Genomic DNA, 214515 nt, shown 5'->3' with positions numbered 1-214515 from the left:
GCTTCAATAGGATCAATGCCACCTCCTCCCCAAACAGAACATGACATGAATACTCTCTCACTGCTGCTGTGCTGCTGTGTACATCACTTGCCTGTTAATTCAGTGCCTGAACTTGAAGTAGTGCATTAAGAAGTAGATTCATTAATGATTTTGTGGTCACCCACCCCTGTTCCATATATTCAAGTTTGACTGTATGAACACAGCTTTCCATATGTGCCGTCTGTGTGTAATACAGATCCATGATGTAATTGATTCGGAGGCTCTGTGTTCTGGATATACTGCCAGGGTGCTCTAAGAGTTCTACATGTTTCTGAAAAAACTCCAAGTGAAGCAGATGGCTGGAAATAAGATTGAGTCCTAGTGTGTCAAAGTACATTGTCAACATGGGAAAAACTCCATGAACAATTAACGGCTGTCCCATCCTCTGAAACTGCTGTTCTGCCGAGAACAACTCAGCAATTTATGGTATTTGGCTTCCCCCTATATGTCCCAAATCCCCTCAGCACAGAGTTGATTCTGCCAAAGCCTCAGACATTAATGCCTACATCTCAAGCAGTTTCTCGCTGTTCCTCTCACTCTGCGTATTCTTCACTCCTTCCTGAACCGGGAATGCACCCTGTCTTCCTGAGCGAGCATCAAAATAAAATGTGAAGTCTTTATGTCGTAGAGATGGCAGTGTGAGCTGCAGGCCTAGGGCATGTTCTGCATGCCAGTGATAAAAAATCCAGACACAATGCAAAAGTAGAGCTCACCATGTAGTGAAGGTGGTGGGGAAACGGGGGGGAATCAAGCTGTTTCCCACACATACAGATTGGTGCTGATTTACACTAAATAACAGAACTCGCCTTCCCCCCTTTGCCACCATTACGTCTCCATCACGGTGAAGGACACACAGGTGAAGATTACCTTCAGCTGAATGGACATTATTTCTCAACACAATCCGATTTCAATTTTCTTTTCTGCTCAGCTTGTGAAAACATGCTCTTTCCTAATCTTCTTTTATGCACCTTCCTGTAACAACACCGGGGTAAGCTGAGGACCGAGGGTTTGCCTCTTCCCCTCGTCACGCGCTCGCATCTAACATCCCGACTTCCTCGTCAAGTTTCCCGGAACAACTTTTAATCACTTAAAAAGATTAAGCGTGTTCTCGGTTCTTTTTATGCAGGGCAGAGCAGAAACTGTCAACCGAAAGAGGAAGGGAATAAAAGGAAATGTTGCCTGAGGAGAAAAAGGAATCCATTCTAAATGTAAATAATTATTAATCATGTGGTCACAGCGACGTGAGCGGTGCCAGCTTCCCTGATTTGCATTTGTCAGAAGCATATGATCAGGTGGAGTTCCACCATGCCATCTAATCCAGAGGCGGTCTGGCTTTAAGACATGTGATACAGTCTTTACACTCAGCCAGGCTGCACGGGAACATTTGTTTCTTAGTGCTCGCTGAGGGGGGACTCAGCGAGAGCTGCTGTTCAGAGGCTGCCTCTCACTGGAAGGATGCAGACGGTGAAAGAAGAGATTCCACTACAGTTAATTAAGGAGCACTCCGCACGTGCCTATAAATGCGAAGGGGCAAATGAATTCAGTGTCAGTGGGAGCAGCTCCTCAAGGGGAAGCAGTGATATTTCAAAGGTGGAATTGAAAGAGCTCTAAATCTATTTCCTGACTCGGGCTTGACGTTCATTTCTGTATCACTGGACTGTTGCTATCAAAGTGTGGAGCAGGGAGGCAGAGTCAGTGGAGTTCCCTCCTCGAGCTAAATTCAGAGTTATTGGATGGGATCAACATGAGCAGCATTATGGATGGATTTATGTGATTCTGCTGAGATATTTACACACTCTTTGTTGGGTTGCTCAGGTAAGATTTTCCTCTTTCTGCTGTGGCCAAAGAAAATGAAGCATGTCATGTCGGGAGATTTAGCTTGTTTGCATAAAATTAGCAAATCATGCATTTACCATAGAAATCAGTTTGGATTTAAATGTGAATCGTGAAATCTGCACACATACTTGATCTCTGAATCATGAGGCAAATAAAATGCATTCTTCTTTTATTGCATGACATGCTTTCTTATTGATTATTGCAATTAAATTGAAGATGTTTATTCAGCCATTTAGCCATTTATTTCATCCTGAACTATTTTATCGCTACTTTAGATGGACAGTGAAGATGAGAAAGGACTAAAAACTATTCTGCGCCCAAAATATCATGAGTAGAACCTGGGGAATGCATTTCATTTATAATCCTTAACAGTGCTAATTGGTGCAAAACACATTTTTCCTTCCTGAGGTTCGATAAAAGTTTTTGTGCACTTGTCATGTCGAAATCACACCATAAAGAAATGATGTGCAAATATATCTCATGCACGTTATTCATAGGCTGTGATGTGAATGAATGCATTTAAAAGGCTGATTAATAATCCAATGCTTGTTGGCTGTTCGCGGCTGTGAATGAAAACCATCTCAGGGCTGAAACATTTTGTATTTTCTCCTTCATAGATTTCCTTCACAGCCACCCTTCTCCAATGACCAGGAGCATTCCTCGCTGTTGTTCTGTTTCTTTCTCTCTCTCTCTCTCTCTTTTTCCTTATCTAAACAGCATGGTGAAACATTACAAGGCTTTTGATTCCTATTACTGCTGTGTCACTGTCACATTATTCTGACAGATACAGAAAAGCCTCGGCAGCCAGCTGCTTGCAAAATCTTATCTTTCTTCAAGTTTGATTTTGGTTTTGAGGCAGGAGCACAGCTCAGGAGTTGAAGGGAGTCAGCCTGTCAGGGGAAATCTCTGCTGCATGGGAAAAACTCCCCAGGGATCACTCCACATTTGCAGCGTTGTGGCTCAGGGACAAGACAGGGCAAACTAGGAAGACGAAACAGTGAAGAACTCATACTTATATAATCATGCTAATGATAAATTCTGATGACTAAAAGACTTCACGGAGGAGGCCAAATACACTTTGCACAAAATCCCGAAATGTATTTGTGCTTATGAATTTATTTTGCTCGTGAGTCCAGAGGTGCACGTGTGCTGGGGGAGTTGTTGAGGTCATAGGTTGGAGTACATGATGTATTTTTTTTGACTCCACCTCTGCCGGTCCACAGCAGATGTGTCCTGTCATGTCCTGGCTGCTCTGCCTGTGCCTCTGGGTCAGCGTCACTGCCATTCAGCTGTGTCAGGCCACTTTCTACGACACCATCCAGCAGCACCATGGGACGAGGCCTGGACGAACCACCATCCACATGATCGGTGAGTCCGTGGGAGCTTTCTCTGCTGCTCCTGGTCCCGCAGATTTCTTTAAAAAAAAAAACGAAAATGAGAAGTGTTTCCTTTAAGTGTCAACTTTTCAGTTGCTGCCATCGCCCCTTGAGTACTGTTGCTGCAGCACGCTGGGTTTGGCTGCTCATGTGTTTAATTAGATTGTCACAAGCTTGGAGAAAACAACACTTTATTTTGCTCTGGGTTTAAATTTCCATCTTGGTTTTATTGCAGCAAGTCATTACATTCATTGATGTACTAGCTTGGGCTAACAAGCAATTATTTAGCGAGCGCATTGTACGGAGGTTGTTTTTCATCAAGATGTAGCCTTGATAGCATGAGAAGTTCTATACCGAAGATGACAAAGATATACGATGAATGCCTCTGCACTTTTCTTCTTGAGCTATTGCAGATGATATTCATGCTACACTGCTCCTTCTCAATTAGACCTACGCTATTGTGATCCCTGCAAAACTGCACTGAATAGAATACGGCCGTGACGTTGCGGTCGAACTTTTGTTTTCGTCAGCCGGATGTAAGCCGTGGTTGTGGTAAATAATTATGATGTCAGGATTGAGCGGAGGAGAGGAAGTCGAACGCTGTCAGAACTTCAAAGGGAGAAGTAGCTGCATGAGCGTGCAGGTCCTCGGTGTCTGTTATTTCCTCTATGCGCCGGTGCACCTCAAGCATATCAGCAAGGGGTCTTTTCAATACTCTCAATATTGTGAGTCAGAAGACTTCCTGTTCCAACACCTTCATTTCATTACTCACGTCCGCACATGTGAATCGGAGGAATGTTGAAAGGAAGGAAAAAAAAGACACTCACAAATAGGATATCTTCTGGAAAGCGGTCTCATGTCAACAAAAGGGAAATGGAATTAATATTTCAAATGTGCATTCAGGTGCCTTTTTTGGAGAAAACGAGTTCAAAGCGAACAATCCGAGTCCTCCAGGACCCTCTGCCACTAAAAGTGTAAATGTCCTGTCATTCCATTTAGCATAGTATGGCTAGTCCTCACTCCTGGATAAATGAGATGCCAGTTTTATGAGAGGAGGATGGGATGCCTGTCTGGATTGATTCTGACACTGGGACATTTGTTCTGTGCTGGGTGTTGTGCGCCTGTTGGATTGGTGGGAGGATTGGGGTTGACGGGTCATGAATTGGTGGCAAGAAGGCCATTGGTTGCAGACCACTGGGCCAATCATTAAAGGCAGCCAAATGCCACGAGTTCACGGTGACTGGCATTACCAGAGGAAATCGAGATTACAGAGGGCGGGAGATCGGTTGTGTCCTTGCCAATAGAAATTTAGATCTACGGGAGGATGTTGCTTAGCAAACCAAGCCAGTCACGTGTGATGACTTTGGGAACGGCTAAATTGCGGCCTGATCTTCGTACCCTTTGGACACACACATGCAAAATCATAGGTTGGAAATAGAAACACCTGTAGCGTGAAAAGGCACACGAGACAGGAAGATTGCAGATTTATCAGCACCATTGTGTTGCTTTCTCCAAAATGTGTTCTCAGTAATAATTCGTTTGACAGGGTATAAACCACTGTTAAAATCTGTGCGCCGAGATATTGGCAGCCTTACTGCAAAGACTGTGTGTGCAGAAGTCCATTAGCTGGATGACCCTTGAGTAGGTGCTTGTGTGCGCTCAGTGATTCGGACAAGGCGGCCCGCTTTCCAGCCTACAGCTCTACTTACAGATTGCTGCCTGCCACTCTCTCAGACACGCTCGGGGCTGTTCTCTGCCCCCCCCCGGTACAGGCAGTGTTACTCTCTGCCATATGATTCATAAGGTGCTGTATTTATTTGGTGCAAAGAGCATGAACTGTGCACAAAACAGAACAGATTGTGTTTGTCGTGCATCCGTAATGTGCCGGGGAGAGATGTTTCTTTTGGGGTCATGCGTTTCTCGACCCCTGAACATGTCCAGAGGAAGTCGCAGAAGAATTTTTCTTGTCTAAAACACTGACTTGTTAAACCGACTTGCATCAATTTTAAAAATTAATCCAACTATGAAAATATGCTTCTGCAGGTGTGAAAAATTACACATTTTCAGGACTAACACCTCAGCTTGCATGGTGTTTGTCGACGTTTCATATGTATCATATCAACGTTTCTACAATGGAGTTCAAAGGGATGCGGCGCAGACTACTGATACATGTACATGAGCTGAATTTCTCATCAGGGGGTGGAGGGGATGGTGGTGGCGTGACAGCTAGACGAGGCGAAGCAGCAGCGTGCTCCGCTGCTCAAGCCATGTTTGTGGCAGCAAAACTGGGTATTTCAAGCCAAAACATGATCTTTTCCGATCCCCTAACCAAGTGGTTAGTGGTTAGCGGTTGTAAAATAAAAAATTTAAAACTAAAGAAGGGTAAAGTTTCAACATATCCGTGGTTTGCAGCAGCATTCGTTTTAGCGATTGGGTGAAATATATGCTCACTGCAGAAGGAACAAAGGTTTATTGAATGTTTTGAGCAGCAGTCTGTTTCCAGTTGAAGAAATAGTGCCACTGGTGATGCAGTGCATCATGTGGAGGTGTTAGCAGAGAGTACGACAAAGAGTAGATAGTGGCTGCCTGAGGTGGCCTTGCTCCCTTGTGAACTCACTCCCACCAACAGTCGGCTTTGCAGGGTCAAACTGTTCATAACGGAGAGGTCATCGCTTCTCAGCACTGTGCAGATAATTTTCTTACCTTGCGGTTGCTGTAAAATGTAAAGCTGCGAGTGAACGTGCATAAAGAGATATGTTCTATATATATAAAGAAATGCACGGCAGCAGAACTGAGGATACAAGCACAAGTAACTCACTTGTAAGTATCCACTGTATATTATAATTTATTCAGACTTAAGTCATAAATACTTTACTCGGTGTGATATCCATTCCACTGTCTTCCCTCCCCTCACCCTGTTACCTACTAAGTTATAACAGCTATAGCAGCTACAGTCGACCCCCCCGCCCCCCAGCCCCCATCTAAAATGTACCTTTTCAATGTATTTTCATCGTTAAACAACTTTAGTATCAGTTTTCCTCTAATATGTGGAGTACATCTGTAGCTTCATTTCCTTCCAGAGTGAAAATACCCTTAAAATCCCTCTTGTCTCCCTTTCGGTAGCTTTAGTGAGGAGTAGAGGATCAGGGCTTTTTTTTTTTTTTTTTTCAATGCACTCCAACAAAAGAAACCACTCGCTGGTAAAGCTCACAATGAAACAAACATGAAAAATGGATTTTCGTCTGTCACAAACAAAGGTTGCATCCTCTATGCACTGTTTTAGACACTGACAATTTAATAGCCTTATATAATGCATCCTGGAGGCACATTATTTTGACATGCATCTTCCTCCTCCCCTCCCCTAGACCTCCTCTCAACCATGCTCTCGCTAGTGTCATCGCTGCTCGGCTGCAGTGCCAATGGGAAGTGGCGTGCAGCCTCAGCCCCAGGCGTCTCCACATCTGGAGCTCGGCAAAGCCACTTTGTCCTGATGTTGTTATACATGCCACTGTGACGCAGAAGCACCTCTGACCACTCTGTAAAACACCAGAAACTTCCCCTATAGCCTTCAGAGTGGATTTGCTTTGCTTTATTGGCTCTTGTAGCTCTGAGAGGATAAGCTTGTTCAGCCGGTGTCGTATCAAATATTTTACCAGAAATAAACTATTTATGTCATTGCCTTGGTTAGCCCTGAAAGAAAAATATATTCTTAAGTAAATGAATCTATAGACAATCACTGCCCTCATTATTACTGTATGCTCACAGCTACAAATAGGTTTTACATATTCCAGTATTTCCCATTTATTTCCTCTTTTTGGCTATGAATTATTCATAAGAGAGGGCTCCTCTAAGCTTGTGGATATTTGTTTAAACAGCATGTTTAATTGAAGTCTTTCAGCCAATTCTGTGCAGGGGCTATGGTTTGTGGTCACAACGCTTATATGCAAAATGAATTTCTGTGGCCCAAAGCTTAATTAATTAGCCAGCTTCCTCTCTCAAGACTACACCAGCTGTTTCCTGTCTTAGCCAGAATCCCCACGCATTAATAAAAAGGGTGTTAACGGCAAACAAAGTTCACAGCTCAATACGTATCGCAGTGCTGAGGAAACGGTTTTTACTGGGACAGTCGGGAAAACGAAAAACTACATTTCTTTCTACTTATTTTACCCTTTTGTCATGAGTTTTTACAAAGATTCCTACATCAGTACAATTAACACAAATTAGCTGCAATGCTTGTGCATTAGCTACCTTTTCAGACAGTACGGATCTCTTTGTTTTATAGTCTATGTCCATATGTACAGTATACTAAACTGTGTTACACACAGGCTATGACTGGCTGCAACCACTCACTGACTGGCACGGGCTAAACACAAATCACGGTCTCGTGGTCAGTGCAACATGGCCGTGCGCACGGCATGCAGCGGTATTTTGCTGTCAAACCAGAAGTGACCTCTGAGCTCGCACAAACATAATCCTCATCATCAGGCACGTCTCCATTTTCAGATTCACTGTCATCAAACCCAACAATATTTTAGTCCTGACAGTGTCCTGCTGCGAGTGACAAGTAACATAAACGTCCTCGTTCTTGTGTCTGTGTTAACTCACAGTGCCATGACTATACCCTCCATTACCTGTGGGCTGCATACCTGAAAAACCCACAACCACCATTGGGCAACGAGCTGATCGCAGCCACTCCAGATGATGTTTGCTATCGGACAAGTTTCAGAAGCATCCCAGAAGCAGCTTTCCGCTCTGCTGAGACTAGTCTGAGGCTAGTTTATTTTGACGTAATGCACAGAGCCGCTCGGGCCAAACATGAAGTCACACACAGGACCGACATCGAGAATGCAGAGAAGTTTCAAAATTAAACACCCCATGCAGAGTTCAATTAAATGTCATCGATAAATGCAATTAAAAAAGACAATAAAAAAAACATGCAGTTTCCATACATAAGTGCATAAAGAAAAAATGCTCAGGCAGGTGGAGGATGGAGCAAAATGTTGCAAGCAGGATGCAGCCATGCCCGTTCGAATCTCCAGCTTATGCTATGTTAAACAAAACGTCAGAACAAAACAGAGTCTCCAGCGGTGCTATTGCCTCTCTGACGCTGTACACATGCACAGCTCACAATGATAATGCTAGCAAGCTGATCTTTAGCAGTTGTAATGTTTACCATGTTCACCATCTTAACCCTAAATTCCACTGGGGAGCGTAACGACGCATCAATCTGCAAATTGCAGAGACATAATTGAGTGAAATCAATCAAACAGACAGGGTGTAATCTTGACCCCGCTGAGCTGAGTTATGCACGTAAAGGTTAAAAAATGTCAACATCAAACAGCTGTTCATGAGCCGGGTTAGCCAGGCGGACAAGTTTCGCCAACAGCTGACTCGCTGCCAAACTTTCACGGGCGGCTCTCAGACTTTTGAAGAAACGTTCAGTAATTTATGAGACGTAAACTGTAACTAGGGTGTGTTATACTAATAAGTCTTTAATTATTTGGATCATAGGATGAAGTGAACTGGAACAATTAGTGCACTAAACCAAACGCTCTGAACCAGGCGGCTCATGAGGGATACACGCAACCCAAATTAATAATATTTACGTTAGAGAACTGGCACTATGAATTGCAGCCCCTGGCCAATTGTTTCCCCCCTACCCAAAAAAACACATCATCACTGCACATAAAGGAGGCTCGCAGTTAAGAGAAAATTGCTGTTTAATAACCACTGAGAATAGTGGAACACATTTTGCCTCAGAATGGCATTATTAGTTGATGGTTTTAAACCACTTTGCCTCTGTTGTGTATGTGAAGCAGAGCATCCTCTTGGGGTCATTAGCAAGATTTTAAGCTTGTTTTGTTTTGCAGTTAGCAGCAATTTTCTAAATATGTTGTTGTGACAGCTGACATAGCTGAAGGATCGTTGCCTCCGAAACCCTGAGTCCTGATAAAAACCTTCAGTTTGCTTTAATCCAGAAATAGTCCAACACAAAGCTCAGCTATTACAGATACTGTTCTTTTTGTTGTCGTGTGCAAGCAGCAAACCAAATAAGTGCTTTTGGTAATATTAAACACTGCTGTGCAAAGTTCCTGAGCCTGCTGAACATTTAAAACTGTCTGCGGCTTCTTAAAAGAGTTTATGGATTACATTAATGTTTCATATGAATTAATGTGCGACGGCGATGTTAGGTGTAATCAGTGTTAAACTTTCATTACTGTGAATTATGCATCTGCATTAGCAGGTTGGAAACTGGGGGCGCAGTTTTAAAGAATGGGGCCACATTTGGAGAAATGAGTGAAAATGTGTTCACATTTGAATAAGCTCTACATTATTAATAGCTACATTGTTTATTCATTGTAATAAATGAACTTTCTATATTCTAAGGTCAAATAACATGATTTTTAAAAATCCCAAACAGCCCACAGCCATATACAGATTATTAAACAAGGGCCCCCCTTCCCCTCCTGCAAGACACCCACACTTTCCTTAATTATTTCATTTTGTGTCTCTTTGTGGATGTTTTGTGTCCCTTTATGGTTCTTTTTACTTGTTTTGTTCTTTTGTGTTTCTTTGTTTTCATTTCACAGCTCTATTTGAGTCCTTTTGGGTTTCTTTGTGGTTGTTTTGTGTCCATTTTTTGTTATTTTGAGTCTCTCTTTCAGCATTTTGGGTCTCTGTGGTCATTTTGCCTCTCAGTTTTGTGCTTCTTTGTGGTCGATTTGTGTCTTTGTGGTTGTTTTGTGTCTCTTTGTGGTCATTTTGCACTACTTTTTAGGTCATTCCATCCCTTTGTGATGATTTTGTGTCTCTTTTTGATGTTCTTGTGTCTCTTTTTTAGTCATTTTAAGACTCATTTTGCATTTCATTTTTCACATCTTTGTAGCTGATGTTGCTTTGTGATCATTTCACATCTCTCACCAAATTTTACCAACTGTCACTTCATGCAGAAGTTCTGGTCCAGTGGCCCTCGGCCTGTGCCCGGGAGGCCTGTCCAGGAGTACAGCCATGCTGCGGACAAGTCTGCTACCTATCACCGTCTGACTCTGGCCTGGGGGTCAACAGGGGAGCCACCCCTGGCCACCCTTCTGGCCCTGCCCCTGAATTGGACACCACTAATCTTTAGCACTATGCAGCACCATAACTGTCTGGACCTTCGACTCTTAAACTCATGACAGGATAACAGACTGCAGTAAACGTGTCCCCGACACAGTGACAGCACTTCAAAATTTCTCTTGCTTAATAACATGTAAAAAAAAAAAAAATCAATCCAAGCTTTTATCTTTTGTTCTCATTCCAGAGAATCAAAACAAGCCCTCACAATGGAAAGGAACCCACCGTCACCACACTTCACAGTAATTGCTGATGCCAGTGGTCACACGAGCCTTTGTGGGTTCATGTGTGAGCACTGTGCCTCTTTCATGCAACATAGTCTCCATAAAACAAAATCTGCTGCTAAATTAATGACGGCGTTGTGTCCCCACTTTCTGCAAATGTTATTTCCGAGAGTACAGACCTCCTTGTGTTGTGTATACTGAGGACTGATGTGCTCCCTGCCATGGTAAAAGGCTACCCCGCTGCTTTGTTATCCTGTTAACCGACATTACATGCAAGTGTTGAGACGTAAGTTCGTCACGCGGTGCTTTTGTCCCTCTCTGGCTTTTCTTCTTTGTGGAGAGTTTTCAAGGTGTGGCAGCCCTCAGGCTCTCCCTGCTCTTTAGACGACGAACAGGGTTTTTGTCACTCCGCTGTTGCCCGTTCGTGGTGGAATTTAGATGTGATTTTGAAGATTTGGTGACCCAGTTGTGAGACACGTCGTTTATTTAAATCTAGTTAAAACTGGTTCTCTGGTGACTTCGTGTGACGAACGCCCCGCCATGCCTGAATGGTGCCAGCGTGAAGAAAAACTACTTCTATTAATTCACCCTCTGTATTTGTAGTGGTGAAAACAGAAACCTCATTTCTTCATTTATGATTTTCTCAATGAAAGAAATGGGAATTATGCTTGAGAGATCATTTTATATGGCGTTGCCTTTGTGGTTCCACTAGCCTATTTTAAATGCTTGGCAGGAATATGAAATTCATTATCATTACTTAGACCTCATTAAACTGAAAAGAAGCATCTCAACTTACTAATTGGTTCCAAGGGGGAGGGTAGTATGAGAAATAAGCAAAGTAATTAATATTGGGTTTATCAGGCTCTAGTGCGGATTTCAGTTTTTCTTTCCTGCTCTAATATCTCCTTGGTGTGCCATAAGTCTTCTGGCATATTTACACTACAGATCCAATTACCTCTGCTGGAGAGAATGGTGTATGCATGTGTGAAAATATGAGCGGCATGATGGAAGGATTGACTGAAACATTTCATGTGCTTCCTCACTGGATGAAGTTAAATGTTACAATACAAAGCAGCAAGTTTTTTAATAGGTTCCTATTATGATCTGCTAATTTAACGAGGCTGTCAGTCAACTAAACACTACACTATAATGTGCAATTGAATACAGGGTGTATAGATGCTGGGAATACAGCGAATCGTGTTCTAAACCCTCCTTAAATGCAGTGAGACGTGATCAAAATGTCGATCACGTGGACGATCGCCTCTGCTGTATCATATTGAATAACTAAATAACCATCTCAGCCAATTTCAGCTTGCAGGTGTTGCATAATCATCACCAACTCCCCTCCTGAATACATGTCATACAGCCTGAGAGGTCATTTAGCCTTTGTATTATGCATTATTACACAGTTTACATGTCGCAGGCTCACTGATCAGGCCAGCAGTCGCATCAGAGGCGAGCAGCTGTTATCTAAAGGCTGCGACTCTGACTCTACTCTATCTCTGTCCCCCTTTCTTCTCCCTGAGTGTGACTCTTTCATCAGAGCAGACGATCTGAAATTATGAAATACCATTTCTGGACATTTGCCAGTTGGGAAAAAGAGGCTAGAACGAAGGACAGGAACAGCTTGACATTTAAAAATGAATGACATCTCGCTGACAGAAGACATATTTTTACCTTGTAATTTTTCTGCTCGCACATTTTCAAAGAACCCAGGCGTCGAGGTAGAACAGGATAAAGCAGATAGAGTGCTTTTGTTTATGTGTGTTTAATGGACATGAAAGCTGCTGCTGTACAGTGCGTCGCTGTCATGCTCAACAAGCCACACATCTCCACCGTAAAAACCAAATAACCACGGGTGTTTTTCTTGTGCACGTCTTCCTCGCTGAGAATCAGAATAGCATTTAATGCCCTTGATCAGGACCAGTCTTACAGCGTCCTGGGCCTGTGCTGCGTGTGACAACAGAGACGACAGGCTTTGTGGCTCACATGCAAATGCGAAACCCATTCCCTGCTACTCGCCGCTTCCTCCGGTCCATGCACTTTTCATGCATCTTAAAACAACAGCAGCTCTGCTCTGCGAGTAGTCTTTTTGCATTTCAATAAAGTATCACCCATCTTTGGCCCACTGCACAGGACCAATCTTTCGGCCTCCTTGTGTGACGCCCTGTCAGAACTGCCAGCCATATTTCATGAATTTCGATGCTTTTGTTTGTCATGGACGGTGCTTTTTCTGAGTAGCAATTGGTAGGTTTCTTGGCTTGCAAATTGTTTTGATTCCTCGCTCCCCACCAGGCACATGCACCCACCAATGTAAACTCGGAACACACGCACGTGCATTAAAATTTGGTTTGTTAAGAAAACAGCATCCGAGGCGCTTCCCGAACACTGTTAATACTCAAAGTTCACTCCGGGGTTTTTTAATTGTTCACACCAACATGCAAATCCTCTGCATTTCCTTCAGCCTACAAAACAAATTTGTCTTTTATCGAGCAGTACGCCACTCACTTTCACCCCAGCATTTATGTTGAGAATAACAACAGTACTACAGGGACTTCAGATGTTTTCACAGAAGGCAGGGAAAACAAAATAGTCACTCAATTTGACACCATGCCGTCACATATTTTGTGCCTCTCACTGTCTTCCATCTGCATTAATTTGACATTCTCTAATCTGCCGCTCCCATTTCCTGTCAGCGACAGAACTGCTGTAGCCCGCTGGCTTGGATGTCTGCAGAGAGCACGCAGAGAAAGTGGAGCCTATTATGGGTCACCTTGGATGCATTTCCCATTAAAAGGTGACAGGCATGCTGCTCGTGCACACGGACTGCTGTGGTTTGGAGATCGGGGCCTGCAGTCTCTTATAAATGACTTTTAAGCTACAAAATAATTAACCACAGGTAATACAGGATCTGGATTTGCAGGTACATGGACTCTGAGCTTGTGGGGGGTTATTTAGTTGTCACACGGTCATCAAGATATATCGTCACACGGCACTTAAATGTGTGTGTGAGTGTGCACACTCGGCACACACAGTGCCACTGGCTGCCAATCACTCGAATCCAGAGTCCCAGGAGAGAGACAGGTTACCTGCTAAATTGAGTCCCTTAGGCTTTTGAGTCGGTTTGTATATGGAGTGTAACAGTGAGTACTCCCGTTGCTATGCTGTATCTGTTAAACTCACATATTTCACTTGGAATCGGTTTTACCCAAATGATAGACCGTGTTCAGAATCCCTCTATAAATTGCACATATAGCATTTTTTCATGTACGCACTGTGTCGAACGCCTGGAACAGACGGCAGAGGAGCGTTGCCATTCACACAGTATACTTGGTATCAGCGTCTCCAGAGACAAGCACACAGTCTGGGCTCATTATAGCAGACAGCGAGTCATTGCATACTTATTGCGTAGTGACATTTCTATTGAGACAGACTGACCATTTTCTTCTGCGCAATGGCTGTTTCATCACGTCTGAAGAACCATTTACTGGTCCCACATGAACCCTGCACACATTCATTAGACAAGCAGAACCGCAGATCCACAGAAATTCAGAATCAGCACTGCACGTTCATGTCACGCACGATTTGACAGCGTTCGCCTTCACCCAGGCTTGCTGTCCATAACTCATCGGATTTTGATGCAGCGTTGTTGGCTTCCAGCATGACTCATTGTGCTGTGGACTCAACGGCACTCTCTCCATCCAGCAGCTGAGACACCGCTCATGGCAGGTGTTGTCATTTTGTGTAGATAATAGCATTAGAGTTAAGTGCTCTGACAAATTTCCATGTGATAAACTTGAACAAAGCAGATCCCTCTGTGAGAAGTTGGGTAGAGTGCCAGAGGGTTTGCTGGGTTTCAAAAAAGCCATTTTACTCTCACTGTTAAATACATTTTACAGCGACTGTCAATACAGTGCTACATCTTAATTTTCAGACATAAAAGAAGAATAGACAAAGAAGAGAGTAGAACAGAAAACAGAAGACCCAGACAGACAAATGAGGTCAAGATGAGTCCAGACTTCATCTTAAATGAGCGTTTTTTCCCATATTTCTTTTGCTCTCATATCAAATAGTATACTTCCTGTTATTATATAAGAGACAAAATCACTATTTGGAAAACAAGTGCACATATAGCCCATGTTCCTATACAACAGATGTCATTAGTCCTTTAATGTAAAACCTATGCTCATGTTTTTCTCACTTTGGAAGAATTGGTACAGTAGACAAAAGAGACTGAGAGCTTGCCATAGCTTCAGATGACGAGAAAGTCACAAGATGGGCCTATTATACAGTATATAATGACTTAAGTGAATGCTAATAAACCCTTTGAAACATCAAAATCACACAATAACACAGACAAACTAACCAATCCAGGCAGCGGAAGACAAGAACCTCCTGTTCTATAAGGTAAAATTATTCTTTTTGTCAAAGGGGTTTTGTTGGGCCGCATCTTTGGAGAGAACGATATTAGCTGCATCACTTCCCGTGGGAAACGGCTGTCTGACGGGAAGGTAAAGCGGTGAACATAATGTACACTTAAACCAATACTGATTTTTTTTAGGTGGCTAAAATATGTGTTGCTGTTGCCTCCAGTCTACAGCAGTACTTTGTTTAGTGTCGGTACTCCTGCTGCCTCTCCAAACTGGACCTCATACAACCCCACTTAAATTAATCCGAACTATCCCTTTGACATTTTTAAGATAAAGCCTGCAACTGGAAATGTGCAGTTTGTAAGAAGTGGACATTTAGAAGATGGTGAGGGAAGATGATGTCGGATTGCATTATGGGGAATGTAGGATCCAGTGTTTGGGGAGTTTGAGGAACTCAATATCTCAGCCTCTGCTGCACATATTTTAACATTCTTTTAAAAATCTATACATATTTTAATTATATATGTGTGTGTGTGTGTGTACGTGTGTGCGTGTGTGTGTGTGTGTGTATATACATACACATATATTTATATATATATATATATGACACAAAGGCTAAATTTATGTTTATACTCATATCATACACCGCTAAAAAGCTGAGTCTCATGAATCGGCTGACGCAAACAACTTCAAGAAGCAAACACAACAGGATGCACAATAAACAGCAACAGCAGAGAAACAACCATCTAAAATTCAGGCAACATTGAGGCAACTCGTCTCTCTGGTGATCCACAGATCAACAACACTCCCACAAAAACTGTCTGGTAACATCAACAAAGACCCACACGATCCACTGCAGCAAAAATATTTAGTCCAAAACATGATGATAATCCACTGAAAGGTGTTTTCTCCTTTCAAATTAGCAGATGATGCACTCCTCTTCCCCGTTTTCCAGTTACAACTTCCGGAAAAGTAAGGAGAAGGGCACCTTGTCTCCAGTTACTCGTTTGACCAATCACAACCAGGTTTGCAGATGAATGGTGCTTCGATCAGCCAATGAAATTCTGAACATGCCGATATGCCACTTCATTGAGTTATTCACAATTTTGATCACCTCAAATAAACATTTTCAGTGATAATAGCGATATTACACACAATTTGAACCGGTTAGTATAGTAAATGGTATCAATATAAAGATATATAGCCAAAATATAGGTATGGATACCTTAATTATGAATATAGATGGCCATAGATTTCATGAATATAAATATGGATATTTATTCAGATAAATACATATGAAGCTAATTTTTTAGAGAGTGCCTAAATATACCGTGAGAGAAAACATGAAAATATTCAGTCTCTGTGGTATTGTCAGCAGTTATTGAACTTGGATTAGACAAAGGCCTCATGCTGTGGTCAATAGAGTCATCTGCAAGCGCCTATTTGCAAAACTCTTCCACTTCAGTGTGTTCAAACTTCTATTATTCACTGCCAGTAGCACTTACAGTGATTCGGTTGTGGATTAAAGTGAAGAGTGTTACCTTTCAAATGAGAGCAGAACCATGCATGTACTCCTCATGGTTCAAGAACAGCTATCAATTTACTTTGGTTACGCCTTTGAGAGGCCATCTAGGCTAATTTTCACTGGACTGGTACTGAGTACAGTAACTGAATGTAAATGATACATAAAACAAATCAACAAAGCAGTTATGTAATTTTGCATGTACTTCAGTAACTATTTCTTGAATGAACACGCAATCGTGGCAAAGCGCCTTTCCAATTAAAATGCCTGAATTTGGTGATCATTATTAAGATGGCGCTCATGTTGAATTCACAATAGTTCATAAAAGTGGGACGTGACATCTGTAACCATCAAATTCATGATGAGTCCAATCCAAGACCAAGTCAAGGCGCAGAACGAGTGCAGACGAGAGCGAGAACAGAAAATTTGGACTGTGGACCGCAACATGAACACATCAAACACTCATTGTTCTCAGGGAGGACTTTTTTTTTCTTCTGCAGGCGGAACAGACCAACAACAGAGATCTTAACACAGAAAATAAATCAACATAAGAAACTCAAACATCACCAGGAACAAATCACCCTCGACAACATGTCAGAACCCCCACCTCACATTTTTTTTAGCTCTTTCAGAGGTGAGAAGGAGCTCGGCCCTGTCGGGTGCAGGTTGGAGGCGGTCGCCTCGTTTCCTGACAGCCGCTGTTTCCTGGCTCAGAGTAATGAAGAGGCAGGAGCACAGAGCATGGCAGCAAAAAACAGGGCAGTTCTGACTGAGACCCCCTGCTTTCTGTGTGACCTCTGCCCCGACGAATGGCAGATTCAGCGTGACCCTTGTTCCGCATCAATCAGCCTGTTGCTGGAGAGGCAACACAAACACACACACACACACACACACACACACGCATGCACATATTTGTACTTCTGTACTGGACCCTGACTGTCATTCAACACTCCCCAGGCTCTGACCCTAACCTTAACCATCACAACTAAATGTCTAACCCTAGATCCTACCTGAATCCTGACCTAAACCTAAACCTAAACCCAACCTAACCATTAAGACCAAGTCTGAACCCTCAAACAACCCTTTGAAGGTCTGTCCTCACTTTCCAAAAACGTCTAGAGTTTAAACTGGTTCTCACAAACATAGAAGTACAAGTGAACATGTACATACACACACAAAGCTGGGTTTCCATTGCTTTTGGGGACGTTGCATAGTCAGTACACAGTACATTCATTTCCTTACCTTAACCTTGACCTTGACCTTAACCTTAACCTTAACCTTAACTTAAACCTAACTTTACACGAGCCTTAACCCAAATCTTCACCCTAAAATTTAACCATTCACATTATGGGGACTTGAATTTGTCCCCATAAGGACAGTGAGTCCCTGCAATGTCACTGTGTAGACAGATTTATGTCCCCACTACATGAGTAACACACACACACACACACACACGCACGCACAATGAAGCCGTTTTGGAGACTGACTTTGTTCATAGTCACTGATAATAGGGGGAAATGGAAATACAGAAAACAATTATACCCTTGCATGGCTCCAGCCTTCACCTGATGAGAGCGTTCATCTCCAGCCATGTTTTCCTCCCTCTCCCACTGAAATATTTATAATGCAAAGACGGGGTTTCGGAGCATGCAGCGTGTTGTACTCACAGGCTGAAACCATGGGTGAACTTGAAGAGCGCTCATCAGCGTTGCAAAGCTTTTGTTTAAAGGTACCCGGTACACCTGCCAGCTGGAAGTACCACGCTGATTTGCATTTTTATTTGATTTTAATGTATTCTTCTGAGGTGATGATTTCCAAATATAGAGTATCCCGATTCTTTGCTCTGTTTGCTAGCAACAAGCACTGCAAGTTAATTCTGTTGAGTAGTGTGTTTTTAATAGATCAAAGAGGAAATCTGGGGCTGTCTTATGCAATTAAGGAGATGCATTAAGAAGAACAAACCCCTGTGGGCTGTTGTTTTCAAATGATGCCCCACTGCTTCCACTGGTACATCACGATTAACGTTGTGCAGACATGCCCTTTTGTTGAGTGCATCAGACAGCAGGCAACATTCTCCCAGACCCACTACAAGATCTGGATATTTTTCAGTTAAAAACCAAAGGCTGTTGATGTTTTCTGAGACACAGGAATCGAGATAACCCCCAGAAACCCAACGCACTTGGCAAGACGCAGTAAAAAGACAAGCTCTCTCAATTATATCCTCCCTCTGCATTGAAATTTGGCTATTAATTTTAGTTTCTTAAAACTCACTTATCCAATCAACAGCTTGACATTCGATCTGTTTAATTAATGCCTGTCATTTACCTCAGCACGAGCAGATTTACAAGTAGGCCCTGCACACATACTTTATATCCACTCTGGAGAAACACTGAGTCGCGAATGAAGTGCAATCAACTTCATCACAATCTAATTCTGACTTCTCTTGAGGTTTGATACGCATAAGAGAAGATGATGATCTTTTTTTCCTCGAAAGCAATGTGGTAGAAATTGAGAGAATCAAGCGTGAGACGAGACCACTGATCTGCTTCCATCCACCGGGTCAAGTGTTGGTTAATCCCCTCAGGTGCTCACATGATGGCTCAATTATATCCAGAAATTGACACACAACTCTCTCTGTGTCCTTTTTGAAGTTAAGCTACCTCGTGGCTTCGTATGGCTCATTTAAAATTGTGGACTGCACAAATATTCTACGCAACGCAACGATATCCACAGTGACGATTGGCTGAAAACTGCTGCTTGTGATCCCAAACGACCTGTTTGAGACGTGTGATTTAAAGCCAAACAATAACACTTATACACATTTTAGAAGTGATTAAAGTATTTGCGATAAACAGAAAAATATTTGGAATAATTTTTGCATATTTACCATTTTAGCCATTGCTTTCCTTTGATTTACATAGTTAGTGAACTGAACATCCTTGAGTTTTGGACTACTGGATGAATAAACAAGCAATCTTCATACTGGATTAATTAAGAAAATAATCTGCAAATTAATCTATAATGAAAATAACTGTTAACAATCTTAACCCCTCCTGTGAAGCTTCCATAACTAGTGTTTAAGCAGCTAATAAATGCTTGATAACACTGTTTCATGCAGCTGCGGACCAAATCTTTTACTGTGTTATAAAATCTCCAATATTCACATGTCTGGTTTTGTCCGACCAACAGTCACACTTTCATTTAACCCCCATTACTCTGCATTTCTAACCTCTTCCATTAACACATATTTTACATTATTACAAGTGTGTTTTCCTGTATAATCACTGTACACCAGCTTCCACTAGTGCGCACAGAGGGCATTTAAGTAGGGGACAACGCGGGTAAAGTGTGTTATAAACCACTTATTAACATACTGCTGAGAAACACTAAATAGGGGGAGGGGGTAAGAAGATAAAGTGTTAATCAAATGCCAGACGTTTAATTATGAGTGATATAAAAACACAGATGAGCCACAACATGGAACATGGAACAAGCTGGAATTATTTTTTCTTGATTAAAGAACTAAAATGATGAACTGATGCAAAAACTGATGCAAATGATCAATTTATCAATTAGTCGACCTCTTGCTTCAGTTTACATATCATTATATATGCTTACGTCTATATCATATGTTTCCAATCATTACAAATCTGCTTATATACCAGCTATGGATGCATCATAGAATGAGTTATAAAGGCGGAATAATATCTGCTGTTATTGTGTATTATTAGTCGTTTATGTGCTGCTAATAAAAGCTAATTAGGGTACACTGACTTAAGAACGACTTAATTTCCACAACTTGGCTTTCATATTGATTGAATTATGCAGTGATTCAATGTCTGTAAGGAACTGCTCTGCATGTGGGGGGGCCTCCCAAACTAAGACATTCAAATGTGGTAAAGGGATGTATGCAAATGTAGCCACGACACATTCCACAAACCCTCACTTCATTGTCAAACATTACTTCAAATCACTTTGCTGGCAAAATACCGGCTACTTTCCCCCCTCTCTCAGCTCTTTCTCTCTGCAACCTCCTTGATCTTGTGTCACGCTGACGGGTGTAATTGTCAGACGGTCCTTTGCTGCACAACTCTCATATGTGGAGAGTCTGAGCGCAGTGGGAGGGAGAGGCCAGCGGTTGAGGTGGGTCGAGTCCGCTCGGTCCGGTCCTCTCATCCTTCAGGCCACCGTCAGTAGTTTGGTGATAATTGCATGGTGTTCATATTCATGATAACCCTGAAGCCGGCCTCTCCTCCTGCGAATACTCTTTTTTTTCTTTCTGCCCGCTCTCACACATCTCTTCATCATCATCATTTTGCATTCAACAAGCTTCAGGGGCCTTTGCTCGCTCAAAGCGTGTAAAACGCAATTATTCTTGTTTACAGCAAACTTGTGTGATGTTTTACAGTTATTTGACTCTGTGAAATAAACCTGTGAATAGAAAGAGTTTATAAATTTGGACTATGTAGATTAAGCATGACGTTCATGCCATTAAGGTAACTTTGAGGTACATTTCAGGTATTCAAAATTCTAACCCTGAGTCCAAAGAAGTTAAAAAAATATGTAAACAAACTGTGTTTACTGACAACAGTTTTATAAAGTGTTTCTGAGCCCATGTATTAATCTCCTTTATCCAATCATGTCTTCACAAAGTGGTGCACCTCGCGCCATCCTCGCTTGTGAACGACCGAGCCTTTCCAGGATGCTCCTTTCATACCCAATCATGATACTATCACCTGTTACCAATCAACCTGTTTACCTGTGGAACGATCCAAACAGGTGTTTTTGGATCATTCCACAACTTTCTCAGTCTTTCGTTGCTCCTGTCCCAACTTGTTTGAAACATGTTGCTGCATCAAATTCAGAATAAGCAGATATTTCCAAAAATCAATGAAGCTGATGAGGTGATGAAGTCTTTGTACTGTTTTCAATTGAGTATCTGTCAAAAAGGATCAGCAAATGATCACATTCTGTTTTATTTGTGTTTATGTCCGACCTTTTCTGGAGTCGGGTTGTATGATCAGAATTATTGATGTGGACAAAGTATTCAGATCATTTACTTAAGTAAAAGTACCAGTAATCCAATGTAAAAATACTCTGCTCACAAGATAAATCTCTGAGGTGGTGAGATGATCAACGGGAGAGGAAACAAAGGTCTGCTACAGACATTTGACTTTATTTTTGGGACATGCTGGATAATATGTACAGGTATTTAAATAAATTGGATAAGTTGAGGGGGGAAATGTGCTTTTTAATGAGGGTTCTAAACCAAAAAGGCTGAGAAGCACTCTTTTAATCTTTAACAATCATATATTAAATCTTAAACAGCAAAGTAACTCATAACTACAGCTGCTGGATTAATTTAGGTTAGATCAGAAAACTGTGAGAAAGGTCTATTGAGTTTCTCAGAAACCAAGATGACATCCTCAAACGTCTTTTTTCATCTGACCAACAGTCCAAAACTCAAAGATAGTCAGTCTACAATGATACAGAAACTGAGGAGAAACCAGAATACTTGAACAAAGAGAATGACTCAAACAATAAATCAATAATAATAATAGTTTTTGATCAATTTTCAGTGAATCGGCTGATTGTTACAGCTCCTGCTTTCTTTTTGAAATGCAGTGAAGAAAAAGTATAAAGTAGCATAAAATAGGAAAGTACAAGTACCTCAAAATGGTACTTAGTTACTTCTCACCTCTGATCACAGTCTATGTTTAGCCACAAACGTCCACACAGTGACATGTTCAGATGTTCTCAGGAGGCAAAATGTGTGTGTTTGATCACCGCTGAGATGCTGACTTAATGTAGTTTGTCTGGTTTTTTTTCTTCTTCCTTATCAGAGGGGGGCACATGTGAAGTAATTGCCGCTCACAGATGCTGTAATAAGAATCGCATTGAGGAGCGGTCACAGACAGTCAAGTGCTCCTGTCTGCCAGGGAAGGTGGCTGGAACCACTAGAAACAGACCTTCATGTGTCGACGGTGAGTATTTCTGCAGATAAAACATCAGGTTTTACTACAAAGCTGTCTTGAGGTTGCACGAAGAAAAATTCTGAATGTGCTTGCAGCGCAGGAAAAGGATGATTTCCATTTTTACATTTAATTCAGCCAAACATGATGCCTGATTATTCAGGAAGAGAAACCCTGCCAGACATACCTGCTATGTTTTGTGCAGAGATTTGTTCAAATAAAAGCCTAAGTCACCCATGCAATGCCTTGTCCCAGATAAGATTAACATTACCTGGGATAATGTCACATCCAAATTCGGTTGCTGACAGACAGCGGAAGGCATCTGCAGGGGTGAGCTTTACTCCAGCAGCAGACAGTCAAATGTAGCACACCTCAGGGAAGAGTAAAGAAATAAAGGCTAGCATAAAGCTGCAGAGGAAAATGGCTGTTGATTACATATGTACCTAGTAGATGTTTCATAATGGTTTTATATATGCTTTGACAAATGTCTGCTACAAGGGCTCGGTCCCTTACAAAAAAAAAAGGATTTGGTGCTCAGGTCTGACACAACTAAAACACATATTGGCTTGAGGAAAACCTCTCACCTGCAGCTTTTCTCTTAAATCCTTTTGCAAATATTCCTGCAGTCTGTGCGCGGACTGGGGGAATTAGAGGTCCCTCGATGTCAGCTCTGACAGATTCTTTTCCTCTGTCACACATTACAAACCATTTACTGTCTACTTACCCTGTATTTAAGGCAATTTTCTCTGCTGACGGCAGAAATGTGGCGTGCATTAAAGTCAAGCCGCAGTCACACCTACCGATCCACTCACTCATTGAAAAGCCTCAGTTCCACCCTCTGCATAACTGCGTTTAATAAAGAAACCACATTGTAATAAGCCATAGTTTTATCTGACGCACACACACACGTGACGCACACAGCCCGGTTACTTACTGCCACCTTTGACACGTCCGATAATTAGCCCGCCTAATGGCCATATATCTGGACACTGTGAGCTGTGCTATCTGGCTTTGCAGTCTGTTAGCAAGCTACCTGTCTCACCAGTTCTCTTGTCTTTGTTGCCTGTAGCCTCCATAGTAATTGGGAAGTGGTGGTGTGAGATGGAGCCTTGCCTGGAGGGGGAGGAATGCAAGACGCTCCCTGACAACTCGGGCTGGATGTGCTACGCCGGCAACAAGATCAAAACCACAAGGGTAAGATAACCTCTCTTGACCGCGGGAAACAAGGCGTTATAGCAGAACAGTGGGAGAGAAATTCACAGCGCTGCCACGCTCGCTGTGGCATCAGCCAAACAGCATAGCTATCGGAACTGAATTTCGCTGCAAATTGACTTGTTAACAACACAGACTAACCTCTCAATTTCCCCCCTTTTTTTCTTGTCAGAACACTCAGCCATACACAACATCAACGTATTAACACTTTGCGGAAAGGATGCGAGGGAACGCCTCTGGTGCAAAGGTTAATCTGCAGGTCAGCCTCTTCATTTACACTGACACGGCGATATGCTAATTAATTTCCCTCAACTGATCCAGCTGCTAAGCTTTGTGAAGGGCAAAACATGCAATTTAAATGAATGCCTGTGACATTTACGTCATCCTAAATACTTCTTTCCTTCTCGTTTCAGCACTGTCACAGGACCAATTATCACAAAGACAATGAACCTATTGTTGCTTTAAGAAATGTGAACACTTCTCACATTAAAGTGTAAAAAGATGTAGAGTACATAAAGCACATCCTGCTCAAGGCTACTGAAAATATTGACGTTCAAAGCTGCCTGCGGGGAACTTCATCATAACCTTGTAATGAATATATTTTCATCATTTCTTTCCAACTTTGAGATGGATCGTGAATGTCTGCGTTTGGATTAATATCTGGAGACCATCTGACGTCCCTCCTCAGACATCAGTGGGACAGATGTTCACTATGAAGCACGAAACAGGAGAGGAATACATCAAAGCACGCGGGATAAGCCAGTACAGTAGTTGACAGCCCTCAGGTTTTTCTTTTTTTTTTTTTTTAATATTGTGTGGAAAAATACTGTACATAAATCGTTTGTCCTTTCTTGTGCACATGAACTTTATTTATGGTGGTTGTGAAAAACGATCATTGGAGTCCCTGAATGCAGTCTTGATTTTCCCTCTTGTTTCCCACAAAGCCCGACGCAGCCAAAGTTCAAGGATGTGACGTGAAGATAAAACAGATGCATTGCGAGGATGATGTTTTACAAATGCGGCTTGTGTGCGTTGATACTGTACATTTTACCATTTGTTTGTATGGTACTTGTATGCCTTTGATCACCTCTTAAATGGCTTTACCAGTGGAACTTGGTAACGTGTCAGCTACCCTGAAACTGATCGATCCACCAAAAATGTGATACCAGTGGGTTGTTTTCGATACTTGAAATGCCTTATTTGTGTCAAATCATTCAAATGATGATATTGTACATATGAAGCCATCTATTGATATGTGCTGAAGTTTCATTAAAGTCATTGTTCCTGTAACTAATGGGAGCGTGTACTTGGCCCCGCCCTCACAGGAGTCAGTCAGCAGCGCACTCAAAGGCATCACAAATCTGAATTCAACTGAAGCTAAAGAAGAGTCCAGCATTCTGGGAAATACACTTGTTCACTTTCTTGTAAAGTGAAATGAAATGAGTCTCATGTCTGTACAGTAAATATTAACTTGGAGCCGCTGGGCAACAGTTAGCTTAGCTTAGCATAAAGACTGGAAACAGGGGGAAACTCCTAGCCTGGCTCTTTCTACAGGTAGTGAAATCTGCCAACCAGCATCTGCAAATCTCGCTAATTATTAACATGTTAAATGTTATAAGTTGTGGTTTTACAGGGGGGTAATAGACCAGATTATAGAGAGCAAAGTGAAGTCAGAATTTTCCAGAAGTAAGAAAACCTTATTGAAAATCATACTGACACGCAAACAACTATAAATTCTGCCTTGGAACAGAGCTTTACTCAACTCCATATGTTTCTATGAGGATGATAATAAATAAAATAAAAAGAAATAATAATCTGTTATTGTTGATAATTCCATATTTCTGCTCTCAGAGGCACTGAACAAACTTGTTTTTCAAGAGTTGAGGTTTTTGTTTGCTCACAAAATAACTATAAGTTTATTAAAATCATGAAAGTTTCTGTAACTGGTTTTTGCACAGAATGAACAAGCAAGATATGACACGTTAATTAATAAGTTAGGAGGTGTCGGTGAGTGAATTGTCTTATCCAGAGCCAGGCTACCTTCCCCATTTTTCCAGTCTTGATGCTAAGCTAAGCTAACAGTCTATAGCTTCATATTTAATAGGAAGATGTGAGCCTATCTCATCTAACTCTGGGCAAGAAAGCAATTAAGCGTATTTCCCACAATTCCCCAAAAGCTCTTCCTTTAAACATAATTATCTCAACCTAAAAACGTCTCAGTCACCCTCCTCAGATTGGTATCCTGAAATCCAGGTTATCAGTTGGAGTTACACCCAGGTTTATGCCACAAAGCTGAGAAGGATTTCACACACAGATGAATGGGTAACAGGACTCGCTGCTGTATTTACACCACTTTGATGCAGTATCACAGTGGGATGCTGGCCACCGCTTCCACAGCCTCTGCCCCTGCGGGTGACTGCCGGCGCTGTGCGGGGTGTCATCCATCTTCTGGAAAAATGAAGGTTTTTCCTGGACCTTACGCTTGTTTCATTATTTTCCACTGCTTCCACTCCCGCTAGCTTTGTTTAAAAGCACTGCTTGTCTGTTCATTCAAAAGCACCAGTTCTCTCATTCATGAGATAATCATTTAAAAGCTTGATACATGATTTTTTTATTTTCCTCTAATGTCGTCTGCTTTGAAACTTAAAAAGAATTTTTGTCTCAGCATCTGAACAATTTACACCATAATCTCCCAAACTCAATAACACCTGGGGCAGGAACAGAGAGCTCCTGTCTCAACAGCCTCTTAGACAGATTATTATTGCATTGAAAAGGTTTCTTTTATTGGTCTCTCTGATGTGATGTGATGCTGGATCTGCCGTTGTACCTGGTGAAATTTGAGCACCTTGTCACTTTAACTACAATAAAACAATGGTTATTTTTAGCAGCATTCCACAATGACAGCTCCCATGAGTCTCTTAAAACTCTCGTCCCACTTTTTACCTCAACGCTCCATACGTTACTCTGTGATTCTGTCACGTAGCCTTCCTTATGCAAACCATAGGGGGAACGTCAAAACGTTATTTTTTTACCTGTTATCCAGCAGCGGCCTGCGTCTTCAGATGTATTTTGGCGATCTCACAGATGTCTGCTTTCTGCCCGGAGAGATAAAATGGTCGCCTGTGGTGAAACCAATGTTTAAATCCAGTATTTTCACACAGCGTGTCGCTCCGTTCTACTCTTCTTCTTCGCCACAACATGCGTTAAGTCCACTGCACAGGCCGTGGCAGTGACCGAGCATTTTATCTTTCTGGGATGGCAGCATCGGTGGAGTCGGGAAAATACTTCTGCAGATGCAACTTGCTGCTGTATAACCATAAAACAATGATTTGACTTTTCCCAGAAGTTTGCATAGGAAGCTGCAGTCGAATCACAGAGTGACAATGGAGTGCTGAGACCACAAATTGGGCTATTAAAACCAGCCAAAAGCCTGTATGAATTTTAGCTTTTTAGAAAGACTTGTGAAAGAAACCAACTGAGCAAAAATACTGTGCAAGAGCAAATGGACCAGAAGCCAACCTGGAAGTGGGCTGTGGCTTTGGCTCGCTATGAAATACATGCTAAGCCTATTTGCATGGCAACAACAGTCAATTTGCATAGTTGCTACCTGTTGTGACGTGTCATACGAGTAGCCGTCACCCCCGTTCATTAACATGCAGAGTGTGAATTAGACTCAATTAACTATAATGTGGAGAGACGAGCATATTTAGTGGTAATGAGAAGGACATTGTCCTGTAAATCCTGGTGTGGTTGCATTAGTGATCAATAGTGGATTAAAGGGCATCTGTATGGCATGTATTCAGTGCTTCCCTGCTGTGTGTCTGCCCTTGCACATGCTGTCTGTTAGCTCCGTCTGCGCTGTGAATCGTGCTGCATAAACACAGATGCTGAATTACAGCACGCCGTACGTCATCCATTGTGCTGGGCCATTAGTGGAAGCAGCAGCGACTGCCACACACATATGTGCGACTGCTAGGAAATTCTGTTTGGGTTTATTTGCTTCGGGGTGTCGCAATTTGAACTAGCATTTGTAACAGTGTTTCCTGTCCGACGTGGGATTGCTAAATGGGCATGATGTGTGCGAGACGGCAGCAAGCAGCAACCCATTTTCTGCCAGTCTTCGGAGTGGCTCTCTGGGCTGCTGCTGTAGGCTCTGATGTCTCACATCAAGCTGCAGAACAGTGAGAAATAAGACACGAGTGATGATGATGTGCCCTGACTTCTTTTTATGATGCACCGGGGACGTCCTGGGAATTGAGGCTCCCATGGGTTTGTTCTTTAAGACACATTTCATTCAAAACACTCAGACAGTCTAGTCATGCTCCATTCTCTGCACTTGGATGTCGCTGCTCTGTTTCCATGAATATCAAGGTGCAACTTAAAGCAACAGGATATGATAATATGGTGTCAAGTGTGAAATGACACCTATCAAGCCAAAATCCCCACACACCGATAATTATCTGCTCGAGAGAAGATCAATACTGAAGATGTCTTTTTATTCGCAGTGTATAAAATTAACTCCATGGCTGTTGTGAACGTTAGATCCGCACTGTGATACACATACAAGAAACTGCTGGATGTGCACGCAAACAGTGCGCACGCAGCAATTAATAAGGTAAAAGTTATTAACTCCTCTTGCAGCTGCTTTCTGTGGCATCGAGCAGTCGTCAAGATTATCCAGTCTCATCACATCCTGTAACCGAGAACTGTCTCCACTGCCCCTGCAGGATTCTGGGATTTCAAAGTCAAGGTAACGTGGACTAAACTGGATTCTAATTAAAGTTGACATCAGGTGCCTCTTGCTCCTTTCCGCCTCCTCCTCAGGCTTTCATCTAAATGATTCATGCAGAGAACACCAGGCCTTTCATGCCGTTAGGTCCTCACAAAGGAATAACAACTTGATCACACAAAGCAAACATAGACAGATTTACAATGACACTGGCGCAGTGTCTGTTGCACCGGCTTATATCAAGTTATGTCAGACCGATGCTGAGGCACTCGGCTGACATTTTTCGTTTTTCGCACGGACGTTTTTACAGATATTCGAGCTGACAAATGTGAGAGAGCAAATTAAATCAGAGGTCTAAAAATGGTTTTCTAATAGAATCACGCTGCATCTTGGAGACATAATACAACGAAATGTTAAGCTTCCAGGTGCGGTAATTTCAAAGGGTGTGACCTGCTGTGAACGAGACCTGATTGTTTGGAAATGAATGTGACGAGTCCGCAGCGGCAGTCGATTGTGGACTGGAACGCCGGCGTGGTGGAAGAGGATCTGTTTAAGCAACTCGGTTTCGCTAAATGCCTAAAAACGGAAACAAAAAACTGAAACCCTCTCTGAATTTGGAGAAGATGCAGGCAGGCTAAATAATTCCTGAATTGAAAGATGAATACTTGGAGGCTTTTTTCTCCTTATAAGTGGGGAGAGGATTTATCTCTGTGTGAGAAAGCCATCCTTGAATTAAAGATGAGCTCCCTTTGCCTTTTGTCAAGCTATTGTGAACAACACAGCATATAGTACACAATAACTACAGGTGTGTATAAATAGGTTTGGTATAATAAATCAGCTTTATGGAGAGGCTGAACAGACTTAGCATGGCTTGGAAGTGCCTCAAGGCTGAGTTAGAGGGCCGTGTTGTTGGTGTCTTGTCTCTGAAAAAGCTGAAAACAAGCTGAAGCTGCACTGCTAATAAACACTAACAACTTTAACCAGAGTGCTAGTTTGTTTTCTGATGCCTCAGCCTCGAAAATAAAAAGGTTTGTGCCTTCAGAAGGGACTGAAAGGACCTCGGATGTTAGCGCCTAGGTGTTAACAAGTGTTTACATTTTTAGATAAGGACACTGTTGTGTTCATCACCAAGAAACTGCCTGTCAGAGATGTTTATTTGTTTGTTTCCCGGCAGACAATGACATAATGTGAGCGTCATCTGTTCAGGCGAAGGACGTGAAATGAGCAGCGGACGACTCGTGACCAATCCCTCTCCCTCACGGTGGTGCCTTGCTGTAGGTTATTTTCTTCCTCAGCGCTGTGGCCTCACCCCTCACGCTTGACTTTAATGGAGACTGACAGTAAATCACAATTACCCATACAAGACACTTTAAAAATAGTGAGGAAATTAGGCTGCCCTAATCCGAAGGTTGACCACATGGCCCGTTCAGAGGATTGGGTTCCAGTCATGCATCTGCACCTTTGTCCCTAAAATATAAGAGATGATCTGCAAAGGGAAGGATGAACTTTCAAAGCATGTAAGGGCTGAAAAACATGTTGCTCAGTTAATCCTCAGTGGTTTAAAGGCACCCAGAACGATAAATAATAATTCTATTGATGTGTCTTTCTTATAAGTTAGTCCTAATCGCTAAAGAAAAACGTTTCAACACAAATTCACTCATTGTCTTTTTTTTTGCTGAGTGTTACATGGGAAGATTTTTACCACTTTGATGACCGTGTGTTTGCTATGAAAGGTCGAGTCAGCAGATCTTAGTTTAGTATAAAGACTGGAAAGAAGGAAACCGCCAGGATGGCTCTGTCTGAACATAACAAAACTTTAAAGCTCACTTGTTAATATATTTTGTTTGTTTAAAGGTCCACTGTTCAGGTTTTAATGACATCTACTAGTGAGGCTGCAGATTGCAACCAACTGAACCACCCTTGTTTCAGCCTCCCCGACGGTAGCCATGAACAACGCTCTCTCGAGACTACTGAGGCTGAAACATGGCAGTGCAACATGGGAACCTAAACCCTGATTATACACTAATGAAAACAGAACCGTGAATATTCTAATAAATTTCCGCCAAAGGTCCGCTAAAATCCTACACGCTTGACCTTTAATCACAGCAAAAATGTGGATTTAAAAACAAGAATTTGTAGTTTTACAGAGGGATGCAGTGTCTTTCCAGGAGGAAACATAAATAGTTAAATCCCTGTTAAACCACAAATTGCGGTGGAATTGCTGTAGGAGCCAGTGAAATGAAGCCTGATTATCACTCGGGTGAGGAAGGTAATGGAAACGTGAGATCCATTAGACTTTCTTTGCCTTGTTTTAGAAATTAAAAAATAAAACTTAAAAAAGGATATATATATAACATTAACATATTCTGCAAGATATGGAATGTCTGTCTCCTACCCGTACGGGTGAATAACTGTGATTCATTAATGCAAAATACAGCATATATGAGGCATGCATGCATATGAATGCATCACACAGCTGCTGATAACATCAATATTATGCAATTAATGTTTGTTCATTAAAGTGTAAGTGTTTAGCTCTGTGTTTTAATTAAGCAAAAGAGAAGTCATCTCTATTCAAGATAGTATGTATGCATAATGACAAAGCAAATAGATGAAACCTCTCAGCCATAACAAAACTACTTTCAGTCTATTGCTCTGAGTCGCCTATATAGTTGCCTGCAGTAAAAGAAGGCTAATTTACTTCAGACACACACACACATGCACACATACACAGCATATACACAAAGAGCGAGAGACAAGGGGAATTGTGTTTACATTTTTTATTACGAGTGTCAACCCCAGATGAGGAAAAAGTTGTTAAAGGGGAGCAGAACAGTGTTTCCATTATGTTTTTCATGTGCCCCAGGACAGTTTATTTTCTATTAGTGAACATGAACTACTGCCCCCACTAGACAGTCACAATAGTGGGAAGGTTCCCTGCCACCGATCACCTGCAAACTGATATCAAATAAGCTGCCAGAAATGTGTTATTTGTGACTCTGGGCTGAATTATGAGACTCAAGTATAAAGAATTGTTCAGAACCTTTTCAATAACACCTCTAAGCTTAGGTTATTTGCTTCATCTATAAAGCATTTTTCTTGTGTACATGTTCCAGAGAAGAGTGAGGCTCCAAAAACTCCAACCTTCATTAGCTTATTTTCACTGCTTTCATTTGGAATTTAGGGTATGACTTTTATTTTTAAAGCCACGTATTATGACAAGTGCTCAGAGGGTTTCTACTCAATTCGCACTGAAGAACAAAAATAAAGCTCTTTTGACTGGCTTTAAGGTTATTCTACAGATAAGGGTTGCATTGCACAGATTTCTTCAACTTTTGCAAGAAGTGAGTGCGTATGAATCTCAAACATCTGAGAGTCACCTAATGAATGTCACACCAGCTCCTTTGAAAATGAATCAGAAAAATGAAGTTGTGAGTGCTGGCGGTATTTTAAGAAACAGAGGCACAAATTTGACGATGCGTGTTGTCAGCGTTGCCATAAACCCCACTGGGGTGTAAAATAATTTACTTCACACTTTTATTCCAAACAGTTAGATCTAGTTGAGAATTTTAAAAACAAAATCTCTTATGTGACAAAATATGGCCACAAAGGCGCAACCCGGCATCCAAAAAGCTGTGTAAAACAACAGGACAAAGACAGTTTATTTAATGTTTGACCTCACCACCTTCGTTGATCTTTGTTCGTTGATATCTGCTTATTCTGAATCTGATGCAGCAACACTTTCCAAACAAGTTGGGACAGGGGCAACTAAAGACTGGGAAAGTTGTGGAACGCTTCAAAACACCTGTTTGGATCATTCCACAGGTAAACAGGTTGACTGGTAACAGGTGATAGTATCATGATTTGGGTATTAAAGGAGAATTCTGAAAAGGCTCAGTCGTTCACAAGCGAGGATGGAGCGAGGTTCATCACTTTGTGAACACATGATTGTATGAAGGATGTTACTACGTGGACTCAGGAACACTTCATAAAACCATTTTCTGTAAACACACTTCAATTGCAAATTATTTAATTCTGTTTTTATATATGTTTTATACAGAGTCCAAACTTTTTTGGAATCAGGAGACAATAAACAACCATAGTAGAATAAAAAAACAAAAAAATCTCAATATGTTTATAAAAAAAGAGTGTAAGGATGGTAATAATATGGAAGTCACACACCAACGTATTCACTTCAATTCCCAGTGGGCTTATCTTCTGTAGAGGCGGTGAGAAAATGCAGCTCCATGAGTTCCTGATCTTTCCAAAGCTTTCTTGTCCAGGTCTACTCAGATTCTAAGAACCGTCAGGGAATCTTGGGACCTTTAGCTTCAATGAGCTTTGCATTTCTGTATAACATGAATACATAAATACAAGATGGGGGGATGGTTCAATGAGCAAGACTAGAGGAAGACTATTGTTGGACTTCCTGAGTTTAACTTGCAATAAAATGTTAAGTCAGTCCAAGCCTGAGAAGTTAAATCAGTCACCGAGCAAATTCTTTATCCTTTTGCATAAATAGGTAACAAAATACTCAGATATTTGATGGTTTATTCACAGAGTTGATATACGTCATTAACAAGAGCTTGTCTACAAATTCAAGAGAAGCTTCAGTGGCCAAAACTCAGCAAAACTATTAAAAACCTGCAACGTAACGATTATTCTCATTATTAATTAGCTAAAAAATGGCCATCACAATTTCATAAAGCCAAAGCTGATGTCTTCAGATAGACTGACACAAAACCAGAAGATACTTAGTTCACATAAGACGAAGAAAAGCTGCAAAATCACAACTGAGATGCTGGAACTAGAGAATGTTTTGTGGCATTTTTGCCTGAAAAATGGTTTTAACAGTCAAAAGGTGGAGTTACATGTCGAGTAATTCATCCGGTCCAGATGTCCTGAAATAATACTGGATAACTGTGGTTGAAGCGCAGGTCATTGCAGGCCTACGCGCCTGAGGTCTTTCACCAACAGTATGCTGAACCACCACCTTCCTGCTTTATTTGGCTGCTCTGTCAGATCATGGTAATAATACTGTTTTCAGCTGCATCACAGGCTCCTGGTGGGTTAATAAAAGCAGCTGCAACGTGACACATAATTAAGACGCTTTCAGTGAATCAACAAAAGCAGTTTCATTCATCACTAAAGGCATATTTATCTCCGTGTGCATGACATCACTGATTCAGAGGAGGCGCTTTTGAAAATGTCTGACACATATATCATTATATGAATCTTTACAGAAATTTACAGTCTTTACTATTCACAGCGCTGCTAAAATTAAATCATAATTTGAACTTGAACGTTTGCAAAGCCATACATAAACTCCTTTGGACCACATGACAGCTCAGTGTAGAACCTTGTCACTACCCCAAACAATCACAATGCATAATTGCGTTACGTAAATGTTGAGCGAACTGCTTAGAATTCAGCTGCTTTCAACCGGCACAGCGTGTGGCATTCGCACAGGCCCGCTGCCTCCGAAGAGATGATTTGCAGCCGCTGTATTCGTGTTATTGTAAAATGTCTCGTCATTGCAAAGGTAGAATGCAAAGTGTCTGACTGAACTCGAGAGATAAAAGAGAAGCAATCAGGGCTGGTCCAGAAGGAATATTATTCATATAAAGGGGACAACTGATGAAGTGGCAATGGCGGTAAACATTCTGTTCTGTTAGTGGCTACCGTTTGCTTCAAGGCAGAGAGTCTCCAATGTTTCCCATCATTACTATAAGCAGAGTTCCCTCCACAGGAGCACTCAGTTTAGAGAGACAAACAAAAGCATGATGTAAATACTCTCCACAGTGAAGAAGCTCCTCTTCGCTCCTCTCTCCCCTTTCTCCCCATGATTAGCATTTCAAACAGTCCTTGTTTTGCATCAGAGCTCCATGCTTGTGTGCATGCCATCACGGCCTTGCAGGTGGTGGCCTGTCCAACCAGTCGAAAATCAGGCTCTGTGTGTGTGTGTGTGTGTGTGTGCAGGCGTGTTTGTGAGAGTGCCTCTTTGTGGTAAGGAGTAGTCCAAAGGGATCTGACCTCTTTACAAAGCTCAGAGTGAGTCTGCGGGACAGCACTGTCTACAAGTGCTACATAATCATAAATTTCTCAGTATTTGCGGTTTTCGGCTTTGATCGGCAGAGACAGAGTCACAAGCCAATGACTGGATTCACACACTGCCTCCTGAAAATCCACAAAATCTCTTTTTAAGTGTCTGCCAGCAGGCCCATCCAAACTTTGATTGAGTGCATCACAGTGTGCTCAGCATATCAAGCGCTGAAACAATGATACAGACCTTTGCAGCAGCTGTCTGTTTGGACTGGGAAAAAAGGTGCTGCGTCATTTTATCTTAAGTCAGTTGCTAATAGATTGTCCACTCCACGGGATTAACCCCAGCCAAAATTGTGTTCAAGCCAACAGAAACTGAAATAATGAGTTCCTGCAGTTTAAAGCTCAGCCAGGAGATATCTAATTAAATCTACATTGTTCTTTGCTCTATCTGACGGGGCGTTCACTGTCCTCAGAGTGCAGTGTTAGTTCAGGTGACTGCTGCAGGCTGGGATGGGTTTGTGCTGATTAGATGCTACCGCGCCACCTGAAAACAAGAACATGTGAAGTTACAAACTCTGATTTTGTTCATTTGCATCACAATTATCTCAATATATTCCACACAAGATAAAGCTGAGGGACATGATGAAATGTTATCAAATTCTGTTCTACTTTCTGCAATAGTCTAATCATAGTTTAGAGATAGAGCTACTTCATATCTCAAGAGTTTTGAGGGTGGTGTCCTATTTAAGCTTTTGCTGAACTGAAAGCATAACAGCAAAAGTATATGAAGTTTGTGTTTATCTGCTTTAGCCTAAGATGTGATCGTTAGCATTCCCAGCTAACTAGCTTGCCTACAGTCGCGACCAAGCAATATTTCAAAAAGCAAAAGGCACTTTGGGTTCGAAGTTAGATTAGAAAAATATCTGATCATGCCTGCAACGTGTAGTGTGTATGCTAGGATGCTATTAATCAGACTTTAGAGTAACGATAGCGGCTCTGCCCTGTTCTCTGTTTGGTTTGGGAAAGTTTGCACTTCATCAATTCCTGCCGCATTTGCGTCGGGTAGCATCGTGTTCATCAAACTCTCTGGATATTCCTCAAATCCTTTTCTCTTTAAACGTGAAGAATACAGTTTGAAAATCTGGACATTAAAGCTAAAATCTAACCACTGTGTTGCTTGTCCAAGTTCTGTTTTTCAAATGCGAGCATCCACACCATCGATGGGTTATGTTACAACAAATGACATTTTAGCATTTTTATATACAATAAAAAAGATTTTAAAAACGCTAGCTTTTCCCTCCAGTGAACAAATACATATTTAAGAGCCCCTTTATAGAGTTCCCTTCAAACAAATCAGCTAGCAGACAGTAGACAGGACACAACATTTTCAACCAACTTATGGAGTTTTAGAGTTATTGTTAGCGCTAGCTTGAGCTAGCTAGCTACAGCTAGTAAAATCTGCTAGGATTAGTCTGCGTTTTAGCCGACAACTTCCTGCTTTTGTTTACTTTTGTTATCATTGTAAACTGTATATATACTATGTGAGAGCAGATAGCCAAAAGAAAAGGTCAACCTTCCCTTCCAGTGCTGGAAAGTACATTTACTCAAGTACTGCACTTAAGCACAACTTTGAGGTACTTGAACTTCACTTGCATATTTCCATGTTCTGCTACAGAGGCAAAAATAGCCTATTGTAGTTTTTACTCCACTGCATTTCTATGATTACTTTAGTCACCAGTTACTTTGCAGATTCATATTGACAATGCAAAATAAAATGGACAGCATTTAGGTGGCGCGTTGCTAGTCTTACCAACAACACAAGCATTATTCACCCATTCACACGCACACTTATACACTGGCGGCAGAGGCTAGATGCAAGGTGCCACCTGCTCATCAGGAGCACCCAAGGACACTTCAACACAAAGTGTCCTTGACCAAAGCACTATCATAGGATAAGATTGGACTATTGATGCATGGGGGTAAATTCATAAGTTAACCAGCAGTATAAGTAAAGGTGTGGTAAGGTATAAGGTACAATTAGCCCCACCTTTAACAGCTGCAATATTTAAGTGATGTACATATTTATGCATTGATACTTATATTCCAATAATATAACGTTATTCTGAAATAGGCCATTCTGCATGATGAGTACTTTTATTCTTATGGTGCTATAACATTTTGAATGCAGGACTTTCACATGAAACACGTTTTTCTACACTGTGGTGTTGCCATTTTTACTTCCAGTCAGTAAAAGATCTGAGTATTTCTTCTGCCACTGTTCTCTTCTGTTTTATTCTGTTGTTCAGTAGTATAATCTGATGGACCACATGACTGCTGGGTATCTTTTGATCACTGGCTACATGCTGCCAGCACTAACTTGCCCCTGCTTCACTGTAGTATTTTTCCCCCAGGAATCATCCATAAAACAGCCCAACATGTGAGAAAGTGCATTTCTAAATGTGCTGGGGTTTCCTTTGGCCGTCAGATTTAATTACATGGGTTTTAGTGTTCAGTATTAGTTTACAGCTTATTTCATGTTTGTCCTCTTGGCCCCATCATTCACCAGATTATAGAATTAGGTTTTCTGAGCCCACTGTGCCTGCTGAAGAGCAAGAGGGTTGATATGGCCAATGGGAGCAGCGATTATGCTTGATTGTGGAATCCTTCAGCATCAAAGAAGAGCTTACTAAAATAAGGCTTTGTGACGAGTATTCACAAGTCTGTCAGCCCCTGTTTTGCATGAGAGTAATGCAATAAAAAGAGAGCAGATTTACTGAGCGGCTGCATTTAAGCGTCTATAAATACCATGTCTTTAACTAAAGCCATTTTGTGTTATGTCTTTAGTCCAGCGAAGGTGCCGTTGTGACTCTAATGCAGGCCCTCTCCTCACCTTTGTGGTCTTAACTTTGTTTCCAGAGATGCATGACCAGCCAGTGAGGTCAGGGAGAACTCGGCACTCCTCCCCCTCAAGACACGGCTCCATTTTACACCACCACTTCTGACGCACAATAGAGGCTGGAGAAAAACACGCCACAGCAGAAGGTCACTTTTTAGACAGAAGGACTTAAAAAAAAACACTTGTTTGGAAAAAAAATGCCTGAATCAGATGTCACACTCTCTGGTCCTTGAAAGCCTCAGTAGCAGTGGACACCGGTAAAACGGACTAACCTGGCTCTACTTTGGCAAATAATTTATTCATGTCATGTCAGAAATTTGTGGTGAAGAGAGGCAGAAGAGGGTCTCAGTACCTTCAACACAAGAGGGCCGAGCCCTTGTTGTCCCCGCCACCTGTCCTGGGAAGCAGGAGCACTTTACTGTTTGAGAGCGTTCTTCAATCTTGTTCTTATTGCAGCAACGATGAGCAGCAACCACTTCACAAGTCCCTGTCCTCTCCTGCTTTGACCCTGAGGAGGAGAATTTAGAGAAAAAAGGAGAGTTTTTTTTATACTATACTTTGCATACAAGTCAAAGCAGTGACTTGAGTGAGTTCAGCCTCTCCAAATGGTAGCACTACAGTAAAACTGCTATGGTTTCTTGGCTTTATTAGATGTCAAATTTAGCTAAATAGTCTTTTTGTTTTACACTCATGCAGATGACCAAGTAAGCAACGCAATTACTTCAGCCCTAATTTTGATGTTTCTGAAGCTACAGCACCACCAAGTGGATAAAAACCATCATTAGCAGAATAAACAGCATGAACAGAAATATCTGCCCCACATTTGCCTGCCTCTGCATCATTTCACAGAAAAAAACAAATAAAAGGAGCTGAATGTGTTTTTATTTTTTGTAATTATCACACCACTGATGCTCAAACTGAGCTTTCAACTGAATGGGTGCAACTACACTGAAGTAAAAACATAAAGAGGAAAACCCATTCATGCATATTGCTAATTTAGAACGGAGGTGTCTTTCTGGCTGCCTGACAAGCAACACCTGCGGGACTGAACAAAAACACACACACACAAAAAAAAAAACAACAACAACTGAACAACAAAAGATAAAACTGAGTAGCAGAATTCAGTTTTTTCTTCCTTCCTGCCCTTTTCAACACATTATCCCTCCTTGGAGGGGGCATGGCCACTAGGTTGAGAGCCAGTGGATTAAACCATCTAAAGGTGTATAAAGTAGTTAAAATGCTGCTTATGCATTAATCCATCTGTATCTAATGTAATGTATAATAATATATCAGTCACAGGGGACGTTTTTCTGCAGAACCGATATTTTAAAGGTGCAATATGTTCTATATATATATATTCTTTTGTTAAAATGACTAGACCTATGTTATATGTTTTGTTGAGTTGTGTGCTTATATTATCCCAAATGTTTCCAACAATGTTCAAATCCGGAGAAATCTTTAATTTATTCAAGGTAACGGTGTCTTTCATTGTTGATGCCAACACAGAAAACACCAGATGATGCGTCAAAGAGCGAGGAAGAGAGCTGGCTAACTTAACGAAAACACAAAAAAAACTTTAATACATGACCTTGCCTGTGAATATTTCTCCCATGATCCCACGTTACTTCATGATGTCAACAAACTACGTGTTTTATTATCATTGTTTTTATTGAGTGACCCCTAGTGGCAGAAATTCCATGCTGTGTGTTTAAGTCTTTTTGCCGGTGATACTTCTGTACTTTAACTGAGGGAGGATTTTAAATTAGTGACTTTAACTTGGAGTACTTTTACATGGTTTGATTGGTTCTTTTATTGAGGTAAAGGTTTTTAATATTTCTTCCACCACTGCAACATGCAACACTATGCTGGATGTAATTGCATTCAGCTGACTGAGCAGCAACAGTCCTTTTTACAGCATCTTAACATAAATGCTCTCATCTGTGGATTATCTGTCTTACTACCAGGTTTGGAGTAAACATGAAAAGCTACATGTACAGCTACGTCTCTGTGTCTAATGAGAAGCGCAGCGAGTTTCAGGTTCTTGTTGCTTAAACTGAACCCCACCAGGCTGATGACCAGGAGCCATAATGAGCCCCTCAGGGGGTGTGGCTGGTCTGGTTGGGTCTGATACCTACCTGTCTGTCCTCGGGAGCTTTGGTTGCCAGTGGACACTGGCTGGCTGCAGAAGGCTACTATACAAAGAAGCAGGAGGCTCCAGTGTAATATGTTCAGCTTCATCCTGCCTGCACAGAGAAAGAGGTTCATGCACACTTAGAATTGGGTCAACAGTTTTCTCTAAAGTGCGTGACCATGAAGTCAAGTAATATGGCTTTTTTAAATGCTTCAAATGTCTCCTGACTCTTGATATGTGGAGCATAAGGTAATTGCGTCTATTTGCTCAATTATGACTCTCACATCACTAAGCTAAGCCAAGGCAAATCAAAGAAATGCCAATAAAAGCCCAATCAGAGGCAACTTTGGAGGCAGATGAGAGTGTCCTTACACTCATTCCTGACTCATATTATCCCCTCAGCTGTAAACAGCTCCGCATTCAAAGCTAAACTCTCCCCCCAAAACAAGTTGCAGGCCTGTTCCACGTGAGTCACGCAAAAACTGGGACGTGGACTTGTCAGACTACAGCAGCAACTAATGCAGGAGAAAGAAGACAAGAAGTAGCCTTAAACATCACTACTGAATTCATTCTTTTTCTTAAGGCATTTCCATTAATCTCTCAACCCCTTATCTATATCAAATGTAGGCCTGCAGCGACTGTTTTCATTAGTGATGAAACTGCATATTAGTTTGTCAATTAATAGTTCAGCCAATAAAATAAATGGCCTTCACAATTTCCCAGAGCCAAAGCTTCGAAGTGCCAAAACTTAAAGATATTCAACTTACAATCATGCAAAGCAGAGAAAAAGCAGCAATTCCTGACATTTTAAAGGCTGGAATCAGCAAATGTTTGGCATTTTTATTTGAAAAATGCTGATTAATCGATTGTCAAAATAGTGTGCAATTAATTTTCTGTTGCTTGATGAATTAATTAATTGAATTTTAGCGCTCTACATTTGTATTCTGCATCGTTCCTCATTAATCAGTGCTTAATTACTCTTTTTGGTCATATTTGTGTCAAAGCATCAAGCCAGTCCAACCTATTACTGTTATATACAGACATGTACATATATTCTATATTACACAATGTCATCAATAAGTCTGCCTGGCCTATAGGCAATGTGTATACACATTTTAACATTTAATTACAGAATAAGCAATATAATGTATTAAAATAAAAGACATGGCCTATTGAGGTTTGCCCAATAAGCTACTGCTGAAAACATACTTTTGTGAGTGAATAAATTTAATATTTTAATTATTCAACCACTTACCTGCGCTCAGGTTATTGATGTAAATGACAAGCCGCTGCTGAAGCCTCCATCACTGTTCGGCTCAGCATCATGCAAAACACATACTCGTTTCAGCCAGGATGCAAAAGTTTACAGCAGATGTCATCCTCCACTTTTTCAAGTCTTTTCTGCCTCAATTCAAAGAAAGAAGGGGGGGGGGGGAAATCGCGAGACCACCTGTTCAGCTGCTAAACGAGATAAGAGCCGCGAGCTGAAAGGAAACCTGCGGGTTTCACACCTCAGCTCCTCTTCCTGGAGTCGCTGCACCTCTCAGGCGCGATGCGATGCGAGAGATGCGCCGGTCTGTGAACACAGTGGGATCACTGCGACGAGCAAAGCCCGTCAGCTTTTCCCGTCGGGAAAATTAAAACTTAATCAAGACAGAAACCATCTGTCTGGAGGACAATGCGCGGTCACTTTCATTAGCGCGCTAAGAAGCTTTAAGGAAGTATTGACATCCTGTCGCTCAGTGACAGAGGATATAAACTGCATCTGAAGGCCAAGTCCTGCGGTTTGCTCTCTGCTCACCACATATTTTGCTTACTTTAAGCCCACAAATAAAAAACAGCTTCTTTTTCTTAAGCTGTCACTTTGCCAAGCAGCAAAGGTGAGACTTCACACCTGTGGACTGCCTCACAAGATTCAGATTTACAGCTCACTCATTTATCAAATCGCACAACACTGAGAAATAATTATTAAATTAGGCCTCACCAGAAAAGTCCCCAAACACATGAGGCTAAAAGAGGCTTCGTCTACAACCATGATAATAAAACTTTATTGGAGCACAGTGCACGTCATTATTCTCTTTTCATTAACAGGGAAATAGCTACAATATAAGTCAACACATGACAAATACACCAAGAAGTAAACCATGTTACTAATAGAAAAAATGTTAAATGACTTCATATTCATATGACAACCGATCCTGTCCCACGTGTGGAAGCGTCTTATTTACATCATCTCAAATGTGCTACTGCGACATCACAGTCAGCCTGCGATGCGTGAGCCGCTTTGCATTGAGCTGCAGTCGTTCTGACATCAGTGCCGCGCGTTGTGATGGATGCTCAGGTGGTGAAATTGAGCTTGAAGAGAACCGTCTGGGGCGTGGTGACGTCAGCCACGGCGAGCTCCTGCCCGTCCGACAAGCCCAGCTCTGCATCAGAGGAAAAAACGGATTACACGTACGATAGCGTGAATGTCAGCAGCTGCAGGTCACTGACAGGGAATGATCAATACGGCTTCTTATTACCTTTCAGAGTCTTGCAGAGGTTTGGCCTGGTCCGTTCCTCGATGGATTTAACAGACTGGAATAAAAATCACAGTTTAATGGTGGTTTATAATAAAATGCAGGTACTCAAACACAATGCAGCATTCTCAGAGACTGTATGTTACCTGCAAATACAGCGTTTTATTCTTCCCTTCCAGAGTTGTGGTGATAGCTGGGGATTTCATCTGTCTGGAAAACATTCATGCACAATTGTAACCTGGCTGTTGTTATTCTTCCCAAAGAAGCATCACAAAATGTTTTGAGAATACTCACAGAGAGGCGTTCTCTGTTAGGTACTCTAACACCTCCTGTAATTTGGCAGAGGGAGGGAATTGGAGATCCTGAGGCACCTGGCTGCAGGCTGAACAATTTTCCTGCCAATCACAGATGATAAAGCATAAACTAGTTATTCTGGGTCTATCAAAATGTGCACGGTGGTTACGGTTATTGACATTTAGGGCTCAACAAACCTTTCGCTCAGCTTCAAAAGTGTAGGTGTACAGTCCATCCACGTCATTGAAGACCAGGTAATTATTTAAGGGAATATACGCGCTGCAAAATAAAATCTAAAGTTTAATAATGTTCGTTTGACAGATCAGCAGATAATTGGGATTAGAGAGTTTTTTTTCTGCTCCGAACCTTGTAGCAATTTTAAAAACTTCCGTGGCACAGGCAGCTATGGAGAACAAAGACAAAATGTAGTCTAGTTATGTGGATTGTACAGTTGTTTAAGTACAATAAATCATAATTGACTGTCCGCTAAATCCCTCCTCCATACAGTATCTGTCCAATCACAGCTTAGCAACTAGTAATGAGCCGGTGTGTATTGTGCAATTAAGTATAAATCCAACTACACTCAGGACATCCAAACGAGGTCATGATGGAACAAATTTAATTCAATTCTTCTTTGAAATACTGCACTACACACAGTGAACAGGTGGTTTTTGAGCACTCAGCAACTTTCCCAGTCTTTTGTTGCCCCTGTCCCAACTAAATATATTGTCTTTGTACTGTTTTCCATTGAGTATATGTCAAAAAGGATTAGCAAATCATCACATTCTGCTTTATTTATGAAATTTATTTAAATAAGAACAATGCTGTTTCTTTATTTCAGTGTCTTCTACATGGATCACCACCTAGTGAGGATGTAAACTGGGACGTCTAACAGTTTTCAGCGAAATCACAGAATTAGTAGTAACTAGCAGTAACGGCATTAACAGTCATTTTAGCCGACAAAATGAACAGTCATTGGTTAGAAATAAGAAGCCTGGTTTATTTACTTCGGCACAAAATTGAAAACTCCTAGTTTAAAAAAAAATGAGAAAACAAATTCGAGTGCTAAATCTGCCGCCGTCGTCATTGTAAACTGCATGTGAACAACGAGTTTGGCAGGCGTAGCAACAGTAACCACAGGCGGCTTAGCCAAGGGTCCATTTTTTTAATTTAAGATATTCCAGAAAATTTCACACCTTTTGTTCTCAAGTGTTTTCTGTGACCATCTCTGAACAGAAAAAGCCTCTGCATTAAAATAATATTTGAGTTTCCTACCAGCAATAACAGCATTAGTTGACGCCACAGCAGGGATGATCCTCTTCACGACACCTGCGGCACAAAAACAGCGTGGAGTTAAATTACAGCACACGATTACACATATGTGTTGAACAAATGATGAATTCACATGTTCACCTTGAGTGAGTCTGTATGTCACTCCTGTAATGTTAAACTCTGCAGCTCTTTCCTGAGCTCTGTCAAACACCCACTGGATGTGCTCTGGACTGTCTCCGTCTAAGCTGGTCTCTAGTGGAGAGGAAGACCCTGGTTGTCAGCTTTTATTGTAATAATGGACACAGGTAGAAGGTCAAATAATGTGATTAGATGTGTTAAAAGAAAGAAAAAAAGAGATACAAGTGTTTCAGGTTACCTCCAAACGGCTTTTCTTTGGGCCACTGTAAGATTCTTGCATATTCGATGCAATGTTCTGGTAGTCGAGGCATTGATGCAATGGTGCACATGGGGAAGTTAATCTGTGGACAGCAGAATTTAAGTAAAGCATAAATAAGTGTATTTAAAGGAGCACTAGAAGCTCTTTTCCCCATTCTGCACAGAGAAATCAAAGAATACAACAGCTACAATGCCAAAATGATAACATAACTGCTTGATGGAAACATTGAACATCAAATCCTTACTTGATTTTTGTACTTTATTTCCTGTGTGTTTTAGCATTTTGGGAGAAAATAACCACTGCTGTGCTGTGCATATGTGTTTCTCCACTTTTCCTGCGCTACGTCTTCTCAGTCTGGTAGTTCTCACTGCTTATGTTTATGACCCAAGTCTTTTCCTTCTCCAAACAAACAGCTGCTGCTGCAGATGGAAAAGTGCACCACAGATGCTTTCACCCACCCAAAAGGCAAGCTGAACAGCAGATGTGAAAGCTTTTGTAACAAGTTAATAGGATGATTAACTATTCTGTCACATCATGCATCCACTAATAACAGAGAAAACGGTATTTAGCATATGTATGTGAATCTTTAAAGTGAAACTAGAGGATAAATTGTTGGTGAAAGTGACCTGTGGCGGGTACAACTCCAACGTGCAGTCGATGCATGCAGTCATGCCGGGCAGAATGACGCGAGCGTTTCCTTTGAAGCCCTCTGTGCCTCCATCGATGAGGGGGATGATGGAGCTGGGATCCAGGGCCCCATCTTCATAGCTCAGGAGGGATATCTAGAGAAGACAATGCGAGTCACGACGCCCCATAGATTACACGTATATGCTCCTGATACATAAAGACAACACTGACACACAAGATGTAAATCAAATGCATCTTTGCCTACCAGCATCCCATTCATCCAGCGTCTGGCAATGATGGAGTCCAGCCCGCAGACGATGATGTGGAACTCTGTAAAGAGATTAAACCTCTGAGATGCTTCCTCTGTCAGCTCTGCTAATGCACAGATCAAGTAACAAAAACACTTACGCCTGTAGAAAGACTCATCAAAGTCCTGGATCTTTTTAAAGTGACTGCATGTTATTAATAAGGAATAAAAATCAGGGTCAAGATATTTTATACAGTGTGAACTAAATCTGAGTTGTTTTTCCAGCTGTACAAACTGTTGCTGCAAAGGATACGGGACAACTTTACATCCCGGGATGCGACTGTTGATGAAGTCGGCAGCCACTTCTGCCTTCGGTCGTCCAACATCTTTGGGTCTAAATAGATGCATATAACAGATAATTATAGGACATGTGAGATGCTGAATATAATCTTATTTAATCAAACTGGAACTGTACTACAGTCACCTAGAGGAAAATTCATGTCATTCAGCCCCAGATACTGTGACATGGTGTTGATATTCACCTGAGGGCTGTCAGACCATTACATCATGTTATGTTCTTTGATAAGCATTATGTTAATAATTCAATAAAATATTATATAAATGTAGACGAGAACCTCACACATTTGTGGCAAATTTGCAAACCGTAAAAAAACATTTTAAATAATCATTTTTCACCACATTCTGTATTTGTCAAATATTAAACTACCAGTAATACTATCAGGAAGGGTGAGAATAGAGGCGAACCCTACCTGAAAAGGAACTGCCTGTTGAGGTTGGACACGTCAATTGTGTCCATGTCAACCACATGAATGAGACGAAACCCAGACAGGGCCTAAGTAAGAATTTATGTAAAGATGCAACCAGTGAGGACAGTTTGCGTTGGCTCATTTTACATATGAATAAGTACACCAATTTAATCTAGACTAAAGATATTTCCTACCAGATCTTTGAGGAGTTCACATCCCAGTCCTCCTGCGCCAATGACCAGAATTTTACATGTTTCCAACAAGAACTGCAAAGACTGAGATGGAAGAAACACAATATTTAAAAAATAAAACATGTGCTTTGACCTGAAATACTACCACTATCACACCTGACAGTTTCAGTTTAACACGAGAATAAAACGATATCCGTTTCCATGGACGTGTGTTTCTACGTCACCTCAGTGCTCGGCTCAAAGTCTGGATGGGTGAACGGGCCGGGCCTCTCCAAAAACTTCCTCACGTGATTCCACCGGCCGTCCCAGTTGCAACCACCGTCCCTGTGACCACCATCTACTGCCATTCTGGACACACAACACACAAAGATACACTGAACCTATACTAGAGCTTAAATTAGAGCACTCCTCCCTACAAATCTTCCTCATAACGGCATTTGTCCCCTGTTTTTACTTGAAAGTTTTGTAAAGATGGTGGAGAAAGAAAGCAGTTGACCCTATTAAAACATGGGGATTAATACATAAAATCAAATAGATATAAGGAGGAAAAACAAGCTGCCATTCTATAATTCACCCACTGTGCAAAGATGAAGACACTAGCCAAAAAAACTAGCCATGTCCTACATTTGAAAATGGTGCATTTCATTCCTCTCGATTGCACGGCCAAAGTGACTGTCTGCTAGGACAGTGGTTCCCAACCTGGGAGTCAGGATTGAAATAGTGACCTAAGGGTCCCTCTACTGATGGCTACAAAAGCTGGGAACCACTGTAGTATGAGATGTTAGTCACTGATCGCAGTGCAGCAAGTTTATCAGGAAGGCAGACTAACAACAAAGATGGCTGAGACTCTTCATAAATACAATTGCATTTATATAGACTTATCTTTATAGTATACTGGTATGCATTTAGAATAAAATAAATCAGTATACCTTACTGTTTTATACTAACAGGAACTACATGCAGAGGAGCTGTTTCACCAATATTTTAACACCAAGCTGTTCTGTATGTACTTCCTCCATATCTACTTTGTGCAATGCATTGTGGGTCATTAGTATAACATGTTTACTGGAATGCATCACTGACTTGTTCCCAGTTTGAACAAACTACATTGAGAAAGCCTGATCAGGATTAACATGCAGTATCTAACTGGTGCAGCTATTATGCGCTGGTCATTCCGGATTTGCCTTGCACGGAGGGTACAGGGCCGGTGCAGTACAGGGTCTCTGCGCTATGTTTGACACTGCGGATGGACACATTGTGTAAACTGTACAAACAGCTAATGCTAAAGTGTTATTTCCATGTCTCCTGGCCCAGCAGTCGCTGCTCACAGCGCAACGCAGACCTGCTGCCAGTCAGAGACCTTTATTTAGCATTCGTCACTAACTTCTCAGTCAGGTCCTCTATTCGCCTTCTTTTCTTCTCCCTGGAAGAAGAGAGGAAAACGGGGTTCAAGCATGCCGGGTTCACGACAAAAGGCGATGGTGTAGCTGTTGTAAAATGATAGATTTTGTCCATTGAGACTTACGGCTCCTCGGCATGCGCCATACTTTCACGGTCCCATGTCCTCGATTGTGGCTGCAGTGTTCCCGAGTGTCAAAGCTGCACCCAGCAATGCCAAGTACTCGTAGAGGGGAGATGTGTTTTCTCCTGCTTTAACAATAATTACAGAGCCTTTAGAGATTTTGCTCACACACCAAACTGAGCTGTATTTTGATGTGGCTTTATAGAAAATTTATTCTGTGGAGTCTCCCCGCAAAGATCTGACCATAAACAAGGTAAAAGTGTCATGTTGCTAACCCGGTGAAGCATTATATGACAGCAAGTGTACAAGACAAGACTATTTGGGCACCATTTTGCTCTGTTAATTAAGTTATAGTGATTTTAATTATATAACAGCCTGTTAACCTCTCCTCCCTGTCTTCTGACAAGAAACTCTTAAATCTTCTTTCACTAAAAAAAACTTTTAAAATGTATCTGTATGTAACATAAATAGTTTGTTTATTTGATAGCGTTTTTTTTTTTTACTTTTTTATCCACTGAAACCTTCAAATAAGGCGGTGCTGCGCATTCAACCACGCAAGTCTAAAACTCCAAACACCTCCCCGAGAATGTGACTCTCGCGAGATGCTGGGATTACGCGGGATTACGGCCTCTCGTCTGACACCCCTCCTGTAAACGCAGACGGTGATCAGCTGACCTGTCAAAATATTACGCAGCGCGTGTGCGGGTATGTTTGTGTTCCTGTGACTACACGTTGAAGACATGGCAGCCAAGATGGAGCTTGCACCCCTCAGACCGTGGGATGACTTCTTTCCCGGAGCGGACCGGTTTGCCAAACCCGAGTTCGGGGATTTAACAAAGTGGAACAACAGAGTGATCAGTAATTTGCTGTACTACCAGACGAATTATTTCGTCGTGACTCTGGTGGTTTTCCTCATTGTGGGGTAAGTTCTGGCTAATGCGGGCGGGCTAGCATCCCTGGCTCTGTGTTTAATTAGCCTGCATACCTTCTACCCACACCCATTATGACCATGCAGGCTATTTCTGTGACATTTAGCATTGTTGTGCCAAGCTTTGAGGCGCTGTAACTTTTCTGCGGACTCCGCTTTTATGGTTCGCATGGCCTGACGTGCAGCAGTTCCGCATTTTCTTACTCGTTATGATAAATATCGTAGTGGTCATTTACAGCAACTTTCACCAAGAATAACGCTGTTGCTAGCTTAAAATGCGTGCAGGTGCTTCATGTTGTCACCGGAAACGGTCAAGCACAGATCCTCTTTATATTAAAATGAACGTTACTTAGCGGGATGTAATCTTTTTGAGAACCGTAGATGCTAATTTAGATCAGAAGCTCCAACTTTTTTGCTGCTTGCTTTACATATATCAAGCTAGTTTTCTTTGAATAGAGGATGATGTAGTGGAAATCATGAGTATAGGCCTTAGTGCTGCCATCTGCCCTCTAATGGTTTACACCAGCTGGCCAGGATGTTAGTTATTGTTGTTGCCACCAGCAGGTTGTGCTGTTTGAAACAAAAAAAAAAAACAAAAAAAACAAACCCATGTACAGTGTGTCATTTTCCCTCATTCAGGTTCCTGAACCCGTTTGGCATGTTCCTGGGAGGAGCTGTGGTGGCGCTGGTCTTCATGGGTTCAGTGTGGGCCGGAGAAAACAAGGCCACAGTCAAGAACTTCAAAAGGAAGAACCCCACTCTGTTTGTCATCGGGGTGATGGTCACCAGTTACTTTCTGCTGTCTCTGTGTGGTGGTGTCATGGTCTTCATCTTTGGGATCACCTTCCCTTTGCTGTGTAAGTCTCAGCGTATGCCAGAGACCACTCCCTGTGCGACATATAATTAACAACAGTTACTGTGCCCCGTGTAATTTTAGTATCACAATCTTAAGTGTGAAATTTTTTGCACTATACTGTCTCCTAGAGAATTCCCACAATGCAATGGGAGAAGTACTGTCTATAATTAATAATCTCACAATGCTGTGTGTTAAATTGCGAAATCATCGTAAGACTATACATCTGTCAGTGCTGCAGAATGATGATGAGTCATACAAGGGAAAATCTCAATTTACTGCTCATTATAGAATGAATTATTGCGTGTCTTATTATATAGGGAGTAATGAATGAGTGTACAAGAAAGTGTTTTTGTCTTTTACTGCTAAGGATAAGAGCTTCCTTCCAGAGCTTTCAGCCACATCATGTAGCCCCTACTAAAGGGCAGAGTTTGCTAAGTTGTCATGGAGATGGCAACAATAACGACTGTTGGTGCTTCACCTGGTAAATGAAAAACATGTACATCACATAATAGATAATGGGGAAAAAATACTTTTTTTTTTTTGGTCATATCCTTTTGGTTCCCAATAGTCATACTCCCACTTGTAATTAAGGACTTGGCCCATGTAAAGTTACATTTAGTTTTGAGGAATCACACAAATTGCTTTCTATATCTGAGATTTTGGTACAGAAATACAACAAATCTGCTGACTTTGAGGCATCAGAGGAGTTCCCTCATTAACACTGTTTATCTTAATTGGATTTTCGCTTGACAAGACTTACATTTAACAAATCTGACAAATAAATGTCTTCTCACTAGGAACTAATTAAACTTTAAAGGTCCAGTGTGTAGAATTTAGTGACAGTGAGGTTGCAGTTTGCAAACAACTGAATACCCCTTACCTCACCTCTTCCCGTCCAAGTGTGTAGGAAAACCTGCAGTGGCTATGAAACTCACAAGAAACACAGTGTTTGTTTGTCCGTTCTGGGCTACTGTAGAAACATGGTGGTGTGACTCCAGCTACCTCCATAGATACAAAGGGCTCATTCTAAGGTAACAAAAATGCAATCATTCTTATTTTAAGGTGATTATACACTAATGAAAACATACTTTTGAATATTGTGTTCCATTTCTGCCTGTAGACCCTCCTAAATCCTACACAGTGGACCTTGTCTTCTTGATTTAGTGCTTGCTCTACTCTATTTCGACATTAACTTGTGTTCCCTACAGTATATTGCAAACACATGTTGGCTAATGCTCGAAAATGAAAACTGTTCAGGGGGATGGTGAGTCATACAGATGCATAGCTGAGGTTTTTCTATGGGTGAACATTTTTTTCCAAAGACTCGCTCATTCTGACTCACTGTGGGGATTGAACAGCGTGTACAGTATGACTGACGTGGATTTACTCATGACACAGAAGGTAAAATAAAGTCAGCATTGCTGGGCGGGCCGTGCTGTAGGGTAGAGGTATAGTTTTGGATTTGCTACAGCTCTCTAAATACATTTAGAGCCAGACCGTCAGCAGAGTGGTTTAGATAATTGATGGGTTGGATCGTTAGAGCAAATGTAGCAGCATCACGGCTGATAGACGAGACAGTTTGATCGCTTCCCAGGAGACCTGCCCGCTGTTGCCTGTGTTGACGGGTTGCTATGGGTTGTTGATTTGGACAGAACTACATTTACTGGCTGATGTCATGCGTTCAGTATCTGCCTGACATGGGAATAAAAGACAAGCCGATCCTTACACCTGCTTTAAAGTTCCACCAGTATCACATTTTGTTTTATTTTCCGAGATGTATTCCAGAGAAGTTTGAGTCGCTAAAATTTGTGTTTCTCTTTTCATATTAAATGAAAAAAAAAAAGAATAAACTTGCTGTTGTTTTTCCTGTAGTAATTCTGATCCATGCCTCTCTGAGACTGCGCAACATGAAGAACAGACTGGAGAACAAGATTGAGGGTGTTGGGCTGAAGAAGACCCCCATGGGCATCATCATGGACCTCCTGGATCAGCAGGAGGAGAAAATGAACAAGATTCAGGATTTTATTGAAAGCAAACTGAAGGAATAAGGCTCTAGCCAAAAGTGTGCCAAGGAAGGTCAGTGTCATACAGTATGGATTAGAATTTCCATAGAATTGTCCCATGTGTCAAGTTTGTATCCCCTCTATATGTAAAGTTACTGATGTTTGCATTCCCATACTTTTTATCCATTTTGGTTTACTTTAATCTCTTATACTTTTGTGTTAGTTGACACTATCTAAGTGTCAGATGGATAATAACATTCTAGATTTTGTGCACAGCATGGATTGGATGTTGAAAGGCAATCGCCACTAAAGGCTACCAAAGGTTTTGAGCTTTCCTGCGTCAAAAAATATTCCAAAAACAAATCATTTCCCTTGTCGATAACGTATTTTGTACCACATGACGACTGAATTATTTCAGCAAAGTGAAGCAGAAAGTCTGAACACAATATTTAATGCAGTTATTAGATTCCAGTTGTATTTGTTCAGTTTGCTACCTCAAAACAAGCATATTTAATTCTCTTCTCACTGAGTAGACCCACATGACCTAGAAACAGCCACCAACTCCCGCTGAACTGTTACCTGCTTATTACACAGCAATAACTCCCATCTTGTCACTTCAGAAGCTGTATGAATACTGATCTGAGACCAGTTTGCTTCTCGTGGAGACGTAGTTACATGGCCTGGCTAATGATACTTGAGTTTATCTATTCTTGTTCACAAAAGATTTGTGCATACAGTTTCTGGCCATACAGGCTGGCCTGAGTGTATCCCTTCTGATCACAGCTATGCAACACTGAAAAATGAATGGCAAGTGCAGCTTTATTGTTCGAATATAATGTCATGTTGTTATTTCTTATGTGTCTTTATTTTCATAATATAGCATGCAGAAATGTATATGCTGCAGGATACAAAGTACATTTTGGCAATGAGATAAAATGATTGATTAGATTTCTTAACTTTGATTTATTCCCTCTTCATTAGTAAGTACTGGACTAGAGACTTAGAGAGATCCCATGCTGTTTTTCCATCCTCTGTTGGGATCAAATCCCTTTTCCTCGTTAAACAAAAAATAAATAAATAAAATCTGTCATCTGTAATGTTAGGTGTTCGTTTTATACTGCTTATAGTAAGAGCAGCTGTTTCCTGTTGTGTTTCACACGTGCACAGTGGCAGTTTGTGCATGCTTCACAATTGGCAGTTCAGAGAGATTATGTTATATGGATGCTATATTATATATTATTTATGTTTTAAGTGACTTTTTCTTGAAAAGCGATGATTAAACCACAGAACTTGAAGTAAAACGTGGCTGTCCTCCATAAAAATAAAGATAACCTGATTTATGTTGAAGTCTTTTTTTCCAATTGAGTCACGGCGTGAATATATAGATGTATTTATTTATCACAAAATTAAGTTGTTCTTGTGCTCGTTTGGGTTAAATCTGCAGGGCGTGAATTGTAGGCGCTTGCTGAAATAGACGAAAAGCTTATTTAAAACGCTACTGAATAGTGAAGTAATGAGTATCCCCTCCAGGATTATACACGCTGTCATTCGAGTCAGTTTGGCTAATTATCAGCACGGCAGTTTTGCTACAATGATTCACTGAGAATTCATTTAGTTTGACACTGATAGCACAGTGACACAGTGCCATTTCATTTTAATAAAAAAAGAAGCAGGGAAAGAATCCCCGGGCAGAGAGCAAATGCAAATATATGGAACAGATTTTCTCCAAAATGAATCATCACACATTCAATCAAACAAACCTATTTTAAAAGTGGTTTGTTTTTTTTTTTGCACAAAATCTGAAGAATTCGTCATGTGTTTGGACAATATCCAAAAGTCCTCTGAACAAACAATACTTCCACTATGCTCTGTGCTTTGGAGATGACAAATGATGAAAGAGGTAATACGTTTTCATGTAAATTGAATGTAGGGCGTTTTGGTGACAAACTCCTTACATTTTTATGCCTTTTATTGTTACGCCAACAGCAGCAATTTAGTGAGAACACGAGTGGAAAAACAATCAGCCAATGTGTATTTAAAGTTCAGTTATCTTTCATTTTGCACAGTTCATTTGAGTAGTTTTAGAGTGACTAATACCAAATTTGTGTTAAACAAACTTTTAGTACGGTGAAGAAGAAAAAAACAGCTGAAGTTGCAGCCTTAGAGGAGTTGCGTTTCACTTGATTCCAGGACTTTCGGTAGCGGCACCTGCAAGCAGCGACAATGGAAAGCGTGAAAAGGTGACTTTGATTTCTATGACAGTATTGCTAGGACAGATTTAGTTTTAAGAGTACTCCTGAACACAGGGTCCCGACACTGTATCATGCATACTCACAGATTTGAGATAGGCCACGTTGCTCTGTTTGATCTCAGTGAGGAGCTTATCACGAGGTGTGAGCTCAACCTTTGGCGGCACTCGTCTGCGAGGGACGGGCTTCAAAGTCTTAATCACGTCCGTCAGGTTTGTTTTTTCGTCCGTCACCTCTCCGCTGCCTAGGTCCTTCGCTTTGGGAGTCTTCCTCAGTTGAAAGCTTGCCCTATCTGGTCTGCTGCTATCCCTCGGGTCCAGGTCCAGAAAAGGGTCACGCTTCTTGGGAGTGCGCTTCAGCTGGACGTCCCTTAGCGGGCTTGCTGGTTCGGCACTGGGTTGTTTGGGAGTGCTGTTGTGCTTGAGCTGCTTCTTGGGCTGCTCCGCCTGGTGTTGTGTTTGAGGTACGGAGCTCGGCGTTGTCGAGGGCGGGACGAGCCCGTGCTCCTGCAGGAGCTCTAGAGGCGGTATGTACCCGAGCATCTCAAGTAAGCCAGGAGGCAGGTTTAGACTGTTCTCATACATCTGCATCATCTCCTTCTGCTCCTTCAGCTGCTGCTGCTTCTGCTCCTCCTTCCTCAGCTGCCTCTGACGGTCGAGGTTCCTGGTTAAGATGTTGGTCACCACCATCCTGGGCCCGGGCAGCTCGAAGTGGTAGCCCATCTTCAGGAGGGTGTTGTTGGCCTTGAGCAGGCGTGAGATCTCCATCTCCGCGTGGTGACCCAGCATGTGCCTCTGGTTGTGAAAGCGCAGCTCCGTGAGAGTCTCATTGAACTGCAGGCAGCGGATGATGGCGACGATGCCCTTTCCGGTTATGAAGTTGGACTCGATATTCAGCGTCGTGATGCTGCGGTTCTCTCGCAGCATGTTGGCCAGGTTGAAGGCGATGTTTTCATCGACGCCGGTGTTGGCGATGCTGAAGGTCTTCACGTGCTTGTTCTTCTTCAGGGCGCTGACGTAGTCTAACAGCATCTCTTTGGGAATGTTTTCTATGTTGTTGAGGTTTACCTCGGTGACAGACGGGCTGTTTTTACGGATTTTGTCAAGCGTTGAATCCAAGTTTGTCTCATTTCCTGAGGGTCTTGATGTCATTTTTATATTGTTGAGTGCCAGTTTTGGAATTTTTAATTTGTTAATTTTTTTCTCTTCTTTCTGTGGGAGCTTATCGTTGGTTTCATTCATCTCGGCCTCCTCTGGAGCCTCTTTAGAAAGCGAAGAGTCTGTAGTTTTAATTTCCTCTTCGTCTTCAGCTTGAGATGTGCTGTGTTCTGGGGCTAAGCTCTCACTCTTCTCCTTTGTATCTGAAAGAGGCTGATGGTCATCTGTATTGTGTTCTGGTGTTTTTTCTGCGTTGTTGTCTGGACACACTACATGTTTGTCTGTGTTTTCATGTTCGACCGTGTCCACAGGTGACTTCACCGCTTTCTCCTCTCTCACCTCCACGTCTTTCTCTGTTTCATCCCTCTCATCAGCCTCTTCAATGATTTCCTCAATGATTTCCTCTATAATTTCCGCTCCATCTGCTCCATCTACAGCTTCTTCCTCAATAATTTCCTCTATCACTTCATACACTTCATATGCTCCGTCCTTTGTGCTTTCTTCACTTTCCTTCTTTTCAGCTTCCTCCCTCAAAGATTTCTGACGAAAACAGCAAATCAGACTAAGATTATTCCACTGTCTACTCCAAACATTATTTTCTTTTTTATCCTGGCTGTAACACAGTTGCAGGGTTAATGGCTTCTAGTGAAATGTTGATATTCTAAATTGATTCGTGCATGAACATTCGAGAGTTTGACTTCTTACCTCACTGGGGAGCAGAGTGGCAGGCACTCTTTCTTCCTCAAGCATACGTTTGGACTCTTTCTCCCAGTAGAGGTAATCAACCAGGGATCTGTGGTCGAACGTCCCCGTCGGAGGCTTCTCCGTCTGGTCCTTCTGTCGCTGTCCAACCGGTACACTCTCATCTGGGGCAATAATAACGTCCATCTCACTCTGGAGCTCCTTCAGCTCCTCAGGTGAAAGCATAGCAAGGATTTCATCCTCATCGATGTCCTCTTCATTAAGATCCTCAAGGTCTCTACTGTTGGACATGCTTGCGCTGCGTAACTTCTTTCTTCCGCTGATATCAAAAGGATAAATAACGTCTAGCTATGACTCCGGGCAGAGCAAACTGCCTCTGACTTTGACTTCAGCTACAAACCGTTTGTTCCTGCCTCATGTGGAGTCTAAAATTAAACCCTGCGAACTACATGGAAGATATTTAAGGTACAAGCGGGGGAAAGACATGCTAACATTCTTCTTTCAGCGCCTGCTCCCAGCTGGCCCGCCCATCAGGATCTTTTGGGATGACAGTTGCTTCAGGCAAAGGAAAGTGCAGGACTGACAGCAGCAGGTGGAGCATTTTCACAAGGCTGGTCGGGGGTGGAGGGAGGGGGTACAGTCTCTACTGCACAGAAAGTGCTGCACAATAAAAACATGAGATCGACCCAGAAGAGGTAATTTGCCTTTAGGGAAATGGATACTAACAGTTGAAGAGAAGACATTTGTGCTGTCTGACTTTTTTTTAGCTCGTTACTCAGCACAGTTTGATACCGGACCCTGGAAGTTCACATTTATTTTAGATAGATTAGCTAGATGCTCCCCCATTTTCCAGTCTTTAGGCTAGGCTAAGCTAAAACGGCTGCAGTGGCTTCATACTTATAGACAGATTTGAGAGTGGTGTCGCTCATCTAATCTAACTCTCAGCAAGAAAACCAGTACCTTTATGCACCCATTACCCAAAATGTCAAACTATTCCTGAAAGACTTGCTCATTTACTCAATAACGAACCGAGTGATTGCTCAGCCACACACGCCTCTCAGACAAAGTGACCACAGCCATTTATGTGTCACACATGTTTTTATTCACATCCTTGTTCCCGGTGGAAAATATTTTATGACAACATCTAACATATACAGTAACTACACACTGACTGTACAAATGGGTGAGAAAACAAAGGACGAGATATGAATATGTTGGGTTTTTTTTACGGCAGTGGTCTTCTGTTAATATAAAAAGAAGTTCTTATCAAAAAAATCGATATTCTTACCATGCATTTTAAAACACATTACAGCACCAACAAAGACAAATGGCTCTATAAACAATATTGACATAATACATTCTGATTCAACGCTTAAAGAAAGGAAGGAATGGAAATTCATCGAAGACACACTCTGCTCTAATGAATGATCAGTTCAGTTCTTGTCATGTCGCATTGTGAACATGTTAAACTGGTTTCACCTCGGATGTTATAATTAAGACTTTTTTTTATCATAATTACTGAGATGAACACGGTGAAAGTCATTTTTATTCTATAACCTACTGTTTTGTATAAGGCAGTAGCTAGTTCCTGTTAAAATACATGAAGTTCAGTAAAAACACATGTTGCCTCTTTTTTCCTCTTTAAAACACAATAGGTTTTGAATCCAGTGTGGCTGTGCAACGTCTTAAAGTTTCTTGACACATTCTCATCTGCCTGTACAATTCATCCAATCCAAGGCACATGGGAAAGTCATTCAAGAGTGTCATCACTGTGTTCAGAGGTTGCTTTAACAAGAGGACAGCGTACACATTGATCTGCCAAAAACCTAACAGACGAACATCTTCCAAGACACAGGTATGGCAGCCAGAAAAAGTTTGTGTACAGCCTGTATTTCAACTTCATCGCCTTCGTGTGCTGCTGGCCATGGCTTCATTTGTGCCCAAGTCTGGTTTGGTCCTCTTCAGTGAATGCTCATGTAGCTCCCGTCCAGGTGAAATCTGTACAGGCAGCGACACAAGAATATGTCAGGTCTACTGTCGTTCAGCTGTTTGAGAACAAACAACACATGACTGAACCTTGTGGAAAAAAAACTGAGGTATGGAAATGGAAATGCAAAAACTCCAAATTACTTTGTGAAGGCATTCAACATGATTTTGGCTCCATGGAGTAAATGGAAACTGCCTGCTTTTTAGCCACGCTAGCAGAAAGATATTAAAATCAGTCAGCCCATCGCTTTGGTCCAGACTTAAATTTTTCAATTATCGAATGGATTCCCATGAAATATGATCATTTGATTCCTCCAGCACCATAATGAGGTTGAAATCGTCTCTTTTTGGTGAAATATCCTGATAACTATTGGATAGATTGCCGTAACATTTGCACATTGACATTCTCCTCAAGATGAACTCTTGTAACTTCAGGTTTATTTGTCCAATACTTTAGTTTACCTGCAAAACTAATGACATTCCCAGCAGTCTCAGCTGTCGTTTGTGTTTAGTGCTAATTAGCAAATATTAGCATGCTATCATGCAAGCTACGATAGGAACCATGGTAAGCGGTACACTATCTAAATATCAGCACGTTAGCGATTGTCACTGTGAGCATGTCAGCATGCTGTTGTTAGCATTAGCATTTAGCTCAAAGCACTGCCCTGCCTAAATACTGTACATTCTCACAGAGGTGCAAGCCTGGCTGCAGGATTTTAGTCTTGTTACTTTCTAATCTTTGACACCTCTCAGGTACGGCCTTGTCTTGATGATGCATGATCGTCAAGATAATGAGTGAAACATTTCTGAAGAAACACAAAAGTAACGTTGTGCCTGATGAAAAATCAGGTGGATGATTTGGTTAAACAAGCAATAGAGGACTAACACACGAATGAAGATGGGATGATTGGCAACACGACACGAAGAAGCCCACTGTGGCTGGTCTCACCCTTAAGTGCTAGACTGGTTGTCTGATGGTTCGTCTGTACTAGTGGCCTCAGAGCCAACCACCTCAACTGACTCAGATTTTTTAGGCATTGTGTCAGACACTTTGTTTTCTGGAGAAGATCTGCACACATGAGCATGAATCATAAGTCAAGACAGAAAGGAGGAGAGGCAGGAAGGAAGAGAGACGGTATACGTGGTTACATTATTTTTTTTTATGAGCTAAATAGTTGCAGGTCACGCCAGCAGAATACAAGATAAAACATTACAAATGCATAGAAATACAAGGTGATGTTATATCCAGAGGCTGAGCAGCATACAAAACGAAGGCTTTTAACTGACATTTATTAACAGTAGCAGGAGAGGCACTGACACCTGTACCTGCCACTAAGCATCAGCAGGGGCGGAACATTAAAAGGCCTAATTATTGTATCCTTAAGCTAGCAGCCAGAATTTGATCTAAAACTCCACTAACAATAAACTGAAACAGCAACCTCCAATTTTCTGTGATTGACTCTCCTCTTCCTCACAGCTCAGCGTGGACATGTGGTAATGCAGATTAGTAAGCTGCATCGCTCACCTGTTGTGTGTGGGGCTGCGGTTGTATGGAGAAACTGGAGCTCCAGGGTGTGGGTACTGAGGTGTGTCGAGTGAATCGTACTCCGTCAGGCCGACTGCCAGCTGGTTGCGCCAGTTTCCTGTGCTTTCCACTGAGGACACTGCAAATAAGGCAAAGGCAAAGACGCTCAGCTAATGGTGGAGTATAACTCAGTGGTAATTGTTGTTATTAGAAACAGTCTTAAGTCCACCTGAACATTATTATGGCAAAACAAACACCCTTTACATGACATGGTTTTACAGTACTGTTACTGCCACTTCACATGGACACTTCACAAGTTTATGATGAAGACTTACAGACCTGCCCGGCTTTGTTTCTGAGACCAATATGTTAAAATTGAGTTAGACTTTATAATACTATTTTAGAAAATGATCAATACCAGATTGTGCATCTCATGCATGACAGTTACAAACAATAAAAAAAGACTTTCAACCCATTTTCTATGCTGCAATTCCAAACAATAATGACGACTTGAGTCTTTGCTGAGTTTCTAAAAAGAGAACCAAAATTTTCTATTATCAGCTACATTTATTTATATTGATTGATTTTTCATACAAAAAATGTATTTCATATAATATTTTCTTGTGCTGTACAAAATGAAGAAGGGGATATGTAACTTCCAGCTACCTGGTTTAAGAAATAGTATCATAACTTTGGAAACAGGTTAAAAATCGTTTTTAATGTGCAGAGGAGACAGTATTTCTTAAATTACATGCTAAACCTGTGCTTGTTGCACAATAGATTCAAGATTCAAGATTCAAGAGATTCAAGAGTCTGTATTGTCATTGAGCATGTCAATGAAATTTTCATTTTGAAAATGAAAATTTCATTGACATGCTCAATGACAATAAAGACTCTTGAATCTTGAATCAATACAAATGATCCAGACAATTACAAGTTAAAACAATGCCTACTTCTAATGTGTTTCAATAAATAACTGTTCTGAAACTCAGATCAGAGTTTCTTTGGTTTTCCTACATTTATAGCACAACATTGCCCTGAGGCAACACAAGCATTCCATGGTGGGGGGGGGGATTTTCATCGCTGAGACATTTTCAGAGAGCCCCGAACTTCTAAAAAATAGGATTAAATATTTTATTCATGACACAATTTTGTGTGCAGTAGAAGTTTAAAGTTTGGGGGGGTGTTAAACACGGCCTAGTATGTAGCTTTCAGGAAACAACCATTCTTTGCTCTGTGACTGTAGTGACAGACTCAGTGACTGTGTGAATGTAATAGTGAGACATTAGAGGCACAGACTGGGGCTAATTTTCTCCCCGACTTCTACTCTTGGCAGCCTGGAAAAGCTTTGAACACAGCAAAGTCACAAACAAGTCAAACTGTCCACTGAAACCCACATAAATACAACAGTCTTTGGTGGGTTAGCAGGACTTTTAGGCATGATGGAGGAATTCAGTGAAAGAGCATCAGATATGGGAGTAAGTATCTCAACAGCTGATACCTAACCGCCTACAGCAGATATACTGTGTATTATGTAAGCATATCTATCTATAATTTAAAGGGGAACAGAAACAGGTTTTATTAAATTGTATTTTCTTGTGAGATTTTCCTTCCAACAGCAATAAATGTCAAGCACACTATCTCACCTGATGAAAAGGAGGTGGTTCTGCTGGAGTGGCTGAAGGCCGCTGGCATGGTCTGATAGCCCAGGCTGAGTTGAGAGCCGCTGTCAAAGTCATATCCAGTCAGCATCCCCCTCCCTCCCTCCCTGTGGCCCCTGCTTCGGTGGTACCAGCCTTTCAGGTGCTCCGCCACCAGGGCCTTCTGCATGTTCTTGGCCAGCAGCTCGTTTCTGGGTCCCTCTCGGCTCCGCGGCGGCCTCACTGTTGCGTAGGGATTCTGGGAAATAGCGTCTGCCCGGTCGCTGCTGTAGTGCCTGAATCTGTCGTGTCCATGGTACCCGTTTATTTGGTAGGACGGGTTGACGTTGTAGTGGCCTTCTACCTCATTCTCATACACGTAGGCACCGTTAGCGTAAGGCTCCATGTCCGGGCAGGGGTAGCCGGAGACGTAGTAGGCACTGGGCGCATAGTGTGCTGAGGTCTCGCATGAATAACTACAACCAGAATGGTGCTGCACCAAGTTGGGCATGCTCCCGGTATTTCCATACACTTCCACCTTCCTGTGGAGACGATGCATGGTTGAGGTGCGGGAGTCCAGAGTACTGTAGTGGGAGTTGGCCGCCCCGCAGTAGTCCAGGCTGGACTGGCTGGTGTAGGACGAGCAATCCTCTAACACCTCTGTGCTGTTGCTGCGGTGGGCTGGTGACAAGATAAAGACGGGCTTCTCTGAGTCTGTGTCTTTTCTTAGCCGGGGCTGTGACTCCAGACTTCCGCTGCGATGCCTAAAGCAATGAGGAGACCCCTCAGACCTGGAGAATGGACACAACTTTTAAACTCGTGGAAAAAAAATCAGTAACAGGATAATATTTCTGGATTTATCAGTTAAAATAAAAGTTAGGGATCTGTGTGAGAGGTTCGGTTAAAGGTTAGGGGGTGGGAGAGAAGCAGGGATTTGGTTGAAGTCATTGTCGAGGAGAAGGAAACATATTGGGTTGACAGTGCAGGGGAGCAGAGATCACACCTGAGCTGGCTGCTGCTGTAGGCATTGCGGGTCATAACCGGGGTGGGAGGCATGCTGCGTGGATCTCTAGGAGGTCTGGGAAGGGTTTTATAGGGACTACTGTGGGTGGAGGAGACCTCTCTTGGATTCTGGTAGTAGTGGGAAGCCTCCTGACCTTCGAAAGCTAATCTAAAAGGGTGTGGTGATAGGAGAGGATCAAATAAAAAGGAAAAACAGGGGTGAGATGCGAGGAAAGGAATGAGGCTGCAAACATGACGCAGCAGATATTACGGACTCTGCCAAAACATGATCTCATTGCGTCATTCCAAGAACAGTTGAGCTTTTCAATAAAATCAAAAGTTGTGAAACAAGTTACACATTGCAGGAGACGTTATGGTACAACAAGTGTTGGGGCAGGATATCTGTTTCCCCACCTGCTGTGGTTCTTGTTATGGTGATTTTCCCTCGGAGATCCCTGTCTTTCCACATCGTATTCTGCCCCCAGCGAGCGCATCGGGCTGAGCTGAGGGGAACCCTGTACCGAACGTGACCGCGGCCTCTGACTGACGCCGTCTGAATCGTCTGAATATAACAGCAACCCACAGTAACAATACTGACACCTGTTCTTCTAGAAAGACTCATAATAATGACTATAATGGCAGGTCAATTGATTTTAAAGCACCCAAATGTGTGTCGTCTAACTCACCATCGTCCAGTGGGAGACTGGACAGAGAGCTGCAGTCTGACCGGACGAGTTCATCTGGAGAAAGAGAAAACAAGTCTGTGTTTACTGTGACTGCAGCTGAACGACCACATAGGAACACAGGTCAACCTGCGTCATACCTGCAATGATCACTGAGGCCCGCTGTGTGGGCTTCTTTCCCTTCTTGATTCGGTACTGGTTCATCTCATCCTCTATCTGCTGGAGTTTGTGCATGGCATCCAGACAGTTTCTCCTCCTCTTCTTCTTGACCGTCTTGCACAGTTCTGGCTCATTTGCAAGCTTCTTCGCCGCCTCCACAATCTTTTGCTGCAGGGCAAATCTGCTCTCCAGGTTTCTCAGAAAGGGATCCTGCACAAAAACGCAAGCAGCACGTCCAGTGCAGAGATGACAATGAGTCACAAGACTTCTGCGTCACATGGTTGAATCAGATAACAACTGTTATTGTCACCTGTTTCCCCTTATTCATCTTAAATTTGTAAATCTAATTATGTCTTTATGTCAACTTGACGTTACTGATGGCATTTTTTAATAAGCTGCAGATGCAATACTGTCACGTCCTGCAAATTAGTGGCTGAGAGCACATCCTGTAAACAACAAGGAGTCAGCTAGCAAGTATTTGTGGCGCCATAGCAATGTATGTGGGATCAACTCAAAATAAACTACAGAGCCCATGTTCATTGTCATAAAAGAACATGTCAGCCAGTGCAACAGTGTGGCTCATTGACAGAGGAATAAGCTACATCAGGCTTTGGCAACACACACTATACGTGTTAGATTTATCGGCCGTGTGCAAATAGAATGAATCCAAAACGTATCCTCTAAACTTCAGCGTACACGATACAGTAAAAGTGTAAAAAGATAAGGCGTGAATTGTTGCTGTATTTGATTAAAGTGTACCAGCTGAATACAGACCTCATTGTAAGGGAAAAGGTCATCTAGCTTGAAAGCGGTGCCAACACGCCGCCTGACGTGTGGCGGTCTTTCACCTGAAGAGAGGGGATACTCCTTTGGCAGCTTGCCAGTAAGCTCCTGAAAGCACAAAACAGCGAGGCCCCTGAACACTTAGATGAACTCAAAGCAACAGCAGAAACCATCAATCTAACCGCTGCATGGGAACACAGTGCAACAACGCAGACTCATAACGCTACATGTGTCTTGCACAACATAGTGCCAGTGTAGACGAAGTGGAATACAAAATGATTTCTCACCGCCTCTCTCAGGCAAATCTTCTTCAGTTCCTTTGTTTTCTTGGCCAAAATATCTTGGATCTCCTGCTCTTTTTTTCTCAGCTCGGAAAGCTTCTCCTTCTTCTGTTCTTCACTCATTTCAGAGTCTGCAGAACCTGTGAAAACGATGTTCTGACTGTTTTTGCCAACATAGCGTACAGTATCCTTGCATCTAACAACTACATCCATGTCATGGTACTGCCTCCATGCTTCAATATATTACACTTACTTGTAAAGTCACAAACAGCTCAGTGTTTATCCTTCAGAGCACTAACAGGATCTGAAATGATGATTTTTGTTCTAAAAACTTATTCAGAACCAACCTGTGGACACCAGGCTCCCATTGCTGGCTGTTATTAAGTTATTCTTCAGGCCAGCATCTCCCAGTCTGTTTATTTTCGCTCCTCCGTGCTCAGTGAGATCCATGGCAATTTCCTCCAAACTTCTTGCTGTTCCTAATTTAGCCTAAAACAGTTAAGACGAAAGCGTGCAACGGAGATTAGCGGACGGATTACTCAGTATTAAAAGCAATGTCGCGACCGGGAGCTCACACTTACTTTGCTTTGCTTTCTGTCCAAGTAGAACTGGTGCTGGCTGATCGCCATGACCCAAATGGTTTTGATCAAAGAATGGCTGGCATACCACGTGTGGATGAGTAGGCCCGTCTGCCCAAAAGTGCGCTTGGTTACTGCTCTCCTGTTGGAAGAAACACAGCGGAGGTTTAATCCCAATTCAAATAAAAGGTGCGGTGATATGAATGATCATGCTGAAGAGAGAGACAACTGCTAGCACAACAAAAATGGGGAAAAACAACAAATAAATTAACCTTTACCAACAGCTGGTTTAAGAATCACAAAGAAAAATCTCTTCTTCTGCTCACCTGTGTGGATCATTAACTTCTACTGCAAATTTCTTCTCCCGAAAGTACAAGTTTTCCAGCTGTTTCCACTGGTAAAGCTGGTGGTAAAATAACAATTAGACAGACAGATGTTATGCTCTGTGACTCACAATCTGAAATGCACATTTGTGCCTTCAGTCCTGATGAAGATTCATGAATCCGTGGAACAGTAACCATGACCGCCATCACATAAACTACGCAGGTGTTTAGCGAAGCCTGTTTCAACCACAGTCATTTAAAAAAGCCAGACTGTAACACGAACTGTCATTACAGTCTGGGCTGCCTGGCATGCCAAGTCTGCAATAATGCAGGTGTTAGACAGCAAAGTACGCCACAAAAGGACATTACACAAAGACTCATCTCTGCATACAAGGCTTTCCATGGCTCATCACGTCTATCCCCGTATCGCCCAGGTGCTCACTGACAACAGCCAGATATGAACAATCTATTTGGGTCAGTGACTCACTGTGTGTCTGGACACGAGCTGAATGAGAAATAGTCTCACACAGATATTACTGGATCCTTTGGGTAGTATTTTGTACCACAATGCTGCAACATGGTTAACATCAGTTACAAGTACAAAGAGGCAAACATCAGTTTTAGAATTAAAAAAACATCAATTTAAAGGTTGACTGCAGAGTTTAAATCAGTACACAAATCAGTAAAAGTTATTAAAAGAATAAAAGCTGTCTACTTGCGGTCTTACTTCCAAAGGCGACCACACAAAGAAGTGTAGTATGAAGTCTTTCCAGTGTGATAGATGTTCATAAGTCCCGTTTCTTAGTTATTAAATCCTCCCTGGCTTTGCTGTCAATACAAACACATACTTTGTTCCTTCTCCTGTCAGCTCCTGACTTGTCTCCTCAGGTATTCTCAGAACATGAATGATAACGCCCAAATCCGGCCCCTTTCCCTTTGACATCACAAGCTCACTCCCTCTTCTCCTCTCTGAAACACACCGTCGCCTGCACACAGCCGGCCGCTTGCACAATTCTGGAAACGTAGAAGGCAAATGACCAGCCTCGGACAGCTGCACAGTGCGAGTAAAGGAATATGAACTGTTTTGAACTTTCTACCTGTCCTGTGGCAGCACTGCACTGCACCCACCTGGGCATACTGGAGTCACAGTCTGCACAACATAGCTGGCAGATCACTCACATGGGTGTTTCTCCTATCAACTTATAAGCTAAAACAACAGCACCGGAACAAGAAAAGCAGGTTCAGACTGTGCAGCATGTGTTCTCAAGGACTTCTCTATCAACTCACGAGCCTTATTAAGGCAAACTGCCAGAGCTCTCTAGACTGAGATGCGGCCCCCTTTTTCTTTTTTTCTTTTTTTCAAGTCTGGCCTCGTCTGCTGCAGCTGAGGCCCAGCCTTTGTTGGAGTGAAATAGATGATGCATGAATTAGAGCTGGTGAATCACCGTGCTATGTGCAGCAGCAGCAGTGCCCTGTGCTATCATGTCCACAGTCAGATTAGTGAAGCAGCGAAACAGCAGGAGACATTTTAGACACAGATCAGCAGGAAATATTTACCTTTCGAGGTTTCAATTTATCCTGCAGGTCGTACTGGCCAATCCCCTTATAGCTGATCCCAAGCCACCACGGGATCCCTTGTTTATCCTGTGAGGCAAGAACACAGCTGATGGTTGATGGTTGACTCAATCTCAGATTCAATTTCGGACTTCCCATTAATCACAGCAGAACACCCACCTTAACTTCATAATAATGCACGCCATACGTGGGCAACGATTCCACCAACGTCAAATACCTAGAACAAAAACAACCTTTATGAAAACCACCCGCTGCCCTTTTTTTAACATGTGCATGTGGTTTACTTTGGGAACGTGAAACGAAAGAAGTGGGAATGTGATTTCTGTCCAGTGAATCAGGGTGATTCACTGGACTGCGAGAGGAGCTATTGATTTCTATCTGGTGATGAGAAAAGGAGTGCCAGAGAGAGAGGAGGGCTAATAGAGGTGAGAGGATGATTAATGAACTTTAAGCTTTATAACATTCATTGTCTAATTACTAAGAACCAGCTGCTGCAAATACACATTTTTTTCTATACTTACTGCACAATGGCCTGTCCTCGGGAGACTCCTTTCAGCTGTTTATAATATTCAATTACTCGATCCTCACTGCAATGTCACATTAAGAAGATATGTTTTTACTTTTTAAACACAGGCTATTTACATTATGAAGATGTACATTATCAATGGTATGTTATACAGTAGGTGTATGTACATCCATAAATGACACAAGGTAGTGAAAGGTAGCAGAAATGTAACTGAATACACAATAAAAAATATTCTTGCTTCTCTTTTAACCTCTAATCAGTTTGTTATAAAGCTTTTTATGTTAATTTCTTCCTTCAGTGCCAATCAATGATAAAATAAATTAGTCTTAATCTAATTTATCTGCTCATTTAATTTTTTAACTCCTTCATTTTCTTATTTTTTTGCTCTTGGCTCGGTGTGTAACATCAGCATGCTTGGCTAGTTAGCTTAACTGAAAACACTGGTAGCTAAACATACTGAGCACCAGCCTTTTCAGCTAGCTACGTAGGCTAGTCGAAGCTAACTTTCTGCATAAAACTACAGCAGTCACTGCATGTACCATTAACCATACATATATTGAACTGCATCTTGCTTTAGCACCACTGTACACACTCTTGGCATAGAAGCTCAAGCATTGTTAGCCACTAAGCTAGCACTAACAAGTTTAGCTAACACTAACATTATCTTCTTATTCAAGGAAAACAGCGGAAGTCCTTTCCACCTTTTGATACTTCATGAGTCATCCTTGACATTTGGTATACCTGTGTGATTTACTTTAGCTTCTGTCATGTTAAACAATGAAAAACTTTTAAGTAGCATTAGCTGGCTAACACACACCCTGGCCCTAGGCTACATGATACACGGACACACCTTTTAACACGTAAGCATGACGAAAATGGGAAATATTGCTCGTAAAAAAAGGGAAAAGATAAACAACTAAATGTGTGCCGAGATCCAAAAAAAGAAATTGAAGGAGTTGGAAAAATAAAATTAGCTAAGTAAGACAGTAAAGTTAAGTTTTAATTTTATCAACTGGTAATAGTTTAACCCTTCACAGGCTGTTTCTTTTTACACATTTTAACTACATTCAGTCATATTTTTTACTAGTCTGATCACATTTTCCTACATTTTGTCTCTAGTATTGCTGCATAACAAAACTTCCTAAAAACAGTGAATGTTCAGATCATGTATACCAGCACTATTTAGAGGACATTAGTATAGATTTCAAATAAGCTTTTCCCTGAAGCATACCAGTATGCAAGTGACGGGTGTTCCTTGAGTACTTTGGTGGGAAGAGTTGGTAGTTTCTTCAAGTCAGCTCTAGTGTTTTCATCACTGAAACAGAAATGGAAAATAGTTGTGATAACATAATATGCATTTATTTATTACTTAGCTCATGTCTTCAAGACTCTAAGACTCCCAAAAGTATAACAAAATCAAGATCAATCAAGTTTTACCAATAGTGAAATGTAACCTAGTGCATTTACTCAAGTACTGTCTTGTATGATTATGATATACTTGTACTTCAGTTGAGTATTTAAACATTCTGCAACTTTATACTTGTGCTGCATTACATTTGAGAAGCAGATTTGTTGACTTCAGTGTATTTAGCTAACAGCTGGGGTTACTTCAAAGATAAAAAAATTAAATAAAAAACATGCAAATGCAAAAAAACATTTTGCATTGGGAGTACTTTTACCTTGTGCCTTACATACTTTTATTTGTAACAATGTATTTTTACACTGTCATGTTACTACTTAAGGATCTGGATACTTTTCCCACCACTGTCCATGACGTTTTGTGTAAATTTTATTTTCCAAATCTAGATGCTGTTTCAAAGCCTTCTCCAGTTGTAAAGTGTTAATATACCAAGTCTAAAAAATGTGGAATAATTATATAAAAATATATTTACCGGTAGGTTTTCAGCTACCATAATAAAGAATTTACTCAAGTGAAAAGGTATTAAGTATTCTTAAACCATCTTCTTCAGCTGGCCAAGACCTGCAGTATCCCCACTGAACACTACATATCAAAGGGCAGTTCTGCTAAACATAGATAATAGATGCGCTCTGCAATGCAAAGGTGTCTCTGCTCTGCTCTCTCAGCACTATGAGATTCATTAGTTGCCTGGTGCAAGCTTCTCAGCAGTCTGTGGTAAGCCTCACATAACACTGCTATTGATTTTTGTTGTCTGCACTCTGGAGAAACAAGCGACCTATTGAATGTCTTCGCTAAAAGCTCACTATTAACTTGTCCTGCTGTTAAACACTTCTTACGCAGCTGATAATATGCACTTACCTTGTGTAGTCTCCCTTCGCTTCCTAGTCATAGAGAACACATCTTATCAGATTACATGCTTTAAAAGATTTTTAGATGCAGCAATTAATGTATGTATATGAGACTATTAAAACCACTAACCTGCAAAGCATTTGCAGCTAATTTGAAGACATTCTCACTTTCCACTTCTATAATCTCCTAGGAGACATAACAGAACAACAGGGGGAAAAAATAAATGGGATGCAGAAAATGTGGCCCATATGGAGAAAGATCTCTAGATCCAAACATAGAATCTGCCCTGCAATAACCTCTACTTATTCTCAAAATGAACCGTTGTGTGTTTGTCTATTTTCTGAGACTGTCTACTTTACATTCCAGCCAGCAGAGTGAGAAAACTGTGCCCTGCAGCCGCTGTCTGCTGAGCTGAGGTGCTACAAGGGTCCAGAGACAGTGAATCATCAGGGAGCTGCGGGGAAAAAAAGACAACTAACAGAATCATTTTTCATTGCTCCAAACCTTCAGGAGAACACTCACGTTGTAGACGGCAGATTTGGCATTCAGGAAGAATAGCTCCACCGTTATGATGTCCTTAAGCTGTGTTATGTTTTCTACATAAAACCTATGGAAGATAAAAGCAGATGCTTACACAACAATATAAGGGTTAAACTGAGATTACTTGTCATTGTGTTATTCATGCTAATTGAAAATCCTCCACTTTTCTCTGCCTTGTGTATGCTTACGATGATGAGTAAAGCCTGAACGCTACTGAAAGGCCACCAGCTGGAGACACTGACATACATCCAAGACAATCAGGATGAGTTTTATCACAGAGCTACTGACATTTTGTTGACAGCTAATAGCTGTACTCCACAAACTAGTGCTCCCTGCTGGAGGACTTGTGAGCTGCACGAGAAAATGAATTATTACCTGACCAGGAAGCTTAGGGCAATGGGCCCAGACTTCTTCGAAAAGTCATGTTCAAGAACTCTGCGATCCATCTGCAACCACTTACGTTGGCCACTGCAAAACAGACTTAAGCATCAGAAAGCTGTTCTGTACACACACGCACAAACACATCACTTTTGGGGACATTACATAGACATTCATTTTCTGGAGACTAAACTTAACCCAAACCTAAACCTTACCTTAACCTTAACCCAGATATTCACCCTTGACTTCCCATAAGGAAGGCAAGTCCCCACAATGTGAGTAATACACATCCACACACACGCACGCATGCATATGTACATGCATGGACATCTGTAAATATTCAGACCACAGAAGAAAAGTAAACTTGACAATTTACATACTTGTCATCAAAAAATGCGAGTCCAAAGAATTCCTTCTCTTTGAGGTTGAAGTGGGAGGAAACCAAGTCGAGGAGTTCGTACGACAGCAGCTTTGGCTGTGGAAGAACATTTAAATTTAGATGGAAACCAACTGTAAATCCAAATATGAGGGAGACATCCCTGGTAGAATAATTCAAACAACTGCCTCGATAAATGCGTCATGGGTACTTGAGGAAATTATTTATTCTGTTGCTTCCTTCCCTCCCTAAAAGAAGCAGACTGTAGTATTGGAGGATTTATTGTTGTGTTCAAGGACGCCTCAAAAGCGTGGATACTCAGAGACTTAGCCCAGGTCATGCTGCTGAAGGGTGGTCTTCCTACTCACTAAGTTAACCTGCTGCCCAGTCATATATCTTGGGAGATTGTGATAGAGAAGACATACCTCCCCTCCAATGCTTTTGTAATACATTCCCACTGAAAACATGCCACATTATATTACAGACATTATAGCAGATTTATTTTGGGAACTTGCAGCAAAATGAAACAAGAGTGGCACAATCTGATATAATCTTTTAAACTGACAAATTTCTTAGCAAAATAGTTGCTTCTTTAAATGTCCAGCAGACACAGATGCATGTAAGCACTTATTTGGAGTTATTTACTCTCCTTTTAGCTCTGGTTGGTCACCGAAACAGTAAAGTTGCAGCCAAAAAAAACGAAACAAGGAGCTGAAAGACACCTTAGCTGAGAGGTAATGCATAGTCCGGTGATAATCTTTGTGGGTTAATCATCACCAGCAACCCCTTTCACATCACACATAGTCATTTGATCCCTTGTTATTCTAAACATGTTGATTATAGCTGCTTTAAGCCAGGAGCATTCATACCTGAACCAGCAGCTCTAGCTTCCTGTCGTCCAGCAGCTGCACTTGGCACAGTCTGCCCTCGGTCATCTGCAAGGAAAAGAAAAGAGGAAGTTCAAGGCTCGTGACACAGATTGCACGCTGTTCATCATCACAAGGCACAATGACCTCAATGCGTGTTGTGTATTGGTAATGCTTTTACAACTGCGGCAGCACAGTGCACATGAGGCCTGAAAGGTCTTGTGACACAAATATCTAGAAGTTGCAAAATAAAGAGAGTTGAGACAAGCCTGCTTTTGAACCGTTACCATATCGACTATAAGTAGCCAAACTGAGCAAAGGCCTTGGTGGTAAATACAGGAAAGAAAAAAAAAACACTGACGTTGTTAATGACAATCAAGCCATTGTCTCAAGGATTTGTTGCCATAGCAACCACCGGAGGGATTTGAAGCTCATTTTAAACCTTTCACATTTAACTTTTATTCCAGTCTCTCGGCCGTTCAAGCATTTGTGTAAAGAAGCATCCAGTGGTGAAATGTAACTAAGTACATTTACTCAAGGACTGTACTTCAGTACAATTTTTAAGTACTTGTACTTTACCTGAGTATTTCCATTTTATACTTCTTTACTTGTACTCCACTACATTTCAGTGGAAAATATTGTACTTTTTGTTTCACTACATTTATTTGACTGCTCTAGTTAGTAAATTTGCACATTAAAGATTTTACACACAAAATACAGTAAATGATTAGTATCTAAAATATGAGTGACAGATTGAACACTATAAATATATAAAGTGGTTTAAATTACAGTCACCTTCACCAGCTACAATGTTCAAATGCTGTTCATATATGAATGGAACTGTAATAGTAATTAAACAATATATCACAAGGGGCAAATTTCTGCCTTACGAGTACATTTATTTTTGACACTTTAAGTACAAAATCCAAAAATATTTCAATAAAATATATGAAAACTGGACTTTAGTTTTTGCTTAAGTAAAAGATCTTAATACTTCTTCCAACATGGCTAATATCTTCATGATTTCAAACTTTTCGCCTTTTTCAATAAAACATTTATGCATTGAGTTCCAACCAGCAGGCAGCGAGCAGTAAACCACAACCTCATATCAGATTTTGACTAAACACAGCATCCATTAAATCAAGCTCTCTGCTTCTCGTAACCGCATGATAAGAAGGGAATCATGTTTGCGTGTGCAAAATCGCTTCGACCACAATGCCCTTCGAACGTCGCTGCTCATCACAGAATCAGGTTGACCCACTAAGAGACGCCAAAAGCACCGTAAGCTCAATAAATCAAATAGCCAGTAAAAATGACAGATTGAGGTTGACCAGTTTCACAACAAAACCTGCTCACAAACTAAAAAAAACACACACAGAGACACATCAGATTCAACTGCCTCCTCATCTGACAGAATGAGGCTGATCGCAACTTCTAACACTTGGAGTGAACGGAGCCGCTGCTGTACCTGGTAAACCTCTCCGGGGAGAGTGCAGGTGTGGATGCATCCCTGACCAGAGCTCATCCTTTAATACGAGTCTCCTCTTGGATCCAGACCATGAAACTGTTAGCTCTGACCGAACAGACGGTCAGGATTAACCAGCAGCTTGTTCCATACAGGTTGTCGGCTGAGCAGCCGGGCCTTAGCGCTGTGCGGTGACGGCTTATACGGTGCAGCCCGTTTATGAGACATCAACAGCTGACTGAATGAGGGCAGGCTGGGTCAGACTCCTGGCCACACTTTAGGGTTTACAGCCTCTTAATATGAACAATTGGGGTCAGACAACAAACACAAGTGGTTCAATAAAAGTTGGTTAAGCATGTCTGTATTGTCTGCTAATACATTTGAATTTACTGAGGCATTTTAGCTGCTCAGTGTGCTGATCTGTGGCCGAATGGGTTTGAATCTGGATATCAGGTTTCTCTTACTTCCTTTTCCTGCACTTTTTAACTGAGTGCTGTTATTTGATCATCGAGGCAGGAGAGATTCCCACTAAGGTGATTGAAACAGCTCAAACAGGTTTTACTTTGCACACTACTTCTCATCTATATGTTCTCGCATTGCACTGATAAATGATTGAAGAAATTGCCCAGCTTCCTGAATGGGCGGGGGACACCCAGACACTCCCTTAAATTACACCATCTGTATTATTTTAACGAGCACTTTGCCAATTACAACCTCTGAATAATGTGTCTTTTCTATCACCACAGCCATAAATTTTCTTTCATAATCTAAATTAAAAGTGCAAATTCAATAAATCCAATTAATTTGGAGATTGGCTGCATGTGACAATCAGCAGGAGTATTATTACATTGATTTGAGCTTGATTTAGTTATGACTGCATCATGGTGGGGGTCACTCAATTTGTCTCTGTAATAAGCATGACTCCAGGCTGGCATGTACAGTAAAGAAACCGGCCACTAGATGGCGCAGCGACTGTAAGTTTTCGAAGTTCATTTTTAAACAAGCATCCTCCACTGAGGAATTTTCATAAGCAGTTATTAGCTCAGCAGATGAGAGTCAAATGCAGCTGGGATGACTTGTACTTATGCAATATAAATGAAGTGAGTGGGAAGAGGAGCCATGATTTTTAGGAATCTACTGTGTGCCATTAATCATCTGAGAGCTATAATCACCACAAGAAGTGCTATTTATATCTGAAAGAGGAACCCACATCCCTGATTAACCCTGCAGCGTCTCTGTTTCTACATCTTCATTTTACATTTAACAAGTGGGCACAGACTTGTGTCTGGGTCCAGACCTCTGAATCTGCAGACTATCCAATGAGTGCTGCAAAGGACTAATGATTAGCCAATCAGAACCGTGGGCGGGACTAACGCCATCATCCTAAGTGTCATTCCATTTGTCTGACAAACTCAAGTGAACTTGTTGAGATCGACCCTTGGAGGGCTGAGGGAGCGAGTCAACACTAATGGTCACTCCAGAGGTATATCACCCACAATGGTAAAGTTGCAGTAATGTACGTAAAACTGCTTACCGCCATAGACGGATATAACTGATTTCTGCTATTATTTACTTAGACACACTGTGTCTAAGCACTGCACTGTTCAGCTTGTGTGATTTCTTTTCTAACCTGGCGGCTAGCTGGCACTCAAACCCTGCCATTATTTTGCATAACTTTAAGACTTAATACAATTGTACAAAAATACAAAAATACTTAATACAAAAGTGAGTGATATAAAAATTCATCTCCGTACAGCCGAATGAATGGGGAAATTAGCTATATACAGCAAAGCCGCTCGTTGTATCTGGCTGCAAACGTTTTTTTCTGCTGATAAAGTTGGCTATTTCAATATGGGGGTCTATGGAAATTGGAGCCAGCCTCAAGTGGCCATTTGAGGAACTGCAATTTTTCGCACTTCAGCTTCGGGTCCTTTTTTTCAGACCTGGAGGTTGCTGCTTGTTTTGCATTCACATAAGACCAAAAAAATATATATATGATATAAAATAATTAAAAATTTCACTTGTCATTTCTAGAGGTAGTCTTATTCATCACAGCGCACAGACGGCGCTGCTTAGTCAACCAAACACAATCTATTCAACCTCAATAAAAAGCCGGCCTTGGACCCTGTGGGGTTAAGACAAGCATTGAACCTTCATGTAAAAAAGACACGGAGGGAAGAGATGAAAGAACTGTCTGTCTTTGTGTTTGTCTCTCCGGAGACTGGACAGGCTGGTTGAGTACCGCGCCGCAGGGTGCGGGTTTGGTCTCGAGCCTGAGGTTGGCATATAGACAGCTTGTTATCGCGTGCTACAGTGAAATATCCCAGTGGAGACTTGGAGGTGGTGCAGATGTGGCCTCCTTCACAAAGAAACAAAGAATAACCATGCTGATTGCACTAAGACCGGGAGCTGTAGAGATACTGTAAACCACAAAGCATGAAAAATTAACACTGTTAATTTTCATTTTCTAATCTTAACTGTAAAAAATATCACACTAAGCTTCTAAGCTGTACAATATGATACTGTGACAGAAGTATTTCTCTGCCTCCTGGGTAAACTAGCTGTCAGTGTTTAATACGTCACACTGGTTAAATGTCATGTCCAGACTGCAGCCCGTCTTATCTCAGTTTCCCGTTTTCATGCATTATTGATGAAGGCTGGTATCGCATGCAAGTCAGTGTCTTCTCTCTGTGCTTACATGTTCTTTTGAAGACTGCAATTAGACAAAGCTGGAAATTGTAGCGTGCACATTCCCATTATTCCCACATTATTTTAGTTCACATGTGTGAGAAAAAACCTGTGCAAATGAATCAAACAAAATAATAAACTTAACAATAATTATCTAGCGGCTGGATTCGCACCATAAAGACAGGAGGTAAAATCTTCAAGTGGCTGCAAACAGACTCCTTAACAAGATGTAACATCCAGTGCGCTGGTGGTTAAGGGAAACACGCTAAGTTCTGTGTTTTCAGTACGTGAGATTCTACAGTTCCTCTGTTGTGTTTTAACAATGTTGATTGAGCAAATGTTTTTTAGCTGAAGCTGAAGTAACTGACCCCACCTGAACCCGGCTAACGACACAGAGACCTGCACGATTAATGCTGACTTCACTCCACAGATTCAAATATGGTATTTTTTTTATTGCGAAATAAGTGATATTATAATTTGTTTTTGGTCTCATACGGCAAGACAGTCTTAGCTCTCCTAAATGAATTAGTAATTAGTCGCCTATCTGTGTTGGCGGTGTAAAAATAATAAATTAAACACCAAAGGCAAAACCAGTCTGAGTCCACAGCAAGAAGCCGTGGTCACAGAGGCTGTGGGCTGCGGGATACAGTGCAGGATTATCTCAAACCTTATCTGATATCTCATCATGACTCATGCTGTCAGCGGTCAAAAGCTATCTGTCTAGCATCATTTCCCAAACAGAACCAGTCTGGCTGCTTGTGATATCCGGGAAAATGCATGAACACAATGAGGCTCAGGATATTAAGGAAAAATTAGGACCTGGGAGAAATATTAATTTTGTTTTTGTAACACAGGACCTCTGTGATACAACAAGGGCAGGCTGCATCACAGAGGAGTGATTCATGTGAATGATGTCATCATGCAGTACAAGTTCCCACTTCCACCCTGAAAAGGACGCGAACAGAGGCAGGACACTGTGATGTATGTCCTCATGGCTTGCAAGTGCAAGTAGCTCCATGGACCACAGTGTTTTATTAGCGGCCATAGTGACAGTAGTGGTCAAATTTGTTTCTGTTAGTCTTTGTAGGGTTGTAATGCTAGCCGTTAGCAGTGCAAAAGCAAAATAAGTATGCAAATGAGCCTTAGTGATATCTTCATATTAGTTGAAATGAAAGTTTCCAGGTGTTTTCTCCAGTGATTTCCATTTTCATGTATGCTGTAAGGCTAAAATATGACTCACAACACTGCTCAGTAGTTGTGAAATGCAAACCTGTAATAGGAACTGCGGAGAAATTCCGTTTTGATTAATTTAACTTCTAATTAAATTCATAATTTGACCCAGATCAAGCATATTTTTTTAATAAACAAGAAAAAGACGCTTTAGCCATGCTAGTGGGTCTGTGAGGCTTTATTTAGACACAGCAGTACTTCGAGCTAAATGCTAACATCAGAATGCTAACATGCTCACTGTGAAAATGCTAACACACTCGTTTAGCAGGTATAATGTTTGCCATGTTCACCGCCTTAATTTAGCTTGTTAGCTAGTTAGCTGTAAATACAAATTGCAGGTGAGGCTGATGAGAAAGTCACATGTGTTTGGTCGCACATTTTGATTGGAGGATGGTGTGACGATGGATTGGCCCTGGAGGGGAGGGTTTGTCCAAAGCAACTGACATTGAGTGCATTCTAGATGAATGCAGCTAGATATCCTCAAAGGAGGCCGTGGAAGTTATTACAAGCAAAGATGTTTTGTGCATGTATTATTCTGTGTGCAAAGCTGCCACTTTGGTGTAAGGCTGCTGCTGAAAAGCTCATTAAGTTGCTAGTGAAATGGTACAGGTCAGAGAGTCAGTGACATGATTGTGAATCATGACTGAATATTTCTACTCTATTTAATGGCAGTCTGGACAGTATTTGTCCATTCCTGGATCCAAGATACAGAACAGTTCAGTCCATAACGACAGATTGATCCTGAGGTAAATTTGAAAAACTCTCCACCTTTATTGATCAGGCTTCCTACAGATGAAGCTACTCAGGTTACAGATATTTTAAAAGCCTCAACCTCTAAATGCAGCATCTCTGTGCTGAATTGAAATACCTTAAAAGCACACACACACACTTAGGACTTGGTTCCAAACACACAGACTAGTCTGCCAGCACTGAGCGCTTACAATTATTGAGAGCTTTGCCACCAGTTGCCCTCATTCGCCGGGTTTCACAGCTGTCCCCACTGGCATCCCTGATAACAAAAACTGCAGAGTTTCATTACAGAAAACTGCAGTGACTTTCTGCAGAGCTCAGGGACGAGGCACTGAGGCACGAACGTGAATGGGTGGAGAAAATGGAACATGACCAAATTACACGATCTGGATCAAGAGCCAGAGTGCCTGCAGCCCAGTGAAAATCATCATAACGGAGCAAAATTGACAGATATGTAATTAAGTTCTATGGATTGATTTTACCTGAAGTGAAAGCATGTGTCAAGGATCAGCTGAAACTGGGTTCATTAGTCTATAAGACTCGATTTTTTAGGACAGCAGCATGTGAGAAAGACGAAGTTCTAACCCCAAGTTACCTGCAAACCTGTTTCGCTTCAGTGATGCTGCTCAGCTCTCACCTTATTATATACATCAGATTTATTCCCCCTGTGGTAAGTGTATGAATACAAGATTACTTGGCTGTCCAAAAATAAATCCCTCTCCCTCTCTGTCTTTAACACATTTCTCAGCAAGTCTCTGGAGGCTTTGATTCCTAAATGGAAGGCTGCCAACAGAGTGCTGATACATTTCTCAGCAGCATCAAACAGAGAGGTGAGCATCTCGAACTGACAAGGGAGGATGCTCGTGAAAACACATATTCAGATGTGTGCGCTGAGTTTTGACTGAGCCTGCTTTGAAGGAGTTAACCGCCTTTCGGGACCCCTCTGCCCTTTAAAGGAGTCAGAGAAGCCCCAACAAAGTCGACCGGTGTGATAAATGACACAGGACATCCTCTCCAACAAAGAGCGGCAAAGTTTCACGCTGGACACGTGTGTCACACGGACGCAACCGTCACAACAGCAATTCCTGTTTACACGCTTTAAATACACTCGGACATTCAACTGGAAGATAACATCAGCAGGTCACTGTCAACCATTGCAGGGCTCATCCTTGTTTTTAACAGTGGAGGACAAATAGAGACCAGAACCTGACAGAAGAAGAAAAAAAGGAGGATACCTCGGCCTACCTGCACCACATGAAAAACTAAATGCACGAACGCCTTTATAAAACTAAAAATGCTTAGCCTGGGTTAACATTTGTCACCATAATCACAAATCACATACACTTCTAACAAGAAAATGCTAATTATGCACAAAAAAACACAAGAATATCCCATAATAAAGTAATGGACAGGCATGATTCACAGTGCTGCAAAAGGGTAAAATGATGATTCATCCAGCATTCTTATATTCACCAAGTCACACTACCTAAATCAGTGTATTATACAGCCTGCATCTTCATACCAGGTTCAATCAGTCCAGTCATATGGCTCACAAACTACTTTTCCAACTTAAACACACACCTAATACCACCACCTCACATCCTCTAATCAGCTGTATTGTCCACACTCTGCTGTAATGAGACGAGCCCATCTCAGGGCCGGTTTCCACTGTGCAGGGAGAACAATGAATGTGCTACATGCGGGGCTGATGTACTGTACATGGGTGGGTTCCACCTCAGACCCCCATGGCTGCACAGATGTGTCAAATAAAACCACACCGCTCCTTGTTTTACTGGAGAGACGGGCCAGCCGCTGCGGTGAGCCAAACCCATGCTGTTGTAATTTCCATTGATGCTCTCTCTCTCTCTCTCTCTCCCCGGATCACATGCGCCCATGACTCGGTCTACTTTTGTCTCCTCACGGGTCTCTGAGGCGGCTTGGATCCGCTCCATCGCGACGTACATCGCCCTACCTTTGCGCTCCTTGTATCCCGCTCAGCCGCTGATGAGGTGAAGCCGCTCCCGCATGTCGATCGGCCCCGTTCAGCTTTCTCTCCGGCCGGTTTTGCCGGGGAGAGGAGCCGCCGTGCAGCCGCTGTCCATGTTCATCCTCCGGTACTACAGTAGCGCACACACTCGCCTCGTATTGAGCCACACTCACCACGCCTTCACCCGCCGGCTATTATGTGAGCATCCCCTCCCTTCCTCCCCCCCTCCCTCCCTCCCTGCCTCTCATCCAGCAGCTGCCGGCCGGCCTGGTTCACACTGAATCCCCATAATAATGAAGCGCGATAGCCTGAAGCCTGTGTGTGCTGCATCCCCTTAAACTGCTTTGGAGATTATGCTGAATTTTACATAATAGAATGTATGCACATTATTTTACATGACCATTTCCATTTGTCTCATGAGTGAAGTGTTTGTTCCAGTGAGCTCATCACACTAAGTGGATTTCTTTCTTGTTCTCTCCAAAATTCCTTCCAGGAGTCATTTAAGGCCACATTATGTTTATTGTCCTCCATATTTAATTGTATCATGCAGCACAAGTTAATTGCTTATTTGGATGTCAATTAGTTGCTACCATGACGACGACTACTCTCCCTGGGGTTCATATTAAAAAATACACTGTAAAATGAGCAAATGTTTGCAGCTGTACTAGAAAATAATGCATTTACAATGTCCCCATTACGCCCAACACAATAAAAAGAAACATAGATATGATAACAAATATATATACAGAAGAAAATGTGATGGCAAGAAAATAACAGTAGCTCAGGTAACGCTCTAGATGACAGCCTGTTAGTAAGTTAGTGTATCAATAAAAGACCTAATTAAGATGGGAGTAGAAATAGATCATATAATATACATATTAATTCCTGTGTTTCCTCACTTGCACCAATCGGTATGCTGTAAGTGCTTCCTTGGTACCTTGTATGGACAAAACACTTATCTTGTAAGTCGAGGAAGTTCAACGTTCTTTTTTTTACTTGTTTATGTTGTAAATCTGCTTTTAAAAATCCCCCATTTTATTTTTATTTTTTAAATATAAAGTACTACAGACCATATGACTGTTTGCGCAACTGTGTTTTTCACTGCCTCTTGTTTAGGTAGCCTAATCTGACCTCTCCTCACCTGCTTTGTTTAAAAACTTGATACTTCCAGAAAAGTACTTCCTTAGTGTGTGTATCTTCACTATTTTGACACAGTTCTTTGATATATCTGTAATGGCATTGCTGTCAGTTAGTCAATATAACGAAAGTGGATTCCCAGCAATCCAGTCGACAGGTTTTTCTGTATGTTTTAGGACGCTTGGATGCACTGCATGTGCACAAAGGTTTTCTTTTTCTTCTCAAGTTCATTGACCTACAGCAGTAAACAGGATCCAAGTGATGAACAACGTGAGCGGCCGAGGAGGCAACTATGAGACAACTGATGAATCACAGGAAATGGTCACCATCAACAGTTCAGACATCTTTGGTTTTATATGACCATCAACACCAGCTGCAAGAAATGACTGTTCACTGACGAATGAAATCATTTTATGTTTGCTCTAGACTTTGGGGGTTCGCTTTCAGCATATTTAATGACCAACGCCACATTTAAAGGGCTTTACAGCTTAACCTGCAGCTGACCTACATTGAAATATGGGTCAAAGTCAACATCGAAAAGAGAGATTAAACAGAAGAACCACAGAAGAAAGTTTACATGTTGTTCAATAGCAAAAGCAGATTTTTAAATGTCCCTGTTGGCTTCATGTCATGCAGAAGATATACTCAGATACCAGTTTGGTGGCTGTTATCATGCTGCTGAGCCAACCATTACGTTTATGTCACTTTACACATCAGTTAACATCTTTGACATGCGCAAGTCAAAGGACACAATACTGCTGAACCAGATTATTGGTGTGTGTTTCACATGTGATATTCATGCAGGAGTGACGTTGTCTCTAAAATATTCATTACTGTCTTCACTCAGCTAGTGGTTTTCCAAATAAACAGCCACAACATTTAGTTCTGCCACAGAGACAAATATTGAGATATCACGGAAACACTGACAATCTGCAATTAGGACAACTGATAAATGAAGGAAGTGCATTACTCCTGCTGTACATCCTCACAGCCTACAGTAAATCCCGTCGCCTGTCAGCAGAGCCAGGCTCCCCACCCCCTTGCTCTTGGATTTCTGACATCAGACGTGAATAAGTATCTCATTAAGATCCCCCAAAACCATCTGTCCAGTGAGTCTCCTCCTTACAGGAAGATGCTCTCATAAACAAAAGAGTAGGATTCCCTCATTAGCCTCGTTACCCTCATACGAATTTAATTCCATCATCAAGGGCAAGCATTCAGTGCTTTTTTTTTTTTTTAAATAACTGGCCTGTAAAAGCATCACCAGATCCAGTAATGTAAACATTTATTGTTCATTTTACAATAAAGGTTTTAAGTCAGCAAGACTGCATGTAAATTTAACACTGTAGGTTGCAAGCTTGTGTGCAACTAAGAGATCCACAGTTGTTATGGATGAAAATGTACACACACACAGAATGTGCGTCTCCAAGTCATCGTCAGCCTTCATCATTTTGCACAATATTTACTTCATAACTACTGCATGCAAGATGTGCACATGTTTTCTTTGTGCATAATTGGCTGTGCGTGCAATTACCTTTCAGTTTTCATTTAAGCACGGTCAGACATTGCTTGGCAGATGCTTTATGCTAATGCACACTCAAACAACTAATTACTTTAAAAACACAAACAGGAAATAACTTTATCTGTGATGCCAAACAGAAGTGCTTTGAATGTGACTGATGCAAATGTGTGTGCACACATCCTAATAAAAGTTTTGAGCAACAAATGGAGAAATACATTAATGTGCATGTATGTTATCAGAAAGTTGTGGAAACTTGGGTAAGTTTTTGTAAGCAAACACAGTGTGACACATGGAATGAAAAATGTTTAAAGATAGGACCTGAAACTGCAATGATACCCACCAGAATTGCTTAAATTTGGAGATGTTTCATATGAGATTTGTAAGAAGCATAGAGGAATTTCTGGTTTAATGTTCCCTTAACAATACACAAAAGCCTCATTGTTTTAGCTCACTCAGATTCATTTAAATGTGCATTATAAATCAAGGGACACTGAACTCACAGGCCACATGGTATCTCTCTATCCCCAAGAAAACCACATTTAAGACGCGAGTGAAACACCACAGCATTCCCTTCAAGGCCAGTTTGTTTTCTCTTACGACAATGAGTTTATTTATCTGCTTCTCGACCGTTTTCCAGTTTACTTTGCAGGACAAAGTGATCAGTGGATGAAAGCCACGTGAAACTTCACTAACGTAATGGAAGACCCGGACACCTCTGGCTCATATTTCAGGATCTTGTTTTGACTCACTGATGATTGGCTGACGGCCCAGTGGAAGAGCTGTGTGGACGGTAAAGAGGACTGTCTGTTCACACCCGGAGCAGAAACACGTTTCTACCGTTGCTGGCCCACATTTCAGCTCATTTCATGCTCTGTGTTTTTAGACTGCAGCCTTCGCACTGGCTGTAACTGCTCATTAAATGTGCATGACACTGTGTAAACAATGATGTATTTGCCTTTGTAATGTGTTATCTCATGGCCCGTGGCCAGTGTGTCGCTGGATGTTTGCTGTCAGTTTCCACCGCTGCATTTGTGTGCTACAGTCTTCGTGTTGTAATGGCTCCTGAAAGTTGACGGGTCTATGCACACGAGGGGCTTGATCAGTTATCAGATTTATAACCTGTTGAATTTTTGGGGTCAGGGGGTCCCCTGCTCAGAAATATGTCTATCGGGCAGGTTTTTTGGCTCAGACAGGGTGATCGTACGTCAGTCCAGCACTAACACTGGGTTAAAATTAATAAATGTTTTGCGTTAACTTAACCACATGGGTAGAAAACCAATGGGCCACTAATCAAACCCAAGACAGTGGGTTGTTTATGGGTTGACTACAGTCCACAATATGAGTATATTTCACCCAGTATTAAATACAACAAGCAAGTTTTACCTTGATGACATTCAAAATTGTAACAGGACCCAACATTAGACCAATAGCCTAAAATAGAAAATGACACAAGACAAAAACAAAGCATTGTTGGGTCTGAGAGGTGACCTGATGATTTTCTGTGTGCATCCAACTCTGTGTCTCCTGGTTTTATTTGGTTTCACAAAACAAGGTGTTGAAATCAGGATGATTTTCTTGTAGGTTTCAAGCAAATCGTGCTTCAAAGACAGAACAAATTTGGACTCATGTATCAAATATTTCTATACTACACCCACTGGAGGAATTACAAAGGGCATTGTTGTCGACAAACTCTGGGGGCCTCACTCAGCGGGAGGTCCTGAGTAATCAGTGCCACTATTCACCCGACAACAACGCCCAGAATAACATGTGTTGTCTGGTCCATTGTGCGTCCGGCTCTGTCCCCTTTGACTGGACGTGAGACCCTGCAGGTCCTGCATCACGTCTCCTTTTCTGACTGTAACTGAGTTTTCTTTCCACGTGTCTCTGAGCTCTTGCCACAAAGAAAAGCTTCTTCTGCAAAGCCTAAAGAAAAATTCTGTTTCTGTTTCCCGTTCTACTTATGTCTGTCTGCAATTATCATCCTGTCATTTCAAGCTTTATTCTTAGCTTTTAAGTCAGTGCTTTCCAGCAGAAGCACATTTGCATGATGTTTGCATTGGTTAAATGCAGACTTAAACCAGTTCAGCAGGATGAGGCGAATGCAAATATTGAACTTGAATTTCCATTCTGTAATAGAAAGTGCCTCCCGTGGGGCCCTCAGCGCCTGCTTTCCTGGCTTCATACTGCCCCCAAGTGGTGCACGGGAGCACACCGAGGAGACCAAACTCGGTGAACAGGGAGCAGAACGTGGGGCTGAGTAGGAGACGAGCAGCAACGTCAACTGTCTGCACGGGGAACGAAGGGAAACAGAAGCATGAGGGCCGACAGAGTCTCCAGGTTTGTTATAATTTGGATGCATGACTTCACAATTTTGCAGATTTAACTGCTAAGACCATACAGTGCAATTAAGGCTCTGATGAGGGTTGCTCAGGTGTGATTTTGTGATTGCTTCACTCATTGCTTGTGAGTGGACATTTGCGTAAGATGCAGTGGTGAGGCAACCTGCCAGATGATTGAGGAAGGATGCAACATATCCCAGTGAAAACCTGATTTATGACTGAACATCAGGAGTGGCTGATTAATCGTTCAGCATGCTACGTTTTTTAAGGTCACTACAGTTTGATCCTATGAGTATTATTGAACTCTTGATTTTGTCATCTCATGCGACAATAACTGTTCTTTCCCAAACTGAAGCAGCTTTTATCAGAGCCGTGTACTGTTTAAACCTGCGGTTTTGTTCAATTGCACAGGAGTGCTAATAAATTAGTAATGTTTTCAACCTGACATTGATATTTTAAAGATATCTACCTGTAATGTGGTACAGACACATGCAATGTGAGGTTATTGCTTCTAGAGCTAATAAAGCATTATCAGCCTCTTTTTAATTTGATCAGTAAAATCAATTTAAACGATAAACAGCTGCTCGCATTGCATCATAATTATTACTGTGGGAAATGAAACTTTATGACTCCTGAGTTCTCACTGTGCGTGCAAACAAGGTTGTGTAAAAATCCCCTCGGATGCTGCAGCCAATGAAAAGCATGCTGACATTGACAGCCGAGGTGCACCCTGGGAGCTGTGGTCCGCTCGCCGCCTGCAGCCCGTCGGCGGCGCTGTGCTCGCTGCTGTGGCGGACTACAGAGCTCTGGTCCTGGGCAGAGGCGGCTTGCGTTGACAGCGGTTGGTACTGAGCGAAGTACGGCGGCACAAATATCGTCCGTTTGGCTTTTTTTTTTTTTTTTTTTTAAAGGCGTTTAACGCTTCTAAAAGTTGGCATCTGCAAGTATGCAGTCCGAATCGGGAATAGTTCCCGACTTCGAGGTTGGAGAGGAGTTTCAAGAGGAGCCGAAAACGTATTACGAACTGAAGAGTCAACCCTTGAAAAACAGGTCAGTTGTGGAGCTGGGGACAGTTATTTCCCACGCTGCAGCGGTTTTGGTGTTCAGGTGATAATTAGGCTGCAGGCTTTGCGAGTGTTGTCCGGAGTCCCTACGTGTGTGTGCGGCTTCTGCACGGATGGTGCTGGCGCTCCGGACTGGGATCCAACTTGCCTCCCGTTCCTTACGTTTATCCTGCTGGCATGAAGTTATGCAACACTTGGGTGTTGTCTTGTCAACATCAACTTCAAATATTAGCTCGCAGGGGAGCAGACGGGTCAGTTCGATGGGATGCTGCTCACTGGTGTCGATGTGCTGCTAAAGCTGGAGGGTGGGTCTGTTTTTCCAAGGATTCTCCACCTGAGATGTGTTTTAGAAATGTCTCTGCATGGGAAGGCATGCAGTCTATAGAATAACACTGGTGTCACTTGTCAAATAATACTGTCTTATTGTGTTAGTGTGGTCAAATATGTAAAAATGGACATGACAGAGGTCAGAATGAGGCTTTATTGGACAAATATGTGCACACATGCAAGGAATTTGAGTCTGGTTTCATTGCTCTGGATGAGGAAGAGGCATACAGCAAATAACAAGGACAAAAAGAGGTAAAGAGTGGTAGAAAACGAAGAATGGTCAGGAGTGTAATGTGCACAAGTATATAAATCACCGCTGGCCAACAACATGAATACAAATCCATATGAAAGTGAAGGGTACTAAGTTGTAAACAAGATGCTTCCTGCAGTGAAGGGGTTTTGAGACACACTGCAAAAAGTTTACAGTCAACATTAACGAGCTGGAAGCTGTTTCTCGAGCTCTGCGAGTGTAAAATCTGTATTGGCCTTTCCGTCTGTTACATGAAGAGCTGCTGCGCCTAATCGTCGGAGAAAGTGCAGCAAATCCTGACAAAGCAAACCTTTTTCAGAGAATAAACGCAGCACAAATTAATAGTTCCTATGGCGTCCCAGGACGTAAACACAAACACTGTGACTTACCAGAAAGCTATTTTCAGCCTTGCCAGGTTGAGGCCTCTCCAGACAATCAACACTGAGTCGACTCGGGTGTGTGTGGTCTCATTTGACATCTCACCATTTTTGTGGAAATGCTGCGCAGTGTCTGACATGTCTGTTTGTGTGCGATCAGATGATATTAGTGGAGTCAAAGTAATCATTTTTTCTCCAGGGCGATCAGGGAGCCATTGCAGGAGCAGTTTAATCTTTGGGGAAATGCTCTTCATTGCCTTGTTGCTGGGAGTTAGATCGATAGCAGTGACGCATCTGTCTGTTTCATATGATGGAGGAGCCAGCACACAATAAGCTTAACTTAGCATAAAAACTGGAAATGGGGAAACAGCTGACTTGGCTCTGTCCGACGGTAATAAAATCTGCCTTCCAGCTGCTCACAGCGATGACAAGACTCCCATACAAACCAGGAGTTGTCATTCGTACACTTCACTCTACAAATTACACAAACAGGACAAAACTGGCTAAGTGGCGAGCTTTAGTGGTGCCAGGAGGAAGAGTTTTTTCACAGCTGGACAGAGCCACGCTAGCAGTTTCCCCCTGGTTCCAGTCTTTATGCTAAGCTAAGCTAACCAGCAGACAGGCATGTGGGCGGTTTGGGTCTTCTCAGCTAACTCTCGGCAGGAGAGCGAATACTCCTTTTAAGGGAAGGAGAGCGTGAACTCGCACACAGTGAGCTGCAATAACGGATGACTTCAGTTCCGAATCATGCAATGAATAACGATGAGAGAATGTTTTGTTCTCCAAAGACTAATTGGCACGCAAAATATAGCCTGTTTCATTTTTAGTTGCGATGAAGCAACACGGCTCCCGCTTTTGGTTGATTTTAATGCGTTAAGAAACACTTCTCGGCTGCGGGACATCTGGGAAGTTGTGAAACTCACCACTTTGCCTCCCTGAGGCCGACGGTGACGGCGGTGATGACGATACACCTACGAACAGAATGCTGTCTTATCATCTGTATTTTGAGTCCACGTGTCTCTGTTACGTTGCTTAGCGGTAGTGATACATGGCTTCATTGTGAGGGCGAGACTTGCAGAGGACAGTACGGCACTGTGTTCACACAGAGCTCTTATTGCAGACGTTTGCGAGACTCCTCTTATTTTGTGTTTGCCCCTCTGGCTCTTGACATTTGGTTTCACATTTGTCGTTTATCTCCTTTTCTTAGGAGTCAAGCAGAACGCCGTCCAGGGAGAAAAGCTGTCATCTTGTACAGTCCCAACCTTTAACCCAGTTCCTCGTGTTTTAAACTAATTTCTTCATTAGGCGAAATGTCATTAGACTGTTGCACATTGTGAATCTGAGCTGCGCTGTGCGGCTGCTGGCAGAGCAGCAGAGGCAGCCGGCCTCGGCCGAAGCGATCACAGATGATTTCATTTCATGCCGCCTCTTCCTTTGGAATATGTGAAGTTGTCTGAACAGTTGTTTCGATTGAAGGTATCTCACTTCCTCTTCCATCACATGAGGATGACCCAGCATAATAATAGTCACGCTGACTGTGCTGTGAGACGCTGTTGCGCAAAAGAGATCATATTAGTTTGATTGATTAGCGGCTGGTGTGATGCCTCGTCAAGGCTCATCCCTGTGTGACAACATGTCATTTCAGCTTTCGCAGATATATTTGGGTTTTTTTTTTTTTTTTGCTGCCTGAGCGCTCTGACGGCTGCAGACGACGTGCCAGACTTTTTGTGCCTAATATAGATGTGAGACAGGCGGCGGAGCGAGTCTTCTATGCAGTGTAAATAAGCTGTATAAATTTAGCAGTGGATGTGTTATATCTGAAACCGAGAGTTGGGGGATCTTTTTATTTTTTTCACTTGGCAGAACACCGACAAACATTTATGCAACAGTCAAATGGAGACTGGAAGTTATCTATCACAACTTTTTCCCATTTAAGCCAAACTTTTTAAGTGTAATAATGTTTAAAGCCGTATCAACACAAAGGCCGATGTAAGAGCTTCGCCCACAAATATTCAGATTGATATTAACACAAGTCTGATTTAAGTCAGGAAATATTTGATCAACAAATAGACAAAACAAGAGCACAGAAAGCTGAGTCAGAGGTAGACGGTTATGGAAGTTGGGGCTGGGAACAGCTTGTTCCCATGGGGAGTCCCAGGCAGAGATGCCAGAGAGGCCGAAGAGTTTCGTCCACGATCTGAGGCGGGACCGAAGAGCTAAATGACACGGACAGGTGCCGCGGCTGGAGGAAGAGACGCTCAGAACGACCTGTTCTGCCGCCACGATCGCTCTGCTGCATCTTGTCCTCTGTGGCCTTTTGAAGCACTTTACATTTCTGCACTGGCAAATCCTCACAAACTTCTCTGTTTTGCTCCACGAGCGTCAATAACAGGAATATGTGATCTTTGTCGGCCTCTGTTGGCGACCAGCAGGGACTGCAACAACACTAAAAACAGCACTTCATACAGTGTGGCCTGTTATTGACACAGGTCTTGTAGGGCTGTAACTAACATTATGAATTAGTTTGCAGAGTATTTCTCCATTCATCTATGAATTATTCAGTCCATGAAAACAGCAAGCAGTGTGACCAGACACTCAATTTGTTTTCATGTAATACAAAGAAAAGAAAATCCCCACATCTGAGAAGGCGAGACCAGTTAGTTTTTTTGTTTTGGACTTATTGTTTCAGCTCTAAAATGTTGTGACTCTGTTATAATAAGGCACTGACCGTTGTTTTACGTGTGAAAAGGCTGCTTACACTTCCCCCAGTGTTTTGAAGAATCAAGATATTACTCAACGCCTGTAAAATCCTTTCAGATGCACATTCAGTCACGCCCGTTTGTTTTTTTTCATGGTCGTTGTGTGTAAAAACGAGGACTGAGTCGTGTTTTCCACCCGTGAATCATTACTATAGTTTCCTGTGATATGTGAGAATGCGTTGGTTGTCTGTTATTGTCACCTTCGGGCAAAATGGAGAACAAATGCGCCTTAAGAGTGTTTGTTGTGCTTATTTGTTATCTTCATTTACACGAACTTGGAAACCTTATTGACTCACTCAGCCTGCTGTTGGAAAACGTATGAAATGGCGCCTCTGGCTGTCCTCAGACGGTCTGGTTTTCTCCTCGTTTAAGCACAGAGAGCTGCAGCAGGCCGTCATGCTGAAAACAAGGGAAGGGAATTACGAAGGGCACAGAAACTAATTACAGAAATAAGACCCGGCGAGTTCGAGTTATCCCAACCGGTCCTGGTTTCCTGGAAATGCCTTGCAAAGAGCCTGATTATCTCTTTGGATGCTTTAACAGCTTACCCTGTTTTGCTTTGTTTTGCTCTCCCTTTGCAGGGAAATGCATTTAGAATTTGCACCAATTCTGTTATTTTTGACATTTAGTTGGCTGTCTTTCATGAGAAGGTGATTGTTTTGGAGGTTCCCGTTGGAGAACAAAGTGAATGTGGTTAGGCATCATTGTTAGGTGCTGTAGCTTAGCTGGCAATGCCTCGTTCAGCAGAATTAAGTAATAGTAAGTCACCTTTGGTTTTAGGAAGTTGTAACAAACAGTTTTCACTATTTTCCAACAATATTAATGGAGAAAAAACTCTGCAGATTAATGGGGAATGAAAATGGTCGTAATTTGCTGCCATGCTTGCATCACTCGCTCTAGTGTGATGTACAGTGCAGTATATGTGATATCAGATATTGAGATACATTGTGAATTTTTTGACTTATATATCTGTCTATCTGTATATGTTACACTTCATACAGACATATTGCTGAGAAATTCACAATAAAGCCTAGTGGTTAACACATCTAAGTATATATCTAGTATATATCTAAAGCCGACATATTAAAATGCCTTCTTTTATCCTACAAAGGCTCAAAAACCCAAATATACTCAACATATTGTCACTTCAGATGAAAACAATAATAATCTAACCGAGTAATCCATCAATTGTCTCGGCTCTGCAGTGTTTAATATTGGTCTGACCTGTCAGCCCAGAGGAGTTTGATCTATTTACTCAGTGGTTGTTTGTACATTTGTTTTCTTCTCTAAAAAAAAATCTTCAAACAGTGTTAAACTGCATCCCGTGCGTGCAAAGCCTGCATGGCTGACGGTCTAGACTGAACACTTGCATACAGACGCTTCCCATTATCACTGACTTGCTTGCGAGTGACTGTCTCCTGGGGACGATGCCAGCTGCAGCACACTGGGGCGTTGTGGTCGGCGTGCGGGGGATCCGAGCAGATCAATGTACTGTCATGTAGGGTCATAATGACTGAGCTGTGTTCCAGCAGAGGGGTCGTGCGGCCTACCAGGAGGTCCTGATCTGCTGTGTCAATGAGGCACCTGCAGCCAGACAAACAAAACGAGGCGAGCAGCCAGTTGCAGGACGTGTTTTTGTGGCGCAGTTTCTCGGCAGCCATCTAAGCGATCTCACCGTTCTTGCACTGCGCTTGCCATAACAAGTGCTGTGGTAGTCATAAGTAATTGTGTATTCCCATTTTTTTTTTCCCCAATAAGCAATTACAGAACTATAATTAGAGCGTGCACTGAGAGATGAAGCAGCGCCCCCTGATGGGAGAATGATGGAGCACTTAAACAGCGTTTTTTGTGTGGATTTCAGCGATTGTTTCTATGGTTGGGATTTTCTGAGCTCTATAAAGTTAATGTGGAATTTATTTTTATTCCAGTATATGTATACTAACATCACTGTGTATTAAGCTAAAAGTGAAATTGTGTACAGTCAGTGTGCTTCGTGTGCTGCTGCCAGCTTTGAGTTTATTCAGTCTGATCTGAAGATTTATCTACCTGCAGGGGAACATCTCATCCTTATAAACCACATTACCATGAGTTAAACATCACTGTCCAGTTAAAATCAGGACTGATTTTGAATTTTTCACATAAACCGAGAAAACGCCCTTATTTCTTTAAGATCACGTCGAAACCTGATTTAAGACATATAAAAATACTCTGCTTTGAATAATAATTTGTGTCTGATATGTTTTTTCCATAAAAACTTCCCAATTCCAGAATATATAAATATGCAAATGTTCTTAATTTTCATGGAGTTTAAGTATTAAACACTAGCCCAACAACTAATGATTATTTTTATTATCCTATTAATCGATTCGTCTGTGTGAAAAATGTCCCTAAATCCAAGCTCACGTCTTCAAATGTGCTGTTTTGTCCAACCATCACCCCAAAACCCAAAGATACTCAGTTGACAATGATACAAAGCAGAGAAAAGTTAGATTAATAAATCATCAAAATAGTCAAGTAATTTCCTCTTGATCATCTAAGCGATTAATCGATTAATAGCTGCAGCTTTGCACAATATGTCTTCTCTCTATTCTCTGTATATCGAAGGCTTCCGAGTTTCCACATCACACTTGTGTAATTTGTATACTGAACCATGATTGGCTTCAGAACTAGCTGTGATGTCATAAATCGTGCTCGTACATACGCATTTAAGGTGTGCACAGAGAAATTTTCCACTTCAGCAGACGTGTAACAGAGGTGTAAAAACAGCCTTCTAGTGTCAAACTCTGCACACATGCATCATTCTGCACAGTGAAGCTCAAACATCCAACTGGAGGGACAAACACATGTTTGAGCAGAGCTGGACCATTTAAAAATGGGATTACGTCAAAAATACATTGTCACTCCGATGAAGACAGGGCTGTTTCTGGAGTTTTCTGAAGTGAAAGTTGGTTGCGGGCCGTCCACTGAACAGTGGCGACACATGTCTCGAAGTGAAACAGTATCTGCGCGGTTTTAAAGCAGTGTTTTGATGGACAGTGTGTTTCCAGTGGGCACTTGCCCTCTCTGCTCTGCTCTCGCGCTGGATGGGGCTGGTCTCTGCCTGGGACTCTGAGTGGCGATTGGAGATTCCAGGCCGGGCCCCGGAGCCTCCCCCCTCTGACACACTTTCAGCGCTGCACCACCAGCATGACTTTCATTGCTCTCCAAGGGCGGGTGGTGCACCTTCAGGAAAAAACAAACAAATATGGAGGCCGTAGGAGTGCAAGTGTACAGACCCTGCTCATTTGACTGTCTGTGAGTATGGCGCCTCAGCATCGGGGATATTGTTGGCATGCGTTAAGGCGTGATTTTGGAAGGTATTAGTGTGTGTATAACACTGTGTGCACACATGCAGGACAGCATGCACAGAACTATGTGTGGGAAGTATGTACAATCATAGCTTTAGCAGATTTCTCCTTGTGCAGTGTGTTTCATGTTAAATACTTTTTCTGGTTAATAATCAAAATCAGAATGAGTTGTTTGACAAACGGGCACTGTTGCAGTTGGTTATTGATTTATAACTAAGAGCTGATTTTGTGTCACTTTGACAAATAACACTCACCTTTTTAAAAAGATATAATAAGAGTTTGAGATGCTTGTTTGTAACAGTAACATAAATTCTTAATGTAATGCCATTAGTTTTTAGATGAGGTTCTTGTTGTACTATTATTGTCCATTAGGCAGAGCTATTAGCTCCAGTCAATTACCAGCAGCAGTGTTAGTGGTGCAGTGTTTCTGCAGCTCAGTGTTCGAGGCTGATCACAGCTCTGTTGCTGCACTGCACAGACACGTCTGTCTGGGTACAAAGCTGCTTCACTTCCCTGTTTGATTGCTGCCTGTCAGTCATGTAAACCTGCATCAAAGACTCAGCTCTGACTGTTGGACTGATGATGATGGAGCAGCGTAGTGAGCAGAATCAGAGGAATCATGAGTTGGGTAGGTGGGGCTCTTCAACACTGTGCAGCCATTGTTTTTTTTTTTTTCCTTTGCAGTACACACAAACATTAGAGGAGGTGTGCGCACACACACACACACACACGCACACACACACGAGTGAAAAAGTTAAAAAGGACAAAAGAGCTTTTTATGTGTTTCAGTGGTCTGTTTGGCAAAGAGCCAGCGAACAGCCGAAAGGAAGAAACAGAGAGAGAGAAGTGGAGCTTTGCTTTGCAGAGACGCTTCTGGTCATTCATGCACACACACACACACACAGACACACACACACAGACACACACACACACACACACACACACACAAACACAAGTCAGTGTGATGCTCAGGAATGTATTGAAGAAAATCATGAGGAGCTACAACTCTCAATTCATCTCTACTGTCACCTGTTCGCCTCTATGTGGAAACATGCTGGTATTCATCTTCTGTAATTATTATTAATTATTAAGCAAAGGTAAACTTCAGCTACAGACCTGTGACGGACTTGATGTTGAAAACTTTGAGACATTTAGAGTAAAATCAAGCCAGTCTGACCCACATGGACATGGCTGATTTTATTGGTGTTAGCTGATCACAGATATCTTGACATCAGTGTATATGTTGGTTGATTAGAAACGAGAAATTTCCAAACCAAAGACGTTTCTGAGGTGACAGTGTCGCTGTTACACATGTTGTCCAGCAGAGAGCGCTAATAAGTTTATATGATAACTGTAAAATGTCCCACTCAGTTCTTGGTCACAGTTCTTTAAAAAAAAAAATTTAGGGACTCTTGTTAAAAAACTTTGTTTAGGTGTAGTGTTTGTTATAAACTCAAATAAATGTTATATATCCAATCACAGTTTGAACATAGTTTCCCTGGCTTTTTTGATTTTTTTAGAGAAATCTCTTGAGAACTATGAGGAATCCTACTAACTTTGATGATCCCCTGACTTTTCCTGTAGCACCACGAGCAGGTCAGAAGTTTTATTTGCTTGTTTTGGTTTCTGACCAGTCGCCTCCACAGCTGATGTAATTTAGTGCTAATTAGCTGGCCAGCATTTAGCTCAAAACGCAGCTGCGTGTATGCAGTCTCACAGAGCCGCCAGCATGGCTGTAGACCAGTGATCGTCAACTGGCAGCCCACATGCCACATCTGGCTCACCAAAGCTTCCTATCCGGCCTGCATAGTATGAATTCAATGGAAAGATTTGTGCAACGTTGTGAGAGTGATTGTCGATTAGTTTGCCAACCTCTGGCAAAGAGCCAAAAACTCTGTAATTCATCATTGACCTGTTCTACAGAATTGGATTATTCTGCAGATCCACCCTCTCTACTCTGTGGACCCTCCACCAAGCTGGACATTCCCTGGAGCCGGCTGCACGGCAGTGGCCAGACTACGGGCGGTAACTCCGGAGTTCTCTGAGAATCACTGAGCTTGTCTATTAGACGCAAGAAGCGTCACTGTGGTTCATTTTTGTTGGCCAGCTGTTGTATTGAGTCTCAAACGGAGTGGTTTTGTTTGCTTCTTGGGATCCTGAAGAGGGGTTTTTAGTTGCAATACAGACTCATTCATTGGTCGTTGAACTGTGTGGTTTGTACTGAGCTCTGATTCTCTCTGGCCTCATATGAGGCCGTTGTCTAGTTAAGTTAGGGTCTGGTCACGATGATATATCAGTTAATAAAAGTAACATGAATTTCATAAGAAAGTGGAAATACTAAACAATAATAGGCTAATTAGGCCTAAAAACCCTTTTTTATTTGAAACTGCAGCCCCCACAGTGTCTACTTTCTGGCTCTGGGTCAAATCTATCTGATGATCCCTGATGTAGGCCAATTTTCAGTGTTGCCATGGCTTCACAAAACATTTGTTCAAATTGTGCTTTTCTCATCATTCACATTTCTACGTTACTATTTCATTTTATTGTATTATTCTAAAGTCAAGGTAAAATGTGGCTAAAATTATGGGACAAGAGCAGCTACAAAAAAATGCTGGCTTGAATTTATATAACTCAGTTTAAATACAACGTAATACAACCTTAATGAGGCGTTAAAAACAGAGAGTTTCTGTAGTTTTGCAGAGCAGCGTGGATCATACAGCTTGTGGTTAAAGACTACGTTGTGTGTCTGTGTTTTCTCTCTCAGTGGAGACAGACACAACACGTATCCTCTTGTCTGGAAGCGCTTCTACACCTTCAGGTTGTTGTTGTGTGCGAGGTTATGACGAATGTGTTTTCGCTCATGTTGCCTGTAAAGGCGTGAAAAGAGTCAGCGCCACGACTATGGTGTGTTTTGTCATTTAAAGTTTCGGGGCAGCAGATGTAAAACATATTTACATATTTATAAAGTTGAATGATATTTTTAGCTTTTACTTTTCAGAGTCCAAGTAAATAAAATGTGAATCCAGAGGGTGAAGGAAGAAGCAGCTGACACATCCAGAGGAAAGAAAGAAGTGAAATGTGCTTTTTAAAAAGCATGGTTTGCATAAAATAACAACTTGCACAACACAGTGTGAAAGAGTGGGGAAGGAGCAGGAACACTGGGACATTAGTGTGTGTGTGTGTGTGTGTGCGCGCGCACGGGCGCGTGTGTGTGTGTGTGTGTGTGCATGGAAGAGGGAAGCATCGCATTTGTATACTTTTGCTCCACTTTTATCCACCAGGATAAAAAGTACACGTCCTGAAGTCCAAACTGAGGACAGGGTGTTCAGATGCAGGTTGTGGAGGCTAGAGTTGGGGGGTCAGGGAGGGGCTTAGGGGTGTGGAGTTTTTTTGTGAACACACAAAAGTTATGTTTACATTGTGAGCCCTCATAAAACATCTGCAATGCTGATATTTTGAATATTTTAAACTGCAGTCTTTATCAAACCAAGGACAGATGCTGATAATGGCAACTGTGTGCAGGCTACCTTTAAGATAAAGTATTATTTCATTATTCATACAAATGTATTATCATTAAAATATAAAATATAAGTACCATAAGTAAGAGTATTCATTATTTCAGAATAATATATGTAACATTATTTGATTAGAATTATTGATGCATTAATGTGTGAGCACTTTAATGTTACAGCTGCTGGGAAGCTTAATTTATGATTTTCCTATAATAATACATCATAACTTATTTGTTAGTTGTATTTTGTATAAATAATCTGAATGTGTGATGTAACTACAGCTGTCAGATAAATGTAATGGAGTAAAAACTACATTACATTTATCTGACCTTTAGTATAAAGTAGCGTGAAATGGAAATACTCAACTCAAACAGTACAGTTACCTCAAAATCGTACTTAAGTACAGTACTGTGATTTAGTAAATGTACTTAGTTTCACTCCAGCACCGCTACTACTTAATGTGTAGTAATCTCTATGTGAGCATGTGTGGTGTGTGTGTGTGTTCCCAGTATATTTCTCCAGCATATTACATTTGAAAAACATGTATACACATTGTTACACTTGAAATTAAAATGCACTATTTGAGAAGGAATACGGTAAATATAATAAAGCTGAAGAGCATCTGGTCATATATTTTTATGGCAATGTCATCTGTATTTCATTTTAAGTTTTATATTTTTAAAGAAATTCAGCTCTTTGGGTAATACTAACTGGAGACAAGAAGGAAAGGGAAATGAAACTGCTGTTGTCTTGAAATTCAAAAACTCAAAGAGTGGAGCAGATTAAAGACAGAAAAAAAGAATCAAAGGATTCAGCTCTGGCGGTGGAAATGAACCAAAAGCTGTTAAAACATTAGATCCAGTGACTTTTGTTTGAAACTTACGGGATGAAAGGAAACACAATCGCCCAAAGTCATACAGACAAAGGAATTATGCATATGAACGCTAAACCTGATTCTGCGTATTGGGTGAAGTACAAAGAAAGTAGCTGTCGGATTGAGATACCCAAAGTGCTGCAGCGCTCTCAGAGAACAAGCTGCAGCCTTTGTTCTGCTGCAGTTTAGTCTTAAAATCCACTTGTAAATTGATTTATCCAGGATCAATAATCAGTTTATCTGCATCCGCATTTGTCTTCAGAATGAATGAGATCGTTTATGTTAATCTTAAACAGTAAAAGCGGCGGCTGTTTTATTATTTGACTGCAGGTAACGCTCAGAAAAGACTGTTTTTATCTCGTATCACAGCATAGTTTTGCTCTTGAGTCGGGTTCAGTGGGTGTGGTACCAGACAATGAGATTATATGCAGTGCTGGGGAGGGGGGAGAATTATGGTATGTTGAATACGCTGCAGACCGAGGCTGTGTTTGACTCCGCTGGCTAATTAGTGCGATTACTGCACAGCTGGATTGGCCAGACGTTTCAGTTTTGTCAGAAGGATCGCTCACTCGATGAAGGCTTCATGCCGACAACTTCTGCTTCAGCAGAGTCCGTCTATTTTGGGACTGCAGGGCTCTGTCTGCCGTCTAAATTTAAGAGAGTGGGAAAACTGAAGCAACCTTTCAAGAAAACCGTTCCTCTTTCTCTTTGATTCTCTCTAACGTCAGAAGCTCTGCGAGTGCAGCTGCAGAATCACTTCGGCTCCAGAGTGAAGCGGTTCAACTTGTCTGTCTTTTAAAGGAATTAGAAATTATTGCAGAAAAGTTGGGCTGCGTGTAACAATCAATCTTTCCTCAATGAATCTTTTATTTCAGGCAAACTGACGTCTTCAGATTACTAGTTTTGTCCAACCAACAGTCCAAAACCAAAAGACGCTTCGTGTGCATCGGAAACGACAAAGAAAAGCAACAAATCTCACATTTTGAAAGCTGCAAATGTTTGACGTCCTTAGAAGAAATTAAAAGATTTACAGATTACCTAAATAGTTTATTTTATTTGTAATACAGTTCAGGTTTTCCTTTTGATCGCAGCCCCTTTAGTTATCCTCATATTAACCTTTTCCTCCATCTGCCTTCCCTTCATCTTCTTCTACCTTTCCCGCTCCTGCTAATCTTTCTCCTCTTGTCTCTTTTGCTTGACCCCTCTCTACCCTCTCTCTGCCATCGCTCTGTCTTGTCTTTCCCCCTCACCTTTCCCAATCCTCTGCTTTCCCTCACTATCTCTGCTCACTCATCTGGCATCAACCTCCCCACCCCACCCCAGCAGCCCGTCGGACCAGCACGGCTCCTCCAAGCCCCCGCTGAGCTCCTCGGCCATGACATCACGCATCCTGCTGCGGCAACAGCTGATGCGTGAGCAGCTTCAGGAGCAGGAGCGGCGGGAGCAGCAGAGACAACAGGCCTCGCAGTACCCACAAACCACCGCGGCCCAGACCCCTGCCATCAATGTCAGCGTCCCGGCCGGCTTACCGCCAGCTGCACAGGTGCCAATGGAGGTGCTCAAGGTAAGCAGCCCTGGTTGCAGCTTGTGGTGACGTGGGAGAAGAGGGAGTGTGGCAGCGCGAATGGTTAGTCAAAGGTGTAACAGTGCACGTATAAAGTTTCCACGTCTGGAATTAGAAGTTGCATGTGTCATTGTTGCAGTCTGAACGGTCCAGGCACCTCTGTATTTATAGAGTTTATTGACTCGTGTGTGTGTGTGCGCATGTGTGTGTGTGTGTGTGGACGGTGAGGCACATCGTGGTTTTACTATGACTGTGTGTGAAAAAACACAGGAGTGAGTGAAGTGTGTTAAAATGCGTATATGGGGATTATCTTTCCTGAGAGAATTCCTCTTTAATGCATGCTGTGCTTCCAGCCATTTGGATTTAGCCATCTTTAATCCTATTTGCTCAGCTAGATTCACATCTTTTCATAGCTTTGATTCCCTGGCAGTCCGAGGGACAGGACACCGTTAAGATTTTCTGTACGAGTAGAGAGCGCTGTGCTCGATGGTGCATTTTAACGAGGCAGTTCGGTAAGTTTTCCCGTTTGTCTCCTGCATGTTTTCGTACGCGAGCTGATAATCTTTGTGAAATATCGCCAGAAATGAGTCGGGCTGTGCTGCGTGGCGGCGAACATATGCGTCCGGTGTTCAGAATTTGTGTTGTTGTTGCTGTTTTGTGGTCACATTTTTAGCTTTTTTGCAGTAGCAGTAGTTTTGTGTGATTTTGATTTTGAAGGATGTGTTGCTGAGAAAACACTTCAGTGAGTCGCCTCAGTCTAAGTCTTGTGTTTGTACTTTTTTTGGAAAATATGGTTTTCGAAGATGGTGGAAATGTTTGTGGAGTCTGTCTTGAGGACACATGCACACCAGTGTGTGCGAATGTGTTTTTTTATTGGTTTTGCTATTGATTTATGAAAGAATATGTGACACTTTAGGAAAACTTTGTACAAATATATAATCGTGTTTGACTTTCCAAGACGATAACATCTTGAAATTTAAAATGCTTTCATGCCTAAAAATCTGACTTTCATACAGCATCAAATCGGCTCTAGTTACTGAATAATGGCTTCCATGAGGAGTAATGAAAAATCTATGTTTTCTCAGACATTGTTGTCACAAAATATCGCATTCAGAAAGATAATATAGCTGTTATCCATAGAAAGGAGGTGCGTTAATTGAGGGATACATCAAAGCTTTCATTGTATAACCTCACATTAGGTATACTGCGGAGCACTAATAGACTGTGAGCTATTGAGTAATCTTTGTTTAACTAAATCCATCCACAGCACATTCAGAGATTTCATGGTTACTTGCTCAGCCACGTTTTCATCACCCTGGATGTGTGTGGCATGGGCCAGCAGTGAAAGACAACTACAGTATATCCATTGAAAACATCGCCCTCCTCATGCACCATAAACATTACTTACTCTCCATAATCTGCAGCTCTTTGAGAGGTTTAGGACGCCCCCACCCCGAACCCTCACCCTGTGTACAATACACCAAGTTAGAGTAATTTCTCTGCTTTGGCGAGAGCTTACAGACATTCTTCATTGACTGAAGTCCTCAAATGAAAAGGCCGTTCCAGCTTGGCGCTGTTGAGCTGGGTTAACCTGCTCCCCTGTCTGTGGGTAGATTAGCAGAGTCCACACAAAGCTCAGGGGTACCAGGCAGAGCTGCTGGACCTCAAAAAGTGCAAACATTAAGCTCAGATGAGTTTATCTAAAGACTGATTGGACCCTTAATTAACCAAGTGACCTCTGACCTTCTGGGGAATAAGTAAGGGATCAGTTTAGGGATCAAGACAAAGGCGAGCACAGCCTTACCACACACCGAACGCTAATTCAGTGAAGAATGCTCGTAATTAGCTCCCAGCGCTTTCATTCCATGGCGTGTTTAAGAGGAAAAAAAACACTGCTTTGAAATGTATGTAGGATAACATCCTAAAAGGGTTAAAAAATGATTTCCAGAAAAAAAGAAAATTCTAAGGATTTATGGTGCCATGAAAAGAACAAAGTGCTCCTCAACCGTGTACAAAATGTACGTTTTTCTTTTTTTTTTTTTTTTGGATTATACAGTCCATGTAGCTCGTGACCAGTACGCATCAGAAGCTTTACAAAAGATGCCACACAGATGTCTCATTCTGATTGATTTTTGAATTAATGCGACCAGACGTTTGATAGATATGCACATCTTCATCTAAAAAATGACAGTGTACTTTCATATTTGATAAAAGTAAAACATATTAGTTTATGCAGTGTAATCATCTCATGAACATAAATATACAGCAGAACCTTAAGTGCATTGCTGTCGACTTAAATGGCTTAATACTCATTTATTTTTACCCTTTCTGTTATGACAGCAGCACATTAAGTACTGTACAAAGCAGCAAATCACACGTTATGCTAATTTTAACACAACATTATTGTTAAAGGACACATGGTTTGTGTTATGTCAGTAATTTGCCAAGCTTTGGCGTAACGGCATGGCAATACGTCAGAGGTGGAGAAGACCACAGGTTGCTCTTGATGTAGCTGCTCACATTAGCATCACAGTTGTCGTCTGCGACTTCCACAGAGCACGTTAGCAGCTTAACAGCGGCACAAAGTGGCCCATTCTTCTAGCCTGCGTAGCAAATGGGGGCATTCTTGTTAATGTATCCTGGTAGGACCATCATGGAATGCCCAAAGCATGCAAGTCAAAAAAAAAAAAAACACAAATCAGTGTCCTCTGTCAGTACAGCGGGATGCTTTGTGCTTGTTTCTGCAGGGAGGGTCTGACTCTTTGGGGGTTATGTTGCCGATGCCCTCTGGGCCGGTGGTGGCTAAAAACGAGCTGATAAACAACAAGGCGTCTTGTTTGCTGTGGTTGCAGATGCTGTGAGTTTATGTCACATTTCCAAACAGTGGATTTTCTGAAGAGTACGTAAAATGAAGATGGGTAAAGCAAAGTTCAAGTCCTTCTGACGCTCAGATCTCTGTAAAATTAACAGCTCTGCAGGTTGGTTTTTACACAAGCTGAAGATGCATCAGTTTATGTAGGACTCATAGATCCAAGACCAGTGCCCATGTGTGAACACCCCCATGTTTAGACTCCTTATTCATAGTTTAGAGGCAGAAACAAAGACGCTATGGAAGTCCAGTCTGTGTATACATGTCATGACAAGGATCGTCCCAGGTCTTTAAAAACACGTTTCACCCTCACACCAGTTCATCATAACAAAAGCTACAGTATGTATTGACGAGGCCAGGATGTTCCACCCTGAGGTCTGTGACCCCCCAGGGGGCTCCAGTGAACTCAGAACAGTGAGATCATCTAATTATGTGTGATAATTTAGGAAGTCCCTCAAGACATAAACAAGCTGAAAAAACACTGATGATCATTTTAATTTCTTTAAGACCAAACTAACTCATTTCAGCTGGTTGAGACACTGTAAGATCTCAACTAATATGTGTATCAGTGAGGCTGATTTTCAGGCAGTGATTAATGATAATCTAAATTTTCGTAACTGAATAATCGACTTGTTTTAATAACAGCAAATTTATTAATCACTCTGTCTATTAAATGTTAGAAAACAGTGAAGAACGCAATACACAAGAACACAAGGTGACGTAGTGAGACAGTCCAAAACCCAAAGATATTCAGTTAACTATGAAACAAAGTAAAGCAGCAAATCCTCACAAACTGAAACCAGCAAAGAAAAATACTGAAACAATTAATTCATCTAGGGCTTTAAGCAACAGCTCATTATTGCCGGATGAATCGATCAATCGTTCCGTCTTCAAATTGCTTGTTTTATCTGACCAGAACCCAAAGATACTCAGTCATATAAGACAAAAAAAAGCAGAAAATCTTGACAATTTATGAGGTGAAACCATGAGATGATCGGCATGTTGGCCGGAAAATTCACATACAATTTACAATTTGATCGACTAATGATCGAAACATCGTTTCTTTTCCAGACTGACACCCAACTGTTGCATCTACTGTACCAGCAGGTTTATTTAGTCCTACTTGGATGTTTTATTGGGGCACCTTTTACTCTATGTTGTGCGCATAATGCTGTTAATAACCTCTTTGTTTCTATTCTTAGTGCATGAAAAGGGAGACAGTTGTATGGGGCTCCTACAGTAATCCTTTGTACGGTGTCTTTGTTTCTATTTTTAGACAGTGACAACTGTCAGTTCTGTGGATGTGTGAATTTACAAGCGATGGCCCAGAGAGACAGATTGAATCAGTGGGTCTTTGTGACTGCATATAACAAAAATAATGCTACACATGTATGCATACAGCAGTGGTCTGGAACCCCCAAGAGGTCACAAGTTAAATCTGAGGGGTGGTGAGATGAATAACAGGATAGAAAAGGTAGGAAAAACATATTTCTTGCACATGAATGTATTAATCTTATCAGTTTTTTTTTGAATAAAATAAGATATATTTGAACAATGCTGTGGTTGCACTGGACACAACCTGTGATGAATAGACAAACTGTAGGGAACCACTGGCATACAGTGTGTTCGGGCCGGGCCACAGTAACATACAAATGAATGAAATTAACATTTAATAATAATAATATTATTGCCAACCAGGTCTTCATCCTGTACCTGAAGTTATATCTGCAGCTCATATTTTAAGAGACACTGGCATCCAGCAGAAAACTACAAACAAAACAAAAAAAAAAAAAATCAATTCATCAATTAACTTCTGACAGGAGGCAGAACAGGAGACGTCGAGCGAACCAACAAGACAAAAGAAGTTGGTGCAATGTTGAATGAAAAAGCCTCCATGGAGCGAGGAAACGAGACGGAAAAGCGGAAACCAAAGCAAAGTTTTGTTCTAGATGATTTAGTGAATTTTACCTCTCTGCATGTTTTGTGGGTCAGATAAAACAATCTGAATATGGCACCTTGAGCTGTGGGAACTTCTGATGGCCATTTTTTATGACTATTTAAGCACCAAACTATTAATCAAGAATTAATTGAAAAGATAATCTCCAGATTAATCAAAAAACATAAAACACAGACACAATACGAGGAAGCAATTTAGATAAAAAATAGTATTAAAAAAAGAGATAATAAAGATATGTGAAGTGATCTATTAGAACATGAATGAACCCAACCTGAATTCATTCAGTTTAGTTGATAAATAGCATATGAAACTAGTATTCACGTTTTTTTTTTACCTGTCGTTTACACGTGTGAGTGCAAATAATTGGAATGCTCATTTATGGCTCAAGTGTATCCATCTGGATTAGGTTTCTAAATAAACAACTCAGATCCAAAAAAGTTGGAACGCTGTGTGAAAACAGTACAAAGACAATATATTTAATGCTTTCCTCATTAGCTTCATTGATTTTTGTGAATATCTGCTTATTCTGAATTTGATGCAGCAACATGTTTCAAACTAGTGGGGACAGGAGCAACAAAAGACTGAGAAAGTAGTGGAACGCTCCAAAAACACCTGTTTGGAACATTCCACAGGTAAACAGGTTGATTGGTAACAGGTGATAGCATTTGGGGTATGAAAGGAGCATCCTGGAAAGGCTCAGTCGTTCACTAGCGAGGATGGAGCGAGGTTCACCACTTTGTGAACACATGACTGTATAATTATTATTTTATTATTACTGCTGATCTGGTAACAGTGGAAACGTTATCAGTTAAAATCAGTAACAGTTTCACACCAGAGTTTAACACCATAATGAGAGCAAAGCAAAAACTAAAGGATTCAATTAGTGACCAACACTAATGGATCTCAATCTTTTGCACTTTAGCCCAAAGCATGATTTGGTTCTTCTTAATGAGCCATTCATGTGCTGTAAATACACATCCCTCAGTGATGTCAGATTTATGACCCACCCCGTCGCGACAATTTATAACCTAAGGTGGTCTGAGTCATACCTGCAGGATATAATGTAAATGTCCCTCTCACATGAGTGTCCCCATCAGAACAATGATGCTGTATCCGAGCCTGCAGAAGAGACTTCTAAAGAGTTTCTGTTCTTGGTGAGGAGCAGAGAAATCTGACAGTGGCAGACATACAGTCTGACGTGACTTGGCTGGTTTTAATATTTAAAACAACAGAAGTGTGACAGGTGATAGTATCATGATTTGGTATGAAAGGGGCATCCTGGAAAGGCTCAGTCACTCACAAGCGAGGATGGAGCGAGGTTCACCACTTTGTGAACACGTGATTGTACAAAGGATGTTACTACTTGGGCTCAGGAACACTTTGTAAAGCTGTTGTCGGTAAACACACTTGCATTTTGGTTTTATTTGCGTTTTACAAAAAGTCACAACTTTTTTGGAATCAGATTGTATGAAACAAACATTTTTTGGAGTTGTTAAAAAAGTTATGCTCGCGTGCTGGTGATGACTGGATTTGCTGCCAATTTATTACCGCTGATCTGGAAACAGTGGAAACGTTATCAGTTAAAATCAGGTTTTACACTAGAGTTTTACACCATAATGAGAGCAAAGTCAAGACTAAAGGATTCAATTAGTGACCAACGCTAATGGATCTCAATCTTTTGCACTTTAGCCCAAAGCATGATTTGGTTCTTCTTAATGAGCCATTCATGTGCTGTAAATACGCATCCCTCAGTGATGTCAGATTTATGACCCACCCCGTCGCGACAATTTACAGCCAAAGGTGGTCTCAGTCATACCTGCGGGATATATGTTAATGCCCCTCTCACATGAGTGTCCCCATCAGAACAATGATGCTGTATCAGAGCCTGCAGAAGAGACTTCTAAAGAGTTTCTGTTCTTGGTGAGGAGCAGAGAAATCTGACAGTGGCAGACAGACAGAAGAGTGCAAGCATAGAGAGGAAGCAGGTGTGACAAATGATAAACAAGCAAACAGTTCTCTTGCCAAATGCATGGATAATGTTAAATCATGATTCAAGTCTCAATCTCTGTCAAAAAAAATCACAATATGATTGTTTTTGCATATCGTTCAGCCCTAGTTTGAATGTACAAACATGCACATGTGGACTGTCCATGCTTGGTCAGATTATGTTGATATTTCCACAGATATTGAGCATGTTTTTTTTTTTTTGCTTTAACTTTTTTGCTTAACTTTTTAACTTAGTAGCACTTTGATTTGATTGATTTTTCACTGTCGATGAAAAGTGCACTAGAAATTAAATTTATTATTATTATTATTGTGAATGAAGTTGCTGGGTTGTTGGGTGTCAGTTATTTTTTAATGAATTCCTTCAATAACAATATAATTTCAACTGTGGACTGCAGACTAGTGGAGTTTCCACAGAAATGTCAGAGGTAGCTTAGGGTTCGTCTAGATCCTCTGACCTCCTCAGCTCTGTTAATGAACCCAAATCCTCTGAGCTTAAGCAGAACAAATACATCAGTTTAAAAAAAATGAGGTAGCCGAGACTGTAATTCAGCGATTTTGAGACGTGGTATGCCGGTTGCTGCCAATTAAAAAAATGCAATTTAGAGACGTGAGGAGACCTGAGCTGCAGATAAACTAGGACGTAAGGATGTGCTTTGTGCTGTGTTGGGACGCAGGACAAGCATCCACAGGGTTAAAAAAGTGGATGCGGCAAAGTGATCGCCCCGAGGCAAGTTTCAGTAATAGGGGTGGCTTTGCAAAACAAAGGCACTAACTGTTAGCAGCACATCCTGACATCAAGTGATCCACCATAAAGGAATAAATTCTGATTTTACATAAAACAGCACAAATTTGAAAAAGCTCATTGTACCTCACTGAGATTCCCTAACATGCATAACTAATTACTTTTCTTGCCTTTAAAAGATGAGCTGGATGCATCCGTCCTCATACTCACTGGCTTAGTCTCCCGGTGCAACCAAGAGGGAAGCAGCTACAGCACTTGTTAGTTCAGATAGAAGAAGTTTTTCATTTTGGATTAATCACTTAACTGTAAATGATGCTTGAGATGCTTGGATACCAACCTTATGAGGTATGTTTAAAATTAAAGTTGTCTTTTATTTGGAGGTATTTTTTTGACGGTATGAGACAAAAGTTTTACCTAATTTACTGCCTTAAAGCCAACACAGTTGCTCCATTAACCACAACTGTGCCGATTATGCATCTACATTTAGCGATGAACTGGTATGTGTTGTTGTTTAACAAACTACAGAATCTATTGCATCAAAAAACTTCAGGCAATAGACAGGAGTGTTTAAATATAGACTCCAAATGTGCGCTTGAATGCAGCAGCTCTGCTCCATTTAAAATGTGTTACAGCCAGAAAACGACTGTCTCTGAAGTTTGTTTATTTGCCTGCAGTAGCTTTTCTGGATCATTAGTGCTGTGTGGGGATTAATGATCCTCAGCAATCAAACTTATCCATAACCAGGCAGCGCGGAGATATGTGTGCGTGCGTGTGTGTGTGTGTGTGTGTTACTTAAAATATGTGCACTATAAATGAAGAGAAGCAGAAAGTAGCAGTTAATGAAAAAATATGTAGAAAATGTTTTTTTCTGCCAAGACTTTTTGAGATAACAACACTTGACAGCGTCTCAAAAGAAAAGTGCTCAATGCATCGAGGGCTTTGAAGTCTGTGCCAAGTTTATTTTAATTTTATAGTCAGAACTGTGCAATACTAGAGACAGGCGAGACTTTGAGGTATATTTAGAGTCTGTTTAATCTAATAAAAGACTGCATGGCCAAAAAACATGAAATGTGAAGACAACAATAACATAGTTGCAGTCTAAAGTGGGATTATCTGAAATTTCCCCCTCTCAGCAACCAAGGTGCATATTTAGATGATTTATTTTTGCTCTCTGCCTTCTTTTTCCACCAACAGGTCCAGACTCACCTGGAGAACCCAACCAAATACCACATCCAGCGCTCCCAGCAGCAGCAGGTGAAGAGGTACCTGGGGAAGCTTGGCTCTCAGGTGTTGAGCTTGCCCTGCCCCAACCAGTCCTCTGACCACGGGGGCATGCCGCCAGGGCCAGGCAACAGCGCCCCCAATAGCCCTATGGCCTTACTGACCTTGAATGCTAACTGCGAGAAAGAGGTGAGGTCTTATTCTTACTGATAGTGGCGTCTCATAGTGACAGATTTTCCCTATTTGTGATCTTTAATCAGGCGCCCTTTGCCCTTTATGTTGTCTTGTTTTAGATGGATGATGTCATTGATGACATTATTAGTCTGGAGTCCAGTTACAGTGACGATATCCTCGGCCTCATGGATCCAGGACTTCAGATGGCTAACACGGTATGTGTGTGTTTTTGTCAGTTCATTCTCACCACTGAGCCTCTGTAAAGACCAGCACTTTGTGTTTCAGAATAAAAGCATCTAAATTTCTTCCATAATATTTCAAGCTGCTGACTTTAGCCTTACATGAAAGTGGTATCTAATTCCCCAAAAAGTTCAACTCGTCCTTAAACAGTGTCATCATACTTATTTGCTGTATCTGATAAACATTTCTCGCTGTGTCTTCAGATCCCCGTGCCTGCTAATCTCATGGACATGTATGGTAATCAGGGTATGTCTCAGCAAGGTCTCCCCATCAGCAACTCCTGCCCAGCCAACCTGCCCAACATCAAAAGGGAATACTCTGGTGAGCAGCACAGTCAGTGACATGCAAACCTTTAAATGCCTCATTTCTGTCATTACAATTCATCAATGAATTTTTTTTACAGATTCAGCTTCTCATAAAGGCTCTAACAATACATATGAAGCTCTACTCTTCGGGCCTTTGTACAGCCCATAATGAAGCATTTTATTAAAAGATCCTGTAACCTTTACCTCTGTGTGGGGTTGTTGACTGTACATGACTGACATGCTTTATTTTGTCTCAGTGTCCCATTTTGATAACTAAACAAAAAAAATCTTTTATCACACAGTTTCACAATCCCCAGCCATCATGCATATGCTGGATAAGTCTGGATCCTGTGGCAAATTTGACAACTATCAAAGGCCTGAAGGATTCCCTGTGGGTACGTGTGGTTAACTAGCCTCAAAATGTAGACGGTGGTGGTTGCACATTTTTAGTTTTATTTTATTTTATTTTATTGAGCAATCAAAACTCCATTATTTTTTTCAGAAGCTGAGGTAAGAGCTATGGCAAAGGAAAGGCAGAAGAAGGACAACCACAATTTGAGTGAGTTTCAATTATACTTTAATTGCTCTTAATTATACGCACAACTCTGTGAATGTTAAACACTTAGTGGCATATTCTTTGTTGCACTATATAAAGAAAATCATGAAAACAAATTTTCAGATGTGTTTGGTCGGCTAATCGTGGATTTTGTTTGTTGTGCAGTTGAGAGAAGACGGCGGTTTAACATCAATGATCGAATCAAGGAATTGGGGACTTTAATTCCAAAATCCAATGACCCGTAAGTTACTCTTTTTATTCACTTTTGCCTTATTTCTTATTCGATACAGATTTCCTTTGACAATAAGACTCACCATTTGACATTTAAAATGCAACAAATAAAGGAAAAAGCACTTAAATATACGGAGAAATTCAACCCCATGAACTCCCGGTTCAGCCATCAATCTCACATAGGATGAGTAGACTGTCTGCAAGAAATAGTTCAAGAGTATAAAGGAAGAAGAAGCTGGGCTGGAAGAGATTAACAACAAAAGCAACAACTGTGGGAAAGTTTATTTTTTTTAATTCAGAGACAACCAGCGTGCCAAAGAAGTGTTCACAGGAGGGATTCACATTTTTTTCAAGCCATTCTTAAAACAATGCACACATGCCCACGCTGTATGTATGTGCATTGACAGAGCTAAAGGGATCCTCTCTGGATGTGATGTTAATGTCATCTGCTGTCCCAGTTATGTACAAAAACGCATTCTAAAGTTCAGCTGAAGCTAAAATGAGGCTTCAGCAGGCTGAGTTTCACAAATCAAGTCTTCCTAAGTTGTATCCGTTATCCTGCAGAGTCTTCTCTTTGTGTTGCTATCTGTCTTCTGCATCTAATCACGTAGACACAGTCTGAGGGACAACACAGAGGGGCTTATTTTTATTTTTATTTTTTTACCAAAAAGACCATAACATCTGAAGTTACCAAGTTAATTTGAGTAACTGGCAGCTGAATCCTCATATTAGCTTCAGCTGAACTTTAGAATGCATTTTTGTGGATTTCTTCCCTGATGTCTTACATTGAGAGGGCATGTGAGTCGTGTCTATGACGGACCTGAAAAAATGTGAACCTATCCTTTAATCGGTGGACCTGTTCAGTGACACAGATCTGTTGGATCAATAACAAGGTGGTTAAAGGAATAAACTGCGATGCACACATACAAATGTAAATTACACAAAATGATCGTCATGTGATGGTCAGATATATTTTTTTGCATGTACCGACACTTATGTTAAAAGCATCCCTTTAAGCTCATTTCTCTTTCTCTGCCCGTCGACCCCCCCGGTGCTTCTGGGAAGATCCCAGCAGCCCCTTTTGTTATGTCAGTCCACCCATGGTTGTTTTGCTAAACCCCAGCTGAGCGCTCCACCCACACATACGCCTCCATACATGCAGACTCAGAGACTGACCTGGCTTAACATTGTTCTTATCATAGTTAACACATAATGAATGTGAAACATACACATGTTTGTTTGCATTGCAAATTTTAATGCTAGCATTATCGCTTTACTTAAAACGCCTTCCCTGAAGGCTTCTGACCCCTTCAAACCTTGTGCAGAGGTCTATAACACAAGATTTAATCTTGTAAAGATCGACTGTTCCCACTGCAACCTTCGATTCTTCAGGGAGCTCAGGGTCATCCTTGTGATGCTAGAGGTCACCTCTGTGACCTCCGGAGCAGCTCTGCTCCTTGTTCCTCATTATTCTCAACCGTGTTTTGTTTTTCAAACCAAACAGAGCGAAACAGCAGCGAGTGGTCTGTTATATAGAAGTTGGAGTCGAGTAGAGATCGCTAATCCAAGAGGACTATAGGATGTAAAAGTAATGGCTCCTCTGTGATTTTCAGGGACATGCGCTGGAACAAAGGCACCATCCTGAAGGCATCAGTGGACTACATCAGGAAGCTACAGCGGGAGCAGCAGAGGGCCAAGGAGCTGGAGAATCGCCAGAAGAAGCTCGAGCATGCCAATCGACATCTGATGTTGAGGATACAGGTACACAAACTTTCATGATGTTAGAAGTAGACCCCACCTCACCAGAAATAAAGAGGCCTCCACTGATGTCAGAAGAACTCCCTGAAAAATGCTTTAATTTCAACATAATCTGGTGCTTCATCCACACAATGACTCGTGTAAACCAAACATCTTTTAGTTTTTAAAAGGTTTCCATATTTGTTTGTCGTCTCCTGGCATTTAAATTTGCAAGCATTAAATAATCAAAACATACAATCAAAATGACAATATACGTACATTGATTGATGTGGGTATAAAGGAATTTGTTAAACTTTATTTTTCGCAGTTGCATTTCTAGTAAGAATTTAGATGAAGATAAATATGATTATGAGTTTTGGTTTTTAAGTGCCTTGAAAGTGCTTGAAAAGTGCTTGAATGTTACTCTTAAAAACCTGAACATACGAACACTGTTTTCTAAAATATATCAAGGTTCAGGGAAAATGAACCAAGCCACTAATCCACACAGCGAAGGCCACATACGTAAGGAGGGAGGTGGCTGTTGAGACCATCATCTCGTAACTAACTGATCACAAGACAAGAGCCGTCAGGATCCGTGTGAATCAGCTCAACTGACAGTGATTGATTGATCACATGCGTTTGCTTTACAGTTGTTATTCACAGCAGCAATCCTCTGAGTTTTTCCAAATGGGAAAAGTCAAGGCAGACACCTCAGTTAGTCACAGTCAGGTGAGGATTTAAAACAAAAAAGTCACCTGAACTAAACACCTCCGCTAACCGGTTTCCGGGGGGGAAACTCTGGATTACTCTGCCTTTATTCTTGACCACCCATGGAGCAAGTGAAACAGTACACTGATCTGAGACTCCTGTCATCCTGACAGAACAATGCAAGGTTGTGATTGAGTCTTTTAAGGGCCAGATGACTTCCGCAATGCAGAAAACATGGACACAATCGTGAAATTTGACAATAAAAACTGAATCAACTGTAGAACTAAAAAAGAAATCATGCTATTTATAAACATGAGCATTTTCTCTACTACAGCGCCTACGCCTCACTCACACACACACACACACACACACACACTGGACCATGCAATATGTGCAGTATTTGCCAGGACTGTGCATTATGTGCAAATATAGCATAATCCATCATATTAACTGTATTCTCCCTAACTGACAAACAGTATACTTAGCATAACGTAGCATATTTGATCATTCTCAGCTGTATATAATTCTTGAATTTCACTTTCTTAAGCTTAACTTTTTGATTTTGAACGTTCTTGTTTCACTGCACTGTATCACCACGTCTATCTCTCTGCTTTATAGGAGTTAGAGATGCAGGCACGGGCTCACGGTCTGGCCATCGCATCCTCAGCACTCTGCTCTGCTGAACTCGGGGCCCGGACCATCAAGCAGGAGACCGCTCTGGAGGACTGTCACCAGGACCTGTACACGCTCCACCCCCATCACCAACACCACCCCGCCTGCACTCCAGAACCACCCGGCACCCTGGAGCTAAACGAAGGCCACTCTAACTTCCCCGAGGGCCACTACAGCGTTCACAGCAAGCCGGGCTCCAAACTCAACGACATCCTCATGGAAGACACCTTATCACCGGTGAGAGGGGGGGACCCTTTGCTCTCGTCCGTCTCCCCGGACGCCTCGAAGGACAGCAGTCGCAAGAGCAGTGTAAGCATGGATGAGAATGAGCAGGGCTGTTAGCACCCCCTACTGGAAGACATCTCGTCTGCATCTCCAACCCCTCCACCCTGCTGTCAGTAGCTAACACACTCCAAGCTGCTGGAGAGGCTTTATCCTGTTTGTGTCATTTGTTTTTGTTGTGTTTTTTTTTTTTTTCTCCCCCCACCCGTGTTTACATGTGTCTTTTCCATTCATGTTTTTTTTGTTAGTTTTCTTCTGTGATGTCTTTGTCTTTTCAAGCCCTCGACCTTGATTTCAAGGACTGATTATTAAGTATGTTTGCTTTAATCAACACTTTGATGACAATGAGCTACAAAAATAGAAGTTTTTATATTTAAAAAAAAAATGCATTTATCTTTGGATAGAGGCTAGATTATGTTTATTTCTATTGATTCCAAAGAATCTAGGGAAGTTATAAATCATGGTCAGAAATGTAGATATTTTGTGGTGAGATGAACACTGCTTTTTAAATCACTAGCAATAATAGAAGAAAAAAATCTATTTATTACTATAGTGCTTTACACTCCTCGTGTCTTAGATTGAACTTGAATGTGTCGATGCCTTATTAAGATGTCTATACATCAATGTTGTATTGCTATGCACATGTTTTGGCTGTTAGCTGAGTCTTTGTCAGTCTTCCAGTTGAAATTTCTCGCTTGACAAATATTAATCATTTGTAGATTTGATCTTATTTATGTATCCATGTAAACAAGACTTTGTGTACACATTCCCCTCAAAAAATTAATTTATAACAAGGTATTTAAAAGAGCCTTTTTTGAAATAATAAATGAAAGCACATTAAAAAAAACAGGAAGCTAAAATGTCTCCTTCAAGATAATTGAAATTAAACAAAATCAACATTGATAACGGCTATTTTTAGTCTTTTATTCAGTATCATGATGAGCAAGGAGCAGTAACAAGAGAGAAAAGTCACCACACGCATGCATCCTTTCAACATCCAGTGCTGACTACTCAGCAGGGTGTTTCAGATATATTACCAATATACATTCCTCTCCGCCAAAACCACTGAAATACTCTAACTCTAAAGAGTTACTCAGCAAAGAAGAATGAATGATTTTTTTATAATGCAGTTTCAAAAGAAGTAGAATCTTAGATCAAATCAAAAATAATAAGCCCATTTAGCCTTGACACACGCACAAGAAGCTGATTTCACTTCATAGATCTGATTGTTACATAACTATAAATCCTTAATAGGTGATTAATGCAAGGAAGTTGAATCAGTTCATTTTTTGTTGTATTCTTGGCGTAGTGATCGGACTAACACAACTGCTACTATTTCAGCACACACAGTGTAACACTTCCGACATGTGTTGATGCAAGTGCTCAGTTTTTGTACTTCTCCATCCATTTCCTAAATTATTGTTTTTTTTTTAACACCACTGTGGTGATATTTCACATTCAGTGTGTTTTTTTGTTTCCATTATGTGAACATTTATATTGCCAAGGAGTATAAGGAGACTGCTTTGGGATTTTGTATGAAATGCATGACATTGTCAAAACACTGGAATGACCTCTGTAAATTGAACCGTGGTTTGTTCGCCTTTTTTATCTAAGCATAAACTAACTATTGTATTTGGCTTTTCAAATGCACACAGAATGTTGTATGAGATTGTAGATTCTTTATGGTGTACGGTTGTTGTATAGTTCAGCAGATTGTTTTCAACAGTTGTAGCACATTGCATCAGAATGTCTTTGTTATTAACTACCTGCCATACATTGAGAGCCCTGTTACAGCACAGCCTCCATTTTGTTTGACTATGCAATGGTTGAATTTGTGCCTGCAGAGCAGCATCATGTCTTGATAATGTGATCTCTATATGAAATAGTCTAAAACAGTATCAAAGTAATTATCTTTTTAATTGATTTAAGTGCCTTACAGTTGTTTCTGTTTTTCTGGTGATGTGAGAGGAGTTGTAGACAGTGATGCAACATTTTGTTGATGTTTATGCTGGTGTTTGGTGCTTCATGGATTAACTGAAGAGTGCCAGAGTACATTAGAAAGCAGAAGGAAAGGGCCTTTTGTCAGTGCAAGATAACACTTCAAGCCTCTCAGGCTCAAGAACCACAAGAAAGGGTTTGTTATTATGAAACCCCAAAGTGTTCAGTACTAAATAAACTAATAAGGCATTTTAAAACAAATAATCATGAAAATAAATAGAGTAAAAATAGAAATAAACTAATGAAAGCTTAAACATTTAATAAATTATTATTAAAATCCATGATTATTATTAAATGTTCATTATTGGTATATTTCACACTCACAAAATTTGGCCTGCTAGCTTGTTAGCTTCCGTTAGCTGGAGCAACTAACACTAATACTGACTAGCTGCTGGAGCAACCAAACAGACAAAGTAACTGACCTGTACATTTACAATCAGCTACAAATGCTACGTAGCTACCCAGCTAACTAGCTACGTTGGCTTGTAAGCTTGAATTACTACTCAGCACCTGAAGAGCTAGTGTTAGCAGTAGCAGCTAACTCATTAATGCAGAGTTATCTTCTCAAAGCTCAAACCTACTTAAAGAAAGATACTGAACTGTGAGGAGCAAGAGCATAAATCTGTCCGGTTGTTGTGGCCAGCAGGAGCTAGCTAGCTGTTGGGCCCGCTCACAGGTGGAGGCATGTGATTGTCTGAAACTCCACTGTCATGAAAAGTAGCATGAAAATGAAAACCATGTCAGTGGGGAAAATGCAATGCAATGAATTGTATTGACTTTGGTGATATAAATGTGGCTATCATCAGGTCATAATTTAAATTTGTCGGATAGTAAATCTAATGACACTCCTATCTGCTTCAACTGTACTTATTAGCTGTGTTTAGTGCTAATCAGCAAATGTTAGCATGCTAACACGCTGAACTAAGACGATAAATATGCAAAACACCTTCTTATCATCAGCTTGTTAATATTGTCACTTTAAGCATATTAGCATGCTGATGATAGCATTTAGGTCAAAGCACTGCTGTGCCTAAGTGTAGCCTTACAGAACCGGTACAAGGCTGCAGACTTTAAGTCTTGTCATATTTTATTTGTTTATTAATATAATTGTATATTTAATAATGTCTTATTTATGTATTTCGCTAATACTGAACACTTTGGAGGGTGTGCATTTTGCTTTTTCTTTATTGAGCTCAAATTCCACACTGAAGGCAGTGTTTTGAAAGTTGTACTGAATATTCAGCATTCTTTAGAGACTAGTGTGAATGTAGTTCAAAGTGATGACTGCCAAAATGTGTTGCCAAAATTAAATATACAGTCATTTTATATAACATATATTTACATAGCAATTTTTAACAGCTTGGCAAATGCACCAATGTTAGTGGTGTTTCTCCTCATGATGGCAGTCAGGCCATTAAGTAAACTACAAACAGGTGAAGGATATTGTGACAGTTCATTCCTGTCCTTGGAAACAGTAGTTTGACAGATTAAAAGAACTCAAGAGCTACTTAATAATAGCTTTTCTGTAGCTTTCAGGTGCATCTCACAGTCTTCATCAGCAGATGGCAATAGCCTAGCTGTCATCACATGACAGTGAAGTATCCTATCATGGAACTTCTGGTGTTAAGACTATGAGATGTGGTTGAAAGCCCAGAACAAGCCAGTAAGTGGACCTTAACTTCAGAAACTCATGTGCTGAGCCTTAACAGTGCAATACACTCAAGCCTGTAACATCAACCCTTTGACAGAACCCAGATCAGCTTCTTTATTTTTTAATGGATGAGAAAACTCATCTAAACCCTGAAATGTGACTGGTTAGAATGAACATCAGTTTCACACACATGATGGTGGTGGCACTTAATTTAAAGCCATCACTGTGACTGATTTCTCATAATGACTCTTCCAGCTGTTAATTGTTATGGCACATTATGGGTAAACCACTAATGAAGAGCCATCTCTTCTGCTCATTATCATTCCTGTGGTTCATACAGACAACGTTCTCTGCTGATGTTGCTACTGTTCTTACAGTTTATATGAGATGAATGTAGCAGTAGTTACTGTACGCACTGGATTCAGATTAGTGAGCTCAAACTTCATTGGTACTCAATGTGGAAACTATCTTGTGAGAAATATTAAAAGTTTTATTTGAATGCTTGAAGAGCTTGTGTTTTTCTTCTTGAAAATCAAAATTTTTTAAGTTGTTAATTAATTCTTATAAATGCTAAGTAGGGGGATTTAAAGGTAAATGTTAAAATATTTCAAGTTATAGTTGTACATACATACTGTACCTTAGTTGATTTTTTTTTCATTTGTTCCCAGAAGAAGCAAACGCATCAGTTCATTTTTGGCAAGCTTCAAAAAAATCCCAAAAATGTCCATCAACATATGTCATTCAACAGAGAATTAGGTTTTGCCTGTACTTACTAAGCTCAAAATGTTGTTTTGACTGACAGGTTTTATTGTCTATTATTACACCGGCACAGGGATGTATCCTCAGAGCAGTGCTTCAGAGGCTCCTGGGTGCTGTCTGCTGTCACCAGCTCCCTCTTGAGGGCAACATACACCATGTGGGACATGTCAGTGTTGACTGCCTCTCCATGAAGCAGTGCTGGAAAAGCTCTCTGTGCAATCAGAAAAGATGGTTGCACAGTTCTGTGAGGACAAAAATCATCAACAAATTGTAGCTGTTAATATCAGTACACATAATCATAAATCTATCTGGGGGATATTGCAGGTTGTAAACATTATAGGAAAGTTTGGGGCCTCTCCACACTAAATACTTTTCAGCTACTTCAACTTCAAAACCTACATTCTGATGCTGCTTTAAAAATGTGATTTAAGTGAACTTCAGTCAGTTGTCCTACATGTCTTGAAACTGTACAAGTAACTGAGTTAACTTGAGAGAGCAATTTCAATAATAATAATAATTCCAAATTTTATTCACGTAGCACTTTTAACTTAACGTTACAGAGTGCTTTGCAAAATAAATGAAAATAAAACCAGGTAAAGTGATAAAAAAGTTCAAGTACATGAACACAGGGAAATAAAGACAATAATATGACTTAAACTTAAAGCACTAAGAGTTGTAATTTCATTTGACATGAAGAACTCGCAGCTGCTCCTGTTAATGCTGGTATAGTGGCGTGTCAATAAGTCAAGCTGTTGGTGTAAGAAGGTCAAGACTGAATTCAATGCTAACCTTCCCAGTGGTTAGCCTTGTTTACATTATCATAAAAAGAAATCACCGTTGTCTCATTTTGACATGCATTAAAGACAAACAGGAAGTTTCCATCATGTATGTTTTTCTTGTCCTCATGTTTTCTTGTCAGAAGAATATTTTGCAGGAAGAGACTGTTATTGTGTATATGTGTTCGGGTGCTTGTGGGAAACTCCAGGAGCCTCTGAAGTCCCGACAGATATTTTTTAAACTTGAACCAACAAGATAAAAGCTTGTTCACACAAATTAACGAACTATAGTCATTGTTATAGCCGTAGTTATAAATTCAATAAATAAAGACTCAAATTCATGTTACTTTTCTTATCTTTTTTGTTTGTTTGTCTTTTGTGCTTTTGTTTATTAAAAACTTGACAATCAAATATCTATATACCAGAATTAACAAATATTATTATTTCCACCGGTTCTAGTATTATGGTATACAGCAGTTCTGCCTGTGGTTTGTCCACATGGTGTTGCCGTACCCCAGCAGACGCTGCTGCTCGACTGCTGTGGGCAGGTACAATCAATGTCAAACTGTTCACTGCCTCACTTTTCTTTACTTTCAAATGTATTAAAATGTGGGAAAACATAATGTAGTACGAGTGATTCACTGACTATATCACTGCTGATTTTGATGGTTTTGTAACGTGTTGTGAAAATGCTAATTTTATGAATGGTTATCATCTCGCAATGTTGAATAATGAATTGCTGTCGGAGCATTAGCTAGCTGGCAGACATTCAGTACATTTGCCAGCAAACAGCCCACTCGCTAGCTTTGGCGTAAAGTTAGGATCAGTTAATGTTCCCACCAGTTGTTGATGGGTCACTTATTGTAACACCATGCCAACATTAACATTTGACTTCAGCAAGGACATGCATGAAAAGGTAACATTAATAAATATTTTGCTATTAAGTGGAAACAAGTTAGTTTAAAGATACATTAGCCGCTATTAGCATAACGCACCTGAATCACCAACGGAAAGATCGGCGGTCGAGTTGCATTGTGGGTAATGTAGGTCCCAGGTTTTGACAGAAGAACGGGTGGAATAAAGGTACTGATTATCTCTGATTCTGCTGCATTAGTGTTGATGCTGTCTTAAAAAACTGTCCAGTCTGACAATGTTGCAGAAGTACAATGCTAAATCAGTAGTGCACTCTTTTAAATAAAATTTAAATGCACAAGTTTTACTAGTAATAGAGTACTTTTATGGTATTTTTAATTAACAATAGGATCTGAATACATTACAGTCCATGTTTCACACATGACCCGAGAGGTATAACATTATGCTGCTGTATATATATTTAATATGTGTGCCTAATTAAAATCATTTACAGTGGCATTGAACATGCAAACCCATTCATATTCATATTCATATGTTTGTCTTTTTTGTTTTTGTTTTTACAATAAATGACAAAAAGACTAGTTTTAACAGTTGAATATTTGCTTTTTGGCTAACAGAGTAATGTTGATTATTATGCAGTGTCCCTGAAAAAAAACCTTAAATTAAAAATGAATGACATAAATCTATGTCCATTCTATACTGATATTTTAGCATCCAGTCCTTCTGTCAGCTAGCACTGCCCAGATTAAACTATTCCTCAGTCTCTTAAATGTCTTCAGCCGAAACTGTCATGCTTTATGAAGTGAAACAGTAACATAGAGTGGCAAGCATGCAGTCACACATACTGTAACTGTCCTTGCTCTGCACTCCTGTCCCCTTCTCCACCCTGACAGGACAGAATGTTGGTACCTGATTACTTTGCTCAGTGGGGCGATTGTGGCTGTAACAACAACTGAGGAGGCCGACACATTATAACAATCAACTCTACACTGTTTCAAAGGGTGGCAGTAGTTGCCTGCTTGAATAATATTGAGGCACGCAAGCTAAAAGTCATGTGAATTTCCACCTGAGCCTGATATAAAAACCCTTAGTAATGCAGCCAATTTATTACATAAATGTGAACAAGATGAGAGAGTCATGCTGTTTGCTGAGCATTCAAGATGCTAATGTTTGTGATTTTGTTTGAAGTCAACTTATTGTGTCTGCAGCTCAGAGGTGACTGGGAGGGTGTTTCTCAGCGATAGCACACCTCTGATATCTCCATGGCCAGTTCTAAAAGTTCTCCTGCGTCCTTGCAGGAACCACAGCAGTTACACTCAAGTTCCAGCTTGTAATTGCAGCAATCCTTTCCCTGCGCGTCTCTCTCACTGGACGCCTTGATGTAGTTGTATGAGGGAAAACAGCGGCTCACAGCCCTCTCACACGTGTCTGGTAGCAGGACCATTAACTCGTGGAAACGGCAATGCAGACAAGCGAGAAGAAGTGCTGCACAGTCATCTTGCGGCAGTGACAAGGTAGAATAGAAGAGAAGATTAGTGGTTTAAAAAAGTTTCAGGGTTTCTCAGTTTAATTACATCAACTATTGTGGAGCTAAACAATACCTCCAGTGTCAGGCTGGTATGAATCATCAGAGGAAAAATGACTGCTGCTGTTTTTAAACTTGTCAGAACACATAGAGAAGCTTGATCCACCCCATTCGCTGCCTCCCCTGGGATCATGGGAACTACAATCGGTGTCCAGCTTGTCTGGTTCTTGCTCAGAGATGGTGCTCAGCCTGCGTACCCCACTGACCGACTTGCTGCCCATCGTCCTTCTTGATGGGCTGCCCATAACTGGCTTGGGGACGCTTCCTTTAAGAGGATGATACAAGCAATACACAGATGATTTTTGGATGCATAAACATAACTGGTGTTATAAAAATTCTGTGGCGGTTCAGCACCCAGTCCAGTCTGTCAGACGTTACTTAGATGTTCTGTGAGGCAGTTTTAATTATTCAGAACACCATTAACATGCAGTATGTCAGGGAGGTGAGACTCGGAGCTTATAATGGAGGAGGCTTGCTCAATAAAACTTGAGCAGGGAGAGATTTATTGATTTGCAAGCTTTTATTTGGATCTAGTTTCCTGGATTGAACTGGGCCAGAGGAAAATATATACTGTGTGTGAAAATAGAGCATTTGGCATGCACCACTACTATCAATCACTCTACTATTTTAACTTCCTCACTTTTATTCTAGTTGTAACTAACAATCACTCCATTCAAGCAGCAGTCAGTGATGTGTTTGATTTTAAAAGGGGGGGGGGGCAGTGGGAGAGTTAGTGTTAGGTTTAGCTAATCCAAACCCTCATGGGTCTGGGGGTGTATTTTCAGCAGGACAGGTGCTCATGAATGATCATAGAAATATTATAGGAATACTACAGGCAGCAGTGTGTCTCTATGATCCTCTCACTCTTCCGAGACTACATATTACTACTTGACTTTGATCATGAAGGTGACACTACTCAATAGATTATAAAGGTTGCTCTGTAGTACAGAATTGAGTATTAACATTATATAGTTGAGAGAATATTATAGATCCTAGTTGAAACTGACAGAAGGGCGGGACTGAGAGAAAAAGGCACAATTACCAATCTGTCTACTACTTCAGCACCACGGACAGTGCCATGGATTAATCGATACACAGCACAGTTAGGCTACTGATATTTCAGAGCGGTAGCCGGGGACGTGGATTGTAACTTGCACAAACATTAGCCAGATAAAGCATCAAAGATTCAGGCAGACTAGAGTAACATGCCCCTGCACTCACTGCTACTAGGGGATGGAGGAGGGGGATGACAGGTTAGCAAGGAGGATGCATAATGACTAACAAGCTGGGTGGCATTTCCTTTCATATCACTTTGCAGCGTCTAGCCAGATCAGCCATGGAGAAAACAACTGCGACCTACCATCAGACACATGGTCCCCTACTTTCTCAAGCTCGACACAATCCTCATCATTCACAGGAAGCTTTAAGGAAGTTGTCATCTTGGGCAGAGCAAAGTGGAGAGATTACACATGGAATGAGACACACATCACTGCTTGAATTTAGGTATTAGAATAACCTTAATAACTTGACTCAAGGCTAAAGCAGTAAATCGTTATTGCAACATCCTGTTTTCATGTTAAGTTAATGAATCGTGCAGGGGATGTTTCCCAAAGTGCCAGTTTACTGAGGTTGAAAAACACAACACATCTTCCTCTATGAATTCTGCCAAATAAATTACGTATACGATTACCTGTCTGCACTGGTTAAATATCCAACAGTGTTATCCGTGGCATCTGCAACTGTGAACCCCTCTGAGCTTCAGCACCTCCCATCATCATGCACACACCCACCTCTTGAGCACACTCCACATCGATCAATACTCGCCACTCAGGAAGCAAAGCTACAAATCCGTGATGGCATAATGCATGGAGGATCCATTCAATTATGGCATTACGTCAATAGAAAGCCAAGCCAGGCCACTTATCAAACACCTCGATATAGCAAGTAATGACAGACAAGACTTGCACAGAATTATCTTATGGCAATTTATTACCTTGGCTCAAGCAGTGCGTCCAGCAACAACAATGTAAATGACTTGTTATACCACATTTGCTGACAGCGCACAGGCCGATTTATAGGATTTATAAAGCAGACATACCACAGTACCACAGTGGAAGGTTTGCCACCCAGAGCATTTGCTTTCCTGCTTTCCCTCCATTAAGAAGTCATTACTGAGTCGCAGGGCTGTTATTCAGTCAAAAACTGCACCCCGCCATAATTTCATCATGTGAAACAATGATGACGGTTTACCACCAAACACACAAACAGCAAATACATTTATCAGGAGGAATTTATTATTCATAGAGATGCATTGGTTTACAGTAATGGTAAATCTATTATATCTACTTTTACAAGCTCAGTTAGAGCGAATTCAACAATGCTCGTGGAAGGGGTGAAAAAGACCAACAAGTATAAAGAAGCTACTTATTTTTTGATCAATTGATTATACCATAAATACAAATATATCAGATCATGTTGGCAGTGAACATTTTCATCTTTAAAGCAACATGTTTTTTTGTACTTTGTCTACAAATTTTTATACATCAGGACTACTAAAATAAAATCAGGTAGTGTGACCCCAATATAGCATAAAGTAGCTATACGGGGGGGGGGCTTTTCATTCTCAAGTGCTAACTATCAATGTTCCCTTTCCTTTGGCTTCTCTGCTCATCATGGTCCTTTTGTGCACAGCTAATAAAATAAGAAAAATCATGAACAGACAGTTTCACAAATTTTGTGATCTCACTCTACTGTACAGAAAGAATCAAGAGCTAGATTAACAACAAAAAAAAATAATAAATGCAGATAAATACAAAAAAAATCTCCAAGAAGAGAGTGTTTGGCTATGTGGATGAAGCAGTTGTTTGTGGAAACTTTTGGAACACAAAGTCACACAGGCTGTGAGTGAGGCGGCCTTGCAGCGGAGAACTTGGACCTCATAGTCAGAGAGAAGGCACGCGGTCGAAATGAAGGCTGGGCCTCTCCGGGCTGCCGTTGTCTTCATCTTGGTTCATCTCTGGGCTGTGGCCATGCTCGTCTGTGCTCTCCGGAGATTCGTAGGGATAATTTTCACATATCTCCTCATCCTCCTGCTCCTCTTTAATGCTGGTTTAATGATCACGCAGAAACAAATTGTAATCAGGACTTGAGATCACATAATTAACGTTAAACCACAGCTGAGTCAAACACAATAAAGAGATCAGGGAGCTGACACTTACAAAGCTTGTGGAGGGGACTGTGTTGCACTGCTGTCACTTTGGTATCCAGATCCATTAGCAAGGGCTCCATTCATCTGCTCCTGGAGAATGTGGGGCAGGGAGTGCAACGGGATGCTCCCCATAGAGGCTGGGTTGCAGAGAGAGTTGCTGCCGTCTGGTCCACCACTCTGCAAAATGTAAGATTCTCAGGTTTTAAACTGATGCAGCTGGGACAACTTTCAGACAAACGCAATTTCTCGTATAGGGGCTCTGCACTGCACTGCAGCTTTGTATGTACACTGCAACAGGCTCATTTTGAATACATCATCTTCATCTACAATACACTATTCCAAAATAAAGCTTGACATATCAGATGTCTCTTACCTGAGGAGCAGACCCAGCTAAACTCTGACGGTTCTGTGAGTTCTTCAGCAGAGATCTGTTAGAACAGAGATGCAACAAAAAGTTATCTTTAATTTAGCATCAACGCCTAAAGGGGCTGAGATAAGCATTTTACTTGAGGGCGGCAATATTTGGTGCACTTCACTAACTGGTGGATCATTAAACTCCTCCCCGATCAGTGATTGTCCAATCACAGTTTAGCAACCGAAACAGGGTGGGCCTGTCAAGCCTTGGATTTCTTCACACGTTACTATAGTTACTACTCAGTATAGTGTCTCTTAAAAGTTTAGAGGGTGGTGTCTTTTTGTAAACCCCTCTAAAAACAAAAGAGCAGACGCATGTGTTCATCTGCTCTAACGTAAGCTGTGAACATCACCATGCCCGGCTAACTCTGGAGCAACCAAACTTGGCACCTGACACTGCGTTACATTTGCCAAACAAGCGGTTAGTCCAGATCCTGTTGTAACATACTGAAAATACAAACAAACAATAAAGTACAAATCTAACCTCAGTGTTGTTTGCCCAAGCACGTAAGGTGAGCTGGTAAACAGGGTAATGTCGGAATGAAATACCAGCCTGATCTCACATTTTCCTCATCATACTTCTAACACTGGTACTACAAATCTCTGCACTGTGCAAGGATTCTGATTCTTTACTTCCATATATTTAACTCGATTATCAACTGGTGAAGATGCTGACTTACAGTCTTGTAATACAGTACTATGCATGTAGACAATAAGTGAATATTTAAAAGCGCTTTCTCATGGTTCTTATTTTACAACAGGTCAGCTGGAAACATTAAAAAGTCTGTAGGAGAATGTGTTTGAACCAACTCCTGTTGCTAACATTAGCTTAATTAGTTTGCTCACTACAAGTGGAAAAAAATCTGCCAGTTAATCTGTCATTCCAACCAAAGCAATCATCAGTCTGCGGCAGAAATAACATGCCTCCTTTGTCCTCCTCTGTCTGAAATCAGGGATCTATTGTTTCAAAAATCCTGAAGAATTTCAAGAGCAAAACTGCTACCTTTATCACACAACCCATTCTGTGCTGTGTTCAAATGGGAAACTTGACTGACATAGCAACGGTAACTACAAGGGGCGTGGCTAATGCCCTCAAACACTCTGAGCAACTGCCAACATACACACTGTGCTTCCAGGCCTGCTTGTTTAATTAAATACACACAAGTGAAGAGTTTGAGTCATTGTGGCAAGACATGACAAACCAGATGGCATTTTTGACCGCCTGCTGACAGTGCAACCTGCAACGGATGTGGTGCCTCACTTTGTTCGCAAAGGCATCCATTTGCTTGTGTGAACCTGTCAAATTTGATTTTGTCTATAGCACGCTTGCTTATAGTAAACACTGTGCGCACTGATGAGGTGGAGCTAGAAGGCCAAAAATGTCAGGATTCTGATGACTCCTAGCTATATCTGAGAACACACAGGGTTCTGGCTGCCTTTCCATGTGCACCTACCCATTACCAGCAGTCTTCTGTGGCCTTCTTCTGTGGAACTCAATCTCATCTACGGTCCACACAGCTCCCTTTACGTTTTCCAAACGTACAAAGCACTTATGGAGGCTGAGATTATGTCTGACGGCATTCTGGAAGATTGCAGAAAAGAATGCAGGGAAATTTAACGTAAATGCGACCAAACGTTTCCACACACTTTTTCTGTTTTATATATTATTATCCAAAGACGCAGAATATACAAAAGAGTTCATACCTTCCAAGTGGCTGCATTGCGCCTGAAATATGCAAAGTTTCTTGTGAACCAGTTGTAGATTTCATTTAATGTCAGCTGATTGCGAGGTGATTCAAATATAGCCTGAAAGAGACGAAGGGCATGTAAGAGATACTAGAAATAAATCAATAAAAATATGCATCTGCTTCATTACAGTTTGGAAGGCCACTACTCTCATGCAAATGTGTGAATTCTTCTTTTCAACAGTATTTGAACATTTCTGTGGCCATGTTAAAGGGGTGAAGCACACGTTACCTGTCTTATGAGAGAAGCATATGTAAATGGGGGTCTAACTTCTGTGCTCAAGTAGAACTCCTTATTATCAACTATATCTGTGGAAAGACATAAACATGCAATATTTATACATAAACATATACAAAAAGAACAAGAAACAAAGAAGAAAAAAAATCACAATCGACATAGAATAAATAATAAAACTGAAATAAAAGTAATTACAAAGAAGAAGAAAATGAACCCTTTGTCTGTACCCTACGAAACTACATTTACGTGCATCTTAACAGAAGCATGTTTCAGCTCGAAACCAGCAATAAAACGCTTCCTAATAATTAAGTTCTAATTGTTCTGACTGTTACCTTGGCTCACTGAGCGGCTATATCGCCTCCGTACAGGGGTTCCAGTGAACATGCTATTGGGAGTGAGGACTGAAGGGGATTCAGAGAGCGGCGTCAGGGGTGTGGATGGTGCCGTGGCACTCTGAGACACGCTCATAGGAGGAGGGCCTTTGGGCAATGTTGCCTGGGAGAAGGATACATTAGACACCAGATTGACCTGAAAAAACAAAGCAGCCAAGTCAGGAAAACGTCAGTGTAGTTACAAGCAAAACAATATTTATTTTAATTGGGGGAAAGAGTCACAGCAGGTACTTACAGGCTGTGCTGCGGGTTTGGGTTCAGAGGACTTGAGATGAGCCATCATAGCCTGCAGTCGTTCTTTGTCCTTCTTCAACTGTGTTAGATGAGGAGACCGAAATAGAAGTTCAGAGTTTGTGAATTCACGGCTTGTGCTACATGAGGAAATTACATTTGGAGTGGGAATTACTTCTTTTTTGGCATCCTGGAAGGTGTAATTATCTAAAGGCATCACTTCTGTTTCCAGGCCTGGTGTGAAAACACCACCACTGCTGACATTTAACCAGCATTCACTGTCAGAGTTTTTAGAAAGCTCTTCCTTTTCTTTTTCAATCATTTAAAAAAGGACTGGGTACACAACTCTACCAATCAATGGTTATATTTGTAAAAGTAAACCACTATTAATAAATCAAACATGCAATGTCCAATTTTGTTGTTTGGTCTGAAAAAAGAAATGAAAGGCTTGGTTAAATGACAATCAATCATATGCGTACCTGCAGTTCCAACTGCTGAACCACTTGCATCTGAACTCGACACTGCGCTGTGCTCTTGTCATCCAGTGTATGTTCACTGTTCAAATGTCTGCAGACAAACAAACTCAATATCACAGCATGCTTCAGGGACACTTTGTTTCATGTTGAGCGTTGTGGTACTGATCTAAAAGTGCTAAATCATTGGGACTTCAATCATAAATTCATATCAACATGAAAAACATTTTTACACCACAAAAATATTAAATTAATAGTAAAATAAGAGGAAATAATGTTTTAGACGAATGCTGACTGTCACATGTGCAGCTCCTGTATATAAAATGCAGAACATACATTGTTTCCTGTATATAATCACTATGTCTGTGCCACAGCACATCATGACAGGTGCGATCGAACATCATGTCAGTTAAGAGATATACAAAGTTTCACCACTCACTTGAGAAACGCCTGAAAGTCTCCAAAGACGGTCTCACAGCCGGGCCACTTACACATGCCATTTCCATACAGAGGATGGCTATTCTGTGAGCTTTCATCCAGTGACACACTGCAACAAAAAGTCAACCATTAATGATACATGCCACAGTCAACGTGAATGTTGATGCTCAATCACAACAAATAGAGGATATATAGAAACAGTAGAAATGACTAAAGCACCTTTCTTTCCTCTTCAGAAGAGTGTGATGACCGTTGGTGGCAGACTGTTGAATGGAAGACTCTCTGGTGTCTCCACCAGCGGACAGGATGCTACCATTCTCACAGCCTGAAAACGCATATATAGTACACCTGTTTATGGTGTTTTGTACTAATTACATTTGCAGGACTCGCTTGGCTAAAGATAGAGGCTAAAATCAAAATCTAGTATACCCTCAGTTTCTAGTTTGTTAGATGCACCTTGCTTAAAATAACACACGTGAACACCAACTACTGTACTTGAGAGTATTTTATTTCATTTAACAGCAATGCAGTAACACAGCATACCTGGGGCTGTAATGGGGCTGGTGGGAAGGACAGACAGCAGCCCTTGTCTCTGCAGGGTGAGGAGATGTTGCTGCTGCACCTGGAGGAGCTGCTGCTGAATGGCAATCTGCTGGGCTGTCAGCTGATGACGGAGAGATAACACATCATCCATGAGGAAATGCCCTCCTCATTCTGCATACCAAAATATGGTCTGACATCTACAGCTTGTTTCAAGAAAGAAATCTTTATCTAATATAAATTCATTCAATGATTGAGAATGCGTATGATCACACAGGACATATTTTGTAGGGTTGAAAATGTGACACACACAAAGCTCTACATGACTAGGCAACCATAACTTCAGGCGCTTTCAATCATTTAACTTACAAGGTAATGAAATCATCTTAATGTCATTAGCTCCTTAAAGAAGGAAAAAATGTCCATCCGAGCAGTGATCGAGTCTTGTGCTGCTTATTTATTTTCAATAATTTAAATATTCTCTGTTGGCCAAACACTGTGAGCAGAAACAAACACTGGCAATTTTCCTCCATTTTAGTTTTTAGAGCACATCAAATTACCAAACCGTCTGCCTTGTTCACTCAGTCAAGTGCCAACTTGTGTTGTGAATCTACGTCAACAGACCACAACTGAATGGAGGATTTCAGAACATGCTGGGATAGCTAAGATTGATGATATCATACCGTCATGCAAATACATGCAAACAACTGATGTGTGAGTTAACTGTGCTGTGGCTTTGGCTTTCTTGAACATGACACGCACACTTTGCTGACACTCAGATAGGCACATTAGTCCACAAGACCACAAATGTGGGTACGGGGACAGAGCAACATGTAGTTTCTGAACATGTGATCCCTTAAATGATCCCAATGACCCTGACATGAATAATGGCAAGCAACAACCTTTAAACTAATTGGAAATCATGACAATTTAGCGAAAAACACAGATGTAATCCAGATCTGTTATTGTTACAGCTTCACCCTCAAAAGTTACTCCTTGTCATCACAGACACTGAACATTTTCAAAGAGATTTTCCAGGCTGTGTGGTATGAGTAACTGTTTCTAACAATTACTCCAAGCTTCGTGTTAAGTACTTCAGAACTGAATCAAACTTGTCCCCGATTCAGAAATGGATTATCCTTGTGGCTATGTAATCATGAACTGAAAAAAAAATAATGCTATAATGAATAACTGTTACCTCTTGACTAACAATCCCAGCATTCTTCTGTTGCAGCAGCTGCATATTTAGCTGCTCTTGCTGATTCTTGAAGACCTCTTGAATTTGTTGCTGCAGAAATGCAGATGAAATTTGAGTTAAGACAAATAACAGCCCTGCGCTGCGTGTGGACTGTGACAAACACATACCGGTTCTAAAGATACATTACCTGGTGTAACATGAGTGCTTTCTGCTGCTGGAGGAGGGCTTGGAGCTGCTGGGGACTGAGGATCTGCTGTTGTGATGTCTGCTGCAGCTGCTGTGGGGCCTCTGCTGGTGGGGTCATCATCGACAACGACACTGGAACCTGCGTCATTGGGGGGGGGGGCGAAACAAAACAGAACGGCAAGTTAAAATCCACAAAAATAGGAAGATAAAGGCTGTTCTGGGTGTGTGTGTGCAAGCTGCTTTCATTCAACCTATTAGGACTGCATTCTAGTGCAGACGATCAGTGTGTTTACATGTAAACAAGAAACTGTATCTCTTTAATCAGGATAAAGGATCAGGAGACCGCTACAGTTCTGCTGGAGTAACCCGATTTTTTGGTCCATCGTTTAACAAAGTTCCTGACGGGGCTGTTAACAAGAGCACATGTCCGTGACAAAGACTTCAGAGCAGAAAGGTTTCACTGTGACAGCAGTGTGGCAGGATAAAAACGACCAACATCCCTTGTAGTGGTCCATCCTTGTATCCTAAATAACAAAATCCCAAGTACAGCGTCAACGGAAACTGAAATAAACAGGTCTAAGTAAGTTTCCACAGCTGAACGGTGTTATTTGTGAAATTTATGCACACACACAAGGAATCATGTGCTCTCTCGCAAGAGTCTCTGTTCTCTCAGCCAACTGCAGTTGTGCGCCCTCATGTTAAAGGAAAAAAAAGCTCTTCTGTACGCAGCATCAAATATTTTACACTTTAGTGCTTTGTTTAATATGGTACTAGGTAAAGTAAAAGGACAGTTACTTACACTGCATAGCCTCAACACACTTTATAAATATAAAAAAGAATAAAAATAACAACTGAAAGATATAATAAAAACAGTAAACGAACTGCAGAATGGGATTATATCAGTGTCAACATGTCCGTATCTCCTATTTCCCTGTAACTGCATAATGTAAATATAGTGTGTGTACTGTAGACACCAGATTATGGACAATGACTTGTTATGGACCCCAATGTACATACACGAAACATCAAACTATCTAATCTATTTCTATGTAGGGCTGTAACTAATGATTAGTTTCATTATTGATTAATCTGACAATTATTTTCTTGCTCAATCGACTGTTCGCATTGTCTATAAAATGTCAGAAAATAGTAAAAAATGCTTCTTATAATTTCCCACTGCCCATGGTGTCGTCTTCAGATGTCTTGCTTTGTCTGAGCAACAGTTCAAAAACCAAATATAATACGTTTACAATCATATATGACAAAGAAAAGAATCAAAACTCACATTTGACAGGCTGGAACCAGCTGACATAGTAGCTTAAAAATTACTAAAACAAAAATTCAACTGTCAAAATGGTTGCAGTTAAATTTTCTGCCAGTCAATGAATCGATTTATGATTGCAGTTCGACTCCTATGCCTCTTACTCAAATTCAAAAAGAGATTTATAGCTACTCACAGTGCTGCCTATTTAGTATTCTCAGTTCACTGGTCAATCTAGCGAGTTGAACTTCACCCAACTGCCATTACAGCTAAAAATGAACCAAACAACAACAACAACAACAACACTGGATGGCTTAAGGGAATTAGAGCTCCATCAAAACAACAACAACCAGGACCACAAAAACAACAACAACATCCTCTGCTAGGCATGCAGCAATTACCACACCACCCCCCTCACTGTCAAGCCTCACAGCTCAAGGGATGTTTACAGTAAACATAAACAGAGTAATCAAAATTGCACAGAGATATAAATAATGAATAAAAAAGCACACAGAGCATGTTTATGAAAACAGAACTTGAGATTCGTATTTTAATTAAGGTCTGAACCACAAACAAACATTTCTCTCCAAGGCAGAGTCTGTTTTGAATCGGGTAAACAAACTGACAGTGAATTTCACACAGGCTTTGGGCTAACAATAACAGATGACTGCCTCCTAGTTTGTCCTTTCTTATGAAATTCAATGCTGCAGAGGTGGCCACCAAAGCAATGAAAACAGGTCTATCCCACAAACACAGCCAGTTGGCCCCTCTATTTTTCTGTGGACACCATCAACACAACAACAGCCTTTGCCTAATCCCTGTTGCCATGGTAGCCAGCAAGTCCAAACATCTTCTGTTGTTGTTATTGTTGAAAGTCATACCAGTGAGCAACTGAGTGTAAACACAGATCTGTTCCCGCAAGACTGGTCTTGTGAACTCTGAGATGACTGACAGCAAATAGGAACAATGAAAACTTGCAGAAAAACAAACACAAATGCCTTCCCTTATGAGATTTAATACTAACTAAAATGCCGTCATGGGTGTGGCCCAAGAGGGGGTGGCATCTGTAAAAACACACATACTTTGTAATAAACTCAACTTAAGACTTAATAAAATGAGATCTAAAAATGTTTAATTATGCAACCATGGAAATACATGGACCAACCATGGATACACATTCGAACAATTAAAACCTGATCAAAAATCTAACCTCTTATTATAATCTCACAAACCAAATATGGAAAGAGTTTGACAAACCTGATGGTCTCCATTGAAAAGTCTGTCTTGGCACTGGAAAAAAAAATGCTGCTCAGCAACAATGTTCTGCCTGACAATCCTCACTTGCCTAAATGATGTGAGCATAAACAAAACTAACAATACAACACTGATCCCTCCGCCCACCAGGAGTTGTGCTCTCCCTCCCTTTCTAAGCCTCAGTGCAACCTCCCCCCATCCCTGTACTCCCCCTCAGCAGAAATAAAAAACACTGCAGTTTAGAGAGACACAGTCAAAATGAAAGGTTCAGAGGTACATGTTAATGTTAACAAAACAAAGTACCCATCACTCTCATACAGCAGTATGCTGTCTGCCCTGTGTCCACTATCATCATCTACCTGGTGTGTGTATGAATACTGACAAGAAAAGATGGTGACGTTTGGATTCCAGACCAGCTGTACATCAATTCAAATGCAGTCTAAGTAACTGTAATGAACAGGTTAGCGAAGTAAAAGCAGCTGCAACACATATTTGTAGCATTGAGAACAAACAGCTACGTGTCCCAGACTTGCTGTTCGGTGTTGTAACATAGTAGCAAAACTGCACACAACATGGAAAACAAAACTTTTCTGAGAACACTATTTGTCATCAGAGCTGCAACTAATGATTCATTATCTAAGAATCAGCCAATCATCTTTTTGCTTAATCGTTGGGTCTACAAAAAGTCCAAGTGAAGTTTTAGAATTGCTTGTTTTGTGCAAAGGACAGTCCAAAATCAAAAGATGTTCAGTTTATCATCATAAGAAGCAAAGAAAAGCAGCAAGTCCTGTTGAAGATCCTGTCGAAGATACTTGTTTTCAATTTCACCATATGTTTGTTAGAATTTTGACTGTTTTGTACAAATCTTTTAATGATAATCTCGGTAATATAATATAACAATTGCACTACATTGACTCCCAAAAACAAATGTATTTGAATAAGGATGCAACTTCAAATAATTTCAATTATTTTCTTAATTAATTCATCTTGTCAAAATACAAAAATGTCCATCACAATTTCCCAGAGTACAAGGAGACATCTTTAATTATGGTATTTGTTTTGTCCCAACAATGGCCCAAAGTGCAAAGATATCCGGTTGACAAATCTTCACAGCTGGTAAGCTGGAATCTAGAAATGTCAAGCATTTTTGCTTGAAAGAGGACTGAAACAAATTATCAACTATCAAAATAGCTGTAGCCTAATTTTCTTTGGAACTACTAATCAATTAATCAGCAAACCATCTCAGTTCTACATATGTACATATCTTTGTGTCACATTTATGTGGAACGTGCAAAGTCTCAACACTACATATATGACAACATTTGTAAAAAATTAACGGATGCAGCTGGGGATGACTGACCCTGGGAGCCTCTGGAGGAGGAGTCTGGCTGCTCCTCAGTCGACTCTCATTCTCAGTATTATTCCCGTTCTCTGTCTGACTTGCTGGAATGGTGTGGCTTGTTGGTTCTGACCCAGACTCATGCATCTGGACTTCACTGACCTGAGAAAGGAAATAAGGATAAATGAAAGCAACTGGATAAAGCAGAACAATATAATGAAATACAGAGAGCAAACAGGATACCGCTTTCTGGATGTGTTTGACAAGGCTTTTACTTCACAAGGTGACAAGAGTGCCATTCTCACAGAAAAATTTAATAATATAGATTCTGAAATGGCCCAATAATGTAGTATTTCACCGTGTCAAAGAAACTTAACTTGTGTTAAGCAACAGCACTAAAAGTAAAGCTCTGCCCACCAAGACAAACATTCTCTTCTACAAGTGAGAGAGGATCATGCTAGGTCTATTTGTTGAATAACCAAGTGCTGCCATGACTACTGTAAACACAGGGGCCCTGGGTCCGTGTTTATGTGCAAACATATCTTCCTTCTGGAACAATTTACCATTAACCAGGTGGTGCGATAAACGGCTGTGGCAGGTAGTACAATGCACAAGTAGGCTTTTATGTATACAGCTTGGGAGTGTTTGAGTCAAACCCTAAGCAGCATAAACAAAGGTAAATAAAGTGGGCAAACAAATAATGTGAGCAGATGGAAACCTACACAGAAAGCCTCAAATGGAACAGACCACATAGCCCCAAGCATAATGTCATTATTTTCAGGGTTACCCAACTATCTAAGTTACATACTGAAATCCATTTCTCAATCAATCAATCAGTTAGGCACCACTGATGGCCGACATCAACATTTAGGCATCATCTGACAGGTGATCTGATTAGACTATATACACTCAGATAAACTCATGACCAAAACTGTACCAGTTAGCTACAAACACATTAAAGAAGGGGGGGCACACAGTGTTTCCTGTATTTGAAAATGACTTACTGATGACTACTGAAAAGAAAGTTATGTCTAGCTGCAGCAATGTGTCATTCATAGACAAGTCATAACTTAAACGGGATGGCTGCAGCTCAGTCTGTACAGACTTGGCCTAGGAACCAGAGTGTGGACTTGGAGTCACTCTGACATCTCACCATAACAGGGCTTTGTCCGGAATTAAAAAATATAAAAAGAGTGGAAAAACTGAATTTCCCAAACATGGATTAACAAAGTGCTAAATTTAATTTAGATGGCTAAAGCTGGTGTAATTCTTGTAATTCCAAATCAAATTAAAACAGGCAGTTGTTGGTGTTGGTTTTGCACTCTGTTTACTTTTGCTTTCAGGATCAGGATTAATTCTGAAGACAAAGGGCAGTGTTTCCTGTAGACATTTTTGAAGATGTCAGGGGTGATTTTAGTTGTAAAAACCAGGCCGACTATTGGGTCCATTCCACATCAGTTCCATTATGCAACATTTTAAAACACAAATATTGTCTGGAAACTGCTGTTTTATGATAATTGAAAAGCTGTGCTACGATGCAGCTGTTTTTTTTTTTTTTTTTGGATGGACTCTGTAATAAGCCCACGATTATTTTTTACTGCATTTAAAGTGCTCTCACCACAGGGGCAACTCTCCAGCTGTGGGGCCACCATTCTTCAAAAGATGCAAAGGAAATACTGCAAAGAGGCCTTTCCTTAAGAAAGAGTAAACAATATACACCCTCTCCCTGAAGAATATATTTTTTGACAACCGGTTTCACATATGAGCTTTAAAACCACTGTGGTAAACATAGAGAAGATTAAACCATAAAATCCCCTTAAACTAATGCACATTTAGATCAGTGATGCTTAAACAACAACTGGATAGGAATGATACAGAAAAATATCCAAAAGATCCTCCAAAATTCATAAGAATTTAGTGTAATTGAGTGTAATTAACAACAAATCTTATCTATGATATTTAGCTACATATAGCTTTATGCTGGAGTGCTTTCTAACATCAGTATTTTATCACGGTAAAAACGTTTCACAACCACATAAATGTCACCGCTGTATCCAAGTTTCCCATTTTCCAGCCAAGGTTAGACAAGAATATTACCTCCAACTACAACGTGTTCGGATCAAAGACATTTTAGTGTCAAGTCTTTACATTGCTATCGTCTTCGATGTGCGATTGATCATCAGTGAGTACATTTTAAAAATGGATTGACTCGGCCGTGTAAGTAAGAGTTAACACTGTAGAAAGTCGGAGCACATTTAGGAAGCTCATATTGTCTGGAGTTCACTTAGCTACACCTTCCTCCACAACACAGTGCACAGCCGACCATTTCACAATCAACGTCTAAAATGTTATACTTCTGAATGAACGTTATCTGATGTAACGTCAATCTGATTAGTTATGATACGATTTAATATTCAGTTAGCTTAACGCAATGTGAACGGAATCGACATCCGTTGACCCCAACCACTGCGGTCTGAGGTTTGCGTTGAGCCTGTAACGAGGCATTTATAGAGACAAAACAGGAGGTTAAAAAGTGTGTTAACAATGCAGAGAACCTAGTGTTATATACCCGCTGTCTTTAATAACCTATGTTAGCTAGACTAGCGAACAGTTTTCAAGCAAGCTTGCGGATGGCGTTTATGATAACAGTAACAAAAGCTAGCAGCCTGTCCTCCTGACGCTAGCTTAAGAAACGTTTCTCTCTTCTCTTCGTTTTGCCACCCGCCAATATCGCAGTGAATCTAACGTTACATTCAATATTCACTCAGTGAGTGTCGGTGCGCTGCTGAAGTGACGTTTACTCACCGAATTATGTGCGGGCGGACAGTCTTTTGACTCGGGGTGGTGTCTGAAGAATGAATCTCGGAGCAGTGCCTTCCTTGGTAGCGAGCTAGCCACAAGTTGCTAACAGAGGGCGTGGCTTATGGAAAAGTAAACAATGGTGACGTCACGTTCACACGCGAGACCGTTTTCTGATCATCCTGAATTATGATTCACACCCACAGAAACAGTTCTAAAACAAGTAATATCAGCCTCTTTGTAGAAAAGGACAATTAAAACCTAGTATGCTGGATGACTCCTCCATGATTTATGTGTAAAAAAAATTATTTCCATTTTAGAATAAGGAAAAAAAATTAAGAAGCAAATAAATTCTCCAAAACTACCATTATTCCAAAAAAGAGCAGATAAAAGTGAGTGACCTCCTAAATGAAACTATCGATTTCTTCGTGGATCTTGCAAGAGCCATTTATTAGATCAACTGGGCAATTGACTAAAACAGAGAGAGAAAAATCCAAATTATTTCTTTGTTCTCGAAAAAATAACCAGTAAAAGGAGAAATATCAGAGCCTTAAAAATTGACGATATTTACTAAATGATGTGCTCATCACTGCTGTTCTAATAAAATGGAAATTAATAGTTAAATGGTTTAGAATTTGGAGAAGAGTCATCGTCCTAGAAGATGTGATATTATACGTCAGTTGATTGTTTTAAAATATCCTAACACTCACCCTCAAACTAAAGCTTGCAGTAACCGGATGAACGCAGGGAGGCGTCTCAGTGCAAAGGCAGATGTTCAACAGCAATGTCTCCCCGCATCAGAGTATCGGTCATAAAAAGACATTTCGTCCTAGTTTGTACAATCCAAATGTAGATCAGTACAAGCCCCCTGCTCATTCCTGTGAACAAGTTTAGTATATAGAGGCAGGCTGATACCCATGGTGATGCACTTAATGATCACTGCAATAACAACGTATCTTTATCGGATTATATATCTACATGCAATTACAGTCACGTGTCGTTCCAAAGGTAGTCTACATGTAATCTATTTTTTATGTCCATGCTTTGATGCAACCACAAGAGGGACACATTTTCCCTCTGGCTGCCATCAAATGGCTTCCTACTCCTGAAGTGAGCTATGAGCATGAGCCCATGTAAAAAAAAAAAAAAAAAAAGCATTTCAGTGCCTCAGTTTAAAATCCACAGTGTCTGTTTTACCCATGGCTATGAAATGCCTTGCAGTTATTAAAATACTGCAAGATAAAATTTGTTGTTATAAAAAAAATGTACACCTTCGAATTCCCATATTCATTGAGATAATTTGCATAATTGAGTTAATGTAACTACATTAATGGATAGTATTCTGTTCCTTAATAGGGACCTGTATAAGATCATGTACCTTGCCTGTAATGTTAGTATTGGTTAAGATTGGTGGAATGATGTGATGTGCAGTGAGGTGATGTATCACTTTGGTGTTCAGTTGTCCTATTTTCAAGGCAGACATTAAAGTAGACCAAGTCATGTGAAAGCTGTCACCCTGCTCTTACTCAGAAAGTAGACTACAGTACAGTAAGTTTATAATTAATGCTAAGAGTAACCATCACTACAACATTAAATTCTATATTAATTATGATTTACTGCAAATATCTACCTTGTGGAAATTACCAATGATCAAATTCATGCAAACATCTTTGAATCTGACAGCAGACCTTGGTGGGATTTTCTGCCAATGCCTGACAATTCTTTTCTATTGAAAAACAAAAAGCTGGTCTAAAAGCTGTAATAGGCTTTTTTTTTTAAACTCAATGCAATATTGAAATTCTCATGACACAAACAGTGGGTTTTCCAAGCAGCAAAAAGTGAAAGTTTAGGCATCTTTATTTCTCAAACATGTGTAAAACTAACACACAAACATGAGTATGTACAAGTTCAACATGCTGAACACAGATGACATTCTAAACTGCTGGTAAACACAAGGCACCATCCAAGATCAACAATCAGTTACAAGGTCTGAGATCTGAAGAGAGCGGTCAGCTGTGTATGTGCAATTGTACAGTATTGTAATTCTCTTATCCTACAGTATGTGCTTTTAACATTATTACACGAACAACGGAAGAATAAAGGGACATTAAAGCAAGTTTGGCAAAGTCGGTATTCTGAAAACTACCTCCTCCTCCTCTCCTTAGCAGAAACAGTTAACTTGATCATAGCAGCAGTCTTTCAATGCATGCTCCATAGCTACATAGAAATATCCTCAATTGTCTAAGTATTATGGTAGTACTCAGTCAATCTCACTTCCTCGCTCATGCACTCCGTCACACACAAACACACAGGAAAAGGTGCATTAATGGTTCAACTTCCTACATTTCAACATTTTCCTAATATGATTATGATTTTCAGCTATACAAATAGAGATAATAAATCATGAGACCACAGAAAAAAAAAAAACGCTATGGATTTTGAGAGATGCTGACACTGGTGCAGCAGTAGTAAACCACCTCTGATTACCTTGTTTCATACAGATTTGATCCTGCTGCAGTGGTTGCAGCACATCAACAAAAACCCAAGATTTGTACAAATGCACTAAAACAGGCCCAAATGTAGCCCCTCAAGGAAAAGCCAGTTTTAGAGCAGCATCGTTTTTTGGGGTCCCTTCTGGTCTTACATTTCAACATCAACATGTGTTGTGCATTTATTGTTCATCATTTTTTTCTGGGGCCACATCATTTCAACACAGGTCATATGACTACATTAAAAAAACATACAATTTCAACACATCTACACTCCTAAGTTACCATTACAAGCAGAAAAAAAACAAACCCAAAACAGAATCATTGAGAACAGCTTTAGACTTCATCAGAAAAGGTGACACAAAACCAAAGTGGATTTGGTCTCAGTTATCACAACTCCATATAATCCTGGAGGGACAGTCTGGTGTCTTCCACACACAGTAAGAAACAAAGTGCTTGATTTCGGACAGATGCTTAAACAAAATGACAACCACAATGCTGCAGATTCTACAGACTAGAAATGATTGCATATATTTCTCAGCACCTACTCATCATGTTTTGTGTACTGAGGTCATGTTATCGTAACAAGAACATATTCCTTTCACAATGCGCTCATATCTCAAAGGAGAAAGTAAAAACAAGAATGTGCAATTTTCTGCTCTTATTAGCATTACAGCATACTACACTTTTATATCCTGCAGTATAGGCAACAGTATTTTGGCTGGAACATACAAAACTCAGAGAAGAGCTGACTAGAAAAGCCTTGTAATGTATGGTTATGATAAAGGTTTGTGGAACTAGGCCTCCTCTTAGATCCAAAAATGAGATTTAGACCAAGCTTTGTGCTCAGGAAACTGCACAAAATATGCTATAATACATCTAAAAAAATCTGACTACATCATCTCCAATTTTTGGTTATGCAAAATTTTGCAGTATAAAAACATACAAACACTGCCATAGATAAAGTAAAGCAAAATGTTTTTTTTCCTTTCAACTGAAATAAAAGTGTTTTGTATGCTGTTGTGAATGAAAGTAGTGCTCAGAAGATGGGAAATTCCATCTATGAGAGTCATAATACACGGGCTACATTTTGAGGTAATTAAGATGACACATTAAGCAAAATGCTCCAAAATGTGCCCAAAATGTGATTCGAAACACGCTCATAAGCCAAAAAACATGTATATCTGAGGGGTTCTAATGTCTAGATCGACCTCCTTCAAAAGCATGGTGCTCCTCGTGTGCTGAAAAATAAGCGAAAAGAACAGTTACTCACATTTTCATGGTGTTACTGTCAATGCATTTCTAAAACCATGACATATCATTGTTTGACTTCCCAGAAAATACTTACGTTTGTAAAACACCGCTTTGAAAGGTATTTGTGGAAGGAGCTCATGGATCCTTCCGAGGATGTTTGACTCGTTAGCACACGAAGCATTTCCATTCCAGACCTGAAAGACGTCTTCTCTGTCTCTTACACTGACGCTGACGCCGACAACTTCGTCGTCTGCAAGAACAGAAAGAGAATGAGATCTATGCATTTCAAACTTTTAGTATCGTGGAAATATTAAATCGATGCCACTTTAATTTTTTTTTTAAAGCAAATATTTCCTGGACCTAAAACCAATGCATTTTCGCATAACTCAATCAAGAAATTTACCTGAGGCACAATAATCACTGAACTGTTCTCCAATAGTAGCCAACAGCAGCTCCTTCCACACAACAGACTGGAAATATGAGGGCAAATTTGTTAAGTAGTAAATAATTCAAAAGCAAATAATACATCATAAATACTTGTATTGATTAGATCACTTACAGTGCATTCTTTGGGTACTTTCATTTTCCAAACCCCGCCTTTAGCATTGCTTTCTTCTTCCCTGTGTGCAAACCAGCAGGCGGCATTACACAAACCAGTCTGAAACAGCTTCAGATACTATGACCCCACACATGCGATAATCTTGAGTTTAAACCTACCAGAGCGGTTTTCTTTCACCTCTCATTAGGTGATAGCTACATCGCAGTGGCAAGCTGGAGACGCCGGGTATGTTGTTGTAAACTCTCCAAAAGTTCTACTCCAGTGCCAAGGTGAACAGAGGAAACAGGTTATTTTATTGAGCCATTAACTGGCACAGGGAGTACAGACAGCTGGCCTTGTTAAAATTTCACATTTGTTACGGTGTAGAAAATCACTGTCAAAGGTCTTTTCCTCATTGCTGCCAATAACCACACACACACACACACACACACACACACACACACACACACACACACACACACACACACACACACACACAATAAAATCCTGATTTATGACTCCTTATCCAACACAGTTGGGCTTAGGGATTCACAAAGGCCTATTTAACATCCTAAAATCCTATCATTTATTTTCAAGCACAAAGACATTAGTGAACAACATTCAGTTTCTTAATTAAAGGAAGTGGTATTGGAGTTTTGGGCAGAAACTCCAACCGTAGCATATAAATCTTGATTTGAGAGTAAATAAGGAAACTTGTGTGTGTTGGTACATTCAGTTACACACACTGAGCATGCTGGAGCTGAGCTCTTGCACCAAGACTGTAAAGCATCTTACCTGGACGGTCTCCACAGTGTAGATTTTCTTCAGGTTTGACTCACATTCAGCTGCTGTTGTTCCTGGTAGAGATCTAGCCAAAAAACAACAACAAAAAAAAAAACAACTTGTTATTAAATTAAATTTATTTTATTGGGCTTTTTAGATCACAAGCTTGTAAAGACCTCAGGTGTTCTCATGTGACACGTTCTAAATACATTTCTGTCAGTGCTATGTCACTCAGACATGTTTCAGTGAGATGCCCTCTGAGCAGACAGGTTGGTGGGGGGTGGAGGGGGTCAGATGACAAATAAGCCAGTAAACAGTAAACAACACTGACCCCATTTGAACACAGCACCCTCTGATTTGTACACACAGTGCATGATCAGTCTTGTGCAACTCACCCTCACTTGTGAATACTTGAGATTAGTCCACTCTGATCAATACATCAGAGATTTATGAAATGCATACTGTGCATAATGTATAAAACATGCTTATTGTATAAAAAACAATGGCAAGTTTGACCTGCTCAAGCTTTAATCCACCAGAAAAAAAAAGTGCTTCACTGAAAAATGGCAACATACACATGTGCAATGACTCAACAAGTTTTTAACAAGGTCGAAGTGAGCTTATCTGAAAAACCAGCGGAGTTATTATGGTTAGCGAGCTGGTCATAATTACGCCCTCTTATTTATTTTAAGATCCATCCAAGTAGAGGACTTGCGTATGTAGGTCAGAGAGAAAACAAGTTGGCAGAAAAGCTGCATCGACACCACTGACAGGCAGTGTTTGTAGTAATGTTATTTTTATGTGATTTCTTATAATAAACAATCCCTACATCGCGGTGTAACGCACCTATAACTACATTTGGGTTGACTTCAATCAGGCCCGATGAAGTCGTCATCTCGCTTCTTTGTTCTCATTAAAAGGTCAGCTACAAAGAGTTCACCTATTTGACACGGGCTAAAGATGATTAATGTAGCGACGGAGGAAAAAATAACTAAGCTAACTACGCAGTGTCTTACCTATCAAGCCAGAAAGTCCACGGAGAATGTAAAGGCAGAGTGTCATTTTCATTGTCGCTTGAACTCCTTCCCAAATCTCTGTCGCTGATGTGAATGTTGTGCTCCAGCAGAACCGGGCTGGATGATGTGCTCAGCTGTAATGCAGCTACAGGAACTGCCATTGTTACCTCTGAAAACTTCGGAAAAACACAGATGTTTCCACCAGGGCTGTTGTCGATATATATGGGTTCGTTAGGTAAAATTAACCCCGATCAGCTGCTGACTCATTGGTGGCTTCACCGGTTTGCGCCGTCACAACAACAGAAAAACGATGACGCCCGCTGACTGCCTGCGGCATCTACAGCTCACCGGAGCGATCCAGAAGTTTCTGTCACTGAAGCCTGCAACTACTTTAACAGAAAATATGACTGTTTGCGCTATAAGAACGAGCAATGTTTAAATTGTGGCCGCGTATCCCGTTGCACCAGGAGGATTCAAGCGCTTTGTTCTGTTGATGTCAGGTTTAACTGGAACGCATCTTCCGCAAATGTGACGACGTCATTTCAGACATGCGCAGTCGTCACTGCCATCAGCTTTGTTGGGTTGCTACCTGCTACTGCTAACTAGCGAGTGTTTCCTGCCTGGGACTGGACACAGCGATGGACATCGACGGGCTATTGGAAGCGATTCAAGGCAATATTAACAATTATCTAAATGGAGGATTCATTATTCTTGAAGGGCTTTAGCATTTATTTTGCTGCCTCAAGCAAAATATGTACCGTTTGCTAACTACGTTACGTACGTTACCGTAACTTAGCTTACTGTCGTTTAGAAGAGGCACCTATGGACAATCTGATCTGTTTATGGTTGGCCTACCAAGTTTAATGTTACTGTCAGTAAGAAAGCAGTTAACTGGTGTCACATTTTACACTTTTGACTCATGTATTTTCACGCTTTTAGAGAAATTGTTAACAGCTAGCTCGGTAACGTCATAATAAACATGCTAACTTACTAACTTTTACAAGAACTTTACTGTTAGCATAACTCAAACTGTGGTTGACGATTTTATAATGCGGGCATTAACTTGTTTTCTTCCTCGTTGAGCACATTTTAACTTGGCACAGCTGATAATTGACACTTTACAATTACTTAATTATTGCTAATGTACAATCAATGTACCAGGAGTAGCCAGACACTAAAGTATAACGTCATTATTTACAGAAAACGTTCTTCTTTAATGAACATATGCTTCAGGGTTATCTTGGGAACTTGATTTAAGATCAGTGCAGATATGAACATTGTATGGTTGGGGTCAGATTATGTGATTAACTAATTCTACTGTTTTTCATGTGGGCATTCACAGATTTTGAGAAGAAAAGCAAGAAAAAGACCTGTCCTGTTCTAGAGCAATTCTTGTGTCATGTTGCTAAGACAGGGCAGCCAATGTGAGTAGTCAACAAAGCTCACACAAAACTTCTACAAATCTTCACACGCAGTAATAATGACTGCGGAATATGAATATGAATGTAATAATCCTTTTTCCTGCAAACAAAGTTTGGTTGGTGAACATTTTTGTTACCCATATCAGGGTTTTTGTAAATATTTGTTCAAATACTTTTCATTCTTTTGTGTGTATGACATGCAGACCTGCATTTCCAATATCTTCCAGGATCCCGTGGTCGCAGTTCAAAACGTACTTCTTGTTTAAGTTGGAAAAAGTCATGGATGATTTCCATGCTTCAACACCAGAACAAAGAGGACCACATAATCCCAATGTAGACTATGTTCCCTTTGAAGAAATGAAGATGAGGATCTTAAAAATAGTGGATGGTTACAATGGGTGAGTAAAGCCGACAATAAGCTGCTGTGCCAATTACAAACAAGTGCTTTCTCACAACCCTGTATACAAAACTAGATAATGTAGAAGTCCAGTTACGTATATCACTCAATGACTGTACACAGCATCGTTAGTGTTCTATTTCTTTCTTGTTATAAACAGAATGAAAACAGAACAACAAAGAAGTAGAGATATTTCAGTGGGAAGTAAATATAAAAAATATTAAGGCATTAAAATTAAAATTAAAATAATCTGAAATCACATCTGAACCCATTCTGTGCTGTATTTAATTCATTTACAAATAAAATATAATCGTTATTTTTTTAGTTTTATTATTCATTTGTATCTGGCAGAGTTACTTCCTCCACATCAGCTGCAGATTTATTGTACTTAATGTTTTGCATGTGACTCTTTCAAAAACATACTTGCATATGCACTTTTTATTCTCAACCCTGGAAATTTCGTCTTGGATGTCCACGTAGAAAAATAGCTTAATGATTTGAAAATAAATATTGTCTCTTTCCCACCTGAAGTCAATAATTACTTCAAGCAACAAATCAAATTGGAAACAAAAACTGTTGGTATTTTAATATTAAAACATAAAACTGTATAAACCTTTCCCCCAGAATTTACTGTTTGAAGCAGTTTGCTGACAAGCAGCCTTGATTATTAATCTTATATGTCAGAACTTGTGTGACCAGCTTTGACGAAGGTTGACCAAGTCTTTCCATATTCATCCGAGTTTTCTTCTCATTCAGCTCCAGCGCTGCCAGGTTTGGCAAGTGTTGATGCTGTGAGACAGATTTGTGTGGCTAATACTAAGTACATCTCTTGATAACTTTTCCAGAATCCCATTCACCATCCAGCGTCTATGTGAACTCCTTACGGACCCCAAGCGCAACTACACAGGAACAGACAAGTTTCTCATGGGTCTAGAGAAGGTGAACACCACACTGCACTATTTGTGTAGAAGTCCACAAACTGTAATGTTTTCACTCAAGATCACCAATATTGACGAATATTGTTTTAAACATACTTAACATATATTTTACTGTTCTTATTTTGCAGAACGTAATGGTGGTCAGCTGTGTCTACCCCACATCAGAGTAAGTACATCAGCAGTTAAGCTTTTGCACCCCTTGCTCTGCTGGCTGCAGTATTTTTGTTAAGATGACAGCTCCCTTGAATTTGCTTATTCAGTCACACTTACAAAGTTACAATTAACAGCCAGTTGTTTTTTTTTGCCTTTCTACTTCTTTCAAAGGAAAAATGGGGCATCCAGTGTAAACAGAATGAATGGAGTGATGTTTCCTGGTAACTCTACTCTATATTCTGACAGGTGGGAGCCACAGACTTGTCAGTGACTGACTTCCACAAATCTAAAATTGCCTCATACACCAGCAAGTGGAAAGTTGAATTAGTTTAAAGCCAAATATCCAAAAAACCAGCAGGGCAGTTATGCCTTGCCTGTGAGTTTGGGTCGTAGTAGTTCTGCTGATTTGCCATCTTGTGAAATGACTCGTGTAAGAAATGGTTGTTTTCTTTTTCTGCAGTCGAAATGTAAATGGACCAGGCACACCAAAACCGCTCAACAGACCAAAGCTGTCAAGTTGTCATTCGCTTTCGACCAACGGGCTCCCTGACTGTCCTGTCAGTAAAGAGCCAGAGCCAACCACAGAGGAGGTGGCGGAGCACCGTATCAGGTAATTGAATCAACTGTTGTCCATGTGTGGCACTGTGAGTAAGTGTGTAGTATACAGAGTGAGTCTACTCAATATTTTTTATTAAAAATGCCAGTACAATGATAATACATGTCAAGCCCAGACATTTCCTCCATAAGCAGACATTCTCAAGACCGCATCTTTAACAGGAATACATATGAACTACTCATTGTGTTAATCTCGAGAATATAATTTGATGGACTGATTCCGTATTTGTCATTTTTGCAGTGATTCCTCGCCATCAGAAGGTGAAATTACACCAAACAGCGGCATTAAGAACAAGCACCCCGAGGAGGAGGAGGAGCAGGATTCTGATGCTGACAAGCATGAGGTCAAGAGGCTCAAGTTTGACGAAAAGGAAGAGGATAAAACAGAAGAAGAAGAAGAAAAGGAGCCATCTTCTTGTAAAGAGTCAGAGAGCTTGTCAGACTCTCCGAAAGATTCTTGCAGTCAAGAGTACGAAAGCGGAACATCTTGTGACACACCTGCTGTTTCAGAGGATCATGGTAAGTGTCAACCCGTTTTCACTTATGCTGACGTGTGTGGTGAATTCATAGACGGAGGGCTATGCTGCACAGACACTGAAATGGGTCATGCAAATTTCTTTCTTGGCTCCTATTGTTTTTCACAAAGTGTATATAAGAGAACCTAAACATTAACATTATGTAGCTATCAAAATGAATGGAAGATAAGATACATTGTGGGTAATGTAGGTGCCAGGTTTTGATTGCGGGTTTGTCAGTGTTATAGACGTGCAGTGCTAAATCAGTTCAAGTATAGCTACCCCTGGTCAAATATTAACAACTTCAATACAAGTGAAAGTTCTTTTATATGTCAGCATGATAATAAATTACACCAAAACGTAACAAAGTACCAATCGAAGAACCAGTTACGTCAGAGCTTGTCAATACTACGGTCTTCAATAATTTACCTCCTCGACCCATCCCTGCTAACAGAACTGTGTTTACTATAGATTAAAACATATGTGCCAGCATGACCAGCAGTGGATTCACACAGGACCCAGACCCAATATTACAACTTGTCAAAAGTCATTTGATCTGACCAACCATAGCACAAAAACTACAACTACTACAAACACAGAGAGCTTAGTTTAAAATGTTTATCCGAAATTACACAGACGTTTATATACCTCGGCATGCTTTCTCAGGTTGGGCAGGAAAGTTTGTGTGCAGTAAGCAGGGCAAACATTAAAAACAAAATGAATCTTTCTTCATTTCAAAAATCTCAAACATGCACTTCAGATATGGCCACGGGTGCTCTGGTGGTGAGCAATCGTCACCTTTATCTGCCAACCACCTGTAACTATCCCTAATCATCATGACTGCTACCAAGTTCAAATTGAATTGTACACGTAGGAAGCACTACATGTGACACACTGACTGGTGTTGTAGGAGTTTACTGTGATTGGTTTCTCTCCTGTGATGTACACAATAATATGACCTGTCCCATCTTAGAAAAGAAAATTCATCATGCTTCAAAGTAGCATGTAATGGGAACCTTCAGAGAAATGTAGTGGAGTCAAAAGTACAACATTTGTCGAGTCAAAGTCATAACTTTTAAAAAAATATATAGTCAAGTACATATATTGGAAAAATGTGTTATCCTCCAGTAAATGTACTTTGTCACTGTCCACCCTCTGTATGACATGTCATCCAACCACATCTAAAGTGTCTATAGTTGTGCCTCCTGTAGGCTGCATCCCACTTTTGCCTTTTGTGTGCCTTGTCTCACTGCAGTGAATTGTACATCTGGGATAAGTACGCACATTTTCAGTTTGTCATCGAAAGCATTCGTGATGTTACAATTTGTTGTACACACTGACAAAGGCAGAAAGAGGTAGTTGTGAGAAGAAAAATAGCTTGAGAGAGAAGTGTGAATCCTTCCTGCTTTCCAACCTCTGAAAAACTTTGCCAATCACTGAGCGACGTGGTCGTGATTGTCTGAATGTCTCTTTCCAAAACTAATGAAAACTGATAAGTACAGCCACCCGCCCAATTCCATGTTAAGAAATGTGTGAGAGGAGGGGGTTTCAGACACTATTAGAAGAGCACTTCCTTTGAAGAATATCTAGGCCCTTTCACTTAATAAGCTATGATTCAGCTGCATTTAACGGTTGTCTGTCTCGCACATCTGATGAAACAGATTCGCTTGAATGAACTGTGACCCAAAGCATATTTTTAGGTTTAATTCTGACTTTGAAGTTTATCTTAAACACTTAAATTGCTTCAGCAATCTCCGAGTTTAATGTTGGACTACCAGAGCACAAAAAAGACCTGATTATTTCCCTCATACTGCTACATGCCTGTTTCCAGTTTTCTTTCTCTCATTTCATAACATTAATGTTTCAGCTAATGCTGCAAAAGCCTACAAGTAAATATAGCCTTGAATGTTTTAGAATACACTTGTTATTCAGAATATGACAGTAAAAATGTTTAGAGCTGCAACCATTAACCCATTAATACCCCCAAAGTTTGCAGGTTGTGTGAGTTCATGGCCGGAACTAGAAACACATTTACCATCCAATAGCATTGTAGGGTTAAACAGTAGGTCCCACTGACTATGTCAAAAAGCATTTTAGAAACAAATTACTAATTGATAATTGGAGAAATAAATGTCACATTCATCTATAAGGTAAATAATCGGTATTTGCAGCCCTAATGTTGTCCACTTTCCCTCAGAGCCCAGCAGCACACAGACAGAGCCTTCTGAAGGGGGAGAAGACTTGTCTGAGAGGGGGAATGTCCACAGTCTGGAGAATGACAGCACTGCACATGAACCTGAGGAGGCTGCTCCATCGGAGAAGACTACAAGCTTTGAGCAGGAAAATGGGGAGCGCAGCAGCAGCAGCGATGGAGACGGCCTACCCAGTGACAAGCAGGTCCCTTCTTCTAGTAATTCACCTGACTTGTCAACAGAGGGCAGCACTGACGATTCAAGCAGTGCAAAGACTGCAATAGAGCCTGGTGAACAGGACTAACTTGAAGCCCAGCCGGCCAACTGACTATTTTTACACTGTATGATACCACACCAAGGGTATATCTGTAGCACTGTGGACCTCTAGACTTCAGGACCAGGAGCGATGTGGGCCTTGAGATTCCTCACAGAAGAATCTTTTTGTCCGCTTCAGTTTCAGCTACTCGAGGCCACACGTGGCCTGGTCTTTAAACTGGAAGGAAATGATTTTAAAGAAGATTATGGAGACTCTGCTTTTTTCACTGTTGGCTAAAATTTTTTCTAATCTTTTTTCCTAATTTTTATAACTGAGCATTATAATGTAACATTGATAACTGATGTATTCAACAATTTCATTAGTTTATTTGGCATGAATTTCCCAAAAAGAAACATTGGACAGTTTGAGTTTTGACCTAAGCCTAGATGTTTTGACTGTCTTGCTGGTGAATGTGTGTCTCTCCAGTTGAATGAGGACACATGCCATTAAGAATGTGAAGCAACACTTCACAGATTTCTTTTTCTATGAAGCACATACATTAAAATGTATTACTTATTAACATTATATTGCACTTGTTTGCATTGAGCCCTTGAAGGATGTGGAAAATGTCACAGTTTTGCTTTGTCATTGTATGGAGCCAGTAAACACACAGCATCGTCAGTTGTACCCAGTTTGGTTAGACAGGATATTGGTTTGGCTTAAGGGAAGCAATTTCTGCATTTTAATCTGTCAACAGAACACAGAGTACATTTTCACCTTCTGTATGTCATACCTTAGTTGTACACATGTTCCTTTTGATAACTTGGATTTTTACAGTATGTATCAGTAAATCAGTTTTTGTAGACTTGTAATACATGTCCACTGCCTTCATAGAACTGATAAACGCTGGAAATGGAATGCTTGAGCTTGTATCATAGTATTCATGGAAAGCAATAAACGCAAATTTAAAGTGTGGTACGCTCAGTTAATATTAAGGACGTTTTTCTTTTAAGTTCAAATCCCGTTGTTTGGAACGGAAATGACTTGAGGTGTGACTCTCGGAATAGTAACCATCAGATACAGTTCATGACATCACAAACTAATCACCTGATTTCTGTGAGTTTGCAGATTGCAATCAAATGAATACGTCTGGCCTCCACCTCCCCTGTGGTAGTAAAAATATGTAAACCCCACACACTGGACCTTTACTGCTGCCATCATATGGTAATGCTAACGGTGCGCCCTAACCCTCACATGTTAACATTCCAGCATCAGTCAGACATGCTACATTATCATTTTTAAGCACTGTATGTAGTCATGCTAGTAGCATGGTTCAGGGGTCTGACGATGTCTGTCCACCAGGCAGTCAGTCCACCTCTTTGGTCTAGACTGAAATATCTCCATAGCTCCATGATGGATTCCTATGAAATCTTTTACAGACATTCATGATGCCCAGAGGAAGAATACTACTGAGTTTGGTAAACCGCTGACTTCCTCTTGTGCAATCATGAGGTTGACATTTGTGGTCAGAATGAAATATCTCAGTAAACATTAGATTACGCATTAATGGTTCCCAGTCGACTTTCCTGCCATCATCACCATGAGGTTAGTTTTTTGCTGAAATATCTTGACAACTATATACAGTTGTAATAACTTGGATCTCCTGACTTTTCTTCAAGTGCCATCATCTGGCCAAAATCTCACTTGGGTCTATGACCAAATACCTGCAAAACCAACTTTGTGTTTAATGCTTATTAGCAAGTGATTGATACTAACATGCTAAACCAACACGGTGGCCATGGGAAACATTATACCACCTAAACACCAACATACTAGCATTGTAATTGTAAGCATGCTGTTGTGAGAATTTAGCTTTAGAAGTAGCAATGTTACAGAGATGGCACATGAGTGAATGTTACTCCAACTGCCCTGTCAGTGCATGGGTAGAGAAATGGTGGATCTTAACCAGACCCTCCCTGCATACACAAACTTATGTAAGATGACTGGAGGAAGGAAAATATGGGTGAGACTTAAAATAGCTCCTGTGTAAGAAGAGAGGGTGTGGATCATTTTAATCGTGTGGGGATAACATCCAGTGACACCTCAGATATCCTTGACACTTATAAGATAAGATTATCACTATCCCTGTTGTCAGCACATATGGTGGACCAGGAAGGTACTGGGCCAGGCCAAGCTGTCACCTGTAAACAATGGCTATAGTTAGCACTAACTGACTGACACTGTTATACTATTGAAGACATACAGTTATTTTCAATTTTCCATGGACTGCTCCAGTTACCGATGCTCAAACAGGGGCAAAGGCTCACAAGATGTTTTCATCCATTTCCAACATACAATTGCCCTCTTGGTGCAATGTAATGTCCATCATTAGCGAATTTAGCGACAACACATTTATTATAGGCTTCAGTGAGACCAAAGGAGACATGTTAACAGTAATCAGGGAGGCAGTAAATAACGTGAAGGTCAGAGCTCTTAAGGATGACTCAACACTTGGCCTGCGTGAATCATCGGACTGGTCAGGGGCTATGGGAATACTGGGAAAGCTTACTGAAAGGGGCACATCACTGCGATGTGGCATTCCACTCCCATGAAGTTTGGGGACTCACAAGAGGGAGATTAATAAGGCGATCTAAGCAGCAGCGCCTGAGACATCCTGATTTTTATTGGCTAGAATGGGTGAAGCTCTTCCATAAACACTGGGGCCTACAGTTCCCATAATGCAACAGATTAACCCTGGTGACTATAAACTGACCTTGATCTGTAAAATCAGTGGGGCCACACAGATTGTTCTAAAGAAGTTTGAGTTTGAGTTCAGTTTCTGCTTTATAGTCACTTAACTGGACACTTCGACATACAGACCTTAATCCTCTGCACAATTTACCTGTACACAAACATAAGTACATTAACTCATACCATGCAAACATGTATTCATACAGCTTAATAATTGTGTTGTTAATGAAAGGTCCATTATGCCATAGAGGTACTTAAAACCCATTACTAGGGAGTATGTTTCTGCAAAGTTAGCATACACATTTGCCTGTTTAGATTGGACGTTAGCAAGGCCAAAAAGAAATCCTCTCACCATCTGCTTGTGAGCTAATTGATTTTGACAAGTGTCAATTTCTAATCCCTTATCATGTGATCCATAACGTGTCTCATCCTCACTTTCAGATGGGATTGCTGCAATAGAGAGTCCAATAACTGTTCAGCTCATATGGACAAAACATCATTTTGATCGTTTTGGCCTTTGCTGATTTGCACAAAGTTTGCTTCAGCAATTGAGGACTAACATTTGTGGATTTTCTGATGTCGAGGGGAGCTTTGAAAGAGTAACCCAGGTCAACAAGTTTCATGTAATGTAAGAATCAATTTTAGTCTTTGGAGAGTTGCGAAAAAAAACTTCCACAATGGGTCAGCGCCTGAGCGAGGATAGCGACCCCGACAAGGAAATTGATGTGGCAGAGCTGCAGGAATGGTACAAAAAATTTGTTGTGGAATGTCCGAGTGGAACGCTCTTCATGCACGAGTTCAAGAGCTTTTTTGGAGTTACTGATAACAAAGAGGCTGCAGATTACATTGAAAACATGTTTCGAGCGTTTGACAAGAATGGCGTAAGTACATACTTCTGGTGTGTGGAAGTTTAAGATTTGCACATTTGCCATTTACCTCACCATAGTATTGACACCTCACTTGCAACAGTAATAGTGAAGATTTGTTAATTGGCAGCATGTGTTACTCGTTTGCAATGAGAACAATTTTTAGTTAATTATTTGGGTAAGTCAGGTAAAATGCTCCAAAACTGGTTCCAGCTTCTGAAATGAGAACATTTCCTTGTTCTCTGAACTGAATATTTTATCTGAATGTCAGACAAAACAAGCAATTTGGCCATGTCAATTTCCCAGGGCCCAACTCTGGGAAATTATGATGGGCATTTTCTGACAGATTTTAGTCTAAATAATTCATTGAGAAAACAATCGTTAGCTGCAGCCCATTTTTTGTTCTAGTAAGAGTCTTTGTATTGTGTCTAGTGTATTGCAGCCGGAGTTAAGTGTCCCTTTATAACATTTTAACTCTTTCTCTTCACATTTGCAGGACAACACCATTGATTTTCTGGAGTACGTGGCAGCCTTGAACTTAGTCCTGAGGGGTAAACTGGAACATAAGCTTAAATGGACATTCAAAATGTATGATAAAGATGGAAGCGGGTGCATTGATAAAACAGAGCTTCTTGAAATTGTGGAGGTAATATTTACTTTACACAGTTACATTATGTAACTATTGATATGTAAAGCTTTAAAACTTCAATCAGTGGGCTTAAATGAAATTTAGCGAATGTAAGAGTCGTTCTGACATACTGTCCTGTTACTCTCAGTCTATCTATCGACTGAAGAAAGCCTGCCACGGAGAGCTGGATGAAGAATGCAATCTGCTGACCCCAGACCAAGTGGTTGACCGGATATTTGAGCTGGTTGATGAAAATGGAGATGGTGAGTGTTTGTAACAGTCTCGGACAGCTTAAAATGTTTCATGAATGATTCAAAGTAAGTCTGAGTCAAGATGCTTTGATGGCTTTGTGGAGTGTTAATGTTGCATGTGTGCATGTGTTCATTGTTGCTTGTGTATATCGAAAGGGAAGGTTTGTCCCAGCTGTGCAAAATGATGAATTCATGCATAGTAAAATAAGCCCAGAGACTAACTACTCCTCATCACTTAGGGGAGCTCTCCCTGGATGAGTTCATTGATGGAGCACGGAAGGACAAGTGGGTGATGAAGATGCTGCAGATGGACGTCAACCCTGGGGACTGGATGGACGTTCGGAGACGCAGTGCTGACTTTTAAGGCTGGAGCATGGACTGTCAATCTGTCACATACACACATTCTTCATGTGTGACCAATCATGCTGTCTTTTGTATCTTCTGCAGTTTATATGTATATAAAACAAGACAACACCACACACTCATCCTGGTGTTGTACTGCTATACTTTGCTTGCAAAGGGGCTACCTGTTTATTAGCTTTGGTTCAGGTTCCACACCTCAACAGTAGCTTTTACCTCATTTTTAGCAATCATGTCCTTGTAGGTCAGTTTTTATGTCTGTACTTTATAGATGCTGCAGACATAACATGCTGCTTACTATAATTTCTTTTTTGTTTTGTGTTGTAAAATGAGCATAAAAGTTAATGAATAAAAATACTTAAAGCCCCCACAAAAACATGGTCCACCATAGAGAGGTGTTACTGGTGTCACTTATTATTTAGGATGATAAGACCTCTTCTCAGGGTTGTGTGGGGCCATGTACACATGACCATTTTCCTAACTCCTTGATCATTTTGTTGCACCTAACTAACCTGAATAGCGCTTGAACAGACCAGAATAAATAAAAACACCAATTGGGGGTTTGTGGGGTCTTTAAAAACAATAAACCCATGAAATAAATGCCAGTTTCGCACTGCCTGTTTTGTTTTACAGTAATCTGACATGAATAAATGATTGACTAATTTGCAAGAGAGAATAATACAATTTCAAAAGCAACTATTTTCATAGATATTACATTTTAAAACTACACCTTAATGACAAATATCAAGATTACTAAAGACAGTTTCATAGTTTTCAAATAAAAACTAGTTGATGGCAGGTTTCAGGGTTTTTTATAAATATTCTAAGAAAAAAGTTGTGTACAAATAAAATGTCAAATTATAGGTTTTGGTATTAATTATATGCTGTTATCACAGACTATAACCCGGAAACCATGTGGTCTCATATTTTCTCGCGACAAGATATAAAGATAACGTCGTTCGTTGTTTTTCAAATCCTGGTGCAGGCTAACGAGCCTACTGAGCTATCGGAGAGCGACCTGTCGGGCGTATTAAGGCGGTATCTGCTGTCAGCTGTTTCTAAGTTATAGTGGCACTTTACTGTGGCATTAATATACTCGTTAACATCTTTTAGCAGAACTTGAATGCCGGTAATTCTGCGTTGTTTGAAGATGTCTTCGCGGCTGTACACGCCTAATAAACTCACCGGACAAGTACGCCACTCACTGTTGTCAGTGTCGTCTGAACTTAAACCAGTCAACATTGGCGAAATTACGGTAAGACTTTCGCTTAGAGGAAATTTTGTTTTTGTTTTCGTATTATATGCGTGGAAATGTCATAGTTTGTCTTCCTAAACACTAGTGTTTTTGTTTCTCCTGTTCTTCCTGTTGTTCCTCACACGGTGTAATGCTGCCCCCTCCTGGCCAGTCTGCAGAAGACAGCTTTCGGCTGAATTATGTCACCGGGAACCTGTTCTCCTGCCCTGAGGATGAGGCTTTGGCCCACTGCATTAGTGAGGACTGCCGCATGGGGGCAGGCATAGCAGTGATGTTCAAGCAAAAGTTCAATGGGGTAGAGGAGTTAAAGGCACAGAGTGAGTCAGACCGTCTATTAAAAATTAATCTGGAGTGAAACTGTCTTATTTCGAGGCTACTGATTCCCAGAAACCAGTTTTGTTTTTAGCAGAAGTCTGTTAAAAACCTGCATTCACATGTGGAAAAATCATCTTATGCTACACTGTCTGATCACATATATATGCCAACTTATACAAAAGGATGGATGCATTTATGGCTCCATCATCCCATCACATGAAAATATCCTTGATGTCGGATTTTCTACACATTTATCAAAAATCCCTCCTGTCTGGAAACGCAAGGATCTCCAATAGAGTTTATAATAAACATTTGTGGGTCACAACAGTTTGTAACAAAAAGTTCACTGATGTGTCAGTAAGGTTTGAGGGGTTTTTAAAAAATATTGTGTTTGAGGTTTTCGTATTGTCTTATTCTGATGTCAACGTTGTGTTTTTATATCCAAACAGAAAAGCTGCCGGGACAGTGTGCTGTGTTGAAAAGAGACAGACGCTTTGTCTATTATCTGGTAAAAACAGTTAATTAGAATTGTTCCCATTTCAAATTTTCAAACAACAATGTTGTTAATATTATATTTGCTCTCCTGTTGTTGTTTTTGTATTGTTATTGCAGATCACAAAGAAAAAGGCCAGCCAGAAACCGACCTATGACAGCCTGAGACAGAGCCTGAAGGACATGAAGGCACACTGTAAACTAAATGGAGTGACAAGAATATCAATGCCTCGGTTTGTAGCATTTCCAGTCATATAGTGACAGTCATATAGTGATACTTCGTCAAACCAGGTTCAAGAGAGAGATACTCATTTGCTCTGAATGTGGCAAGACTCGTGTTGGTTCTGTTACTGTTACAGTTGAACAGTATGTTTTTCTCTCTCTCTCTGACAGTATCGGTTGTGGCCTCGATAAACTGAGCTGGGACAGAGTGTCGCTGATCCTGGAACAGGTGTTCAAACACACAAACATCTCCATCACGGTCTACAGCCTTCCCAAGAGAGCAGAGACCAGAGTGATACAGGAAAACATGCGCAGATGATTGATGGAAAAGTTTGTTAATTGTAATATTTTATGTTGCACATATTTTGCATTGCATATTTTCTGTTTATGCACTTTTCTGTATTCCCTCAATACGTGGCCATGATGATAATCTTTTTCAGTGAAAAATGTTATTTTACAGATTAAATGGAAATAAATTTTCTTTTTGTGCGCAAAAATTCAACTGAACCCTCATAAACTTCTGCATGTAGATGACACATTAGACATATTTCTACCAAACATTGATAATTTATAATCTGCAGTCACTTCAGCAATCACCAGTTTTTAGCTGCATCCAAAACAGAGTCCTATAGAGTTATTATTAAATCCAGATGTTACTGGGTTTTGTCCACCTGTCTTTTCTGGATTAACATCATTTAAACCAGCAGCACTGAGCCTGAAATATCAGGTATCTCTTCATTTCCCCATTCATCCACCAGGCAATTACATTGTTGATTGAGCAAACAGTGTATTTGCATGTCTGTGGGCATCATATAACTTCCAGAGTGCTCATTGTAGCCTCTGCAGATGGCTGAGCTATTGTATGAGCCATCATTGATCTGCTCAGGTTTTGTACTTTAATGCAGCTGGGACACATTGGAGCTACCAGATGTGAGCTAAAAGAAAGGGGCGGGCGGAACCTGACACCACAAAGTCAATCCCACACATCCATTTTCTCCAGGATGGGAAAGCCTTTAAACACATGAATCTGAAGTGGGGGGGCCAGAGAGCTAATGCGATGTCATCTCTATTCAAAGCAGTCTATTATGTTAGTTGGATGAAATACTCAAACTAAAGGGGGCTCTATTTAATGATCTGACGACATGTACTCCAGGTGTAAAATAAACCTCAGCAGCCGCGAGACTGTCTGAGCAGGAGTTTGCACCCTGTGATCCTCCCGCTCTCCTTTGGGGCACCTTCAATAATTCATGAGGAGAAGGCTCTAACGGCCGTACACTGCGGCTGCCTGCCCATCTCCCCCCCATACATCCTGGCTGGCTGGAAGACTGTACTTCGGCATCAGTGCAACCAACCCCCACTCTCCTCCTCCTCCTCCTCCCCCTCCCTTCCCATCCCCCTTCTTGCCTGGCAAATTAGACTCCACACTGCAGCAGAGCCACCGAGCTGCGCTGCAGTGAGTGCGGGGAAATCTCCCTTCGTCACCTGTCACACCTCAACATGCTGCAGCTCGTGAGGCTGTGCATCCAAATCTGCCCTCGCCCCACCTCACAGCCCCTGCCTCTTTGTTCCCAGGCAGCTTCTGCTTGTCCCACTGCAGTCCGCTGCTTTCCCCGCCGATGCTCTCCCCCATTCTCGCTCCTTTTCTCTCCCACTCGCCCCCACCCCCGCCCCCTCCCTCTGTCCTCCATTCCCTTTTTTTTTCTTTGCTCGATGCGTATGAAATTGCAGAGCTCAGCATTCTTCTCTGCTAGCACTTAGGGAAAAGAGGGGGGAAAAGAGAGAGAGAGAGAGATGAGCAGGGCGGGAGGGCTTCTGGTGCACCACATAACTGGCCCCCTTCCAATTAAAGAAGAGAGCTTATGTTATTGAAGAGCAGCTTAGCCAATCAGGAGGCAGTGCAGGCAAAGACAGCAGGAAAAAAAGCAGCAGAGCGAGTGGGCAAGAGAAAGGGAAAAAAAAACTGCAGTGTGTGTGAGTGTGTGTAGTTTTTATCCCTCCCCTGAGCAGATCTTTATCAATTTGTGTACTCCAGTCTTGGGGTGCGTTTGAATGGGTGTCTGTGTGTGTATATGTGGTAGAGTTTAGAGGAGGACAGAGTAAAGGTGTGTCTAGAGGGCTGTGTTAGAGTCCTGACTTATTCATTCTGAAACTGGAAATAAGAGAAAGTAAGAGAAGATTGACTATTTTTCTCTCTATCTCAAAGTGTCTCGGAGCCTGTGGAGAAGGGGAAGAGCTTGGTGTCCAGAGGAGAGCGACCTGCACAGAAGGTAAGCAGCTGCGATCTCCTCCTACTGCAGGCACGCTGGCTTTCTGCACTTCTGAAGTTGTTTTTGTGTTCTTTGTCAGTGTGTGTTCCGGCTTTTCTGCCCCCTTTTCAGTCTTTCGTGTGTCATTGTGTTTAAATATGCACATGGATTTTGTACTTTAATGTTTTGGGTTTTTTTTTTTCCTGATAAAGACTTGACAGAAGAGCAGAGGAGGAAAGAGAGAGGGAGGGGGAAGGTTAGTGCGGGACTCCCTGATGCTTCTAGGCAAGTTTATGTGCACACGGTTCTCTAGTGCTGCAGTATCCAATTACCTCCCTGAGTGGAGCTGCCTCAGCATCCAGCCAGTTCCAGGCAGAGCCACTTACACCATCTTCCAGCTTTCCAAAATGACTGTCTCCAGTTGAACTTATTTATTATCCCTTGTTGGGATAAGGGCAAAGTTTTGCTGTACATTCAGTGCACGCTGATAAGCTCAGCGTGCCCAGCGCTGCAGCAGTTTTTGGTTTTGTAGTGCATGCTCTTATTGTGTATTCTGGGTTTCACTGGGGTCTGCTTAGATAACAGATTTAATTGGCCCTGATAGCGTTTGAGCCTGGTGGTGAGTTTCTGTTGTGTTTATCCGGTGTTCTGGGACTTCCTTCAGTCAGAGCCTGCAGCAAAAGTAGGCTCTCTGATTGGGTGAACTCGGCTTGCTGACAACATCGCGCCAAAGAAGCAGAAAAAATAGTATGATCGTGTCTGTGTTCCTTCACTGGAGTGTTTACACCATGAAAATATGGTTCATCATTATTGTAAAATGAGCTCAAACAGCAAAGGAAAGTGGAGCTTTCTTTGTTTATCGTGTCAGGCAGCTGTTTCACACCAACACATTTTGTTTTTTTCGCTGTGAATTCATAAACAGCTTTCTTTAAGCACATTCACTGTTTGTTTATTGCATCACACCGTCTTTTTTTGGAAGTCTGACCTTCATCATTTGTGAATGGAGATATGATACTGTCCAGCAGTGGGCACTGTGTGTTTTCTCTGCTGAAGGTGTCTGTGAATGCTGGCCTGCTGCAGAACGGGGAGGAAACATGGATGGACTTAGTGTATTTTGTGTGGGCACGCTGGAAAACGTTGTTAGACAGGATAAAGAGGACAGACTGTGCTGGTGCTTTCATATAACTATAAGGCTAATACCTTTCACCCTCAGACAGTCGATAGAAGCCCAAGACACGCTTGATCCCGACCAGAACCACTGATCCCAGTAATTGGTTTTAAATAATGTTTCAATTATTCAGCACTGAGTTATATGCGGGGATAAGGAGAGGGCTGGGAAGGAAATGTAACTCATTTCAGCACCATGGACAGAGCTCAGAGCAAAGGCTTTTGACAGGTGCCTCCTTCAGATTCTTGGAAACAAACCAGTGTTTTGCAGCGATGGTGGGATGACTGTTTAAGGCGGATGTGTGTCTATTTCAATGACCTGATAAACTGTCTGTTTCTACACATTTCCAGCTCTCTCTTTTATATTGCAGTTGGCTCGGCTCAGCCATTCTTCTTCCCTCTCAGTCGAAGACGCGAAGAAAACACTTTTCATTATTCATGCACGTCTCCTTTTTTAGAACACAGTCCGCCTTAAAGAGAAATATGTTTCTGCAGCGGTGCTGAAAACTCACGACCCGGCTGTTTCCTTTTAAAACCTTTGTCCTTCCTGTCGTTGTCCACCTGTATTATCGCTGTATGCTCCAGGTGGGAGTGTCAGCGCTGTGGTTTTGTTCTACCCTCCTCTTACACTGCAAAGCTCAGAGTGACACATCACACTGTGGGATGAAGTCGAGTGCAGCAGCAGAATCACTCAGCTTTGACATCTGCTTGTTACATGGGAATATTTGGGCAAAAACACACACTCATAAGGATAATATTATTGGAAGAGCAGAAATAATGCATTGTGCCGGCTGATAGTGGCTAGTAGCTAATTATGTTTCCCAGGAATCAATTTAAAGACAGTTGAGGAGGTGGTGAAAGACAGCAGTTTAATGTTGCGTCCATGAAAAGACAATGTAGAACATGCAACGTCTGCAGCCCGTACAGTTAAGACACCTGCTGTCACTTAATGCTTTGTTTCATGCCATGGTTGAGAGCGGCCAGGAAAGTGTCTCTGCAGGACGCAGCCGGCACACTGAGAAACTCATTTAGATACCAATGATCAGAAACCTCATTCCTCTAATGGCAAACGGAAATGAGACCCCTCGCTGTTCCCAAGAATTAGCCAGTGTCCCTCTTTAGAATAGAAGCAGAAGGCGAGAGATGGAGGAGAGTTAACCATTAGTTAAAATGGCTGGTTTGAACACACTGACCTGTATTCTGTGATCTACTTCAGTATAATTTTAGCTTTTTAGTAGCTTCTTGAATCAGGCTGCACAACATAAACAGTCCTGGCCATGTGCAGGAATTTACTTCAGTAAGTGCTGGGTAAGGATGGCTGGTAGGATCAGCAAATTGCCTTTCAAGGTTTATTTTTGTATTGTCTGTTCTCTTACTCTAAATGGGTAACGTGCTGCAACTTTTTCTAAGATTTGTGGGTTTTTGGGAGGAAGGGAGCAGCTGCTGGGCTTGTCATTGCTCATCCTCCATGTTTGACACCCTGTGTTTAGTGCGTCCCTGTCAATGATGGTAAATGCAACATAGCGGAGCAACAAAGGCTGTCACTGTGACATACCACAGTTAGCAGCCATCCCCAAACTCTCCATGTCAGGACGAGAAGACGTGCTGTAAAAACTCACCAAACAAGCAGAAATAGTGCTACTCCTGTGTTATTGTGCTGCATAGGTGAAACAGTGCAGATGTGAGTGATCCTCTTGGGGATACTAGAATAACACTGTGATAAATCCAGTGAAGTGCCAGAAGGACAGAAAGTGTGTGTGTGTGCCCTCTCATTAACCAGGAAGAGTCCACTTCATCATCCTCTCCAAGGGAAGGTTGCAGGATGTATTTATTCATGTATTTGTGTAAATGTGTTTCTAACTGTGCTCGTTAACGTGCATGCGAGTGACGGCGAGCCGGACAGAGATGGTGTTGGACGCGTGGATTATGATCATCTTTGAGAGTGCGGAGGAAAATGGGAATGAAAAAGGACAAAAGCAATGAGAGGACAGTGACGAGAGGAAGGCAAGACAAATGATACAAGTACGGGCGAGAGAGGGCGAGCGATAGAGCGAGAGATTGAGAGATCGTCAGAGGCAGAGCAAGAATGGAAGAGAGTGGGTGTGCATAGCAGAGCTACGAGCACTGCAGTACATTGCGGTGCCCAGCCCCCGCTGTGTTCTCTGCTCACCATCCGGTTCCATGCACTGAAAAGACCCCTGCAGCAGCAGAGCTGCACAGCGCAGAGGGCTGCCTGCTGATGAGCAGCAACCTCACAAACAGCTTTTGACCCGCCGTTGTGCATTCTGGACGTCTGACGATGCACAGATTTTTAAGGAGTGATGAGAAAGGCGGCGTTCTCGACAAAGCAACCGATCTGTGCCTGCCAGCGCATTGTCATGTAGAGAGAGGGAGCAGTCAATTCACGCTCCCCCTGGATTATGTAAGCATAGAACACAGTCACTTCACCCGATACCAGCTGAATCATATCACCGTCCCTCGCCATGTTTTCCTCATTAGGAACATCTGCCTCGCTGTTTGCTTTTGTTCCAGGGGTAGCATCTTTGCAAACACAGACAGACACTTTATTGAACTTATTGAAATGGCAACAATAGGGCGACAAACAACATGTACCCTTAAATAGCTGGTGTTTGTTCTGTATGCCTGTGGCCTGACATTTTGTTGATGATGCCCTGCATGGTGAGTAAGAAATAATGATCCCATGAATAACTGCTAAGACCGTCTTCTGATGTGAGCTCACCTGGGAGAAAAAAACGTTTATACAGTTTAAAGTCAGGCAGCGTGCAGAATGCATCCATGACTCACGCAGGATAGCCTCACACTTAAGTTTTATTGGTTTAATTATACAGCTTTTGGCCGGACAAGCAGTACTCTCTCTCTCTCTCTTTCTCTCTCTCTCTCTGTGTCACACACACACGCGAGGACACAGACACATGCATGCAGATGTGAGATGAATCTTAATAATGTGAAAGCTCTAGGAAACGAAGGAGAAGCTCGTTTCTGCTTCTATAAACAGTTGCTACGTTTCCGTCCCACTGCCTGCCCGGAGGGGCACGGAAGGGGGGGGTCGGATGGCTGAAGCGTGAGAGCTTCCCTCTTTGTATGTTCTCTGCTTTGCTGATGTGGCTGATTCACATTGCGTAGGGTGGACTCCTGTGACAAGGTCTGATTGTGTCTCTCGCTGTGTTCAGGAGTAGTTGAGTCAATTACACCTCGCCAGCCAGGTGTTTGAGCTGCTAAGTGTGTTTGCCTCAGCACATCACGCCGTGTTTGCGTCTGATTTGCAATGAAATCAGCACCAGGCTTTGAAAATGATAAGGCAAAAATGTGTGCTGCCTGTGAGTCACGCTGCAACTGAAGGTAGTAATCCAACTTGCAATGAATGTAAATGTATTCATTCACATCAAATGTGTCAGATGTTTGAATTATTGTGTTTATAACAGTGCTGGAGAATTTTCGCTTCTTATGTTGGAAGATCTAGTTGTTTAGAAATAGATTAAAATATTTAGATTTAATATTTTACTGACCTGCGTTTCACATGTGTTGTTATTTTCTGCCTTTGGTTGAAAAGTGGGAGAGCGTGTAACCTTGTGAAATCTCTTGAAAACACAAAGATAGAATTGCTACAGTCATGTTGTCCTTGCAGCAGCGTACTCTTCACAAGGTGATGCTTGGAGGAAAATGCTGTCTTTGTCAGTGGATAGTTGAGAATGTAGTCATGAAGGGGAAAAGGAGAGAAACACTGTGTTTTTTCTGTGTGTGTGTGTGAGAGAGAGAGAGAGAGACACAGAGAGTGGGAGAAAGCGGTAGAATATTGTAGTGTGGGTGAGCTGCAGCAGGGATTCAGAGTGCTGCATTGAGCTGCATAATTAATGTTAAGAGGGTGGAGCTAAAGGCGGAGATAACTTGCCAGGAAGAACAAGCCGCTGCAATTCTGCTCGAAACAGAGCTACCTCTTTTGTGTGTGTGTGTGTGTGTGTGTGTGTGTGTGTGGAATCACTCCTGAGTACAGGCGAGTGTGGAAGTGATATTTTGATGGAAAACCAAGGAGGCACAGTCAATCGTTTTGGTCCAGCTCCGTGTCCCCGTCCCATCTGCTCCCTCGGCCCTCAAAGCCAATCGCTCTCCACTGAGCTGTGTACCACAGCCAAATGCCTCAATGCTGGCTGCACGGCTCTGTTAATCATCCAATTTGTAGCAAAGCAGTTTCCTATATGACACATCTGGTGTAACTCTCATCTGGTCTGTCCGAATTGGACCATGAGGAAGGAGGAGGAGTGGCTTCATTCTGCAGGCTGCTTTTACATTTAGTCATCTTCTTTACAGATTGGAGGTTGCCGTTCAGTGTCGGCTACGTGGTGAGATTGCGCTGACTGCTGACAAAAGGACCCGTCCGTGCAGGAGGCCTGCTGTTCCTCATTGTTTTTTGGAGACAGTCTCCATTTTCCTCTCCCCAGTTGTGTTCCAGTTTCCCTGCATTAGAGACATCTGCCTCTTCGGCAAGCGGTGTGCACGTGCATTTAGGTCTGCACATGCAAAGCCATGTGTTTGACAAAGATGCACTTGGGGTCTGTGGTGATCACTCTGGGATGTGAATAAATGTTCACGGAGGCATGTATTAAAGGCATCCAGGTTTTCCTGTGAGTGTGTTTGTCTTTGGTGCTGTCAGAGCTCAGCATCCTGCTCCTCTGTCTCCAGGGTGATTCTGCCTGGCCGGTGACCACATCTATACCACACAGCTCCGCTTGCACCCCTGTCACCTAACCTCATCATCACTGGGGCTGTTCTGAGTTCTTGACACCTATTCTGCTGCAACATGGCCAGCCTTCACATCCTCCCTGCTTTACAGTGAAGCCCTGCCTGCTTGGGAAATAAGACCAAAGTGTTGTCCAGTGTTATCCTTCCATTGTATTGAATTTGTTTTATTTCCTTTATTTATTTTTAGCTCAAAGCAGCGCCACTCTTTGTTGGGATCTGCGTCTGCCAAAATCTTCTGCGGGGATCTGTCCTTGTCAAAAGGGCTGAGGGATCGCATAGAGGCATTTGAAATGCACCCTGTGTCGACTCCAAGCCTCCCGATACACGGAGAGGAAGCCGGTAATGACGGCAATTTCATCCCAGTCCCCCAAGAGCCACAAAATCACACTTAAATTACAACCTCGACATTATCAGGTGCAAGAAGAGGCAGATACAATTTAACCTTGGAGGTAGAAGCCCCCAGAAGGGTGCAAGGTGCATCCTACAACTGTAATATCAAGCTTGTTAAGGAGCAGGGATTTAATTTGTCTAAATAACAACAGTTGACTCTATGATAGCCTGCCAACAGTTGTCTTAAGAAACATGCCTTCAGGGTCTCACTGCGTTAAAAATGTAGTTCAAGGGTTTAGTATGTATTTTCCTCTGTTTTTCTTCTTCCTAGCCTATTCCAAAAGGCATCTGGCAGCAGAGTCTGAAGGCTTAGAGAAGCAACGCAGGGCCTCATTAAATATATTTTTTTTCTGTCCCCTGAAATCTTCGAAACGAGGAGACATTTTCTGTTCTCTCTCTCTCTCTTCAGTCCCATGGGGTCTTGCAGTGGGAGAGCTGAGTTGCCATTTCTTACGAGTTGCCAAGTGAGAATCTGCCCATCTGACATTCAGAACGCTTGGAGCAGTGCAAACATCAACAGAAACCTTGGAGGGAAAAAAAAAGGTCTTTTTTCCTGCTTGAACATAAACTCAGACTCTGAAATTGTTCCGAGCGTGTGTCAAACTATGAAAGTCTCGAAATTACTTTAAACTGCAGGCTGCTGTTGTGAGGAATTTTATAATTTTGTTGCTCTGTGCACCCTGCAAGTCTTTTTGGGTTTTTTTTGTTTGTTTGTTTGTTTGTTTGCAAATCACAGGTATACAAGGATTTATGTTTTTCATTAGTGGAACACTGTGCAGTGTAATATCACCCGGAGAGAGAAATAAGAGGAATAGAAAGAGAGGAGGAGAGGAGGAGGGAGAATGGTTTAGCAGTGTGAGTAGGTGCTCAGCATGAAGGCTGCTTCTTTTCTCTTTGAGTTTTTTGAGGCCGGTGTGCAGGCGAAGGACACAGCATCCAGAATTTAAAAACAACTCTTTGAGTTCTAACAGCAGTTTCAGGGATGAGTACATTTAAATATGCAGAGCATGCTTTAGTTTTTCTACCTTTGACGTACGATTTAAGGATGATCTCTGCATAACAAAGCATGTAAAATGCAGCTCTTTAGTATGATAGTTTTGTTTTGAATGCTTAATGGAAAAACAGTGGCTCAGTAACAACCAGTGGTGCAATGTAACGAGTAACAAGTATATATACTCTATTATTAATTATTATTACTATTGTTATTTCACTCTGCTACAATTGTTTGGCAGCTTTAGTTACTAGTTATTTTACAAATGAAGATTTTTGCACACAAAAAACGATGAGACAGAAAATGAGTTGGCAACTCTTTTCATAATCATTGAAAGCACTTTTAATGTAAAAGCATTTCATGGTTCTGGCTTCTCCAAAGTGAGGATTTGCTTCACTTCCTTTTAATTATTTAAATCGTTTTAATTTGCTTGCAATACTTTTGAGGTTTGGACAGTTGGTTGGACAAAACGAGCACTGTGAAGGTGTCACTTTGTGCTCTGCTTACTTGTGACAGCACTTCTCACTATTTTCAGATTTCTTACGAGCCAAACAATCAATCAATTTATGGAGAAAATCATCTGCAGATTAATAATAATCCTAATGAAAATAGTCAGAAGTTGCAGCCTTACATAAAATAGCTAGAAATGACCTCCACCCGATTACAACAGCATGAATGCGTGAGTAATGATAATCTAGTGATATATAAATCACATAATCTGCAGGTCACAGATTCCTGATTAAGATTACATTCCTTTACTTAAGTAACATTTTCAAAGCAGTACTTGATATTGTAATATTAGTACTTTTACTTCAATAAAAGCTCTTAGTACTCCCCTCCCGCCGCTACTAAAAGTACAAACAAGCACTAACAAATATTGCCTGTTGGATCCATCGCAAAGGTCTGACCTCCAGTGTGGTATCACAGGTGTTTTGTGACTCAAACGAACAACTCAAGTTGTGTGAGTGGCAGGTCACTTATGCTGCTTTGTAAAGCTGCAGGCCCTCCGCTGAGCGTTGAGCCATCCTCTTCACTCGTACTCTGCTCAGGTCATTGTGCTGCTGCCATTCCCGCAACAAAAGATTCCCAGCGTTCATTTGCATTCGGCGCACCTGTTTTGACTCACGCTGCATTCCAACGAAGCATCAGCAGCAAACAGGAACCAGGCTAGTCTAACTTCTCTCGAACTTAAAAACGAGTGGAGCACGCTGCATGTTTTGGCTGCGCGAGCCGGCCCAGCTGGAGACGTCGTGCAGATTCGATCTCTCGCAGCGAGATTATTGGCTTGACGGCAAATTGGTTGCCATCTTCAAGAGCGTGATGGAGAGTTGCAAAATCTATTTCCTCCCATGATAAGGCTGGTAATAGTTGGGCCTTGCGAGAAGGGCACGGCATTCATTGTACTGTATTGATCAAAAAATAATTGCTCCCGTCTTTTTGTCCAGTTACACCAGCCCACTCACAGCACTGTTATCTAGAGAGCTGTTCGTAAATACATTTTTTCCAATCTTCAGTCTCATCTAGAGAGTCTTCCTGAATCATTACAGAAAGCCTCATGATACACAGATACACATTGCACACTGTCTTACCGACTGTGTCCACTGGTTGAATAAGAGTGCTTTTTGAATTGCATGGCTCTGGTAATTGCCGTGAGCTTGCATGAGGGGGTTGTATAATATCTGACAGCTCAGGAGGAAAAATAGGTAAACAAGCGGTGAGGGGGGGGGGCACCAAAATGCCGCTGGAGTGGCCTGGTATCCGGCTCTATCCTGGAGGGAGCTGTGTACTAATTCGAAGTGAATCACGACGTTGTGGAGTCATATTTTTCTCTCCATGTTGTTTTAGTGAATCAGCGTTTTGGTCCATGCATTATCTTGCCTACATTACCAAATTTCTTCCTTCCTGCCTAAAAAAAAATCTCATTTTTATAGACTTTACTGACATCATGATTCAGGAAATATGGTTAGCAATCAAACAGGAAACACACAACCGCTGTGTCACATGAGAATCCTTTGTCCATCTTCATCTCTGAAAGGCCACGCTGGTGTTCACCCTTATTCTCTGCTGTCACTGCTCACTGGTCTTGCTGTATTTATCTGTCCTCGTCTCATTTTAGGACTGACCCTCGCTCAGATTCTCCTTTTGTGTCTGCCAGTTACAAGCAGCGGTCTGTCATATTTGAGTCTTTAGCCGGCCGTCACCCGGGGCACAAACCAACAGTCTGACCACGGTACTGTTCACGACAAGGGAACCAGCAGTTTGGTGAATAAATACGCTGATCATTTGTGACTGTGCATTATTCAGCAGATATCACAAAAACAAGCGTGTATCCTATGAAGCTCAAGCTACCCTGTGTATCACTTTCTGTATCTCACCTGATCCCCTTTGGGACACAGTTACCTCACCAGATAATTAAAATCCAGCAGCGTAAACTATGATACCTGCTCGACAAAATTATCCCAATTTGTTGCTGTGAGTCATCTTTAAACCCTTTTTTTTTGTAGAAAAAAATCCTCAGTGGTTTTTAAACTGATGGTCAGGCAGCTTTTTAGCCTGTTTTTTTTTCATACGGAGCTCTGCGAGTGGTGTGCATCTCCGTGTATTGTCAACTGTTATGTAAACCTGACTGCTGTAGAGAGTCTTTCAATGTGGTGCAGGGTACCGTTTATCTAGGACATGGTGGTTTGTGCCCCCTCACAGAAATGCGTCAAAGGGGCTGTGAAAGTGAGCTTGATATTTAGTTGCTTTTTTTCCTCTCTGTCTCAGACTTTCTTGCTAAAATGTCCTTGACACAGTGGGCAATAATTCAGTTAGCTGTTCTGCCTAAGGAAAGTCACGGGTGGTGCAGGGGCTACACACTTACCTACCACTGCAGAGACCTGAGTACAGGTCCAGCTTGGTCATGCGCTCCAAACACAGTTGGTTATGTTCATGGGTGGGAAGCCGGTGAGGGATGCTGTTCCTACTCCTACTGGTCAGTTAGGGTCAGTGCATTTAGCATGGTAAGATCTGCAGGATACCACCGACCTTTGTGTGTGTTGCACGATGCATCCTGGAGGAGGCGCAGTGCTGCCGACACCGTCCACAGGAAGACAGCGTTGATGATGATGCTATTGATTTTGATATATTGGGAAAAGTGGTGAAAGTGGTGAAGGAAGTACAAATACAGGATTTTAAAAATACTCCATTACAAATTAAATTCCTTTAATCAAAATCCTACAACCCCAATTCCAAAAAAGTTGGGACGCTGTGTAAAATATAAATAAAACAGAATGGGAAAATTTGCTAATCCTTTTTGACTTATACTCAACTGAAACAGCACAAAGACAATATATTTTATGTTTTACCTACACTTCATTGATTTTTGTAAATATCTGTTTATTCTGAATTTGATGCAGCAACATGTTTCAAACAAAGACCGGGAAAGCTGTGAAACGCTCCAAAAACACCTGTTTGGAACATTCCACAGGTGAACAGGTTGATTGGTAACAGGTGATAGTATCATGATTGGGTATGAAAGGAGCATCCTCAAAAGGCTCAGTCGCTCACAAGTGAGGATGGAGCGAGGTTTACCACTCTGTGAACACATGACTGAATAAAGGATGTTACTACATGGGCTCAGGAACACTTTGTAAAGCTGTTCTCACAGTTTGTTTGCAAATGACCGCGTTCCATTTTTATTCATGTTTTAAACCGCGTGCTGACTTTGTTCTGCAGAATAAAGGCCCCTGTGGGTGATATATTATTATATGTTGTTATTATATGTAGTGGAGTGAAAAGTACAATATTTACCTCTAAAATCTAATGGAGTGGAAGTAAAAAGTAGCTCATAATGGAACCTCCCTCCAAATTCTACCTAGTCCATCAACGTGGTTGCTTTCCACCACTGATTATTGTATCGTCAAACATGTTTGATCAGCGTTTATATTGATAGGGCTGATGGGACTCCAAACCACAGCAATCCTCATCTCATTTCCTTGAAGGCGTCTTGAAAAGTTACGTACAGAAGTGTGCACTTCACACCGATATCCTTCTTACATCCAGCCTCATTTTCTCTGTCGATTTGTTATGCCCTTTGATCATTGTGCAGGCATCAGTTTGCATGAATCTGCACTGTGAAAAACTTTCTACCCTTGAGATGAGTTTGAGTGTGATGCAACTGAGTGCTGTGATCAGTGGACATTGTTTTTGGCTACGACAGGGCTGAATTATTTGACATCCTCTCTGAAATCAGTGTCTAACAAGGGTAATTGAATGTACTCATTTTGATAATTAGTTTTTCATATACAAGATAAATAACTGAGCTAGAATATTTTGTAATGCAAGTTAGATTTAAATGCTAAAATGCTAATTAGCATCAACAGAAACTTTCGTTGAACTCATTCACTTCTGCAGTCGTTCACATTCGAGGTGAACGAAGAGACTCGTTGAACCTGCTGTAAAATAGCTTCTTCAGTGTTTTTGCACTTTCCAAACGGAGCTATTATTTATCGATTGTTGTTTTTCTAAAAGGGCACGACGTCACAGCTTGGCTCAATCTCAGCTGGCAGGTCTGTCCGTCCAGGTCTCCCCAGCGCCTCATCTCTATGAGAAATGAATGGAGTTACGGGGACGAGCTGATTGTGCTCCACTCAGTCTGAAAGCAAAGTGAAGCTGCGTCGTGCCATTACAGAGTAATTCACACACACACTGAAACTGACATTTTCTCCTTATCTAGTTCCTGACACGCGGCTGAAAAGTTTAAGAATCTCTTTACAAACGCTCTTTTCATTTTTGCAGCCTCACCATTTTCATATTACAAAATGAAAAAAAAATGAATCCAAATTGGAAAGTTAAGCTGGAATAGAAGTTAAACGCGCTGTGCATTATGTGCTGGTGCACCTTTTAAACAGCCTGCGCTGGCGGCTAAGCTGCTGCTCCCTGTGGGCTCTTTCAGACATAATGTTGGAGCATTTAGTAGATGCACAACTGAGCCCTGACTTATAGTGCGTTTGCATAATTTACACGAAATGACAAATTCAGAATGCAGTTCAGTATGACTTTGTTTTTTTCTTTTAGTTGAATTTAGTTAGTTAAATGGCTCCTATTGTTACATGGGCAGCATCACCCACAGATCAAGCATTTATGAAACACAAAGAGGATTCACCAAGTGGAGTTATTTCTCCTCCAGCTGTGTGAAGCTAAAATAATTTAAATCTATGTCAGGATTTATTTAATGACCATTCTGGGTGACGTTAAGCCCTGCCAGGGGTGCAGGTCGTAATGATGCAGTGTGTTAAATTTGGTGCAGCTAATAATCAAGTGCTGCTATTTGGAGGCACAGCGCTCTTTTCAAGGGGCAGTGCTTTTCAGTATTTGGGGAAGAACCGTTTTGTAAACACGCCTCAACCTGTTGAAACACGTTTAACCGCACAGAGTTGTATTTACTGGGACAGTTTTGCTCCAGTTAACATTTCACAGCTGAGAGAATGCAGAGCGAGAAAGGAGAAATACGGTAAGGAAGGGGAAGGAAATGTAAACACAGCAAATAATTAGACTGGTTATTCTCTGACTGGGTGACTGACAAGACACAATATTGAGTTTGACGTGCAGAATAACTGATAATCAGCGGCATAATGAGAATCCGCAGTGACTTTGTTCTCCTGACACGTCTGCAGTTTGAATGCTGAATGCTGTTGTGACTGTTGCATATTTTCTAATACCCAGCGAATTGCTGAGCTACGACTGGACCGAGCCATTAGTCCTCTGACAGATACCAAATGGAGGTGATACTCATTTTACTAAATGCATTATGAAGACAGCTAGTTAATCAAAACCGTCACGAGGTTCAGCTCGCACCAGATGACCTACATCTCCTGTTATAAAATGGTTGCCAGATGTTTTCTCTTGTGCTTCAAATACGTGAATATTGAGGGGAATTCTGTTGTTCATTTGCCCAGAAATAGTCAGCGCACAGTAAGTCTGCAAACTGAACCCATGGCTTTGTCAGCGATTAGTCAGATGTCAAGCCAGCCCTCAGCCCTAAGAGCGAAGGCGTTGCATTTTTGAAGTCTGAATACGGGACATTTTGTCTCTGGAGGAGGTTACGCTTTGAACCACCAACGAGGGTGAAGGACCCAAAGCAGAGAGGGAGAGTCATCCTTACATCCCGTCATGTCGAAGCTCAATATTTAATGAGGAATATTTTTACACTCTTTTTACAGTAACATCCTTTAGCCCAAGTGGAACAGACAAGATGGATACAGAAATATGCTCACATTGTGAAATTAATCCTTCTATGGCTTTAGAAATGTGCCATAGCTGTAATAGATGTCTCAATTTGATGCTTCTTTTCCAGAGCTTCTACATTTTGGCCCACACATTATTTTACCTGCACTTTTCTAATCCATGATTCATAATGGAAATCAGGCCAGACTGAAGGATCAATGTTGTTCGGCACTCCTGTGCACACAGCAACCACTGGCTTTGACAAGCAGCAGATGGTGTGCTATACAGTGATTTACTGCTGCATAGCCGGGGGTGCAGCTCTTTTTGCGAGCCTTTTTCCTCCTGAATAATTGATAGAATACTGTCAGCTAGCTGTGTAGGATTTCACATATCGTCAATTGAGTAGAAAGAGTCAGCGTGTGCTATGCGTTTCTTCCAGGCTCTGTGGTTTTTAATTGTTAGGGCATTAGCTCGCATCTGTTTGGATGCAGTAAGAGGTACAAATTATGGTTACTTTTATGGTGAAACTGATTTAATTCAGTGTAGTAATCCTGCGGCTATCTGTAAACCTGGGATTGTTTAGCAGCCATAAAAAGGACAGACAAAGACAGGATTTAACTTGTTTAAAGGGAAGTTGGTGACATTATAAGTGGATCTGATGTATTACACCGCATCACGTCATCATTAACATGGTTAAACCTTAGTTTCTTCTCGGCAGCAAGGTGAGCAAATGTGTTGAATGTTGTTCTGTTTTGTCCCTGACGCCTCCTGGTTGCAGTAACTACATCATGCAGTCTTTGTTTGCAGCTCCAGAAGTGACATTTAATAATCCAAATTGTTTTGCTTCCAATCAGGGGTGAAGTTACGATGTCGGCCCTCTTCCTCAGTCTCTGAATAATATAAAATATCACTGTTATATTCCTATAATAATAATATATCTACATAATATCATATTTTTCAGGGCTTAACATAAAAACATGTGTGGTACAGTTAAGTGCCTTGCAAGGAGCTGTATATTGCAATACTTAAAGTATCACATTCTAGTACATAATGTCGAATAGCACAAAAAACACTAATTTCAAGTGCTAATTCAAAATGGGACACCAACCTTCTTCAAACATATACTGCAACGTATCTAACTCACTAACTAGATTAATTATAAAACTAAGGTTTTTAAAAAAGAAATCTTTCCACACAGTGCTTTAACTACCAATTTAAATGACTTCCAAGTCTCCAGAAGCGAAGGTCAGGGGCTCCCCTCAGGGGGTACCACACAGGCGACACTGTAGATACACTTCACTACCACCAGTACAGAGAGGTGCAGGTGCATGCGTTGTCCACTGAATGATATTAAATCAGATTTTTTAGATATATTTTCTACCTTACAGGATGCAGCAGTGAGTGGGCTTACAGGCTCCTTATTGGGGCCCCTTGGTGAGTGTGGGCTCTGGGTCCCCCTGCCCTCCTGTAAAAGCCACCATTGCTTCTCATGGTACCAGTGCAACATCCTGCTGGGATAATTTGATGGGCTCATAAAATGGACCCATGTTAGGGAGTGTGGCCCTTGGAATATTTCAAACTGCATTTTGGCCCAAAATTTAAAGCAAGTTGTTGAAACATTTCCTAACCTTAGAAGAGTTTTTGTTTTCCGGCCAGCTGACACCGACTGCCAGCTCTGTCTGATGGCTCCGCACTGTGTCTGAGTCAAACTTTTTCAGTTACTTTTAGCCACAGGGTACAAAAGCTGTTATGTTACTGAATTTATCCATGCTGGTGACTTGGCTTTATGGATGGAAAATGTCCGGACGGAAATATCTCAAGTTATTGGAATAATCTCAGAATTTTCCTCTAAAGCTGCCGGCAGTTTGACTTTTTGGCTCTTAGGAAATGTCTTAGCAGTTATTGGATGGATTTTCCTGAAATTTGGTGGCAGCAGTAGAAAGTTTTATCATTTAAACCTGATGATACCTAGCAGTTATATTAGCATTAGCATGAGCATAGTTTTTTAGCATTCACCAAGCGTCCCTGTGCTTCTGTGACACCTCATTGATATGGCAGGCTCACAGCTACAGTACGTAGACTGGTTACGAGTTCAACATATAGATTTGTGTCAGTATTGATTCAGTTGACCTTTGCAATAACGATCTTTTAATTGTCTTATTCTGATCGCCGCTCGTGTTACACTGAATGCGACACCTTGTTATACACAAAGAGGAAATGGGAAGTATTTCTGTTAGAGCCTTTGAAACAGCTCTTGATCACAATAATCGACTGTGCAGGAAAATGTTGGAGAAGCCGTTTTTGAAAATGAAATGAAGTGTTATCTTAGGGATGGTCACCGATTCAGGCTCCTTAAAGTTCATAGCAGCTAGCCGCTCCAAACTGATAAGTGCACAATTACCGTAGTGTTCTTAACAGGTATCGACTGGTCTTGTCTTCTCTTTTCCTCCCTCCATTGATTGTTGATGCTGCTCTCAGATTACGAGGCTACGCGAGGACAGGTGATAATACTCGACCGTCTGCCTGCAGGAGCACCCCAATGTACGACCGCTTGTCTTTCTGATTGTGTCTGAAAGTCAAACATTTCTTTGTGGTTATGATTCTTTCATAGATTTGTTCAGGAATATTAGTTAATTTATAAATGAATGCATTCATTTCTAAATGTGAGAAGCTATTCATGAATATTAGCAACCATGCAGCTGATCTCTTCAAACACTTTTTACTTAATTATAACCACATCTTTCAGCTGAGAACAATACTCCTGATTTGATCGCTAACCACTGGAGATCAATGCAAACACAACGGCAGCATGTTTAAAAAGAAAAACACCGTGTAGATGTTTTGCTTGTTGTTTGGGGGCATTTTTTAATAGAATTATTTCAGAGGCTCGTGAAACGAAACACAGAGAGTTCTCATTTTAATCAGAGATGGATGTGTTCAAGTACACGGCTACCTTTCCCTTCTTTTCCCCGTGCTGGTACGTTTCAAAGGTCAGCGCCTAATTTAGTTTTTAATGAGCGCTTAATTGAAAACGACTCTCCGTCTACTTTACAGATGATCTCAGTTAAATATCGCAATGTTCTTAGGTCAGATCTTTTCCCATCGTTCAACTGGAGACGGCGACTTTTTGAATACATGAGAGATGTGCTGAGAGGCAATGCCATTAATTTTAAAAATTAAATAAGACTGCTCTTTTATACACAATTGAAGAAATCATCAGACGAGAGCAAGGATGTATTGAACTGTTAAAACGGGAGCAGTTTGTCATTCATGAAGGAGCTGCAGGTATGTGACATTAAAGACTGATGAGAGATTGTCATGGAGGAAAGCACCAACCTGCAGTCAGCGAATCAAATCCAACGACAAAGAAAAACATGCATAAAATGCAGCGTTTGTGGCTGTCGCAGGCCTGCGATAAGCCCATCCAGTCATTTCATCCAGGCTGAACGAAATGAGTGGACGGCCTACCTGCCTGTGTACCTACGTACCTGCCTACCAGTGCACACTCTGCTCCTGCAGAATCAGAATCAGAATGAGAACAGTTTATTGATCCCAGAGGGGAAACTGGGTCAGTTCAGTTGTTGTTATGCAACATTTCTACCAACAAGAATAATAGAATACAAGAATACTGCTAATACTAACATTATAATCATAATAACATTAATAGTAACATACATAGCAATAGTATATAGTAATATATAGTAATAATAATAGTAATATTAACATGGTAGTAGTCGAATAATGCAGTATAAATATACATATATTGTACATATATTGATAAAGCTGTGGCGAGCTACTCAAGAATGGCAGCCAAAGTTTCTCAGTACTAACATGCTAGCATGCCAGCTGTGAGCGCCAGCAGCATCCATATCTGTTTCCATTCATTGTCATAATGTTAGAAGTTTTCTCACGTGTGATTGAGACGTGAGGTCGCTGGATTCGGTCGGCGATGACAGCGCTGCGTCCCTCTCCCCTCTCCCCACTCTCGACCTCCAGCAGTCGTCAGGCAGTGCACGCTTCTGTGTTTTGGTGGCGTGGGATTGGTGGGAGGCCTGAAGCGAGGCGCCGGGATTTTTACTTACTCTTGCTGGTTTCTCCAACGTTACCGACTCCAGCTTTAGAGGTATTTGTGCTTAAATTCAGCATGTTGCGGCTCAGCTGTTTAAACAGTGTAATAGGGCGGCTCCTTATTGACTGATGTTTCAGTCACAGAGAAGATTGTTTTTCATTATTCTCAATGTTAAACAGATTTTTTTGACTTGACGGGTTTATTACATGGTAAAAGTCCGTCTGTGTTTCCACTTGTTCTATGGGCTGTAACTGTGCAGTGACGAGAGTCAGCTGGGTATGTGCTGCAAGGAGCTCATCATGAGAGGTGAGCTGTCACACTCAATCTGTGTTTGACTAATGGCGCAGTGGTTTCCAAGATTTGGGCCTGCCTTGTAATAGAGTTCACCGACGATGTGAAGGTGAACGATCCCCATGAGCAGCCGCTCTGTTTCCCACTTGCGGCTTGTCTGTCGTTTGTCCTACAATACCTTTGACCGCATTACAAGGAGCAAATAAGAACATCCACCCTTCCTTCTGACAAGTTGATCGCTTCTGTAGTTTCATAACAAGACACTCGCGGCCATTTCAGACCTCCAAATCGTAAAATGCAATCATAACACAAAGATGAATCAATGCAGCGGTTCTGAACAGAAATGTGGCACTCACCAAACACTAGAATAGATCATTCCTCCAGCTATAGCGAGACCTGGTAGGTAATGTGCTTTATTATGTTGAGAGGCCCTGTCCAAAAGAAATAGTTGCTTGCAGAGAATATTACTAAAACCTATTTGACATTTATAAGAGTTTGTTGGTCCCCTGAGGAGTTTGTTGTTTTTCTAGCGCCACACTGCTCTCAGGAAGCATGTAATTCAGAGACTGGAGGCTTTTGAGCGTTTCTCCCCTCCTGCATTTGTCTTTGCACAGATTGTCCTCCTCTATAAAAGTCAACCAATTATTCCCATTAAGATAATAAGCTGTTAACTCAATGCATTATACAATTAGATCTGTCATCATGCTCTTATATTTATGCAATGTTAATGCGCAAAACAGATACGATACTGATACATTTCATTACTCTTAATAATATTTAATCTCACTCTCTGTCTTGTGTGGTTTGTAGTGTTATGTTTCATTCACTGGGCAGGCGAGGAGGGAAGCAATTAATCTGGAATTGTGTACTGTCTCGTCCCTGCTGTTGACCATTTCTGTGGGACCGGATGATGAATTGCCTTATTTCTGCACATAAACACAGGTCTTGTCTCCCAGTGAAGCAGGTAGCCGAGGGGCAGTGGGCGCCCTCCGCCAGGATTTATGGACAGTAGCCTTGTGAAAAATCGCACTTGTTTGAAATAAGTGAAGTAAGATCATCGTTTCCCTGTAAAGACTGAAAAAAAAAGGCTAAATCTTTCTTGTTGGTGTTTATGCTTTGTCATGTGGCTGATGGAGCAATTACTTTTTAAATGCTGCCAGGCAGGACATTGAAATTGATTTGACGCAGCCATTTTAAATTCAGCTGAGATAGATTTGTAGCCCGTCGTTTTTAACCTGTGCCTCTAAATTAAATAAGATCTCTGTTGGACTTAATGCAAGATAGTCTCAAATTATCAGGGCTTAAGGGTGTTGGTTCACAGTCCTTTATCGTTCTTCAGCCCTCAAGACAGCAGCCGGCCTTTGTGCAAATTCAGTGACAGTGATAACATATTGGAAATTGATTAAATTATATAAATAGAGCTAGTACAATAACAAGGAAACTGTTTTCACTTTCCTAGTTTACATCTAATTTAAAATCTATTTTTTTTCCCACAAATGTGCTGCAAATAATAAATACAAGACTCCCAATAATCCCTTATACCTTGTAACATCTAACACTGCTCCCACATGCAAACCACTGAGCCTTGTTCGAGGTGTTTTAACAGCACATGGCACCAGAATGAAGCCTCATAAATCATAAAACCACGTGAATATCATAGATCAATAATATCACCCACTTCAGACAGAACAGACATTGCTTATATGGATGGAGATAAACTTTTAGCCACGCGTTTGCATGCACGTTGCGGCTGCTTTGTTGTTTGGTGTTTCTCATCGTCAGTTTCTCGCATTGACAGACCAACAGAAATGCACAATATGCTTGATTTAGACCCTCCATGATCTCGCTTTTTCTGCTGTGATCTCAACAATAACAAAACAGTGACCTCCATGAGCGTCGCCATGTTTGTTGTTTACATCATGCAAATCCAGACATTCCCTACAGTCTGAGATCTGAGGTGTGCCCTCTAGTGGTATCCTCCAGTAACACGTGCAGTACGTAAGCAAGTACGTGAACAATTACGTTCACAGCCGGTTATTTTCACAAACTCGTGGTTAAAAAGCAAGAATATCTCTGGCCTGGGAGCATTTATTTACCAAATAAATATCAGCATAAGCTGCTGTAACTCTGCTTGTCCTCACTTACTAAAAATGATCAATTTGGAATTGTACTATAAATTCAATCCAGTATTTCAACTAGTAAACACATAAAGTACACAACAGTAAAAGTAAAGACTGTAAAATACACAGCAGTTAGCTCAGCAGTAATTCAGTAGCTACTGTGAATGCTGTTTTAGCAAAACATTAGCTACAGACAGCTAATATAGTAGCTAGCTTGGTTAGCAGTAAGATGATCACACAAAACAAAATCCTACTAAATCACAAGCAGCTTGAATAAAAGAATATCTACAGATAACACTCCAGTAAGGGCGTATAGAGAGTAGATAAAAGATGCCTGACAGCGCTTGTTTGGTCACAGATCTGACAAAATGGCAGCTGTAACAATGACAGTTAAGCTGCTTTGGACGTGAAGCCAGCAGGGGTTGCTGCTGGGAACAGCATCCAACTGCACCCAGCGGCTGGTGGCAGAACAGTCGTGGAGGTGGAGATATTAAAACACTGGAGGTAATGTTCCCGTTCCAGGCTGGAAACATATGGCAGCCATGTTACCTGGTCCAGTTTTAGCCTTGCTGTATGTGTAAACTATAGTGAAAGAGGATTATATATAGAACTGTGTTGTATTTAAAGTAATGAGCAGAAGACAGCTGTGCCTGTTTAGAATGAGCCAGTGTTGGTGGAATTGGTACTATTCAGATTATTATAGCTCCAAGCTAACAAATCATGCTTTCACTGCCTGAACTGAATATGCATGAACTGTCTTTGGTGTTCTGAATGGCTGATATACAACATTAAGCATTATCTTTTATGTAGAAATCCTAAATAGATTGAGTATGATGGCCTACATTGGCAGGCATTTACAATAAGAAATGCAAGAGAGAAGCACACTTACTGTAAAATATTATATTTATGTCATAAATTGTACATAAGGCAAGATCTCCCTCACACACACACAGGCACACACACTTTTCCTTGTCATCCACATGTGGTATTTTTACTTTACACTTGATTGGCATGGAAACATCTGCCTCATGGTCAAATGTTTGGGTAATGTTATGGTAAAGTGACCTAGTTCACTAATTTGTTGTTGTTTTAGTTGTCCCATATGTAAAAAATGCATCTTTTATCGACGTGTGGAGCGTGATGCCAGCCTCCCTGGTCTGGTTTTAGTGAAGCACTTAGGTGCTGCACAGCCGACAAGGAGTAGCTTGTCGTAGCTTCTCATTGGTTTGTATTGTAAACAGCGCCCAGGTAAGATGGCGGATGGTTATTCCTTGAGTTATGATGATATAACGTTGCATCAGTGGAAGCCATTTTTGGTCACTAACGTTCTTTGTGATGTTCTTGTTCTTGTCATATAATGACAGCATGATGTAGATGGACTTACAGATGAATCAGTGACGGGCGGCGGGCGGCGCAAGCTTTAACCCAGTGATCCTTTTAAAGGGTGATGTTTTTTACGAAAATAAGCATAAAATCCTGCACATTAACAGTAGCTCTTTGCTCGTTCGGTGATTTTTATTTAACGTACAGCACCTCTTAAAATGATGTCGCCTCTCAGTTTCATTCAAACTCCAATGGAAGTTAGTACATTTTTGATGGACAACACTGTTTCTCTCTCTTGTCTCTGTACTGGCTGTATCAGCGCGTGAAGAAGCCAAAGCGTCGTCAATTGCTTGTTTCTGCTGACTGTAAAAGACTCCCACAGTCAGCAATCTGTCATATAAGCATCCACCCATCACGCTCCTCACCGCTCACAGCCTGGGAGACTGTATGGGCTAACAGTAAAGCCCACGGCAGCCTCCACCTTGGTTTATATTCGGACAAATGTCGCAATGAGCCCACTGATGAAAACTTTCAGCACCCAGATCATTTAAATAACCTCTAAAGGCCGTAAAAGAACCATTTTCACAATCAGCCTCTTACTGGGAGGAATGGGATTGTCCATGAGCACGGTATTTTCTACAATTGTTTTGGTTATTTCACATGAGAGATTTGTGCATTTCGTTCTTTCTTTCTTTCTTTCTCTGTGCTCCTCTCAGTGGTTTTGAAGTGGGCGGGGATCACTTGGAAAGAGGTGATGTCACATACCCCTGTGGACCAATCAGGATTCAGTGATATTTGAAATAAAACGTGACGGGGCTTGAATGTTTGTTTGGCTGCTATCCATCAGATCTGATCAAACTACACCCACGCAGTCCTGATGAAGCAGATTAACTGGGTTTTCGAGGGTAAAACTCATTAGAAATAGTTTTGTTTTTTTTTTTAAGTTAAGACTCAAGGCTTTCAGGGACTTTAAAAATATGCAAATTAAGTAATTCTATTTACATGTATGACTTAGATGCTTTTTTACGGAAGCCGAGAAATGCTGTGCTGTCATCTCAAGGTCACAAGTTAATTATTTTGTTTATTATTTTGAGATAACAAGATAATCAACCCGTTAACAGAAAACAAAAGGTTGTTTCCTCTTGTTACTTAAGTTTACCAGAGATCAGGAGTGCCATGCCAGCATGTATAGATGGCAACTGATTTAAAACGTCAAATCAAGGAGTACCAATAATTGATCAACACATCAGACTGTACTTAAGTCTTACTTATTTATATACATACTTTATTATACCATTCAATCACCCACCAGTGTGGGTAGTTTCTTTTCCAGATCCAATCTGCCAGTGAGAATCCTTTGAGTAGTAGCCTACTGGACGTTGCTGACCGTACAGTGTATGTAAACCTGTCTGTACCTTGCAATAATTAGCCATAATGTAAATACCCTCATATCAAATTAGGGAAAACGCACTTACTTCAAATGGCAAAAGTCCAAGAAAGTTCATTTGCTTTGTTTTGATGCTCCTAAACCTGCCCCACAGAGCAGTGAATGCACGTCACAGTCCACTCCTGTGTATGATGGGAAATCGAGATGAGTTAACCCGTTATCATGAGGAAACAAGCTTTGTCATATCGAGATAATGAAGTAGTTAACTAGTGACAATAACGCTTAAAAAAGTAATTGCAAGCACAGTCATTCTCTGCTTCCTTACTTTTAAAGTGACATTAGGTTCTTAATATTTTTAATAATACCTTGTACTTCTTGGCCTTATTCATCTTTTTGCTCTTTTCGCTTGGTATCTAAGTTGAGCTGACTGTCCTTCACAGTGCTGCTAATCCCTGACCTTCCTGTAAGATATTACACGTGACCGAGCTTGAAGAAGAGCAGCTTTATAAAACTCCATGTAGGCGTCGCAAAATTTTACGATGTTGAAATGACTCTTTTCTGCCTGTCAAACACTCTTTATGTAGGCATCTCAGATCAAATTGGCTTTTGTGGGCGTGCGTGCATGCGTTCATCCACCTGTGTGTACTTGTGTGTGCGTGAAAAATGTGTGCATTGTGCATGATCCGAGGGCCAGTTCTTTAATGTGTTTGCCTGCCTTCCAGCTCTATGTTAAACCCCTGCATTGCAGCACTGCCAGTGGGATTTCAGCAGGCGCGGCCCTTTTTTTTCCCTCTAACCCTCCATCCTCACAATAGAGAGATTAAATTTGGGCCAGATCCCTCCTGCGTGGAAAGCTCCTCGCTCACACATGCACATCTCCCAGTGTTCATACGCTACGCTCCAGAGAGCGCAGGGCAGCTGAGAGCCCCCAAAAGTCTCCTGTAGGCTCCCTTTGCCCCACATGAATCCCTCCTCCCCCCTGTCTGAGTGGGAGCAACAGTCATGGAGAGCCACGTGTCTTGGAGACAGACACAGACAGAGAGAACGAGAGACTGAGAGGGAGAGAAAAAGAAAACATGGGATCCTTGGGGGCTCAGCAATTCAAGTGCTGTCTTAGAGGCTGCACAGTAATCTTGTTAAAGAATGGAAAGGCTCTGTAGTTTGGTGCTGAATGACTTTTCCGGTTGTTTGAACTACATTGGTCCTCTTCATCAAACAGGGATCAATTGGGGAATAAAAGAGCATGCTCTTTCTCTTGGAGAGCAGTGTGATTTTAGCAGCTTGGAATATAAGAAGAAAGCCTTATTCGAGTCTGCAGCCGTGGACTTGTTTAATCAATGAGACAAGCTCACAGTCATGGACAGAGTCAATAAAAACAACGGGCAGCGCAGACGGCTGAAGCAGTGCTGCAGGAATAATTTCCACCTAAAAATACTGAAGAGCTCGAGCTGGGTGATGTTGACAAAATGAAAGCGATAGAACAAATGTGACAGAAATGATGTGATGATTCTTGGAAGATATGAACACAAAAGGAAATAGCGAGCGGCCGTCATCATGTGATGATGAGTTGCCAAAAAGCCCCTTAAAAAAATGGCTTGAAACTTTGCTTTGTAGCATTATCTATCTTTATATGGCTAAATTAGCAGCAATCAACATTAAAAAGAGATCTTTAGGTGTTATTTATGAGTTTAACCATCAAAATCTTGATTGACATTGACCAAACAACCCACTAACTGTCATCAGACTCTGACTGATTGGTGCACAGAAATGTGTGACATCCGAATTTCCAGCCTTGCCCTGCCCACCTCAAACCAGAGACATATAGAAATCACTCATGTGACATAATCAAAATTGCTCTAACTTTGGGAGCAAATAGTGTTTTTGTATAGGATAAATATGATTTCAGGCTGTTTAAAACCCACTTAAAGTCATTATTTAGGTTCACGTATGTCACAATATTACAGTAAGTTGAGAGCCAAAAGGATTTTGTTTCAGATCTTTCAAAAATGAGCAAAAATCTCATTATTTCGGTGCACCTCCAAAATCAGATCTATCAGTAGCTGAGACCATGTTGAGGCTCATGTGCTGATGAACTGGTGCAGTATTTTAGGCTGTTTTAGACCTGCGAGACCAACTGAAGCCACAAAAAATTCTGTCTAAAAGTCTGGAAATCCCTTCACATCTGGTAACTTGTACCCTGACTTTTGATGATTTGGATTATCAGCGTTCGTTCTGATATGACTCCACTGCCAGCATGGTTCACTGGCAGGGGCTTGGAATAAAAACCAAAGGGCGAGTCTTCATTAAATCCCCTTTCGTTTATTTTTTTTTTTTGGCCGCATGGTTTGGCCCCTTGAGGACATAAATAGGTGTGGGAAAGATCCAATTATGTTCACCGAGAGGCAATTCCCTTTAACGTGATTGTATCTGAGAATCTGCACATCAGGGCCTGTCGCCTCTATCACCGAGCCAATTTATGATCATTCAAGATTTTGTTTTGTGAGAATTGACCTTAGAATTGTCCTCACAGGATACTGTTTGTCTCTGCTGTGAGATTATGTTATTATGCAAGCGTATAACAGGCAAGACATTTAAGGTTGGAGATTTGAATCAGGTTTGATTAAGTGTTTTTTGGGGTTTTGATTTTGAATTCTGTCCTTGTCGTTTGACCTTTCTGTGAGAATCAATGGAAACGCCACTTGTATTGTTGGAGTGCTGCAGTGTGAAGCAGTGTAGAAGCACTGCTTTTCTTCTCTCTGTCACTGCGGCCCCTCGGCTGGCTGCAAACAACTCACTTTGACAGTTTCATGTTATTTCTATGGGGACTGAAGGTATTTGACTGCGCAGGAGCCTAAAGAGTCCCAACTCTTGACTCCTCCGTGGACCATGAAATTATTCCTCAGTCACTGATATCCGTCATCAGCCATCTTGTTGTCTGGAAATGCTTCGAGTCACGTGTGCTAGAATTAAAAGGTCACAGCACGAGATGTAGAAAACGATTTCTTTCAGCCTTTTGTCAGTGTTTGTTTTCATCATAGATTTTATGGCATCAGGAGATCCAAATGACGGATTGATCTCAAGGGTGTTACTTACATAAATAGCAACCGCAATGGGAAAATGAACTGCTTTGGGTATGTTTCAAAAAGCCACTTCAATATGTAATACATATAATTCACAGAAGACAAGCTGTTGTGGTGATGGCAGATTTGAATTGTGTGAACTGTTTTCCTTCACTGAAGTGCCCAAATTGAAGTTGGTTATCTCTCCCTGTGGATGTCTTCCATGATACAATTACAATAAAGCAATTAAGTCCAGTGAGTCATGAAATTGATTGTTTTGCTAAAATAGAAGAAGTAAATTGGGCCACAAATAGAAAGTCCTCAAACGTCTGCAGAAGAACATGGGCAGAATGTGACTGATCCTAAAAAATCTTTAATTCTCTCGTCAGCACGTCGCAGCGGACAGCCCCTGGCCATGCTATGCTGCTAAGAAGGTGACTTAGATCTGATTGTTGTACCTTAAAGTAATTGTTCAACATTTTTTCGCTTCCTTGCTCCGAGTAAGATGAGAAGACCGATACCGCCCGCATATCTGTGCCGTTATTACGAAGCTGCCGCCAGGAGAGGATTAGCTTAGCCAAAACACTCGGAGCAGCGGGAAACGGCGAGCCTGGCTGTGTCCAAAGGTAAAAAAAAAAAAAAAAAAAAGTCTGCACATACTAGCATCTCAAGAGCTCACTGATTAAGACGTTATTAAGACAAGAAACAGCACAGAACATAACCTCCAGAATAAAACTCATTTTTAAACTTTGGTTTTTGCAGGAGTTTAACAAGCGAGATCTAACATGTAAATTAATGAGCTTTAGCAATGCTGATTGGCACCTTTATTTTATTATTATGACAAAGCCATGCGAGCTGTTTCCAGTCTTAATGCTAAGCTAAGCTAACCATATTTAATGTGCAGACATCACAGTATATCTATCTTGTATATCTCTTAGCAACATTTCAGTATTTTTAGCAGTGGATGATGGAACAGCTATGGGTTTCTGGCTTGGTTTTCTTATAAATTAGTAAATGAGTAATCAATGCTCTGAAATTAGTCAGCTGAATATTGAATGGAACGTTGGACTGTAGGCAAATCTTTATTTAAGTGATTTTGTTTTAAAAGTACATCTGAACCATAAAGATTAGGAAGTGTGTTGCTGTTATTTGTGCAACAGAGCCATTTGTTGTGTTTGTCAGTAAAACACCTAATATGCCAAAATATCTCTAAATGTCTGATGAGTTTGTGTTTCGAGGTTAATCCTGGAAGCACCACTGTGCAGATACCTTCATTGTGGATAGGTTCAGGAACAGAAAGCTCTTCTGACTCGGGGTTGAACTGTTCTTGTTTAGAGAGCTGTTTCAGGTGTAGCTTTTGATTCACAGCCACGTTTCAAAGAGGGAGCCATTGCAGTGATACTTCGGCAATGACAATGATTTAATTCAATAACTGGCGAGCCGTGGTGTGCAACGGATAGCTGTCAGTGATAATTCATTCGTCCTGCAGCTTTGTGGATCAAAACAGTTGGCTTCAGGCATATATCAGCTTGTTTATATGAGAGGGGGACAGCCATCAATATTCTTCTCTTGGCTCCAGAATGATTTCTGCTCTAACTGTGTCGTGTAGTGTCCAAGTTGAAAGTCTCATTTGTTTTTTTTTTCCTCCTTATTTTATCTTTTTATTTCAGGAATGCCTGTCACACCAGGTGTTCACAGAGTGCGATTTAATGCCGTGGATTATCTCGAAGTGATGCACACGCCAATTTAACTGCCTTCGAATCTCCAAGAAGGAACTCCAAGAAGTACAATACGTCCCACTCAGCTCACATTGTCTTTCTCTTTCAGGGGCTGACAACATTCTCACTGTGATTACCTCCGGACACTTGCCGAGATTCAAGATTCGGCTGTAAGTATCCCTGCAGGCGGAGATGTTGGGTGCATGTGTCGGGGCTCTGAGCCAGTGCTGTGAACTTAAAGGCTGAGGGATGGAGAGAGGAAGGGGGGAGGAGGAGAAGCTCCACTCCATCAGAGCAGTCTGGTGTCATTGCTGCGACCGTCCTCTTTAAGAGAAGACAGATCACTGCACATTGTTAGATGCCTCCATCCTCTGCAGCCCCCCTCACAGAAATATCATCCATTCCTCGTCATTTGAGAAGTCCAGCTTGCCTCCGCTCCCTTACTGTCCACTGAAGGCACAGCGCAGATGGCGGACTGTCTACAGCTGGATGCTCTCTGAAGCTGTCCAGTAATATAACACTCTGATGAGCTGTAGGGTGAAACACTAATTGACCTGAAAAGAAAATTCTGTTGATTATCATTAATTGCTTGAATTCTTCCTGAGGTATGGAGTTATTTAAACTTCATACCAAATTACTTCAGAGGAATATGTTTGGGCTGACTCCAAAAGATGCTACAGTGCTACAGTGCTACAGTATATGCAGACAGACACAAGCCTTGCGTTATGACATGATCCGGACTCCACTAGGTGTCAGCATGAAACGCTGTGTGTTGGGTTTTCTCCACTCTCCCGTCTGTGCTTGGAAAAGCTTCGCATGTGCCGCGGAGGAGGGAGCCCACTGCAGTGTGTAGTGAGCAGGAAAGGCGTGGTGGGGATGGAGGTGCAGCCCACTGTGAACAAGCATGATTTACTGTAGGACTGGCTCTTTGTGCGCCAGTCTCCATCGTACCCTGCATACTCCAGCACTCAGCTGATTAATCAGAGTCATTTCCATGAGTGATGGAAGCTCCAATGCCTCGGAGGCTGCGGAAAGCTAATAAACCCCAGCGGACAATAGCCTCGCCTGGAAGGACGGTTACCGGCCACTGCTTTTAGCCCGCCTCTGCCACCACAGCCATCTGCCATTATTCAGCCCTCACTGCCCTGTGTCAGCCTCATTGTTATTAACATTGATCAGCTCAACATCTACTGAATGAGAAATCATACCCTGGGGACTGGTGGTGCACAATTAGTTGGTTGAATATGCAGCACCATTAGAGGTCGCAGCTTTTTATAAATGCATAGTGTTACTCTGTAATATTTATTTTTCCAGAGCAACTGGAGGAAGGACATAAATTCATCCTTATCTCTGGTCTGGAGGGTGGCACCACAGATGAATAAGATAAATAATCTTATCAGGGTGAAGCATCATGAATAAGAACTAGAACACAAAGATTTTTATGTTTGAACTTTTTCAAAGCTGCATTGACTGATTTTCTGGGCTCTTGGAAGGCAGCTGAAACCAGCTATAAACATAAAACTGACATATTGTCACCTTTTAAGATGGTGCGTTGAACTTGTTAGCAAACAGTTGCGTCTTTACACATTGAGCAGCAAAGTCTAACGTTCACCGTCTGATAACTCCACTGTTCTCCACCAGCTCCTGAGGGAAATATCCGGCTGTTTAGCTGCTACATAAATGCTCCACTATGTCCACCATCTAGTCGATAACATTGTCTGTCTGCTGTTTGTTGCTGAGCAAGAACAACATTTTAGAGAACGGTTAAGAGTAAGCTGTAAGATGCTCCACAGAGCTGAGGGGGGCTGCAGGACCAGGTGAGAAGTCTCTTTGGGTTCATTAGTGCAAGTGACCCTTTTCACATGCAAGTGATCTGACCGTTAAGGTAACATATTGATCATATCAGTTTTAAATGCTACAGAACATGAAAAAAATACTTGCAATTGCACAAAATCAAGTAATTTTTTTTACTTATCATGTGAAATGGCTTCATACACAACTAACTTTAAAAAAAAGGTTTTAGGCTCGCAAGTTGAGCAAATAATTACCAAATGAATCTGCCAGTTTCCGTAATAGCAATATATGACAGGGAAAAGCACCAAAGTGCAATGATTAATCGATTTCTTTTTTAATTAAGCCACTAATTGCTTCAGCTCTCCACAGAAGGGTTGTACGTGTATTATTCCTTCCCTGTTGCTAAAAGAAGCTATTTTTTGCATTATGGTTTTATAATGCAGAATATGAATCGTTGTGAGCATTGATTTGGACAGTCTATTCAACTATAGTTGTTATTGAAACAGATATTATTTCAACTGTTGCCATTTAATCCAACACTGGTGTTTTTACCTGCAGCAGCCCTCAATCCTCCTAAAACACAAATTATAATTTCGTAACAACTGTGGAGTCACATTATGGAGCAGTTTCCCTCTCAATCTGCCAACACGATGAAACACAAAGGAGTGCATTGTTGTGCCTCCTCACATCTGCAGCACCACAGAACCAGATCTAATCCTTGACTGCCAGCCGCAGCGTTGAACATCTACCACACACACACCACACACACACACGAAGGCAGCACTCACTAAACAGATGTGGAGATCGAGGGAGCGATGCCTTGCTGCCTCATGTTTGGGGCCACCGCAGACATAAATCTCGAGACTTCACTTGATAAAACGCTAGATGCTGTCGTGTGGTTGTGCATGTGTTCTGTATCGTTTTTACGCACATGTAGCTTTTGGATCAATATCCTGTCCTTTCGTTTTTTGTCGCCGCCATGGAAAAGAAGCATCACAGTCTTTTTTCTTTGTCATCCTTCCTACTGTCCAATTTTCCTCCATTCCTGTTCTGTGAAATATCCCTATTGCCTCTGAAGTACAGTCACCTTGTTAAAACGCGGCCATTCGACTTCAGCGACTGCGCAGGAAAACACATGGTGTTACATGTGATTTTGTAGAAAAGGCTGGGCAGGGCAATGCATTTTAATGGCTTCCCACAACCATTGACTGAACAGCTTTAATACAGTCTCCACATCACGCCCGCCTTATTAAATATGTATTCCGTGTTGCACTGAATCTCTCTGGAGACTTGGCCTGTTTAGTTCAAAGTAAGGTCTGATGGAATTTTTCTTTTTACTCAATGAAACGATGCTGATGATGACTAGATTATTAGTGTATTTGGCGTCTGCTGTAGCTGTAGGCAGCAGTATAAAACTATGATAAGACCATTCATACTTCATCATCTGCTGCTACAAATCATTATGCCTCTGCGGTTCATGTCACATGGGACAGGTGCCAGTGTTGCTCACCATGGGTTTACCCAGCATGCTATGAGTCTTGTTTGGATCAATATCCAGTTCCCACTCAGACACTGAATCAGACCTGCCTGAGTTTCAGGGCACTGGGCTGTAAGATGGCTCTTACATTGTGGAAAAGTGTGCACGGAGGCTTGACAAGCTTTCATTGATTTAATAGCAAGATGTAAATATATATATATATATATTGGTGGTCTTTTAATTGTTACGTTTGCATTTTTTTGTTTTATCTGTGTGACTAGACGACTTTTGTCCTTTTGTCAGATTTAGCTTTTTCCTCTGTGATGTAGACCTTCATATTTGCCCCAACAGTATTAAAAATACATCAGTGAGCCACACTGTTGCGCTGGCTGACATGATGGTGGGCACTGGGATCTTGACTAGGTCCTGCATACACCATCCTGGTGCAGTTAGATACTAACGTCAAACCAAATGTGTATCAATCCGCAGCAAAAAACAGTCCCCAACAAATGCACCATTTACTTGTGTTTGAGTAACGTTTGCCAGAAAAATGCAATGCTACACAGCGTTTTTAGGAGCCTCTTTTAAACAATGAAACTATATTTTTGTGACCATTTTTTAAGGTTTTTGTCTTCAATAAGAAGAAGTGAGCTTGGCGCCACAGACGGGTAGAGAGGTAGGAAAGTATGGAAACACACATTGTTGGTTTTTATGCTTTCATGGGATTTGTGCTAAATGTACAGAGCTGAGCTGTTGTCATTTTACATCACCTCAGCAGCTTCACCTCCCCTATAATCACCACATCACTTTTAATTCAAAGCCAGCAACCATACATTAGTGCCTAAGCTCAAAGCTGAGAAATGGTATTGCCACAGACAGGGAGCAAATTCCTCTCTCTCTCCACCTGTATGTTTTGAAATTACAAAAAGCCATCTCTTTCCCCCCGTCCATTTTCACTGATTGAGACTTTATTGATTTCTTGCTCAAGCGCACATTTCTGGCCAATAAGGAGGGTGATTCACTTAGGGGACGATGATAATTCTCGGTGACACACAGAAATACCCAAAGGGCTCCAAACTGTCTGGTTCAGCGTTGGTGTTAAGCGAAAGAGTGCGTCACATCTTGTCATTAAACAAGCTGATTTACACAGTAATACGCCGACTGGAAGGGTAAAAAGCATTGTAAGCTAAGGGGTGGACTTGGTGGCATTGCTGATGGCTGAGCACATATTTATACTATGATTTTTTTATTTTCCAACCCTTTTTTTGTGATTTTTATACTCAAGCCTGTCACTACTACACTTCAGGTGCTTATGTAAAGCACTGTGAGAAAGGGGAAATTTGTTGGTCTGCAAAAGGTTTTTAAAATCCTACCAGAAACTCACATATTCATGTGCTTACATCCGCCATACCCTGTTAGTCTTTGTGCCATTGTCGCAGGATTAAAATCTTCCTTGATGACAGTGGGAGTAGTGCGAGTCCAAAGACATAATTCAGATAAATGGATAGAGATGGCAAGAGCGAAAGAGACTCAGCAGCAGACTGCTGCTGCGGTAAGCACACAGCAAATGACAGGCTTTTGCTTGTCTTCATTGTATTATCTAGAGGTCTCATCTACAGTATGCCATTTTTTTCTGTTTACTTATTTACATCCACTCAAGCTCATAAGGTGCAGTTGCAGCCAGGAGCATATCCGAGCCCCGTGGAGTCCCCGAGCAGTGGCGCTGGTTAACCTGGGTGTGGGTGCCGGTCGGACAATAGAGCACACGGATGCTTTTGAATTGGCCGTATGCGTTGGATCGGAGCACATATTGCTGCATGCAGCACCTTGTGAGCAGCATCACAAATCAGCCGGCTGAGTTAGTGAGAGTGGACGGGTAGAGATGGAAGATGGAGAGAAGGGGAAGGGAGAGGGGCAGAGGGGAGGGGAGGGGGATCCTTTCAGTGACAGAGATAGAAAGAGTGGAGAGAGTGGGAGGAGGAGGGGATTGAGAGAAACGGAGGTGGGGGTAGTCACCGAGAGAATGAGTGAGCGTGTGCGTGTGTGCGTGTATGTGTGTGTGGGAGAACAAGTAGTGCTGCAGTGGAAACAGTGCGAAGAGGACTGCAGTTTCTGGTGCTGATGGCAGAGCGGTCGAGGGACGTTATTAAGGCATTGTAACATTAACCCTAAGTGCCTCTTTGGTGAATGGGTTAGCCTGTTGTGGAGAACAGGATTACGGAATTACGGTAGTGCTGGTAAGGGTGTATTTCAACTCTCTTCTCAGCATTGCTTGAACACGTCCTTTGAGGAGTCTGGAACAGAGGAGGCTGGTGCTGTAGTTGAGGATTTTTTTTTGCAGACTTAGTGTTTCCTTTCTGTTGGTTTTACCATAATGCAGGTGCTGTGTGCATGTTACTTCCAAATGCATGTGGTCCCAAACTTTACTCAGAGCTAATACGTAAGCCTTCGTGAAAGGATTACTGCACATCCTCTGGGTCCTGATGTGCACTGGGGTCCGGCTATGGACCATGTCTTCGTGCAGTTTGTGTGCAATCTGTTATGGCTCCACATCAGGCACTGTTTTTAGAAGGGGGTGGGGTTGGGGTGCAGCTCTGGATCTAGATTATTCTCATTGATCATGCCTCATTTAGCTTGCCTGGTGGGTGTAGTACCTCTTTCCTGGAGAGTGTCCAGGAGGCTGCCCCGCTGACAGATGCTCTGCTTACCCCTCTAGCCACACCAGCATCTCTCACAACCTGGTGGAGCCAAAAAACGGTGCACTACACTAAAATACCTCAGGTCTACTGCATTGTATCAGTTTAACAGACACAAACCACGGTGCTCTTTGTCTTTAGAGAGTGAGTAGTCAGACATTAAAAGAGGCTGACAGTTGTGCTGAGGAGTATAGAGAGTAGAGGGTGGGGATTTTATAAAGTGCTGCAGGATGCTCTTTTTTTCTGCTGTCTCTCATGGGACATACAGCACAGGCAGCACCGAGGTGACAGTACCAAGGACAAAACCTTAGGCTGATTGTAAATCTTACTACCCAATACTGGCTCTTGCAGGTCTGCACCAGGCTCATCATTAGCACAACATCATTTTTATTACATCCAGTTTCATTCAAATTCATTAGAACAGACTAAGAATAGATTATTTTTGAAGTAGAGGTTTTTAGCCCGGCGTGAACCTCTGCTGTTTCAAAACAAATCCAAATATAACACAATTTTCACATTATGCACAAAGGGAATTATATATTCGTCTGTCTTCACGGGGTTCTGTGTCCTGAAGTAACATCATGAATATGAACCAGGTTTGTTCATTCAGTCTCTGCTGTTGTAATTATCATAGACAGTCAGCGGCGTGTATTTGGAGCGGTCACATGATCACTCAGGTTTCAGGAGTACAGTAAGCAAACAGTGTGGGGGATGCGGAGGATCATATTATATGTACTGTATATACAGCTGGGTATGTACTATACCTGCATACATGTGTACTGCTCCAGTATCCTGAGTGCAGGAGGCTATTTGATACTGAGCATGCTCTGACGCTTCTTTTTTTGTCAGGCTCTAAAACATTCAGGCAGGCTCATTAAGTCCGTACCTCAGGCGGCCGCTCCCATTGGCTCTCACACTGAGAAATACTCGCCGAGTCTCTCATACATAACCAGAAAAATGAGAGGATGCTTTGAAGTTCACCAATCTTATTTCTTTTTTTCTCTGCTGGCTCCCTCCAAGAAGGCAGCTGGTGCCCGGATGCTGGAACTGCTCACAGAAGAGGAGAAATAAAAGAGGCTTATTCTAACTGTGTAGCTTCCTAAAGTGTGCTGCTTGAGTGGGTTTATCCACTTGCAACCACACCACCTTTGTTTTCCTACTTCCTGCTGCTTCAGTATGTGGAAACGTTGCCTCTCTGCTTATGCTTTAAAGCATTCCACAAGCAGACGTGGACTCTGAGAAACAGTCGGTGATTTTCCCTCTGATACATTAGCACAACTGTCATTGAGATTGCTCAGCCGCTGTCAGTTCCTCACTCCAGGTGAGAGCTGAGCCTTCCCAGTCCTGGCTCCAGCCCATTTGATGGTGTGTTGCTGGCACACGATGGCAGAGAGTGTCAGCGTTAAACGGTCAGGCGCTGTCACCAGTCACAGCATCCTGCAGCGCTGACGGGGCATTTTCACCCCTCTTTAATCTTCAGAGGGAGGAAAACATGGCAATTTTTGCCGTGAGACCTCTAGCAGCATTTTTTTTCCCTTCTCTCAGCCACAGCCTCTTGGAGGAGAGGATTTGCGATGGTCACAGAGAGCGTGACACAGAGCAGGGCAGCACTTTGCTGGAGAGAACGAGTGAAATTATTTTCAGCGTGTTTCATCATGCTGGAGATGTTTGGTGGAACGCCTACAATGGCACAGAAAAACCTTTGAATTCATGATGAGATTTTCTGTTTAGAAAGTTACACATATGCAGTTTGACATTTGGGGAAATGCACTCATTGGCTTTCTGGCAGAGACTTAGACGAGAAAATACCACTTTCATGTCTGTGCAACCAGCAGCCTGTTAGCTTAGCTTAGCACAAACGCTGAAAACAGGGGGCTAGGGTGGCGCGAGATACAATCTTTTATCTCGTTTGTTAAATCAGTACCACAGCCAAAGTTTTAGAGGGGTTTTGTGCCAGACTAATTCCTGGCTTGGACCAGTAACTAGACTAGAGTTTCTGGTGTGCAACTCCTCCCGTAACTCATTGAAAAGTCATTTTTACACATTGGCTTTTGCAATCAAACAAATCTGAACATGTTAATGTAAGCTTTAGAGTTGCTGGTTGGTGGAGCTGTTTCCTCCTCTTTCCAGACTTTTTGCTGAGCCAAGCTAACCGGTTGCTGGTTGTAGCATACCATTTTATAGGTATCAATCTTCGCATCTAGCTCTCCACTAGAAAGTGAGGAAGCAATTTTCCAAAATGTCAAACTGTTCCTTCAATGCCATCATAATGGATGATTTATCTAACTTGAAAAGAGATTTTTCACTTGCACAGTCTCGGCCTTCTTAAAACAAGAATGTCAGCAGATGTGGCCTATCTGCAGTGCTGCAGACGCCCTCTCCTCTTTCACATTTTCTCCACACAGTCTTACATGCAGATTGGGTCACTATCTCTGTGACAGAATGATTAATCGACCTATCAGGGGACAGGGGAAGGGGCTGGGCTGAGAGGGAGAGGGAGGATGTATGGCAACTGGCTGTAAATGATCCCTGCAGCTCCTCGCTCAGCATTCAAACCCTGGCGCTTCCCACCTCCTTTTCAAGGATCCCTCCTGATAATAGCTGAGTCACAGCTGCAGGTGAGAATAAGCATTGTTTTATCTGCACAAGCAGCCTCTCTGGACCACCCTTTTGGGTCAGTGCACAATGAGTAATATATGAGGGAGAGGCTTTTCTCTGATTCTCTTTGGCGAGATGATATGCAGGGCTTTTTGACATCCTTATCTCGGTCGCTGCTCTCAGATCAGCGGTGGTCACCAGCTGGATTTCCCGATGCTCTTGCGTTTTGCTGACATAGGTCTTGAGGTGAGCAATTGGCGGTGCAGATTTCCGGACTCCCATTCACACATGAGCCCGTGCAGGAAATGTTCCTGAACAATTCCAGGATGGACTGTATGTGTGATCTCCGTGCTTGTATTTCGTATGTTTGTATCTAGAGTGTCAGTGCAGCCCTGATGCTAAACACAGGGGTCTGATACCTCTGTAAATGTCCCATTCTGGATGGTTGCATAAGCATTTCTGCTGACTGTGTTTCAGATCAGTTGCTGAGTAAATGTGAAACTGCTATTTACTCTATTGGTTGTTGGCAAAGAGATCATGAAAAGGTTTATTGCCACAGTGTTGACCTAAAAAAGACACAAATTTTATGTGCTCATTTTAGAAGATTTTTTTTTATTTTTTTTGAGAATCAGAAAATAAGTTTGGCACCAGTGAAATAAGCCTTTAAGACTTGCTAAAGCTATTTTAACAGTAATGCCACCATTAACTGTAGGCTACTTCTTATACGTTGCATAAGGATTAATATGCACCTTTAAAAGAGAGATGGTAAGTTGAATTGAATGGCTTAATTACCGTTAAGTCACATTACAGCATCCTGACAGATGCTTGGCACTCTACCGTCGATGTATCGTGGCAGGAGACTTGAAGAGCAAGAGTTTTAGAGTCTGGCTCTGGCACATGTTTTCGCACCATGTGCTGTGTTTTTGGATTTGCCCGTGCTTTTGTCAGGCTCTTGGCTCTCTACCATGAAATGACAAAAGAGGGGAGCGTTTTGCAACTACAGTAGGCTACCTTGCAGAAATCTGTCTCTGCCACACACTTGTATTTATCTGAGTGTGCATGCCAGCTGAGATCTGTTCGGCGGCAGGGCCGTACATGAAGAAGATATATCTTTATGCAGCGTGGCTCAAAATAGCAGTAAGACCAAGGAGAAAGCATAAAAGATGCATCTAGCTGCAGCTATAAAGATTGCAATGCGAATGGATTGATGCTGTAGAGTCAGCGGCACTTCTCAGCTCAATATTTTGACTTACACTGCGGTAAAGAATGCAGGACATTTTGTAAAAGTTTAATCAGCAATGACTTCATTTAATGAACGATAGCAGAACAATAGCCGCATTTGTATCATCATAATGAATTTTTCTGATTTACAACTAACTGTGCTCTTAGGTTCGGCCCAGGCCAACTTCCACACAGTATCTCATTCTTCAGTGGTAAATAACAAGCAATGCAGTCATCAGTATCCCCCCTGTAATCCTATTAAAACTTGGCCAAAATGAGACCATTATGACTGTGGGAGCCCCAAGTCCATTTCAGCAGGGGTAAATTACCATAGAGTAGCAAGAGTTCAGGAACAAAGCTGCACATTATCTCTAATTGAAAGAACTCCACCATCTCAGCTCAGCTCTCTGACTGCAGTAATGCTCTGCCTGATGGATCTAATAAAATACTATGCCCCTTGTTCTCTAAATGTTCCAGCCCACATTTTCAGCTGAAATCGAGTCCAGACAGATCAGGGGTCAGCTATGACTCAGCGGTTGTCGTTTCTTCAAGTGTGTTTATCGCAAATTCAAGATGCGAACAATTACCCTTTAAATCATATCCTCGATGTCTTATGCAACTCGGCTCGCACCTAAAATAGCTCAATGGGATTCAGATGAAAGAGTCACTCAGCATGAAAAGTTGAAATGCAAAGTCTGATCACACGCACACAATTTTCTCAGAGAGAGATAATCTGCTCGGCTACCACGTTGCATAAATGTTGCACTGGCCTCAATCAGAAATTATCAAATTAATAGTCTCCCCAGCGCTGAAAGCCTCGAAAGTGACTAACTTCTTGTACACTTCAAATAATCCAACCCGTCTTACTGTAGCAGTCACATTACTGAGACTCAGAGGAAATGAAGCTGCACAAGATGCGCAGCTAGTTCGGCTGGAGGCCAAGCACTCCACCCACCCACACATAACCTATAATGTCACAGATGGCAGGGGCCTGCGTGATTTCATCGGGGTCACATTGTTCAGATTACTCTGTATCTTGGACCTTGCTCATCCGGCGGCCTGTGACAACCGAGCAGCCATTGCTGCTGTTTTCCTTTGAATACAGCAACCTTTTCACAGTGCCTAATATTCAATAGTTAATTTGACGCCCCACTGCTCCTGACTGTTGCCCCCGAGCTGAAGACACATGACCCCATGACCACTTTTCTCTCCATTTACAGGAGCCATTTTGAAAATGTTTGCAGCTTTCCATGCCTGTTCTGCATTAAATGCGCACGGATGAAAGTGTAACTTCGAATTTAAACAGACGCACACTCACACACACGTATAGATTGGCTGCTAGCAGACAGCTGTTTGAACGGGTAAAGAGGCAAGTTGTCAGGGCCGGGGGGAGACAAAGGACTGTGCCGTCTGGCTGTAGGTTGTTAATTAACTGCTGTTCAGGGTACTTGTTGTGTAATGAAACAGCTGCATGACTTTAGCTCGCTCTCCTAAGGTTGTTTTCTCTTGTATCTGACCTGGGTGCTAACTGCTAATAAACCCTCCGCAAACACAATCCCCCACACGTGGAGTTTGCTTATCTGCGGGCGGGGGTTTCCTGCCACTGGGGGAGGACGACACACTATGCGGTCAACGGGTCATCGCACGCGCGACGTCAGATGAGGACGCTGCATTTCATAGTCATGTGTTTATACGGGGGAGGAAGGAGATGTAGTTATTATCATTAGGCTTTGACAGGTGGGAGGTAATTAAGTAAGAGCACTTGGCCTGTAGGCATATTTGAGTGTTTCTAAGTGACTCACATTTTTCTCTAATGATGATGAAGACAACATATGATGTTATAATCCATTACTTAGCATGAGTATATTTTAAATTTTCTCAGACTAATCTTAAGACTCTTATTCATTGCTTAGAATAAATGCAGTTCGGCCCGTTCAATATACTGCAGGGGGCGCTCCTGCAGCTCCGACACCGACCACGAACCACAGCGTCCCTCCTATGAGACTAGCTGCTGACTTTTGTTGCATCTGCGACCTGTGTTGTGTACTGTGTTAGCCATATCAAGTTTTTCAGATTCTGGTTGTATAAATTCAGTGCTTGGAAGGGCAAGTAGTTGTGTAATCCATTCGAAAAGACTGGATGTGTTCGGTTTAATTCTTTTGAAATGAAAGAAGCAGACATCACAGCCTTTCCCAGTTCCCACTGATTCCTCCTCAACGTCTGCAAAAGTGATTTATACAAATATTGAAGCCATCTGCCTTCGCCTCCATGTGTCTCGGTTGGTCGACTTTAAGAGACATGTTTAACCTTTATGCACCGCAGTTAGTTTTTCAGTCATACTGCCGTGTTAGTATGTGGGGTTGCTGCACCCTGTTTATTTGTGCACCAAAGATAAAAGTGCTTGATCCCCGGCCAACACGGAGCGGTGTGTTTAGTGATAAGGGCCAGATCATGCCCATAGCTGCGCAGCTCTGGGCCGTGGAGCCGGGCCATTTTGCTTTAACTAATTCTGATGACTCAAACGCTAACGAAATGAGACGCACGCTGGGAGACGGAGCGAAAAACTCCCACACATCTCAGTAATTGAGTATTATATGAAATTCGTATTGGATAAAAGGCCTATTTTTAACTGTTATTTACCCGAGGAAGGTTTCCTGAGCATGAGCGCTCTTGTTTCAGGCCCGCCCTGCTCTACTCTCATGCAGTAATACATATTAACACCTGGAAGCTGCCCAGTGCATCCACAGTCTGATCCAGACCAGCGGAGCATATGGAGGTTAAAAGCCTAGCTGAAGGGCATCTTAGTGGTGGTAACAAGCAAGGGGCAAGCAGTGCTCTGTTACATCCAAGATCTAATCTCCCTGGTTCAGGGATTGAACCACTGACCTTCTATTCAGAATCCCAGTCTCTCTACTTTTAGTCTAAAAATAACATAATACAAGATTCATACAAGTGTGGAAACTGTTGCAGTTGCAGATATCTTGTTATTTCTGCATACTTCAGGATGCTGCTGGCATGGCTAGCATCAAACATTTGATGGAACTTCATGTTACTCAGAGGATGAATCTGAGTTTTTACTTCATCTAGCGAAATATCTCAACATCTGCAAGAAGGATTGTCCCAAAAATAGTGAATCCTCTGACTCTGGTGATTCTCTTACTCTCTAAACTTTCCCCCATGAGGTTCACATTTGTGGTTTTGACAACACGTCTCAACATTTGTTTGATGGATTGCCATGATGGTTGGTAAAAAAAAAAAATAGTTCCTGTGCCCGTCAGGATTCACTGCAATCATTTAGTGATCCCTTTCACCTGCCACCACCATCAGATAAAAATGACTTTTGTTCAGCACTTTGGTTTAAGGCCGAATATCTGCAAAACTAATAACATTATAACTGCCAAACATCAGCATGTTAGCATGCTGAGAGCACTGCTGTGCCTAAATGCAGCCTCACAGAGCTGCTATATCTGTAGACTCTAGATTATTAAAACCACTACATTTGTTATTTGGATTTTTTGTCCTTGAGCTATCGTGGCCTGCTTGTTATTCAGTTTAGAGCAGAAGTTTGATGTACTAGAAATCCTGAGCGTTTTGGCTTCCTCAGCAGGTAATTCCTCACAAATCTTCCTCTCGTTGAAGAGTAAGGAAGGTGTCAGACTTCCTCCTTCTAAGAAATTCTGTTCACATTGTTGATTTCTCTGGAGTGAGCACCAAAAGCTGGCTGTGAAGCAGGACTAACGGCTGTCATAAAACAATAGCGCAAACGTCCGCGTCCTCTCTGTCCGTCCTCACAGTCGCCCTCCGAGTGGAGGAGATAAAATGCTTGAGCACATATCCGTGAATGTTAATTTAATTGGTCTGGCTTGGCCCGATGTGAGGGACAAACAGGATAAAATGCACATGAACCTCAATGAAAGCGGATTGCTTTTAACATGGTCACAGTATCCACAGTAATGTATAATACAGAGCGGAGACAGTGGGGCCTCAAATTGCTGTTTTATTGAGCAACACAATCATTTTCGAGTATTTGATGGGTTAAAGTGATTCTGAGTCATTTTCTCAATTTTCTCAATAACCGAGTTCCCATCTCAGTAAATCCTAACAAGACGCTGGCTGTTTGTGTCATCAGCCTGCATAACAGCAGCACAAGTTATTTTAGAGACATATATTTTAAGATGCACAAACAGATCCTGGCCTTTGAATAATATAATCTTATCCTTCCTGCTGTCAGCCTCAATTTGAATTATTTATATGTGGCAATAAATACAAGCAGAATCTCTGGCACAAACTTGGAGAATTGGCACTTGAGAAATGGGAAAATCCTCTTCTTTTTTTTTCGCACACCACCATGACTTTAATAAAATCAGCAGCAGAAGTCTCCTCTTGTTATGCTTGTCATCTTTCTCTGCTTTCTGAAGCGAGGTCCCGTCCGATCACTCATCACTCTGTTGGCAGCCTGCTTTCAGCTGCACTTGTCACACTGTGATTTCTGGAACCGATAAGAGCTCTGATTGAACATTTGTTTGGCCCGTGGAAACACCACCAGAGAATGTAGCTGTAGTTGTTCATTTTGTTTCTTTCTACGGTTAAACACTTTTCGCGGTCAGGCGCTGTTGGCTTGAGCACAGGGCAGCTTCCACGCAAAACAAATGTGTGATAAACTGAGAGTTGGTGGTTATTTCCCATTAATATCGTCAGTCACTGCTCTCAAATCGTTGTCCACTGACCGCGCACCACTGTGAAATATGTTAGAAACAGCAAAATGGTGGTGGACTGTGGTGCAGACTGTGATAATCAATCAGTTCGCAGAAGAAATTCTTGTGCAGCTTCTCAGCAGAAATGGACTGAATGTCACCAAGAGTTCAGACCTCGGCCGAGTCATAAAAAAGAGCTTTGTCGTACTTTTTCGAAACTTCCTGTATTGTGCAAGAGTTGAACAAGCACTGAAACTCTGACACTTAATCACACTTTGGACAATATGTGCGAAAGATCAAATCCCTTTACGTCCAATTTTCAGTGTATTAGCCACATGTCGTACTGTATTCCGCATTTAAACGTCATTATCTGAAATGTTTCCAATAGTGTTCAAAACCAGAGAAATCAGTAATTTTATTCAAGGTATGTCATTTGGTCAGCTGTCATGGCATCACACCCCCTGCGCCCGCTCTGTTTAACTACCTGGGAAACACATTAAACACCAGAGATACATCAGAGAGGGAGGAAGGAAGTCGACCGCTAGGACTAAACATAACCTGAACAAAACTTTAATACATGACCTCGTCTATGAACGTTTCCACCTGAGTCACATCAGATTTTCATCAGCAATTCTTGTTTAACAATGAAGACAACAACTCCCATGATCCCGCGCTACTTTATGATGTCATCGAATCTTTTGCTATTGTGTCAATTGAGAGGCCCCGAGCGGCAAAAATGACATGATGTGAGTTTGAGTTTGAGCGGTTTGAGTATCTCATGGAACGTCAAATAAATTTATCTACGTACAGTTTGAAGATCTGCATTTTATATTAGAGCTGCTTTTGCTAACTCTGTGCTGTAGTTTACCGCACAGTATATTTAAAGGGTGATTTGTGCCTGTCAGGAGCCTCAATAGATCATTTCATCTTTTGCATGTGAGCTTTTTTTTTGCATGTGTGTAGGTTTACAGAGAGGCCTTTTGCAAAGAAAGAAATTATTTAACTTTGATCACGATTTGTACTTGATGTTTTAACAACACAGTTTTGGTCATGGTGTAATTATTCAAGTAACAAGGACGGAATAACACATCCATGCGGTGTGCGTGCACCATCAAGAAAACATTTTAACTCAAAATGCAAATGAATTGAATGAAGTTTTTGGTGTAACTGCAAACATAGCGGATGGACAATTAGTTCCTTTCATACTACACACATCACTCCAGAAGAAACTGTAGTGAGAGACACTCATTCATCTCAAGTACAAAGAAGTTCTGCTTGTTTTTATTTGTATTGAATATTTAAATGAGTGTCTCTGTGTGTGACGACTGCTTTGCATGCATGTATTGTCTTTTTTTTTATATTGTCTACATGTAATTTGTTCTCAAGACAAATTACATGTGTTAGGACTCAACACACACACACGCACACGCAAACCTCCTTTATTTTACCAGCACTTGCATCCATGGAACTCCTGATGCATCAATGGAAAAACCAAACCAAAAGCAGTTTCAGCTTGCTCGTCTGACTGTGTTTGCTTGGCACATGTAGGAGAATAGATGAGCTCAGGCTCAGATGTGGACCTTTTGAAGATTTACTCTGTCAATACCATCAGCAGCTGCAGGAAATATAATTAATAATTTGTTTCCCATCCAATACAACCTGTATTTTATGCCTGTGCTCCATGTTTTCCCATGCATACACACTTAAAAGGATAAATTTGGAGTTCAGTGTTTTGCTAAAGGGACACCTCTACGAGTAGACAGAGCTTAGGGATCAATCCACTAACTTCTAACAGCTGGGGGTCTGAAATTAAGTTTTTTCCTCACCTGCCACTGTGGCCACTCATTGTTTTTGTCTGCCATGTCTGAAATCTGTGTAGAAGGCTTGAGAATTATAAACAGAATCACTGGTACCAGACATGAGGAAATAGTGGAAATATACAATACATCATGTCATTATGTCACCTTAATCCTTTACTGTTCTTAATTTAAGAATTGCTTCAGGTGGCAGGTGACCTGAAATGTCCACAGACAACATTCAAGCTGTTTTCATTCCCTGCTGCTGACTCTATCCGCCTGCGCTGTAGCCATCTTTGATGATTTTTGTTATTAAGAGAATTTTCTAAAGAAAACAAGAGAGTTAAGTGGCTCTGCTTGGTGTTTGATTTAGATGCCAGTCTTAAAACAGCTCTATTAACTCTGTTAATTAATGTAATGCACCAAACCTTATCCATCAATTTGAGCAGTTAAACAAACCATAACTATAGACCTTGAATAATTGCCTTTTTTGACTAATTGTATGATTATGAACTTCAGAACTTGTGTGTTATTATATTATTTTTTCTCCAGAATACATGTTAGCGCAACAAACTTGAATTCTGTGTCTGATTTTTCGCCAAAAACATGAAAACCAAAGTCTTTACTAAACTTCTGTCGTGTGAAGTTTGACACACAGGTGGAATAAAGAGTTATCCAAGCGCTGGTCTCGCTTAATGACTTTTCACGCTGTTTTCCAGGGACCGTGTGTGCAGCCTAAATGCCGAAGTGGAACTTGTTCAGGGATCAGACAACGCCCATGGTCGCCGCTAAGCCAACGGGGGCCAGTGCCTTGACTGTGACTCCTGCCCCTGTCGCATTAGTCTCCGCCGACAACTCCACCGAACCGGTCAACAAGAACGATGCCTTCGACGAGATCAAGAACAAGTTCCTGAACGAAATCGACAAGATCCCACGTGAGTGCCGGACAAAACCCCGAACCTGTTCCGATCAACCAACTTGTAATGATGTGACTCCAGGCATTGATTTTGGAATTAGATTCTCTCTTTTGCTGCAGGCATTGGCAGCCTCATAATGTCTTTATTCAGTATTGATCACTGGCTGCCCTTCCTAATGGCAGAGAAATCTAATTTTCACCCAATCTGATCGCTAACCTCGCACCTCTCACTAAATATATTTGGCCCAGGACATGACATGGAGTAGGCTAAATGATTGGTTGGTCAAATGTCAAAGTATTTCCCTCTTTCTTCCCTCTCCGGATGTGCCATCTATACATTGATCTGTGTGTTCTCCTCAGTGCCATCCTGGGCCATCATTGCCATCGCCGTGGTCGCTGCTTTACTCATTCTAACATGCTGCTTCTGCATCATCAAGAAATGCTGTTGCAAGAAGAAGAAGAACAAGAAGGGCAAGAAGGGGAAGGGTGACATGGGAATGAAGAACCTGAAAGGGGGAGAGGTATGTTCCACCACGGGAGGTCGCATCCCGGCCGAGGGGATTTACACCCACGCTGCATGTGCAGCGAGAGGAACCACGGCCAACTGTAGCCTGTCTATGAGCCTGTTATGTAACGGCCTACAGTATAGCTTTGTTCTGGAATGGAGAGACAACATGTAGTGATAAGTTTGACTCAGCTAATTATATAACAATAATTTAGAACAGCAGTCCTCGTGTTACACCTTTTAGTCAAGTTTTGAAATGTTTTAGACTGCACATTATCGGGACAGGCTGTTTAGCTCTTTAATGGCTTTCTAACCCAGTCAGTGTGTATTCTCCACAGGTGTTAATGACATTCTTTATCCACCATGTTTTATTTTTCTCTCCTGTTTTTTTCGTACTTAATGTATTTGTCATAAATGTTATTGTTGCTCTTTTCTCTCACTTGTGCTTTGGGATCCGAGTGGAAAATGACAGGACTCTTATCTGTTCAGCCAAACCATTGTTTTCCCACTCATTAAAGAGTAATTATGAAAATTAGCAGTTAGCACGACGCTGTTGTTCTTTGGTCTATAATTATTATTTTTCCAGGCGTCTGATTGATGACTTGAAGAAATACAGTAAGAATACATCTAAAAGTTAAGTTATTTTAAAACCCAGCGCCTCTGCTGCACTAGATATAATTGTGCTAATGAGGAGGCTCCTCTAGCTGTCATTTTCCTCGCTCCCGACACTGTAGCTTGACTGCATTTGCTGTGATTACCGTTGTTTGGTGTCTGCTGTGAGTTCAATCTCTGCCTTTGTCTCTGCTCTCCTCCTTCCTGCTTTGTGTCTTATGTGTGCTCCGTGTATCTTGACTGTGGTGGACTTCTCTGCCTACGGTAGGTCTGACAGCACGCGGCACCCCTCTCTGGCCGCTCTGTGTAAGCGCAGACCAGGGCAGGGGGGGAGCTGTGGTGGGGGTGGGCTGGGCTTGGAGGGGTTGGATTGCAGTGATGATGACAATGAGTGCTATGGCTTCCTTAGTTTTTTGCAAGCTTAGGTGCTGCGGGTGCTTGAGGAATCTATGGGAGCGAATAAGCTGCTTCGCAAAATCCACTGAACTGATATGCCGCACCAACTGCTATGTCTTGAATATCCAGAGATTGCAATTATTTTGGCAAAAACAACAGAACAAGGACGTGTTTAAGTGTCTGGTTTGAAATGAACATGAATCTCATCCTATGGTTGAGCCTTTGAATGACAAGTGCACTCACTAGAGATCACTAACATGCATGAGCAAGGGGTAAGCTGGGTATTTGTCAAATAATAGCTGAGTCTTTACCTAGCTGAGAGCTTTGAGCATGTTTCCACCGTAACAGACCTCCACTGTGCAGCACAACCAAAAATCCTCCAAACAGTTTCTCTCCGGAGATGCATTGACTCGGGTCTGAAATTCACACGCTGTGCCCCACTTGTGCAAACATGCTCGCAGTTCCACGACAGATAAAGCTGTTTGTACCTCTTGACAAAGACCAGCATATGCCCTTGCAGTAGGTACCATTGAATGGCCACAACTTGACTTGAGAGTAACTTTCCTGGATGACCCATGCTGCTGACATACTCGGTGACAGTCATTGACGCCCTCTCCCCCTGAAGCACTTTGGGTCTCACTGAGGAGAAATGGTGGGCCAGAATGTTTGCCCACGTTCGCGGTCAACTGCTGAGGCCCGATTTCAGTCGACCCAGAGCTTAACCTTACATCAACTGGCTGTTTTAACGCATTTCTTTGAGTAAAAGCTCATGATTGAACTCGCAGTTCACCCCACTGAGTTGACCAGAGGGCATACATTCAGACGTACCATGTCTTTATCTTTGAACCCCCACTGGAAGTTTGAGAACAGCTGGAAATTCTCAATAGAGCATGATCCCTCCATGGATGTGTACATTTCACTCAGAACACGTGTACAGAAGTGTTTGGACCTGGCAAAAAAGGTTTAAAAACACCAAAGCATAACTTCTATCTCTCCTCCGTAATTACAAGGTAATTCATTTACATTTGCCATCAGAAAGAGACTCGGATCCTGCATTGTGTGGCCTGGCATGCTTGAATGAAAAGCATTTACCACAGTAAAGATAGAGAATGCCACATATAAGGATGCTGTGTGAGGATCTGCGTGTGTGTGAGAGCGAAAGTGGGTTTTTAAGCATGCATGAGAGCCTGCATGTAAGCAAATGTGTGTGCGTGTGAGTACATGGGGGAGTACAGTACAGTATGGTGTGTAGTGGGTGTGTGTATTATCTGTGTGTGTGCCCTGTTCCTCTTCCAGCTCATCAGTGAGTAGCTGGACCCTCCAGTCTTACGAAGACATCAGTGTTTTTTCAAGAAGACAGCCATAGGAAAGTAGGCCATACTGAGATATTATCCAGCTTCATACAGGACACCAAGTGAAAGTTTACTTTAATGTTCGTATCAGAGCAAATTGCCCTCACTGGATCAGCCTCTAAAGAGATGAAACGCCGAAGAGTCACTCAGTGTGATGTAAAGGCAAGATGGACGATAACGGAGGACTTGACTTATCTTCTTCATCAAGCCCCGATAATCTCAGGAGCAGTTAACTGTCAGCAAAGTGCTGAATTTTGTTCTGGCAGATGATCAAGAGTCACAGTAATTCACATTAGAGCATCAGCTGCAAAATCTGGACTCTGACTGGAGCAAATTGTGAAATCTATCAGTAATTAAGTTAGCTGCAATAATCAGACCAGAGTAATAACAGCAGAAAAATCCAATCGACAACAGCAGTGTAAACACGCTAATGAGGCTTTGGGATGTCAGGAGCAGATACACGGCAAACAGTAATGATGTCTGGCTTGAAATAAACCTGTTTGTCGAACGGCTCACGTTATCAGCTGGAGGAAACCCGCCCCCAGTTTTAGCGAGTTCGAGAGCTTTTCAAGAAAAGTGTCAGGAATCACTGCGTCAGGGGTTTGATCGGATCACATCTATAACTCACGGCTCCGTCCTTCAGTTCCTCTCAGGAAGGACGCGCTGCTTCCTGTGACAGCTCGCGTTTGAAACCGCAGTATGCAGGGTGGACAAAATAACAAGAACACCTGCGCCACAGTGCAGTGCGGCGCGGTAGCTCTGCAACGGATGCTCGTTTGAGGTGTTCAGGTTTTGCGCTACAAAGACTGAACGTTTTTGAGAGAGTGTCTGTTCACTTGTGACTTTGGCTCATCTTTGCTGATGCGGCTGTCCTCTGTGTGGGATACGGCGTCACGATTTTTTAGACTTTTTTTAAGAACTTAATATTACTCACTTGGGATGAGTCATATTTGGGATTTGCCTGTGTAACCACGATGCAGCCCCTTCAAAGTTGAATCCTGTTTCATGTCGTGTTCACGTTATTTTGTCCGCCGCCTGTAACATCCACATTACAGGCAGCTGCACAAGTGAGTGATGTTGGTTTGAAAAGACAATTAGCAGTAAGAAAGGTTAAACAACAAAGGAGAACTTCCAGAGGTTTCTGCATGGCTGTTGTATTAGACTGCAGTATATTGTCAGGTGTTCCTGTTTTTCTGTCCACTCCCTGTATATTGACTGTTTTGATTCTGTTCTTTCCCTCTTTTTCTCACTCTTTCTCTCTCTATCTCTCTCTCCACTCTGCACAATAAGTTCTATTGAAATGTCATTAGTACAACATGCTGTAGTGGAAGAAAAACTCCATATGATTTTAGCAGATTTTAACATATCTGTAATGCTCATGAAAAAAAAAACACGAGAAAACAGCAAATGGTGTCACCCAAGAAATAGTGAAATCAAGTCAGGTTGCAACCGTGGTCATCGATGAACAGATTGCACTAGTAACACCGGGGTGAGCGGGGGTAAGTGGCAGGTAGGTGCTGTGACTAACCCGACTGCTGATGGCCGAGGTTTTGAGTTCAGCACAGCCGCCACCTCAGAGCCGTCCTCTCACTCCTTCCTCTGCCGCCTGCCCGTCCCCCGTCCCCTCTGTCTTTGCAGAAACAACAGGACGACGACGACGAAGAAGATGACGTCGAGCCTGGACTGACCGGAGACGAGAAAGAGGAGGAGGTGAAGGAGAAAGAGAAGCTCGGGAAGCTGCAGTACTCCATCGATTATGACTTCCAGGAGAACAAGGCAAGCAAACAAACTGCTTGAGCGGCTTATTTAACATTTTCGTGTCAAATTCTTTTCGGCACTCATGTAAGCAGCACACACCACATTTTCCTTTGTGTGACATTTCCTTTGCCCTGATAATCACAGAGGAAAAACAGAATCAAGGACGTAGCGAAGGATTTCGAGCTGTGCGCTTGAGAAACTGAATTTTAATCACTTCCTCCCTCACACCTCCCCAGCTGACTGTGGGAATCCTGCAAGCCGCCGATCTCCTCTCCATGGACAGCGGCGGCACCTCTGACCCCTACGTCAAGGTCTTCGTCCTCCCTGACAAGAAGAAGAAGTTTGACACAAAGGTTCACAAGAAAACGCTCAATCCTGTCTTCAACGAGACTTTTATTTTCAAGGTAAGCCGAAACACCTCTTGGTCACCCTTTACTTATTACTTATTAAAACGACATGTACGTGGAGCCGCTTAACGGGCAGGGGGGTCTTGTTAAAGGTGAAATGTGCCTCTTTCTCTTCTCTTCTCTGGTTTCTCTCTGAGCTATGATCTCTTCTGGCCAGCGCTGATACAAAGCAGCAGCCACGCTGAAGGTGTCTGACAAGGAGAATGTGGTAGAGAATCAAATTAAAGGAGAGGGCCACCTCTGGTGCACACCGCCTGCTGACACAGCTCTATAAAAACAATTCAAACAGCTTTTCCTAGTCAAAGTCAGGCCAGTTCTGCTGAGGCTGCATGTTATTAAGCGAGGCAGTTTTGAGCTCCAGGCCAGAGTCATAACCCACATTGCTGTCTAGTTCTGATCAGACTCACAGTTCAGGTCTGCAGGTTTTTCGCAAAACTTCCTATAAATGATCCAGTGAGTAAAATGGGATCGGCTTCTGTCCTGCAGATACCATTCCAAGAGATGGGAGGGAAGACTCTGGTGATGTCAGTCTACGACTTTGATCGCTTCTCTAAACATGATGTCATTGGAGAGATTAAAATACCCATGAACACCCTCGACCTGGCGAAGCCGATTGAGGAGTGGCGAGACCTGGACAGCGCGGATCAAGAAGAGGTGAGAGAGTGTTTAATTACTGTTACCACACGGCTGTTTTTGTCCTTTACTTCCACTGAGGTAGAGATGTTCCAATAGATTTTTTAGACGAATACCAATCCAGAGTCCATTAACACAGCATAAACAAATATTTTTAACAAGGATGCGATGAACCTACAGAGCATCGTTTACGGCTGCAGCGGGAAGCTGCTGTTAGAGAAAAAGCTCCACTGCACACTACCTGCTCAGCACCAAACGGCAGACAGACACAGTTAGCCACTAGCCGGTGAGCAATGAGCAGCTAAAGAGCCAGATACTGCCCCCAGGAGTTAAAAAGAGAAAAAGAGAGAGAGAGAAAAGAGAGAGAATACTGATATTGTTCTATCTGTCATAAAATAATATCATCATCCAGGCTCAGTGTGTTCATGACAGCATCTGCTTCTTCCAATTCTCTTTGCAAACCGCTATCATAATGCAACCAGGTTTTAAACATACTGAAATACATTTAATCAGACTCTGAGCAGAAACATTATTTCCATATGGAGCAACATTACCAGCTTGCTCAGCTGATGTAGTACAAAAATAAGCATGAGCACAAAGTGGTAACTGTTTAGCAACGAGATTCAGAGAGCTGAGGGACACACTCCAGCTGCACTGCTGCCTCGGTAGCAATGCAGCCTGGGATGTGGTGTTTTCGTCATTGTGCTGCATCAGAACATGAAAAACCGCTTTTAATCAATTAAACCTCCCCAGAGTCGTCTCAAGAAGAAATACTCTCCCTGCAGTTACTTGCAGTCTCAGATATTTTATTAACTAAGGCAAACGAGATGTACTTAAGAATGAGATACTTCCTGCTGAAACAAAGGTAATGGCAACAGGAATTATTTGTTTTGATGTTGTTTATAAAGAATGTACTTCCAAAGGGACAGTTTGTAGATTTATGTAATGTACTGAACATTAAAAAAAGATTCAGGTTCTGTGTCAGACCTCCGTTAATTTACTCTCCATGGTCCTCTTCCTCACAGCCGGAGAAGCTGGGAGACATTTGCATCTCTCTGCGTTACGTCCCCACCGCCGGCAAACTTACCATCTGTATTCTGGAGGCCAAGAACCTGAAGAAAATGGACGTGGGTGGACTGTCAGGTATGTACTGAGCATCGGATGTTGCGTTTCATTATCACGCTATCACACTTTGGTCAGCTTAATGTGACATTTGGATGCTTGCAGTGGGACTGCAGTGTGCAGAGGAGCGTGCCTGCGAGCACAGCCATTAGGTCGGTGCTGCTCTGCTCACGTGCTGACGCTGCAGTACTCACCGTGCACCACCTCTCGCTCCCCCCTGGCTTCAGCGCTGGCCCCATCTGTTGGTGCATGACAGCATTGCAGTTTCATCAGCTCTGTTGTGATTTTTTCCTTCTGTCCGTTTTCAGATCCTTATGTGAAAATCAACCTGCTGCAGAATGGAAAGAGGCTGAAGAAGAAGAAGACGACAGTGAAGAAGAACACTTTGAATCCATACTACAACGAGTCCTTCAGCTTTGAGATTCCTCTTGAGCAAATGCAGGTAAGGGCTCACTTGTTAAAATCCTTCAGTATCTATCAGGAGTATAAAGAGCACCACGGTATCCTACAGAAGTGCTCTTCTAAAGGAAGTGCATTTGTTGAAAAGCACTTTGTCCATTTAAAAGACCTCATTGCTAATTACTGTGAAAAGGCAAATGTTCCCAACCAAACAATCAACCATTTATTTCTTGGAGGCAAGAAAACACAACTAGACAAATAATAACCTCATTCCCAGTTTTTCTTTTATTCATATAAACATGACTGACAACGTTCAGGTAAAGCTGAGGACGGGAACACACCTGTATATACAGTGGGAGCAATTGGTACGACACAATACTGCAAAAAAAAAAAAAATATATATATATATATATATATATTTAAAAGTAATTCTTTAAAATCATAATTCTAACAATTCTTCCCCATTGCTTCATCTGTGCAGTCTTTGAAAATCTGACTGTAGATTGTCAGATTTCTATACTAACGAATGTGTTATTAACATCTTATTGTTCTAAACACGTGGTATTGAAGACGTATTGAAGCATATGACAACCTTACATTCTGCTTCTCACAAATTAATCGTTAAATTCATGAGCAATAAAATGCACCTTGCTCGGTTAAACCCCTTAGCTTAGCATGAAGTCATGAAGTGTTGCCATCACCGTGAAGTTGCCAAGCAACCAGCAGTCTGTTTTTACACTTTTGTGCAGATTAAACAAACAAGATAAAATATTTGGATTAATGAGCTTTAAAGGTGCCGGCTCACTGGCTGCTAGCAGTAATCTGATATTTACTGTATAGACAGAAGAGTGGTACCTATCTTCTTATCAAACTATAGCTATAACTATATATTATTATCCAATAATTGACACTTTCGGCCACATTGGCCACAGTTCATGGCCGTGCATACACTACATACAAATAAGAAATACTATAAGGATGCTGTAATATACTTACTGATTTCCTGTTGATCTGGCAAATAAGCATCAAACATGCAATAAACATATTCTGTCCCAAAAACAGACCTGTATGCTTTTCAATGAGAAGCATCAACAAATCAAATCTTTAATGTTCATGAAAATAGACACAAGCAGGACACTGAACATCCACATAGATGGTCCCAGCCCCCGCTACCCCCACAGAGAGCCCTGAGGGCACTAGCACCATAACACCAACCACTGCAGCGGGACCCCTGCCGGGCCAAACACCGGACATTATGCACCATTAGCTGCAACACGTCTGCATTCAAACCCTCTTTCAGTAAAAGCAGAATGTCTGACAGCTTCCCACCCCTCCTATCCATGTAATCATCAGGGCATCACACCTTGTTATAATGCTTTTCCTCCGTTCTCCCAGAAAATCCAAGCTGTGATCACGGTGCTGGATTACGACAAGATTGGCAAGAACGACGCCATTGGGAAGATCTTGGTGGGAAGCAAGTCCACGGGGGCCGGGCTGAAACACTGGTCCGACATGCTGGCCAACCCCCGTCGCCCCATCGCCCAGTGGCATCCACTGCAGCCAGAGGAGGAGGTGGATGCCGCCGTCGCAGCCCTAAATGCCAAGAAGTAAACCACCACCAGAACACATCGTCCCCACCTCCACCCAACCACCCACCCACGCATTTCCCCCAAATCCCCAGGTCCCACGCATCAGTGTATATTCCAAAAGAACACCCTTAACTGTACATCTGCTCCCTCCACCCCCCTCCTCTCCCTCCGCCACCTGTCAAAAGATACCATTCAACATGATGGGAAACATAGTTCAAAAAAAGCATCATGTTATATGAATTCATGTCATTGAAAAAAGACGACAAGTTACAGGAAGGACAGATGCTCCGTTGATTTCCTTTAGATCTATTTTTGTATTGGGGTTGTGGTTCCATTAATAAGAATACAGAGTGAAGAACAGTCAGAGTGCTCTACGGGAATCTGGTGATAGAGGGGATAAAACATACATTCACTCATATTGTACTTGTCACCCCTTCCCTTTAGTGACACAGTTTGCTTAGAATAGTGCTTAATAATAAGATGCTTTATACTGCCATATGATAGAGAAATAACACAAGCAGGTCCATTCCTTAGGTGTATTGTGCACCATGTTCCACACCTGCCAGTTATCATACTATATGATTCTGTTAGTTTGAAGTACATTCCTAGAGTTGGGTAGCACGTAGGGATAGGCACATATCCGGTTACCCACAAACACACTGCCTTTTTGATTAGTTAACCTTCCACCCATCGTCTCAGGAAAACTGAGAGGAAACTGAAACTCCATGCCTTTTTTTCTAAACGGGTTGTTGTTATTCAAATGCTCCCACTATATGAGAAAGAAATGTCGGATTCAAAAGCTTGACCGCTTGTTTTTTGTGTTTGTTTGTCGGTGACGTAAGGCTCGCGACTTGTGTTAGTTTATCCATGAAATGGTATGTCAGGGAACAGGGAGTGATGGATTTTCAGCTTAGAAAAAAAGAAGGAAAAAAGGGGGTATTTGTGTATTTTTTGACTGTGCGAAAAAGGCTGCGTCTGTCAACTGAACAACAAAAAGCGAGGAAATATCAGAGCGGCTACAACAGAGACTGATTCCAACCCTCAATGACATGATATTTACAAGGTGTTGATTACTGCCTGCAGTCTACCACCTCCCCTCCCAACGCCTCCGAATCTGTATCTCACTTGTTCAGTGCTACTGCCATTAGTCATGGACTTGACACAAGGGTTTTACTTCAAAGGAATCCCTATAACCGTCTTACAGTCATAAAGGAGACAAGCCTTCAAAGTAACAAAATAAGCAATTTTCAACTTACCAGGGACGCCTTCCAGTTAGCGGTGTTGTTCTCTTCATTTCTTTCTTCCTCCTTATTTTGTCTATCTCTTTTTCTTTTTCTTTCTTTTTTATTTCATTTAACTTCAAACGCTTTTATTCCTCAAGCACTTTAAATCCAAATGTTACGTTTAAGTACCCTCCGAAACCAGAGCTTTAATTCTGTTATGCTTTGTTTCAACTCAGCTTCTCGTGTCTGTGTTTTGATTGTTTGAATATTATGTTTCTCACTTGATTGCAAGGATACGGTCTGTAAGAAGGCACTGATCCATGTGTATTCTATACACAGCTTACCAAACTGTTGAATTTAATTGCACTACTGGGTATTATTCTGTTCTGTGGTATTCCTTTATCTCTGTGTGTGTTTTTTTTTTAATTGATAAAGTGTTGTGAGATTGAATTTTTCTGTGGCACATGTGGCATGCCAGATAGGTCTCCTCATATAAACAGCCTCCTCTGATAAGAAAAGAGACACGTCTCTATCTAACGCTGCTCCCTGACTCATTCACAGAGTGAAACTCGTTCAGTATTTGTGAATTCATATTCTGCTGAGGAGAAAAAAATTCAAACTTGTGAGACCAAAACTCATCAGCCCTGAATAAATTGGTGAATTGTTAATTAACATCCTGGTGTGCATCAGGTGCTTGGGTCCCAGTTCAGGTGGAGTTATCAATTAAAATCAGTGCTATCTGTGAAAAAAACAGCGAAAACTAACCGTTGACTGTGTGCGAGAAAATGCAAAGTCAATGTAAATCAAGCGTAGACAGTACCACAACTTCTTCTTCTTCTTCTTTTTGGAAATTTAATGAATGTTGGCTCTTGTATCTTCCTCTGCTGGAAATTGTAACTCCTTATTTTTTATAACCAACATAGGCCATGTTAAGATTTCCGTTCCTCATCTCACATGATCTTTTTCTTCCGTTGACGAAGCAGCACTAAAGAAAAGGCAACATGGAAGCAATCAAGCAACCCATCGGTGTGTAGTTTTGCCTATATACATAGTTCATACACGTTGATACTGCATGTTTATACAAAATACTGTACATAAGAGCATGTTTTAGAGACGACGCAAAAATATCTCGTGTACGTAAATGGGTGTCATTTGTCATTTTAATAACACAACGAAGGGGGAAAAAAAAGATGCACTGTATATTTTCTAAATGAATCAAATGTGTATTTATTTTCCATGAGGGTCATTGGAGAGGATGTCATACAAATATTAGAGTACTATTACTAATAAGAACCTTTCCACGCCTGAACTTCTTAAGCAAGTGTGTCGTCCAGTACTGTGTGTGAGTTCATGTAGGATGAAAATGTAGCCGCATGCTTGCTATCTAATTCCTTGTGATCCGATTTTTGATTTGACGCCATTTTATCCGCCATACGTTTAGTTGCAGCACTTATCTGAAGGCCAATGTTTGACTTGTTTCTGAATTTTATTGCTGTTGCTTTTTTTTTATTTTTATTTTTTAAAAAGATATGTTTTAAATTTTTAATGCTTGAGATGGGAGTGTGAGAGGGGGGGGTCTCCAAGTCTTTAAGACGACTATTTTTTAAGTACAGATTTGGCACAGCGTTATTCTAAAATAACTCATTAGAAGACGAGTGAATAATTCTGCGATCCGTAGTTGATTGCAGGAGTTGTTATTTGTGCCGGTGCCGACCCAGAACGAACGCTGGATCGTGTCTTTGTGTGAAATCCAGGGGCCAAACGATGAAATAACCCCATTCCACTGAACACACATGACTTGGAATCCCTTCTTCTCTCTTTCTTTACCTGGAAGTTTTTATTTTCCACTTCTATTTAAATGACCTGAAACCCTTCACGGCTGTGTCTCTTTTACTGTGTTTATTATACAATACGTGTACGTGTATACAAGATAAATGAATAAGATAAAACTAAAGCCATAAAACTCAAGCACTAACTCTTTAGAGCTCAGCTGAGTAGCTAGAGTTTATTTATGAAGAAGAAAAAAAAATCTGACATGTCTTCATTTTCCTTGGCCAGTGTTTCTCTTTGACATTCCGTTTCCGAGGTCTTTGTTCATCAAGAGGGCAAAATCCATTTTACTGTATATGTGAGCTTTGAGAACAGTTGTGAGTTTAGTAGAGTGAGTGTGTCTTTTTCTACTTTCAGAGCTGTTGATGTCCTTGTTTCATAGAGGTAGCTGATTTTACAGTATTGTGATTAGTAATGTATATGCCTTGTTTTGATAGTATAAATAATAGATATAATATCACAATAGGTTCTCAATAATACTGCTAAAATTATATATATATATAAATATATATATATATATATATATATATATATATATGAGAGTGTGTTCTATTCTTGGGCTGAGTGCAATTTATGAACCAAACTGGATCACTCTACAAGTTTCTCTTCTTCCAGTTTAGCAGCAGAATGAACCAGTGACCACATGTACAATCAGTAACGCCCTGCCGGTGATCCACGGCTCACGCTGGTGGCTTTTGCTGGTTCGTTTAGCAGAATGCTGAAGCATCGAAACGACAGGGTTAGAGAAAAGTTAGAGATTCAACAGCGTTAAAGCAAGAAGAGAGAAATGTTACACAGTGGTAACCAAGTTTTAGTCCTGAATCCCTCCCATAGAACTATGCATAGAGTTGATTTTCACATGGCGAAAACGTTTTTGAAAACACAGAAATACGTATTATGTCATGCACGTGATGTGAAGTTAAAGAAGTCGTTCCAAATTTTGGGAAACACGCTTAATTGCTTTCTCGCAGAGATATGAGAAGATCGATGTCACGCTCATATCTGTGCCCTAAATATGAGGCTGAAGCCAGGAGACGCTTAGCTTAGCTTAGCATAAAGATAGGAACAGGTAAAGAAAAAAAATTCCACCTTCCAGCAGCTCTAAAGCTCAAACCAGTCTCAGACTT

At 41.5% G+C, this 214515-nt stretch overlaps 14 protein-coding genes across 21 annotated transcripts; 7 read left to right on the top strand and 7 right to left on the bottom strand.

Annotated features, from left to right (window-relative positions):
* Positions 1 to 1793: 1793 nt before the first annotated feature.
* Positions 1794 to 23869, top strand: LOC121613125 (chemokine-like protein TAFA-1). Its single transcript, XM_041946411.1, has 5 exons — positions 1794 to 1854; positions 3102 to 3243; positions 22324 to 22464; positions 23522 to 23646; positions 23837 to 23869. Exons 2-5 carry the CDS (start codon positions 3102 to 3104, stop codon positions 23867 to 23869), a joined length of 441 nt encoding a protein of 146 aa, XP_041802345.1. The 5' UTR covers positions 1794 to 1854.
* Positions 23870 to 37250: 13381 nt separating this feature from the next.
* On the bottom strand, positions 37251 to 39572 carry LOC121612202 (chemokine-like protein TAFA-2). Its single transcript, XM_041944912.1, has 3 exons — positions 39470 to 39572; positions 37687 to 37842; positions 37251 to 37453 (listed from the first exon to the last, which is right to left on the bottom strand). Exons 1-3 carry the CDS (start codon positions 39570 to 39572, stop codon positions 37251 to 37253), a joined length of 462 nt encoding a protein of 153 aa, XP_041800846.1.
* Positions 39573 to 41489: 1917 nt separating this feature from the next.
* Positions 41490 to 47341, bottom strand: LOC121612472 (NEDD8-activating enzyme E1 catalytic subunit-like). 2 transcript variants are annotated; one of them, XM_041945368.1, is made up of 18 exons: positions 47305 to 47341; positions 47164 to 47202; positions 46004 to 46127; positions 45783 to 45863; positions 45592 to 45674; positions 45135 to 45215; positions 44983 to 45026; positions 44840 to 44904; positions 44574 to 44729; positions 43927 to 44029; positions 43692 to 43802; positions 43554 to 43607; positions 42645 to 42681; positions 42476 to 42557; positions 42279 to 42379; positions 42131 to 42194; positions 41988 to 42042; positions 41490 to 41891 (listed from the first exon to the last, which is right to left on the bottom strand). In XM_041945368.1, exons 1-18 carry the CDS (start codon positions 47322 to 47324, stop codon positions 41803 to 41805), a joined length of 1389 nt encoding a protein of 462 aa, XP_041801302.1. In that variant the 5' UTR covers positions 47325 to 47341; the 3' UTR covers positions 41490 to 41802. The 2 variants fall into 2 exon arrangements, with proteins under 2 accessions (XP_041801302.1, XP_041801303.1); XM_041945369.1 differs by having other exon boundaries at positions 47140 to 47202; positions 47305 to 47340.
* A 656-nt stretch (positions 47342 to 47997) lies between these two features.
* LOC121613112 (PRA1 family protein 3-like) lies at positions 47998 to 52424 on the top strand. The gene is made up of 3 exons (XM_041946393.1): positions 47998 to 48223; positions 48869 to 49086; positions 50958 to 52424. The coding sequence occupies exons 1-3, from the start codon at positions 48042 to 48044 to the stop codon at positions 51131 to 51133; spliced, it is 576 nt and encodes a 191-aa protein (XP_041802327.1). The 5' UTR covers positions 47998 to 48041; the 3' UTR covers positions 51134 to 52424.
* A 210-nt stretch (positions 52425 to 52634) lies between these two features.
* lmod3 (leiomodin 3 (fetal)) lies at positions 52635 to 55582 on the bottom strand. The gene is made up of 3 exons (XM_041946391.1): positions 55200 to 55582; positions 53424 to 55034; positions 52635 to 53296 (listed from the first exon to the last, which is right to left on the bottom strand). Exons 1-3 carry the CDS (start codon positions 55485 to 55487, stop codon positions 53249 to 53251), a joined length of 1947 nt encoding a protein of 648 aa, XP_041802325.1. The 5' UTR covers positions 55488 to 55582; the 3' UTR covers positions 52635 to 53248.
* Positions 55583 to 56285: 703 nt separating this feature from the next.
* On the bottom strand, positions 56286 to 78920 carry frmd4bb (FERM domain containing 4Bb). Of its 2 annotated transcripts, none has more exons than XM_041945437.1 (23): positions 78792 to 78920; positions 70690 to 70755; positions 69825 to 69919; positions 69442 to 69534; positions 69049 to 69133; positions 68656 to 68712; positions 68536 to 68558; positions 67489 to 67572; positions 66253 to 66318; positions 65891 to 65948; positions 65714 to 65800; positions 64160 to 64236; positions 63837 to 63975; positions 63603 to 63744; positions 63262 to 63395; positions 62966 to 63082; positions 62173 to 62401; positions 62036 to 62089; positions 61764 to 61911; positions 61351 to 61518; positions 60354 to 61138; positions 58708 to 58846; positions 56286 to 57194 (listed from the first exon to the last, which is right to left on the bottom strand). In XM_041945437.1, the coding sequence occupies exons 2-23, from the start codon at positions 70753 to 70755 to the stop codon at positions 57158 to 57160; spliced, it is 2883 nt and encodes a 960-aa protein (XP_041801371.1). In that variant the 5' UTR covers positions 78792 to 78920; the 3' UTR covers positions 56286 to 57157. The 2 variants fall into 2 exon arrangements, with proteins under 2 accessions (XP_041801371.1, XP_041801373.1); XM_041945439.1 differs by lacking the exon at positions 56286 to 57194 and adding an exon at positions 57208 to 58251.
* A 4858-nt stretch (positions 78921 to 83778) lies between these two features.
* On the top strand, positions 83779 to 111728 carry LOC121612174 (microphthalmia-associated transcription factor-like). 3 transcript variants are annotated; one of them, XM_041944881.1, is made up of 10 exons: positions 83779 to 83802; positions 97638 to 97878; positions 106648 to 106863; positions 106968 to 107063; positions 107292 to 107409; positions 107696 to 107788; positions 107896 to 107952; positions 108115 to 108190; positions 109794 to 109941; positions 111244 to 111728. In XM_041944881.1, the coding sequence occupies exons 1-10, from the start codon at positions 83780 to 83782 to the stop codon at positions 111637 to 111639; spliced, it is 1464 nt and encodes a 487-aa protein (XP_041800815.1). In that variant the 5' UTR covers position 83779; the 3' UTR covers positions 111640 to 111728. The 3 variants fall into 3 exon arrangements, with proteins under 3 accessions (XP_041800815.1, XP_041800814.1, XP_041800813.1); XM_041944880.1 differs by lacking the exon at positions 83779 to 83802 and adding an exon at positions 84751 to 84854 and having other exon boundaries at positions 107899 to 107952; XM_041944879.1 differs by lacking the exon at positions 83779 to 83802 and adding an exon at positions 84751 to 84854.
* A 7142-nt stretch (positions 111729 to 118870) lies between these two features.
* Positions 118871 to 119466, bottom strand: LOC121613414 (myoD family inhibitor domain-containing protein 2-like). Its single transcript, XM_041946800.1, has 2 exons — positions 119238 to 119466; positions 118871 to 119133 (listed from the first exon to the last, which is right to left on the bottom strand). The coding sequence occupies exons 1-2, from the start codon at positions 119464 to 119466 to the stop codon at positions 118871 to 118873; spliced, it is 492 nt and encodes a 163-aa protein (XP_041802734.1).
* A 1761-nt stretch (positions 119467 to 121227) lies between these two features.
* Positions 121228 to 135049, bottom strand: LOC121612456 (forkhead box protein P1-B-like). The gene is made up of 16 exons (XM_041945346.1): positions 134944 to 135049; positions 132160 to 132300; positions 128286 to 128423; positions 128099 to 128188; positions 126904 to 127024; positions 126580 to 126685; positions 126362 to 126469; positions 125929 to 126016; positions 125454 to 125531; positions 125159 to 125354; positions 124821 to 124897; positions 124548 to 124649; positions 124298 to 124425; positions 122803 to 122857; positions 122440 to 122606; positions 121228 to 122326 (listed from the first exon to the last, which is right to left on the bottom strand). The coding sequence occupies exons 2-16, from the start codon at positions 132283 to 132285 to the stop codon at positions 122164 to 122166; spliced, it is 1743 nt and encodes a 580-aa protein (XP_041801280.1). The 5' UTR covers positions 132286 to 132300; positions 134944 to 135049; the 3' UTR covers positions 121228 to 122163.
* A 1727-nt stretch (positions 135050 to 136776) lies between these two features.
* On the bottom strand, positions 136777 to 141524 carry LOC121612851 (eukaryotic translation initiation factor 4E type 3-like). 2 transcript variants are annotated; one of them, XM_041945999.1, is made up of 7 exons: positions 141018 to 141524; positions 140014 to 140086; positions 139398 to 139492; positions 139240 to 139300; positions 139084 to 139150; positions 138775 to 138930; positions 136777 to 138667 (listed from the first exon to the last, which is right to left on the bottom strand). In XM_041945999.1, exons 1-7 carry the CDS (start codon positions 141176 to 141178, stop codon positions 138621 to 138623), a joined length of 660 nt encoding a protein of 219 aa, XP_041801933.1. In that variant the 5' UTR covers positions 141179 to 141524; the 3' UTR covers positions 136777 to 138620. The 2 variants fall into 2 exon arrangements, with proteins under 2 accessions (XP_041801933.1, XP_041801934.1); XM_041946000.1 differs by lacking the exon at positions 141018 to 141524 and having other exon boundaries at positions 139398 to 139495; positions 140014 to 140058.
* A 55-nt stretch (positions 141525 to 141579) lies between these two features.
* Positions 141580 to 148479, top strand: LOC121612710 (serine/threonine-protein phosphatase 4 regulatory subunit 2-A-like). 2 transcript variants are annotated; one of them, XM_041945761.1, is made up of 9 exons: positions 141580 to 141689; positions 142360 to 142441; positions 142666 to 142836; positions 143681 to 143774; positions 143902 to 143939; positions 144098 to 144172; positions 144387 to 144536; positions 144783 to 145060; positions 147254 to 148479. In XM_041945761.1, exons 1-9 carry the CDS (start codon positions 141656 to 141658, stop codon positions 147550 to 147552), a joined length of 1221 nt encoding a protein of 406 aa, XP_041801695.1. In that variant the 5' UTR covers positions 141580 to 141655; the 3' UTR covers positions 147553 to 148479. The 2 variants fall into 2 exon arrangements, with proteins under 2 accessions (XP_041801695.1, XP_041801696.1); XM_041945762.1 differs by lacking the exon at positions 144098 to 144172.
* A 2225-nt stretch (positions 148480 to 150704) lies between these two features.
* Positions 150705 to 152942, top strand: guca1b (guanylate cyclase activator 1B). Its single transcript, XM_041945826.1, has 4 exons — positions 150705 to 151136; positions 151618 to 151767; positions 151898 to 152012; positions 152240 to 152942. Exons 1-4 carry the CDS (start codon positions 150933 to 150935, stop codon positions 152362 to 152364), a joined length of 594 nt encoding a protein of 197 aa, XP_041801760.1. The 5' UTR covers positions 150705 to 150932; the 3' UTR covers positions 152365 to 152942.
* Positions 152943 to 153320: 378 nt separating this feature from the next.
* On the top strand, positions 153321 to 155146 carry oard1 (O-acyl-ADP-ribose deacylase 1). Its single transcript, XM_041946343.1, has 5 exons — positions 153321 to 153615; positions 153767 to 153932; positions 154380 to 154438; positions 154543 to 154655; positions 154816 to 155146. The coding sequence occupies exons 1-5, from the start codon at positions 153484 to 153486 to the stop codon at positions 154961 to 154963; spliced, it is 618 nt and encodes a 205-aa protein (XP_041802277.1). The 5' UTR covers positions 153321 to 153483; the 3' UTR covers positions 154964 to 155146.
* Positions 155147 to 156671: 1525 nt separating this feature from the next.
* LOC121612610 (synaptotagmin-2-like) lies at positions 156672 to 213097 on the top strand. Of its 2 annotated transcripts, XM_041945616.1 has the most exons (11): positions 156672 to 156746; positions 156848 to 156911; positions 184480 to 184540; positions 201366 to 201581; positions 201923 to 202083; positions 206075 to 206203; positions 206422 to 206589; positions 207079 to 207246; positions 208251 to 208368; positions 208656 to 208789; positions 210142 to 213097. In XM_041945616.1, exons 4-11 carry the CDS (start codon positions 201386 to 201388, stop codon positions 210355 to 210357), a joined length of 1290 nt encoding a protein of 429 aa, XP_041801550.1. In that variant the 5' UTR covers positions 156672 to 156746; positions 156848 to 156911; positions 184480 to 184540; positions 201366 to 201385; the 3' UTR covers positions 210358 to 213097. The 2 variants fall into 2 exon arrangements, with proteins under 2 accessions (XP_041801550.1, XP_041801549.1); XM_041945615.1 differs by lacking the exons at positions 156672 to 156746; positions 156848 to 156911 and adding an exon at positions 169666 to 169690.
* Positions 213098 to 214515: the final 1418 nt, after the last annotated feature.

Source organism: Chelmon rostratus, chromosome 10 (genome assembly GCF_017976325.1).
Source record: "Chelmon rostratus isolate fCheRos1 chromosome 10, fCheRos1.pri, whole genome shotgun sequence".
NCBI classification, from domain to species: domain Eukaryota; kingdom Metazoa; phylum Chordata; class Actinopteri; order Chaetodontiformes; family Chaetodontidae; genus Chelmon; species Chelmon rostratus.
Note: the sequence above shows the minus strand (reverse complement) of the source record. Positions and strands in the feature narration are given on the sequence as shown.

Excerpts from the sequence above, each read along its gene's own strand:
- LOC121613125 (XM_041946411.1), top strand. The coding sequence starts at position 3,102 with ATGTGTCCTGTCATGTCCTGGCTGCTCTGCCTGTGCCTCTGGGTCAGC. Across the intron at positions 3,244-22,323 it reads AACCACCATCCACATGATCG|AGGGGGGCACATGTGAAGTA; the intron begins GTGAGTCCGTGG and ends CTTCCTTATCAG. Across the intron at positions 23,647-23,836 it reads ACAAGATCAAAACCACAAGG|AACACTCAGCCATACACAAC; the intron begins GTAAGATAACCT and ends TTTTCTTGTCAG.
- LOC121612202 (XM_041944912.1), bottom strand. The coding sequence starts at position 39,572 with ATGAAGCTGAACATATTACACTGGAGCCTCCTGCTTCTTTGTATAGTA. Across the intron at positions 37,843-39,469 it reads AAGCTCCCGAGGACAGACAG|GGTCAAAGCAGGAGAGGACA; the intron begins GTAGGTATCAGA and ends TCTCCTCCTCAG. Across the intron at positions 37,454-37,686 it reads TCGGCCCTCTTGTGTTGAAG|CCTCTATTGTGCGTCAGAAG; the intron begins GTACTGAGACCC and ends GTTTTTCTCCAG.
- LOC121612472 (XM_041945368.1), bottom strand. The coding sequence starts at position 47,324 with ATGGCGCATGCCGAGGAGCC. Across the intron at positions 46,128-47,163 it reads ATAGAGGACCTGACTGAGAA|AATGGCAGTAGATGGTGGTC; the intron begins GTTAGTGACGAA and ends TTGTGTGTCCAG. Across the intron at positions 42,682-43,553 it reads AACTAATGCTGTTATTGCTG|CTGCCTGTGCCACGGAAGTT; the intron begins GTAGGAAACTCA and ends TGTTCTCCATAG.
- LOC121613112 (XM_041946393.1), top strand. The coding sequence starts at position 48,042 with ATGGCAGCCAAGATGGAGCTTGCACCCCTCAGACCGTGGGATGACTTC. Across the intron at positions 48,224-48,868 it reads GTGGTTTTCCTCATTGTGGG|GTTCCTGAACCCGTTTGGCA; the intron begins GTAAGTTCTGGC and ends TCCCTCATTCAG. Across the intron at positions 49,087-50,957 it reads GATCACCTTCCCTTTGCTGT|TAATTCTGATCCATGCCTCT; the intron begins GTAAGTCTCAGC and ends TTTTTCCTGTAG.
- lmod3 (XM_041946391.1), bottom strand. The coding sequence starts at position 55,487 with ATGTCCAACAGTAGAGACCTTGAGGATCTTAATGAAGAGGACATCGAT. Across the intron at positions 55,035-55,199 it reads CCACTCTGCTCCCCAGTGAG|AAATCTTTGAGGGAGGAAGC; the intron begins GTAAGAAGTCAA and ends TGTTTTCGTCAG. Across the intron at positions 53,297-53,423 it reads ACGTGGCCTATCTCAAATCT|GTGCCGCTACCGAAAGTCCT; the intron begins GTGAGTATGCAT and ends CGCTGCTTGCAG.
- frmd4bb (XM_041945439.1), bottom strand. The coding sequence starts at position 70,755 with ATGACCGAGGGCAGACTGTGCCAAGTGCAGCTGCTGGACGACAGGAAG. Across the intron at positions 66,319-67,488 it reads CACCCGTCACTTGCATACTG|TGAGGATCGAGTAATTGAAT; the intron begins GTATGCTTCAGG and ends GTGACATTGCAG. Across the intron at positions 65,949-66,252 it reads CGAGGACAGGCCATTGTGCA|GTATTTGACGTTGGTGGAAT; the intron begins GTAAGTATAGAA and ends TTTTTGTTCTAG.
- LOC121612174 (XM_041944879.1), top strand. The coding sequence starts at position 84,751 with ATGCAGTCCGAATCGGGAATAGTTCCCGACTTCGAGGTTGGAGAGGAG. Across the intron at positions 107,789-107,895 it reads GCCTGAAGGATTCCCTGTGG|AAGCTGAGGTAAGAGCTATG; the intron begins GTACGTGTGGTT and ends TATTTTTTTCAG. Across the intron at positions 107,953-108,114 it reads GAAGGACAACCACAATTTGA|TTGAGAGAAGACGGCGGTTT; the intron begins GTGAGTTTCAAT and ends TTTGTTGTGCAG.
- LOC121613414 (XM_041946800.1), bottom strand. The coding sequence starts at position 119,466 with ATGGGCAGCCCATCAAGAAGGACGATGGGCAGCAAGTCGGTCAGTGGG. Across the intron at positions 119,134-119,237 it reads ATACCAGCCTGACACTGGAG|ATGACTGTGCAGCACTTCTT; the intron begins GTATTGTTTAGC and ends CACTGCCGCAAG.
- LOC121612456 (XM_041945346.1), bottom strand. The coding sequence starts at position 132,285 with ATGCATGAGTCTGGGTCAGAACCAACAAGCCACACCATTCCAGCAAGT. Across the intron at positions 126,470-126,579 it reads CTTCTGAAGAGGAAAGAAAG|TGTGTCACTGGATGAAAGCT; the intron begins GTGCTTTAGTCA and ends TTTTTGTTGCAG. Across the intron at positions 124,426-124,547 it reads GCAATGCAGCCACTTGGAAG|AATGCCGTCAGACATAATCT; the intron begins GTATGAACTCTT and ends GCAATCTTCCAG.
- LOC121612851 (XM_041945999.1), bottom strand. The coding sequence starts at position 141,178 with ATGGCAGTTCCTGTAGCTGCATTACAGCTGAGCACATCATCCAGCCCG. Across the intron at positions 138,931-139,083 it reads CAGTGATTATTGTGCCTCAG|ACGACGAAGTTGTCGGCGTC; the intron begins GTAAATTTCTTG and ends CTGTTCTTGCAG. Across the intron at positions 138,668-138,774 it reads CAAAGCGGTGTTTTACAAAC|CACACGAGGAGCACCATGCT; the intron begins GTAAGTATTTTC and ends CTTATTTTTCAG.
- LOC121612710 (XM_041945761.1), top strand. The coding sequence starts at position 141,656 with ATGGACATCGACGGGCTATTGGAAGCGATTCAAG. Across the intron at positions 143,775-143,901 it reads TTCTCATGGGTCTAGAGAAG|AACGTAATGGTGGTCAGCTG; the intron begins GTGAACACCACA and ends CTTATTTTGCAG. Across the intron at positions 144,173-144,386 it reads TCTACTCTATATTCTGACAG|TCGAAATGTAAATGGACCAG; the intron begins GTGGGAGCCACA and ends CTTTTTCTGCAG.
- guca1b (XM_041945826.1), top strand. The coding sequence starts at position 150,933 with ATGGGTCAGCGCCTGAGCGAGGATAGCGACCCCGACAAGGAAATTGAT. Across the intron at positions 151,137-151,617 it reads GAGCGTTTGACAAGAATGGC|GACAACACCATTGATTTTCT; the intron begins GTAAGTACATAC and ends TCACATTTGCAG. Across the intron at positions 152,013-152,239 it reads GGTTGATGAAAATGGAGATG|GGGAGCTCTCCCTGGATGAG; the intron begins GTGAGTGTTTGT and ends CTCATCACTTAG.
- oard1 (XM_041946343.1), top strand. The coding sequence starts at position 153,484 with ATGCCGGTAATTCTGCGTTGTTTGAAGATGTCTTCGCGGCTGTACACG. Across the intron at positions 153,933-154,379 it reads AGAGGAGTTAAAGGCACAGA|AAAAGCTGCCGGGACAGTGT; the intron begins GTGAGTCAGACC and ends ATATCCAAACAG. Across the intron at positions 154,656-154,815 it reads ACAAGAATATCAATGCCTCG|TATCGGTTGTGGCCTCGATA; the intron begins GTTTGTAGCATT and ends TCTCTCTGACAG.
- LOC121612610 (XM_041945616.1), top strand. The coding sequence starts at position 201,386 with ATGCCGAAGTGGAACTTGTTCAGGGATCAGACAACGCCCATGGTCGCC. Across the intron at positions 201,582-201,922 it reads CGAAATCGACAAGATCCCAC|TGCCATCCTGGGCCATCATT; the intron begins GTGAGTGCCGGA and ends TGTTCTCCTCAG. Across the intron at positions 207,247-208,250 it reads ACAGCGCGGATCAAGAAGAG|CCGGAGAAGCTGGGAGACAT; the intron begins GTGAGAGAGTGT and ends TCTTCCTCACAG.